The sequence below is a fragment of the Falco punctatus genome (assembly GCF_963210335.1).
Source record: "Falco punctatus genome assembly, chromosome: 10".
Taxonomy (NCBI): Eukaryota; Metazoa; Chordata; class Aves; order Falconiformes; family Falconidae; genus Falco; species Falco punctatus.
In genome coordinates, this window is record NC_137590.1 from 22,707,121 (window position 1) to 22,992,509 (window position 285,389).

Here is a 285,389-nt window from a genome sequence, read left to right on the forward strand (position 1 = left end):
AGCCAAAATACCCGTTGTAGATAGTCCCTAACTCATGCTCATCCTCAGGCTGAGTCTGGGAATTGTCTGGGAGATTCCTCATTGTCACAAGACAAGACCATGCCATGAACTGTGCTTATAACTTAGCAACTGTTGGAAACAGTCCAAGACCATGCCTTGGCACTATTTGGTTATCACTAAGAAGCAGTCGATGAGTTAAGGTTCATAAAGGCACAGTAACAAAAGGAACGTACAACATTTTCTTGAACTTTCTTGAGAAAAAAACTCGCAATAAATATTGTTGCCCCCGTTACCAGGACAGGCCTGTGAACTTCTTACTGAACTGGTGGGTATGGCCTGAAGGGGTCAAAGCTCATATAATCTTATTTTAAACAGAATTATGTTGATATAATTTCAATTATTTGAGAAAAGTTATTCTTAATCTGTTCTGATAATATAAAGAAAATAATCCTACCCAGTTATCTAGCCTTTTATAGAGAACAATATCTAATTTCTTCCCTTGCTGTATTATTCTGATATTCAGTTTTGTCTTTTCCCCTGTTAATATGCCTCTCTCTTATCTGTTCTCATTGGATACGGTGAAAACTGGTTCTCCTTTAATTGATTTCTATCACAACTTCGTTACAGGTATCTAACAAACTCTCCACAATGCCAAGCATATTGTGTTATAAATTTCCAGCTGAGAAACATAAAATATGTTTACAGAGCGTCAGATAGCATCTTCGTTAAGACATTTCTAAGCAACCACTTTGTCACCTACATGACAATAGCAGCAGAAATTCACTCCCTGTGAGATTTCACCAAATCTAGAAAATTCTGCATTTTCAGTCAAGCTGTTGCACATCACGCAACATAGAAGCTGTGCGCAAGGCACCTCTGGGAAGATATCTGCTCACATATTCCAAGCTGCTTTGTCTAAAAATTAGTCTTATAAGTGCCTAAAGAATTCTTGTCCACTGAGCTGATGCAGTTGAACATTTAAGACAATGCAACTCTTATGCCTTCACACTGAACAAACCTTTTACATACCTTTTGTCTGAAACTCCTCCTAGTTAAAACAGCTGCTATCCCACAATTTCACTGTAGGTGTCCCAGGTTTGCACCGGTACAAGTGCAAAAGGGATTTATCTGGCTCTATGGACTAATTTTTTCTCTACAGTCAATGAAATGTGGAACAGTAGATGTTGCTGAAAACTTTAACCTGGAGTATTTCAAAATCTAATTCACTATCTTATTGACAAATTCTTATCTACACTTACAGATAATAATCATTGTTATAGAACCAAGTGCTAAATTGGAGGAACATCTTTAATGGAGAGAACAGTCCAGCTACAAAGGGCAAACCAGCTGCAGACCCATTAAAACAAATGGATTTATGCTCATCTGACAAGTCCAACCCTGCTGCTTCCTCCATTCCTTGCTCCCTGCAGTAGCCGGGACCTGGATCAGCTGACTCCTCCAAACTCAGGTGGACCTTATCAAAACTCTTACAATAATCCGTCAGGCACTTCTAATCATATTAGTGATTTCCTATCATATAATATCAGTAATTATATTATTAGGCTTGGGTTTTTTTCCCAATCTGATATAAAATTACCTCTGCCTATTAATAACTTTTCTGTCATGAGACTTTAATGAAGCAGAATATCAATGAGATGTGATGGGGTGGAAAACTGTTAGTGATATAAAAGATGTTCACATTATAGAATAGACTTGTCATTCTGCACTATTAGAAAAGGTTTTCTTGTAATGAGCAAAGGTCTCTCTCTCCTTTTTCTTCTTTCCCGTGATGCGGGGCAACTGTAAAACTTTATTTACAATTCATATGGAGAATGATTAAATAGCTTTCATTCTCTGTGTGTTGAACAGCACTGCAAATCACAAACGCATTCTCTTGGTAAGAAGAAATTACAGTGATATTGTCTCATCCTCAGCATCATTTGTTACTTTAAAAAACATAAGAAAGTATGTCAAATTGTGGCAGAGACTGTAGTTTTATCTAAAACAAACTTATTAAAGAAGACAGATTTTTTATTAACAAGTCAGAAACCAAATGATTAAACAGTTTTCTCTCTGTCTGAATACCAAATAAAAATCAATGTACATTATACAGCAGTGGCAGCTGAGATTGCAGAAGATCCAAGGACTGCATAAAGACTGTGATTTACTGAAAATATTTCACCAGGGCAACAGCCATAAGATGAAATCTGGTTTGCCCACAGAATACATTCCCTTGCTCTTTTCAATATAAGTTTAGAAAACTTACTTGCATAAACTGAAAAAAAAAAGCAGTAGTCTTGTTGCAAATCCATAACTGTCGAGCTAAAAAGAATTGTCTCTACATCTTGAGCAGGTGCTCTAGAAAGCCTTTATGAAATACCATGTATTGTTGCTCAATGGCAGACAATGTTAACAATTTTTTTGTTGCTGGTTGTGACAATTACAGCAATAGAAAATGTAACTGCAGAATACTGTTTCTATAACTCCTTGCACTACTCAAGAGAAAACATCGTAAAAAGTTTATGTTCACCCAGTGACTCACCCATGGTGATTCACAACACGTCAGCTTCATGTACATCTTCGTGGACAGAGCGTACAGAGTATCTGGGTCTCGCCATCCAAATGATTAAAGGATGATTTTCCTTTAACATTACTATCAAAGGACCGATAACATGAAGTAGCATACATGACACCTAAAGTACTTCAATAAATTGTGCAGGGGTTTTGGTTTCTTATAGCTGATTTTGTCACAAAGCTGCCAAATGGAGAACAGGAATTGATTTTCCCAAAACAAAAAATACAAGTTTTTTTTACATAACTTCACGAGTTAACCTTGTTCTATATTTTCATTCATGGTAGAACTGAAAAAAACAGAAGAACGTGGAGCAGAGATGCTAGAATTCAAAAAGCAAACCACAAAATGGCAAAGACATCAGAGAAATAAAAAGATTCTGGATGATGTATACTAATCACCATGAAATAATTAAATAATAAAAAATCAACATATTATTAGAAGTTATATTCATTCTATTGGTTCAACTTTCATGACATAATTGGAAATTATTTAGCATTATTTTTTAGCGTATTACCTGATCAATATAAAACAGTATCACACAGAGAAACCAGCGCTTTTCTGAGCGGTTTGGGGAAAAGATTCATGCACATCACACAGCTAATGTACTTTCCACTAGGCAGTACTGGTGTTTGTGAGCCTAACAAAAGTAAATCTCAAGAAGCCCTGGATAAAATAATTGTACTGCAGGTGACAATCGAGTAGGAAATATTACGGCTGTAGACAGACATAAAGACAACTATCCTGATTTATAGTATGTAAAATTGTACCGGCTACAATGGAGAACACTTATAATAAGTCAATGCAGTTTATAGGTGATGCAAAGCAGAACAAACACTTGCTAGCTCTAAGTGATTGATTTTATTGAGGTGAAAATGCAAATCCAGAGTGTATGCAAACACTCAAGAAAATGAATTTAAGCTACAATTATTCATAATGCACAAAGATAAAAAGTTTATTAGGTATGCCCCTCACTCTTTCTCAGCTCTTTTCAAACAACATATGCACTGTCTGAAGTCAGGTGAATACTTCCAGGCTGTGTCTGCACTAATCGAGAGAACCAGGTGAGGGATTACCCTCAGGCTTGGGAGTAACCCATCGCAGCATGGTTCGTGTCTGTGCAGCTGAACTGCCTTACTTCCCAAATCAGGGTCATCACATCTAGACTGCATGCTGTGAAAAGGCCCCGGCCAGCGGCTAAGCAGTTTTTGAGACGGTGCTACTTGGTCTAAGCCACCTCTGCTAGGAAACACAGTTTAATCGCATGGATGACTTTGAGCAGTTCCCTTAGCAGTCTGGATGACACCTGGCAGCTCAGTTTGTTGTAAGTCTGTACCAGTCTGTATCACACGTTATAACCAGTAGGAATGGGGACAAAGTAATTTTGGTTTTAAACAGCAAGTGTATTTCAGGGAGCAGGCAGACTTTACAGCTTTTACTTGCCACTAAGATCTAGCTATTTTCCTCAAAGGTTTAGAGGGGTTCTTATGGTGTATCAGTTTATGCTACCCTTTCAGACCTTATAGATAAATTACTGCACAGGTACAATATAATTTCATAAGTGAGCATACCAGGTCTTATCCTGCCATGGCAACCCACAGTAATTTGCAGTGATGGTCATGGAAATTACATTCATATCTTGCAGTGGAAGAACAGGGTTTTGTAATATCAACTGATTGCAGAATTCTTGGTAACTTAGCATATCCTCTCTAATTGTCGAAGGCTGTCATAATTTATTTTATTACAGTGAACAGCTAAATAATTTTAAAAGGTTAGCCCCCTCCTGTAAATTATAGCCATAATTTCTCTAATGCTCCTTTTGTTTCTACGCGTCTCATTCTGTTAATGTCCAGTTAATAAAATCTCATTCTGTGTTTTTAATAGTTACATATACTCTACACAGAGACTAGTCCAAAATGTGGAGAATGTTAATCATAGTGACAAAAAAGTCTGGTATGTTTCTAAAGAAATTTTCAAACAAAAATGTGGAGCCTTGAAGAAATGGGATTATCTGGTGATAATTGTTTGGTTTACGCTATATACATTATCTTTGCTCTGTGAAAGCATAGGAAAAGCAATAGAGGGAAAGGCCAGACATCTGACTCACTCCTAGAAGAATATGTATGAGGAGGACTTTGTTACTTCATCTGATACTTGACTAGATTAGGACTGTCACCAGCTAGAATTTCTCCCAAAGCAGATGACTCATGGAGACGTCATTCACATTTTATTAGATGAATGTTTAATAGTATTTTAGGGTTAGGAATAGCAAAGGATTCATTCTCTTAAACTTTGTCAGAGAACTCCCTTTACAGTCACCGCAGCAATGTAACTGCTTAGACCAAAATGCTTGCACTACCTAGAACATAATTTCAGTGGTTTTATATACAGATAAATAAGAATACAGTTAACAGCAACTACAGATAAGATAAAATAAATTTGAGGACACACAGAAAGTGGATTTATATTGTAATAATTATTAATCCCTATGCATTCCAGGTAAAGCAAAAATCCCCTAAAAACTGCTGAGCAAGTCAAACAAAACAAAAATTCCCAGTCTGAAAAAGACAAGTAGAACATGCACAGGAAAATGAGACTAAGTGAAACACTTAGCAGGAACACACCGCAAGCCAGATGTGTGCAACAAGCTTATACAACGAAGCCAGTATCAGCTGTTACTCAGGATGCCTAGAAGCCATATTAGGGAATTATTAAAAAAAAAATAAATGGGAACAATACGATTTCAGAATTTGGAGAATGTAATAAATGTGTCTGGCTTAAGGACTCTGTGTAGCGATGGGAGAAATGTGAGAGAGGGTGACTGCAGACGTGGAAGGTCCAACTGAACCAAACAACATCTCTTAACAAGTTAAAAGGAATTTTTTTCAGTCTGCCACATTCCAGTGTTCTGTCTCAATACATGAGAAACACTACTGAAGAGGAGAATGTTAGCACAACAGTAATATACACAGCTAAGAGAACTGAATTGTAAAGGGAACTGAAAGAAATTAGTGTACAAAACATGGCTAAGTACTAACTGAAAGATCTGAGAAAATGTGATAAGAATTGATTAAAGCAGACCACCAATCCATAAAATCCTAAACTAGCAAAGAAAAAAAATGTAGTTTAAAATTGACCAAAAACCAAAGTGCAAAATGAGGTCTATTACATTCAAATGTAAGCCAGCTGATCTAAAACTCAAAAAAGTAAAAAAAAGTACTTCAGAAAATACTGATGGGTTTCAGTACATAGTCTCACATGTCCAGAACTGTGTTCTGTGTAGGAAAAAGCCACTGTTGCATATTGACTGAGTGTGCTGCTGCTGTTGGTTGTTTTATTTTTTTCCCTATATGAACATCATAGAGCAGGGAACAAGTCTCTAACTTCTTTTTCCAAATAATTTCAAAATAAAACTACACAATGTCATTTAGTATGTCAGATATGACTGCAGCAGTGTTAGTGGAATGGAAACACGAGGCATGTCTATACCAAAATGGAAGTTCAGGCTTGAGCCCACACTGCCAGCTAACTAGCAATTCAAACTGATTTGCTTTCCACATGTTCTGTAATTGGAATGATGAGAAAACCTGAGCTTTCTCTGATCCAGCAGCCTTCAAGGGCCAAATGAAGAAAACAGAGATGATGTTAGAAAAATTGTGTGTATTTAGTGTCTAAAGCAAAGAATAATAAAGAAAAATGCCAACATGAAATAGAAGATAATTCAGCTTTCCAATTCTTTTTGTGCTTTTCTCTTCCTATCTTAAGAGCAGTCTAATGTTGAGATCCAGACATCTTTACAGTAAAGTTTGAAAAGGTTTCCCTGTAAGCTAAAGCAAGAATTCCCCAGGCAACAACTCAGTGTGACTCCTGTGACTTAAATTCCATTCCAAAAATGACACTAAAAGGCTCTGAACAATTACTCAGCAGTGTCCAATATCCATTATGGGTTCCTAGCAAATATCTGTAAAGCCCCTTTTCTGATGCTCAAAAAGTGGAAAAATTTTGGGTCAACTTGAGGAAGCAAGTCAATTAAAACAGTTACCTAAGCTGAAAGTTAAAACTTTTTGGAACTCCTTTTTGTATATGCTCTGGGGACAGAATGAAAAACAGCAAAAAACCTTTGAGCTTACAGCATTTGGCAAGCAACAGGGGAAAAAAGACAGAGTATGTCCTTCCTACTGCCCACTAGAATGATGTTACTCTTACTGTTAACATCCTCCACACATTTGAAACAACTTGAATGTAACCACACAAGTGTGATCTTTCTGGTATTATTTGTTCACTATGTGATGAAAGTGGCTTCAAAACCACCAAGAAGAAGTAACTTTGAAGTTGTTGCCAGGAACCTTCCTATTAGTAGAAGGCTTAAAAATGAAGAATGCATGTTAAAATACTGCTTAGTAATGTGTCAAGGAAAAGATGTCACACCATACATTTTGACATCTAATGAAGACACTCAGCAGATAATTGGAAGGATGGTCTCAGAAACTTTGCTGCTTTGATGAGCTAGGACCAGCTACAAACTATGTTATTTTTTTCAGTAACAAGCTTCAAATTAAATAAATTCTCCATACTGCTCTTATATGATCCCTCCTATGAGGTTAGAGCAAAGCAAGCCCAGAGCAACCCTACCAGCTGCAGCGAAGATGGAAGCTAACTGACTTCACTTCAGAGAGACACCCTTTACTGTTTGGTAAACGCTATGCCTGCATCTCCATAGTCACTAAAGGTCTTGCTAACAGAAAAGGCTTCTAGTCTACTTGTAGAAAGTTCAAAATATTTCAGTTTCTAAAAACAGATCATAACAAACTTCACAGCCAGTGGAGGTTGTGCAGCCTTTGACTATGATTGGTTTCACAGCTCTTCCCATACAATCTCACCCTGTCTTCCTTCCTCCCTATGCTTCCATTTTATGTGGTGGAAATTGTGTTTTGTTTCTCTCTGCTCTTCAAGGATTTCAGTCAGCTGAAATTAAAGAGGGACAACAGTGTAGGCTTGGATGACTAAAGAAACACCAGTGATATGAAGAGGCTATATCCTGATATTTGTTCTGCTTTCCAAAAGGGGAAAAAATAAGGAAAACATTTTCCCACACTCATCTCCTGGCATATGTGGACACAGTTAGTGTTTGTCTATGCTTTAATCACAGTAAAATATACATTCTGGAGATGTAGTTATGGACAGGACCACACAGAAGGACCAAATCACGGGAATTCATTGTGAAAGAAAATAAGTCTTACTGTTGATCCATCTTCACACTCTGTCCTGTTTGTATTGAGGATTCACAAAAGGAAAAGAGAAATTTCAATATCAGTTAAGTATTTAGGAACAAAGATTCTAGGTTTGTAAGGCTTTAGGCAAAAAAAAAAAAAAAAAAATGTTGTCCAACTCTTAACATAGCTTGGTATTTAATATACTGCCCTTTTTGTTTGTTCAGTCAACAAAAATAAATATTAATGAGCTTGATGTCAGGTACAATGATGTAACACTTAAATATTGTGATAATCTTAATGGATCAAGAAACCTACAGGAATAAAAATAGTTCCTATTCATGGCTATAGTCTTGGCTTTTTTTTTTTTCTCGGATCAAAATAAGATACAAGGGTTACATACAATCGCTTTTTCATTGTTGCATTGATCATTTAATACAAATGCTTCTCCTGAAAATTGGGCCATTTTCCAGACATTGTAGATTAATCTTCCAGCTCCACAATTAAAGACATCATGCTGATGAATGAGGTAGTAATGCTGATTTACATTCAGCAGTGATGTGCCTCAAAGATATGATATACAATATCTTTGCCTCTTCAGCAGAAGCAGCAAGCAGTCTCTGAAAACCATAGCCCACCAGATTTCTTTGTTACCACTCTCACAGAAAAACCTGTAATGCTTCAGATAGCAGGGAATTCAGCAATACTAGAAATAGTTTTCTTCTTTATCACCTGTTATAAAGGCAAATTAAATGCTTATTGATGACATCAAACCGGTGGTCTTGAAGACAGAAGATTTATTTTATTCAGAGGATTGTCACATCAGAATCAGAACCTGGACCAGTTTTCTTTCCCACTACAGCAAATCAGCCTTGGCCAGAAACAGCTATTCTGAACAGGATGGAACGTATTCATCTTCAGCCATAATCAGTTCTGGATCTCACTACAGAAACTGCCAACAAACCTGTTAATTAGAGAGAGTCTAATTCTGTAGATGCTGCTGCCATTGGAACAGAGGCCTTAGAACCTGACAAGTGTCTATCATTTGAAACAAAATGGTGGAAATGCTCCAAGAACAGGCACATGAGAACCTATAATGAATGTGTAAGAGCTTTCAGCTGTGACTTCTCCTTCTGGGGTAAGTCTCTTTACCATTTAGAATAGAGATCTGCTGCTCTTTAAAAATCATCTGGCAGCTTCCAGATTTGAATCAGAGATGGGGGGGGGGGGGGGGGGGGGGGGGGGCGGTGTGTGGTAGGAAGCAGGATGAACAGGAGACTCCTACATCCTCTAGGTCAGAGTGGGGATTTACCCCAGCCTAGCTGTGGAAGGATTTTGGAGAGAGATAAGAAAACAAGGCAGATGTCAGAACAAGTTGCTGGCAGGGATTTTTTCCTGTTTCTGTTCATCTGTGACCAAGACCTTCCAGATCCAAGCCTGTTTGAGTAGGAGAAGGAAACCCTTGCCAAACTGGGCTGATCCTGGAAGAACAGGCAGCAGAACAGGGGAGGGAGGTGCGAGTGAGTCAATTTTTCACAACCAGCTATGCTTTCAACACCTGGTTCAAACAAAGACACTGCAAATATTTCTACTGAGGAAAAAAGTGCAAACCAAAGCAGATGCCCACTAATCTGAGCAATCTGATCTAGTTGAAGATGTCCCTGCTCATTGCAGGTAGGTTGGACTAGTTGACCTTTAAAGGTCTCTTCCAGCACATTCTATTGTTCTAGGATTTTCATGTACTAAATCCTCTAAAAGTGTGTGGTACATTGTTTAACTACATAGATTTTATACTGTGGCTGCTCACATTCTCTCCATGTCAAATATTCAGCATTTTTTTTTTTTGGATAGCTACGTTATGGGGTTCATCACTGAAGTCTGTGGTCTTTATAAACTTCTAGATTAAATAACCAGCCTTTCTTGGAACTAGGAAAGAGCAAAAAATAAATTTATGGTTTAGTAATTATGTATGGTAGAACACGTGGAACTTCAAAGGGTTACAAACATTTTTAATGAATTCCTCAGAGTTATAAAAAGTCTACCAGTAAAATCAGAACTCCCAGTGAATGAACAGTATGTTTTCACTGGGGGGGTCGGGGAAATACAGTTGCAACTGATATATAACTCAGTGAAGTTAGAAACATGCTACATTAACAACTGGGTCTTAGTATTTCCTACCATGTGCAGTATACCTTCCCTTGTGCTTTTAATCTCCTTCATCAAAAACACTGAAGGAAATACGGAATATTTAAGTATTGTAGGCATTATAATACCAACATCATATTCAGATAATTAAATCTCTTCTTCACTGAGGTTTAAGATCCTGCCAAATAGCTCATCACTTGTCTGTAGTTAATATACAAAAGGTGCACTTCGACATCATTTTAGAAAAAATAAATGAAACTGTCATAAAGGCTTTTGGTACTTAAGAACAAGTATTAACATAATTGCTTTAACAATATTTAAAAGTGCTGAAGGTCACTTGCTGACCCTTCATGTCTAAGAATATACTGCACTTGGTTTCTGTCTCTTGACAATAAAGTGATCAAGACTGTTTTAATATCCAGATATAATGCTGTCTGCCAATGTTGCTGAAATTACGGATTCATCACAGGATTTTCCTTATCATTCCATGGTTTTAGAGATTTATAACTCCATTAATCAGCCTTTAATATTTATGCAGTAAATTTGCCATCATGTACCGTGGGATTTTATTACTAGATATCTTATTTCCATTTGTGGAAGGGACAAGTCAGATTATTTTCAATTTTCAGAAGACTACTGCTTTTAGACTAGAGGTCAATATACAAACCTTTGCGGATGTCTAACTCAGCATTGCCCATCATTCTGCTTTCTAATACACATGAATATCAAAGACAATCACAATTAAGCAGTTATTTTAGTTCTGCACAGTCTTATGTACCTGCTAAGAAGCACTGACAAGCCAATAGATCACTCACATAACCAAATCTCTTTTCCATACTAGATAAATTCAGAGCTTACACAAAGCTGTCTATGTCCCTCATGCCTCACCAGGCCCTGGATTTGGAGGTTTTGAAAAGCAGCCACTGCTCCCACTAAGATTTGGTACTTTAGAAAATCAGAAACTTTAATGTGGGGCTTTTGTGAAGCACAAGTGCTACAGGGATTGAGTGCTTGAACAGCACCTTTGAAATCATTATAGTTAATTCTTCTAGGGGTCAATTCTACTCTCAGTATGTAGTAATTAGATTCTTAATGCTAGTATGCATATAAAAATATATTACAGATCAATGCATGGGGATGAATTTCACTCCCTACGCACGATGAATCTTAATTGCATTCTCCTCAAAGTCTTAGATCTCGCCATAGGAGAGCTGTGATCACTCATTTAGACTGGAGAAAGAAGCACTTTTCTGAATGGGTTTCATAGCAACAAAATCCTTTTAGATCCAGTCAATAATGCTGCTACATACTGGCCTAATGAAATATAATTCTGTATAAACTAGGACACATTTTAGACAGTATGTTATATTCAGTCGTAAGGGAACACAGGTCACGTACATGGCAGTTATTCTTTGCTTTGCATCTTCAAAGTACTTCAGAAGCAAACTAATTAATCCTCTAAGTAATTAATACTAATTATCGAGTAGATGATAATTATGGTAGTCTACTGCTTTGAACTAATTAGTTGTAAATGTTTTCATGATATGATGTTTTATATGCAACTGTTACGGTCTGCTGGGTTATGATGTGTATCTTATGACATTTATTCTAAAATGGTCTGCCATGCATTTATAAGACAGGCCACAACACTTAGCAGATGATCAGATGAAAGCACACACAGGCTAAAGGAGTAGGTTCACACCAGGACTCATGTGCTGGGATTGCCATTACACTAACGGGAATCCAGAGCAACAAGTGAAGTATTTTGTCCTCTCCACACCATGCAGGGAAACAGTGAGGACTTCAAAATTAGGGGCTTGAGCTAAGTGCTATGATGCACACTCAGGGCACAACACACCTCAGCGGCTGTGCAAGGATGATGGAAAAATGACAGCTGCAGCCCGCTACGTGCTGTTAACAAATGCTGTGTAGGGCATAAGTCAGCTTTAGTACTTAAGGACATATTCATGCAAGCTTGTTTTCTTTTTCTTAAATCTAGGTAGGGTAACTGACTTGAGTTAGTCCATAAGTAAATAACAAGAGACTCACAAGCCCGTAATAGGTATGAACAGCCATCTGAGAGTGAGAAGCAACGAGAACATCCTAACATCCTATGCTGCAAGAGGGAGGACACTCTTTTGGGTGAATGGAGATATGGGCTACAAGCCACTTTGGCAAAGGGGAATCAAACTGGGTGTCCCACATGCAGCAGGACTGCTCTTAGCCCTACGCCTTCTGGCCATGCTTTCAGCAGAACTTTTCCAACAAATTTCATTAAGTGTTTTCTACAGCTGAGGTGGGTAGTGAAATGCTTTGTGAAACCCAGGAAGGCTCATGGACGAGGAACTGAACTGCTGAGCATACCCAGAGCTGAGGGATGTCTAAGCACGTGCTGGAGACACTGGCATCTTTTTGCCTTTAACTATTGCTCTGACAGTGAACAGCTTAGCATCATTTGAATGGCAGTAGTACTTCAACAGCACAACAAGGACAAGTTTTAGCTTTCAGATGTGTTTCAAGTAAGAAAAGAACTGTGTCAGAAATTACCTCGTATGGCCCTGTGTTTTGGTCTCCCCTCCAGTGACCCTACACCAAATCCAACAGGTTTGCAAACCAAACTATTTTTCTAAATTTCATCTCTAGCATACAGCATGCCCAAGATCTGAAAGTCGACCTGTGCTCAATGTACTACTTCCACCATTAAAAAACACCATTAAAAATATTTTTGCAGTCCAAATCTGAAATTGCAATTTTTGACAGAACAGAATTCAGCTCAGCTCTCTACAAAATCACTGGTTTAGTACCAACTATAATAAAAAGTTGGATTCCCACTGTGAATAAAACAAAAAGGCAAAGATCACCAGGAAACTTTTTTTTTAAAATACACACACATTTTGAGCATTCCTATTCCAACACAGACTTTCACCACTTAACCCAACATAAAAGAATCGCGATGAAAATAAATTAATGTGAGGCTAAAGCCAGAACAGTTGCTTACTATATATATATGTTTATAAAAGTACAAAGGGGATTGATTCCCTGAGTTCAGTCAGGTATTACAGCTCTTCTCTCTTCACATTACAGCCTTTTAAGTCCAGAAAAGCCCATTTTAACTATGTACTCTAACCTCCTGTTTAGCACTAGCTGTTTTTCAAGCAGTAATTTCAGCTTCACAGTCCAACAGCTGGGTTTGAAGAAGACATTTTCTTTCAGAAATATGACCAGTCTTGACTTTACTGTTTCATAGTGATACAAAAATGTGGAACTCTTTGTAAAATGCTTCCATTTTTAATTATCCTCAACATTTAAAATGAACACAGAATAGCATTCTCAGAATTCTCTTTCTACTTTTAGCCTTTTGTTTTTCCTGGACTTTTCTGCCTGACTCAAAAGCCTTTTCTTACCAAATTTTGTGCTTTAATTATATTACTGTCTTTTAAGTCTTTTATAAATAGAGTCCCCACAAATCCACCCATTATTTTGCCAGAGATCATGTTGTGAGATGGCTGTCCTTCAACTTAAACAAAACTGTCGCGGCAGTAGCTTGACTCAATGTCTGTTTTCCTAATATGTATAGAAAAATCAATATTAACAACCCAGAAAGTTCTTTTGCTAGCTCTTCTAAAACTGATTTGAAAAAGGCTAGCTTTTAAGATGTTTAATTTATGCAGTTATTCTTGTGAGGGAAAGCATGCCATTGCTATTTAAAAATATAAATATTTATCAATGTACAATTTACATTATACATATGTAATATGTATAATATTACATATACATATATATATATAATCTATAGCAGTATTGAGAATTTGTACCATGGAGGTCAATGGGACTTTTACAGCCACAGCTCCACCATAAGCTAAGTATAGAAGTTTAAGTGACACATAGGTATTACCTAGAAAAATGCTTTTGGGAGCTTTTTAATTATTTTATTGCTTTTCCAAAGTGTCCTACTCAATATTTTCTAGCATTTATCATTATGTCTGAAATACTGTATATGACCTGGAGCTATATCAGTGGACGCTGTCAACTGAACGTTTCTGGGAAAAGGTTTAGATCACTCTAGTAGCTTTTAAGAGGCCCTGTAGGTTACAGTTCTAGTCATTTGGTAAAACTAAATCTGAGGTTGAAAGTACCATCAGATGTCTGCTGGTAATTATTCACTTAAGCTCACAAATGGTGGCAGTCTTAGCTCTCCTGAGCACCCTTTGGCAATCCAGTCAAATAATCTGTGCCTACCTACTTTAAAACAGTTCAATTAACTCTGTTTAAGTGAAATGTAAAATGAAATTCAAATGTGATTTCAGTGGCCTTCTGTAAATATTGAGTCAGTCAAAAACTTGGACCTTACTTATCCTCTAGATGTATTCTGTGAAGGAGCATACCGTCATGTTGACTGTGTTGGCCTGGATATTTAAGTTTTCCAATGAGCTGCTGCACCCAGAGGAAGAATTAGCATTTAAAGCATATCTGAAATTCCAAAGCCATGCTTCTAAGTATCCTTCTAGACTTTTTCAGATTCTCTTCTCATTAGAAGAGTGTATAGAATAGACTGTGCATTTTACATTTTCTACTGAAGAAGCAGATTATATAGAGAATCTTGGTTTCCCTCCAGATCTTGACTGACATTTGAACAAAGTGGACATCAATGAAATGACCAAACCACATGAAAACAGGTGGAAAAGCCTGTAAAATAAACAAACAAATTGCTTTTAAATGAAGAAAAGTTTTCCCAGACATAGGAAAACTTTGAGTAAGAGTGAATTATGGAGTTCATATTTTCATATTTAAGGAGAGATGTTTTTCTGCAAACTACTCTTATTGGAAAAAACCCTATTGACTCTAATACTGATGAATCCAGTTGTATGATACACTTTTTAACAGTGTTCTATAGTCAATCCTTAAAAAAACCCACCCTTAAATTTTATACAGAACAATGAGTTTTCACACAAGCTTTATTCTTGTTATTGTAGGGTTTCTCTTTGATTAGTTCACTTCTGTTGGATGCTCAGATAGCAGTGGGAAGCCAAGAGAACATATTCTCACTTATCTAGCAAGAAAATTTACAAAACAATCCTCTTTATAATAAACCACATTTTCTTTGTCACAACACCATTTAAAGCTATTGTGTTAATTCTGCATATATATGAGAGGTTTTCAGCAGGCAATTTCTTCTTCAAGCACAGTGAAATTTTCTCCTTAAATTTTACTTCCCACACAGGCACTCTTTTTATCAAATAAACATTTTAATTTTTTTCCTCGACAGTTCTAAAAGTAGCTTCTTCCTCTTCTTCCATTGACACATTCTATAATCTAGCTTCATCCTCTTGTACCTCAAATGCTGGACCCTCTTGCCTTTGCTACTTATTTTTCTTATTTTGTTCAAATTGCAGCTCTTTCATTCCCACCGAATCATCCTGTCAGCTTCACTTCTCTGAGTGTCCTCTAAGTTTTCTGACACTTCCCATATCGCTATCGAACTTTCATATTTATCTCAAAAATTATATGTATACCTAGTGACTTAAACATCTCAGCTTTCATGTCTTACTGCCATCCTCCATATTCTTTATCTCCATAGTGCTTTTGTACTCCCTTTGCCACTAGCTTCCTTACACTTGAACTATCGACCTTCTTCCCAGGAAAAAAAAAGTACTTTCATCTTTGTTATTCCAAAATTCTCATCAAATACACGTTTTAAAACTTCCTAGCTCAGAAATTCCCTCAATAGATAGCGACAAGTACTGTCTATTCCTGTGCTTCACCATAAAAGATATAAAACAAACTTCATGATCTCTTTTCACTACAAAGATTACCTTAAGACTCGTTTCCTCTTTGTGCATGATCTGTTCCCACCATGTTCTATTGCCGTTGTCTATATAATAAATTTATGATTGTGAGCCTAATATTCTTAAATATATATGCAGTGCAAAAGACTTTTTTTCTATTACCTCAAATTTCTCCTGAGAAGTATGGGGTTTTTCTCCTGAGCAAAATACTACCTGTGTATCAGGATTATTTGGCTCTTTCAAATGTCAAGTTCCTATTATAATTCACTGAGATATTAGAGCTCTTCAAAATAAGCAAAGAGAATTTTATAATAGTAAGTACAGAGAAACTATACATAAGGTTTTTTCCCCATTTCTTATAATGAAGCTTTTTGAGTTTCGCTATTACCTTGCAAAGAGGAAGAATATCAGAAACACAAGCTCAATCTTGCAAAAATTCATACAATTATTACAATACCAACTGTAATGCTTTGTTTACATTCCACAAATAGAGCTTTCATTCTTTTCATTCCAAGGGAAAGTTACAATTCTTTACAAATCCGAAAAGAATTTATTTCAACGGTGCAACAAAAAGAATGCTGACAACAAATCTGAACTGCTAGATATGGCTGCTGTTTTATAATAAATATTATGTCACAATCACTTTACATCCAACCCATGGAAACCTCATCTGAGCCTTGTGTTGGTATAGAAAAACACTAAAAATAAAAGCCCCCAGAATCTTTAATTATTTCTATTATGAGAGCTTCCACTTGACATTCTTGGGCTATGACTTGCAAGTTCAAGGAAGTACTTTGCAGGTGTGAGCTGTAAATGCACAGATTATATATGGCTTTACTTGCAATAATGGATTTCTATGATAACTCTAATAACGGCAGCAGCGAGCCTGCACTTCCAATATTCTGTGGTGTGACTAGTGGAATTTCCTCATTAAAAATATTACTTTTTTAAAAAGGTTACTGCTTCAGCAATTCGGCTGACCTGACCATAACATCACAGTCCTCTACACTGAATATTACAATTTGTAAGAAATGAGCTGGAGAAGTAAACACATTTCAAGTAGGTTACTAAAATGGACAAAGTGAAATGAGACCATTTTCCTTACATGCAGATAGCTTTTTTCCCTAGTCTAGACTGCCTTAACCAATCTGCTCCTTCCAGTATTCCAGAATCACACTTAATAAAACTCAATCTCACTCCAAAAGGCTAGGCCAGTAAAATACAACGTATTTCTGTAAACCTGGCTCTATAGCTGCCTGATTGTCACCCTCCTTTTCCCATGTGCAGAAATACATTGCAAATCACTGTCTCTCTTTGCCACCTAGCGGGAAGCCTGATTTTACAATTGCCTTTGAGCTACTTCTCTTTAGAAATATGATCATGGCATACTACATCAACACAAAACCTGAAAAGGAACTCTGGTGGGCCTTCTGGAAGCATGGTCAAGGTATGAAGTATGCCTACGGTCTAAATTACAGCTAACGTCACACAAAGAAGGCTTTGAGGTATTGCATTGCTTCTCCAAGGTTACATGTAGCTTTTGAAATAAACCAGAGTGTTTTCCAAACTCTTACATAGCATGTAGTATCAAAGTGTGATTCCTTTCTGAAAGAATCAGAAAGTCCCGGCATACTTATTTGCATTGTTAGTATAGGTCTGTTTGTAGGTTCCCCTGCTCTGAAGTTATGTCGGAATACTGTCAAGTCTCTCCTTCCTCAATTTATATTTGCATGCAAAAATTGTTATGGATAAAGATTAAAAAAATGTTAGAATTCGTTTAAAATTTAAAGAAAACAAAATCTACTTCAGGTTTTGCCATGTGTCTGTTAAAGTCTTCCACCTTCCAGCTGGGCCAACACTACACATCAAATCCTGCCAATTGCCACCACTACCATAAGGATGCAAACAGTGAGAACTCAAGTTCTGAGCGATTATATCTCCTGCTTGTGCTTTGCTGAGACACAAGTTAATCAAGCCCATGTCACATGCCTGGACTTGAACTGCTTGCAAATGACTCAGCATCGTACCAACCAAACACCATCAGTGTTGCAAACTATTTTTTTCTTTTTTTTTTTTTTCCCTCCATTTGATCTTTAAGACATGGTACCAAATCATTGCAGAGCTAAAAACACAGCTTGTAAAAACATAGCTGAGCATTCTCTCCTTCTGGATGGGCTAAACGCACAACACAAGGTAAGGTGAGGACATGGATTTGCAAAACTTGACTGCAGAGGCTGACCTGGCAGCTGGACTCTGGAGGTTAGCCTCAAGTGCTTCAAGATATATCGAGGCAGATTTGGCCAGTACAAAAGAGTGAATGCAGTGGAACATCAGAACACTGTTCCTTGCAAGCTCTATACATTCAAAACTATGAAGATCAAAGAGTCACGAGATCTTTTGGGGGTCAGAATATACAACTACTAGAAGACACTGACTTCAGGGATTAAAAAAATATATTCATCAGGAATTTGTACTGTTTCTTGCAGCTAGTACTTGAACCTGTAGTATATCAATAAACATCAACTTTAAAGATTTACAGAAACCCTCAAGTATACAGAATAAATAAAACTCTGCTTTGTACAAAAGTTCATAGGCACAAGCCAAATAAAAGTAAGCACCTACCACCAAGTGGTGAACACTCAAGAGAGCCTGAGTTAAATGCTTTATATATCTTTATTCTCTACCATGCAGAATGGATGTCAGAATCTAGCTATTTCTTACCAGTCTTCTTAAATCAAGTCAATAGAGTCTGGCATATTCTATAAGATGTACTCAGATGTGCTGTGTTATTGCTTGTACTGTAACAGCTAAACAGGATAACAGGGCTCTCTCATCTGCTAGCTAACATGAAGCATCATGACATTTTTCAGGCTGTTACACAGAAAGAAAATTACCCATGTCCTCATGTCCCCCTCCTACAGAGCAGATTTATTTAAACAGAAATATCTTCTCCAAATTTCCATCTTGACTTAATATCCTTCTAATGCTGCATTTTCTCTAAAGGAGGGAATCAAGCACTCATTCTTAATTCTTAAAATTTGATAGAGATTGAAATAGTGATTCATTACTTTGACAGCTCTGTATCAGCTCTTGGGTTTGGTACTTTTCCAGTATTCCAGTGAAGTTAAAGACAAGGGAAATCAAAGAAAGTCCTTAATCATGTTCCAGAATATCACAGTTATTCTCAGCCTGGCATTCATTGAAATACTACTGGCATGAATTCACTGCCTGAAGATGCAACTTGCAAGTGGAAATGGGTCAAGAAAGACCCACACTTGATTTGCCAAAGGACTGCTTTGATGAAAAGACAGAAAATGCATTTGATTCATCTTTCATTTCCCCAATGTAAATTCAAGTCCATTACACAAGGGTAAGTGATTAGGGGTGGGGTGCGGGGGGGAAGGCCTAACAGCTTTCAGTGTTTCTGCTGAACTCAAGAAATGTCTGCGTCCTGCTGAATGGTACTAACTTTTGGATACTTTCCATCCACTGAAGACTGTTCTGAAAGCACTGTGACATTTATAATCATTTCTCCTTCCGTAGCTTTTTTCCATTACTCAGGCAGATATCCGTATGTAGATTACACATACTATACAATGTAATAATCTGTGATTTTTTAAAATGTTAAGCAAATAGTTTGCTTGATCCCTGCAATATTTTCCTCTACCATCATTACAAGTTATGGCATCTTCCAGTTACACAGAGCATATTCTAAACAATAAAGGAAGTATGCAGTTATTGTGATTTATGGTGCACTCATCCAAATTATATCAAGTCAGGTATGCTAGCTGAACAGAATGCATACTGTGAGAGGTGATGGACTGGCCTAACATGAATAGGTAAGGCAAAACAGGCTAAGCCTATATCTACACAATAAGGGCTCCCGTTATTGCTGGCAATGTAAATTTAAGTTGATGGTATTATGAAACTCCAAGAAGTCATCTTCTTTTCCTTTTTCTTTTTTTTTTACATTTCTCCATTCAAGCAATGTTTTATGTACATACCTCACTAAATTTCTCCATACTCATCACAATTTCTGTATTATTTTTTAAAGTTTTTTTATAGCAACTTCCACACCACACATGGTAGCTTAATATGCAGCCCGCAGTGAAGAAGTTTCAGATTTTTAAGATGAAATGGCAGCTTCAGGCACTTAGGTTAAGACCTAACTAATAATAAATCGGTGAAGGAAGTCCTGAAGTGATCTTGTGCTCCATAGTTCCTTATCAGTGTTGTCCAGGCAGCTAACCCTCAAAGGCTTTTTTGCTTAAACACAGCATATTCCGAGTTTCCACAAGAAATTAAAATGTTAGTCTCATAGCTTCATTTCTAATCTCTTTCAGCTTAGTTTCTATACTAGGCTTCCTGGAGTTCTCCAACAGCTGAATAATGCAATTAGGAGGAAACAACACAATATCAAAAGTTTATCATCTTCCTCACCAAGAGAGATCACAGTTTAAAGGACAGTTTTCAGCTTAGGTCACCAAATTATTCAAAGGGATGGAGTGAAAGTCACTGCAATCCATTGAAGATAAAGCAATAAAAGAATGATCCTTCCAAAATACAAGCTTTGTACACTTATGTGTCCTACAGCTATCTGGAAATAATATGGAATTGACAAACTGTTGAAGTGATCTTGAAATGCACTAAGGTAAGAATATCAAGAAATAGTAATAACATTTAAAAAATAGAGATACAATGAATGAATGAAGATAACAGTAAGAAGAGGATTTCATCAGATTAAGATGAACAATTCAATGGCACATCCTTGACCTAGCCATAAAATTCAAATGTATTTTCAAGTATTTATTAATTTTATTCAACAGATAATTGCTGATAGGTTTGTACACAGAACAAGAAAAAGTTATTAAGAAATCATTACCAGTGCAGAACATAACAATGAAGAATTTCAGGATTAATGCTAACATTGTCAGAAAAGGACCGTTCTTACAAATGTCTGAGAAAATGTCTGACCAAATTCAGTACGCTGAAATTATTAGTCATTCAGATACTCAGAAGATCTGGTAGGTATTATCACCTATACAAAAAGAATTCCATAAGGAAGTAATGAGCTATTGGTCATACAAACATTTCCCCAATATACAGCTAGCACTATATATGAACAGAGTGCCTATAAGACACAAAGCATCATTTTCTTACGCTGGAGAAACTGGGGACCCCAAGTACATAACAACACAATTTAGAACAGGCCAGATAGATGCTTTGTTATGATCACAGTGAGAGAACATTCGGACAGCTTCTCCCTCTCTCCTTCCCTGTTCTCTCCCAAATGATTCGAAGGACCCAACCTACATACCATTTCGAAGAAAAAAAAAAAGGAAAAACAAAAAACAAAAAAAACCCCAACCAACCAAACCAAAACAAAACAATAGAGGTAGGGAAAAACTATCCTGTCAATGTTTATAAAGCCAAATCCATCCCTGGGAGGGATGGACTCCTTAAGTAGCTTGCTAACTGCAAAGGAATCAAACAGTAAATAGCATGACGATATGGAGAGATGGCTCTTGATGGAGCCTACAGCAGTGGCACACCCAGTATTCCCTTAGCTGGTAAGTGGGGAGTTGGAAACAATCACAGACTATTAGCATTTAGTCAGAATGTTCTTTTAGCAAAGATAACTTCTGAGCCAGACCTCTTAATCTTTAACATTAATGTTTTTAGCATCATACTTAGAGCTTCCACTTAGATTTTCCTTTCTACCCATACAACAATTGGATAGCCAAGTCATGACATTTCAGACTCTCAAGCTTTATGTCCATAGCAAGCACTTACCATGGAGGCTTTAAACATGCATGCAAAATTCTTGTAAGCATTAGCATACTAAAAGGACAAGCAAAATGGAACCACAAACAGTTCATATTTCAAGCTGGTATGGTATAATTAAGAATTATGCTCACAAAGTATTAATGACAAGTAAGCAGATTACTAAAGAAGTTAGTAAGTACATTGCTGTTGATGAAGAACATGGGTAAATTAGTGGCCAAGGAAAAAAAGAATAAAGGGTTACAGCAAAATGACTACTACCTTTGCACATAACATTACCAAATGAAACTGTCAGCCATCAGAATGAAGGAGCAGGCATGGAGGGCACTCAGCCAACAGAATGAAGGAGCAGGCATGGAGGGCACTGCATTCGATGAGTCATAGAGAGAGGAACAGTCAAAACAAAGCAGGAGAGCAATAAAATTTGGAATGGCTTAAATTGACTTGAAGCATGGGCACACAAAGTATTTCAGCATTGAGAAGTGGAAGGTAATGAGCTTGTGGGGAAAAAAAATTGGAAGGAAATTCATTCTTAAAATGCATACTTTGCAAAAGTTTGAGCACAAGTAGAACATAGCACGGTGGCGGCTAAAACTAAGTAGTCTTGGCTTAGTGCTTGAGACTACTAAAATGGAAATCAAAAGAAAGCAAGATCAAATTCCAGAAGATATTGGAACAAGTTCAGCTCCGGTGTGAGAAGCTCTCTGGTACAACATGTCATACTTGGGCTCAGTACAGGCCAATAAGACTTAGGCAAAATTTCAGGACATATGAGAATTTGTAATGTTAGAAAAATTACTGGCATGTGGCTATACGAACACTGCTATTTTCTCCATTTTACTCATGACTCATCAACATTTCATGAGAAATTCTTGGCCTAGACCGTGCAATTCATTAATTTGCAGATCACATAACTTATTCATAGGCTTCCATTCTCCAAGCAGAACACAATTTTTAGAATCCTTTTTTCCCCACAGGAATACTTTGAGCAAGCTTTTCCTGTGCTCTGTGTAATTCCAAAATTGTTTCCATGACTATTGATACGTCTGGGCTTACTCACTGTAATATTCAATGAAAGCAATTAAACAAAACAAAACCAAAAAAAAAAAAAAAGGGAGACAGCCTTTTCTAGTTTTCACATACAGACCTTTTCTCTTCCCTACCATAAATTTTACAAGGTCTGAGGGTTTAGGGAAGCACAAGCTTTATCTTTTTTTTCATTCTCTCCTCCAGCACTTGAGAAAACTCCATTCCCATATAGTATTTCTTTTAAATGTCGGGAGCCATATTCTACCTCTAGCTTAGACTGTGTCCATCTGATTCGATCTGGCCTGCTTCTGTTCACATCATTTCTCCATGGCTGTGTCAAAAGTTGACAAGTGCTCAAAGGAGAAAATGGGCTTCTGTTGCTTCTTTTATCACTATTTGGTAGCAACTTGGGCCATGACCTTTAAAATATTCAACTTCAGTTGCTATTTTGGCTACTGAGAGGTGCATGGAAGAAAAGTAAATAGGGATTTCTAATAATCAGTAAAGCAGCAGAACAGCTATGGAGTTCCATTGGACAAGACAGACACACTTCTTTGTTTCTGAGGTACTATTCCTATTAAGTATCAGGGAGCTACCACAACATAAGGTAATATCAGAATTTCCCAAAAGGATCACAGCATTCTATCAACTTCAATATTTTATATCTTATCTTTGCGTTCATATTTCCTTTCACTGATATGAGCACATTGCCTAAAGTAATTAGATCTTTATCTACCACTAGCTGCATATAATGCTTCTATTTAATTTAATGGAGCCTATGGTCATTAAAAATACACAGAACTCTCTTGGTCTTGTTCTGCCTTTTCCTCAGTCTGATATGTTGTTAATATCTGAAAACAAAGACATTAAAATGAGAATACAATTTTAAAAAAATAATCTGAGTTCTTATTGCTGATTGTTTCTAAGCCTTGTTGTCACTTTGTTTAATTTCCACTCTGCTTTAGGTAAAAAGATCTTGTATTGAACTATTTGTGAATATTGGTATAAGGTAACGTCAAAAAAACAGTTTAGATTTTCTTTTGATATAAGATCTCCTCCACTTAAAGTAATAAAAATACTACACATCGGCACAACGCATCATACTTTGGAGAACTCTGAGCGTCTCACAGCAATAAAAGGTATTATATATTTTCTCAAGAGGAATGGCATGCACAAAGTTGATAATGTAATAGCACTTACTGAACCCAGAAATAAATCCCAATTCACAAGCTCTCAAGACAAAGTGGTATCTTTTTCACATGTCCCTATACTGAATAATATAAAACGTGATACTATAATTTAAATAATAATTAACACAGACAAAAGGCAAACCTTTTTTTGAGACATCTTTTCTATTATTCAAATAGAAATTATAGAAGTCAAAAATTCAAAAATATGAGGCTGATAAAATTATGATAAACGCCTATGCTCTTTGTGCTTCTCCATATTAGAGAATTATATCATAAGGCGAACAGTACTTTTTTAAAAAGATTCACACAACAAACAATATAACAATTTCTATAAGGAACTGTGGACACTGGAAGTGTTTCACTGAAATACTATGGATAGTAGACTTAGCTATTTTGATGTTTTCAGAGATTACAGAAATAGAAATATATTCAAATCCAAAATTTTCAGCTTAAGACAACCTGAATGAAGCTCAAAGTATGGTAATTGTAACTTTGACTAGAACTAACTAGCTGAAAAATATTTAAAACCTGCTACTTGTGTAGACAGTGTGTAGATATTCATCAAAAATAATCAAACATTGCCAAGAGAACTGATGTTTATAGGGCGTTCATCTCTTTGGGTAAATTAGCACTATGGATTTTCAGCTGACAAAACTTTTTCCTATCTGATCTTTATTATCGGCACACATTTAATCCAAACTGCTTTTGCTACACGAGTAGTATTCTGTTCACCTCAACAAAGATGAACACAGGAGATTCAAAGAGTTACCTATTTAGCATATTTCATCTTCACCTTATCATGCTCATTTTATACCTCTAGGGGACTTTTTCTAATGTTAATGTAAGGGTATTCTCTAATTCACCCACCTACTTCATCAGATTATTTTATTAATGAAAAGTGTGGGGGAGTTCCCCTGCTACTTCTCATTCTTGCCCTAATTTAAATGTACTAGAAGTCAGCAAATCAGATTTCTTAGTAGCCTTCTGTTTCATTATTATTAACCATATTTTAAGTTATTATTGGATATGGTCCCCCAAGTTCTTTTTTCTATCCACTTTGTTATTTGCAACTTCCTTGTTTTTCCCCCATTTTCATTCCTTATGTTGCTTCTACTTAATATGCCCTTTTTCCCCTAAGCTTATGGTAATTCAGAGCCACAACTCAGTTTTATACAACTGCCATGACTGTGATAATTGCAACTGTATAAGAAAACTGAGACTTCTGATTTTCTTTGTATATTCTTGAATGGGTTTACTTGCAAATACTGGTCACACGTTCTCTGCTTCTTTTTTAAATATATATACAGAATCACATTTGTTTTCATCGATTGGCTGGTACAGTGCATTAACATACCATAAACATCTCTTCAAAATAACCCTGGGGTAAACACAATCTTTTGCTGATTAAGAGGCTGCAGGTTTACTGTGAGGTGAAGTAACTAGATTAAACTAGATTCATAGTTCATTTAAATTATATGATTTGGTAAATGTGTGATGCAATTAAAAATAAAAACCAGAATATTTTGGACTACTCACATTCTTTCTGAAGACAGAAAGGTGCTGCTCTAAACTAAAGTATTTTGCTCAGTAAGATTCTTTTTTCGTAGGAAGCACTTCTGTCTCAAGGTGTTTATACCCATGTCTTCAAAATGCTTCCCTCATGCCTTGGGTGCAATCTCAAGTGCTTTTGCACTACCTTTTAGCAATAATTGACACCAGCAGATCCACTTTAAGGCAATGAAAACTACCAGTGTACAGTACTTAAAAAAACTGGGTCCCTAGGGTTGAACACTTATATCTTCAAATATGACCTGATAAAGCACTATATGCCAAAAAAAGTGTCTGCTTTCGAACTCCACCAGTAAGTCTGATGAAAATGCTATCTGTTTTCAAACATTTTGCCATTCTAAACCAGCTTATGTTGCCTATAACAACCTTATAAGAAAAAGACCTTGAGCACAAAAATAAAAACCTCCGCCACTAAACCTGAAGTGATAGTAGCTTTTTCTGCAGTAGCAGTACACTGTACTGCACTAATACTCTTTTACTTGGTGAGAAATATATAACATATGGCACATCTGCATTAGCCTTTTAGCTTACATCAGGACAGCAAATTTAATGTCAATCTGTTAAATATCCCCATTTACTGCTATTTCATTCTCACTGCAACATGGTTTTGGACTGCATGAATTGGTCCTTCTTCAGGTGGAAATAAATCCGAAGATGTACTCCAGGAGGACACCTAGCAACATTAAACCACCTATGTGCATTCCTTCCATGGGACCCCAAATTAGGCTACTGTGAAGTAAAACCCCCTGAAATTCAAACAGCACGGATGTTAGCTCCTCTGTTCCACTGAGCTGCTGCCTGCAGTCCACATCATTTGCTGAACACAGGCATAGCTTCAGTAAACAAGTGGCTATTCTTAACATCTCCAAAAACCAGTTAATCCCAGAAGTCTCTTTTTAGGTACTCAGCAACAGAAGACATTTAAAACTTATGTCTTAAGTAACTTAAATGCCTGGAGAAAAGCTGAAATAGATCTCTACAATCATCATTCCCAGAACAGAACTCTAAACATTGAGTAACATCTCATTTTTTACTTGAGGATAGCAAAAAATTAATTGCTAATGTCAAATTTTGAGAAAAATATAGCTGTTCTTCAACAGCTTTATCAACAGAGAAAAATCACTACCATAAATGAAGGAGCATTCAAAACAAGTTCTTTTGCCTGAAATAAATCAACACAGGCAGTGAAAGACACAACAGTCAGTGTCCCAGCCCTTACTCCAGGCACTGTTTGTGAATTACAGTTACAGAATATACTCTAGGTAATTGTCACAATTCAAGGTAATTAAAACCCATTCAGTTTCTTCCCTCAAATTAATTTTAATCAAGGTAATGCATGATGCAGTAGAAGAACTGACTAAATATAGATAATCATTACATTTTTTAATACTTTATTAAGCAGGAGGCATTCAATCTAATAATTAGTGTATTGTGATAGGCAATTGGAAAGCGCAGGTCTTAATCCAAACAGAGTAATTTACAAATGAAGAAATACTAGATTATCATTTGCACAGACATTTTGATGCTGACTTACAACATTGTTTCCTAAATTCAATGATGTATGGGAAGAAATTAATATTTGAAAATGAAAATGAGTGTATTTCATCATAACATGATACATATACTCTCTTTGACAGAGACATTATTGGTAATGGCCTCGAGCCAATATCTGGCTGTTATGTTATTTGTACAATGTTGCACTTGAAAATCAGGAACAATAGCTGAGAATGCATTATTTTATTCAGTTCAATCATTCTGGTTCTTTCTCCAACATTGAATTTGTGCAGCAGATGCTCAATATGTTTACTAGAAAATTCTCAAGGCCTATACAACAACTTAAATCCCATTAAAGCTTCACATGGGGACTTCAGTGGTGCATCAGCCCTTTACACATGGGTGACTTTCACCATAAATAATGACCCTTTTGGAGCAAGGTTTTCAACTCTAATTAGAAAACATTTTTGTTTCTCTCCAAGTGGAAAGCTTCCTGGTGTCTCAGTGGTACACCCTTTCCTCTGCCCAGGACTGCAGTGGCTCTGAAGAACATATGCCTGCCTTCAGCCACAACGTACAGATGGACGGGTTTATAATCCATAGCATTTTTTAAGGTCCTCACTTAAAGAAATGCATGTAGTTTATAACCCGCAGGGGAAATATTCTTTTAATTTTACTTTTTTTCTTTTACCAGGCAGCATTAATTGTAAACTGTGGAAATTTTTATGAGACTGACTGATATCTCAGCATCTGTGTTTTGTGCCTTATCCATTCTTAATGGCTTCCTCCTCATATTTACTTTTCAGGCTGATCTCTATATTACACTCATCCTTTCCCATTTCAAATCTACTGGCAAGAGTAAGAGGATATTTTAAGAAATGTTAAGCTTTACACAACTCCATACTGAATCAGATTAGCCTTTCACTTACACAGGCTAAATGAATTCAGTATAAGTTTCTCCTAGTAAAGCTACAATATGCTTTTCCAGCCACCCCATCCTCTCTCTGTACCATCGACTCAGGAAGTACTGCAAATGTAGTGGAGCAGCTAATTATACTGGAAATAAAAACTAGTAATGTATTCAGAAATTCAATCCAAGAAAGTATATAAACCTGCATATAATACGTATACAGCAGCTGAATTAACAAGCTAGTAGAAGTCATGTCAAAACAAGCATGGTCATTTCTTGCCTTTCAGGCTCAAATCCAGACTGTAAAACTGTAAAAGAACAAGAGTAGGAATAATTTTCAACTAGGAGTCCAGTTTCTCTGGTTAAGGAAGATGCAGTTGTGTATAAATAGAAAGAATTATAACATTATGTAATATGCCTATAATTGAAGGGAAGGGTATATTCTTGTTAGAAAACTTCCACTTTGAGTCATTACTAAATTTCCTTATTACTGTGAAGTTCAGACATATACTCTTCGACAAAGGTGAACCCTAGGGAAATTTTTAGAAACCTGGAATAGCAACTAACCACCGCTTATTTTCTTAATGGAATTTTATTCCCACAGATCTTTGAAATTATTGGTACTATTGCCTGGTTTTATGCTTGACACAGCTTGTTTGAAGCCAGAATTTGAGCTCCCTCTATGAGTAATAGCTCTGTATTTCTAGATAAACTATTCAATAAGCAGAATATTTTATACAACAGTAACACCATACACTATAACACCATTCACTTTGCACTTGATCCTTGACTGTTAGCCACCTAGAGTTATGTTTAGCCTTCTTTCTCCTATGCTTTTGTTCTGTATAGTATAACATATTAATTATCTTAAAGGGAAATTCAAAAAAGCAAGATCCATGTTCATGAGGTAGAGGAAATGCAATGCTTTTGGTTTTGACCACTTTTCATTTAAGTCTATCTTTTAAATAGGCCTTTCAAACTGTCCAGGTTTACGTGATGTACGTGAAGGAAACTGAGATGTTCACTGAGAAAGATGGTAGAAAGTGGGGAAAGCAGAATCAGCCTAAAAAAATCTACTTTTCTCGGGGGGGGGGGGGGGGGGGGGGAGGGGGTGGGCTTTGGGAGGAAGAGACAAAATTACTCTATTACAACGAAAAAAGCTACAAGATTTCACTCTATAAAATAAGGAGAGATAGTTGCCATGGTACCAGCAAAATTTCTCCTTCCCTTATATGCACACACATGAACCTTTCTTGACCAAATAAAATTATAAATGTGCAAGGTAAAATATTTCCTATCACATTTCTTCACAGTGTTTTAAATAGATATTTGCATTATATTTATATGAAATCATACAGGTAATAAACTGCTGCAGATCTTTTCCAAAACAAAGCAACTAACAGCACTGCCATTGAAATGCCTGTCCTCAGAAGGCACTAGGTAACTCAAGGCATGTAGAAGTGTATGTATTGACCCCTCAGCTCTTCTCCAGCAAAGAAGGATTTCTCAGGAACTAGAAACTCTCTTAACCTGGACAATATCATATTCAAGAAATATGCAGCTGGCTTAAAGTTTTTTTTATGGGATGACTGAATGACTTGGAGTCATGTTCCTGGAGCTCTGTTCTTCATGTTTCTACTGATATTATTACTCTGTGGCCTAAAATAGCATAATCTTATGTTCCAGTCTATTTGTCTTTATAACACATATGACATTTTGTGCCCATTTCCCCAAGTGCACTGAGCACTTAACAGGAAAACTTAAATACAAGAGTTCTTAGACATGCAGTCAAATAGTTATTCAGTGGCCTAATGTGAAAAGACACTGCTAGATTTTCATTGCACTCTAAATGGGTAGGTGTCCATTTCATGCACAGATTTCACACCAGTCCTTAATGTCAGTACAAGCATTGATTTTACATCATGATGTTATAGCATCTTGCACCTACAATTGGTCCTTGCAGAGACGTAAATTTAATGACAGACATTTTGAAGACAAGAGGGACCACCTACTAGCACTCAAATAACCTATGTTCTTGCATAATACATGACATATAACTATCGCTTATGCTAATTTCTAGATAAGGAATAAATTTATATTTCCAAAAAGATCACTGAGGATCACAAATCACTAGAAAAATCACCTGTCTTAGAATAAGGTCTTGCAGTAGCTTTTTTACCTTCATAAACTGATTTACAAATATGAGCGTAATTTCTACCTGAGTTTTGTCTGACATCAACTTCTAGCCATTAGATTATGCTGCACTTGCAATCAGCTGAAGTTTTTCCCCATGCAATACACAGATGCGATCAAGCCACCTTTTAAAGTTCTCTTTGACAGATTGTGCTTTTCTAGGTTTCGCTGAAGCAGCTTCTGCATCCTTCCAGACAACAGAACTGGACGTAACAGCCCAACAGCAATTTCACTAATGCCATACACACAGGTAATATCATTTCCTAATTCCAAAAAGAAAGTTCCTTCTTCATAAACCCTCTCAACATGTGTGTTCTCATAGCCAGAGCTTTGCACAGGGAGCTCATGACTGGTAGATTACCCAGTATGACCTGAAAGTCTTTTCCAGAGGCAAAACTGTATTGAGCACAGTTCCTCAATCTGACAATCTGACCTACATTCACTGCTCCTAGATGCATAATATTGCATTTGGTTATGCTGAAGTTGAAGCTGGGCATATTTGGATATTAAAGTAAGCGATTCATCTCATGCTGCATCATTGGCTTGTCCCCAGCAGGACATCACGTGAAACTTTATATTCCTTCTGCAGGATCTGTTATTTTTTTCTGCAAAGGAGAGACTTCATCCTCCAGTGCTCTCTCCTTTGCACTTTTCACACCAGAGTGACACTCTTAGATAAAGTACTGAGAGGGAAGAAAGATTTCAATGTCATTAGTCATATATTTAACCCTTTATTTTGTCAGCTATCAGCCCACACCCCACCATTTCATCTCCTCAGTGCAGATCTAGAACATACATTCACTGCAGCACCCCATCGCTCTTCCCTTCTTTTGTTCAGTAAGCAAGCAACAGGGAAAACAGAGGCAGTATTGTGGTTTGCTGCTTTCTAACATGCTGCATGGTACAGACTGACATGAAAGATTGTAAATAGAACAGAGCTTCTTTCTCATTACAGTGATTTTAATGAGAATGATAAATGGGTTCAAATAAAACCATTCAGGCTCCAGTGATAAGATCGCTATCTCTTCCAGTGCCATATCTAACCCAATTTCATGATGTCATTATCTTCCCTGAAATGTAATGGAATTTACAGCAATTTAAAGGATCCATCTTAGTATATTTTCTACATGCTGTGATTTTGCCAGCACAAGAAAATTCCCCTCACTTGATCTTCATTATGACTATACTTCCAGGTATTTCTGCTTACAAATGATAAAATAGCTAGCTACAGATTAACACATACATTGATCTGTGCGTGCATAAGACACCTGCCTCTTGGCTGTTGTTTACTCCTAAAAGATCAGAGATCTTCTATTATGACTTGTACTGAGATGAATAATGTAATTAAACAACACCCAGGAGAGGGAGAAATAAAAAATGCCTGAAGAACAAACTCATTTGTTTTTCAGAATATTTTTTTATAAAAAAAACTGTCAAACTTTAAGAAGGCTGCCAAAGACTACCTCAGAAGAAGTACAACAATCATCAACACAGAGCTTAAAAGTGAAAAATAGTTAAATAATCCTGAAACTTCATCATGTGTAATTTTTCTGTCAGAAGGTTAGAGACAACTGGAAGTTCACTAGTTACATTACCAGCACAGAGAAGGCCTTAGTCAAGGTGAAAGAATATCAGGCTAAAACTTCAGTGATGACAAGGTCAAGGCAAGTATTTTTGCCACAATAAAGTTAAAAGTTATTGTTCTCTTTAATCATTCCCCTACAAATTTTCTGTGTTGCTTTATGGTTTTCCTGGTCCCATGTAAGAAAAAAAGAGGTAGAGTAGATCTGCAAGACTATGTTGTCACCCTCTAACAACCAGAGTACTCATACACCTTTGTGAATTCTTGAGATTATCAACTGGTTTTATATATCTGATGTTTTCACTGATAGTTCCTTGTGTACATGTTCATCTGAGTCTGAAAAGTCACAAAATACATATTATTTTTCATGCCTTTTTGGGGGGATTTGGGATAGGACTCTTTCTGAAAGAGGTGGGATATGCAATGCTGCTGCCAGAATGCTGTTTCACTGAGGGTTTTGTACAATATCCTTGCAGTCTCAGTAAAAGCCAGAAACTGCTCCAAAAGTAAACAGAGCCTTACTACTTTTAATTGAAACTAGCAATTAATAAATTTTAGTGCCATCAACAGAGTCATCAGAGTACTTCACCTAGTATGTTCGATGTCATAACTAAACCCTAGCAAGGGAGCTAGAATGTCTCTTTTTCCCTCTCCTCCTCTTTCCTGTGCCTGATTTTTAGGCTTACACTTTACTGCTGAAGATCTAACTGGTTTAAGGTGATGTCAAGTATATAATTTCTTGTTGTATACAAGGAAGACTGGAGGAGAAACTAGACCTTTCTAGACTTACCATCTTATCCACTGCTGTCCATTAGTAGAAACAATGAGACTCAATGACATAGCTGACCCTTTAGTTCTGAGTTGTTACGGCTCTCAAATTTAGCTGTTGGATCTTATGTGCTAGTAAGGTTTTCCAGCAATATAACAGCTCTGTGTACTTAACGCTTCACATGACTTCTTAGCATAATAAATTTTGGTTTCTTCCCCTCTTTTTCCTGTTAAGTTTGTCAGTCTCATTAACCAAAACACACAGTTAGCACATGTCCATTTTCTCTGACCTCGTGGGCTACATACTAGTTGAGTTTCTACAGAAACATAAGCCAGAATGTTTATTGCAACATTTACCCAGCCCTTTGTTCTCTGCAAAATAAAGCAAGCTGTATTGTGCATTGATATTTGGATGAGATTCCCCTTGGCTGAACGGTCTAAAGACAAAGTAAGAAAATAAACAATATTAACAAAAGCCTTCCAATTTGAGCCCACATAAAGCACCAGGTTTTCAAAAGCACTCCCTTTAAGTCAGAAATGTCAATGCCTTTTTCATTACGGCTGAAATTATGGAATGAAAATATCTCCTCTTCTCCACACTCCAGAAGACCCTCAAACACCTCTTCATTCCAAAGATGGCTAATATTTCCTGCATGTATCGCATGTATGCATGAAAATGCTTCAGGACAACAAGTGCTATATAAATGTAAGCTGCTATTAATTATGGCACTTGAAGGAACATTCAGATAGCTTAGTTTTTCAAACTGAACCTACATTAAAGTTGCTCTATGTTCTAAATTTCATTTTCTCCACACCTTTTAATTTGCCACTCTGTCAAAGAAATATAAATTCACCATTCCAACACACCTCTAAACCTAGATATACTCTCCCTGCTGATTCAGCTACAACAATTATCTAACATATATTATTCGTAGAGCTCAGCCAAGGCTGGTGTGAGGCAAAGACTCAGAAAGGAAGACGAGAGAAAATGAGTTCGTTTTATATGTACACAGAAACATATACATTTTACAACATGGGAGCAAGAAAACTGAGCAGGGATATGAAGTGTGAACCCATTACACACAGATTTTTCTCAGATTTCCAAGAGATTACATTAAAATACAGCAATTGAAAGGGAGGCAGAAGATGGTAAGGATTATAACCAAATTTGTTCTTCTGGAACACGTTCAAGCCAGTGTACTCAAATAATTTCATTAAAGAATCAAATCTTACATGGTATAACAAGTTTCCTAAGGGATTGAAAGATATTTTCACCCATCACCATGATGACCACCTGCTGTTTAACAAGCAGTTAAACATGGCAAATTAACATGTATTGACAACTGCACAATAAAGAAAACTGAGAAATGAATATTCAAAAAAGGTGAAGGTAAGAATTCATTAATAGGACTAAGTTGGGCAAGACAGATGCCCTAACATCCCTAGTGCTGCAGTAAATGCCATGGGACTTTTACCCAAACATGCTGTTAGGCTTTCTGAATGCAGGAAGCTATACAACTGTTTATTTTCTGTGATTTTGTGTTAGTTTCTAGTGATTTTGACTCCCAGATATTTTTTTATTAACATAACATAGCAGTAACTTCATTATTTGATGGTCTGCATCTCTCTTCAGCATTGCAAGTTCACTTTTTGCCTGCAATTGCCATCACTCATCAAGATAAGCTTGCTGGAATACATTTGGTATGGCACTATCCTTTAAACACTTTCTAGATAAATCTGAAGAACTCAATTTGTTAGCTTGAGCATCTTGCTAGAACCATTTGACTGCTATAAACTTTTATATGACCTACAGTCACACTGAGATGTACACTTCCATGCCAAATTTCCATTTTGCTAGGAAACCTGCTCAATTCAGACCTTTCACGTCACAAACAGTGGGCTGCTGGCAGAATGCTTTCTAACATGGTCTTCTTTCATTTTTGATCAGGGCCAAATGGAAATTACATCAAGTTAGAAGGCTTTCAGACTGAATATAGATATTTTTTCACATGCTGAGACAAAAGGCATTTCTTTGTATCATTGAATGATTGATTACATTTCTACTTCAGAGATTCAAACTTCATTGTTACTGTTCACCACAGTACTAGAAACTCTTGTCTTTTACCTATAGATAGGTTCCACTTGCCTCCTAAGAAACTGTTTCACAGGTAAGAAAGAGAGAAGTGTGTGGTAAGAAAGAGAGAAGGAAAACATCACCTATTGAATTAACAGTCATTATCAAGCCACTGTTAGCTCTTGCTGTCATTACTGAACAAAGAAACAATTTCATTTTCTCATGTAGAAAGATAGGATAGACTTCCAAAAGAAGGCACTATGGTTGAAATCTCTGTAGACAGTAATAGTAACTCTTCCATATCAAATGCTGGGGAAGATGTCCTCAGTATGCAGCCACCCTCAATTTATATGTCTGGACATACAAAGGACACAAAAATACCCCAATGAACTATGAACATGGCAGATGAGCAGTCACAGGCTGCCTGTAAAATTATCTATGGAGACTTGAAGTGTCAAAACACAGTACTCCATGTGATGCCTGCTTACTAGGTAATAGTAGGATATCGGGATTCTCTATCTCTGATTTTTAAAAAAATAAAAGGTAAGGACTGCATTACAGGAATCTGAGGTTGCACTTTCATGCAGTGGGTATGTAAAGAACAGGAAAGCATACGGAGATACACTGAAGAACTGCTGGGAGAGCACTGGGAGGCTGCAGAGGGTAGAAAGTACCAACATTGATTCCTTCTTGAGTATACTACCTTCAGGAAGGTAGACCCTAAAATGAACCATCCCAAGAATGTTCCACTTCCATCTCAGAGGGTTGATTTGCCTGGGACCAAGAGGCAATTTAGGCAACTTGGACTAGGAAAAAACTAGGATCCACATTATTGACACTAGAAATACTCGAAGTCTGTAACCAGGCAGGATCGGTAAGAACATCAGGCTTCCCAAGTACACAGAAAAGATCTAGACCACCATTGAGCATCTCTAGATTTCTCTTTGAAGAGTTACTTCTTCTTCAAAATGGAAGGGATCACCTTTCCTTTTTTACACTTGTCTTTGGTAAGGGAACTCATGCTACTACAGTGTTTCCTTCCTGATACATATCCAGACAACACAAAAACAAAGAATGAAAAAGCATTTCATATCTTGTACCTGCTCAGTGCAATCTCATTATCTTGCTTGGTGTGGTTGCTATGGTGACTTGTTTCCTGTGTTATTTGGCATTGACTGTCTTACAAATTATACTAGAGCTTTAGACTGATGGATATTTCATTTTAAGAAAGTAATTGAAAATTGGAGATTTGAAACCACGTGCTGGCTGTGCCATTCATGTCAAACGTCAGGTCCAAACTCTGTACAGCAGAGTCACAACTGCCTCACTGTTGTCTCCCCACAAGTCATGCCTGCCTAAGTCCCACCCTGCCTCTAACAATGCCTGCCTGCTCTTCCAACAAGCAGCATCAGAATTTCAGGGCACAGAAGAAAAGACACACCAACACCCCCAACCCACCCCAAATCCATCACTCATGCTTTTCCAAATACCTAATTGAAGGGGATTTAAAATTTTTCTCCTCTAATATTTTCAAAATTAACCTGAAGCAAATGAAAAACGATTATTACTTATTGGTGTCCACATTATCTTACTGTGAATTAATACAAGATGCAACCAATATTATTGACTCATAATTATTTCTTAATGGGATGAAAACCAGTGTTTTTTTCAAAGTATAAGGCAAGGTTCAGAAAATTCCTTCCCTGAGCTCTTCTGTTAAAAATGAATTATTTCTCTCCAGGTTTGTGTGTGTCAAAAGACAGACTGGATTACTATTGTCAATTGTCACTCTTTTAGAACCACTTACGAGGAGAATACATTTGGCAGCCCAAACTAGCAGAACTTTGAATTCACTGAGTACCAGTCTAACTTCTACAGCTAGACAACACATTTTATTTCTTCATTTTTGGTGAATAAAGTGCAAAAATCACCTTGTTATCGGTGATAATCTGCTTTCACACAAAAATGCAATTTAGACACCTACAACATTCTCTAGATAAAAAGCTTCTGCAATTCTGGGTGTTGTCTGTCCCTCTCAAAAGCCAGAGAACAGTGATGTTCCCATTCAGTCTAAATACTACAGATAATTCTGATTTGCTTCCGATTAGAGCTGTGAATTGGAAGCTGCAGATAATGACTAAGAGATGGAGTTTTACCATGTGCATAGTTTGGGTGGCCAAAGCTGTGTTAAATAACTTAGCAAAAGTCTAACAATGAGTGAGAAGCACCTGTAGTCCAGAAGTCATCCCATTAAAAGAGTTCTGTACTACAATTGTTAAGCAAGTTTTACCTAAAGCTGAACTACTCCACACAAACACACAAAGCAGTGACCTTTTGTTGTTCTACCAGTAACTGCTGCATTAAAGGGTATAAATTTCATTATACTAGCATTTCCCGCTTTAATTTGCACAGGATTAGTTTGGTTTTTCTTCTTAAATTCTCTAAGATTATATGGGGCTTTAATGAGTAACTAAAAATGATCCAGACTTGTTAAGCCTCTGACAGATGTTCTTTAATAATACCATCATTCTTGGTCTTTTCAGAGACTAAACAATTGGGTTTATATTTTGTGGTCTGGTATGCAATCTTTATTAGAATTTAACTATTTCATTAGCTTGCCTTGTGAAGATGCTGTGTTGATGACTGCTATTCCAACTTTACTGTTGATGATTATATTTTTCATTTTTACAAGCACAGCCATACTGTGTGTATCCAGTATACCACCTGTGTTTACTTTTTAAAGATATAAAAAAGCTTACCAAACATTGCCACCCAGTAGCTTTTTATTGCTGCATACATTTTCATAACATAATGCCCCTCCTTTGAATATATCCATGGTCTTCACCTCTTCTTCCTTTACACTAGCATGCCATTACCACTTCAGAAATAGGAATAACTTCCTTTTCTGATAGCACAAGCATCACATTGAGTTGCATCTCAGAAAAAGACGTCTATAAGCTTGGGGAGGAAGTGTGGCAGACACACAAAAGAGAAACATGATGAAGCCAAGTATACAAAGGTGGCAAACTTGAAGACACACGCAGCTAGATATCCTACTCTCTTTTTTACCAAAACCCTAAATTTCTTTTCCCCAGAAAAAAACCCAAAGTTTTTGAGAATGCTTTAAGAAAATGCTGACAGTATAAATATCTATTGTTCTGCCTTCCTGGAAGAACAACAATCTGGTCACACTTAAAATATCTCCTTTAAATCACACAGCCTTTCAAACGGGACAGAAAATTGATCCTTGAGCTTCAGCCATAAAGCTCACTTCAGATATTAACCCCAGCTATTTATGTGTGTACTTTATCAGCACCTACAGCTAACAACATTATGGAATATTTCCATGTAACTTATCTGTAACCAGTAGAGTAAGGGTACCTACTAGAAAAACATATATAATGCTATTACCTTAAGTAGCCCAAGCTGGTTACCTGTCTGCCCAGATTCTTCGGTAATTGTCCGGTAAAGTTCCCTTTCTGGAAACATCCTTGCACTAACAGCACAAACCTCTCAGATTTCCTTTTCAATAGTCTCACTGCTTTTTTTCCATTCCTTCTGAATAATGAAAAACAAGTTCTCTAACAACATTTAAGAAGGGAGTTTTTGAAAAATTTTTCTGCCTTTACTGATGTACCTTAATAAAGTTAAAAGAGCTATAAATCCATAATTACTTATGAACATGGCTCATTTAGCATATTTTTGTTTTACTAGTACAGCAAGGCGCATGGCTGGGGGAGGAGGGTAGCATCAATTTACTTATTTATTTATTTATTTATTTATATACTTACTTACTTAAGCTCAGTGCTAACACTCCAGCCTGCTTTTGCAGTAATTGCACCTGATTTCCAGCTATTCCTTATGAGGCTCACCAGGAGGATGCTTCCTATCCAAGAATCCAATCAGGTTTTCTCATCAATCAAAGACCTTGATAGCAGAATGTTTCCTGTTCCCTAATCACATCCATGAATGCTGCTTAGGAAATCTTTTTTGCCAGTTTCTTCTCCTTTGGAAGTGGACTGAAAGCATTATATTTAACCATGTATATTTTACAGGACATACAATCCATTTAATGGAAAGAGGGAATAATTTCCCTATTTCTCTTTCTATTTCTCTCTCTCTTTTCCACATTGTGTCAGGTAGTTATATAGCCATGTCTTCACCTAACTCAGTCAGCAGCGCTTTTTTGTCCACTTAAGTGGTATCTATTTCCTAATTCCACATTTTGTTGTCATCTTTTGTTTTCTTTCCTTCCCCTTCCCCAGGTTTCAACAGTGGTAAAGGAGAAGAGGGTCAAAGCTTCAGCAAAAGGCTATGTCCATATTCACAGGTTGGGCAAGAAAACAAGAACATACCTATAGAGCAAAATTCTTGCTGGAGAACTGACATCCACACTATAGAAGTTTCCAGAGTTTTATTTCAGAGGAACTTTAACCTGAATACTCATTAATGACTATGGTATATTAGGTACAACTCTTGAATACATCTACCACTTCATTGTCATCAGAAAACACGATATGGTAAAAGAAGAGATTATTGGGAGGGTTGCTTTTAAAACAGACCCTGACAAAGTCTTTCATATAGACATACCCTAAGTCACTGAATCCAAAGTAATTAAAATCCTAATTTTTCACACAGTCAAATTCATCAAAAAACACATTTAAAGGATGCTGGACCTCAGTTATTGAATAACAACATAAAGCATTTATTCAGGAGACAAGAAACCTGAGTACACTTACCACTTCAACAGGAGGGACTTCAGTCAGTATCTTACTGCCACACATAGTACATAATCACTGGCTAATGCAGTAGGAAGGAAGAAAGCATACTTGATCCCTTCCAGAGAAGATGAACTACGGTGGGGCCATAAATTCAAGCTTCAGAGGACCAAAAAAAAAAATGTAGACTAGAAGACAGGTCAGTCAGCTAGGAAGAAAATCAAAAGGCTTGCCTTTTGTTCCCACAGTTTTTTGTGTATTAAACTGCCCCACCACCAGCTAAAGAAATCAAAAACCATACTGTGACCAAGCTTCAAATCCAGGTAAAGCCTACAGTTCCCTGTCTGACAGGAAGCAGTATGCACATTAGTCTTGAAGCAAGCCTTGTGTACTTGCAGGACAGTTATGGATGCCACTCAAAGATTTGGTTTTGGACCACAGCAGACCAAGGCAGGTCTTCCAAGCATCCAGCTCTCCCTGATTTCTGCAAACATGTTAGTGTTTGTGTTCAAAAACCTCAAGAATTATATACTTCAGAAAGTAGGTATTTTTAAGGGTGCTGGAGAATACTTCCTAACCCTAGGCATCTGAATTCCAACCTCTGTCCTACAGACAAAAAAAAAAAAAGGTATTTGTGGTTTCTCCCCTGTGACATTTTGGGGGTGATCTGCACTTGCTTAATTAATTCAACAACTTGCTTAGCTCAGTAGGGAAGTAGTGACTGGGTGATTAGTATCATCACTGCTGAAACACCATCCTTTACATTCCTTCCTCTTTTTCTTTCTTACACTGAGAAGCCATCAGTGTCTCACATTCTTTGCTTTCAGCTTTCTTTACAGCTAAAAGGCTCTGTGACTCGAAAGAAGGCTTATTATGTCTGTCTCATTCTGAATCCTAATGGTGAAAAGTAAATTGCAGAGAAGGTAGCAAAAAAAGAGAGGTCTTGATATTAGCATTAATTTTAGAGGAACTGACTTTTCTTCTAATGGAGCTTATTAATTAGCAAGGGATCCTTAAAAACATGAGGAAGTAAAAGTTTTATGAATACTCTTTTTAATGGCACATATTTTTCTTCAGGGTAAAATGCTGGGCTGAAGCATTTCATTACTGTATGAATTCTGATTCCATACAGTAAACCAAAACACAGATATGAACTTTGGAGGAATTAATTGTCAGGCATATTTCATAAGAATTGCAGGCACCCAGGAAACATTTCTGCTTGTTGGTTTAAAAGGCCTTTCAATCTGCATCCAGTTTCCTCCTACATGTTAAAGCATTTCAGCACAGTCTTTTCACACAAAGTTAAGTGTGATGCGTGCCTTGCACATCGTTTTACCCTGGCTCAGACTTTGAACTAGCTGCTAGTGGTAATGGAATATGGAGCTGTCATGTGTTCTGCTATTTAAAACTCGAACTAGGAGCTGAGAGACCAAAAATAGTTACTCTTTTGACTCTCTGTGTTCTGTGTCACTGGAGTCCGAGGAGTTTCTCCTTTAATACTGGAGAAAATCCTGTGAAGTATCACCATCTGCCCTGTCTTCATACTCTCTCCTGGACATCCACTGTTGGCTACTGTCAAGAGATAAGATGCTGCACTGGATGGATTTGACAACGACTGCTGTTAGGTTTGGTATGGTTTTCCACTTTTATTTTAGTAGCTCATAACTACCTCACATTACCACAGTCAGCCTTAAATCATACCTTCAGTAGAAAGGCCAAAGCTTGATATTCCTCCCACCATAAGCAATGCAATTGTCTTGTTGCCTACAATGAAAGTTGCATTAGGTTTTAACACAGAAAACTGTAGAATGAAGAACCTAAAGTGTCTCTCCTTCTCCAAGGTTATCTTTTGGACCAGATTCACATTTTTCAGGGTAAAATAATCTCCTTCTGTTTTCAACTTCCCAAGAGGAATAGAAGAATACTGATGCTAGTCACATGAGCAACGACTCCTCGAGTACCAACGTCATTCCTGAGAGGCTGGCACAGAGATCAGCACATAGATTCTGTGTCAGCTGTACTACCATAAGACAGGGGCAGCCAAAAAACCCCTGCAGGAATACGTGTACGAAGAAAACCATTAACCAGAACTTATCCCTGGCCTATATACTTTAATCATATTGCTATCAGTGAGACTTACACATAGATCCAAGGGCAGAATAAAGCTGAAAGATAGCATTTCACTGTAGATCTGTAATCACATTGTTTTTCTCAAAATAATTTTAGATTAACATACTGTAGTACTATGTAGTGAATAGGGTAAATTCAACTTTCCAGCTGGAACAACTCCAAACTAAGATGCTTCCTGATGAATACATAAGCTAGTTCTGCAGTCAATGAAACTATGACATGATGATGAAATATCAATCCAGAGTCTTTTAGACAGCATGGGGAAGAAATAGAATTGGTTATTTACTTGGTGTTCGATATTCTTTTGTTACTGAGGTCATTTTGTATTTCTTTCCAATTAGAGGGAAAGGTTCACACAGGGTCCAATCTGTGTTTAAATTACATTATCTACTTGTTCACAGGCTTTTTTTGCCATTTATGATGTTAACTGCATGTGTCAAAGATCTAAGGCTCTGGCATTCGTGATGAGTGAGTGCACAAGAGACTAATTTCTGAACTCAGCTGTACAGCACAGATCCAAAGGCATACTATTACCTGTCTCAAAATGAAAACTTTCCCATAGCAAGGAATCAACAGCCTTTGTTCACCAGTCTTTGCCAAAATCTCTTAATCTGGCATTCAACATGATCAGCTGGCAGAAAAGATAGTAACTCTAGTGGTGTACACAAAATATCAGCTGGAGCTTAGGGCAGATCTTGGTCCTAATGAAGTTAATGGCAGAATTCCCACTGATCCCACTGAAACCTGACAGAGAATGTGACAGCTGCATATAAACCAGAGCAGACTGGTAACAGCCTTTCAGTGCATTGTACTTCCTTGGAAACACACAGAGGCTTTCACAAGTCCTTTTGTCCTCTCCGGCAACTCAAAGGAGATTTAAAATTACCTCGAGGCTAATGCTGAACAGTACAGATACAATTGATTTTTAGTTCTTTGCTGTATAAGAAAAATAAAAATCAAATATTGTTTTATGACTCTCTCAGATGAGTGTTTCATTCGCTTTCTAGACAATTAAAATTCTAAAAATTACTATCCAAGCCAAAACCTATTCAATGTAAAATCTTTTACAATGCAGTTTAAAAATAAAAACATTCCGATCATTCAGTTCAACAAAATTAATTTTAATTTAAAATCTACTAAAAAAAATTTTACAAGAGCTTTTTGTCTTTGACATGAGCTAATTGGAGCAATGCTTATAGAAGTTGTTGAAAGTTCATTTCCCCTAAAACAGTTTTGGTCAAGAGTCCTGGCCCATTTTTTGTAGATCTGATCTTTGGATAAGGTTGGCAAAATGGATCACAAGCTACTTCTGGACTCCTTCCCAAAACAAGCATCTTGCAGTGATCTAAAAACATCTCAAGACAAAAGAGAAGTGGGTTCAGTAACTGTAGTTGACAGAATTGCACCTCCTGTCATGCAGCCACTGTACCCTAAGCCGAGGGGCAGTTCTGGACTCCTGGGACAAAACAAGAGATTGAAAATGGATTTGCCTTCCACCAGGCTTGTTCAGTGCTTACCTCTTTATTGCACTTGCATAGAGCAACGTTCAGTATTTCCGCTTTGTCCTTGATGTTTCTGCTAGCCAAGTAGTTTAGTACTGCTGTACTGAGTCCCATCACTCTGTAGGCTTACCTAATTATGCCTACGAAAAATGTATTTTACCTTCTTTTCCTACTGTATCTTTGCTTTTATAGGCCATATCACAAGTGTTTATTCAGCAGGAAGAATAAGGTCAGGGTCTTCTATTTTTCTTTGAAAAGGGTAACACAAAAGTATCCTGCCTTTTCTTGATTTAATTACCAGTTCTGTGAGGAAAGCACTCAGGTTCTGTTACTGTTACTTTGCTTCATTTGCTACTTGGGGCCATTGTACTGTCTGTTTTGGATAAGCCTCTGGGCAATTTTGGCCTGCTGAGATCTTTTTTTGACACCCTGAGAACTACTGATGAGTTTTCGTACCCCTGCAGCAGTGCAACCTGTCTCCTTGGCAGCTAGAAATGACACTACACTGGTTGGACTGCTCTCTGGTATGGTTCATGTATTCTTTTCTTGGCACATAATTTTCAACAGGTGTAACTATGCTCTAAGAGGCCTGTAGTAGCAGCCTGTAATACAGTAATTGCTTAAAGGAGCTGCTCTTTTAGAAGAAATGACGCCTGCATTGTCATGCAGACTGCTGATCATTGCCTGGCAACTCTGCCCTTAAGGCAGGAGTCCAAACAACTTGTGAGAAGGCACTCTGCCATCTCAGCAGATGGACATGAGCATAAGCAGCTTAGGGACTATGTCTGCATATCAAGCACAGGCATTGAGGGCATGATTCAAAGCCAAGAATGCTGCAACTGCTGTTTATCTTCTGCTTACCAACGAAGGGTTGTTTATCTTCTGCTTACCAACCAAGAGTTCAGGGAATATGTCATTGCTAATTAAGACCTGGGCTGGACTCAGTTTCAAAAGTATAAAATACAACTGTGCAAAACAAGTGGCTGTCTGGCTTGAACTGAGCAGCAAGTCCTAAGAGGGGCCAAGGGACTTATCAGAATGTAATCTGCACTGGGGCTGAGCAAAACGCGAGGAACGATAGCTCAAAATGTTGCCACTTAATCAGATTCAGGAAAAGAGTAAGGGAAGGGTGAATGGAGAAATCACTGTTAATATATGGGTAGATTTATATTTACTGAAAAGAAAAAGTAAAACTTAGCATAATAAAGGTTTCTAGTTGAAAAGGGGAAAAATTTAGGCCCAATATGAGAAAAAATCCTGACTGTAAATTGCATTAATTTACAGCATAATCTCAGAAAGGAAAGCTTAGAGGCGTTTTTGCTTGGCAATTTTAATACCAGAAAGAAAAAACTCCTTCAAAATAAGAAGACAATACTGTATTTGCTGTGAGAAAACCCAGATGACCTAAGGGATCTTTTCCTCTCTCAGTTCCATTAGTCAGATAAGATTACATTACCTGAGGTACAGTGGTACTACAAGTCCTATAATGCCTTTGAAAGCCTGAACTAGAATTAAGTGGTTCAGATACCCTGTCGTGTACAGAAAAGGAATGAAGCAGAGGATCAGGCAATACATTATTTAAACAATAACGTGAGAAGCTTCTGCTCATTGGAGACAGCCGTAATATCAGATGACAGGATCAAGGACATGCTGCAAATATTTTGGAAATATGTTAAAACTGGATTTTGATCTTGTCATTGTTAACTGAGTTTCAGGCCAAATATTCATGAAGTATCGTAAAATCTGCCCCTTCCTCCCCTTTTACAATTTTAGTATCAAAAATGGTTAGTAATTAGGGTAAGAAAAGAGATCAAGCACTTGCTTTTCTGTTAAAAAATAAATTATAAATAGAAGGAAAGCAAGTGAATAAAAATGCAACACTAAAACTGAAAGGGATTCATTGAATGATACTTTAGTGAATACTTAAAATACAGCACCCTAAAAGGAAAAGCTGCCGCAAAAGTTAAAAAGCCTGACACAAAAAAAGTCATGAACCAGGCACAGCAGATTTCAGAGCTGATGTTCTCTCATCCGGGTCATTATCTACACACTGAGTAACAGGACCATGTATTTGACATGATTTTATTTCATGTATGTTTATTTACACCTATGAAGATATCTTCATCAAGCCAAGTTGGAAATACATTATGACTGTATGGAAACTGGGATACCAGAAACTCAAGTGTTCTTCAAATCTTTACAACTACATATATTCAGACAAAAAAGTTTCTGTATATTTTATGTTTCTTTTAACATGCACTGACACCAAGAAGTTAGAAATGTCTAGCTTCCTTTCCCACTGTCCTTCCTCTTTCCTGACCTGCAATATAAGAAGAAAAGCCTACAAGGGAGCAAAACCGAAGAACAAGCACAGCTCACACAAACAGATGCAGCATGTTCCAACACCCTTCTCTAGTGGTACAGCTGCTGAATTATATCACTTCAGACTGTCCTCCAGCCCTATGCAAAAAGACAGACGGGATTCGATTGTCATCACCCAAATGTCTTTCCACAGTTCTACCAGCTTTCAAAAACAGTGCAGTCCTGACAGAGACTTTATCACTACGCTTGTGCCTATATCAATATTTGAATTTATATATTTACACTTCTGTCAGAGGACCTTCACATATAAGAAAAAAATTTATGAGAAAATATCTCTGGTAGTATCACAAAAATGTTGCAAGGCCATCACATCCCCTTGTGCTGTTTCATGTGATAATGTAAATATTCTGGGATACAAAGTAAATTAGACAAAATCTGTAGTTTTGCCCTTGTCTGTTACCATGCACTTTTTCCTACCATAACTATTTTAAAGTCTAAATCAAAGCACAACAATGTTAGAATCTGCTCAATAAAATAACCTTTTCTTATTTATCACACTTCAAGACATCCAGTTTTCATTTGAATATCCTGATGACCTACACAGTCACACATGGATGTCAGCTGAACTTTTCAACTCATTTTCTCAGACCACTCATACTGCTTTGCAGTGCAGCCAGAACTCCCCAACACACCAACAAAGTCAATTAAATGGATATTCTTCCCTTGCTTACAAGATGTAGGTCAGCTATCAGGTTGATGACACATTAGCCTTATCCTCTCTGCTAGCTGGCATAATATCTGATTTTGGGAGGACTGATTTGGAGAAAATGTAGAAAAAAATTGCTCTCCATCACAAATCACAAATACAGGGTACCATGACTGGGTTTTGTAAGGCTGGAGGAAGAGCACTGGGCAGCACCTAAAGAGTTTTAGCGAAAACAAAAAACTGAAGGAAGTAACCTGTTGTTGAACAGCAACCAGCACTAGATAGCACACAGGCAATGAAAATGTGTGCTACTACAGTAGTGATGTTTTCTTCTGTTTTACCTTTAGCTTTTTCCTCCTCTTCTGTGTTATCAAAGTGAAGGCTAACAAGGAGAGTAAGCACCAGCAAGTCAGGCATTCCACAACCAAACTTGTACGCACTTGCCAGTGTCCAGCTCTCCAGAAGGTCTCCAGATGCCTGCCTGAGGTGCCACTGCTTCACAAGAGGTGCACAAAGAGGGTGAAGTACTTCAAAATGGGCATCCAAAGGTGTTTAAAATGCATATGTGGTACTAAAGATAGATACTAGCATTATGGTTGTTCGAAAGATAATTCAGTCCTTCTTGTCTCCAGCTTCTTGTTTTCTGTGTCCACTCTCACAAATTCACACACTTCCCTTCTGAGGCTTGCTCTAGCTATTCACCTCATCTTCCACTTTTCCAGCCCTGCTCTAGCATCATCATCCAGTTTCTATCCTGCATAAAAATTCTTGCATGCCCAAGCTCTGGCCAAAAGAATTCTTGCACACCAGCTCTCATCTGGGACTTTTTGTCTACCTGGAGATCGGGAGAGCAAAACTCATGCTAGACTTGCTCTAAAGGGGACTTGTATGAACTCCCATTGCTAACCTCAGGCCTTGCATCCCCATTCACAACGAGATTTCTTGGAAAATTGCCTTTTTCTTGTGTAAATTTCCTTACAGTCCAGCTTCATTGCTACCTTAGCTCACTGGGTAAGCACCGATGGTGGTGCAGCCAGTGCACAGCCAGGCAGGCTGGAGAGGGGCAGGAGAGACTGACCATCCTCACCCAGCTGCTGCCACAAGGACAGGGCACGCTGGAGCCTTGAGTCCTCTTCATGCCTTCTTCCTCCAGAATAATTAGCCCACACTAAATAGTGTACATTTTTCAGATGGTTACCAGGGAGAAAGACAGAGGAAAAAGGGAAAGGCAGACTCCGTGATGTTTTCTTGGGCCTCCTAATGCTCCTGAGAAATGTATTTCAAGAATTTATTCTGTGCCGTGGGAGAAGGCATGGAAGGAGGTGCTTTCTGCAAACAGCTGTTATAGGAAGCACTAAGCACAAGGATGTGTTTGAAATGTGACCCTGACCTGCTCTGTGCTTCACATTTTGCAGGAAAATGCTTTTATCTACTGCAGATCCATGGCTTTTAGCCCTTTCCTGAAAGAAGGAATCTGTGACCTGTCTTTGAAATCGCTAAGCAGGGACTATTCTTTTCTTTTTAAAACACAGTTGAAAGGGGAGATGATGAAACAGCATTGAATAAAATATGAATCCTTGGAGCAGAACTCAAGCTATCCATCTATCATGTAGTGCCCTACCCATGAAGCTATGTTCATACTCCTATTTTCTCACTGGCCTAGTGAATCTTGAGTTCATTTCTATATAACAAACCAGATTCAACAGGACGGCTGAAGAGTACTGCCCACGTATATACCCCATTAACCACAGACACCTAAAGTAGGCAAGAAAATGGGCCATGTGGATCTCAACTCTGAAGACAGGAGAGAAAGGTGAAGGTAATTCTTTTGCAATTACAGGCTACTACATTTAAAAGAAATGTTAGGATGAGGCTATCTTCCTTCTGAAGGAAAATGACATATCCTGCTGCATTTTGTCCAGTCTTTCCAGTTCATAAGGTGCTTAACTAGGTGCAATCCCTTTGAGATTTAATCACAGGATTATCTAATTACTGGATCTTGAATGTGAAGGCATTGTTACTTTAGCTCAGTATCTGGACAAGGCTGAGTAAATCTGAACTCTGGCAGAAGAGGGAAAAGAAACATACTGAAGTATGTATAACCAGTTGCAGCTACTCCCTGAAAGCCAACAGCAGTCAAAGGGCCAGCATCCAGATCCTGACACACAGAAGGAAAAGCATGACTTCATGGCGTATTTAAGCTCACACACAAAGAGGTAACTAAAAAAAGGGAAAATATATAATAAAAATGTCATGAGCAGTACACCTTTTTAGGTTTATTATTAAGTAAGTGTGGTCCAGCAAAGTCAGTATTATCGGAAGTGTGGGTTCACTAGTTAATATATTAAGTAAATTCTTCGTTCAAAATTCCACTGGGAACAATAGTCATTAGGCACTGTGACCTACTGTAGATGGTTATGAAGGATCTTAATAGACGAAGAAGCTATTAAACATTTCATCTTAATAACACCTACCTGCTGTCTCATGGTCTACTAAAAGAGACACAAGAACTTTCCGTGATAAATTTATCTCATAGAAAAGGAAGAAGTGCTACTTGCTACAGACTTTTGGCTGAATTTTTTTCTACTTGTCTTTTTTGCCATTTCACTCCATACACTCTGGAAGCATTTGCTGCTGGAGAGGAAAAATATATATTATATACTGAGTCAAACCAACAGTTCATGTGGTTTTATGCCCTGTCCTTGGTGGTGGTCAACATGAATTACCTGATATAGAATAGGATGGAATAGGTACATGAAGTTCTAACTAGAAATTCTGAATAGCAGGCTCAATAAGAAAATTCTGGCTTAAGCTCAGGATGAATATGGCCTGAAACATGATGATTTATAATCACTTAAATACTGTATCCCATTAATATTTGTCAGTTCTTTCAAATTTTAGTTCTGGTAGTTTGATAACACTGAGACCGTTTCAACACATATTCCTAAACAATATTTCACTCCTGTACTGCATTCTCTTGGTTCACCAGCACACGAGTGAAACTGATTGAGAAACAGATTGCTTTCCATCTGCTACCAAAAAATGTGATCTAATACATTAATTATATTAAAATCCTATATTTCAAGAGTTTTTTAATAAAGTGCTAAAGAACCATTACCACCAGTTTTTCCAGTCAAACTTATTTTGGCTCACAGTCTGGTCTAATATTCCAAACCACCCTAACTATCTGCTGCATTTGAAGAGCAAGCTATTAGCTTTCTGTTTAACAGATGTCAGTCTGCTTCGCTTTAGAATCCCAAAGTCAGATGCAAATCCCTCAGGTTGCCTCCTTTCTTCTTGACTGCTCTGCTCAGATAAATTTCCCCATGACCACCACCCCCGTTACGTTTCCTAAACCAGAAATGAAGCATGGGTTTTTAACATAAGCAGTAGGTTTTCACACCGGTTAGCCCAACACAGACAGTCACACAACTGTTTTTTGCATCCTGTTCAACATCAGTGTGTGGGAGAACTGATTTCTCCCCACGCTTACTTCCATTATTCTGGAATTGTGAAAAATCAGTGGCCTTGATTAGGTATTTTGTCAAATAGGTTTTGATGAGATGCGTAGCTAGAAGGATATATGACTAGCTCTGCATCTGTGCTCTCCAGCAGAAACAGCTCATCAGCTTAGCTCATATATTTCAGCAGAAAGAGCAGGATGAAATGTCATGAGGCTGTACTGGATTATATGCGAGGTTTCCTGACCTAATTCACATTCATTTTTCCTTCTTCCCTCCCCCCTCCCCCCCCCCTCCCCCCCAGCAGTATGCTTCAGTAAACCTAATATCTGACTTTCATGACTATTTTGAAAATTATAAATACCTCTTCAATGAAGCACTATGAAATGTCATTGCATCACAAGCCTTACAAAGATATGCTGAAAAAAAACTTTCATTAAAAGTGCATTAGGTGCTAAATGAATGTACAAAACCATACTCGGAGACCCATACATTGCCTGTATGGGGAATAAGATATATAAATTTTGTGGCTGGCAATCTGTTATTTAAATGGAATATTAATGTAATAGAAAGTATCTGCTTGTATCAGCAAGACTACCATCATAAACTTCACAGAGCAATCTCTTGCTGTTAATAGCATTTCACAGGAATCGCCACAGACAGCACAGAAAACATATCTACTGTAGCAATATACAGCAATATCCAATCGATAGTCCTTTCCCTTCAATGAATTTAATGCAAAATTAAAGAGGGTATTATTTAAAAAGGTCAGCACCTGAATTTGATTCTGGATCTCAGATCCCCAAAATATGAGGGTAAGGTACCAATCTGATCCAGATTTTCCATTTTACCTACAAAATACTAAGAACTCACCAACACTGAAATCTGATACTGAGAGTATAAGGAAGGAATAAATGTTCTTAGGCATGGAGTGTGTTTTCTCCCCCTCATGTTAATGACATGGAATTTAAGTTATACTTAATGGATTAAGATGTGTAAATTCAATTGAAGTTTCCAAGCCAAACCCATAACTGATGTAATTCAGATATAGTTCAGACTTAAATAGCACCAAAATAACAACATAAACTACCAAGGAGCAAAACCAATCACAGTAAGAAAGAGCAAATTACTTAACCATGTCATTTCACTGACTAAATAAAATATCAGGTTTCAGTAATTTTAACAATAGCAAGGCTTTGAGTAGCAGTTAATAAGACGTTTCTGAAAAAAACGTCTTTGTTAGTCTCTTGGTGTCGAAAATCATTGGAGGGGTTTTGTATTGATATTTTGCTTCATCTTCTATCACTGCAAGGCCCAATCAGAAAAATATGTGATGTCTATTGGGCTGCATTTACACTTCATCAGTGAACGGTGGATAAAGATTCTTCTTACCACCCTGAAGTTGGAATTCCTTTCTATTTTCCTGTTTCCATATTCCAGTACAAGTCTGTGAACACTTCACACTTAAAAAACACTGTGATTCATAACACAGACATTCCCCTTTGTCTCCCACCTATACAACATAAATGATATGTTCTGAGCATGTTCAACCCAATGAAAGAGAGCAGAGGAACTCTCCATAAAGTCATCAGAATATTTATTTAGGTCCTGGACAACCCAAAGCTTCATCACATTATAAAACTCGGACCTATTGACCCCACCAGCAGGACTGGTTCCTAATCTTTCCTTGTGAAGCTCTTCTTCTTTGCATAGAAAAATTTGAAATATTTGTCACTCGTTTGAGATAGATTCTTGGAATTCATATGGGATAAAAGCAAAATTAATTAAATTCCTTGAAGAAATTACTATTCATTTCTTAAAAGTAAAGAGAAGCTGCAGAGGGCCACAAGCTGCCCAAAGGAACAGACAACTGGGCCGTCCCCTCTGCTAGCCTTTCCCCATCACCCAGTTGTTTTACCATTTCTGCACGCTGACTTTTATAAATCCATTTTTTAGGTAAATATTAGATCCAAGGATTTATAAACGTATCTCTGGGTCATGAACTCATCTAGCCTTCTGGGTATGAAAAGTTAGGAATTATGTAGGTTAGTATTGCAGCAGCAGAAACCCCCTTGAGAACCTGTCCCTCAATGTCTCGGTTCTGTGTTGCCTGAAGAAGGGCACGGGTCAGTTTATTCTACAGAACAAAACATAATAAAAAACAATTTATTTTTTTTTGCCATGTAAATCACCACTGCCTGAGTCAAGAAGCAAGTTGCAAACTCTAATTGCAGGTTGTCAGAACCAAGTATTTTTCTCAATTCAGTATAATGGGGAACAGTAGTGACAAAACGATCCCACATCTAAAAAGATGACTTACTGTCTCCTTTTTCTGACTTTGAAAAGACTGAAAAGCCTTTGTCTTATTAATAGGGCATACTTTTTTAGAAGTACAAAGTACATATTTGTCCAGAATATTTCTAGATTAGATTTCAGGACAGCCATTAATCTACATTAGAAAATACCTTGTCAAGTAGCTAAGTTTTGATTGTACAAAATGCTTCCTAGTAATACTTAGGAGATTATGTTGCAAATTTTTTAAAGGCTAAAATCAAATCTAATCAAAAACAATTCAGCTCAGCTTCCTGGGGGAAAGGATAGGCAGGTAGTCCACTTACATGTCATCTTTGCTTTTTTCTAGGATTTTCAGAAATGTGGATGTAATGTATAGATGCTTGCATTCCAAAGCCACTGAGTGCTTGGAAAAGCCATTTATAGTAAAATTTTAATAAGCAAATCGATGACTTAGGAATCTAAATTCCCTTTCTAAAACTGAGGTAGGCACCGACAAGCTTAACTCTTCTAAAAATATAAGTGACTCAACACCATAATTCCCCAATTCTCATGCACATAACCGATGTGAATTAAGCCTTTTATCTTTTAAGGAACAGAATTACAGCAACTACTTTTCTACTGATATTCAAGCAAATAAAGAGACTATGTATACTTTCTACGGACTCTATTTTCACATCCGAATCTGAAATGGTGGCATCTTGGAGCTGGTTAAGGGTAATTCTTTCCTGTCTTGCAATTTGAACCAAATCACTTTCATAGCTGTGGGCAGTTTGCAGTAGACTTCTCAAACAGCACCAAAACCAAACTAGAAAATACAGATGTTTACTATGAAAATGTTTACATTTAGAACAAGGGCAATATATTAAATAGGTATTTCCATGGGAAGGGATTGCCAGAAAAGGAAGAAGGTGGCAATACATGTGTTCACACCCCTTGGTAGCTGGGAAAAAAAAAAGGTAATTTTAGTTTCTTTCTACAGACCCACTGGTAGTCTGCCAAAATCTTAGTGCAGAAGCTCCTCTCCCCTTCTGCCAGGTAAGAGGGCTGCAAGGAAAGCAATGCACCCAACCCTCTACTTTCTTTCCTTGCCACGCTGTGTGATAAATGGTCCAACTCGCTGCTTCCTCAACCTCAACAGGAAGCTGCCTGTTGGGGACTTGCCTTTCAATTTTGCTTTTACCTTGCATCCAGAAATATCTTCAGTGCCTGAATTTCTCAAGAGGATTTTCCATCAGCTAAATACTTAAAAAAAAAATTTCCCAGACATTTTCTAACATTCAGTAATCTGCTGATTTTCGGAGCAGATGATTACTTATTTCAACATAGACTTTCCTTTTTCATCATTTTTGTACAGTGCTTTGCGCAATAGGGTGCTAATTATGTTAATGGTCCTTTGCATTTAAAGTCTGTAACTGGAAAGGGTCATTTCAGATACTCAGGCTTTTCCATCTGTGCCAAGCCCCTAATAACCTACTATTCTGGGGGAGGAAAGAAAAAATCCCTAAAGCACAACAACATTTAAGCATCTATCAGATCACTAAAGATCTACTTGAGACAATACTATATCAACTGACAGAAATCAATCTGGTTGTATGAATTCACATTTTGTTTCCAGACCATATCAGATACCTTGTCTAAAAGAATTGCATGGATCTAACCTGTTGATTATAACCTTTTCCCATTTCATATAACACTTCTATTGTGATAAACTAATACCAGTATTCATATCTGAATTTGGAACACAGAAACTCAGGACACAATGGTTGCAAACTTAACAGGATCACTCAAAGCACTAAGGTACTCGGGCATAAAAATACACCGTAAGGGATCTTAAACTTGTAAATTAATAAGATTGAAGAATACTCCTGAGAGTAAGTGTGGGGCAAAAAATGGTTGACAATAGTATATTTTAAATCAATAAACTGCTAATTATTGGAATTTAGTGATACTTGTGCCATTTCTGACGTTACGTGCTTGCCGTGCTTGCTTTAACTGATCAGAGCCTGTAATCTTTGCTGTTGCTATACTTCAGGCTCCTGATGAAACAACCTGAGGAAGACTGGAAATATCTCTTCGAAATGCACAGCAGGATTTCTCAAAAATGAACCAATAAAACTTTGACAAAACTCTGCTGCAGAACCAAAATCAAGAGAAAGCTATGCACATTACAAGCATAAAGACATTTTGACATCTGGGGGATGCTCAGATAGGATTAAAATGGAGGGCAAATAACTGCTTAAAAAAAATAATCAAGTATCGACAAGAGTCCATGCACAGATGTAAGATTCCACCAGTCAAAAGTAAATATTTGTCCTTTGTTGTTTTTTTCCCCCTTGCATGTATCCAGCTTCTACAACAGCAGATGGACAACTAACCCTGATTTTTTGCCATGGTCTACATGAAAGTATAGAGTAAAATTTTTCTGTCTCAGATGAAAGGCTGGAGGTTGGGGGAACAGACTGATGATGATCTCAAGCTGATGATTTCACAGTAAGGACACAAACAGGAAGCCTTCTGTAGCATCATGCTACCAGAAAATTAGGACATTCTTTCTCAAAATGTTTTGCTAATATTTTATTACTGGTGACATCTCTGTGAGTACCCTGTGTGCAAAAGCTGGAGTGTTGCACTACAAAGCAATCCCAACCAATGCTGATTTCATTTATAGGCAAACAACATAGGAAAAAAATGAGCAGAAACCCAACACGTTCCCTTGCTATATATGAAACTTTCTTGCCAAAAATAGCACTCTAGAAATCCTTTTTTCCCACTTGCTGCTTTGGCTACATCAGTAAAAGATGACTACCAGCATGCGGTAATCCGTACTACTTTGTAAAACAGATGATAAAACAAACCTGCTTGTGATAGCAGATAGCTGGAACCAATGATGTAAGGACTTCCCTCCAGCACTGCATTCCTACAGATGGTCATAAAGTATTTAAAAAGGAAGTCTTAATATGATTTACCTGGTTTTATATTTACTTAAACAGAAGTTTAAAATCTCAAGCCTTGTGACCCCCATCAATAACAACTGCAATAAAACAGGAAAAGAACTTGTACATCCTGAATGCTATACATCACTAGTAGGTAAATTACAACTTAGCACCTCAGAGTAGTATTGTGCAAAGGCAATACACATCACTGCCACCTACAGACAAACTGAATTTCAAAGTACGCAGGGCAGTACCTGCGACAACCTCCTCTTGAGCAGCTGGTCATTTCATTACCTGGGGACATTGCCCACTTGGCACACAGATACTTGTGAGCTTCTGCAGCAGAGACCGCCTTGTTCTTCTGTGTGCTTTCATTATGCAACACTGAGCAGAAGGCAGTCTCATTCCGTAACTGAGACTCTGGGATTCTCTAATGCATGTATAAATAAATAAATAAACAAGCCCACCAAACAGCACTGCACACAGCTCTGGCATTTTTCATAGCCTCTTCTGGACACGGAACCTGCTTTGCATATGATGGTCAGTGTTCACTTTTTCTAACCGTGTCCCTTCTTAGTCTGAAATACGTGGCGAGATTAGAGGGTTTCTGTTGCAGTTAGAAAGATTCATCACCCTCGAGCCACCGCAGGCCTTTAAAATATTTTAAAACAAAAGGGAGTGTTTGGGTTTACTCTGCAAAGGCCGAGCCTTATGAGCACTTGATCAACCATTAATCCTAAAAGTGACCTTCAGTCTAACGCTTGCCAGGTAAGGGGTAACGTTACGTTCCAGCCGCCCCAAACTTGCCCTGTGTAAGCGGTGCGGCGCGTTTCGCCCCGGCGGAGCCCAGCTGCCGGTGCAGGCGGCGGCGGTGCGGAGCGCGGGCGGCCAGCCCCCCCTGCCGGCCCGCGCCACCGCCGCCGGCGGGATGGGCCACCGCACCGCCGGATGGGCCACCGCACCGGGGCCGCCGCACCGCTGGATGGGGCCGCCGCCAGCGGGATGGGGCCACCACAGCACTGCTGGATGGGGCCACCGCACTGTGGGATGGGCCACCACACCATGGGATGGGCTACAGCACAATAGGCTACTGCACCGTGGCCTGGCCCACAGTACCGTGGGCCACCATGCTGCAGGCTGGGCTACCATGCCATGGGATGGGTCCACCGCACCACAGAGCAGTGTGGGGATAACCACTGGCTCAGTGTGAAAAAAACAAACCAAAAAGAAGAGAGTCCCTCTTATTAAGGCTTACCTACTGTAAAAATAGCTATATCTATGTGTATTTTGAAATACACGTGTTTTCACTTCATATATGCACAATGTCATATGTTTGTGCATGCTCTGCAATTTCCTGAGTCACTCACCACAGCAGCTTGCTTGGCACCGTGCGCATGACAACAGATGCCCATGCTAACCATGACAGATAATCTGTGAGGAAGGGCGACCTTCACCCATAAGTGAGAGATCTGGGTCAGCATCCAGACTCTGCCAAAGCCCATGCAGACAGACAATGTTTTCTTGCTTGAGTTCCTTGCCTGTGAGGAGAGGATTCTAACACCTGCTTTACCTGCACGGCTACGTCTGAGGCGCAGCATGAGGATCCTGTGCAACCTGGAGGGCCTGGCAGCCAGCCCAGTCCCATGCCCCAGCCAGGAGCAGGGCAGTTGGGGGGCACCGGGACAGCCCCAGCTCACGGCGTCAGGCACCTTCCTGGGGATGGGGACGGACCAAGGCCAGGTATGGGACACCAGCCAGGCTCAACTCGGAGAGGCCCATGGCCAGGCAGGGCAGGGCTGTGGGGAGGTGGGCAGGGGCAGGCAGGGCTGGTGGTGCTCTCAAGACCCTGGCAGGCTTGTCTTGCATCTTCTGTGAGCTCCTGCTTCAACATTCCTCCCAAATCTCGGGTTTCTCTTCTGCAGTTACAAAGGGTCCTTTGCAGGTCTGCAGTGCGTCAGCCTGGACATGGCAGGGGAGCTGGGCTCGCATGCAACACGGAGGGCAGGTCTGCCTTGTATCGAGTGCTGCGCTGGTTCTTGATTATAAAAGCTGACAGATAAAGGCTATTAGGTCTCCTTGCCTGCTTGGTATGCAAATTAAGTACTTTCCTATACCACCCCCAAAGAGCTTAAACAAACCCTGAAGTGGATTAAGCAGCTAAGCAAAGGACAATGTCCTAAAAAAAGACATTTTAGCACAATGGAACAAATAAAATTGTTTTTAAAAATATGACGGAGAATCTCAAAGCAGGCACATAGGTCCTTAACCATGCCATCTCTAGGCTGCTCTGGTGCCCAACCAAAGCCCAGAAATTAACATCTCATAATCAGAAATTTTTAGCACTTGTTACCTCGTGTCACAAATTGATATTGAAAACACATATTTTAGCATTCATGCTTAAAGCTGCCATTTTGTTTCCACTGCAGATACAAACGTTTTTGAAATTGTGAAAAAATAGATTCATGATTATATTGGATAAATATGCAACTTGGACTTCAGAAATAGCCCCTTAGTTTCCTTAGGACGGTATCAAGTACCTAAGAAATAACACAGTGAAACAGGAATTTAAGTCACTGGAAGGTCTGAGTTCTGGCAGGACTGCTTTCGCTTATTATAAAATAAGAACAGAACAAATTTCCCAAAATGTTTAATGTCAGTACTTGCAGTTCTCCTTTCACAACAGCAGGAGACAAAAACTTGTCTAATGCCCAAAAATGACATCTGTGAAAAAAATCTGTCCTAAAAAGCATAAAAAGAACATCTAGTACAATTTATTCACAGAAATGCCCTTAATAGATGACATTTACACCACAAAACCCCTTTTCTACCCAGTTTGTACAATAAAGAAAATTACAGTATTGATACTAGTGTTAAACCAGCTTTGTGTGGTATTGTAAATCAGACTCATGCTATGCTTAGCAGATGGACACATTTCTGCTATGTACTAGGGACTGTAGCAGCTAGGCATCTGAGAAAGTCTTATCGGCACGTTCCCCTCTGTCATCTAATTTTTATTTAAGGGCATCACTAAAATCAGTAGCTGAGATTTAAAAGGTTGAGAAAGCAATCAGATCACCAGAACACTCTTTTGTTATATAGCCCATCTCAGATAGCCCTTGCCACAGGTTTAAAACTGGTGCTGCAGACAGAGAGCAACAGAGTGAATTCAAGTAGCAGCCATCTTCCCAGAACAGCATTTGAAATTTCACTTGAGAAGGCACATAGTAGAGTCAACCAAATTAACATTTTCACCATTATTGACACTACAAGATTTATTACTCCCTGTTCAATTTAAAAAGATTCCCTGGGGAAATTTTTAAAGGGGTGCTTGCTTTATTAGTTGTTATTGAGTTGGGCCATTTGACAGCTTGTGGGAAATGTCTGAATAACAAAATCCTTGCTAGAAAGAGATCAAGAGACCCCTGGTGACTGATACAGATGACATTGATTGAATTTTAGCACAATGCATTTAGTTGTCATTGTTAAAAGAGTATACTGGATTAATTTATAGAATGAATAGTAACTATATGAAGTGTATGCACAAAGGAGTCTGACTAGGGCTGTGATAGAACCTGGAGCCTTACAGTGCACGCAGTTCTTGCTGCCCCAGTAAGCAATACATTTCAGCAAGATTACTCTATCGAGCTGGATTACTGTGGGGAGGAAGCACCAGGGGCCGAACCCTACAACTTCTACACCTGATTTTTATAGAACCATTCCATTAATGTATTCCAGCGCCTGTGAGGTGGGGAGAGAGAGAAGGCAAGAGGGAAGATTTCTATCACCTTAAAGCTCATGAATAATTTTCTTCCAGCATAAATATAAAGGAAGCATGAAACATTCTTGTATAAGCAGGATGTTGAAACAATTGAAGCACCACAGCAAATACAAACACAGGGTGAATTAGAGTCATGCAGTCATGCAGTTTCAGAGGTATTCTTGGTACTAAAATAGGAAACACAAGGCTAGCTAACAAGTAACAAAACACAAGGTTAAGCACTGATAAGACTGGAACTATTTTTTTAGAGGGATTAAGAGCAAAACAGAGTCTAGGAAAATGGAGACAGGAAAGACCATAAGTTTAATGAATACACCCAGACACTAGAGCATTTATAGAACAAAGACACCAGCTTCCTCCAATATGTTGATAAGAACTTCTACAAAAGCAGGAATGCATCAAGTTTACATGATTACATTACCAGCATTGTTCGGTAATCGCCATAACGTGTTAAATCCCTCCTTTCAGATTTAGTCAGTAGTCAAAAGTTGTATTGTTGCTGTCAAAATGGCTTTCACTTTGCAATGAAACAGTTGGTGAATATGCCTATTACACCAAGAAAAAGTAGGTAGTGGAGGGACATAATGTACTCAGAGATGGTTGAAATCAATTTATCCGAGGCTTAAACTAAAAGATGAAGATTTGTTAAAAGAATTTAAAATATGTCCTTAAAAAAATGCCTCAAAAAGCCTGAGGTGTTTCAATTTCAGATGAAGTATCTGCTGGATGGGCAGCAACTATACATATTCTAGACTAAGAACTGCTCTAAGATACCTTTCTACCATGGTTCCAAAAATTCCCTAGCCTTGTGTTTTTATTTTCCACCCCCTAGTCCCCCAGCAAATAAGTATTTGTTGTGACCTGGTTGATCATCCCTACAATTCTAACCTGCAATCACTGAGAGCCTGAAAAATTACCACATGAAGGAAGTATACGGTTTTTACCCAGTCTGTGAGCATTTGGGGGCATATCAGATCTGAATTGTCCAGTCCTAGAGTTCATTCAAGGTATGATATGAATTAATCATTAGCCCTACATCTGTGCTACATACTGGGCTTTGGCAAAAAAAGTGAGCCAGGCAAATATTTAGATTATACAAGCCAAAAGAAGCTTGGAATCTGTTTCTCCCAGCAACCCAAGGTTACTCAGCAGGAATAGCATTTGTCCCACTGTTTTTCTACCAATCTATACTTTGCTGTGCACAGCTACTGTAATTATACTTAACCCTCTCTATGTTACATATGCTAATGTAATTTTCTGTACTGAGTTTGAGTCATTCATAATTCACTCCTGTCTTTGTAACAGAAAGCTTTATGCCTGTGGGGCTGGAACACACAGCTGGTTTTCCAATATGCCAGGTGAATGCCCAAGCCAGTGGGTTACAGACAGTTTCCTTAAGCTTGACTCTCATCAACAAGTTTATAGAACAAAACAGTTTTACTAGCAAGAGATTCCATGGGGTAGGAGACAATCACAAATAATAGCTCTGACTCACCATTTCTGGAGATCTGGCATTTCTCTCTTATATCCTTGTTACTGACCTACACAATTACCTTGGGCTAATTTTCTCTTGTTTTGATTAGAACAAAAGAAATCCCTTCTATAGAACAAAAGAAGCATCAAGTATAGTAAACTTCTTACTAAAACCGTCAGTTTCAAATGATTAATGATTAGCTCTTGAAAACCAACATTGGACTCTCAGTTTAAATGATAAGTCTGTTGTTCCAGTTCTAAGACCAAAAAAGTCAGTGGCTATGAATCTCCAAATGGTGGGTAAAATAGACCCCAAAAAAATTGCCAGATGTTCCTCAAATGAGAGCTTTGCACATCATCCTAACTGGCCTGCTTACAGCAGGAGCAATTCAAGGGAGCTACATGAGGTACTGCAGTGCAATTCCATTCCTTACACACTGCTGTACACTGTGAAAGCCAGAGACAAGGCATAAATGATTCTTGAAAATCATTTAACAATGAAGGAAAGGAAGAACACACTTCTTCACATTAAACCAAATCAAAATACCATGTTCAAGAACCGAGCTACAGATGACTAAACTTAGCAAATTGGATGATCATATTATGCTGAGCTACAGCCATGGGTATCATACTGTCAGAAGTATCCTGCAACCAAGGAGCAGCACGTAACATCAGCCTCACTGAAAGAATGATTGATTGCAAGCAAAGAAGAAAGAAATTACATAGGATAGCTTTTTCTGGGGACAGTATTCCTCTTTGTGCTCTTTAAACCCCAGACAAAGCCTCTGGGAATGTAAGATGCTCATTTAAAAGAAGTTAAAATGATTTCTAACTTGTCATATCAAACCCTTACATAAAAGCATTTCCATTCACTGTGTAATGCCTGTAATGCCTAAAGATCTTCTCAATTATATTTGTTTTCTGGTTGATTCTCCTTGTCTAAGAAAGAGATAAATTACTACCTAAAAATTAATGCTTCTGACAAGCTTTTTCTCTTTTTCAGTGGCATGATAACAGTGAGAAAAAATCTTAAGCCATTAACTTGAGTGCAAATTTTGCCAGAAAAAATACACAAACTAAATATTTCAGGATTAGGGCCATATAATTACACCATCATTAGATTCAAATAGATAAATATTTATTCACCATGAATGATACTGTAACACTTCCAAAGGGACCATGCTGGGAACAAAGGACAACAGTATCAGCAACAGTCCACAGTAGTCTGATGCTGAAACTTCCTCTATACGCAAAAGTTCAATGTCAAATACTTGCAGAGAAAGAGATAGGGATTCATTGAAAGGAGACATAAAATACTTGCTGCTCCCCAAGGGGAACTGCTGGACACTGGGAGACTATTGTGACAGCACCTATCCCCTGAACCAGCAATCTCTGTTTCAGACATCAGGAATCTAGTTTTGCTAGGAAGGAAAAGGGAAAATATGTGGCTGTGCAGGAAAAGCAGAAGGCCAGTCATGGAAGCAGCAAAAATCCTGTGTTGTTGTTATACACTTGTGTCCTTAAGGCAAAAACACTGAAACTCTTGAGGAGAAGATATTCTGAGCTATCTGGGAAGAGAATGATATATGAACCTGAGGGTAGGAGGGAAGGCTGATTAGGGGAGGAATGGAAGAAAAGGGGATATCAGAATCAAGTGGAAAGAGAAGGGATCTGTAGGGTGGGTAAGGAGAGCTAGGTAGCACCAGCAGGACAAGAAAAGAGTGCAGAGGTGAAGAACTAAAAGGCTCTGGGAAGTTTAGTTAAATGCCAGAGGAATGCTTAAAGTTTGGGAATCACTGACATAAAACACTGTACATGATAAGCAGTAAACCTACATGAATTATTATTCAGATTACACATAATTGTCACTCTGTGTAGAAGTGTGAGACTGTAACATGAAAAGAACAAAATATGAGCTGTGAAGTGTGAACGAAAGTAGAGAGCAGAGAACTTGTTTTTCTCGGGTTATGTTTTTTCATACAGAGCGAAGCAGAAAACATATTTATTTTGAAATATTAAGAAAATTAAAAAAAGAGAAAGTTACCATTAAAAAAAATATTCTGAATTAATAACTTGTTCTGTGGTTTGTCTTGCCTGTTGCTTTTCTTTCTCCCAACTACACTTTCAACATCTAAATCTGTATTTCAGCTGTATATACCTAAAAATCCCTACCTATTGAGTATACCTGTCACATATAAGAATCACCACCCTGCCAACTCTGGTACCTAAGTCTCACTCAGTCTCTGTACTGGGACATATCTATATATGCCTCTTTCCATCAGAAAAAAGCTTTACTTCTAGTCATGTCCACAACACAGCAGGCCAACTGGAAGGTGGTCTGAAAGGGAAGCTCCTAAAGGACAAGGCTGACTAAACCACATCAAAGCAGCGCCTTTTGAATTTTCAAGAGTGAAAAATTAGAAAAGAATTAGCAGGAATATAGGTTAGGTTTCTATACCTGACAGCCATTAAATTGTATGTGAGGTAGTTCAGGTTTTAGGACAATCTAGATAGGTACAAGATGGGAAAGAGCAATGTACAAACTTCAGTAGGAGAGAAAAACTAAGCACAGGTCAGGTTACTCTGGCAGGAGTTAAATGCAACACTAATATGAACCATAACACTAAAGCAATTTTGAATCCTCTACCTCCTCATGATTCCTGCTGGTTACTTTGAATTTTGAAACAGCAAAACGGGGCTCCAGCAAAGCTGTTTGGTTTTGGCTCAGATATGTCTACACCCTGCTGAACCAACTGATATCACTGGCAAATTTACAGTAGCTTGAAACCTATCACTGGAAATTATTTGTTGCACAAAGCCAAGCTCACTTGGCCAAGTTCACAAGAGGTGTAAAAAAAATAAGGAAAGAGACCAGTCACAAGGGGTGTTCCCAGGGCTCCATGCTGGCCAGCCCTGTGCCATGGCTCTGCCCACAGCCTGGGCCAGGGGGGCAGCGCCCTCAGCCAGCTGCAGGGGACCCCGGCCGGGGAGCATGGCCTGTGGGGGGGGTCTGCAGAGGGGGCTGGGCCCAGAGGGGCTGGAGCATGTCCAGAGAGGGAGAACAAAGCTGGGGAAGGGGCTGGGGGCTCAGGGGGGACCTGATGGCTCCCGACAGCTGCCTGGTGGGGGCTGTGGGCGGGGGGGGGTCAGTCTCTGCTCCCAGGTAACAAGGGATAGGACAAGAGAAAACAGCCTCAAGTTACACAAGGGAAGGTTGAGATTGGATTTTAGGAAAAAAAAATTCACCAAAATGGTGGTCAAGCACGGGAACAGGCTGCCCAGGGAGGTGGTAGAACATAAGATATACCATCCCTGGAAGTGTTCAAAACCCATGTAGATGCGGTGCATAGGGACATGGTTTAGTAACAGGCTTGGCAGTCCTGGGTTAACAGTTGGCCTTGATGATCTATCTGAAAGGTATTTTCCAACGTAAGTGATTCCATGAAAGTATCTGGCACATTTTTCATACAACTCACCCATGGCCCTATTTCCTGACATACCCCTTATCTGCTAGCTAACCACTTCTGAGATGTGTAGTATAAAAACATGGAGCAAAGTTCCTGTTGTTAATAATTTTATCATTGAAACTTGAATTGATAGATTATCACAGGACTGCTTCAATCAAAAATGATGAGTAGTGACAAGGGCAACTGTTCTGAAAGAGGAGTTGATGGCCATGCTTATCCCATCACTGTCCGGGCTTATTTTTTATCTGAATTTAAATCAGCATTGGAAGGGTCAGTGTTAGGAATCCACACAGGGAGAGTTTCAAATCTAGCTTCTCATATAGTATGCAGTTGATGCATGTAGCATGCAGTGTAGGTTGCACTCGATATACCATGGAACCATGGCAGGGAACGTACCTGTGTTTCAGAGTTTCTTGTGAGAAAAGCAATAGAAAGAATGACATTATTCCATATCCCAGCTCTAAAACAATCTAATGACACCAACAAGAAAAGATGAGTTAAAGCTTATGGGAGACATGTGAAATGGGTTTCTCAAACTATGAAAGAAGGGCTCATGAAGCAGCATGGGACTCTTGACTATATTTCAGGAAAGGACTGTATGAAAGTTGCTGGTCTTTGGAGGAGGAAGCTGTCCTGTATGTTTTAGTAAGATGTACCATAGTAATAGCATTCTAACAGTTAATTCTCCACTACCTGATAACATCGCTAAAAAGATTAGTGTTAAGAAAGGTTGACTGAATTAGAAAATAAGAGCCCCAATCTAGCAGCAAAGCATGATCTTGAAAATGAATTCAGAACAAAGATTATCATATGTCTGGTTAAAAAGCATTATAACAGCAAAAGAATAAGAGATTTTAAACATGAGTTCTGGGCATGCAGATGGAAAAAAATTATGGACTCTTAGATCATCAGCATTTCTTAACAGCTGTGGTATGGAGATGTTAAACTATAAGCAGACAGTCAGAAATATTTAAAAACATCACGGATGCTCATGAGTGCAAGGTAAAGAGAAACGCTCTGCCTGTTTCAGCTTTCATTTGAGCATGACAGGAAATGTGTGGGGAGGACACCAATTTTAAAACAGAAACAGAGGGATGAAGCTTAGTAACTTCATTACTTTGTGAAAGTACAAAGGAAATGAAGAAAAAAGGTGCAGCAGGCCAAGGCAAAGTTAGCTAATAAAGATGGTGACTCATTGGCTAATGATTGATAACAGCAGCGATTACTGACAGTTTTTAAAAATGTCATTCTATTTTAACTCTCAGTCTGTCAGACCCAGGAAAATTAAATCACATCAGAAGCCACAGACCTATTACTGAAAGGCCAATTTTTATGAAACTTTTCCTCAATAATTTTAACAGAGAGATTAACTAAAGCCTAATCCATTAACTTGAGTCAGACAAGTTTTAGGAGAACATCAGGCAGAAATTGACTAAGAACTGTTGTACTTATAGATACTGCTCAAGGCTTTGCTTCTATTTCCAAAGATCACTGGGAAATCAAAGAGAAAATTACCTTGATATTCATAGTAGTAATACCATTCAAGGCATATCAAAACATACAGATGTGCTTTGAACTGAAAAATCAAGTAGCATCACTTGTCTTAATTAAGGTAGGGATGGATCAGGCAAGCTGGTGTTACCTCTCTTCTGTAAATTCACATTCACTCCACTAATGCACCCATTAGAACTGGTGGGGCAGGGTATGAGGCGATTCAGGATCAGACCACTACACTTGCAAATCCTAATGCTGCAGCTTCTTCAGTAACCCATGGAAGGGTGTGAAGGAAAAGATTATAATCACTCAGTCCTCGTGCAACTGACTGGTTTTAAAAGCCAGGCCAAAAAGCGTTGTGTGTTTTATACTAGCTTATTTATTGATTCATGCACAATTTAAAATTGTGAAGCACAGACTACACCTCTGAGAAGCTGAGTATAATTGTGCTGGAAAACTGAGAAAACTGAGGACCGGGTTTGATCCCAGAAAAGGAAAGGTTACTCTAGACTTAAGGGTCTAGTTTGAAAAAAACAGCAATGGGAGTTGTTGATAAACAGACTTACAATATATTTGCAGTACCACAGTTTATGTACAAGATCACGCAACTATCACTTTCTCTTCTTTACACTATAGAGGGCTATCAACAAATGTCTGTGTTCATCTTTTATGTTGGATGATAAGGATAAGCCCAGTAATTTCAAGCGTTTGACAGGTATGCTAATACCAGCTGTCTTAGCAGACTGACTTACCTGAAGACTTAACTTAAAGGGAATCATCCAAAACTATATATTGTATGCTCATTAATAGAAGAAGTAATGACTTCAACAGTCCGGAAAAATCTTCACAATTAATACAGTAAGACTTGAGGATTTCAGAAATTATCCATATGTTACTGCATAAAAAGCAATTATGGTATCTTTTTCCCTCTTTCCACATTTGAACTGAAGTGTGAAACACTAGCAACTTTAAAAAAAGGGAAATAAGAAATGACAAATTAGACTCTTTCTCATATATAATGTACTTGCATGGATATCCAGGAGGGCATAGTTAGAAAGCACAACTAGTTTGTCTTCTGCTAAATGATACAATTTATAATTCATAAGAGCAACTGTATTATAGGCAATAGCAACAATCTCAAAAAAAGAGATTTGACTTTTATTAAAGATGGCATACCACCTCTTATGAATTCAGCAGTTTATCAGGAAACGAGAATAAATATTTTGAGAGGTAGACACTGAAGAAATGTTCAAATGGGAGATTTGTTATACAGAAAACACAGAATTATGGGCTGGCTTAATTGTGTTACACTTTGTCCTTCCTACCTGAAGCCAGAGGTACACAGCAAAAAAAGAAATTATGTTGTTGGTACTGGTAGGCTTCTTGGAAACCAGGTGAAACAAAGTAGCACCTTGTATTTTGAAAACTTTTATCTATTCTCCTTCAATTTTAAATATACTTCCCTGCAACTGAACATTTTAATTTGATATTATATTTTTTTGTATTTATTTCTTCTATTCTTTTTCACTCTGTTCCTCAGGCTCTGCTTTTTCCTGTTTAGAATGTGTACATAAATTACCTGATTATATTGATTTCATCCCACTATTCATACTTATCTTACTTTTTAAATACTGATTTTTAGATACATCTTTTCTGCTTAAATTTGTCACTTCACTTTCCACCTGATCCTTCTGATAACTGTTTGATGTGGCTGAAGGTGTCCATGCATTTCGTGGCTCCTGCTGCTCCTGGATGCTTATCATGCTCGCAGAGCTCACACAACTAATCTGTATGCCCAGCCTCAGTTGTGGCTCGGATGGACAGGCCAGCTGGGGCAGCCCTGACAACTTTGCACAACGGCTCCCCTGGGTGGGGAGATAAGCACTACATTATTCAGACAGGTTCTGGGATAAGGATCAACTAGGGCTACAGACTGGGGAAAGGCTGGAAACCACACAGTCACCATATCTCACACAGTGTGTGGAAAAGCTGTGAAAATGAGAAGGAAACTGAAAGGTTGCAACAACCAAGAGCTACCAGCTCACTTATCAGTTTTATTAGTATTAAAAACAAGACTATCAAGGCTGATGTCACCCACTATTTAATTTACCTCTTATGAGAAAGGCTCCCTTCCAGCATATGTTACTGTTACTACATCCATTGGGGTGCAGGTCAGCACAGGCATCCACAACCCCAGACAACAGCACCTTGATGCATGCAGCTGGGCTGTGAGATGGTATCATCCAGTGCACAGCCCCAAGATTCTGGGAAAGGCTGTGTATGCTTGGCTAGACTTGGTTCTTGCAGAAACTGCCTGGGACCATCACACAGCCTTCCCTAAGGCAGACAGCCCTACACATCCTCATCTTGCTGGCTCTTAGAAATGCTATTTTTTAACTTTTTCTCCTTCTCTCCAATATTTTCTGTCTCTGTAGAAAATTACATATTGTTTTCCTTCCTGTCCCATCTATATTCACTCATTTCTGCTTAGAAGTGCTACCTGCAGCCCTACACCCAGACCACTCTTTGTGGCTGCTTCTCTTGCTTTTGCATGGGAAGAGGAGAATGGGACTGCTGGCAAAGAAGGGCAGAATTGGAAGATGCACAAGCTTGTGAGGGATGTAAACTTTCAGCCAAGGTATTGGAGCTAACCTGCAGAGCCTACCCAAGGAGATGAGCTGAGAAGAGATCATGGAGCTTGATTATTTGATATCAGAGAAGCCAACATGGAAAGATGCTTCCTTTAAGTTGTTCATAGGAGTGCTGTATATGTGCACTGCAATGAATGGAAGCTTTGAAAATTAGGTGTAGGTTTACCAAACATGCAGAACTTAACAATAATTTTTAACAGCAAATGTGGAACATTTTCTTAAAGCTCTCATTATAACTACTGTTATTCTTCATGGAGGGTGTTACAAACAGCAGAGAGGAACACAGCCATTCAATACTGCCCATAGGATTAGACAATCACTTGTACCATTATTTGTATTGTTGTCACTAGCCTGCCAGCTAAATAAGATGTGAATTAATATCTTGCACAAAATGACGTGTGCTTGAACACCTTGTCTTATTAATATGCATATTGAAGGACTTACCTTTTTCTAGAATTTTTGACAAAGCTGCTGATCTCTTGATATAATTTTACATACTTTGTAACAAAATACGTAATCAAGGACAGCTAAAAATGTGCATATATGAGAGGTGCACAAGTCATTAAAAGTATGGTTAGCACAAATTCATTTGTGATGACACAGAATATTATTTGTGTGTACCTTGTAAGCAACTGCAAGCTTTTGTTCACTTGTATTTTTAGGATGTATTCATCATTCAGTTATGCTTTACTATCTAAGCTGATTAATGCACACCAAACTGAACTGATTTTAATATTTTTGCTAGAGCTACTGAAGTTGCCACATCCTCCCAGTGCTCTGGCTTTCACAGATCAGCCTCATTTACTCACTCCAGAATCCTCTATGTGAAAAAAAAAAAAAAGAATATAATCCGACTTTATGTTATCTCTTTATCACTCTGGGAGATCAACAGATAAATACAGATAAAAATCAAAATGAAGCATGAGATATCAGTATATCTGCTTTCACAGAAGAAAACACTGTTCCCACCAGAGGGCACTAAACCCTGAGAAACTAAATCGTGTATAAAAGGACAAGAGAGAAAATGGATGATTTCACCAGAAGCACACAGGAATTTACTAAGATGATGCAACTTCTTACTTTAACATTGTCATATAAGTGCCAGAACTGATCAAGTGGCCGCATTCAATAATACTTTATGTGAGCATACCTATCAGCGCACAACCTACCAGAATTAAATACTGATCTTCACTCACGCTGTTTAGGAGAAGTTTAGCAAAATCAGTAGAACTATATCCACAGAGACACGATGAGAGTGAAGAACCATACCTCAGACATTGTTAGTGAGTAGATTTTGTATATATTCAAGTATCCCTAAGAATTTCTGTAGCAGCAGGAAAGAGGTGCATTCTTTCTACTCCCCAAAAGACACCAAAGTAATTTTTTATTGTCGGGGGGTGGGGGTGGGTGGGTTTGTGGTTTCTTTGGATTATTTTTTTAAGAAGGCTTTGATGGCAGCTGTAAACCTGACAATGCAGTTACGGGAGTGTAACTGCAAGATTACAGAACTAAAATGCCTGCTTGTGCTTGAAACAGGATGCAGGCTTCTGTTAAGATTACCTTTATCTCTAGCAGCTCTCTCAAAACTGCTGTTCCTCGTGCAGAGGGCGCAAAGCCGTTGTCCCATCTCAGGCTTTCCTCCACTGGGACGTGGTTGGGTTTAGCTGGGACCGCACCCATGCAGTTTCCTTGCCCTGGGGAGAGTGCAAACCAGGTAGTTGATTTTAGCTCTGCTGTCGCAAAAGTGTAGTAACTCTGGCCAAGAAAAAAGTAGATTATAGTCTGTAAAGTTATCTGTTTGTTTAGATATCATAGGTGTTACTCTTACCTCTACCGCTTTCTGCAAACAGCTGACTAACTGAAAAGTGATGGAGTAGGAAAAAAATGCAGTGAGCAACGATGAACTTTTGCACACTACGCAAAACTTTTTTACTTCCTTTAAGAACTGTTTCCATTCTGCTGCCTTGCACCACAACTCTTTATGGCACTCTCTCTTCATTTCCTGACAGCTTTAGGGCTGTGTGGCAGCATTAAAAAAAAAAAAGCCTGTGAGAACTGAATGGCAGTTCTGGGCATCATAATGCTGGGTTTGGGCACCGAACTTTCATCTGAGTCCCACTTAACCTTTCTAAGCCTGTTTGGTACCTGGCCCTACTGGTCTCTTAAGGATTAATTTCTTTCCTAATGACATGGTTGCTTATATTCTAAAGGGTTCATCAAAGACAGAGAAAGAAATAGGTTAGTACTTCAACTAGAAAGCCTAAGTGGCCTTTAATCAGTTGACAAAAGCACACTTCTGAAGATGTGGGAGGCAGCAACATTTGTTTCTGAGATGGAGCCCATGTGTGCTGAAATTTCACAGTAAAGCGACTGTCTGTAAGGTTGTTCAGTCATCAGAGGAGAAAGAGCCAGCTGAAGAAGCTGGGAAGGAGACACACTGCTTCCCTTTTGCTTCTGCATCTGTTTCAAACTTGTGATTTTTTGTTTCTAACTTGTGCTCACAGTCTGATTTGAAAACTTACTAAAACTCTAAATATATATATATATATATAAACTTTTTTAAACAAAAGGAGTGTACGCAATACACAGATCTTCAACAGCAGCAAGTTGCTGCACTTTCTGAGACAGTGACATGGATATATGACATGCATAGCACAGAGAATCCTGAAAGCATACGTTATTTGAAAAACCTACAGGTAGGTCCCCAAGTGGTAAATGCAAAAGCTGTATATATTAGATTCCTTCGCAGAAGAGAGATAATGAAGAATGAATTTATTCAGATCATCTAACCAATAGACACAAAAGCTCAATTTTCTACATGATCTAGGAATCAAGGTCATACTTTCAAAGATGTTTTAGTGCTGTAAGGTTTATACAGTCCTCAAACAGGACTTTCAACAGTTGGGATCTCTGATTGTAAGTTGTGAGTTGTTTTGAACAGGCCTTGGGCTACCTGAGACAATGTGGGGTGCAGAGGTATCTTTGAAAACTGACTCTCCAATCCCACCAGTTTTTTGTGTTTAAATAATATTTTTTTAAAAAAACCATGAAGGCCTGTAAATCAGTTCCATGCTTTTGAAAAAGCCCATCAATGGAAAGCAAGACTATGTAAGGGCTACAAACTATCTACTCTCCTTCAGCATAAAGGATTATGCTTTGCTGCTGAATATCCTAAGTGTAATCACTGTCAGTAATTTTTGGTAATGCTTGCTACGTACACGCACAGCCTTCTAGGTAATTTTTTGGGTTGTTTTTTTTTTGTGTATACATTGTATTAGAAACAGTGTTTGAACTTCAGGCCACCAAAAGCAGAAATATTATGGTGTACCTGGTTCTTGTATTGATATCTCAGGAATGAAATGGTCCTACCATTGTGTGGTTGCCCATTTTTTCCTTTGTTTTACCACTACCTGTTGCTTGCAGTGATTCATGGAAATAAAAGCCCAGGGAAAATACAGATCAATCAGTTTAACAGGTTGACCTGAGTCATTGTATCATCTTATGATTGATCAGCAGTGAAAATGGAAGGTGGGAGGGAAAAAGCCTTTTGAAGGAAGCGTGGTCCCGGATCACTTCGGCATACTGTGAAATCACCACGTCAGACAATGGCTGGTTAAACTCTGAACATGCAAGAAATGTTAACATGGGTTATTGCCGGGACCTCCCATGTGCCCACCACTGGCACAAGGCCTTCCATAGATAGCTCCCTCTGGAGCTAACACAGGCCGCTGTGTAATTTACACAAATTCAGTGCCTCAACAAACCACGAGCCTGTCCAATTACAGAGACCTGCAGAATCCTCTTTGGCATTCTGGATGCGATACTTACACGGATTTAAGTATGGTTGGCTTTGCTGCTGCACATGCTGGGTGGAGCTGGGAAGAGCGACCGTGTAATTAGAAGGCAAAACTCAGTAACGGCCTCTGCAATTCTTGCTGTTTCTGGCTCTTGTTGAATACCGGCTCTAATTGCATCTTCCGTGGGCATAAAAGCATTTATCTGAGATATATAATGCTGTGAGAAAATTAAAGGCTTACAAAATACAGCTTTTAAATTGAACCTTGTGATCTGGTGCATTGTGTGCAGCTACAAGCTGTTTAAAGGCATCTTTTGCTGTGCTGTGCCCATCATCTTTGTTCCACCCATCCTGCATCATGAAACTAAACATTTCAGGCTTTGTAAGGCCATCAGACACATTTTTAGGTCTTGCTGCTGACTAAAAATATACTTCTTGAAGCAGTAATGCCGCCCAGCACAAATAAAAGCCTAATTCTATTCTGTATGTCGACTTTAACACGAGCCCAGCAACTCACTGTACTTAAGTTTCTGATAAAGAAATCCTGTCATGAAACCACTGTTGCGTTACAGTTACCCAAGTAATGAAACTCGCTATGAGTTCGGTGCATAAAATAATTACTTAGGCAGTAAAAGCCAAACATAGAAAAAGATAATCTGAAAGAAGGCCTGAGATGACATGAATGAACAAAAAAATACATGAAACCCACGTACTGAACAAGCAGTTGATTGGAAATTACTCCAGATTATGAAGGGAGCGATGAGGAGAGGGGGCTGCCTGAGGCTTGGAAATGGCGCCAGCCCTGGGAGAAGGGGCAGCTGCCGCAGCGGGAGTTTCCCGCCCTCGGCGGCACCAGCGGGTGCTGGTCCTGGGAGATGCGCTCTGCTTCGGAGAGCCTGTCTGAGGGATCAAGGCAGCATTTCTTATCTCTCTCAATCCAACAGTGGCAATGAAAGACCTGTGTTTCATCTGCTGACTCTTCATGCCTCATTTCCCCTTCCTCAGGCTTTATTCTTACTTCTTTCTCCCTCTTAAACTCTACTTTAAAAGAATCTAGAATCAATAGGTACAATGATGCTTTTGCTAGCTCTGAATCTGTAATCAAGACAGCAAACAGTATTATCCTTTATTGCCTGACACCAGCTTAAATTTGTCCTGAACTTGGGAGAACTGTACGCTGTTCTTAACATCCTTGCAGGATCAAGAAGAGCAAATCAATCCTCAGTAAAAAAGAATCAGTGACTGTCCTGGGTTTGGCTGGGATAGAGTTAAATTTCTTCATAGTAGTTTGTATGGGTCTATGTTCTGAGTGTGTGATGAAGGCAGTGCTGGTAGCCCAGGGGTGCTTTAGCTATTGCTGAGCAGCAGCTGCCCAACACCCAGGCCTTCCCTGCTCCCCAGGCTGCCCAGCCAGCGAGCACAGCAGGGCAGCACAAGGGCCTGGGAGGGGACACAGCTGGGACAGCCGAGCCCCTGACTGACAGGACACCCCATGGCATATGACAGCATGCTCCGGAATAAAACTGCTGGGGGGTGAAGGTTTGTAGGGGCTGCTGTTGCTCCGGAACCAGCTGGGTATCAGTGGGTTGGTGGCGCGCCATTGTTTTCTTTGGCATTGCTTGTTTTTCTTGGGTTTTATTTTCCTCGCCATCATTTTCTTTTTAAAAATTATTAAACAGTCTTTATATCAACCCACATGTTTTTTCCTCAGTCTGACCCTTCTGGTTCTGTGCCATCCCACTGGGAGCATGCACGCTGGGGACTGTGTGGGACTTCTCTGTCAGCTACTGTTAAACCAGAACACTGACCCAAAAACAGAGCATTACTTTACCCCTGTTTCCTTCCCCTCTTCTCTCATGAAAGATCAAGTACTATAAAAGATGTAGACTGACCAAAAAAAAAAAAAAAACAACCCACAAAACCCTTTGCTCTACCTAAAAGAAGAGATCAAACTGTTCAAAGGGGTTGGTTTTCCCAAACGCCCCTGAAGGACTGAGCGAGTGCGTAACGGCTCGTTCTGGCAGTGATCCCACTTCTTCGGGCGTTTCTCTCTATGTAGCGGAAAGGCGAAGGGTTTAAGGCAGCCCCGAGCGAGGCGAGCCCGGCCGCCAGGGAACCAGGAGCCCCCGTCGGGCGCGGCCAGCGGGCGGGTCCCTCAGCGCCCCCGGCACCGGCCGCACCCGCGCAGGGCGGCCCCCGCCTGCCCCTCCCGCCTCCGGTCCCCGCTCCGCCTCGGCGGGCAGTGCGCATGCATGGGGCGGCCCCCCAGCCCCTGACTCAGCCCCGCTTCCCTCGTCTGCTGGCGGGAGGCAGCCCCCGCCGCGGGCCAGGAGCAGAGAAAAGGCGGCCACCATGAATCGTTTGGGGAAGAAGGCGAATGAGACGCTTATCGAGATGGCCCTGTCCGCGGACGGTAGGAGACGGCGGGGAGCGGGGGGCTCGCTGCTTTGTTCCGCCTCCCCGCCGGGAGGGGGGTGCTGTGGGGCTGGGCGCGGCCGCCGCTTCCTGCCCGTGGCGGCTCGGGGCCCGCGGGCGCGTGGCGGGTGGGAGGCAGCGGGTGGGAGGCAGCGGCCGTGCCGGCGGCGGGGCGACCTGGGGGCCGTCTGGGGGTGCCGTGCCGCCCCGGAGCTCAGCCGGCTGGGCGGTGGGGATGGTCCCGGCTGACTCCGGACGCCTCCTGACTGTCTGGAATCCTGCGGTTTGCACTGGGAACACCTCTGCCTATGGGTGGCTGGGTGAGGGCGTTACAGCAGAGAAACCCTGAAGAAAATGGTTCTTCCATCAGCGCGCAGCTCGCAACAAAACCGAGGGATGGCCCTTGGTTTTTAATTTTAAACACCCCTCAGATATAGAGGTCGCTCAGCCTAACAGCAAACTTCCAGCCTTTCAGGGAGCACCGGCTGGGCCGGAGCTGGCGGCCGGGCCGGGGGGGTGGGGGGGTGGCAGCCACCCGGTCTCCCCCCGCTGAGGCGCCGGTACCCGGCCAGCCGGGGCGCCGCCCGCTGCAGCGCGGCCCGGGCCTTGCTGCTGGCGCCTGCCTTTGTTTTAGCAATAACCAGGGTACAGTTTTCAGTTCGTGTCAGTATAAAATGTAATTACTTGTAATAAATGTGGTAGTATTAGGATTTCGTGAACAGCATGACGCAGACACTTGGGTGTATTTATCAGTGTCTCATCTGGCAACGTGAATCAACAGTCCGATGGGAGATAGTCCGGTGGTATTTTCAGAAAGATTCTGTAGCTACTTAAAAGAAACATTTCTTTTTGGGAATCACGCTTTGCCATCAGTCCTAGAAGTGAAGATCCTAAAGCAGGGAAGAACCACTAAGCGGGATGGGTTGGCTGCTTGGCTTCTGAGTTTTCTCTCAGTGTCTTGTAGACACTACACTGTCTTGTAGAAAAGCATATAATGCCACCTTAAACATCTTGAGCACTAGTGTAGAATCATGACTTTCAAAATACTTGACAGTCTTGTTTCAGAGCTATGCCAGCAGGCAACGACTATGGAAATCTCCCAAAAGGAGGTGGTTACGTGACGGAAGCAGAGGTGTCCGACTGTGGCAAGGCGGGCGCCCACAGCCAGTGCCAGCCGTGCTTGCCCTCCGAGCCCGGGGGCGCTGGCACCCAGGCGGATGGGTGTCGGATGGGTGTCCCAGCCTCTTGGCCAGCAGTGCTTTTCCAGAGTCTTGTGGGGAGGCCTGAGTCATTGCCCATCCCGCTGCCTGTGAGCAATGAAAAGTGCTTAGGGCTGAGCTGCTGTAACCGGTGGTTGTTCTCAAGTAGTTTGAGACTATTTATATTTACAAAATGGGCGATAACTGTTCAGGGAATGATGCTTGTAAACATAATTTTGCAGTGTTCAGTTTTCCAATGACTGTCTTGGGTTTTTTTTTATAGTCGTAAACATTGGGGATAAGGAGATTCGAGGGGTTTCAATGAACAAGGATGATTTAGAGTAGATTTACCATACTGGCACATAACTATACATATAAAACGTGGCACCAGTTCAATTAATTTTTTTTCATTAATCACTTTTCTAAAACAGAAACAAATTGAATATGGGATAAAGTGAGTAGGCTTTTTAAAATCTTATGTTCATTTGTTGTCCAAAAATCTCTCAAGGTTAAAAAAAAAAAATCTTCCTTAAATAATGATTTAGAAAAACTTCACAGTATGCTCACATTGCCACTGGGACTTCTCATAGATCTAAACATCTGCTCTGCACTTTTAAGGAGAAGATAGCCTCTTAAGGAGGCTCCAAGCTATAGATAGCTGATGTGCTCAAGCAGGGTCTGTGTGAGTCAGGAGGAACAAGGCAGAAGAAAAAACATCTGCTACTTACTTCCCTTAAATACGTCTTCATATTTGGATAGTATATGTGTATTTAATTCAGGTTTCCTACTGCTTTTCATGAAATTTGAATGCTGAGGGAACAGGTTCTGGGAATGAACAATGGTTTACCAGCAGCAGAAAGTTTAACTTGTGACTCTGTGTTCAGAGACTGCACCAGAATGCCTACCTTGAAGGAAGCTTTCTGGGTTCCTGTTGAATTACACTCGCGTGAGGTAATAATGTCTATTTCCATGTACGAGATTTTGCATTCTGTTGTAAGATGTGTGGCATTTACCTCCAATATTAAAACTGAAGAAAACTGAACTTGCAAAATTGGAATGTAAATATCAGAGGAAGAAGACCACCGTATGTTGTTAGAAATCTTTCTTCATGTCTGTGCTCTCTTTCAGTCTTTTTTTCCAGCATGAAATGTAAATGCTACAGTAGCTGTGGTGTGGGGTATATCCCAAGACTGTGGATCTTCTGGAAACCTGTAACTGGTTCTGTGCTATGATTTGAAATATGCTGCCCTGATATGCATGGTTCCCTTCTAAAACTTCCAGGAGTCTGGTTTGACCTGGAAATGCTCTAAGACTGATGGGAATTCAAATGCTTATTTGGTCTGTTGTCATCTTCCTCGTGTTCCACCTGAGAAAGGCAGCAAAACATTGGGTATAGCTGATGGCATGACTTGCAAACTGCTCTTGTGCAGTGTGCTGGCTTCTCATAATGCCTCAGCATTCAGGGCCATATACTCCTGTCCTTTAACAGAGTGATATTTCACTTATTTAATCAGAATTATTGTGATTGATACTAGTAACATAAAATACAGGCCTCTGTTCAAAACTACATCTGTGTCTAATTACTGGAGCAATGTATGTAGCAATTTCTGATCTATTTGTGGAAACACTGAATTGGGCTATCATGTTCCCACCCAGCTAAAACAGAGGGTTTGTTAACCCTAAAGCTGTTTGAAGGATTATTCCTAGGTAATGAAATAAAAGCTCCAAGAGATTTAGACATAGTTCAGAATATAAAAGGCAGGGAAGAAAATGCTCCCTTAGACCAACCAGTGTGTAGCTCCTGAGTGGAATTTCTTCCCTGGCAGCAATGCGTCACTGCGGGGGTGCAGTGTAAATACAGGTTGGTTATTGGAAGGTAAACCTCCTTTTCACAGCAAACTCCAGTTTGTAGTAGGAAAGCTTGCTTTTGGGAACTGATCCCAACAGCTTGCGCAGTATCGCCTTATAACTGTGGTGCCTTTAATGAGAAAATGGAAGCGTCAAGCCCATCACATCACAGTTGTTAAATACGGATTTTCATCCAGAGATTGTGTCAGTTAAAAAAAAAAAAAAAAATTGCCTTGGACTGGTGACTGAGACTTAAAGGAGTTTTCTTTTGCACGAGGACCTTGCATATGAGGTTTTAAGTTGGGCTCTCTGCAGCCCAGTGAGCAGCAACGCAGAGCAGCTCCGCAGGAGGGATTAAGTCTTTGGCATGCCACCTTTACCCAGTAGCAATTATGTGGGATGTTTAAGCCCGTCTTTGGAGAGCTGGGCAACACAGCTGAATTCCCTCAGGTGAAGAGCTGAGTGACTGTCCTGCCCATCGCAGGTGAATGCTTTTTTAGCCTCTATGTAATAAGGGATCTGTTTTCAGCTTGACCTTTTTTCTCAGAAAATGAAAGAAAATGCTCTGCAGCTGTTTATCCCTCTCACCGGTTCCAGGAGGAGGGGTTTGGTTCCAGCTGGGGACAGAGGTTCGGGACTGCGAATACCGAGTAAAAGCTGAGGAAGTGGCTGAAATCCTCTTGCAGTCTAGGGCAGAGTGATGTTCTTTCAGGGTTTCCCTCTCTGGCGCTTTGCACATAAGGTACGTTCTGGTGTGGTGTCCCATTTAGAGGTGTTTATTGGACTAATAGAAAGGCAGGTTTCCAGTGCATAGGGGCTTGATTTTATTTTTTTTTAAATAAAAAATTGACTTTGGATCTGAGTAAGGTTAAATATTTTGAAAGTATAACTACAGCTTAGCAGTTCCCAGTCTTTGCTGCTGGCCAATGAAATTATCCCTTAAGTATGTTGTCACACCCTGGAAGGATTTTGTAAGTAATTCTTCTTAATTTAAAAACAAAATCAAAAGTTACTTTGCTTTTCAAGCTTTTATCTAACAGGTGCATTAGCGTCATGTGTTAAGAATGGAAAGCTGTGTTGAAATGCTAGTTTCTGCACTCCAGTAAAGTCTATACAGAAATAACTGTATCATAAAATGGAAGGGCACTTTAACACCTGGGTTCAAATGATTAATAATTAGTATGATGCAGTGAGAAAGTAGGGTAAGATATAAGGGTGTTCCTGAAAAGGTGTGTTTAAAATTGTGCTGAGAACTATGGGCAAATGTTTTATAAAACAAACTATGCCCCCAACCCCCCTAAAAACACACACACACACACCCCCAACATAAAACCAAACACCATTGTCTTCATATTTAGTATCTGTAAACTGATTAATGAGTTGTATATATGTGGAGAAGTACAGTCACCTAATGTAAACATGTAATTCAGAAGGTATAGGTGATGTAAAAAAAGTTGTGAGAGTTGCTGTGCCAGATATTAAGTGGCGAGGTAATAATGCAGGGTTGGTTTTTTTTCCACTAGTTTTTTGGGGGGGTTTTTTTGGTTTTTTTTTTTTTTTTTTTGCTATGTGTGGGTTGAACTGAAGAGCAGTTGTAGCTGCCAGGTTGTGCTTCACTATCTAGTGGTAAATTCATTATATTTTGCGGTAGCTCTTTATGTGCACATGTGTGTAAATGCACAAAGGGGCAGGAAGATCCTTGTGTTGTACTGCTAGGGATAGTTCTTGCAATTAAAAATAAATATGGAAGGATTTTGAGGTGTCGGCTATGCAGAAGGCTGAGTAATACTCCAGGAATTATTAATAGATTAAGCCATTGTGTGGGGGAGAAGTTGATGCTAGGTTGGGACTGGGTTACTTAGGTTATACTGGAGAGATGTGTGTTTTTCTTTGAAGGGCTTCCTGCAAGAACCTGCAGCTGTTAAACCTGTGTAAGTTCATTGCTTTAGTCTGAGGCATGCCAAGGAACGGTGTGCTAGCAGGCTAGTTGGCCACCACTGATAAAAAAGTGCAGAATAAGGCATGATGCCTGAACCAGTGCTGGAAGCTTCACAACTTGTGCAACTGTGCTGACATGCATTGTAAGGGCTAATTATCTCTCTTTACGTAATATACTACAATTCTTAACTTGCCTTAGCCTGGGTAGGCTGAGGGATGTAATGTGAAAATCGATGTGTACATGTAGTTCTCCAGAACAGCTGTACTTGTAGTAATCCAGTAAAGGCTTCTGAGTCTATTTCTGTGTACTTAATACATGCATGTATAGCTTTGGATCGCTCTTTTCACACCACAGCAAGGCAGAGCTAGCATATTCTTACACACTGTAGGCTTATCATCAGTCTCTCTTTAACTTCCATTTTCATCATTGCGTTCTGCTAATGTAGGGTTTCTGCTTTAGTTGTCACTGGTGCCTAAGAAATGAGGAGACAAATTGTCCTAGATCCTGTTAGCACAGTTGTAATCTGGAATTTTCAGTAGATCCTATAAAGGATTATGGGATTTACTTTTTTTTTTGGCATTTGTATTGTAGTAGTCTGTTACAGATCTGACCACTAAGAATAAATTAATAGACCAACATTTGATGGTATTTGTGTTTAAAGACTTCATTCTAAGCTGTTGTTTCAAGCCAGACTTCTTTTCCCAGTGCATGTGGATCACTCGTTTACACATAACAATATAATATAATCACCTCATTATTACATCTTGTTGGTTTGTCTGGTCTTTTGGTACAGTTAGAGCCATTCCCCACTGGTCAGCAAGGGCCAGTAGAGGTAGGGAAGTTCCAACTGCTGTTTTTTAGAAAGTCAGTATATCATTGGGTGAAGTACAGTCTTATAACTAGAAATCCCATGGGATCCTCTCATCTTCCTTAGCAGGCTCCCAAGGGTAAACGTGAAACTTGAGGCCTTTGGCAAGACAGCAGAACCCCAGCAAGCCATGTGGGTAGGGCTCGTGATGTGAATGGCTGCCCTTTAATTCTCTGCATCAGCCCTAAATTAGAATGGTTTGTTATTGAAAGGGGTTTTCTAAACGATCAGGTTGGAAATCAGCAAACTTATGTTTGCAGAACTTATAGTGTGCTAGAAATATACCATGCTAATGAGTAATGACTAGCAGATGTGGTTTTGAGGCCATCGGCAAGTTGGATGTCTTTGTCTACTTCAGTCCCGTTAGTTGACTTGTGCTTACATAAAAAGAAGCCAGGGTCTATTGCCCTGCTCATTTTCTTGATTGATAGGAACTGTTTCTCTCTGAGGTCAGTGTATGACTTCCAGATTTGTTCCATTGTCTTTAATTTGGGCAGAAAAAAAAGTTTATGGAATTTGTCTGTAAAAAATGTTCCTATGTTAGTGTATTCTTATGTTGTTTAAGATGAGAAAATTAAATGGTTGGTGAAGATAAGAGCAGAATCCCCAATGACACATTTCATGGGAGGCGTAGCCAAAATAGTATTGAACTAGGTAGAGCATGAGGACCAGGAGGAACAAGAAATTGCAGATGAAATTGGCCATTGGAAATGAAATGTCTGGGTAGAATGAAACGGAGGAATACTGCTAGAGGACAGTAAACTCAACGTGTAGTGTTTTATATATTGCTTTTTACTTTCTTAGTAAAAGTTATATGTGGTTTTAGTTTATGCTAAACCTCATCCCTATTTCTCAGTTGTTAGTTCCCTCTTCATGCATGACTTCTGTCTTTCGGTATCTATGGAACATCTCTCATACAAGGATGGGAATATAACGTCTGTCCATAGAACACATAGTACTTAGGGCTCTCTGCAACTTTTAAAAACTTGGGTGTTGCAAATGCCAAAAGAAATCGGAGTTTGTGTTGCTTCAGGATTACATCAGTGACTTCAGTGCAAGTTGGAGAAAAGCATTAATGAATGATGCTATGAAATTTTTAAGTGTGTCTCTGGGAACACTAGGAAAACAAGTCTATACCTAACACTTAATGAAGTGCTTGTAATACCCGTAGGCTGTGATGAAAAGCAATACTGTGGTTCAGTTTTCCTTATCTTTTCTTGATGGAGATGTGAGAGCACCCGCCACATGTATGTGCATTGCCTGAGCTGTTTGCATCATCGGTCAGATAGTGCTATGAAACCTGGCCCTGCACGTATAAATGGTCTTAAGTGCAAACAAACACAGCCATAGTGCTTCATGAGTTGTTGGGACTTCCACAGTCTGGCATGTTACCACCCTGCTCTTCAGAGGTTTATTTGCCATCCTGTGCTCCCTTATTTAAATGCATGTAAATGCTACACAATTTTAAAAATACCTGACTTTCCCAGCTATCACTGGGCTGGGTTTCTTTTTTCAGTTGTGTTTGAACCTGTTAATCAGTTTCTGTGAAGTGGTCTGTAAAATGATGGTACCTGAAATGTCTAAGTGCCAGCTTCAGTGCTCATAGCATGCTTTAAGTATTGTCTGTGCTGGTACATGCAATATGGTAATGGTTATCGCCTTACCCACGTTAAAATGTCATACAGGTTCTGTGTTACAACACTATGCTTGTGGTTTTTTGCTAAAACCAGATTTACACAGTTCTTTGCTGCCCCTCCCCCCCTCTTTTTAGCCCAGTGCCTTTAATTGAAAGGGGAGGTTTATGGTTCTTCAGAAGCAAGGCAGCTGAGGGTAGACCTCAAGTTGTGATTTTAAATATCCATTTACTATAATAGAGAACAGAACTGAGGACTTAATGTGTTTTCCAAATGCTAAATGAGATTTTCTTCTTGTTAGGAGCAGATTTCTCATCTGTATATATTTATGTCTATATAACAGGGTTATTTCTTTTACTTCCTACCTGTTAATAAATATTTGTTCTGTGGAATCGCTTTTTAAAAAATTAAACATATGCTGAGAATTAATATGTCCATGAAACAGCCTATACTCGAATTAATATTTTTATTAAAGGAATAATAACATTCTTTTAACATGTTCCCAATAAATTTTATTGGATTTACTGAAACTTTTAATGTTTTCATTGTTAAGAAATAGTTCTAAATTTTTAGGAGCATGTCTGAGTGTGCATAAACCACCACTTCAAGGATAATCTTGAGACTGAATCTTTGGCTCAGCAGCACAGTTATTACTCTTCAGACGATGCCAGGTGAAGTAATAATACTTATTTAACTTGCTCGGGAGCCAGCATACTAGGTGGGTCCTCAGTTCCCCATGGTAACTCAGTCACCCAGCTCTGGGAGGTTACGGTCAACGTACACATAAATTGGTTAATATGTCATTTTAAAGCTATGTTTTTATTAGGTATGGAACTGGTGAATACAGTCATTATGGCGTTTACTTGGAACGAGTGACCATATTCTGGAGAGGCCTTTGTTCAGTCTGCGTTTTTGTTAGTGACTCAGGGCAAAATCAGACTCCTTATCAAGATGGAAATAGGTCAGAGTCGATCCCACAGCAGTAATCCCATGGTGATCTTCTAGGAGCAAAGGATACAGTCCTGTAAATAGCACATTGATTTAGTGATAAATAATCATGTTTTAAATTGATTTTTTTTTGTCAGACAGGAGAGGTTATTGAATAATGGCAGAGCTTAATTATGATGGCAACGTCAAGACATGTAGGAATAAAATTTTCTTTCGTTACTTGGTAAGAATGAATATTAGGAATTTTCTTTGTAGTACAAAGTAGCTGCCTCATAACAACTGCAATGTAAGTTTCAGGGGTTTTGGTTTGGGTGGCTTTTGTTGTGTTTTTTTGTTTTGTGCTTGGTTTTTTGTTTTGTTTTTTTTTTTTTCATTTTACCTGGACCATCAACTTTTTCCTCTGGGGATACGTATGTGTATAAACTGATACATCAAAGGTGTCAGACATATGCAGAACAGTATGACAGTTCTGGAAGCTCTTTTTACGTGCTTGGTTTTGTTGGCTAAAAAGGATGCTTTACTGTGTCTAAGAAAATGGTGGAAATAAATGGAAGCCGTAGTTTGGAAACAATGCTGAGAAATAATAGCAGGACCCATAGTAATACTGTCTTATTGCAGCTAAACAATAAACAGCTGCCTGAGAGTCCTGGTTCTGACTTGGCCTTTGGAATAGCTCTGTCAGAGGTCTTTAAAGTGTGCAAGTGATTTTCTAGTTTTATTAGGAAAATGAACATTCTGATCCCTAAAAATGTCTATTTAGTTGCCACTTGGCTTTAGAAGCCCCTAATATATTAACATTTTTACTGGTAGAAATGCAGCTAGCCAAGAGCTCTACTTGGTGTAGCTGAATCAGGGTGACAGCAGTTGAAAGAAAGAAAAACTGAGCTGCTTTCTGTTGCTGTTTCCTGATGTGGAGTGGCTCTGCACGGTGCCAGACTGCAGCACGCCAGCTGCTCCATGCCTAGCTGTACCTTGAGTGCGGTGTCATCGGCCAAGCTGTCTTCTTCCCATCTGCCAGCAGATCCCAGCTTACTGAGGATGCTGAAGTGACAGAGTTCATTATCTTCCAGGGAAATTGCAGGTTAGGTATGGTTTAAGATGCTCAATTACCCCTGGCTGTGCTTGTGCTAGTAATTAAAAAGACCAAAGATTTTTTTCATTGTCCTTGGAGGACAAGTAGCACGGTCCAGCCATGTCCATATGGCTAAACTCCCTTCTTTCCCAAGCAGGGCAGACTTCTCCATACTGTTTTGAAGACCAGCACCTGGCCTGTGGTGTCTGCCAGAGTGTGTTTCTGCTCTGTCCGGGAGAGGGCTAGAAGCCAAAAACCATTCCACAACGTGCACTACTAATGAAGTCAAGTGAGCAGTCCTGTGGCTGGGCCTGTATTTGCACCTTGTATTTGCCTAGCTGAGGCACAGCTGTCATGAGCAGGACATGGCCTGTGTCAGGCTGTGTGTCTCTCAGAGAATGTGTGGCTTGTGTTTGGTGCAGGGGGATGTGTCACTAGTCCTGTGGTGTTGTCGAGCTGTGCTGCTTACCTTGCCCAGCTATTGGAAAATGGTCTACGGAGGGCCTTGATTTACAAAGGCGTCATTACTTTTTTTGCGACAGGACTGAATACATTGACTTGTGTTTTATGAGATCATTGACAATTAAATTAAAACAGCAGCTGTCAAAATAAACAAGGTATTTTGCACTGCTTCTTTACTTGCAGGTAATGTCTGTTTTTAGTTTTATGAAGTCTGTATGACCATGGTAGGCATCGAAGAGAATTGGTCACTAGGTCACGCATATGGTCTCCAACCCATCTATCCGAGTGTAAATATGTGACAGCCAGTCATATGTGAACAGCTTGCATGGCGGTTCTGTAAACGGCAGATATGGTAGCATCTTTGAAAAATACTGAGCATGTTGGTGTCTAGACCATGAAGGGTTGGGATTTTTCATTATGGAATGAATAAGAAAACTTTTGAAAGACTTTTTTTTGATTCCTGAAATATTCATCATATTGAAGTGCTTCTTTAACCAATGGGTCCAGATGTGGAGTTAAATTCCTTTCATCTTTTAGTTAAATCATTAGTTTTGCTGTGTAGAAAAAGAAAGTGATTCAGTCACTGTGGACAGCGTTAAAACTATTGTAGAGTGACTAATCATTTCATTACACAAAAAGCCATTTTTCATGCTGGTTGCAGAAATCATAAGATAGCACTAATAGAATGACCTTTTTTTGTGGGATAAACTACTTGTATTTTAAGAGGCAAAATCAGTCATAATTACATTTTTCAGTCTTCAGTTTTGAGTGTTGATTTTTATGAACTGTTAGGATTACTATCAATTTCATCATCCTGGTCTGTAATTGAAATAGTCTGTAATTCTTAGGGGTGGCATACCAAAAGTTTGTAAATAGATTGCCCTGTGGCAGGGTGTAGTTTGGGACAGCAGATGTTAATACCACAAAATTATAGGCGGTGTTAAGCTCACTTCTTTCCAATAATATGCAAACCCCAAGACACACATTTTTAAGGAGTTACAAATAGCTGTGTACAGAACTGTAAGGCTGTTGGAGATTATATTTACGTTAGGAAAGAGGAATTTCTTTCAGCTAGGGTATGTGCCTGCCCATGAAAGGCCAATGATTTGAATAACCGTTAAAATCGTATGTCTGAAACAATGAGTTTTGATGGTCACAGTGTTGTTCTGGAGTTAATTTTGAATAAAACATTTGCAAGGGCTGACAGCAGTTTGTGCAAATGAATTTTGTATTGTAGGGCCACTTATATTTATTCGATGTTCTCATTCATTCTTCTTGGTGTGCAGATGTTTCTACATCTGTACATACAGTAGAGCATCTAGTATTGAAGAACAAAACCATTGCCTCAAATACGTTGGTTTTATCAGAATGTTGTTTTACCTCCATCTTTAGGTAAGTTATAATTTCTTGAAGAATTTTAAAGGTGTTCTCTTGGCTAGCAGAAACTATGGGTCTCTCTGCCGCTGATATGGGAAAGTAGATCTTTGTGTTGTCAAGTAAGGTGCCCAGACAAAAAGGTGAATGTTGGTGTTTTGAGAGGAACCTGCTCTGTGCTTTCTGTCTAGGTCACAGTCTCTGGTTTCCAGGGCTTACTCTTTTGCTGGGTACAGTGGCTGTATTGTAAAGAATAGAGGAGAATTATTAAATAAGTTCATGTTAGAAGTGGATATTACTTCTGTTTTTTACTGAAGTGTTTTTTTCCTTTTAAAGATGACATTGTGATTCTCACCAAGTTCAAGCCATCGCAGTCAGAAGGTATTGTACTTGCCAGTGTTAAGCCTTCCTCCCTTTTGTGTGCATCCTGTGTCCTTTTTTTCTCTGCTGAGAGCCTCTTGGAAATTAGACTTCGGTTCATATGAGTCACTGGTATCACATATGAGCCAGGCTTTTTGCAATGTGATGTGCAAGTCAGTTGTTAGCTATCTGCGGGCAGCTCTCTTCGTTAAGAGTTAATTGGGCATCTCCTTTCCTGGTGTTTGTTGCAGTTGTGGGTTGTGGCTTCCTGCCGGACTTGGATGTGCATTTCTTGCGCTGTTCCTGCTCAGGAACCTGTTTGTGTGTTTTCAGGGAGTGAATGTATTAAGTATGTGGTACTTCTTGGTTAATATGTTTTTAATTCTCTTTTTGTCATCTTTTGTGCTTCTCTAGGGTTCTTCAGTTTTATTCCCCTGGATCCTCAGAGATACCGAAAGAATTTCCTTCCCCTAGTTGCATAAGTAATCAGCTATGGTACTAGAAGAAAATTTTAAATGCAGAACTCTGAATTGTGCTTGTCCCTGAGGTTAAGCTTTTGCAAGTACAGAGAGGATAATCCAGAAAAATCAAACACCAAGGCGGCTGTTGTAGGCCACAGAATTGGTTCAAGTCCTCTCAGCAGCATAGGCAAATGGAAAGTTACTGCTCCAGGCAAAAGGTGCCAGACTGCTCGTGCCACGGAAGGCTGTGTGATGGAACATTTGGGCTTCATGCTCCTGGGCCCTGGGCTTGCTACCTTTGGCCAAAGCTGCAACAGCCACCTGCTCCCCAGGGCTGCAGGCAGCAGAGCGGGATGGTGATGCTGCCTTTCTTTCATCAGGCAGCGTTATGCTGTCCTGGGCAGCTACTGAGTTTGCGTAAGCTTAGAGCCAGCCCTGTATGGAGACAGAGCCTCTCCGTCCTTGCAGAAACAGTTTCTCATGTAATTTCATCTGAATATTTAGATAGCTGTTGTTTTTGGAGTCAAGACTTAAGTGTTCTTACTAGGATACTCTGCTATTGTGTGTCGTTTGTTTCTTGTGCATCTCAAACATTTTTGCTGCGTTGGGATGTGAACTGAATTCAGTTTAGTGCTGAAGCTGTTCCTGTAAACCTTTCCTGTGTTTAGTGTTCTCTCTTACGGTGTAGTACCTGCAGCAATTATGATGCATTTGGGTAGGAAGAATTATCCCAAGTTAGTTACTTACCTGCCAGCTTTTTAGAGGTGATTTAATGTTGGTCTCTACACTTGTATCAAAATATGGAAACACCTTTCTACGAGTGCATAAAGTAGAATTTCAGTGTTCAATTTCTATCTACTAATACAGATTTTGCAGGCATAGTTTGTTTTAGCAGGATGGCACGTAACCATTGAAAATGTCTTAGCATTTAGAAACGTCATTTTATGTTTTATACCATTATATAACATTGCCCAGTTTATCATAATATCATATGTACACTTATAAATTACAGATACCATTTTCTATAAGTGAACTTAGACAAAGAAATTATAGGAAATGAAATGTTCTCAAGCTCTAGTTAAGTAGCTTATTACAGATGTTTCAAGAACCAGTTTATATCCTGCCTGGATGCAATTTTGACATGAAATATTTACAGGTTACCAAAAAAAGGAAAAAAGAGTAGGTTTGTTTCATTGGTAGGAATAATCATATTGTGGTTGTCTTAACAGCAGTCCAGTCTAAAATGTGCTAGTCCGTCTGCCCAGCCGAAGCTGGACACAGCAGCACTTCCTTGATGGAGAAGGGAGTATGATGAATTGTTTTGTTGGAAGAAAATGGCACCATTGTTAGATGCCTGCTCTAGACTGTGATGAGCTGTTTTTAAAACCACTTTTTTTCCATTGGTGGTAGAGTTACTGAGATGCCTGATTTAAACCAGTCTGTCTGATCAGCAGAGGGCTGGTTGTTTACAAAAAGTTCTTGGAGCAGGAGCCTAGCTTATGGGCTGTGAATTGCTCTCTTGAGGAAACTGGTGACAGAGTAAGTTCAGAGCCACAAACCCCACCAATGTCTCAGTATGATTGAGGGATCTGAAGATACTGTCTGTGATATTTCCCTATAATGTTAACATTTAAGTAAGTGCCCTTGGTGAACTGACTATACTTGTGGGAAAGTCATGCTGGAGTAGATTACTGTTGTTAAAATGAAGGTGGGATGGTTTTGTGGGATTTCTTTTTTTAAAAAAAAAGAACAAGAAGCTTGGTAATTTTAAGATACTGCTATTTTTGATCCTGTTGTCATATCTCTGGTATGTGAGTATCTGTAATCTTGAGGTTATGCATCATGGATCCCTTAGCAACACAGAAACTAATTCAATTTCTTCAATTTCTAGCAAGCAACCCCAGAGATAATTAAACTTTTACAGCTGAGGCAGCAAAGCTCTAGGTGTGAGACCCTTGTAGACAGTAACCTAGCAGACACTTGAGACAAGAAAGATATGTGATGCTGACAAATTTTTGTTTGTCACTGTTAAGAATGTGTTCTTGTGACTGCAAGGTTACAACTAGGTAGTACAGACTGAGTATGTTATCTCACAGCCCTTTTTTTCCCTTCAAAGTGCCATTTTTGAAGATTTTCTGTAGCTGAGCATAATTTGCCAGCTTTTGCTTTTGCTTGTTGATAGTTCCGTGCCTTCAAGGTTCACATTGTTTTCAGATACAGTAATATTTTAAAATAAGGAATGTATTTATGTGAATCTGTCTTTCTTTCTATGTCCCTTAGGGGAAGAATGCAATGGACCTCTATGTGAAACTATTTCAACTTCAGGATCAGAAGTCCCAAGCAGCTCTGAGGTAAGGTACAGTACTGATGGCGTTAACATATTAGTGGAAGGAGGAAAGAGGAACACTGGTTTGGAAAGAGAGAATTAGTTTAAAAAACAGTATTTTGGTTTTTGAGATTGCCTTATACCTCCTTTTTTATCCATGTAAACATTTTCTTCCCCTAGTGTTTTGAAGGAGCAAACCATGAATATAACAGCAATACTCTCTGAGTCTTACAAGAAACTTACCAGTGTTAGTAGTACACCACAGTAGTAGTAGAAAACAGTATGGGTTTAACAGTGTTTCCAGTATCAGTCTTGAAATGAGAATCACACGATCATTTATTGTTTTGGCAATTGGAGAAACATAATGCTTCTGCATGGGCCCAACAATTTATTTTATGCTGTGTATTATATTGCTGGCTTGATAGGGAAATCAAGGCACTCATGCTTTCCTCTGCTCTAGTAACTTTTTGACAGTGCAGCAAGATTTATGACAAAGCAGGTGAAGATTTGTGTTATAAGAATACCTCTTCCTTGCAACATGAGCAATACAAAGAGCATCATCAGCTTTTTTTTTTTCACAGTACCTCATTGCTTAATATATACAGCACACGATATCCTAAATAAATAGTGGTGGGTGTGGTTATTGCTCCGTTAAGAACCAGATTTGAAGAGCACTGAAAATATGCGTTCTTGAAATTTGTATTTTATTTTTTTATTATCTGATTTCTTTATTATGGTTATTATATGCTTAGGGGAAGACAGAAAGAGTTTTAGATAGGAAAAGAAAGAGTTGCTCTGAAGTAGTCTCATACAGGCCACAAGCACTCATCAGAAAGATGTCTATTGAATTGAGTATTGAAAAACTGTAGCTGTTCTACTGAACTTCTTATGAGTAAAGCTTGTCCTCACCTACCTCTCAAGAGGCAATTTTGGAGATGGTCATGTGAAGCCAGAACTCAGAAGTGCTTCCTAGATTACACACATCTTTACTCTGTCAGCACATGTAACCATATCGTGTAACGTTTTCATAAATCTTCCAGTTCCACCTTAAAAATTATTAGTATGCTTAACTAGCTACTTTCTGAGTCTGTTGTGGGAGTAGTAGTAATCTTTTTCTCTAGGAAAATTTTCAATGAACAGCCATATCAAATACTTCTGTAAACCCTGAATAGATGTGATCACCAATTACAGAGTATGAATCATCATACCATGATAAGTACCAGAGTTTGGAGCTTATTCTGAGTTCCTTTAGGGCATGTCCAAGTGGATGTAGACGACCTATTTCACCAAAGCTTGATAGACTTCATTTCATGACTTAGAACTTAGGAAAAGGCAGGAAACATGGGAGAAAGGGTGCAACGCACGTGTCGTATATGTAGATTTGAACTTTTGCTTGAAGGGTGAAGGGTTCATGATGGGGTGGGAGAGGCAGCTTTGATCTTCAGCACTTCATTGTCTGAGAGGGGGTAGTCTCCTTATGAAAAATATATCTGGTTACCCACAAAAATCTCTCACTGGTAACTTCATGCTGCCTTTTCTCATTTTCTACTTATGCATGTTCCTTACATAATTTTTGTTCTTAAATATCACACAGTATTGTCATATTGGCAGTATTAGTCTGTAGTTGACTTGATGCTTTGATTTTCTTAATTTTTTTCCCCTCTCTTTCTTAGAAGAGGTGGCTTATTTGGCTTTAGTTTGTTTCTCCAGATCAATGGTTATCTGATGTTTGCTTACGTTTAAGTTGGTATTTTCCTGTGCTTTGCATTATCTTACCCTAGGTCCCCTAATACAGTCTCATTTATCTGATTTTTGCTTTCTATGCATTAGGCAGATATAAAGTTACAGAATTACTCTTAATCTTTTTGCCCAGTTTCACATTCTTGTCAGCTGTGACAGGCTTACTTCTTGATGATTAATGTCCTAGATATTCAGGTTAAGTTTATCCTTCAAGTTTTTCCATTAATTCATTCCAACAGTAAGATAGCCCTGAGTGTGTGGTGTTTTTTTTTTTTTTTTTCTTCTTAAAATGCTAATCCTTTATCTTCATGTGTTGTCACAACTTCAGTTTTCTATGAACTGGAAGAATTCCTTTTCCCTCAGTTCTTTGCTAGGCTGCCTTTTGTCATCCTTGATGTGTTCCCATAGGAATTGACAAGGGTCATCTGTCCTAGCTTGAAAAACAAGCCATGGTTTCTCCTACTTTCACCAAGACCCTTCTGAGCTCAGGTCAACGTGCTTTGTTCTTGTTTTGTCACATAGCACATTTCCCTCATTTTATGATTTCATTCCTGTGATAGGTTGGTAATTTTCTTGTTACTTAGCAATGTACTTAACTTTGTTCCTGTAGCTGGAAAATAATGAGCACTTGGAATTCTTAAAACTATTTAAGACAAGTAATTTTAAAGCAAAGTTGGAATTCATTTGTACAAGGACCATTGGGAAAGAGTTAAATGAATGTACACTCAGGTCACAACTTCATTATGCTAAGGCTGGGTTTTTTGTGTTTTTTTTCTTTACAGAAAAGCAGCATAACATACAATAGCAATGTGCTTCTTTTCAGCAGTAGCGAGAAAAAGTGAAGGCCGTATCACTGATGTAGCAGCAGAGGAAGGAACAATCTAAGTCTAGACGTAAATACAGAAAGTGGAAAACATTACCTATCCAAATTTCAGTGGGTTTTTAGGTTTTTTCTTTTGTGATATGTAAAGGAGTCTGTGATTTGGACATAAGGAATGATGCAAATAAAACAAAAAAGGTGAAAACCCATCTGTAGTGAAGCCTGCCAGCATGTATGCAGAAGTTGGGTGAAGTCCAGGAGTCATGAAGCGATTGAGTCTGCCATCAATGGTGCATTTGCTCCTCCTCCATGATTTTGCGTTTGTGCTCTAATCCACTGTTTCTTGCCTGTTTTACCCTGTGTTTTTTTCTTTATTATTTTATGTACCGCTTGTTGAGTCCCCTTAGTTTTCCTCTTCTTTTAATTTCCCACAAGGGCAAAGATCACTTGGAGTTTGACAGCTTTTCTTATTACAAGCCTTACAGCATGAATCATTTCTAGATGCTTTGTCATGCAGGGAGGCAAGGAGATATTTTCAGCAAACAGCATACTGGAGAGGGGAAAAAAAAGGCTATGCGAAGGATGTTTCTAAATAGGTGCTGCTTCATAGCAGCTTCAAATTAAATCAGTAATTCACAGATAGTCTCTTTGTTAGGGATTGGCAACTGTCCTAATTGAGCCTCCGTGTAGAATCTACCTGAAGCAATCTTTATGGAGTTCCTGTTTGAAGAAATACATAAATGCCTCTGAAAGTCTTTTCAAGCAAATTGGAAAATAAATTAAATAAAACCTGAGAATCTGTTTTTCCTCTGTGCTTTATATTTATGCAGAGAGAGTGCTAGAAGAATATGTAATGGCACAATTCTGTTCTGATAGCATGGTGCATCTCTATTCAGTCAGTTGTTCCAGTTCTAAAGCAAATGAGGATGAGGCCCACTGACAAGAGTTCACATTCTTAAGAGGAAAGGAGATAAGTTAAATTATTCAAGATCTGAAGAAAAGTTTAAAAAATCGAATCCATATTAAATTTCCTGGTAGTAACATTGTAGACTGTTGAAGTGGGATAACTGTAAAAGTAGTACATGTTTTGTGGAAGAATGTCACTAGTTGGTAGTTTACACCTCTTAGATATACAGAGGACTATTTGTCTGTCTGCTATTTCAGTTAAGAATTACCAAGTAACTTAAAATGTTTGCTTTGTACATATGTATACCCTTAGTTTCTCACCCTCATAAAAGGCAGATGGCTGCATTACTGTGAGTAAAGCTGCAGGGTTGTACCCTATTCTAGCTGTCAGAAGGTAGGAATTAATTTTGCAGTTAAATACTAAATTTTCACCTTTCTTGCGAATTTCACAACAGTGAAATATGCTTACTGAAAATTCCTGTTTATCAGCATTTTCTATATTGTAACTTGACAGTGAGAAAACCTGAGAACAAGCCGTCTGTATTTAAGCCAGGTTAGCAGAAGTAAATTGACAGAGCTTGATAAAATGTATTAAAGAAATGCATTTTACCACAATCAGGGATATTTACACTTAGGGGTTTGTTGTTTGGTTTTCTGGAGAGCAGCAGGTGCTGCAGGTGTTACAAATTAATTGTTTGGTTTTTTTTTTCTGAAGAAACACCATCATAATGTAAGTTTCCTTTCCTTGCTTGTTCATTTCTCAGTTCTGTGGGGTTTCAGGGAGAGAGAAATGTAACACTGTTATTAGTATTGTGAAGACAGACCAAATCAGTTCCAAAATCTAGATGGAAATACAAAAAGACTTCAAAGAAGTGTAACTACAAAACAATCTGAGGGATCTCTTGGGGAGAGAGTGTGTCAAAGAGTTACGAGAGGGGATTCCAAAGTATGAATGATGCATACAACACTGCTTCCACTGCTGCCAGCCTTTGTTGGTTTTGGCTTTGAACTCATCACAGTTGGACTGTTTGAGTGTTCTTGAAAACACTGGTTAGCTCTTGATAATGTATGACCACCCCAAACAAGATTGGAGCCCCTTTGTGCTGTGCATAGATTTTGGCATATAATGAAAAAGTGGTGTCTCTCTACCAGAGCTGTTAAACCTCACATGTGCAGGAGAAGGTTTGATTGCTGAAATTACAATAGTTACCCTTACCCCTGTGACTTGAGCTAATTTCAGACAGTTGTACTGAGAGCAGAAGTTCCCTAGAGTAACAGGAAAGCATTTCACAAAATGCATGGGAATGTACCAAGGACTCTGCCAGTTGTGCCTTCATCTCACAGTTTAATGTTTCACTAAAATTACTTGTATTTTATCTCTGAGTGAAACAGTGCAGGCAGCATATGAGGACCAGTGGGAGGTTAAACCCCATATTTACATTTAATTGTAGAGGAGGTAGTAGTAGTACAGGGTAGAGAGGTGGAAGAAAAGCAGGTGTAAGGGCACCAGCTTGGATGAGGGGGCAGGTGTGCAGTGGAGAGGTCAGGAGCTGTAGGGTGGCAATGAAAAGCAAGGCTGCACTTCTCGTTGATGTAAGATTTGTACAGTACAAGGCAGATGTTTTCAGTGTATAATTGGAGAAAAACTTCCTGCTTAAGTGTCTCAGCCCTTAGTTCTTTAAAACAGTACAGTTTTTTCCAGTAGCATTCAGTGACATGAGGATTAGGCTTCTAAACCCAGTTCAGACTATCTCAGGGTTAAGAGCAGAGTGCAGCTATTTATATTTATACCATTTCTCATGTGGGTTCCTTGCCAAAAAACAGATCATTCTTTATGTGCTTATTTGACTGAGTTCTGTAAAGGACATTTTAATCTTACTTTGGTAAGCAAACACTCAGAGAGGCAGCATTAAGAAAGAACATGAAGATGCGTGTATGTATTACTTGCAATGTAAACAGGAACTAAAATAGCATGTTTGTTTGATGAAATTGTAGGAATGGACCTCAGTGGGTTGTCTCAAATAAAATTGTAGTAAAAGTGAAAAATATTCACTTGTAATTTTAAAAAAATCACAGACAGTACTTCATGAAAATTGGATTTTAAGAATATGCTTTTTGAAGTATTACAGCTCTAAACCAACAAATAAAGATTGAGTAATGAAATTAAGTTTATATTCTGCTTCTTTTGAAAATTAATTTAATCATAGAGAGCTGTCATATTTCTGTAACGTGCTTGCACTATTTGTTTGTGCTGTTTTAAACCCGTCATTTGTTTTCAGAAGCAAAATAAAAGGAGTGTGAGAAACTACTGGCTAACAGAATTAGTGCAAAAGAGCTTAAGTATTGCAAACCATTGTTCGTTCCAATAGTGAAGCCTGGTCCCCAAATCCCTTGCTCATGTAATCCCACAGGTGTGGGCCAGGACCCCAGATAGCATATGGACATGTTATCTAGGATAGCAGAGTCCTCTGCTGTTGGTGTTCCTGTCATCCCTGTGTGGAGTCTGGCCAGAGGACCTGCAGCACCGTCCAGGCCCACATGCAGGAACATAATGAGCACCCCCAGATCTTGTGCAATTAAAATCAGAGTAGGGCCTCACCAGGCATGGATCAGGACTGGAAGCTGGGAAGCTCTCGCTGGTCTCATTAGGCATAACTACTACAATTTCTGATACCGATTGGCCTTGCCTACACAAGGAGATTAATGATTTGTCTGTTTGCATTTGGTTTTGTTCAGTGCACATGGTATAATTTCAGTTTGTATTGAAAAAATAGTGAAATATAGGGAGTCACATTTGTTCTGAATGCAAGTGCAGCTGTCTATGCTATGTATGTGTTCTCTTTGTTATTAAAAAAAATACTGTTAGAAGTTGTTCTTCATAAGCTTGTAAATGCTGATCTGTGCCAAGTTGTTTAGACTTTTTTAATAATGAAAATGCTGAGGAATACTGTACAGCTCTTATCAAAAGTTGTTATTCACATTTAAAAAAAGATATGGGCCATATAAAAGTCAGTGGTACAGGCTACAGACCCAGCTCAGCTGAGGAAATAGAGGTTTGTTTAAACTTGGAGTTATTAGACTGAAAATCCAGCTATCACTCAGAATAGTTTTTCAGCAGCTTAAACCAAAAGCTACACTGTTTCTTCTGAAATAGCCTTTTATTTTAAAGCATCCTTTGCATCATTGCTAACAAGGTTATGTTTTTCCCGTGATGACACTGGCAGGGCCTAAACAGCACTGAGACTACTTTACTCATCCCTGAACATCAAGTGGTAAGCAGTGAGCAATATTCATGCTTCCTTGCATGAATTTGTGTGGTGTCTTCTATTACCCTATGCCAAAAAGTCCCTCACCAGAAAATTTTCCAGTTTCAAGGATGCCATCCTTCCAAAACGAATTGGTTTTTTCTACTTATAAAAACATGTGGGTTTTGCGTTTATTCCTCGTGATGGCTTAAATGATAAACTCAAACAAATAAAAAGGATAATAGACAAAATTGAAAAGATTGGTGGAGAAAACTGGAAAGTTTGCTTTTTTTGTCATTGTTTTGGTTTGGTGGGCTATAGGATATATTCTGACTGTGGCGTTATTAACAAACATGGGATTCTTTTTTATCATGGTAACGTGGAAGGCTCTGTGAGTCAGCATGATACTTTAAAAAGTTTTAAATGGCAAGAAACAAACATTGACATATTTTGAAATGTGTTGCCTTTTTTTCTTATTGTAGTAAGTAATAAGGAAATGCTCAAAATATCAACTTAGTGAAATTTTCAGACAAGATAATTGTATTAATTGTCTAATATATCAGAAAACTTAAAATAGCCATTATTCTTTCATGGAGAAAAAAACTTTAAAAAGTTCAAGATAACTGAAGAAGTACATGCTGAGGTATATTAAAACTGTCCGCTTGCTTACATTAAGCTCTGGTGTCTTACATTAACACATATGCTCTCTTAGCGTACTTTTAATTTTTCTTCTATTCTTGTTTAATGTGTTCTTTTATCCAGAGAGGCTTTTTCTGCGCATTTAAATTTGAGTGCAAATATCTTGGTGTCTTAAACTGCTTTGAAATGCATGTTTTCAAGCTTTCAGATTTTAATGTGGTTCAAAACTGGAACACGAGTATGGTAAAGGTGCAAAACGCAGCTTGCAAGGTTTAGCTACAAGAAATATGTGGTGTTTTGTGTTTGTTTGAATGGTAAAGATTATAGTTTTGTATGCAACTTTGTAGCCTGCATGAAGCATAATTGGGAATTGGGTTGTGTGGTGTTAATACACTTCTTTAGGAAGCGCTTCAGTTGCATGGATTCCTCCAAGGATGAATATTGAAGAGAATTTCACGCAAAGGGGATTTCTGATATAATGGGAGCTGAGTTTATGGTGCATAAGCCAGGAGCTTGACTTCTTATTTTTCAGTAAAGTGCCTATATATTTGCATATGTTGTATAAATTTATTTCCAGGAGCTTTTTGCTTTGGGAAATTTGTACCAAACAGTTACATTTAAGCATAGCATCACTTAAATCGGCATGCTTTTTCCTACAGCTGTAGGCACATTTAACTCCGTGAAAAGGGGGGGGCATGTAAATACTCTGTGCAAACTGGGGATCAAAGTGAGGGTGATGATTTTGTTTTAAGCCATTGAATGTTTCCTACCCTTTCATTTATGGAGACGTACTGTATTTTGATTCAGCTTTCCAACCTTTGTATTTTTGTCCTTTTCTGTATTGTGAAAACTCTTCTGCAGTGGATTGTTAATTTGTAAATTAACTAATTGCTTTGTAATGTAGTTAGTTTTTTTACATTGTCTGTGATTAAAAAAAAATTATCTGTATGATTATCAAAGGTAAGCTGTAAATAAAATAAATGCTTGGTTTGCAGACCGTATCTTCTAAGTAAAATGTTGCAATTTTTTTTTTTTTTAATTTCAAGCAGTTTTCTTGTCTGGGAATGTAGGACGGTGGTGATAAAACATGTAGATGTGCTAATGGGGATCATATTATTAACATACTTCTCAGCATACATGTTGGTCACGGCCAGAGGTCTTCACTGTGCTGTAACTCTAATGAAGCGCATGTACTGGGTTTCAAAACTACCTTCCCACTCTGAGGTACAAAAAGCAGAAAGGGAAGGCTGCGGAGGTGTGAACCTGCAGTCCCAGCTCTGTGAAGCTGGACACTTGTGAAACCTCAAGGTCCGGGGAATTGAATTTGGTAAGGGTGTTTCTGAATGTAGGCCCCGAAGCAACTTGGGTTTTTCTGACTGAATATTCATCTGAAAAGTATTGCTCTAAGCCCAGTTCCTCTGTCTTTGAAGTATGGACTTGGAGAGTGCTAGGATACATAGCAGTAGGGTGTATTTGGAGGAAGCTCTGTTGCCTACAAGGAGAGGGCTGCGCTCTGTGGCCTGTAAGAACATAAATTTCCTGTTAGGTGGGTAATCAGAAATAGAAATCCCTCTGTCCTGTGAAAATATACTGGATTAAATTATTCAGGTATAATCTGCAAAACATATTTGCTTCTAAGTACCGTGATATCGTTAGACCACCGAGGGCTGGCTGACAGTACTGGTTGAGGTCAGCTGTCTGTGTGCTTTGGTGGGGGAGCAAGGCCACAGGAATGCTTACCGCAGACTTGGTCCCTCAGCTTCAATCCTAAGTCGTTTCTCTGAAGCACTTTCAGTTAGTGTTTAGTGGTCGATGCCACATCCAGCAGCTTGCTTTCCCCTCTCCTGTTCGTGGTGACTGACTTGTTTGCTTTGGCCATGGAGAGGGATGCCTGAGCCACCTGTGTATTTAACAGCAAGGGAGAGTTTTGATGGATTTAAATGTAGGGTGTGATCACCAGCCAGCACTTCCACGCTTTACCCCAGTTAGTCTAGGCAGAACTGAAAAAGGGGTGTTTTAGCTTTACTTTGTCTTTAGCTGTGCATTGTTTCTTTCCCTAGTGACATCTTGATCTTTCCTGTAACTTGTCCTCTTTGAGTCGGGATTTCCTCCTGCAGGGCTTTAGTTCATGTCTAACATGAGGATTACAGGTCTAGGTACGGGGAGTGTTGTTGGGTCCACTACCCTGGCCTCTGCTGGATGTCGAGAGAGAAGCTGTTAATTTTGAGGTAACTAGAAATCCACCTAGGTTGGAAAAGATACTTAAGATCAGAAAGTCCAATTGTTAACCCAGGACTGCCGAGTCTGCCAAAGCATGTCTCTGAGCACCACAGACACATGTTTTTAGAACACTTCTGGGACTGGTGATTCTGCCACTTTATTGAGCAACCTGTTCTGGTGCTTGACCACCCTCTCAGTGAAGACATTTTTCCTAATATCCAATCTAAACCTCCCCAGCACAACTTGAGGCTATTTCCTCTTGTCCTATGCCTTGTTCCCTGGGAGCAGAGACTGCCCGCCCCCAGCCCCGCCAGGCAGCTGTTGGGAGCGATCAGGTCCCCCCTGACCCCCAGCCCCTTCCCCAGCTTTGTTCTCCCTCTCTGGACACGCTCCAGCCCCTCTGTGTTCCTCTGGCACGAGGGGCCCAGGGCTCGAGGGGCGGCCGCCCCAGTGTCCAGCGCGTGGGGACGGGCACTGCCCCAGCCCAGCTGGCCATGCTGGTCCGGCTACCAGCCAGGAGGCTATTGGACTTTTTGGCCACCTGAGCCTAAATACTGATGTAATTCCATACAAATCCAGTAAGTTTGCACTTCTGTAACCATGTGAAAATTCAGCTCTTGGTGATAGACCATTACAGCGTTCAGTCAGCACATCTGTCCACAGGCTATGAAGTCGCTTAGTTCTTATAGAAATGATTAGACTATTAAAACTAGAAACTTACAACAGGAGGGTAGTAGTTGGTTTTGAACAAGCAGGTTTTGTAAGTTTCCTTTGTAGTCGGTGGATTTATTCAGCTCTTAGGAAGTGCTGGTGCATGCTGGAGGCTTGCAGTAACACCATTTCATAGAACCATGCAGTGACTTGGGTTGGAAGGGACCTCTGGAGGTTTCCTTGGCCAGTCTCCTCCTCGAGGCAAGGCTGACTTTGAACTTAGACCAGGTTGTTCAGTTAGGGCCTTGCTTGGTGGAGCTGTGTGATCTCTGAGGGTGCATATTATGTAAGTCTCTCTGGGCAACCTGTTGTACCAGGTCCTGTTCAACCACACCCTCACATCCAGTAGGAATTGCCCTTGTTGCAGCTTGTGGCTGTTGCCATTTGAGTTTTCACCTTGGGGTGCCTTGGGGTGCCATCTCTCCTTTAATTCCTTATTGGATTTTACTCAATTATTCAGAAGCTTTAGATTAGTTACTTGTATTCCAGAAGGTACATATCACAAAACAGCTGCTCTGATGAGGTGTGACTTCATTTAATAATTGCAGGTTGTCTAAGTTTAATTCATTTGAATACAGTTCTGGAAAGAGCTGTTAAGAAATAAGATGTGCTATATCCGTACTGTTTTATGATTCAGTGATGCAACCAATGCAAATTACTAACACTTTATGTATTTTAAACCTGTCGGTGCACATGTACGCACAGAAATGCATGATGGTGCAAGACTGATCTTGTTCTTGAAATTCCAATTGCAGCAAAATGGAAAGGAATAATTTATGCGTTTATTAAGTAGGCCTGTTGCTATCCATGATGAATAATCCGACATAGATGACTACTGTATCTGAAATTGATAGTCAGACCTCTAATGACTGAGCAACATTCCGATAAGTCTTAGAAAATGAGCAAACTTTGATGGCAGTAAAGATAAAGTATTACTTCAATTGTATGAATAATCTAATTATAACTGTGCTACGCAAAGAATTTGGGACACTCCTTTGGCAGGAGCTTTTTTTGAAGTAAATGTTATTTATTGATTTTCTTAAAAAAGTTCTTTGCTTTCTGTATATGGATTTTCCTAGCTCACTAAGACAACATCTGTGCTTACACGGTCTCTTGTCTTTTTCAATTAGTGGTTGGGGTGGTCTGTTTTTAGGCAGATTCCCAATATTGTAAGTTGTTAGAATGCGCTTTAGGGTTCACTTACTGTAAAGTCAAATAATTGCAGTACTGTAGATGCTGTGTAGATGTCGGTGTGGTTCTATGCACTATGTTAATTTCATTAAATTGTTATCTTAACAGTTGCAGTTCACTTGTAGTCACAATTATATTAAAAAAAAATACAAACCACAACCCCCTGTAAGCTTGTAATAGAATAGGAAAATACTCTTTGCTTCTTCTGTTGGATTCCCTGATTTTTTTGAGCCTCTTAAGTCTTGCATCATTATGTACCGCATTTGATAGCAAAAGCATTTTCTGAGGGAACTGTCCTGATTTCAGTCTTACAAAGTAGTCTAGTCTAATTGGTCTGCTCTAAGGATTTCTCAAGAAGAAAACCAACAGAAAATACAACAGAATTGTCAAAGAGGAAAGGCAAAGAGAGGATTGCAGCATTTTAAGGAAGTAATTTCTTTTATCTTTTTTGTGTTACTTTGATTTGTAGGATAGCTTCAGAAGCACAGGAGTTCTCCACAATGCATGGATGGTCCAAGTAGGCTGCTGTCTGGTTTCAGCCGTTACCAGTGTCTCTAGTGAAGATGCATAAAGTTGTGCAACACTATGGAACAATAGGGATTTTCAATTATATTTTTTTCTTTTTAAATTTGAACCTCTTTGAAGATAGACATGTGCTGGAAACTGTGGCTATTACTGCTTGTAATTTTGTCAGCTCTGGAATGATGTGGTTGCCATGCATCTTTCTGTGTCCCCTTAGGTCTAACATGAGCATAACAAACATGTGCGCTACTCATAAGCCAGTGCTTGTTTGTTGCCTTTGCATTATATGCAAAGGAACTTTCTTGTTGTGTTTTCAAATCTGCTGAAGTATCCAAGTGACACCAATTAGTATTATAGGAGTCATTTTTAAACACCCGAGTTTATTATCAAAATGTATGCCCGGACAGCTATGCCTTTAATAAAAAAGACATTATAGTCATGAGGTTTGTGGGTGATTGTGTTTTTGTAATTGTTGGAGGCTTTTCCTGGCTTTTTGAAGGAGGTGGGTTTCTTGCCTGGGGCTGTGTGCTGGAAGCAGTCTGTTTGGCTCTTGGAGAGGACCGGTGGGCTTGCTAACTACTTGTTGATTATTTCAGCAGAGCGGAAGGAGATACAATCTGTTCCTGAAGCGACGTCTCAGGGTAAAACGGTGATGAATGATATTGCAAGTGGCTTGGATGGCTGCAGTAATAACATGCTTCACTGTGTGATGCCTTTTGTTAACTGGGAGCAAGGTTCACAGTGATAAATATTCTGTGCTTTCGCCGAGAACTTTTTCATGTGCGTTCTTGCATTGTTTAAGTGGGAGAAGACAGAGACATAACCCTCTGAATTACTGTTCTTACTGTTTCTACTCTTAATACAATGGAAACCTAATTCAGTCCTATACAAATACACTTTTGCTGATGGGTGTGGTTAAAAAAGCCAACACCAGCCTTCCTTAGCACGGAGTTAAATTTAGACCAGAGTGTTAGCTTCTATGGGGAGCACTTTGCTGTATGATCCTCTAGTCTTGTAAACAATTTGGTAGAGCTGAATACTGAGCTGTTAATAAACAATATTACCATATTATGTTAACTTCTGCAGTAATAGTCTTATATTTGTTTACTTGTTGTAGCCTAATCAGTGAAAAAAATGAACGTTGTTACTATGACATTCTGGCATGCTGATAAATAAAAATATGACCTTTAAAAGATCAGCTGGAATACTAATAACTCTGTTGCATTGATACCTTTTATTAGTATTTTTTGGTTTGGTTTTTCTTTTCCCCAGTACCCCTGTATTGTTTGTGTGCTGTTTTCGTATGTGGACATTGCTGAGACATATTCCTCTGTGCGGTTGGTTTAGTGAATCTTGTTATGGAGCAGAAATGCATGCTACCTGCTTTGAGTCGATGAACTGTGCCTTAGCAGGCTTTGTGTAGAGTGGTGTTCTGACTAACTGCAGAAAAAAATCATGCTGTAAAATAATGCTTGTCTTGATAATTTATGACACACTGTAAAGACTGTGAAAGAATAAATGGCAGCATTGTTCACAGGTATGCTACGCTAACATATTTGTTCATCGTGTACCAGTTATTTACATATTGTGTTTGTGGATATAAGCAGTTAATTTTGAAGTTATTGTAAATGGATACAGCCCTTACGAGAACTTGCCCAAGTTATAACTTCAGCTATGAAGAAACCGAAGAACTGAGGCAATTTGGGGAAACTTCTTTGTCTTCTGTTAAATTCTAGAACAGCAGCAATACTTGGTTTTTTTTAATCATGTGCCTGTATCTTCCACAGATTGATAAAAGACATCAAAGCAAAGATTCTATTTTCTTCAGGGATGGTGTTAGGAGAATTGATTTTGTTCTCTCCTATGTGGATGATCTTAATAAGGACTGGGAAAAGAAGTTGGTAAGTTTGTCTTTTTGAGGTGCTCTTAATTCTTGTCTATTTAACTTGTGTATCAGTTACAAAGCCTTTCAAATCACTACACTCAGCTGGAGTAGGACTCTGCTAAAAATTTTATAGCTGTGTGAAAAGCCATTCCATGTACTGAAATCTCTGTGTTATTTGCTGTTGTACATTGTGACCCAATTTTATTATATTTTTGGGGCTTTGTTTACTGTATTGATCACTCTCCATTACTTAGGGTTGGTCAGTATATTACACAATCAATGCAAAGTAATTGAAATGATTTTGCTTTCTTCGTTTAACAGTCTTATAGTTAGCTGTGGCTTTGGGGGAATATCTGTAAATACTCTTAAAGGAATGTTTCTTCTAAATAAACACAGCATTATCCAAATGAGACTTAAGAATAACTTACCCCCCACCCCCATCCTTTGACTTCATTTAGAGCAGAAGTAGATTTTTGGATCCAAGAATCCATGCTGTTTTCCTTTTAAAACTTTTCATTAAATATATACTCTGATTAAAACAAACACAGCGTATCCTCTGAGCCTTTTCCATGTGGTTGACTTGCTCTCTACATATGTGTATTCATTCTTTTAGAAGGATATTTAAAGTGGCTGTGATAAGAGACCTCCTATGTAACAGAGCACAAAGTACAAGCTTTGTCTAAAATGCTGGTTAGAGATCATCCCTGAACTTCCCAGCAAGACCCGATTGCCTGAATGGCTACAGTAGGTCAGATGGAATCAGTAAATGACATGTACTTATTCATTGCTCGCACTGCCATTTGAGGTCCTACATGACTAACACGTAAATTCAAGCTATTCAAAGAAATCCAGTACTATGAGATGCAGACAAGACCAACAAACTTTATATAAAACACAATATTAAAAAAAATGCAGAGTTGTAGTGATTGTAATTAGTTTGTTTTCTCTGTATTTGCTGCCTTTTTTTCTGAGCCGGGAGAGGTTATATTGCCAACTAGTCTCTCCAATATGTATCTCCAAACTTTGTTCATAATAAAAAAATAAAATTGAGAGATCTAAAAAACGACATTCGTATGTAATCATATTATTCTGAAAGATAAGGATATCTGAAGAAATTAACTATACTGAGGCTTATGGTAATATCAGATCAAAACTAAAGGTTTGTGAAGTAAAGAACGCTTATCTATATCTTGTCATATTAAAGTGTTTTGTAATTAAAACTTTCCTTTAAACAAAACCTGCAAGATTGGGCTGTTCAAAAAAATTGCTTACTGCTTTCCTTCCTTTATGAAGGAAGCACTGTGTTCGTGCAGGACATGCTGCCTGTACTTGCATCCAAGTGTGATCCAGTGTAGAACACAGCCCCTGCATCTTACTCGTGTTACCTTAAAAAAGCCGTAATCTCTCATTTTCTCTGTTTGGTGCTTTTCCCACCTTAAGTATCTCATGGTGAGCTTTGCTCAGCTGGCCTTACTTGGGAGACAGGGGTTATATTATAGCTATGGTACCAGAAGTTTATGTCAAGGCATGCGTTTTCAAACACACACTGACTCTTCATCAGATTGTAATCCTAGCTAGGTTTCTTCTTCTCCCATAAAGCAAAATGCATGTAAAAAAGAAGGGAGCAGTCACTGCAGAGAGAAGAATGATAGCCATGCAAAATATGTGAAAGCAAATCTTAAAATAAACTTTTCCATTAGTCATAATTGAACAACATGAGAAAAGAAATGGAGACTATTTAGGTAATCTTTCCAGTGGAAGGAAAATGAACCAGATGTTCAGTCTAGTCACTCATTCGCATTGTGTGCAGCGATGTTCTTCTCATGGTGTTATGGGTCATTAGGGGGTAGCAGGAATCTCTGCCAGACCAGAGGCCATGTACCTGGGTGTCATTATTGGCTGAAGGATTCATGTCAGGAAGAACCCAAGAGTTAGTAGCTAATATTGTAGGTTCTCTTTGAGGTAAAAATGCACTTAGGAAGAAATATCCGTGTCTTGCAAAAGTCTAGAACATCTGCATCAAGTTTTGTGAGATTCGATTCCATATATGTCTGTTACTCACCAAAGAGTTAATGGCCCACTGGAAGGAGGCGTTTGGTCTGTGGCCCTGTAGTTTGGTTCTGCCATCTCAGAACGGACGTGGGGGAAGATGTCAATGTTACAGCACATCAGTTTTCACACGGTTGCTGAGGAATCTGTTAAGAAAATGAAATTTGCCCTGTATTGTACAAAGAATACACCCATAAATTAACACAGACTTCTTAGCATAGAAGTACCATGCGGTTGTCTGTGGGAACAAGATTTAAATACTGATGCACTGCAGCTTTTGGAATTCATCTGGCATACTGTCCTTGCTGCTGTACAGTCATCACAGGCAGGAAACATGAATTTCTTTCACTGTAGTAAGATGACACAGCGAAATGAAACAGCCAGGAATAGAAACGTTCATAGGAAGAGATCAACAATTGTGACAGAGGGTTTTGTTTTCTTGTCTCAAGGAAACGGCTTTATTCTGCGTCCTAAGAAAGGGATGAATAACTTTTTTCTGTGTTTCAGCATAGCCCTGATACAGATGAAAGGATGGTCTGTTCATATTCTCCCCCTTAGCTTCATGCAGAACAAATGCATTAACTTCTTTGATGTTCTCCAGAAGCTTTCCAGCTTAAAACACTGTTTTGAACTTGCCTTCTCTAAGCTGCATGAATGAATCCTAACCACAAAGTCTCTCCAAATAAAAATGAGGATTATATTTTTGTGAGACAATACTTCACATTTCTTCCGCCAAGTCTCTTTACATTTTTCCTCTAAGCGTCTAGTAGACAAGTGGAAGTATTTTACCCACATGTGAAATACATGTGAACATGGGAAAATAAATAACAATTTTTAAAAATACCAAACGAATTACTCGAGTATTATCAGGGCATGATCTTTATTTGTCCATAAGTGTATTTCTTCAAAAGAAACTCCAGAGCATTAGGACTCTGGGTTCTCTGTGCAAAGTAGCTTGTTCCTGTGTTTACTGGAAGCAAAGTCCCCCTGACCCTAGTGGGTCATGGAGGTACAGAAAGAAATTTTATCTAGCCCTTTCCCACTTCTCATCAGCTGAGACAGAAACTTCTGCTTTCTAACAGGCACCAGATAGCCCAATGTTAGGGAGCCAGGGGCAACAAAAAATCAGATGCTTGTTGCTCCTGCTGCAGGCAGTTAGGCTGCTGACTGTGAGAAGCTGTGTCCCCAGCCCTGCAGGAGCAGCTGAAAACTGGGCTTGATCCGAACTGGGCACCTCTGCATGCTGCTGGTATGTGCAGAAGGCAGGTGTTTGGCATCTCCTGCAAAGTGGAGGGCATGGGGGCAGTCCCTGTGGTGCTGCAGTTAGGGCAGTTCATCTCATTTGTCTCATCAGCTGCCCGCTCTTGTGGCTGCAGCCAGGTGAGAGCACAAGAGGCATTATCTACACAGGCTTCATCTCACCTGGAATGTTCTTGCTAGCAAGCTGTGTGAGCAACCTGAGCTCAAACTGAGCCCAGCTATGTTAGTTCTGTGAAGTGAGTTGTGTTTTCTTAGGGTACAGCAGAGTTCTTTATGCTTTGAAGTACCATGGCATTATTCCTAAAGGCCATATTTGTTTCCCAATATCCTACGTGTGACTGTAGTTAGAAGCAGCTCAAGTATCTTGATATGTAAAAGGTTTTTGTAAGCTTGGTGCTCCCTTCCTAAAGGAAGGGGGAAAGCGAGGAGGAAGAGTTAGTTTCAGGAATAGTATGTTCTAAACTTAAAATTATTTTATTCTCCTGTTTATGGAATGTTGTCACTAGCACTAATTACATTGTTATCAAGGAACAGGTTTTTATCAGTTGTCTGTCTTCGGTACCTAATTATGCAGTGTTGCATCTGCATTGGGCATGTTAGTACCGCTGGACTTTGGATCTGGCTTTGTTAATCTTATCAGGATGGTTTGTTACAGCCAAGCATACACAGACAGTAAAGTTACTCTGTAAAGGTGTGTGGGATATCCACAGTAGTGTTTGCAGAGGTGAATGCTCTGCTGGCCTCTTCCCTGTACAGGCCACAGCGGTCTTGGAAAACACGGTTTCACCCTTGTGCAGGTGCTTTGGAGAGGCTTAAGAACTGTACTTAAAATGCGAGGAAGGGCATTAGGCTGCTATTACTGGTCTTCACTAATGTGATTACTTAGGTTCCTTCCCGCTTCCTTCTGTGACTGCAGAGTGGCATTTACGGTGGTGTCACAAATTTATGCACCAGGTCTAGCTTTCTAGGTTTGGACAGTAAGCTGAATTTCTTACAAGTACATATTTAAAAAAAAACAACACAAAACCCTACCAAAAAACAAACCAGTACTGCTCTAAGGGTACGTTTTGTCCATTTTAAGCCTTTGTTGGTGTCACGAAGGTATCCAGTATTTGGCAGGGAAAGGGGGGTACGTTGATTTCCTTTTTAAAATGGTTGGTTTAAGTGACTAGAAAGTACGGTGTGTTCTCATGGTTTCAGAGAAGGTGGTTTATAGGAAGAGAGCAAGGTGGGAAAATGAGCGTAATTTGTGTTAGAGCACTGCAATTTATCACACCAAGTCTATAGTAAGGAAAGATAAGTAAGATGAGGCCTGACCCTTTGGCTCTGTCTGTTATTAAGCTGCACAGCTAGAGGAGGAGCAGTCTGGTGGCACAGAACCCTTTGAGCTGACTCACTTGGCTCCCTCCAGTGTTTGCTGGGGAAAGAACATGTGCCGGTATGCTTTCTTTGGAGAAAATGTAATCCAGAATAGCACGTAGCTTTGGATACGAGGCTTGAATTTCAGCTTTCATGTAGCACTTTCAAATGTAATCACAAATCACCTTTTAATTGTATTGTTCTCTATTAGACGAGCAGGTCTGCAAACGAGTGCTGTGGTGTGTTTGTAGGCAGGTTTGTGGGATGGGTGAATTAAAAAATAGTGCATGGGATTGCATCTGCCCCCAGCATGTGCTAGAACTCAGGAATTATCACATTTGCAAGTTTATTTAGGCCAGCGTCTAATTTAATATCTAATAACGTTTAGAAAATCAGATGTGACAGGTAAAAATGCAAGGCTGTTAACACAGGAAAATATATCAATACATCTTAACGTAGATTTAAGGGCCCTGAAAGCTACTCTTCAGTCTGTATTCATTTATCCAAGTAGTTTATGCAAACTGAAATGCAAATAGGATAGCCTGCTCCTCACAGACATGCAGGAAAAAAAAAATGGCTGAAAACTACAGTGTGTTTGAAAAGTGTCATGTAAGACTTTTCAGTAGAGAAAACATTACACAGCACTGCAGGTTTTAGCTAGAAATAAATCAGTAGTCTAGGGTAGTGCATTCTGAAGAGGCTAGGACACAATATTTAGTTTAACTGGTAGTTATTCTGGCAATTCTTCAGCAAATGTTATGTAATTAAAAGGAAATTAATTCAGTCTCCCAATAGGAGCAAAAATTCTGCAGAGAAGAAGGGGAAGAAAATGTTCTTACCTGAAGACACCACCTAGGAATTACTTGGCAAAATACAAAGTTCAAGGAGAGTCTCAAATTTACCGAGGTCATGCAACCACTGTTCACTGCCACAGGCAGGTTCATTTATGTCTGTAAGGAGTCTACACTGACTTTATGCAAGCCACACATATGTAAGCTTACACAAGATGACTTGTTAGTCTTAACCTAGTTTTACAGTTCCGTTGTTTGTGAAGCACACTGAACTGTCTGTAATCAGTACCTGAACATCTGTATCAGGCATGATTATTAAACTGCTAAATAGACATCACTATAAGCGGTCACCCTACCACATGCTTCCAGATTTTTTCATCTAGTTTTAACCTTCTCTTAAAATTATAGCTAAACTTGAACGGTAACAGACCACAGACACCGCCTCCTGATGAGTCAGAAATGCTCAAGATGCATGACTTCGTCTACTTCGCTGGTTAACAAGATTGCACAGGTTTTGAGCCTGTTCCTCACAAATAGGTTTCCTGTTTCAATGCAGTTCCCGACGTGTTGTCCTCACTAGGCTGGCCCACACTCAGCAGCGGCAGGGTGTGCATCAGCTGTTTTTTGTCTGTTGGTCTGCTTTCTTTTACAAAGGTCACATGGCATTAAGGGGTTGTCATCAGGGCAGTTAGGAGGAGTGAAACTCCGTAACTCAGTGAAGTCTTCAGTAAGTGATCAGTTAGTTGCTGACTTCATCAGTTAATAAAATGTGTTTATTTCTCTTCAGGAAAGAAGAAGAGAATTTGAGAGCAATCTGCAAAAGGCTGGTTTAGAACTAGAAACAGAAGACAAGAAGGTAAAAAAACCAAACCAAACCAACAACCAAAAAAACCCCCAAACCCCAGTAAAATCAGGACCAAAGAAATAGACCTGCAAATTACTAATTAATGTATACCACTTTGTTTCTTTGAGAAGAATTATATATTATTCTAGCGGGTTCCAGCGGGGTATGACTAATTTAGGTGAAACAAGCTTAATGTGTTTATTTTTCCAGATATGTTCATAAGAATTGTGGAAGCAAAGTAATTTTGAATCAGGAGGAAGTGATGGCTTTTGATTTCAGCACAAAAAAGCAGTTCCAAAACAGTGGTGACTTAATTTAAACCCATGTCAATGGGAAGTATGCTCACAGCTGAATTTAATCCCTCCTAGCAACTGGTAACATGTTTGGAAGTCAGTGAATGGATTAGCGTATGCCCGCTGGATGTTGTCATGTTGAGGAAGGACCCTGGTGTAACAACTTGAGGATGTTTGATTAGTGTTACTGTTTTGTTTAATAATTGGAGAACACGGGATGCGGACTTCCTCAGTCAGCATGCTCTTTTTTTCTGCCCGAGTGGGGCAAAGCCCTGATGAGGTTCAGATTCTGTAACATCCGTAGATGGGGATTCACTGAGCAGCACGTTAGAAATACTTGGATCGCTGTGTTCTCCTGCGTGTGAAAAGGGACGCTAGAAGAACATGCACTGTTGGGTGAGGCCTATGATAAGATTATTCCTTATTATAGGTGTGAGGCTGTAACAGATCTTGGCTCTTGTTGGCAAATCCTTTTTGCAAGGAGGTTCGTAATCTCTGATCTGCTGGGTGAAAACTGCCGCCTCCAGGACAGGGAACAGCTTGACAGTCCAGCACGGTGGCCTGCAGGATGCGCGGGCTGCCAGGTGGCCAGCCCTGCATTGCAAACCCTGGTGTTTCCAATGCACTCAGAGATACGTAATAATAATAATAATAATAAAATATTTATATATACCCACACACAAAAAAATCCCCCTACCTCCCCTTCTTTTTTTTTTTTTTAAAGAAAGCTTTCAGAAGTATGTAAAAGGCAATACATTTTGTATAACAACTATTTTTATAAATCTTGCCGTAAAACACAGTTTAGTTTGATGTCTGATTTACCTTTCCTGGGGCAGGAATCCGAAGATGGCAAGATTTATTTTGTCAAGATCCATGCCCCGTGGGAGGTTCTGATCACGTATGCAGAAGTGCTGAACATTAAAGTTCCGATCAAAGAAAATGACATTCCCTCAATGGTGGAGAACCCCCTGGACTGTATGCTTGCACCGCTCAGGCTTCCCAAGGAGGTGATGCACCCTGAACCAGACTATTTCACAGCACCGTTCAGCAAGGAGAAGCAGGAGCTGTACCTCATTAATGATGAGAGCACTTTCTTCTCACCATCCATGAGAAACAGAATAGTACGTAGTGAATTTGCCTACTTTATATTTACATGGGGATTTACATGGTCCTGTTGGAATATTTATATGAGGAAGGAGTATATAAACTGTGATATCCATGGGTAAATATGAGGGAGCGTAGGTGTCTGGACATCTTTACTAGAAATCTAGAATAATATTTGTTGTAATGGATCTTCTGGATGTCTACAAGGTAAGTGTCCGCTCAGCGGTCTCGTACAGGGTAGGGCCTTCTGGAGAAATGCTTTTTGCCTTTGTGTCTTGTTCCTGCAGATTACACGCAGTGCACAACCATTCTAGGTTTTTGTTAAATGGCCGTAAAGCAGGAAAGGTCTGAATTCTGTGTTTGAATCACAGGTTAATTATATTCTTACACGTTGCCCATATGGAACAGAAGAAGGGAAAAAAAAATTCGGGATTAAGAGACTGCTAAATAATGGCACCTATTCAGCTGCATACCCTCTTCATGATGTAAGTATTTTAGCTTTCTGGTCCCTTGAGCATTTCCAAATGTTTTTTCTCTTTTACCTACTATGACATTTGCTGTTTCCAGCAGAAATGAAAATGTGCTCAAACCTTCCATTTGTCCCAGACATAGATTGTTGTTGATGATACACAAGATGTATCTGCCAGCCCTCCTGTTTGGCTTTGATGTTTGTGCTGAAATGTTTCTTCCTGTGGATGAGTTTGTAGGATATACTGATGTGTCAGTCACACAGTTTGTTAAGAGACTTATTCCATAGTATATTCCTATAATGTCTATGGTACAGATTATCCAATAGCACATTTGAAAGATTATAATAAGGAGTGAATGCCTACTGTAGATGCATTCATTCGGCAGTGTGTGTGTATACAGGGTGTGTACATACGTATGTTGTAGTTACACAGTAGTGCATACTCCCTGTAGTTAGATAAATACTCTTGGGATCATACCATGTTTGGACTGAAGTCAGATGAGTTGCGTGAGCCCTCGTGTTCAGCGTGGGGTGATTGCTTGTCAGTCTCCTAGTGAGCTTTGAGCAACTGCAAATATTGGAAGTGTGATAAGGATGGTAAATACTGTAGGGTCAATTTTTTAGTGCAACGTATGTGGATTTGACCCTGAAATCCTTTGGAGAAAACAAGAGAGAGATGGGTTACTGTATTTTACAGGGGTTTCTCATATTTCTTTTTTTATTTTTCTTCTGAATATTGTTTTTAAGTGGTTGCTTAAATCTTAATTTCTCTGCTTGTTTTAATAGTTATTTCAGATCTCTCACAATGCTTTAGAGACCTTAAATTGCTTATTTATATTTGTGAATTCTACCAAAAGGTATTTTTAAAAACTTTATATAGATACATATTTTAAATGTTTTTAAAATTTTTTCCTTCCTTAGAGAATGAAAAGAAACAGATGAACTTTTTAGGTTTTCAGGGGGAAGTTCAGCTGATCAGTCTCTACACTGTAGAAGACTAGTCTAAGCTGGAAAGTACTTTATACTATTGGAACTACCAAACCCACAGATAATAAAAAACAGTTGTACAAGAATCTATTCTATACAAGTACAACCAACCATAAATGTTAAGAAATCATATGAAAAAAATTCCAAAAATCATGAGACAGATTCACAGATCATTGTCTAAAGAATAACTATTTAATCTTTTAAAATATTTTTAAATGGTAAGCTTTAGGCTGTTTGATTTCCATTTAGAAACCAATTTTCGTGCTTTTCTTTGTGATTTAGAGACGTTCAGAAAAAAAGGAAAACCAAGATCAGGCTGAATATTTGACATAGCCAAATATTTGTAAAGGCAGAGTTCTGCAACACCAAATAAAATCACAAGAGCTGTCAGAAACTGTGGTTATTTTGTGCTGTTCAATTTCTAGGAAACTGATGAAGTTCCAAAATTTTCTTATTGTTTGACAGGTAGATACGTGATGGTGATTAACTACTGAAGTTAATTAGTGTCACAATTTATTTTTACATGTCCTTGCCTTACAGTTTGAGAAGCCACAGCATGGAGTATATATAGTGCTATGGCTGGAGTCAGGAAACTTAATTTATATCCCCTAGTTTACATCTCTCAGTAAAATGCTTTTGGCTGTGCAGTTTGCAATGAGACTGAAGTACAGAGAACAGGATTTAAATCTGCATTATTTTTACTCGAGTAAAATAGTGGTTTCTACTTCAGGGAAGCTTGAACTTCTGCAATTGCATATGCTACACAGTGTGAAGGAACAAACCATTCACTGCAGTAATTTACCAGTGCAAATGAGTATGTTGTACCACCACAACACTGGTGTAACGCAACATAATGTAGTTACAGTACAGACGAACTTAATGTCTAAGACGGATACATGTTTTCTGAAAATGTATGTTACTTAAAACATTATGCATATAAAAAAGGGTTCTGCTTAAATAAAGCGGTGAAGTAGAGTGCTAACTTTGAAATTCAAATCAGTTTCATCGGCACAATCTTAAGAGGGATGCATCATCATTAATATTTGTTTCTTTCAATGTAGTATTTGAGTCTGTCGATGAGCTGTTTTGGCTTTACTCTGATTTGCTCGCAGTGCCAGTACTGGAAAAAGGCAAACGATCCGAACTGTGACAATGAGAGGTATACGCTGTACATGGAGTGGGCCCGTTTCTTGCGGTTCTACAAAGAACAGCCTTTGGACCTTATCAGGTAAAATGCTGACTGTGTTTTATTATGTTTTCTTGGTTTTCACTGTAATACGACCCACCAGAGGTTTTTACTAGCAGCTGGAAAAATGGTTTTCTCAGCAGCATCTTTCAATCTAGCCAGTGCTCCTGGGGTCAGGTACATTACAGATAATTCAGCTATAAAGGAACACCTATGTAGAATACCTTGCATTTTATAACCAGTATTTGCCACAATTTTTAAAGATGTATTTTTAATTCTGAAATTTTGACATAGACATGAAAAAACACTGATAGAATCCATTTTGAAGCCTGTCTCTTAATTCAGTACTGAACCCAGTTTTAAACTGACCTTACCCGAGATCTCTTTGATTCAGCTCATATGATACAACAAAAACGTTCGTTTATTCACAGGCTCCAGTTGCCCTGTACACAACCAGTTGTATTTCTGTGAATTACTCTTTCGTTCTAACAACATAATCAGAACTGTATAATTGGTATAACTCCTTGGGAAATCAAAAAGTTAATCTTTGTTTATATTATTCTGTGGGAAGGAGAGTGGTTTTTTTATAGACTTTTTTTGCACTAGAGCTTCTGCTGGGAGGAAAAAAAAGAGTCAGAAGAGGCCATGTATTTTGTTTATTCAGCTTGTGTAACTTCTCACAGCTAGCTTCAGATCTCATTTTTCCAGTGTACATCAATGTATTTACTCTTCTGCTAAATGAGAATTTTGCCAAGTGCTTCATTTTGACTCTGGCCAGTTTGCTCTATTGCAATCTTAAAGTTTGTTTTGTATTCCTATTAATTGCAATATTTTTTTTTTTCATTCAGGAAGTACTATGGTGAGAAGATTGGGATCTATTTTGCCTGGCTAGGATTTTACACTGAGATGTTATTCCTTGCAGCAGTAGTTGGCTTAATCTGTTTTCTTTATGGCTTGTTTACAATGGATGAAAATATGAGCAGGTGAGTGTAATGTTGAAAATCTCCTGGACTTAAAATGGGAAAAGCTAAGCAATGTAGAAAGAAAAGCAAGTAACAAGATTTTAAAGCTTGTCAGAGCTGACGAATTTGTTCTTCAGCTATCTTTAACTAAAGTGGTGGTGGACAGCTAATGCAGAACTTGTGACTATTAATTAGTCAGACAATTTGTAGGTGAAAAGCAGTATTTTATTGCCATTTGGCAATAGCTTTTTATATTGGAGTACCTGAAATACATAAAGTCTTAAGAGTACCACTGACACCTCAGAATTGTTTGTTTCAAGTGTTTATGATTGCCTTAAGCTTTTCTATTTTAATCTGTCTTATGGAGTAGTCTGTTGACCATTTTGTGTACGTCATCGTTTGTACTAACTACCAGAAACATGAGTACAGGACAGAGCAGCAGTGTTCTTCCATCAAAGAGTGATCGGGTACCTTGGAAGCCAGAGTTTGCTTCTTTTTAAATAAGCATTGTATTTGTTTCTTCAAGGGTCCCAAGATTTACTGTATTCAGGGGTTTGGTGGGGAAGAGGGTTGACATTTCATTGCGCACTGTTTTTTGTGAGAAGGCTTCCAGGAAATTTTAACCGTTAAAGGTGAATAACAGGTTAAAACTCTCAGCCATTCTATTGAATAATGTATTTTTGAGACTTTGATTTTAGCTAGGGTCAGAATTCATATGGGAATACTGCTATACATGTTCATATTTCTCTGGATACTAGAGGACTACTGTAGGATTGAGAACTTATCCCACTGTAGTAGTGGAATTTAAGTAGCACATTTTACTGTAGATAGGAAAGCTGAATTAATACCTCTGCTTTTAGAAAAGGTGTTTTGAACCCATTACTAACCTCATGAGAAATAAGATGGTTTATATCTCACCTGGAAGCAGTGCAGGTGCAGTACAGCTCCTTGGAGACTTGTGATTCGTTACTGATAGAATCAGAAAGCCCACACCAAGTGAGCTGCTAGTTCTCCTTCTGGCAACTGCTACGTTTCTTGACTTGCCCTGACCAGCCACAGGTTTCCACTGGTGAATGTGATAGGACTTGGCATCTTCTTTGTGAAGCTGCAAATGCTGAGCTTTGAACAAATGAACTTTGTAATTTACTTTTTAAAAAAAAAAATTCTTATAGCAGCTCTTAAGATGCTGTGCAAACAGATACTGTACAGTGTTTTCCTCCTCAGCAAAGAAATCTGTGACCCTGCAATTGGAGGAGAGATCATCATGTGCCCTCTTTGTGACCGAGAGTGTGAGTACTGGAGGCTAAACACCACCTGTGCATCCTCAGAGGTCTGTATCTGGTTCTCCAGCCACTTCTCATTTTTGTTCGTACTGAAAGCTGCTTTGGTACTGATTTGTTCGTGTGTATTCTGTTACAGTATTCCCATTTGTTTGACAACGTGGCAACTCTTTTTTTTGCCATTTTCATGGGCATATGGGGTGAGTACATCTGGTAAGATTTACGTCAAGCAATAAGGAGATCTTGGCCAAACTGCTGAGGGACGCTGGAAGTGGGAAGAAAGGGAATAATGACTTTGCTATAATATCCTGCCACAGATGCAAAAGTGATAAAAGAGTAAAAATAATAAGAATTTACAGAGTAAAAAAAAGCCCAAACAAAACCCAGCAGATATCTAGGATATCATAGCATTGCATACTCTCAACTACTAACATTTGTTCCTTTCCTTCGTAACCTAAGATGGAGCAGTCTGACCTTATGCAGTCCTTATAAGAATCCTCTCTACTAAGCCCTGCACATTATCAGTGTCCCTGTGAGGGAGCAGAGGCCTTTCACTGGATGGTGGTCTGTCACTACCACTTTATTAGCAGTGCTTTTAGAATGAGAATTATTTGGCTTTTATTCCAAAGAAGTTCATACATTGTAGTATGTTTTGATGATGCAGAAATAGGTGGATTTCCTGACTCTGTCTATGAGCATGGTTTCACTCCATGCGATACTTGTCCAGGCTTAAGATCGTACTGTCTTGAATACATGTTCCCGAAGTCTGCGAAGGTTCATAGATGCAGGATATTGTAGTTATTGTTTCTTATTTCTTGAAATACCTTGTATCCTGTTTCATACCAGTTGTGTGAAATATCCTGATTAACTCTTCGGTTAGACGATAGCTACTTTGTTAGCACACAGACATCCGTGTGCTAATAGAAAATCTATTTGTGTATTTTTTGTTGCATGATCTAGCTACTAACATTTTTCATGGAGAATTCTCAGAAAAAAAAAAATCAAAGCGGATGATGTTGTATGATTGTTTACTAAAGTTTCCTTGGTTTTAAGCACTAGTGTTTGAGTGACAGGGATTAGTCATTCAGGAAGTACCAGCAAAAGATTTTGGAACTGCAGAAGATAAGCTTTCCTGTCTTTGTGTAAAACTGTAAAGCCTCTCCAGTTCAAACAAGAACAATCAGATTACTAAAGGTTTACATGTTAAAGTAATTTATAGAGGGCTTTGTAAATGTTATATAGTATTATAACATTTATAGTTTTTTGGTTTATGTATGAAATAGTTCCCTCTAGTGTTTTAAAAATGCCTTAAGCCAGCCTCATTCTTGATCATATGAAAAGCATCAGATATTCGCTGTCTTTAAAATGACTGTCATATCAAATAATCATCAAAAAGCAACAGAAATCTTCAAACTTACTACTTGAAAACATTTCTGCTTATTTTAATAGTTGTCCATGTGTTACAGGTTTATACACAAGCAATTGCTTGAATTATCACGTTCCTTTGTTAATTCCGTTTTTCTATTTGCGTATGAAAAGTAGCTAAACTGTAATTGAACATGGTTGTTGCAACCATGGAAATGCTCGTATCCTGTCTTGGCATCTCTCTTGTCATCCACTTTGGAAGTTCAGTTAGCTAATAAGTTACTTAATCCATATTATGGTCTTGGCTGTGAGCTGTTAATAGGTAGTCAAAAACAGATGGGTCACACTGTGAGGGTAAACAATAGACCACAAAATAGAAGCCAGTGCAGAAGTAAGTTTAACTTGGTTCGTAAACATGTTAATTTCTCCCTTAACTGTGTTGTAACATATTGCAGTTACGCTTTTCTTGGAGTTTTGGAAGAGACGCCAAGCTAGACTGAAATATGAGTGGGATTTGGTTGATTTTGAAGAAGAACAGCAACAACTCCAGCTGAGGCCTGAGTATGAGGCAAAATGTACCCAAAAAAAGAAGAATCCTGTAACTCAGGTAACGAGCGTGCTGGCTTGACATGCATGCAAATGTAATTGTGCACTGAAATTTTGGTAATGTGTGAGTTCTGTCTCAGGAACAAGTCTGTATCTCATGGCTAGGTAAAGATTTGTGTGACACACGTTAAGCAATACTGCGTTTACATTGGAGCAGGGCAGGCCCTCAGCTCTTCCATCTCCACGGAGCAGTGTCTGTGACAGCAGGGAGTTTGGCTGAAATGTGTAGAACGTGATGCCAACCACACCCTCACTGAACACAACAGATTGCATTGAATATCAAAGCAGAATTTGGTAACACACGGTTTTCTTGCTGAAGGCATCCAGTTGATGAGTGCTGAGGTGTGTGCCCTTTGACTGGCATCAGAGGTAAACACTTCACCTGCTGAAAGCAGCATAGCTGTGCTAGCGTCAGTAAATCCAGGGGTCTGTTTACCCTGGCGCAGCCATTGCGGGGTGGGTGTCCTGCTTTCCAGTCTGAAGGTAGCAGTGAGTGGAGGCCATCAGCACAATGGCCTCCTGCAGGTGACAGGCATGCCCCACCTCTTGGCCCATGGCTCTCTTCTGCAGATGTATTTTGTTATCTAGGCTTTTGACACAGAATAAATGAGAAATGGGGGGTTTGCCTCTGGGGTGTGTGCATAACTTCGGTTATCCTCTGCTTTTAATTTCCATTGGAAACTGATACATTAAATCAGGAATACAAAGGGAAAGTTTGAAGCTTTCACTTGGCTAACACCATCTTTACAGTGTCCTTCACGTCTCAAGGTAGCCGTCTCTGAAATCTTCACGCCTTTAAAAGCACACATTCTCATCCCTATACATATATATGCATATGCATATAACATATGCAGAAGCAGTTGTCTTGATCTGAAGATACCATAGTGGGACTAGCTGTGCTTTTACTTCTGATACAACCGCTTTGGGGAATGCTAGAGAGATGAAGGTTGCTGCAGCCCTTTGTCTGAAATCTAATTGAGATACAATTAACCACGCTATTTAACTCTGTTAAGTGCTCTGTATAAATACTTACTAGAATTAATTGTCTGTCTTTAAATTTAATTTAGGTAGGATTTATTTGACAAGTTTAAGTATCAGATGGTTACGTTGCAATACAACATCTACCACCTCAATTTGATGTATTTTTAAATCAGTCTTCCTCATCCTATAAATGACTTATTTTCACTAGTCATTAAGTACACTTTGGTAACAGAAAAGAAATACAAGCTTGGCCAGAACATGGGGAGAGTCATTGTTATATAAGAGTAGCCCTGTCTTTCAGGGCTTGTCTCCTTAATTAGCAGGAAACCTATACAGTAATGGTATCTCTTGTGAGAAACAGTTTTTCTGTCGCTCCTTCCCCTTCTGCACATACAGCGTTAATGCAGTTCTTCGTAAACCCGTAACTTGTACGCTGTACAGATTACACAGAGATCTTTGATAACCGTGAGCCATGATTTTGAATGTAGCTCTGCTGAGATACTGATTTCTGCATGCTCAGGAAAACAGTTTGAGGTAAATCAATTTTTCATTAGCTAGTTTTGCTAATTGAAAACAGATACCTGCCTGTTGTGTGTTATTTGCTAGCTTGCATCCCTGTGTACGCTCAGGTGCAAAACCTCCCCTTTCTTATGTGGCTGCACAGTGACCAAAACCAGCTGAACCACGGCGGTTCTGCCGCAGTTGAAGGAGGGAGCAGGGGGAAGTGACACGGGCAGTTCACGGCCCCTGTGTGCTCTGAAGTACCGGGCTGCAGCAGAGGGTAAGGTGCCAGGACGGGGAAGTCATGGGCTGACTCCGACAGTGGTTAGGTACAGCATGGACCACAACCTGCCGTCTGGCGAGGGGAATCAGCTGGAGCAGGGCACGGCCCAAGATGGCCTGGGTTAGATGTATTTGTATAATTGTCCTGAGGGAGAAGATTTGTCTCTCAAAATTCTTGCAGATGTCTTAGGTAGAATGGTTTATTTGGACTTCATTTAGAAAACAGAAATTGGACCTTAGTGCATTTTTCTTACCTCAGAGTGAGATACTGCGCTGCTCTGTGCTTTCTAAGCAGGCATCAACAATTACCATGAAAATGCAATGACTGTACAATCCTTTATTTTATGAGACATCAGTTTATTACCTTGGTGGATTTTCAGAAGCTTTTGTGTGGCAGGGTTTAGCAGTGATCCTTACCAATATGCAGTTGCAGCAAACCGTACAGGTTAGCCACACGGTAGTGCAATTTCCTTTCATTATCTAATGTGCAATACTGAACACATGAAAGGACAGTGCTTCCAAATGAGTTAGTTCTGCAGACTGATAAGGTAATATGGACACAGGTCACTGAGTTTCTTGCGTCCCAAGGCTGGCTTTGTTTCACTCTTAAAATTATTTCCTCATTATTCGTGGCTGTGATTCAAAGTTCTACATGCACTGAAACAGAAATTGCCCATCTTGAGGCTTTAATTAACACCTCATTTGCTCGTGGTGCTAATATATCTGGTTAGGTCATGGCTAAAATCTGGTTTTGCTGATTACAGTACAATTGTAATTTACATAAATAATGAAGCATTCCATTTATACTTGAGCCCTGTCATTGCACATTAGTGCCTACAGTTCTAAAGTAGAAAACTTGTTGAATAGCCTAGAATACGTGAAACATTTGTTCTTAATACAGAATATATGTCTTATTTGTTAATACAAAACAGGGATAAAATGTTATGAGCTTCTGTAAAGCCATCTGATATCTATGCTCGTGTCTTATCTGCAGCTGGTTTTTATAGGTCTGTTAATAGAGCCTTTAACTGTTATCATCAGAAAACTTGTGACTTGAGACTACAGTATTGGTAATTGCGTGTAGTAAGTATACTGAGGCAGATACAGGCAGTGTGTCTCTCCTGAGAGAATAGCACGTTACACTTCAAACGAAATTAGGGTGGTCTGAGCATGCTGATTGACTGAGGGGTGTTGCCATCAAGAAACAACGCTTGTAGAACAACTGCACCTGCATGGTGGTGCCAGGGAGAAACGTACAGCTCAGGGCAGCAACTGTGTTCAGCACAATTACACCACATTATACCAGTGTGTTTGGCACATTCTGGACTTCTGTACAACAGAAAATAAACTCCCTTCAACACCATTTTACAGGTTCCGTATCTTCTGTTGTCGAAACAAGCATTTTCTAGTTCAATATACTTATTGATAATATACTTAATATTGCCCCCATCTGTAGTAATGGATGCCCCTTTGTCCAAGAGAAGTGTAAGCATGCTACAATGCCTTGTCCCAAAGATTTATCAAACTCAGATTATATTTTACTGAGTCTTCTTCCACTAGCATTAGGTCTTAAATAATCCTTTTTTAACACATGTAATCTGATATTTTAGGAATTAGAATTGGTTGTGAAAAAGAGAACTTTACATGAACATGGAAAGTTGTTCATGTGCTATATGGGGATACTTTCTTGGGTAAGACCTAGCTGCCTGATGCTGTAGCAGAGAACAGCAACTAATACAGCCATTTCTTCAATTAAAAATGAAATTGAAGGAGTGGAGGAAAAGGCTCTCTGGCTGTGTGGAAAAGCATGGCACATCCAAGTAAATGATCATTTTAAGAAACCTCAGCATGAAGAATTTCTTAAAATTGAGTCTGGTTTTGGACTCAGAGCTGAATGGCAGCTGCCCTAGCACTACAGAAACAGTTCTGGCCTGCTCATCTGATGAAGAAGTTGATCTTTTTCCTTCAGCTACCGATTGATCTTTGCAAAGGTTTAACCATTCTTTCCAGGTACTTTCTTTAGGTTTAGCATTTTTATGGCCACTTCTGTCCTGACCTTATTTCCCACCCCCAGCACATTCAAAATCATGTCTTGTCTGCTCTTTTAGAGAGCGGGGTTGTGAATGGATGTGGGCACTTTCACACAGCTGATGAGCGCGCTGTGTGCTGCTTGATGTTAAAATAAGATTACGGATCTGTGAACTGTGCTGTGCTTGCTTGACTTGTTTCAGGAGATGGAGCCTTACTTGCCTATAACTAGCCAGGCTGTGCGATTCTGCATCTCAGGAACTACAGTGTTGTTCTGGGTGAGCATCTTTTTGAATCATCACTTTAACATCTATCAGAGCTGCTGATCATCACTTGTGACATTAACACAAACTGGTTTTATTAATGATATTAACACATGCTTTTATTTTTGTCCTGCAGATTTTTTGCTGTAATGCAAAATGCACTTCAATTCAGATTAAAAAAAAAAAAAAAAAAAAGACCAGACCTTGGAAATATGTTATTAATCAGTAATTTGATTGGACATTTTAGCATAGGAAGAATTCTTTCTCTGGGTTATGTGCTGAACAAACCATACTGAAAAGAATTGTAGTAAAGAGGGGAAAAAAGTATTATTAACTACCATTAAATATATATACATTCCTCCGTTGAAATATCTGCAGAGTGAATTTCAGGGTGGACAATATAAACTAACTTCACCCTTCCATCTCCATTTCTATGAGCCTGTATCCTTCTGCACTATTTTTTTTTCTTTTTTTTTTTTTTCCTGTTGGCATTGGATCTTCTGCTTGTGTTAACAAAATAATTTTATTGAGTTTAATGTGCTTGTGTACTTTGCATTTCAGATCTGCTGAACTCATACCCATAAAGAATAACATTTAGAAAGTATAAAGCGTGGTGGTTTACAACTTCTTTCAAATGTTGCATGCTTGTAGCTGTACTAAGTGCTAAGTGTATTTCAAATCTCTGTTGTTTTCTTAGGTGTCTCTTATTATAGCTAGCATGATCGCTGTGATTGTGTACCGTCTTGCAGTGTACGCTGCCTTTGCCAGCCTCATGGAGAACACTCAGACTTTACAGCCCATCAGCGGATTGCTGACCCCTCAGCTGGCAACTTCAGTCACAGCCTCGTGCCTGAATTTTGTAATCATCATGATACTGAATTTCTTATATGAGAGAATAGCCATCTGGATTACTGATATGGGTAAGCAGTGTACTTGAAGACTAAGCTTTTAAAGAATGACTACAGGGAGAACCCATCTAGAGATGCACTACGTGGTTCTCAACTCAGGCACAATGGGACCGCTAGGACTGTAGACTACTGAGTCTGTAGCTTGCAGCAGTGACTCAGTTGTATCCATGACCCTACTGAACATTTTCCTTGCATTTCAATAGTTACCACAAGCTGGTTTCTCTTAGTATGTTTGCTTATATCCAAACTAGTCTACAGAGACAACCACAGTTCTGAACATAATTAAAAATTATCATGTCTTTAATATATTAGAGCCACTAAAGCAAGATCAAACTCTTGATTTAGCAGTATTTCAATTAGAAATCCTGAAGATGTATTTTTTTTTTAATCTATCACAGCTTTCACAGCCATCTTTACAAGAAAAAAGACTACAGAATAATATCTTGCTTAAGGGGGAAGATAGGAGGATGGGGGATGGGATAGGACAGTGCATTTTTCATTTTTTTTTCTGAGCCGTTTCCCTTAGCTATGGCTTTACAGATCTGGAGTTACACAGGTTGAAGACAGAGATGGAGCAAGCTGAGAAGTTGGGCATGAGATACATTATTGTCGCTGTTGGTAGCGTTGCCTGCAGTAGGCTCACTCCAGAGCTGGAGGAGCCAGCAGGCAGGCCCAGAAAGATCTATTACTTTTTTTGTAGCAGATTTTATGTTTTGATGTTGCTTGCTTGCTGGAAATACCCTTCCCTAGAGCTCTTCTGCAGTATTTGATTTTGTTTGCCCTTAATGATTTAGATGTACAAGTCCCTGCAGGTGCTTTATAGAAAGAAATAATCACAGAATATTTAGCTTGAGGGCAGGGAGAGCTGAGAGTATTAAGTATTTGTAGCTTGTACAGCTGTCATAAAAATGGTTGGGTGATATTTTTTTTTTTTGAGGTCTTACAAGTGGAATCAAGAATTGAAAGGTGTTTCTTGCAGACACTTAATGGGATGTTGCGCTGGGTTTATTTTGATTTATCATGGACCATCTCCTATCTTGGAGATCTGTATTGCTTATCTCACTTGGCCAAATTAGACTGGAGAAAGACAGAACAAGTAATAAGTAAAATTCCCCCTAGCAAAACCAAAACCAAACAGAAAATCATCATTTTTTTTTAATCTTCTTCAAGAGCACGAATTATAAGCATGAAGGTGCAGCAGTGTTGTTTTGCTGCTTGCAAGTGTGGAGGATTGATTTCTGGAGTTCTCGTCACCGAGGGACAGTAGGTTTTATGTCGGGGGGCTGCTGCGCTCCCCTGGCGGCCCCGGCAGCCGCGCCTGGCTCAGGCTTGAGATGTGCTTGGGGCCAGGGCGTGAAATGGCAGGAGTTCAATGACATGAAAAGTTCAAACTCTGTTCATACTTGAATTCCTTAGAAATGCTAGGCCAGATTTTGCTTTCAGACATGCAGGTGTAACCTACCTCCAGTGCTCTGAACTGTCTGTCTGTCTGACAGAAACTTTTGAACAGCTCACTGACAATAAAGATGTTTTAATGAACTACAACCTAGGCAGACTGCCTCACCTGAGTGGTGCCTCCTCTATAGTGCAGTCATGTTAGGTTCCCAGCAAATAATGTACTTTCTTCTGTCATGAAAACTTACACCAAGCTTGGAAACGTTAGTTTACTCGTATATATAAAATAACTTTACTGTAGGGCAGGTGAATTCAGCACGTCTGCCAGGTCATGACCAAATCAGAGGGTCCTGGAATACTTGAGGTGTATTTTCTTCCCCCTTTTCCCAGCTTGACTTGGTTATATGTTACCATGTAACAGGACATTTTATCAGTACGGTGCTTAGGGCTTCCTGCTACCTTTTAAAAATGTAAACATTGTGGAGAATGTGATTACGAAGGCAGCAAAACCCTTAGCAAAAGTGCTGAATGATGATGTTGGTGATGATGTTCAGTACTGTTGAGATGCCTGTATCCTTCCCTGTTCTTCCCCCCTTGACGAGCCTGATCTTTTAGGGGCACAGGGCCCATCCATTTTCTGCTGATTTCAATGTTACACACAAACAGCATATTGAAAAAATCAATACTATAACATACTTCTGTACCACAAAGAAAAAAATCTTTTATGATGTGCATTGTCAACAGTGAAATTTTCATACTCCAGGAGACCCTGCTAGTTACTCTTTGAGATTCATCTTGGATCTGCTAAAATAGCAGAAGATTTGGGGATAGACAAGTGCTAGTGGACAGTACAAAGAAGGGAAAACTGGAGCTTATAAAAGTTTCAAGAATTAATTTCATTTGCCTGCCTACTCGGAGAATTGCATTGTAAATTAAGGGTAGGGTATCTGAGAGCAGGAACACCATCTGCTCAAATGTTTGTAGGTGTTTTCTTTTTCTTTGGGATATAAGGGCACAGTGCATGATGAGTATTTATGAATTTGTATCCTTCTAAAGACAGTAAAGGAAAACAAAATTACTGTTACAGAGATTCCCAGAACTCACATGGAGTACGAGAACAGGCTCACGATGAAAATGTTTTTGTTCCAGTTCGTCAACTACTATTCATCCTGCTTCTACGTTGCCTTTTTCAAAGGGAAGTTTGTTGGTTACCCAGGTGCCTACACATACATGTTTAATCGCTGGCGAAATGAAGAGGTAGGACTTTGTCGATTACGGTTGATTGAATTATAATAAACTAGTTAAACTCTTTATCCCCTCCAACCTGCCCAGTCCTAAATTGCCAGCTGCAGGTTTGGTCTGGAATGAGCTGGACCTCAGCTGGCTGTCCTGAGGCTCATGGAGGGGCTTCCAAGGATTCTTCCTGCTGTTGCTAGTCAAGGAAGCACCAGCAAATCTGTGCACAAGAAAATCTGTGGCTGTCAGTCATAAGGGTGAAAAATTGTAAAGCTTTTCTTGCCCTCAGTTCTCCGGAAATACCAATGGATCTTGCCATAAGTCTTGAAAGTGATCCCCTAGGTTGAAGAAAGCTAATGTAAATGGAAATGGTCTCTGGCTTTTGGGTGTCTTCATTAGCTGTGTGAGAAGAGAAATGGTGTGATAAAAGGCACATCTGTAAGCTTTTGCTTTTTTCCTCATCTCATTGCTAATTGTGCTGTTGTCACAGAGATGAAATGCAGGACTTAATGTGAAGTGTTGCCTGGGAGTCAGTAGTACGGGAAAAACTTAATGCAAAACACAAGGAAGTAATGCAGTGCACTTGCTCGTAGGTTATCTCCTAATACTGGTCTGGCTGCTAAATTCTTAAGATGGATTCAAGAAAGAGTTGAAACTTTAGTGTTGTCAGCAAACAGCAGAGACCAGATACTGGCTGGTATTTGAATACCTCTGGTGTACGGGTATGAATAGAGAGCTTGGGTGCTTGGTAGGTCCGGGTTGATCTGGTGTTGAGCTGAATGAGCGCCATAGATTCACCTTGCTGGGGCTGCAGGGTGGCTGCTGCACGCAGATGCTGCTGCGCCGTCTTTGTGTATCTGCACAGTGGTCAGCCTGAAGCATCTCTGAATTACATTACACTGTCTTTTAAGTGGCCATTACGTTTTGGTGTGTGTTTTATCAAGCACGTTGAGCACTGAAAGCCCTTCTATAACAGCCTTCCTGAGAGGATATCTTAGTTGGTAGTCCAGATGAAAATTAAGTACTGTCCTAGTAAGTTTGAAGAACTCTTTTTTTTAATTTATACAGTAGTGGAATATAGTTTATGTGGGTAGTGTCCATTATTCCTGTCTGTTAACCCCCAATTTGTCTCTGCCAGTGCGATCCTGCGGGCTGTTTGATAGAACTGACGACACAGCTTACCATAGTCATGGCTGGCAAACAGATCTGGGGAAATATCCAAGAGGCCATTGTACCGTAAGTTATCCCTTACAGCAAGATGCCCGTGTTATAGACAAAAGAAATTCTTGGGATGAGTGGTAACAAGCAGAATCATAGAATCATTTCAGTAGGAAAAGACCTTTAAGACCACCAAGTCCAACTGGTCACAGAGCTGGGTTGAACCTGGTGCCATTGGCCTCGGCCCATGGGCCCAGCCTGCCCAGCCCCCCCGCCGCCCCCCCAGCCTTGTGCCCCATCCCCGGCCGGGGTCCCCTGCAGCTGGCTGAGGGCGCTGCCCCCCTGGCCCAGGCCGTGGGCAGAGCCATGGCACAGGGCTGGCCCCAGCACGGAGCCCTGGGAACACCCCGTGTGCCCGGCGCCCCCGGGAGGTGGCTCCATCCACCCCCGCGCTTTGGGCTCGGCCGCCCGGGCAGCTTTGACCCCAGCGCAGAGCTCGCCCGCCCGGCCGGCAGCAGCCGCTGGCACAGGGGGTGCTGGGGGAGACGGGCCAAAGGCTCCGCTGGGCTCCGGGTGGGCAGCACGCGCGGCCTCCCCTCACCTGCTCAGCGGGTCGCCTTGTCGTTGAAGGAGATCAGGCTCATCAGGCAGGACCTGCCTTTCACCACCCCGCGCTGGCAGGGCCTTATCCACCCGCACATGGCGCGTGACGGTGCTCAGGGTGATCTGCTCTGTCATCTTCCCCGCACCGAGGCCTGTAGTTCCTGGGATCCTCCCTGTAGATGGGTGTCACATGGGCTGACCTCCCGTCTTTTGGGACCTCCCCGGTTAGCCAAGAATGCTGATAAATGAGGGAGGGCAACTTGGCGAGCTTTTCTGCCAGCTCCCTCGGTGCCCTCGGGTGGATCCCATCCAGCCCCGTGGACTTGTGCGTGTCCAAGTGGAGCAGCCGGGCACTGACCGTTTCCTCCTGGACGGTGGGGGCTTCATTCTGCTCCTCGTCCCCATCTTCCAGCTCGGGGGGCCGAGTACCCAGAGAGAAGCTGGTCTGTTAAAGACAGGCAGAGAAAGCTTTAAGTTCCTCAGTCTTTTCCTCATCCTTTGTGGCAAAGTTCCCCACCACATCCAATAAGGGATGCACATTATCCTTGGCCCTCTTTTGGTTGCTGCTGTATTTGTAAAAACGCCTTTTGGGTTTTTTTCACAGCAGTGGCCAGCCTGAGTTCTAGCTGGGCTTTCACCTCTCTAACCTTCACCCTGCATAACCTCACAACATCCTTATAGTTGCCTGCTATATTCTGTGTTGCCTGCCTCTTCTTCCAGAGGTGGTAAACTCTCCTTTTTTCCTGGAGTTCCACCAAAATTATTGCCATATGAAGAGGCTAAGAAAAACCCCCTGTAAATCAAGCACAAATTCTGAGTAGAGTCATTTTGTAGAGGCTTTTGGCTTCTTTTTATGAAAGCCATGCTTGTAAAAGCATGTTGCTGCAAGGAGCTTGCTTAGAGAAAGGGCTACTTGGTCTGCTTCTCTCATTTTTAACTTTTTTCTGCATATACAGCTGGATTTGTAACTGGTGGGGTCGTCGGAAAGCCAGAAATAATCCAGAAAATTTATACAGTCGCTGGGAGCAAGACCATGATTTGCAGATATTTGGAGCCTTAGGACTGTTCTATGAATATCTAGAAATGGGTAAGTTTAAAAATACACATTTGGAATTGAGGACAAGACGGTGTGTGCTGACACTAAAAAAAAAAAAAAGCTTCTCAATTAATTGTTATGGGTTGATGCCATCACTTTCATCTGGTAAACAGTAGACAGTTAACTGCTGGAAATCATTAAATAGGTCAGCCTGATTAAGAACAAAACAAAACAAAAAAAGCTGCCTTTGCATCTTCGACTGCAGAGAATTTCACAGAAACGCTGCAAAGACTGTTTGTTTCCCTTGTTTAAACAGGGAACATTATTCTTGGTGCAGCCAGCTGTCTCGGTGTCTGTTCTGTTCTTGTTCCCAGGCATATTCTCAGCTGATGTCAGTGGAAATTGTAAGTATGGGATGGGTGCCAAATAGGCTGTAAGGATGGGTACTGCAGATATGAGATCTACAAACTGGATCAGGGAGAATCCGCTGAGTTTTAGGTTTGCACTGCGTAGTGCCTTGCTGCAGCCCTGCAGACCAGCAGAGGGAGCACGGGTAACAGAATAGGATTTGTCAAAGGTAATGTGAACACGTCAGCGTATGGAATGAGTTTACAAAACCTGAGAAACTAAAACTAGAAACTGAATCCAAACTAAATCTAAAAGACACTAAACCCTATAAAATAGTATTTGTCCATTACAAGGACAAAATTTGTGGAGAAGTGGATTTTTGTGTTGTATTATTTCTACAGAAATAATTTTAAATGTTCTAGATTGCCTAGAGGTGTGGAGTTTTATTATTGTCACTTCGAACATGGTAGTTCATACAGGGCTGGGATCTTACAAAATTAATACACTCAATCAGTGTTGTCAGCCATGCCTGTTAATAGATGTCCTTACTCTTCCTCAGTCAGCACTGAAGCAGTATGCTCCAGCAGTGTCCTGGGGCTGCCAAGCTAACAGGAATTTTGTTGCTTGTCTAAGATGAAGAACTCATCACTGAAATCATGGAAGAGCTGATGACTGGTGTATGGGAATTTATTTTTATTCACTGCCTAAACCAGACAAGATGTTCTATTTCCTATCTTTAAAATATAGTGGCAGTATTGGCTCTGCACCGAGTACTGTCACATTCTGTACCCAGAAACATTTCATCCCACTAAAGAGATCATTCGTGTATTCTATTTGCAATTCTTAAACTAATGTTAAGGCTCCCCAGTGGAACTATTGAATACGGAATTGGTATTAATATTTTGACTGAAGCATTAACAGTAGGTGGAGGTAAGGTTGTCATAGAAGTAAAAGTAGTTCCTCTTTTTCATTTAGGAGCGTAGCTGGTAAGTAAAAGGAGAACAGGCTTGCGCTGTACAAACTGCAGGAGAGGAAAAATAGCCTGGTTTTGTTCCTGTCATAATGCAGAAATGTGATGTATGAGTACATTCCAGTTCCCCTGCAGTTAGTGCCATTCGTGAGAGAACTGCAGCACCGTGAAAGAATTAGTATCCAGCACTGCTGGCAGCATCGTCTGACAGGACCCAGATGTCCCTTGGGTGGTGCAGGATGGCAGCCCTAAGAGACTAAAGTCTCGGGTCGGGGACAAGTCACCACTTAGCGCATGCCAGGGCTGGAGGTGACTTGTGCAGCCTGGCAGAAGTTTGCCCATAGTCTGCTAGAGGCAACTTGCGTGTTTCATTGGCATCCTGAGGGTACTTTTGTAGGGGCAGATTTTGGCACTTCTCTTTTCTCCCTTGCAGTCATTCAGTTTGGATTCATTACGCTCTTTGTGGCGTCCTTTCCCCTGGCTCCCCTTCTTGCTCTGATGAATAATATCCTGGAGATTCGAGTAGACTCCTGGAAATTAACCACTCAGTACAGGAGACCGGTGGCTGCAAAAGCGCACAGCATAGGAGTTTGGCAGGAGATCCTGAATGGAATGGCCATCTTGTCTGTTGTCACTAATGTAAGTACCTTAACTGTGCTACATCAATTTTGATTCTTCCGTGTACTCGGAATTTGCAGATTTAAAAATCAGCTGATGCTTTTTCTCCATCAGTAGCATTCACGTTATCACAAGGTTTGACCATATCTCTGTAGAGTAACCTTTGGGTGATTCAGCCTGTCCATGTGTGGACGACACGCAGCTCCCAGTCCACATTTCACTGGACAGTAATCTTTCATTCACTTGTCTGTGTTTTCCAGCATTTTGGAATGGCACAAGCCGGTCTGAAGCTTAGTCTGATGAAGCACACTTGATTGCCCAGAGGGGACCGTAGGGGACAGGAGAGGTGGATTAATTCTGCCAGCCAGATGACATTTCTGTCTTGTCGCTATGAGGCCTGTTCTGTGGGAATTCTGCTTCTGGATGCCCCTGTGTGGGGGCAGTGTCTCAGAGTGCTTTTTATACACTGGAAACTAAATGCTATGCTGGTATTTCATCTTAAGTATAATGTAGACTGCTGAGCAAAAGACTTGCCTCTTTTTAGTGTAGAATATTTAGCAGTATCAGATCGGCAAGTATCTGAGGCAACAAACCCACTTCGCTTGCCTAGTGAGCAAGGTGCCTGAGCATCTTCAGTGTCTCAGGTTTCCTGGCAAAACGTGCTGGTAGCCAAGTTTCCTTTTTAAATACAGCCAGAGAACATGGTGCCCCTTCTTTCTTAAAGTGATCGCACACTGGATTTGAGTTGATCCTTTCTCACAAGAACTCAAAGCCATGTCCCCCCTTTCATGAAGGAATGCCATTATCACAGGTAAAAGGCAATTTGGTGTGAGGCGATCTTTGGTGTTAGGTGCCCCTTGTAAGGGCCATTCACGTATTTTGTTCACTGAGTGCTGGTGTTTGCAGCAGAGGCTGCAAGTCAGCATTGTTACCAAGGTCAAGTGCCCGAATCGTGCTGCTCACCCTTGCTTAAAAGATCCTGGGTTATGCCACAGTGTCACGGTACCAAAGTCTCTTTATGAATCTGCTCACAAGTTTTGTGCACCATTTCCTTAATCTCTTTCTCTGATTTTTTTTCAGGCTTTTATTGTTGCATTCACATCAGATATGATTCCTCGTTTAGTTTACTACTATGCTTATTATGAAAGTGAAGACTCACCTATGTCTGGATACATAAACAATAGTTTGTCAGTGTTTCAAATCTCAGATTTTCCATACAGAAACAAGCCTAAAATGAATCCGGAAAACTTTGTCATATGCAGGTTGGTGTTGGTGTAATAATAAATATTTTACCACTTTGTTTAGAATACAGCATAAGAAATCAAGGCAGATCTTAGTGTACTACAAATTAAATTAAGTTGTTCTCATCATTCTAAAGTGTGAGAGGTAATATTTAAGCTATTAACAAGCCAGCGCTTGAGATGGTAAGAGGTCATGCCAGTAATAAAAATCACTTTTTTGTTGTTTGAGACTCTCATTGCTAATGTCTTTTTGTTTGGTTTTGCTTTTTTACTTAATCAAACTATTAATCTTTGAGTGATGGAGGAGATTTATGTCCCTAAAGTTGCAAACTTCAGCCTATATTTTCAAAGGGGTTTAGGCTGTAATGCCTAAGTGGACCAAGAAGTGTCATTAAGGGGATGTTTAGATTCCAAAGCTGAAAATGAGAGATAGTATCTAAAATCAGTTGTTGTTGTTGTGCTAAATAACACCAAGGATCTGGGCTATCCTGCTTTCATTAAAAAAATAGCCCTTTCTTGCTAGAAGAAGCATTGGAGGTTCTAGAATAATTGCAAAAGAACTTTGGAGAAGTCCGTGGTAAAAAAAAAATTGATTTCATGAAAAAAAATATTCCCAAAACAAATGATCCAAAGGAAAAATCTCCAACACTTTAAGAAGCAGCTACATTTGTATGATGTATTATCTTTAAAGCCCCAGGAGTCTTTATCCTACTCGTACCTTTAAGTGTAGAACACGTACTCAAGACTGTCCTTCCATTAAACCCTGCATCTGTCCAGTGTATAAACTGTCAATGTGTGTCACATTTATTCAGCACTTGCCCATTGCTGTGTGATACATTCCATCAGTCTGTCCTGTATGATGTGATCATTGCCTGAAAAAAAAAAGTAACCTATGTACAAAATTTCACTCCTCACGCATCCTCCTTTCCACTCTGTTGCTGTGAACATGAGGGTGTTTGCTTAAACATAGGATGGAAACAAATTGAGAGGCAACCTTTTTCTGCCAAAAGAAACAGACCATTAAAAACAAGATGAAAAGGTTCTTTAAGTGACAGCTGTATTTGCCTGTAAGTGTCACTGAGCTTGTAGTCTGTCTCAGACTGAATGTGACGTTTCACCTTTGCATGTTGTTCTGTCCAACAGGTACAGAGACTATCGATATCCTCCGGACCATGAGAGGAAATACTTACACACCATGCAGTTCTGGCACATTCTTGCTGCAAAACTGGCTTTTATCATTATTATGGAGGTATGTTCCTTGTAGTTTCTCTAGGTAGTCGCTAATGTTACAGAAAACAGAATTGCTGAGAGTATAACATAGTTTCTTCCCTAAGTAATACCAAGTATTTGTGTCCTAAGTGGTTACTGTAACTAAGTCGTTTAACTTTAGGGAGTTAACCTCAGAGTAAGAACCGTGAAAACAGCTGAGGAGACTGCTAAATTTGATCGAAACGAAACAGCATAATAAAAAAGGTCTTTATGCAGATGGGAGAGACATGAACCACCAAGAGTAGTGCTTTCACTCCTACTGGTTTCATTAAAAAGCTGTATGTGAGATGACTCTATTCAAAATCCGGAAAGCGTTTTACAGCGATGCATATTGGCCAAAAATAGCTGAATCAGTTATTTGGGTAACGAGCACTTCAGTATTAAGCCACTGGCTTGCAAGTTCTGAAGGGAAAAGGGAGTTGCTAAAGTGCTCTTCACTTTTCCTACTGTATCTTACCATTTTTGAATAGCTGAGCGTTACAGCACAGCTGTGTGAATTCTCTAAGAAATCACACAGAGGTATCAGAAAGTGATGTTAATGATTCAGAGCCTTTCCTCCTGGGTTTGCTAATTCATAAATGGTTTGGAATTAAAGTTTCTGCGTGAAAGGAAGTGTTTTAGTCTTCATGCACATACCAGATACACATTAGTTTGTTACGTGTTGTTCCAGGACAGATAAGTGCAATGTGTTCTGTTTGTGATCTGGTTTGTGTTAGATAAAACAATAGGTGTTTAATTTGGTAATGAGCTGTTACATTTCCCCTGTCTTCCCCTTTTTTTATTTCCCCCCCCCAGCACGTTGTATTCATCGTCAAATTCTTTGTAGCATGGATGATTCCTGATGTCCCTGCAGACGTAAAAGCAAAAATAAAACGTGAGAAATATTTAACACAGAAAATCCTGCATGAGTATGAACTTGAAAAACTGAAGGAAAGACTGTGTCAAGGTGATAAAGGAGCCACGGAAAAAGAGTTCATCGCCACAGAAGGGAGAATGGAGTTATCCAGAGCGATGTAGTTGAAGAAAACCCAGCTGTTTGGGATTTAACTTGGTTCAGCTTTTTTATCTGTGATTTGCTCAGTATGCATCATCTTGAAAGCTATAGGATGGTTTCAAATCTTTGCTTTCAGTCCAAAGATTTTAGACTTTTCTTTAGAAGTCTTACTGAGCATTCTAGGTTTAATAAGTCTACTTAACTGTATGACTTCAGCACTGTTTTCTATTTACCCACCACTTTAATACTGTGTAATCTTGTAATACTAGAATTTGGATTCCAGCTACGGGGAATGTTACCTTCAAAGGGCTGACAGGATATAAGGTCATTACCACCAAGCCCTCCCCCTCTTGCTAAATGCAAAGCTCCAGGCTGTATCCCAGCTGAATGAAAAGGATAACATAGAGGACTCCTGCTGTGGAAAATGCTTAGAATTATTATTTTTATGACATGATCATTTAAATAGGAGAACACTCCAGATACAAGGGTTTGGGGCTTTTTTTGTCCGGTATGTCTTATGAAACATTTGTTTGCAGCTTTGAACTTCTATACACTTTTTTAGAAGGAATTGATTTTAAAAAATATACTGACTTAATTCCACTTGGAATTGTTTATAGCCACAGAATTTGGTTAATACATACTAACAAAGGAAAAGAACTTCATAATTTGTTTTCATAAAGATCTCATCTGCCAAAGAGTTTGCTCTTTAAATGCAAGTATTGTGGAATCATCTAATTGCAATTTTTTTTAAAAAAGATGTATACAATTTGGAGAAATATAGTTTATTTATTTCTCAATCTCAAAACCTGCCATTGGAAGGTAGTGCTTGATACTAGTTTTGGCCAAAGCTACTCTTTGTGTGGTTTCTCTGTGAGTGCCACCAAAGGGCTGAAGCTGTGTGGCTGTACTTGCTGCACACTGTGGTGTGGTGCAGTGCCTTGGGAGCTGGACCGCCACACTGGTTGATCTAGCAGGATGGTTTGTACCTGGATTTGTAATCAGAAGATTTTAAGCATGCCAAATAATCTGTGTTTACGTTGTTACTGTCCTTATACATAGGATCCTGGGAGTTTTGTTTTCATTCTGGGGTGTTTCTTTCTTTTTAAGAAGGATTTTTTTTGTCTGTTTTGTCATGGGGCTTTTCTACAAAATTACCAAGTTTATAAATATATAATAACTACTTGTGCAAAGTAGCTATCAGCTGTTAATGAATGTGCCCTCATTTTATAATTTGAAGCATTAGGCATTTTTATGATTTTGCTGTATATTTAAAACATATCAACACTTCCATGCTTAGTGCCTTGTTTATTTGCATTTGGCAAAAGATGTGAAAACGATCACTATGGGGAAATGCATGTTTCCAAGGCGTGCTCGCAGGCACTGTGATACTGTGAACCTGCGCGTGGAGCTGTACAGTGTTAGCCAAACGGTGCCTGCCCTGGCACGCTTTTGTTTTAGTGGTATGCAAACTGTTCGTGGAGAGCAGAGCGTACCCGGACTGCTTAGATGAAGTTGTACCAGGCTATTGAGCTCTTTCATGCTGAAGTACACTAGCTGGAGAGTTTAGAAATTTTACTATATTTGCACTTTGAAAGTTATACTTCCTTGCAAGTATACACACACACATACAAAAAATATATTTGTATTCCGTATCAGCCAAATGATGTACTGTTTACTGAATCCACAACTTAAGGTTCTTGTGTCCTGTTTTTGCACACCTAGCCTACATCTTGGAATACTTGGCTAGTAACCTTAATGTTGTAACAGAGTTTAAAACCTATGTCTTGAGTAGAACTGTCATTATTAGCAAAAGTTTCAATATTGAAGTGCCTACCTCGAACAAACATCGCATGGTTTGGCTGCCAGTCAAGGAGTTGAGGCAGATGTACATTTCTCATTACTGTAAGTTATTCAGCTTCATTCTGTAAGTTTGGTTGGTAAATCAAGCCTGTTGGCAATCCATGTTTGTGATGAACTGACCGTGTTTTTGAATATTCGGATATATTTGAAGTAATGGATTAATTGGAGGAACACATGTTTAAATAAATTAGCTCTGCTGCTTAATGTATAAGCCAAAGAAGAGTATCAGTCACCATAATTGTTTGTGCAACACCAGAATTAACACAATGCAAGCACTGTGCTGCTTCTTTCTTACACATATACTGTTAACTAAACTAATTTAGATATTATGGTTTTGCTGCTGTTAACAATGCAAGCAGTTGCTTCAAACAGTAAAGTCATGTGATGCAAAGTGACGTTTCTATGCAAAATGTACAATCTAATTGAAGCTGAAAACCGATCGGAAAATTCAGCATTAGATGCACTATTTCTGCTTACAGAATGTTAGTTTCTTCAGGTCCTGTAATAAAGTGTCCTAATACACTACACTTGAAAAGATGTCAGCAAAACAGTTGTGTTGTGAATGAACAATGCTATATAACAGCAAGATGGAGGAAAACAAGGAAATACCTTAGTTGGGGATACGGCATTGATGTGCAGAAGCTCCCCATGCATACTCTGAATTTCAGTTATGTTTTGACCCCTACTTCTTGCTTCCTTCAAACTTATTTTTTGAGATCACTTTGTACTTTGCTATACAAACAGATGTTCTGCAAATGTATCATACAATAGAAAGTGGAAAAAATCTGGGATCAGCTTATTTGAAAAGAAATATATATATCTTAAAAATATATCATTGCACTTTGTATATAGAAACTGTTGAAAAGAGAATGTGTTTCATATTAAAAGCTAATGTCACATAACAAAATAAGTAACACCGCTTTACATAATAGTTTGCTTTATTTGTCATTAAGCAGTATTTTCACAAGAGATTATTGGTATGATTAGGATGATAATGGTTCACATGCATACTCATTCTCTGAAGTGTTCTTGGAAAGTGGCAAAAATAAGAGAAATGGACTGGTCAGTTTGAGGACGTGCTTATTCTTGTAATACTTTGATTTTGATCTGTTTAATATAAGTATCTGAAAGTGTCCTTTAACCAAAGTGAAGATAGTTCTGGGTTGGAACTACTGTAAGCAAGAGTAGATTGCTTCATTAGAATTACAAAAAGAAAATTGGCCTTTCAAGTGTAATAAAATCAGGGATTTTATTTTTTTTTCCCCAATTAAAATTTAGTAATTTTACCTTGGAAAGATTTAGTGTGGTATGTTCTAAGCAAATGACTGCAAAATAAGAGTGCTACTCTTAAGATGCTATGCTGTTTTTTTCTAGAAGATTTTGTTAGTCTGCTTTTCCTTTTTTATGTAATACTGTCAGTTTGAGACAACAGAACGGAGTGAAAATAGATGGACTTTCCTACTGTTCTCTGTGTACTGGCTCGTTTTGACTTGTAGCGTCATGCGATCTCAGTGGCGTTGTTTTCTATGTATGTTGCTGATATATAGGATACACTAATGTTGGAATAAATTTTGTAAACATTGTGTTCAGCTAACATATATTTACATTTAATAAGATCTAAATCTGGCAAATAAAGCAGTGTTTATTTTTAATGTGCTGTCAACTTGCTTTTGAAATCTCAAGAATTCAGAGAGGAGCTGAAGTATTAGAAGTTAAATGCCCAGAGTCTCATGGAGAAAATTATTCCTACAGCTTCCTGCAACTCATTGCAGGATATTTGGATGTTGTGTGTATGTTTCCTCCAATTGTAACTTTACAGGTTTCTTACTCAGATTATTGAAGAAAGCCTCAATCTGACTACCGTCTTCCACTTGATAATCACAGTGTGACTGTCTCTTCTGTCTTCCTGCATTTTCTTAAGAATAAATTACCAAGGAAAACCTGTACTGAGCTCTGGATGTGCTGTAGGCAGCACACATGGAGCGAGATGGCACAGATGTGTGAGAGCCTATGAGGGAACTGAACTTTGCAGATTCCTTATGTTAGAAGACCACAGTTCAGTGTAACAGACCCAGGACTTTCACCTTCCTTTACGTACGGTGCAAACAGGATATTAACACACATTCATTTCCAGCCAGGCAGCTTTTCCCTTCGTTCTCGGGATACAGTTTTCATTCTTGCGATGCCAGGGCCTGAGGTGACTTCTCAAGTTCTCAGTCAGTCACACACGCAGTTTTCACACGCAGCGCGAGTGGTTCACATGTACACTCAGATAGCGTTGAGCGCATGTATTGGAAAATATGGCACAGCTAAAGCTTTTCCGAGGGACCGGTGAAGTCTTACTGTTTGTAGATAGCTTTGCATATTTTAATCTTTCTTAAAACTCAGTTTTGGCACCAGTGCAGGGCTTTGAATTAAATCACAGAGAATCTGGATTCAAGTTTATGACTTGTTCTCAATTGACAGCATCAGCACATGTTACCTCTCCTGCTACATTGTGTTAGCAGAACTTCTCTGGGAACAGGATCACCTGCTAGACTTGGTAGGTCATTTCCTTTGTAACTTTGAAATGATAAATTAAGAGATGCAATAGCAGTAATCAAATTAAAGAAACATATGATATGAATAAAAAGATCGTGTCTATATGAAAAAAAAAAAAGACCAAAACAAGCAAGGTGTAATTATGTAAATTATGTATTATGCTACTACCACTGTGCTGGTTACTGAGGTGAGATACCTTACTTAGGTATCAAAAGGAAGAATGAAGCATTAAGAAAAATGGAGAAGAAAGTGGTACAAAAGGAAAGTGAGAAAAGGGAGGAGAGGGGGAGGAAGGCAAAGGAAGGTGCTGTTGCTATGCAGGATATAGGGCATATTTATGTATTACGAAAGCATTCAGGTGCATTCAAGCTTTGCTCTTGGAGTTTAAACCTTTCTGCCACTGAGGCCTGGGGTAAATGATAATAAAGTTTATTTGGGGTTACAACTTCATCCAAAGCCAAGTAAGTTTTACAAGTAGCATGATCGCTTGTGAGACATTGACAAAGCTGGGAACACACTTGGCATTCCCCATGAACAGAAATTGTAGCTACCCTTCAGAACTCTTAACTCATTTATCTTCTGCAGTAAATGAAGAGGTGCACCAAGATTTGGCTGGTAAAAATAGGAAAAATAGGTAAGGCATCTGATTTTCTCAGTGTCTTCATCTACCCAGCTTAAAGGGTCTTTCTAAAAATAAATCTGTGTTCATCCTATTCAAAGAACTGTAGGGAGCACTGAAATAGAAGAAATGTTTTGAACCTGGACATCTCAATCAAACTGGTGTAAAATACATTGACTTACAGGAGTAGAAAAGTATTTACCCCCTTCCCCTGGTAGAACAGTGGAAAAGAATAGCAAGATGTGGAAGAAATTATATCCCAACATCTGAAGTCTGCACATTTCATGTCTGTTTTGCAAGTGTGGGCTCTGTAACAAATCTTGTCTAATGTTTCTCAAAATGTTCAAAATGAAAAGAAAACCAGTGTTTCTGAAAACACCTTAAATGTGGCACTGAAAATACATTGAGGTCAGCATGACTGTACGAATGGCAGCTCCTGCAATCTGAGAGCCCAGCTTCTAACTGGAAGGTTTAGAGCAACACACAGCTGCGAGACACGGGATGGGGTTGGGGTTCCTCATGGCAGGTGTGGCAAAGAACTGTACCAAGAGTGGGCCAAGGCAGCCCTCACAAAGGGCTCATTTAGACATGATAATCCTTCCTTCCCTAAACAGATGGTAAGATGGTGATCGTTACTGTAGGAACGATAACAAAATAATTTCCACAATGTTTAAATTCCGTTGTAACCTCATTAAGCCACAGCTACTATTTCTTGTCTGTCTTCCTGCGGGCGCAGGGTGGTCACAACAACTCTGCGGCATAGTCTTGGTGTCCTTAAAAAGGAATAGCTAAATTAAATCTTATTCTGGTTTTAAATAATCAGTTGTCTCTACCCAGCACTTACATCATTCAGATGCAGCTCAGGAAGGGTTTTTTTATGTAAGTACGCATACTGAGAAATCTGCTGGGAGATGAGTAGGATGTGAAATTCAGCAGCCATATCAATTTTTGGAAGGCACATATGCACATTCCTGTGCAATAATTTGTGACTATGCTTTCTCAGTCAGAAATGAGTCAGTCTGAAACATGTAGTTAGGGTATGATGCTTCTGAATTCTTTTTTTCAACTCCTCAGCAAACGGGTGCTGTTAGCTAGTCAGAACCACATTTGTATTTAAATTACTGACTGACTTAGCTTTGACCTTGGGTGTTCCAAACATCCAGCACTATTCAGCATTTCAGTTTTGGTACTGAAAGATGTAGGGAACATCACAACTACTTCTGTAGTCAAGAGGTATTAAATAAATGAGCCTTTCTGGTATGTTGTCCCTTCCATACCACAGTAGGTTTGAAATGCTTGATGTTGCTAGCACATCTGAACCGTACCCTCCTCAGCAGTGAAAAGCCTCGGTGGAAAAGTTCTGTCTCGGAGGGCTCCTAGTTCCGTGTGTCTCCTATGCTGATGACTTTCACTAATTATTCTTGGCTAGTGCTCGGTGCAACAAATTAAGAAGCCAGTGTTCAAGAAGTACGCTCTGCATGCTTGCTGGCTCTTTTAATCAGTTTTCAAAAAGGAATAAAAATAGTCCAGACAGAAGGTTTTAGCAGGGGAAACTGATAGCTGGATTCTCTGCCATGTTACAACCTCATCATAACAGCCAGTTTTACTATTAGATTCTCTTAAATAAACTTTTCTGTTGACATTAGCCCGCTGGTAGAGTGTCAGCAAACACTATTGCTACAGCTAAGCCTGTTTTCTGGTTGTGGTATCTGTATTATTCAGACAAAATCCTGGCTCCGTCTCTATTGATGGAAATTGTACTGTTAATTTCAGAGATGGGGCCAAGACTTCAACATTTCTGTAACAAAGAACCGGGTAAAAAACCCCAAACAAACCGCTGGAGTAGGTGGGCTGGGAAATTTCCATGCAGCTGTCTGGACTTTATGCTGCTCTAAGTGCATGGCAGTCAGGAAGGATTCCCTTGCTTTCCCCTTTCACATAGGATTGCCTCTGTGTCATGACAGGTTTTTTGGCTTGCTCAGAAGCAGTGCAGGAGGTAACGTGGCAGTAGTACCAAACACCCAATCCTAGGTGCCAGGTCACACTTCCACTTCTGTGGGAACAGTGGCTGCCTTGCATGGGTTTCAGTTTCTCAGCTCTAAGTGAGACTCATTTGCCTCCCGAACATCCTCCCAAGATGCTGCAGAGTGTGAAGGGGCACATGACAGCCAACAGAGCATTGTGCTGGGAAGAAGGATATTTGTGTTGATGCCACACTGCATGAACATTTCAAGAATTATTCCTCCAGTCTCAGCCAAGAACTCAGGGTGCTCTGTCAGTGATGGTTCCTGCCACTTAGCTCCACTGAAGCTGGTGTGTGGAAGTTCAGGCCAGAGAAACAAGGAGAAGTGATGCTGTGGGGTGTGCCAGGGGTGTTTCCTTGGGAAAAGATAAAACATCCCAGCACTCTACCTATTTTTTTTTTTTTTTTTATATAGACAGTCTGATACATCATCATGAAGGGATTTTTCTCCAAATTTCTATGTAAAAAAATCTCATGTTTTGAGTAAGGGAACAACAAGATCCTGTGTGTTTTATGGTAAGCAATACGTGGCTCAATGCTTTTTCATTATATTATTGTTGCTGTGCACTCATGTGAAAATAGCAAGTGACTGTGGCTACAACCAGCCTGTCACAATGAGTCGTGTTTTAATTAGGTGCCGCAATGTGCTGAGTCACCATGTACCAACAGAAATCCAACTTTTTTATCAGGTGGAAGTGTGCTTTCTGCAATTGGTAGAAGGGTGATGACCTAGTTAATGTGGTCACTACTGTGATTAACACTGAAGGAGGTGACATGGGTAGAGGAAATCAAAGCAAGAAAGAAACCTGCTTTGTACTTCCACTGTAAGTTCAAAGTGCTAGAGTTACCTGCTGAGTATGTGGAGGGAGCGGCATTTAGCCAGGACCTATGAAGTCCTTTCTAATGACTATCTTCAAAAGGGAGATGGGTGAATAAATGGGAGTGTAAGGGCTCACGAACCAGAGAAGATAGAAAAACTGAGGCACCAGACAGGCCTGAAGCCAGACCATGCAGAGAAACTGCTATAGAGACTTGCTAATACCCAGATCTGTAGAAGAAGCCTTTAAATGTAAATGCTAGTCTGTCAGCAAGTCTCCCCTGCCTAGGAGAGAGGAGCCAATTTTATTAGCAGTTAATACAGGAACTGAAACGGGCCATCCAAGAGGTTGATTCTGTGGGGAAGGAAAAAGCGGGCTTTCCTCTGCTTTTGCACCTGGAAAAAATTAAATGCAAAGAAATCATTTGGAGCATTTGCTTCGCTTTCAGTGCTAGGATAAACCCTGCTTCAAATGTCGATCCAGCATAACCAGACACCTCCCTGTGCACAGCACAGCCTCCCCTCCTCCTGCGCACGCACTGCTCGGCAGTGATTTATCCCCGCATCTGTCATTGCAGGGACCTGACTCATTCCTGGGCACAAAGGCGGTCACAGGAGCAAGCTCTTTTCCAAAGAGCTTGGGATGTTTGCTGAGGATGGGGCGAATGCTAGCCAAGGTAACTTCAGTTTCTTTTCTGGAGAGAACAGTTATGACTTCCTATAAGGCTACCTCGGCGAGTTTCTTCATTCTGCAATAAATGCCAATTTTTGGCATGTGTTTGGCACAGAGTTCTCAGTCATCCTGAAACTTTATAATCAAACCTCTGTCCTGCAGAAGGTTGGTATTATTTAGCATTAGAGAAGCCAGTGATAAGGGATCACTGTCTTTGAAGAGTATGTTCCTTGCACTTTTAAAGCATGCTGGAACAGCAGCTGGGCCTTGAGGTGTTCTGATAGGGCCAATCCAAAGCAGTAGGTAGGAATTTCTCTGTCAATTTTAACGCCTTTAATCAGACCATAGTGATTGGTCAGTAAAATGTCAAACACCTAAAAAATGAAGACAGTCCCACATAAATGTCTCCTCTGTACTGGCAATAACGATATAAGCACTCACAAGATGTTCATGTGAACTGTAGCCCAGAGAGGAGATGTCTGTCACGTAAAGTGGAAGCATCATGCTTTATGTCTCTGCGTTTGGATAGAAAACGGAGACAGATTTTTGTGGAAATGTAGATGCCATCTTGGACACTGTTCACAAGACTCTCCTTCCAAGGACTTTTTCTACATCCCACCCGTGAGGCTGAGTGAACATCTCTGTTATATGGATTTTCATCTTCAGGGGGAGATGCTGGACTTGGAGAGCATGATTTTCCTTCACAGCCTGGTTTTAGCTGAAACCATGTTGCTCCCAACCCTTCCCTCTCTGACTACCTTCTGAGCCAGCTGCACTGTATCTTTTGACTTGTTTTGTGTGCATAGCCCGGACAGTCACCATGTTTGCTACTACAGTAACATCTATTCTGTCACATGTTGGAGCATGGATTGCTATTTGGCCCTGATGCATTCAATAAAATCCTTGAGGGTGTTAAACAGTGGTGGGTTCTGATTTGTCTCCCTGTACGGACAGTGACTACCCTGACCAGTGTGCCAGTCGCCTGTTGTCAGTGCTCAGACGTGTTTTGCAACTATTTGTTGCCTCTGTGGAGTGTTCAGCTTCACTCAGCCTGCCCCCTTTCCTTGAGCAGTGTAGTTTCTGGCTGCTTACCGGCCTTCGTTGGTATTTGCTGAGGTTAACAGCAGCACCAGAAGGATGCCCTCCTTCCCTTTTCTTAAGAGGAATACAATCACCAAATTTAGGTATTCCACTCTGATTGTTATTGCCTGCCTTTGTTTCCCTTAACCCCTGTGAAGAAAAACTGGCGTCTTTTTGAGATCCTGGTGGCCCACTGCCAGGAGGCCCGGTAGGTGGGTGGATACTTCTGAAGACAGCGGCATGCAGCCTAAATACTTGCATCAGTTCTTTCTTCTGCTTCTTAGCTGGTGGGGATTTTTGAGAACAGGTTGCTCTCAGGGTAGCCTTTTCATTTTGTAACAGGCAATTCCAAGAAGTCAGCAGCAGAGGGCATCTGTATAACCAGTATAACTGCAGCCTCCCACAGTATTAGCTGAAGAAAGGAATTTTTTGTGAATTTTGGAATTTTTATGCCATTGTAACCAATAGCAAAGGTCCAGAGACTTCCTAAAATGGGATTACACCATATATGTAGAAAATATACTGACACACTCATGCTATATTCCTATTTATTTGGGCAACTTGAGGGATCATGCAAAATGGCTTTAGGCACCACAATTGTCTATCACCAACCCTGAATATTCAGTGATTTTGCATGAAGTGATGTAGGCAATGAACGGAGATAGCAGAAAAACTAAAACCCTGACTAAAATTATGCTTTTGAAGTTTTCTTTTGAAGACTCACAACTGATCTCTCCATCAAGGTATGTTCCTTTATTTCTTCTGTTGCTTTAATACATCCCATGTACTATTAAGAACGCCAGTGAAAAGACTGATCACATTTTGACCCCATATTTTTGGCAAATGAAATTATTCCCTTGATTTTATTTCCTGGTTGCTAACCCAGTGTTTCTAAACTAGCATTTTTCATGAAAAACAAACTTCTATGTGGACAGTTTTTAATCTGAAAAAGCTTTAAATCATGCAAAATTTTCTAAATGGTTGTTAAGTATGCTTTTGGGAATATTTTAAAATATTAAGAACAGGAGTCCTTGTTATTTTTTGTTATCATCAAAGGCAAAAAGTTTTCTGCTTCTTGAGATTCCGATCTTTCGGCTTGTTCTGCAAGACTGAGTTACCAGTTCCCACATCCACATCGCATTTCAGCAACTTGCATGCATGGGTTGTCATGTGGCCATAATATCAGACAGATTACATATATGATTAGTAGCCTATTCATATTAGCTGAAGAACTAATCTCAGGGTAATTAATCAGTAAAAATCCTGACAAGTATCAGGTATTTGAATGTAATCAAGAAGAAAACAGTTCTTGCACATGCTCAGTTTACTCAGCCCTCCCTCCTGATGCACAGAGAGCAGAGAACTTCTGAGCCTGATTTCTCTTGCAGCAGCTGCTAGCAGAAAAAAATGAAAAAGTTACACTCTGGTCAAGTATTTGTTAAAAGAGTATCAGAACTGGGCCCAAATGTTTAGCAACATGATCAACTGTTTTTAATTATTTTAATTATGAAGGTGATCTTTTCCTATTTGAGTCCCTCTAACCTTTTGTGAAATAATGAGGATGAAATTAAGAAAAAACTTGGAGAAGGTGATTCAGCTGTCCCGTACATTTGCCATCCCACTTCTGCTGATAAAGAGACATTAATTCAAACACTGGGAACCACTGGATCCATAAACTCCTTGTTACCCTACTACAGGGAATGGGGTAGTTGAGGCATGGGCAGATGAGGCATAGAATATTTTGGAAAAAAGAAATATATGTGAAACAGAAACCCCATCCACCCACCACAAAAGGCCTGGCTGTGGTCTGCTTTCAGGCTGATAACCTGCCTGTGGTATGGGAAAGTAATTCCAGAACATGAATTGTTGTGAGATTTCCTGCAAAATATGCTAGTTCTCGTGAGAAAGTCCTACTGTATTTAAAGTCCTACTCCTTGAGACCAAGTTCAAGTAGAGAAACTTGGGCTGTTTTTTATACTGTCTGACCTCCCCTGTGCCCCACACGGACTTAGGAGAGAATCCCGTTCTCTCTTTCCCTCACTGGTCATATTTTTCCATCTACGTCAGGCTGTATGGTTGGTCACCCACCCTCTTAGTGAAGAAGGATTAATAAGGATCATTTTGAAGCCTATTAGAAGTGCTGGAGAATATAGGGCAGCTTTTGAAAGACAAGCAATTGATTTATGAAGCCTTTTGGAGAACACTAAAGGTAGAAGAAATGAGTCAAGGAAAGATGCCCATGTAGACCGGGAAAGCGTGCGCTGCACGAAGCCCTTAGGTGTAATGTTAACCAGATGCAAAAGTACCTCTCAATGATTTATGATGTGCACTGATGATGGAGCATGCACCGTTCAGAGAGTGATTAATATTCTTGTCATAAACGGAAAGAAATTGGCAGCCTGCCAAATAAATTTGTCTGCGAAAGCAGAAGACCAACTCAATTCACCAAGAGTGACTCAGTAATACGAGACTGACTGACCTCATGGATTCAGTGGAGATATTTCGTGAAGATAAGCTACCTCCAGGGAAAGGTGTTTCCATAAGCCATGGGGGCCTCGTAGTAAAGGAGAATTTGGAAGTGAAGAAGATGAGACTGACAGAATGGATTTTAAGGATGACTTGCTTTCCAGCCATTCAGTTTTGGGATATGTAGTTATTTCAGACCTTTGATTATTATATGATTATTCCTAACAGAAATTAAAAAAAACCTGTGAACCTTGTTGTTCCAAAGGCCAAAGAAGCTAACCTTCATAATGGTTGTGCTGTGTTCAGCCCTTCAGAAAGCAGAAGACATCCAGAAAAAAATGAATCTATGACAACATGATAGGGGTGAATGAATTGGCAATCTCAGACCAATTACTGGACACACAGACCACTCTAAAATAAAATAAACCACAACTAAAGTAGGTGCAACTAGTACCTTCCTTATTGAGTTAAAAGTCAGTCTATGATGATAAGGGGAAAAAAATGATCTGCACAGAAAATTTATGCCACGATTCAGATCCTTGTAAGAAAACTTAGATCCTTTGTTCTGGAAATAGCCCCAGTGATTTTACTGGAATTGTATATAAAGTAAGAACTACAGTTTGGAACTGTAAGAAAATATTAAGTGAGAGAGAACAAGAAAACAAACAACTAAATTTAACAAGTTATGTGTTGCAGAAATTAATTACCCAGCTGCAGCCCCCAGGGTGTGATCTCAGGACATCTGGCAAACAGCAATAGAACCGTGCTTGTAACCTACCTTTTCTTACGTATTTATACACATCTCAGTCTTGATCTTTGCTTGGCTGTAGCATAATGCATATGTTCCAGGGATAAAGCAGACTTCGTATCTAAGAAATACCTGTTCCTCAACAGGGCTTTAGAACAACCAAATTGTAAGATGATTTTTGAGGAACTGGCATCACTTCTGAAAGGAAAGCACAGAGGATGTGAAGCTGTGTGTGGAAGGGTTCTCAGCTAAGACAGACCGCTGGTAAAATGGGATGTGCACATTAAAGTTAGTTCCGTACAGAAGACAAAATCGCTAATTCCTTTCTTGTTATTCTGCAGAGACGTGCCTCTTGCTCAGTTAGGTAGGTATACAGCCCAAGCAGGGACATTGACATTTGTCTTTTTCCTCTTTTAAGTTGTTATTTTTCTAATGGTGTGAGAAGCTTCTGCAGCACTAAAAAGGAGAATAAGTAGCATTGCCTTATAAGACCTTCTATCTACACTTTAGTGCGTGGCTTTGGCAAACAGAGTGGGATTCATGGATCATACACCACAGCATACAGAAATAGAACTAATGGTAATACTGATCATTTCTCCAGCTGGGGAGGGAGAGGGAGGGCAATAAAGCCAGTTAAGAAGTGCCCATAAAGTAGTGCCCTTTAGATAGAAAAGGGAAATAGAAAATCTTTGGCACAAGGGGAGCCTGAAGGTGCCTCAATTACAGAATGATTTGTAATAATCAGACATAATACAGTGAAATCCATGGTGAAGGCCCAGTAGATGTCAACTGTTAAGCTGAGGGCTGTTGGGCTGAAACCCAAAAGACAGAAAAGTTTGTCCTGGCTTTTACAATGAAGACGCCAACTTAAGAGACAGACAAGGGACCCCTGAGCCTGGTAAGAGCTGAAGATTCAGCATAAGTCTTTTGAACTGTTTGAACTTCCAAGTCTTGTAAATAGACCACTAAATATGTAATTAAAATTCATTTCTCCTGAAGGAGAAATCCTGGAAGAGCTAAAGACATCAGAACTGGTCACACAGAGACTGAGTCACACAACAGTCAGTGGGGTCAGTTTGGTCCAGATGGAACTGAGTAAGTCAGAGGCATTCCTTGAAACATTTGAACTTACGGCTAACTATATCCAGAGGAACCTGGGAAAGACGGGGAAGGACAGACTGGGAAGTGAGTCAGAACTCTGCTCTTAAACGTGTGGATCTGCCTGTCCTTAATCTGGTATATCTATATATAAAATTCAGGTGCTAAATAAGGGTCCAGAAACACTACCCATTTCACTTTGTGCCTGTAGAGCCTAACCATGCCCGAGCAGTGCCAATGCAGCATAGCTGTCAAAGCTAATATCACCCCATGGCATTACACAGTGCACTTGGAGCCACACCTGCATCTAGAGGAATCAAGTAGTTAATCCACCAGATGTGGGATGATTTATTTATAGCAAACAATAAGAAAAAACAGATACAAAATATTTACATTAATCATCGGATTACAAAATGAAATGCACATGAAGCCTAAGCTTGAAGGTGTTCCCTGTGACATTTAGAAAAGGGATCTGAATTGACAACTTGGTATATTTAGTTACATTAAGAGATCACAGATGTTTTGAAATGGATGGGTCAAGTGCTTTGGGCTAAAGCTAGCTATGTCCTACCCCAATCTTCCCCCCTGCCCTGTGGAACACAATGTAATCACCATTGAGCTCATTAGCAGTGCCCTAAAATAAAGAAGAGATTTTCCTCTCATCTTGAATTATGTGCTGCTCTAATGTTTCCGGGAGAGAAGGAACATCTTATTCCCTCAAAACCTTTTACAGTCTTTGGTTTTCCTTTGTATCTTGTGGTAAGAAAAAGAACATTTGGACTTTTCTGCCTTTAAACCCATGGACATGTTCTCCAAAGAAGATATCTAGCACCTGTAAGTATTTATTGTAAGTATTTATTGTATAAAAGAGGTAAGACCTTTGTGGTTTATAGAAAGCAGAGAAATTGTTTCTCAATAGATAAGTATCAAAGATAACTTCCATTATAAATGAAGCATGAGATCAACAAAATCAACAGCATTTAACGTTGATTGTTTCAGTGTAGTTTTCTAAGGAAATGAGACTCACACTTTTGGGGTTTTGGTTTTGGTTTTTTTTTTGGTTTGGTTTGGATTGGGTTGGGTTTTTTGTGTATGTCACCCTTCATAATCACTTTTGAACCCATTTCAGTCAAATCTGCCAGAAATGTAAAAATGCTAGAATTAAGAGTTCCCTACAATTTTCAGAAAAATAGTTTACTAAAAGCAGTTTTGTAAAGAAAAATAAGAGACATGATAAGGGAGTGGGAAAAGGCATGCTGATGACTTGATAGGAACTAAGGACACTGACAGAAAATCATTAGGGAACGCACAGGGGAAAGCTGGTGTTCTCATAGATTCTGACCAGTGCCTGGTGTGAGGAGAGAGGAGCAGAAAACTAGAATTACTGAAGACAAGAAGCCTCAGGGAGACAGATGCATTCATTCTGATGCTCATAGAACAAACAATATTTGGGTTTATATTATAAATAAAATGAAGGGCTCTTTTGATTAAAATACTAGTCATTTGAGGATATGCTGACATTGCTAGCTTGGATTACTGTTATCCGATGCAAATGCAAACATATGATGTAAGACACACCACCACCCCAGACTCATTTTCCTATTTTGGATCCAGACTGGAGACAATTCTGTTAGGCTGATTCTAAGGAAACGTAAGAGAGGAAATGCGATTACATTCAGTCTCAAACTCATGTGATGGTTGTCAGCTTGTCAAGAAATAAAACTGAAGAAGGAAATATGGGATGAATGGAAGCCTTCCTCAGTGAGAAACATGGTTCTCATGGAAAACATGGAAGGCATGAGAGTAATTTTCTGCAAATTTCATTAACCCCAAACACCAACTAAAGAAACATGCTTCCCTTTTTTTTTTTTTTTTTTTTGTTTACTACACTTGTACATGCTGTCTCAGTATCGTTCTACACAGAAAAGCTGTGATTTAGCAGTTGAAAATACTCAAGTGTCCTGGAACCTGTTCTGGCAGGGTCTAGTGTTGAAGGCAAAATATGCTGGCTGGCTGTATCACCAGCAAAATACACTTGGTGGGTATAGATTTTTATGTATGTGTTTCTCCCTAGAGAAACCACTTTACATCTAATAGAATCTCCATGCATTCGTCCTACAAAGCATTTTATGGATTTTGGTTTAATTTAGTCTATTGACAAACCAATATTTGTCCTAAGGAAGAATTATTCTCTTTTTCATAACAAAAAAAGAGTCATGGAAAACCTGAGTGACAAATTCAGGCTGTGGTATCTATCCCAGACCCAACATTGTAGTCCATGAGTCTGCCCACAAACTCAGGTATCAGTTCCCTGTTGTACTAAGCACAACTATTTTCCAAATATCTATTGTGAGTTGTATTACGTTGTTTTTCCCCACCAGGAATAGTTTTCTGATCGAATGGTGTATCTGAAGTTACTTTTTGTTACTTTTTGGTATCTCTTTAACAGTTCTCCTAGCAAATGAATGCCTACAATAGATTTAAGCCCTGTTCAAATCAGTGTGACCTGTGGTCTCAATCAACAGAACTCCTCTCCAAACTTCTCTTAATACATTTTAAAATAATGTTAAAAGACAAGTCGACAGAAAAGAAAGGACTACTGCAGCCTTGAAAAATCTGGTTCTGATTTTCTAATTCTGGCAACAAAAAGGCACCATAATACTCCAGTGTGTACATTTCCCTCCAGGCTTTCCATGCAGTGAAAAGAGACCTATCACTAAGACCAAACTGACTCTTGCATAAATGCCTTGCCTAAGCTGTTAAACAATCCAGTGATGGACATAATGGAACAATAAAATAATGATAGATTAATGATGATATAAAAGGTCATTAACCAACACATTAATGAAAGACAGGTTAATATGCTGCAGTCCTTGGCTAAATTTCATTGTGGGTAATTGCATCCCACTCACCAAGTGTTGTGTAGCTTTCTTGTGTACTAAGAGAATGGTTACTCTGGCTCAGCCCCAGAGGTAGGTGCATTTCTGTCTGTGTATCATGACAGATGGCTTGAAGTCCTTTGGGATCTTTTGCATTTAACTATGGAGCAGTATAGGAATTCAATGGAACAGATGTTCCTGTAATATCTGGAAGGAGGATAAGCATCTCCATCTACTTTTAAGATTAATTTATTCAATGCTGTCAAATTTCTTTAGAGATATACCAAAAAAAAAAAAAAAAAAAAAGAAAAAAAAAAAGATTTTTAATACGAATATCATTGCTTTTGTAATTTAAAAGACATTTGCCATTGGGTGGATTTTTATTACCTTTTTTTTTTTTTAATCTAGTTGCTAATGCTAAAACCAAGTTAGATTTTAGACAGGAAAGAGAGGACAGAGGAAATAAATAAATCTTTATGTAATGTAATGGGAAAATTTCCAGCCATTTATTTACCATAAATTTCCATATATGGTAACTGCAAATCACCTAGTGGTTGGTTAGTTTGGGTTTCTCGCAGTGAAATCCGCTGGATTTATGTGCTAGTAGACCAGAGAAATGGACTGCACTGCCAGCGCCTTAATGGCTGTAACCGCCAGAGGGCTGAAGCAGCAGCTTCAACAGGATAAGGAACCTGCCCTGCTACGCAAGCCAAACACATCGTGGATTATCTGAAAATATGCATTGCCATTAGAGTTAATACTATGAATAGATATGCTTAAAAACAAGGTATTCTTTAACACCCAAAAGTTCAGCTTTCAGATGCTTTTATGGTTTTTCCTTTTTATTTTTTTAAATGGCCATCGTTACCATCACAGAAAGCAATAGCTGCTTTCCAAATACTGGAGTTTGTAGCCAGTCATTAGAGTATTTAATCATCTGTGTTAGTGCAGAGGTTTCTGGGCAAATTACCTCCTGTTCAGCTTAGAACTAGAAATCACCCTGGCAAACTAGTGTGTGACTTTCTCCTCTATTACGTATCATTTCTTGTGCTTATTAGGCTATTGGCAAAGCAATATAATAATGTTCTAGCAACTGAATGGGGGCATCTGAAAGGCAGGTGCCCAATTTACAAGCTCTAAGTGTCGTATATCACACTTAGCTGAGGCAGTGGAAAAGCTGCACAGCTTTGCTTGACAAAATCCACATAGTTTATGTTGCATATGCAGCCAGCTTCCAGCTAGGTTTTTCTATTTGTCCCTGTGATCTTGGCCCAAAGCTCCAGACTTCTATTCCCAAGAAACATGAGCGGGTTAAAAGTGACCTTCCATGTCTATGTTCTGCCCGGATACATGCATTCTTTAGCATGTTTCAGCTCAAGCCTGTTCTCTTTGGGACACAAAATGAGAAAGATCAAGAATCTTCACACCGTTGTAGAGATACAGAGCCAAGATCTGATCCAACACCTCAGCTTCTGCCATGTTTGTTTTGTAGTGTATAAATTACCAAACCAGCCCACAGTTCAGGAAGTTAAAATATCATTCAAGATGTAAGCAACACAGATCAGGAAGAAACAGAAAGAAATTCTGTGAACTTCTAGCATTACTGCACATTACAGCTGCTCCCTTCAACAGCACTGTGTAACGGACTTCTCAACAGGACGTAATAACGACACAGTGCACACAATCTGGGTCTGGAGTTATATTTTACAAAAAAGAACAAGGACATTTTGTAAAACATGTGTTTAGCCACTGTTGGTTATACCTCCAAAAGGCAAAATCATCTATAAAGTATTGATAATCCAGCTTTGTATAGTTTTAGCTGGGGTTTGGGAATCTTTACAAGTTGGAATGCAGGACTCGGCATAGACATGTCTTTAATGTGTCAATGCATGGACACTACATCTAAATCCTCAAATTGCTCAGCTGTGTAATTTTTCAGGAGACCTGTTCAGTTGTTGCTGTGAGTCACCATGACCCTGAAGGATAAAACAAAAGCCCACCTAAGTTGTTCTAGGGAGTGACCACAGAAACTTTCAGGGAGAATGAGGAAACTCCTGGTTTAAAATGATCTTTTTGTCCCCCTTTTCTGCCTCTTCACTCAAGGGCTTGGCACAAGATTTTATGTGAATACTGTTTTTGAAATATTGAAGACTTATTTTCAATAAATACTTCACTGAAGAATAGTTCACAAAGCTGTTGCTTCTTCCAGACAACCTCCTTCCTGGTGACCTGACAAGCAAGATCATTATTTTGGCACTGCTTTGGAATTTTGCAGTTCCCTAGACCCAAAGAAGGTAAAAAGTTGCTTTGTTCTTAAATCAACATCCAATTCCATTAGATTCAGTGGACAGCTACCATAACTAGGAGAATTAGATCATAATTTCAGAGGCATGTTTATGCTATGCTCAGTCCCAAACAACTCTGTATTACAGACATGCATTTAATGGCATAACTAAGATTTTAAGCACATAATTTATTTCTGAAGATGATGCTGTATCATTGAGAACAGTATTTTGTCACCTTTGAGTAGATGGGGAAAACAAAATCTCTTGGATTTTATCTGTATGACCATATATGAATTTAATGTAATGCATACATGATTATTTCTCAAAATGGGTCATAAAATACATATTAATTTATAAGGTTTGCATGCATGACACTAGGGAAAGAGTAAATCCACACTGCAGTGTATCAGCAGCAAAGATAAGGTCAAAAATGGAATTTAAATAATCCGTATTTTTAAATCACTGGTATGTATCACTGATGAAAATTTTGGGTTGTCATTTGTTTCAGCAAGACTAAAACTTAGAGAAGAGCAATGTGTATTGCTGTTTTGACTTTGTAGTCCTCTAAAAGGTTTATATTATATTTAGACACTATTCTGAGGGTTATTGTGGAAAATTTTGAGAGTAGATATATAGCAATAAGAAAAACCGAGTTAAGAACCGCATCTGTAATTCTTCATCTCTTGCAATTAACTTGTTGAAATAGGTCAGTTAGAAACTCATAAAAAGGAACTACGTATAGAAACAAAAGGGCAGGTAGGGACTCAATCCTTTAACCTTCACACAAGAAAAAGAATAAGAAATCCATACCAGGTGAAGAGAACTGTATTTAATAACAAGGTTTCAGGATTAAACAATACGCTTTCTGTTCTATGTGAAAAATTGCAGGCATATGCAGCATCCTGCATCATACCATATCATCCCGCAGATATTCTTAGAGCTTTTTCAGAGCTGCAGTTTTTTACTGGGTGACTTTTGATTGCATCTCTTTCCTTCTGGTCAATACGTGAACATTTAGCAATGATAACCGGACTAGAATTTTCTGTGTAATACCCTATTTCACCTGCCACTGACACCAGTGGAAAGACTGATTTCACTGGAGTTTGAATTAGGCCTTTTGTGAGAGGAGCCTGCCTGTCACAGGTATGCTTTAGGGAAATAATTATTGATAACAATTTTGATAACATATATTGATGCTATGTGCTGTTTCTTCTAGAAATAGCTTATTTTACCAAGGTTAAATAAAACAGCTTATTTTAACAAGGTTAAATAACTGAAATACAATGTTAAAGAAGCTGACAAGTCTGTGCATATTTTATAACACTAATGACATTAGCGTTCTACTGCTCTTAGTGCCTCATGTGAAAACAAAACAGCTGAACTTGATCAGGATGGGACTCAGTAATATCTGGATATAACATATGACAGACATAAAATTTCTACTTCAGGTGGCTACCAGTAGCAGCCTAGTCACTACAGGGTTTTACTATACCAGTGTTGTTTGCTATTCTGTATGTTTTATCCAATCAAGGACTAACTAATTCTTCTCTAGTAAGAGTCTACACCCAGGAATAACTCATCTGGCCTTTAAAGTAATTTTCATGTGTTATGATAAATTATTTATCTTTCCCAAATAAGTCATCATTTACTTATTAAATGTTATGATTTTACTAATTTACTAATAACTATTGCTGCTACTTAGTGGCCATAGCATTAAAAACATGCTACTGCTGTGCTTTCTAAAAAAAGGGCCAGCACTCCTATGTAGTGTGCAAATAAACAAAGCACCCTTGCCCTGCAAACAACAGTCTCAAATTCCAGCTCAGAAAAGTGCTTGGCACTTTCCTGAAAGGCTTGCATTGCAGAATCCAATCCCATCTTATCCCCGCTAAAAAATTTCCTGTTCCTGCTTCCCCTCAGAAAAATCTCTTGATACAGGTTTCCTTTGAGCATCTGCAATGGCACACTGGAGCCATGAAACATTGGGAAGACTTGCTTATATAACTGTGCAGCTTTGCATGTACTGGGAAAAATCCTTTCAGCAGCGTAGTGGTAGTGAAGATGCTCTACTGAAACCGGTGCTGCAAACCACATTCAGTACCTACCATGATTTAGGAATCAGCTCTGTGTTCTGATGCTAATTAGCAACATGTCAATTACATATGCTTTTAATCTATTTTCTAGTCTTGTACTTTGTAGTTCTTTCACAACTTTGAAAGGAAATATTGAAATTCTGCAAGGATTAGTCATTATGGGAATTTCAACATTAAAATAATTGGTCTTTCTTGTATAAATGTACTTTGCTGCCATAAAACTTCATTAACCCTCCGCCAGAGGGCAACAGCAGAAAAAAATATTTATATAGATCCGAAGACGTTTCCATCAGGGAATTTCACTTCTAAAATATGCTGTTTACATTTTGTCACCAACTAGGCAAGTGAAGTAGCTTAATAATTTTAGAAGGATTTGTTTAGAGCACAAGTTATACATTATTTTTTTGCGATTAACAAATCTACAGAAACTTTATGATTAACATGAAACCTAAGAGAAATGCAATGGTTATGACTTAAAGATACTACGTTTTGCATCTTTAATCTACTTCAGAGTGATTAAAGTAGGAAATTTACTGCTAGATTCTGGAAAGGAAAATAATTATGTGCAGAATATGCCCAGCTCATTCCAGAGCTGTAAATACCACAAATCAAGTCTAAAGGTTATGCTGGCCTACTCAGAGGTATGAAAGCAGAGGACACAAAAGAGATGGAAAATATTAAATGCTTAAGAGAAAGCAGTCCCTAATGGATGCGTAATATGATATAAAATAAGCTGTGCGAGTAAACAGGGATATAGAGGTAAATATACCTTTAGAATAGATGTTCTCTATTTTTAGCAAGAGCAGCATTATTTGCAGTTGCTGCCGTGTTTCCCCAGAAGCGTGACTGACTGCACGAAGGCCATGTCCTTTCTCTACGCCAGCAGCACAAACGGATCAGCGACGCTGGCCCCGACGTGCGGCAATCCCCGCGGCGCGGCTCGGGGCGCTGAGCGGCCCCGGGGGGGCGGTGGTGACCCCCAGCGGCCCCGCTTGCGCCGGCCCCCGCGGGGGTGGGCGGCCGAGGCGCGGTTCCCCGGGGGCTGCGGAGCGCGGCCCGCCCCCGCGGCGCCGCGTGGGCGCGGCGCTGTCCGCGGTGCTGGAGGGACGCGGCGCCGGCGGCGGGGCGAGGCGCTGTCCGCGGTGCTGAAGGGACGGGCGCCCGGAGGGTGCCGCTGGCCTCCGCCGCCGCCTCGGGGCGCGACCTGCGCGGCCGCGGTGGGAGCAGCGCTGCGCGGGTGGGCGGGCGGGGGCCGCGCGGCCGCGCCAGGGCTCCTCGCCGTCCGCGGGATTTAGCCAGCGGCGCCGGGGCGCGGGGTGCCGCGCAGCTGTCTGCCTACGGCGGCGAATCCCACCCCTCCCCCTCCAGCTCTACAGCCGGGGACCCCGCCAGCGCCACAGCGAGATTGCTCTGAACCGCTCCCGCAAAGGGATCTCCGTCCCCTCCCAGCCGGGCATGGCACTGCCTCCGCCCGCCACCGCGGCACCCTGCAAGGCCGAGGAGAGTTTCTGACCGCCCTGCCGGGAGCCCCGGGGGTGCCTGCAGCGGTCAGGCTCCCCCGCTCGCTGCCTCACACAGGCGCGTCCCTCGCCCTCGCCCCCCCGGCTCCGCACGCCGTCTCTGCCTCTCCCTCTCTCACACACACGCGCACGCTTTCTCTCGCTCTCCCTCTACCCGAAGGTGCACTGATAGCCATTTAATGAGGGGGGAAAGTTAAGAGATTAAACCAATATGAACCATCGTTGCTCGTAGCAGTGCCCTATTCAGAGCAGAGCAGAATCCAGCGAGCACCCCTGCAGGAATGGAGTCGGTCAAACAAAGGATTTTGACCCCTGGCAAGGAGGGATTGAAGAATTTTGCTGGAAAATCGCTTGGTCAACTCTACAGGTAAGACTGAGATTTCTTACAGGGCTCTACTTCCCAGAAATAATCGGAAGCTTTTCTTAACCGCCAGCTGCTGAAGGAGGTTGAATGCTTTGGGGAGGCTGGTGGCGGAGGGGCTGGGAGGTGTTGAGATACTGCTGATATAATCTGGATCCTGGAAACTAGTGCTGAAGCTACTCAATATGGCACCCTCGTAACTTCTCTATCTGATTCGTAGATGGTGTCAGCAAACATGCAGCGAAAGATCTTTCTCTCACAAAACAAGGATCCCATCTTGAAATCATTATCAGGAGAGAGCAGCTCCCTGTATTTTTGTTCTGTGTTAATTCTGCGATGCAGTCACAGGATCTTTCCCCCTGCCCTTACCAATCATTAAATAATAATAATAATAATCTTTCCTGGTTTCGATTAGTCTTGTCCCTTGTGTAATTTGTCGTCAGAGGAAGATAAACATGGAGATGTATAAATAATTGATATCCGAACGATTTTGTTTTCTCCTGAAGCTGAAACATATAGAGGCATGTGTTTAATTATTTAGCCGCCTGCTTGAAGAATCATCCACTCGTCTTATAAGTAACAACTGCAATTGCTAAACTCAAAAGCATCATTCAACAGTATGGTTTTGTGTGTGCAGAACGTTTCTACCATCTTCGAGCCCTATACGCACAGACAAACAAGCCCAAATTCTCGCATACCTAAGAAGTGTATACACTAAAGTTGACACACCGTGCTCCATCCAACCTGGCGACTTCGGTAACCTCCAGGACGTTTGAGAATGGTCTGTGAAATTCCAATGTATTTCTGATTGTGCTCTCTGCTAGAAATTCCCTCGAAGTTTGGGGGTTGATTGAGGGGTTTATTGTTTATTTCGTTTATTTGGTGTGGGGTTTTTTCCCCCCGAATTACAGGTTAAAGGTAACTGCGGATTCATCTGCCTAGGGTAGGTCACGTAAAAGTCTTTTTTTTTTTCCATACCTATGCGGCAGTGTTGGGCACAGGCACAAGGCTGTTCCACAGCATGAGTCACAACTTCTGCTGCCATTTTCAGGAAAGGGGACATATCAGTGAAGCGATAAAGACAAAATCGAGATTTCCGTTTTAGTAGGAAGGGTACAACTTTGAAAAGCCAAAAGCAAAACCAAAGCCATTAATAACGCAGTGAATATCCTACAGGTTTTGGTCACATTTAAATCATTTTCAATAGTTAGAAAAAGAAATATTACTAATCCAGAATAAATGCTTCAAATATAATTAAGGAAATAAATATATTTTTTCTCCCTAAAAGATTCTACAACATATAAATAAAAAGATCATGTCTACTGCTTTTTATATAGTCATATAGAGAATAATGGAGAATTACAATGTTTGTATTTCCCAGCAGAACTCCGTTTGAATTTTCCCCTTGATTAGCAAATGCGCGCTTTACTAGTCTTCAACGCACGGGTCTAAGTACTTTGTTTCCGATTCTTAGAATTAAAATAGGTTTCCTGTCCCTGACACATTGATTTCTAATGTCTTCCCGAAGACAAGAAGCCCATTCAGGGAGAAAACACCTGTACAGCACCCTTTATTCGCACGAACGAATTTCGAACATAAAACCACGGTGTCCTGTTTTATTCACAACTTTAAGACATTTGTTAATGCTGAGGACTTTAAGCACGGAAATAATTCTCCCAGCAAAGAAAAATCGGGAAAATTTCAGCTGAGCAACTATTGGGGAAAATCTCTGTGTTTTCTCCAAAACACGAAGAAGCTTTTGAGCCTTATTCTGCTAATTGTTACTGCCCCATTAGCCGGATGAGTTAACCTCAAAGAGGTGGTCCTCCGAGAAGGTTTCCGACGTGAGAAAACACTCCGAGAGCAGGGATGAGGACAGCGGTAGGAGAGACCAGAGTGTCGGGAAATGGTCACATATTCGCTCTATAAGATGATGGAGCTGGGCTGGAAGCAATTAGTTTTTCTGTATTTTAACTATCTCAGTGACTACAAAAGAAGATTAAGATTCAGCATGGGACACTTGCTCCTTAAACCCGATCTTTCTTACTACCGACACGGCTTTTTAAAAGCTTTTCCACCAAAGAAGAAATAAAATGAAGTGTTCTAAGTCACCTGTCATGGATGGCAGCGTGTATTTATCCCCGATATTTTCCTGTTGATTCGAAATAGCTGCAAATAAGCATTCCCCTTCAGATTCCTGCACATTGTTTTCTAGGAGATAGGATAGTCATGTAAAAAGCAGGGAGTGGAGGACAATGAGATCGACTTTAAGCTGATCTGGGAAGGTTAAACCTACAAAGGGATCACAGGCTCGCAAGGTGTAGCTGAGCAGATGCAATCTTTTGGAAAGACTTCTCCGGAGATGCCAGTTCTCTGAAGACGGTCATGTTTTCTTCCACTGCATGTGACAGCCATTTTGCAAATCTAAAATAAGTAGCAATATCGCCCCCCCTCCCTTTCTGCTAACATTCCTTTTGTTCCCAGACCTGAAGCGAGATACACACCAAGATCATCCCCCCCTTGGTGTTTCTAATACAGCAAGGAGGGAGTAAAACATTCGCCAAAAGACTGTTTCGGTTTCCAGGCTATGTCTCTTGGGCTCCCCAACATGGCGCCTCTGCAGTGGTTACAGATGATGTCTTCTTAATGCGTCCTACATTTTTAAGCAGAAGTCTTTAATGATAGATGAGCAATTCTCAGCTAGAGCTCCTCCCTGGGCTTCTGCGGCGGGGTGGCGGGGGGGAGTTGGGGATGACTAATCGTGACTCCCACAGGTCATTGCTAAAGAGCAGTTGAAGGTGAATGGAAAACAAGGACTAAATCCTCAAATCAATCCAAACCAAGCCAAAGGGGCGGGGGGAGCGGTGAATTTAAGCCTTCAGCTACCCGAAGTGGCTGTGCGTTCAGGCGCCCAGGGCTTGACTTTCCCTTCTTGTGTCGGGCAGAGTCCTAGAGAAGAGACAGAAGCCCGGGGACACCATCGAGCTGACAGAAGATGGGAAGCCCATGGAAGTGCCCGAGAAGAAAGCCCCGTTGTGCGACTGTACCTGCTTCGGGCTGCCCCGGAGGTACATCATTGCCATCATGAGTGGACTGGGATTCTGCATTTCCTTCGGGATCCGGTGTAACTTAGGAGTGGCCATCGTGGATATGGTCAATAACAGCACCATACACCGAGGAGGAAAAGTTATTAAAGAGGTGGGAACCTTTCCCTCGTAAATCCCTCATCCTCCCAGTACAACTCCCAGGTCAAGCACCTCAGCGCAGGCAAGACGGGCTCTGATGGCTTCGCGGCGCTGCCCCCCTGCCGCAGCCCGCGGTGCTCCCCGGTCCCGGTCCCGGGCTGTGTCCCCGTGTCCCGTCCCTTCCCGCCCCTCCCCGCACTGCCCGGCCCCGCCGCCACCCTTTGTAGGAGGGAAACACCGTTCTCGAGAAGAAACCATTTCTACCGATTATTCCTATTTTTCCTTTTCGGTTATCAGCTCTATTTTGAATTACTAATTTGCAGACACTATTTTTTCTTTTTCTTTTTTTTTCTTTTTTCTTTTTTTTTAACCCTCTCCCCTTTGCACACAACCTGGAAAGACGCAGATATCTCGTCAAATGGCTGTAGGGGATGAGGGACGGAGGGCGCCGAATAAGCGGGTGCCGGCGGGCGCGCCGCGCTGTAACGGAGCCCGGGTGGTTGTGTTGGAACGTTTGCAAACACCAGGGTGGCAGGATTTGCTTTGATAAAAGGCGTTCAATGATAAAACTCGGGTTAAAGCGAGTTATAGCGTAGTGAGAAAGAAGCGAATGCTAAATACAGAAGGGTGTTAAATATACAAGTGGGGAGATAAACGCCTCCAAGCTACCCCTTGCACAGGCAAGGGAGGGAGGGCAGGCGGCAGCCCCCCCGGCCCTGACGAGCGGGGTTGTCCCTGACAGCCCGGCGAAGGCGGCCCCAGAGGGGCTGAGAAGCAGCCGGATGTCCCGGGTGTCCCGGCGGTTCCCCGGTCCCGGGCGGCCCCGGGCCGGCCCCGCAGAGCCTGCTCGGCCGGGCGGCTCCGGGCACACGGGGCTCTAGTCACTGCTGGGCCAGCCCTGCCCCTCTCCTGTCCGGCGGGCACGGACGGGGCTGGGTTTACTGCTGTTATTGCGTTTGTTTTGCCGTTTATTAATCCGGAGTATATGCTATGGTGGGTCAAGGCAGAGCGAGCGGCTTCGCCAGGTGCCCCGCGTCCGTGTCCCGGTGTCCCGGCCGCCGGGCGCCACCGCCGGCGTTAGAATCGCCCCCTCTGTTGCCCGGTGTGATGCTCCTGCGGCTGGATGCTTTAACCTGGCACGATTACAGCCTTCCTCTTCTCTTTCTCTCCTTCTCTCCCGGTCCCTTGCACTGGAAGAAAGCGAAGTTCAATTGGGATCCCGAAACAGTTGGCATGATCCACGGCTCTTTTTTCTGGGGGTACATAATCACCCAAATCCCCGGAGGGTATATCTCGTCCCGGCTGGCAGCTAACAGGTAACGACGGCCTAAAGAGGCCCGGGGTCCTGGACGATTCGGGGCGGGCGGCGTGGGCTGCGCGGGGGGTGGCGGGGGCAGCGCGGGGGGTGCCTGCCGGCCGCGGCCTCTGACCCCCCGGAGCCGGGGGCACGCCAGGACGGGGGCCCGCCGCAGCCGGGGCTCCCCCGCCCCCCCGCCCCTGGTGCAGAGGCAGTTAAAGGCGGCAGGAACACGTCCATGAGCGGTGGGATAGTGCGCTGCTCACCCTTCTTCAGGCTACCTCGCTGTTCGCGGGGTATCTCGTGTTGGTTTCTTTTCTCTTTAAAAAGCCATTTAAAGAGGTTGTGGCAATGATATTCCAACAACCTGTATGCAGAGGCAAATTCAAAGGTTCATTGTTTCATCAAAGCTTGCGAGATTATTTTTTTTCCCCATGATTGAATGAAATAATGTTATGATTTTTGTTTTAATGAAAAGGAAAACCATCAGCAGGAATTTTCCATTAGCGCACAAATGAACTTAGAATGGTCGAAAAACATGTTTCAATGAGACTTTCACAATGAAAAGAAAGTGCAGATGGTGCGGGGACTTAAGGACTCGTTTCTATGGTGTCTGGCAATTTTTCAAGCACCCAGGGTGCGATTCTACCTGTTAATTAGATCCACTGAGTATTCAAGACACATGAGGCTTTCACATCCATGCTTAATGCCACAGGCTCATCGTTTGCAGAAGTAGCGAAGGTCCTAGTGCCACTCTTCAAAACAGTAACAAGCCAAGTGCAAATGGGTACTAAAATCAGCAATCCATACCTTTAACTCTTCTCAGGAGTGTGCAACATCAAAGGTGGGCTTGGAAAGGCAGAGACGCTTTGCCTGGCAAGCAAGCTTCCTTGTGTGGGTTTGAGAAAGAGGGAGGAGAGAGGGGAGCTACGGCAAAAATGCTCCCTCCAAGGTAAATAACTTTTAGACAGAGATCTGCATTACAAATGATGAGCAGTTACTAATGGAGAGATGTTCTGTAACTGAGATAACCCTAATACCCCTCCTTTTAAAGCAAATAAAGCAAACTACAATGCTTATTAAAGTGGGGTATCCATTGCCTGTCTGTTTACAAATGTCAGCTTTCTGCTAGTGGTTCAGAAATGTAAAAGGCTATTTCAAATAACAATTAACAGCCACTTAAACGGTGCTTTTCCTTTTCTTCCTCTTTCAAGCATTTTTGCATCTTTACATAGTCTGTAACTTCTCAGGACTAATTGGAGTTTTGCTTGAGTAAAGACTGCAGAATTTGACTCAGAGAATCAAAAAATGTGTCTTCATTCACCGGTGCAGCATCAGTAAAATCATTTGAATCAATCCAGATTTAAAGTGGTGCCACTACAAAGGTTTGCAAGACAATGGCAGGGACATTCCCAGGAAAACTCAAATTTTCCTTCTCTTCACAAATATTTACATTTACAACAATAAATAAGCCCTAGTTCCAGTTATTGACCTGGGTGTATTTTAACTCAGCAATTTTCACAGATTAGTGATTAGTTATTATTTTTGTGGAAGCCTCTGAGACAACTCCAACACAAGGCAAATGACCATGTAAATCACAGATTTAATTAAGGAACTAGCTATGACATATGTGCCAGTAATTGCAAATGGTAAAATATGGATAGTGGCTGTGATTTACATTTAGTTTGCAGATAAGAATGGCTGAGAATATTCTGGGTCACTAGATGTAGTGGTTGGAACAGCAGGACATTGAGGAGGCCAAAACCCAAGTTAGTTTCTGATGCTACATACAGATTTTGACACCTACATGTTCAACTTGAAATGAACAGGATGACTGTAGGGTAAAGTGGCACCCAAAATAGGGTGCAAGCCTTGATGTCATACCCTTTCTAAGAACTGCAGGAGAACAAGTCAGACAAGTGAGTACTGGGGCCTGGCATCGATAGAATATGAGCTACTATAAAAGCCTCTGCTGATATACATGTCTCATGCTACAGCCAAAACTGGTCATTTTATACTTTAGTGGATGACAACCAAGTAACGTGTGGTTTTTTTGTGTTTTTTTTTTTTGTTTGTTTGTTTGGTTTTTTTTTACAAACCTCTTTGACTATCTTTGTGGCATTAATGGTTTCCTTTGAAACCAGACCAAGTCTGAATTTATACAGAAAAACAAAGTTCAGATGTACTCTACACACAATAGACTCTAGAACAGCATCACCAGATTCAAGGAGGTGTGAAGAACTCAGTCTTGAGTTCCAGAAAAAGGGAGATATTTTAGGAGATAAATTTCCTGGAAGGGAAGGAGATAGCGATTACATGGAAAAGATAGCATGAATGAAAAACTGACTGTAGGTTGCTAAAAGGAAGGAAATTGGGAGGATGGTTAAAGTGTGCTTTGTGAGCTTAACATGTTATTGCCAGGGAGTTGCTGGGTGTATGGCACATAACATTAAGATTCAGGCTAGCAACCAATTATAGAGATTCATTTGACATAATGTTAAAGTTTCACTAAGGTGTAAAATACAGAAGAAATTACCTTCCTGGGGTATCAAGAAAACTTTTCTACATACAAAACATTAATTTCAGGCTGGACTGAAACCCTTTATCTTAATTCTGCCTGTTTTAAAATGCTTACTGCCAATCAAAAATTAACAACCCTGAGCTCTGAACTCTCCAATGTTATTTTCTTTAACTGAGTCTGCCAATGGGTAACATTTTACTGAGATCCTTTGCTAGCTGTAAATCTTTAGGCTGCTGCTGCATGGTTATTCTGTTCTGCCTTCACCCACTGCTCTTATCATGCACAGCTCCCCGTTACTGCTGACAGATCAGATTTAGTGATTTACAGATTTACAAGTAGTAAATAGAGTTTCTCAGAAATGTGCACTTGATAGCTAGGATCTCAAGTTACCTCATATTGTATCACTGAGACTTTTCTGTTACAGTGTATTTTCAGACCAACACTAAGAAAAATGCTTTCTTTAATAGAGGTGTGTTTACAGTGCTGTAGTACCAACAAGGTCAAACAAAACTGTCTTCAAAAACTCCAGAGAACATTCAGAAACAACACATCTCCTGAGCACTTAGATCTCAGGTGGTCTATAGAAGTTGGGCTGGTACGTTACAAAGATCAGTGCTCCTGAACACTTTCAAACTCTACTGACTTTTGTAGGAATAGGGAACCTTCAGAGCATTGCAGGACAATGTAATTTTTCAAAAGACACAGACTGGGCCTCAGGTGCACCCTCATTTGTAATCAGTGAAGCTTTAAACTTGCATCCCTTGAACAGCGTGTGAAAACAGAAGAGGAGTCCCTTTTGCCACAAGAGGCTGGAGACCTTTTCTCCCAGCAGAGGTTCTGCCTCTGGAAGATGTTCTATGCAACCACAGCAGACTGGGGAAACAAAGGAAACGCAATGCAGAGTCCCATGGGTAGGGTTTATTACAGCTATAACTTTTTTTCCGGGTTAAGTTCTCAATGAACAGTGAACAATTAACCTTGCCACCAATTAAACATGACGCGATAATGGCAGTCTGTAGTAGTTTAGGGAAGGCATTTTGTCACATGGACATCCAGGTTTGAAACGCCTCTTGGTTGCTTCTCCTATTTGAACACATAGACTTACACTAAAAAAAGGGCCCTTCTCCCTCAGCTGCAGTACACTGGGAGCAGAATTCATGGTCCCCACAGAGATGTTTACGTAACTATCTTTATCGAGAAAAAATCAGCTGTATTTCAGAACTTTTTAGACTGTAGGGGCAAGAGTAGACAAGCAGATTCCAGATATGAATCCCCCAAAATATAAATGTTTATTGGTTACAATCCTTTCTGATTAGTAACCGCAAGTCTTGCTCTTCAAAATGTTAATAAAGAGTGAGATAATTTTTTGGTTTTTTGGTTGTTGTTTTTTTTTTTTTAGATTTTTGGGGGTTCAGAGCTATGTTTTTCACTAAATCACAGTGGATTTGACCTGGTGTAAGCAGAATTTTCAGAAGGATGGAACTAAGTTGCTTTTGCATTGTTTAAAAGTATTTTTCCTTGAAAAATGTAAGAAAACATTAAAATTCAAGTGTGATGCCCTAATACCATGTATCCACGCTATTTAATCAGCTGAGCTATTACTCATAATGGTGGTTAATGCCATTTTAAACCACATAAATCTCATTTGAATGCTTTTAAACTGAAAGTTTTAATATCAGCATTAGAGAGGCTCCTGCCAGAGAGGTTGTCATTATATGATCATGATACTATGTGAACAGGAAGAGTATGAAATTCTGCCAGTCCTTCAACCCCACCTAGTCTGCATTTCTACTTAGTCCATGAAAAGAACTCTTGCTAGGGCTAATCAGAATTCATCTAATCTTTACAGATTTTAAAAAACAATCATCATTCTTGGTGACTGAAATCTTATTAAAAGAAAGAAAAAGAAATTCAGTTTTTTGGTTCTTCAACTCTATAATTAAAAAAATTGATTTAAATGGAATGAATTTAAACATCAGTGGCCAAGATGTTTCAATGTTCTGAAACAATGCAATATCCTGATATGAATTTCAGAAATGTCATTTAATGATTACATTCTTTTGTAGTATCTGAACAACTAAATTATAAACAGAACAGATTTTGCTGTTCTGATGCATCCAAAACAGACAACTGGAAACTGGTGCAATTTTTCTTGACTTTGAGCTACTCCAGGAAGGTTTATACTATTTAACTAAGTGAGTGAGTTGGCAAGCACTTCAAACCTCAGGTATATTGTGTCATTCCCAGAATATGCCCCTCTATATCTCTGCCTGTACACTGTATAGGGACCCCAGGTTACTTGGGGTGTTGGCTCCAGTTATCATGTGGTGTGATGAAACCCCTTCTTTTTGTGTTTCGCACAACCAAGTGAGTGCCTGTAACTAAACTAGTGATATTACCACATTGGGAGACTGATGATTAACTGGTTAGTGTTTATGAACCCTTCAAAGACCGAGATACTTTTATGATACTGCTGACTATTCCTTAAACAGGATCTACTGTGATCTTTACACTTCATCAGCCATTTCAGGATATGTACAAATGCTGATGAGCTTGCGGGTATAGAAAGGACCAGACAATCAGATGGTATGTTAAACGCTATTTGCTAAACTGAATTCTGGTCAATATACACGACACTCAAGTGCAAAGTAACATCAGGGAGTGGGGAGCCACCCTGTAAAGCAGTCACACCGAGTGGGATTTTAAGCCATGCTGCACTAGAAAACCATCATGTGCTTCCAGCATGATGCTCTAATAAGAAAGTCAATGCAATCCTGGGATATTTATTTTTCTGTATTTAGTGCAGTGAGTGTATTTAGGTCGATGACACTAAGCTTGGACTGTTGTGGGTAATTTCGGTACATACATGATATGAGTGTCAAAAAATTAGAGATTGATTTAGAGATCATTAATTACTTAAAAGATGACAGTATATAATATCACATAGTGGAAGAAATAGCAAGAACTATGTATTCAGGATATCAATACATAAAAAAAGAGTACTAAGAGGTAATTTGTTTACAAAGTATGCATATAAATCCACTGGAAAAAATTGCTGGGTATAAATGTGTGCTTTAGTTCCTTGGAAAGATATAATAAGAATCAGTAAATTGCAGCCATAGAAATGAAAAAAAAGGCATAAATATTAACAATAATGACTAAACACCGGTTGCCCAACCAGAGAAATTATATGCTAGATTCTTCTTTGGGTGTTAAAGTCTTACATTGGAAGTTGTATTTTAGCCATTATAAAATGTTTTCAGTACAGGGATGATTAAGGAAAATATAAGGGATAAGCAAGTGAAACATAAGGGTTAATGCCATAGGGAATGTCATGCTAGATGATCTTAAAGCTAAGCACTTGTTTCGTTTTTAATCTAGAAATAGAATAATTTTATTTAAATTAATATTTCCTATTTCACATGCATTCTACTGCGAAGCTACAGCTGTCTGCAAATAAACTACCTGCTGTGCTGTCACACATACATGGAAAGGTGTGAAACTGTACTGGCTTTTACCACCTCATCTCAGGATAATTTAAATGTCATTATATTTTAACTTCTGACACACTCTTTAAAAATTCTTAAAAAATCATGCTGGAAATCTGTAATAAACCCCTTGTCCAATCAAAAGCATTACCAAAATGCTGTGGCAGTATTTCCTCATCGATTACCAAAGTGAACAGTTTAAATATTTGCTGTAAATCAGGAAATTAATGGGTCATTGTTAGATTACACAGGACAGGAATGTAATTCCCAAGTTTGCACTTAAATATTTAAAACAGAAATGCAGGTTTTGGTTGTATGTGCCAAGTACTTTTCAAAAATAGATCACAGGCTTCTTTTTGGTAAAACAAACCTGAGTGACCATTTTATCTCATATGCGTGTACTCAAATATTAGAATTTTCTTACACAAAGAAATACAAAGGGCAGAATAGAATGACAATTTTTTTAAAAATAAAGTCAGCATATAATTCTGTGATAATGACCTATATTTCTTATTATCTGTTAAACTGCAAATCCTGGCACCATTCACATTAAGAGTCGTCACTACATAAGTATACTAGATTTCTTTACAATATTATTATCTCTCACCTGTGTTGAACCCTTCATCATTGTCACATTCTAACCTGAATGAAAATATATAAATCAGCCTTTCACTTCAAATTCATCTTTGTTTTCAAAATGCCATTCATCTTGTTATTAAGGCCTAAATCCTTCTTCCCAGCAAGTAATCCAATAGGATTATCTGCATGAATAAACTGAATGGTGTTTCAGATGACTGTATGTCAGTGCATCTCATCTCAGAGACCCAAAGATTGCCGCTGAAACTGTGTCATTAGTGCATCAGTGAAATCAGAATGTTTTTTTCTAACACAGCCTTAATGACAACAAGCATAAAAAATGTCAGGTAAAGTATTGTTTAGGAATACAAGTACAAAGATTTCCTAGAACTTTACATCTTTATATTTTTCATTTTTAAAAAGAGGAATTATTCACTCTGCTTTAGCAGGTAGACACATTGTGTGTTTTTCTGATTTGCAAACTGTACAATTCACAGCATGACCAGGGGATTTGTGGGTGGTTAGACAAGAGCCAGCCTCTGAACTTCTGAAGACTTAAGATGACCTTGCACTACAAGAGAGAACCCCCAAAGCTGTACCTGCCAACCCCACCTTTCATGTTCAGTTCAAAATCCTGCAGATTAAACTGGGCTCCAATCCCAGGCACTACTGTTGGGTTCATCTGTTTCCAGCCAAAGAAGCCAATATTGTACAAAAAATCCAGAAGATTTTGCCACCCTACTGCATTGCAGGGTCTTTTAAACACCAGTCACTGCAAGGAGGGGACTGGGGAAATATCTGCGGGTGGCTGGTACCACTGTTCCCTCTGCCATATGGCTCAGGGTCCTTCCATTTTTCTGTCATGAATGATGAAGCTGTTTTCACAATTTAATGATGCAACAAGGGATTTGGATGGGGGTTTTGGTTGATAAAAGGGGGCCTCAGATGTGTGACAAAAATTAATAATGTACCCAAGCCCTTATTATACTAGATTAGATGGCGGGAGGTCGGCTTTTACATATTAATGCTTGATGAAGGGCTTATAATAGGATTTGGTATGAAGGGCACACAGACATACACATACCCCTCCTCCCCTGTACACATATGAATGAAAATAACCTATTTTATCACATTTTAAGAAAGCCAAATAACACTGCTATACTATGGCTTCTGGCCACAGACTGTTATTAAAGAGGATTGGTTTTAAGCAATTCTCTCATGAAGCATGTTCAGCCTAAGACTGGCACTTGGGAATAAGTGTTCCTCTCTAATGTCAAAGGTAGCTTATTCGATCTGTTTTGCTGGGCAGCTGAGTTCATCAACCACTCTAATATTCATGGCATAATCCCAGCTTTGTTAGACCTATGCCATTTTATGCAAATTAAAGGCCAGATTCAGAAAAAACCCACTATATTCTGTCTATCATTTGTGAAGCCATAAACTGTCAGGCTGAGCATTACACAGGAATATGTCTACAGTAGAGGGGTCAACAGAGTCATCAACAAATTAGCCTATACTAGAGAAAAGTCAGAATGATAATATACGTCATAGAATAGCCAAGCAGTGTCTCCCCATACCTGGTTCATTTTCACTTACTCCATTTCAAATACATAAACAGAAATAGGATTTGTCCCAAGAAGGGTGAGCACCACGATTACAGACTGAAAAGACAACTAGAGTATCAGAAATATTATCAGGAGTCTTTAGGTTACAAAGGAGACGAACAAGTGACATGATAGGTACATAATCAATAAACATCAGTATAGGTAATATAAATATTCCAAACAAGCGGTTACTTACAGTTTGCAGTCGAGGAGGTAGTAATTGATGTACAGGGGAACAGCTGAAAAGAAAACAAAAAATTGTCACATGATATTACTGAGGAAAATTATCCCTTTCAGAAGTCAGTCAGAGCACTGTTTATATTTACATAAATTGGAAGCCAGGAAGTCATCATTAATGGTGTTACATTTCTAGCTTTCAGGCAACCCTCAAGCAATAACATTATCAACTAAAATATGATTTTCTCTGTTACTGAGAAGTACCTCTATAACTCTCAGATGACAAATGTGGACTTCTGGAACTATTTGGTTATAGAATGGCAGTAATCCTCAAGATACTAAATGCAGAGAACTACATTTACTCTTGACAAGTTATTTCAGGACTGGATATAAAAGTTTCAGAATTTGGCTCCGCTTCCTCAGATATAACTAACAAGAGCGGGATAATGTCTGAAGTTTAGACTTATTTTTGCATTCCATCTTCCTTTGATCCAAATCCTTCAAAATCAGTATCTGTAGAAAATTTGCTACAGTTTACATAAAATTACACCAGATGCTTTCAGACCAATCTGATAAAGAAACTTATTATTTATTGGTATTATATCACCCAGATATGTCAATACTGTCAAATAACGTCACTCCCAGTTGTCTTCCAGGTCCCAAGCCTTCATGAATCCATACTGCATGTATGATACATCATAACCAGAATCCCTTTCAGAGGGGAAAAGACTAATCCTCTCTGAAACAAAACCCACATATGCTTCTGACATAGTTCATTCCAGATGCTCTAGCCAACAGATATCCTTAATCACCTCTACCTGCTTTGATACTTCACCCCAATACAATATGTACCCTGGATTTCATGCAACAAAACTGCTGTTTAGGTTGTTGCATAAAACCACTAATGTCACAGTCGCTTTGTTCTGAAGGCATCTGCATTTGCTTTGTGCAGTCCAGATGCAATCAGTTGTAACATGTGGCCTATATGTCAGAAAACACTCCACAAAGCAGTACAGATGTAGCTTTTGAGTCCAACACATAGCAGTTATCCTCCCAACCAGCTCCACAAAACATTTTGAAGTTAAAAACACAGATGATTTCATTGATAAGTGTATTATATATCTCTACATCAACAGAGACAGTTGAATCACAGCCTAAGCCCTGGAACGTGGTATGGTAATTTGAATGAGAATGTCTTGGTTTGAAACATGATCCAGCAGATTACATACTTAAAGAGTAAGCCATCCCAAAGCTAATGAGCTAGAAGGAATGAGTCAGAATTTTATCTAGACATATATGGATATAATGAGTGTAAAATGAAACCACAGGTTTGAGAGATTCCCCAGCTGAATTCAAACAGGAGAGAGAGGGTTGGTATGGCTATCAAATGTATGAAGAATAAAGAAGATGTGGTGAATTGGGCCTGGCTAGCTTAGTGATCCAAAAGAAAGAAAATAGGATCGCTACTGGGGTAAACTGCAGATTAAACCCGCTAAAAGAAAACAGCATGAGTATAAGATATCTACTGGATGTAGGAAGTAACAAGCTGGAAAAGCCTCCAAAATAAGTAGGGCAAATGCTAATTACTTCTGAGATGGAACCTGATCTGCTTATGAAAGGATGATGTAATGCACTTGCTGGTAAAAGCAACAATCAGAATTTAATGACCCAGGAGTCTTTTACATTCTGCATCAATTGCAAAGATGCTGTCATCCAACAGTGCCCAAGTTCTTCATAAAATAACACTGAGATAGCAAAAATAGGTCTGTGAACAGGCAATGTAAGGTGCAGCCTGAAAACTATTTAGGATTTTGGTTTGACATGTACAAGTCAGTGGCATTGGTGGGGCCTGGAGAATGCAGAAGGTTAAAGGGACTTTCTGTTACTGGTACACAATTGACTTAGTCTCCGCATGGCACTTTACTCTGGTGCTTGATCCAGTCCTTGTGTGATCTGCTTTGCTAAAAGACTTGAATATTTTGGGATTTATTTATCTTCAAAGCTGGCAGATTGAATCACAACAAATTCAGGTCATCAAAATGTTCATGTTCTATATCAAAGGCTTAGAAGACCCTCATCACACTGGATACGGGTAGAGATTCACTTTCTAAGAAGGAAAGTGTTAACTGGCAGCTAAACCCCTGAAATTTCTATATACTCAGTCACTGCAAAACTCAAAGAAAGAAGTTAAAAAGGATGATCACAGATTGTCATTACTAGCAACATTTGCAGAAGGAAGGATTCTGAAAAACTGCTGCATCCCTGCAGGAATTCCAGCTAGCTCCTGCCCTGTCTCTCCCTAGACATTATGTTTTGCTCAAAAAATTAAGCATTTAATCCAGCCTTCAGCCTTGCAGCTCCTCTCAGACAAGAAATTCTTTGGGTTGTACAAAAATATAACAAAATCAGTTCTGTGTTGTGTTGTTGGCCTTTTGCAGGAGGTGGTGTGTCAAAGATGAATGATAGTAGGTAGAGTCAGAATAAAAGATCATAAATTTTAGCAGCCTTGACCTCACAGAATAGTCTAAAACATCACTTTGCACAATACACGTTTAGCTGCTCAGAGCTGCTGCTGCTCTGGGACTCTCCCAAACAAGCACTGTTTAAGAAAGAACACCAAAGGATAGTCAAGACTCAGTTTATTTTTTATATATGTTTGATAAAATAAGTCTTTGTTCAGATTCTGTAAGGAGAAGGAATGGAAATAGCCAGCTCACCAACCTGAATCCAAATAAATTTCATATTTTTTAACGACAGAATTTTCATCTCATCTTTAAACTAGGTTGGGAAAACTTTGCAAGGAAAATTCATGTTTTCATTCCTTTTTAGTTTCTGCCATTACCTAACAGAGGAATCTCATCCTAGACTAGGAAAAAAGTTTGATCTTGTTTACAAATGAAGTATTTTCTCAATACAGATACTTTACCCAATAAAAATAATGTCATCCATAATATGATCAGTATTCCTGTAAAACTGTCTAGTGCCAAGGTGTGTGTCCCGGAAAGGAGCATGGGCTACATTTTCCATAGGTTTCCGTTTACAGCCAGAATAAAACACCTTAATTTGGACCACATATTCAGAGAATAGAGACATAGATAATTGTGAAATTTGTTGGTTATATTTAAAAATGGCGCAACTAGAAATATACGGAATTCTGACAGCTGAGGAATTGACTCCTCCCCATACACATATGAAAGGGTTTCAGCTTTATGGAGTCATTGTAGCAATTTTCACTCCCAGTCATTGGGGTGAAAGGATGCTTCCAGGCAGGACCCCTTGCTTTCAGATAGCACACGTGTAACCCAATATGTCACCCATCTGGCAGCCAACACTTGGCGTGCATCTGTGCTCCCACTGTTCTCAGCTCACTTTTTGAGCTGGCACTTCTTCCTGTCGAGAAACAATAATGCACTTCCATGCAGAATGCTCATGTAATAAGAATTGTATGGAAAAGGTAGATGAGGATAGTGGGGCTGCACAGATGCACAGATTAGAAATCCAGAGATGAAAATAAATACATTTCTTTCTCTTTAGTTTTTCCCCAAGGAGAAAAATGAGCCAATTGGCTTGAAACCCAAAAAGATTAATTCCCCCCTGCAACCTCATTCCATTCTAAGCATTTTTCCTGAGATGTTAGAGTCATTTCCTTCCTCTGCTCCCATCCTAAACGTCTCTTAGTCAAATATGATTTTGCTATTATTACTACTTGTATTACAGGAGGACTAAGTCACAGCTCATGACCTTCATATAATGCCAATGTCAGTAAAACACTGAGGATCAATGTTAGATTCTGTCTTTTGGGACTGAGTCTACCAAGTCTAGAAATAGAAATAGATAAGCAAAGCATAAATCTTTGTTTCGGGGCTTCTTCTGGTCACTTATGAGGACTAGGATTTACCTTTTTTTTCCTCTCCTTGACATACTACTTTGGTATTTATTAATTTGTCATCTTCTGTATATGGTTATTTTCTTCTATATATAACTACAGAGTTGGAGATTTCAGGTCAGAAAGGAACTTTCCCCCAAGTCTAGGGGCTCCTGAAGGCACGTCAGGGCATTTTAATTCACTCCTGATGTCAGAGCCAAGAATGATGGCATTGTCATTGGCCTCTCCTGCTCTGTCTCTGTGGCATACTGTAGTTTTCCCAGTTTACTTTCAATCTACTAAAGCTCTTCATTTTTGTGCCATGGCATTAAAATATGTTTTGTGGATCTTGAAGTGTGCCCAGGATGAAATGGATGGAAATTCAGCAGCACAGCTACATGGATTTCCTAGGCTGAGCTCAACCCAAGGGACACCACGCAGCAAGGCTTGGCTCGCTCTGTAAGACATGTGAACTCTAGTGGTGGTTGTGCTCGAGGTATAAAGTCTTCTCCACAAATCCATGCCGCTGCAGAAAGCATGACTGAAAAAATGCATGGCAAGGCATGGCAGCGTTAAGACTGTGTATCCTATAAGGGCCATACCTATCTGCATAATTGATCTCAGAATATCAAGAGGACAAAGAGTTATATGCATAAAAGATGCAGTGGGGTGTGGGGTAGGAATGAACGTTCCTGAACAGGCTGAAAGTCTTATTTTAAACAGGGAACCATGTCTGTCTGGGAATGAATATAATCCATCTTCAGTTGCAATAAATAGAACTATGGAATCCCATATACTGTCAATTTGCCATGGAAACATAAGGATCTTAAAGAAAAATATGTTTTCTAACCCATTGTTGGAATTAACTTTGTAGCAAAATTGAGCAAATGAGAATTGTTTGAGAAGTAGAAGTGAAACATAACATCATAAAAATAGCTTAATAAACATGAGAAAAATCTAAGCAAAAAAAAAAAAGAATGATGCAATTTTGGGGTTTGTTGTATGGGTTGGTAAAATGCCTTAGAATTGCCTTAGAAACAGTCAGAATGTTTCATTTCCCAATTAAATATATTCAAATGTGAGCAGAATTCAAATATACTTAGATTTATTTTAGCTCAAAATCATTCTTATTTGATCTAAATCACAATAAATGTAGTTAGCTGAGATATTTAAAACAGTAAAACAGTACTTTTGTAAAAAAACCCAGATCTATATCACAATACTCTGTTAGGAAGAAGAATTTAGTATTTATGGAGGTGAAATAAATATAACAAGACAAAAGAGCACAAAGAAGAAATACTGATTATATTTATGGATGTGCATAGGGACATGCAAAGCAAATGTAGGAAGATGTATTTGCTCTTGATTAAGAGTTATAGAGGAAACCGACTCACTAAAATAGCCATGCACTAAATTCATGGTGCTGCTTTTAATATGCATTCAAGAAAAAGGATTAAAAAAAAGCTATTTCTTACAAGATTCATAATTTGATTTATTTTACCCTTAAATCAATAGATTTTTTTTGGGAAAAATTGATCTATTTTTGAGAAGGCTGTTCCTATAAAGCATAGTTTTGAGAGAATTGACTTACAAGTGACATTGTGGTATTATTTCATCATCTGCTCCTCGATGTAACTAAATATTCACTGGTACTTGTGTGTCTAAATACAGGCAAGGTTTTCATTTGGAAGATGCATGTCTCTGATCATTCCTTCAATTACATATTCCTTTCTCTTCTCAAAGGAACAGACTCAAGGAAACAGCTTCTCTTCAGTGAACGTGGGAACAAAGGCAATTCTGGGAAACACAGCTTTCAGTCATAGCAAACAGAAGCTGGTTTTAAATACAGAACTGAAAAACTAGAGTAAATTTCGTTGAAGAAACTGTTACGTACCATAATAATTTTTTAAATCTCATCCTTGTGAAGACATGGCATTTTTTAATATTCTATCTTAGCATGATTTTAAGAGGAATAGTGATTTACAAAGAGTTTCAATGATTCACACTAGCTAAGAATCTGGTCCAGCAAGTCTATGCTCAATCTCAAATTTAAAACTGTATTGTTGCATTAAGCATTTAGCTAAATACCTATTCAGAAAAGAAGCAGGAAAGGATACAAACCAGTCCTTTCTTCCTGCTTAAAAGCAAATAAAGATTTTCTTGATGAACCTTTAGAACAGTTAGAGTCCATTGCTCTTCAAAAATTGTTAATAGGAACATCTAACTTTTAAAAAGAATTTGTAAAAATCACAAGCAAAGTTCCTATGAGTCCCAAACTTCTCTCATTAATATTAAAGAAAAAAAGCAAATGAAAACCAAGACACTATTATGGTTTACATGAACATATGGGGGGATTAAACTGTAAGGAAATGAACTGCACGTACTTTTGGAGTAGGAACTTACACATTAAAGAAATCAAGAGTAAAGACAGAATTCAGGCCAAAATAGTTCACACAGTGGAACACAAACATGTGCATCAGTCAGTTCCAGTAAATGTATTGAACATGCTGCCAGACAAAGCCAGAAATGTGCTGCCCAGCCAGTTAGATGTTGTTTAACACGAGATGGGGATCATAGGGAACACAATGAGGAGACCAGATTTAGAGCTATTTAACAAAGCTTCCTTACTGTGCTAAGAAGCATTTTTTCTGCTGTCCTTTGTCAAATAGAAGTGCAGCATATTCAGTTTGCTATTTAAAGATTTGTATCAGGCTGTAATTTTAAATAGAGAATGCGAAACATAGATGTCTTTGAGGAGAATTTTCATCCTGAAACTTATTGCTGCTTCCTGCTTTTGTAGTCCAAGGTCTGTTTCTCACTAACTTATGGCCCTGTACCAATTTCTGAAGAACACATGCTAAGGTTAAAGGTTTCTGTCAAATCAGTTCCACATCAGATACTGTGATGTCATATGTTAAGCCATCTCCAGGATTTATCTTAGCATTACATAGTTTTGTATAAAGAAAGTGGCCATTCATTGCTACTGGCTTCATCCCTTTGCATAGTCCCACTGGAAGGAAAATGAGGGGGGAAAAGGGTTATTTTTACAATAAAAGAATGAATGCACATAAAAAATCATATAACAATGCTGGAGAAAAAGCTTCCTCTGACAAGGGCCAGATATTAACTGAATCAAATTAAAATTCAGTCAAAGCAGTGGAATTTTGAAAATGAATCATCCCTTCACACTTTTGTTCTTTTTTTATTGAGAGATTGTAATGCGCTTTATTTGAAGCAACTCCTAGGATGCTGTTGGAATCAAAATCAGCAATATTTAATGAGTAGCCTCTGAGAAAACAGCAGAATGTTCTGTTTTCTGTGGATATGTGGTTCCAGACTGATTAACTTTTGTGTCTAAGGAAATCCCAGCTCTGTTTGAAATTCTTTCTGCTGCTTAGGCATTTATAAAAGTGGATTCTTTTCCGGTTTAGAAGTAGTGGATGCATGGTGCTACTTTTGTACAATTAAAGCAGTAACGAGAGTCTCTCTTTTACTTGGCCACCTGTTTTAGCAAACCATTTGGAGACCTAATTTCTAGTTTCTCCAGAGGGTGGTGAATTCAATCAGATTTGGTTGAAATAGATGTGAAAATTAAATAAAAGAGTGGGGATTTATAGGCAGAATAAGATCTATACTTGTGACTGTGTAAGCTGTATTTCCTTAGGAAATTATGCTACAAAGATGTATACATCCATGTTTGGTCTGGGTCTTACCAGACGGGCTATTACATGAGATGGAACTAATACAGTTTAGTAGTTTGTATATTCCCTACATAAAGAACATATGTGTAAATATATATAAAGTGATATGTGAAAATATGTGGAATAAGTCAATTGGAACAACGCTGAAACTACTTCCTCTCCTCTTTTTTTCCCCACCTTTGCAGAGTATTTGGTGCTGCTATACTGCTGACGTCCTCCCTCAACATGTTAATACCGTCTGCAGCCAGGGTGCACTATGGGTGCGTCATCTTTGTTAGGATCTTGCAGGGCCTTGTAGAGGTATGGAAAAATTATAACATAACCTGTAAATGTGATATGATTGTTAGCCTTTAACTAGCAATTGTAACTTTTTGGGGCAAATAAGAATTGCTTTCAGTTTATTACTGATTTTCAGCATAATAGATTTCAACGTATGAATTACAGATATTTAATTTTCCTTCATCTATAAAATTAAACAGCAAAATTTTCTCTTGCTAAAGAAGTCAGTGAGATATGTATTTAACACTGAAACTTCACTGAAATGATGTACTGCATAGGGTTTATACTGGTGCTGTTCTCAACAGTTACTTGCTGTCCAGCCTCACAGGTAATAAAGAATTAAGCTTTTATCGTAGGCCTTGACCATGTTGTTGTTGGAATGAATGGGATATTTACCATAACTTAACAGAGAAAAAAAGTGAGCCTGCCTTCTAAATTTATTTGTTTGTTTGTTTCTTTAGTGAAAGACAGACTTTTAGGCCTGTGATCGCTGGTTCTTTGTTTCTCAGGCCAGTTGCATGAGCTTGATTTTAACTCGGGCACTTTATTGTATAAAAGGAGTCCAAAAGGGTGCAGAATGGGCCTGAAAGTTAGGTAACGGTCAATCAAGTTCTTGAAGTATATCTGTATAAATCTGGATCCATTCCTGAATAGTGATCTGCATGTACAGAGGTGTGCTTGACTGCAAAGAGGAGAGGAACAGAAGCAAGTGGGTAATTACAAAATAAAATAGCTATTTGAGACCCCCTCATTTCTGTGATGCTGTTTAAAGGAATTGTGAATGCAAAACATCCTTGACAGGACCACTTGAAGAAGTTTTACAATAAATCATGGCAATCTTAAGATTAAGTCTTTAAATCGTTGTTTTTTTTTTTTTTTAATTGACAAAAGTACTGAAACAAACATGAAATTGGTTATAGGACATTCTTTCAAACCAAATTAATTTATTTTACCACCTTTTGCATATTGAGACTGATAAGCTCAACATTTATGGTAACTTCAATATTTGCAAAAAGTTATTAATTTTTTCTACTTTTTGCATAGGAAGCAAAACATCAGATTAAGAGAAAAGTGACTCTACATAACTGCATACATCATGATTCCTAAAGAAGAATTTTGTGGAAAATTTCTCTACATTTCCTATTACATTTTCTAGAATTGCAACAGTTCAGGATGTAATTTTGTTGTTGTTTTTCTACTATTAAGTTAAAGGCTAGTTTTGAAAAGAGATCTAAAAAGTAACTGGTTTAAAATCAAACCAACTAACACAATTCAATTATGTGCCCTAAGTGCTCAAGAAGGTTCATTAAAGACAAAGACAGTGAAAACCTTCTCTCTTAACATTATGTTTTTAAGTTCGTATTGATCTTATTTTCTAGTTCTAAAGCAGTGGAACAGTTATCTGTATTTCCTAAATGATACTTTAAATGTTAGATCAAAAAAAGCTATAAGGCCACCAAAACAGGGCTGAAGAAATCAGCCCAGCATTAGAAAGACTCCAGAGGGTCTCTGTTTTCATCCTGCCCTTGACTCTGGTACTTGTGCATTAAGATTCTTTCTTTTTAATTATTTGCAATTCTTTCCTGGAAGGAGGAGGGGACCAGAAGGAAATAAGTATGTTTTATATCAGTTTCATAAGGCCACTTGAATGATTTGGAGTCCCTTTTCAGCTTTAGTAGAAACTAAAGTTTTTCTATGGCTGTGCTCAAACTGTGCTATAGAAACGCAAAACATTCTCAACTTCTTGTTTGTAGCAATTAAAATATCATGCAAAGACAATGAAATGAGTAATTGATCATCATTAGCTAACTTGTGGCACACCCATTCCCCAGGGGGTCACCTACCCTGCCTGCCACGGTATTTGGAGCAAGTGGGCCCCCCCATTAGAAAGAAGTAGGTTAGCAACCACTTCCTTTTGTGGTGAGTAACTTTCTATTTTTGTCTTTCTTTCATTTGTCCCGTAAAAGTATTTTGAGATTGATTTTTGCTCCCTTTTCATCTACATGTCTTGTTTTGTAGGTTCCTATGCAGGAGCTGTGATTGCAATGCCTTTAGCTGGAATTCTAGTGCAATATACTGGGTGGTCTTCTGTGTTCTATGTGTATGGTATGCATTTTTGCTCATCTCACTCCAATATTGTATGACCTTACTCTACCTTTTCTAAAAATGTAAAAGCTACTCTTAAGAGGCCAAAAAAAAAGGGAAGTGGGTCCATAAAGCTAAAAATACAGCCAAGAAAAGGACAAAAAAAAGAACAAAATTTAAAGGAAAGAACAGGAAAGCAACATTAATAAATAAGAAAAGTACCTAGTTTTTGGTGAAACCTTTGTCATTTCTAGTACAACCAGTGCAAACTGCCATACAGATCTGTATAATCTCTGATCATGTAATGTTACTTTTTCATTTATACAGCTGTAAGTTTAGAGTACCTGCCCTGATTGAGATGTCCTGTTTTTTATCTGAAGACCTATATAACTTTATTCACACTAGTTGTTCTACCTTAACTTACACTGATGGAAAAGAATGTCCCAAAGGAGTTCATTCTGCAGTGTAAAATTGACGTGACTTGGGGAGAAGCCTTACAGAAATTTACTAAACTACTCAGGAAGTGCATTGCTATGTTGAAAACAAGGCCACAGTCTTGTATTTTGTAGGTAAAAAAAATTAGTGCAGTAATCAAACAACAGTGGCTTAATGCAGAATGGAAATTCATTTACAGGCTGGTGAAATGAAATGAAAGCTGTTTCATTGCATTGTGTTGTACAAATCGATGTTAAAATACCAGTGAATATTCACTTCCAGTGAAATAATTCTGAAATAAAAACCAGAGGACTTCACTGTGCTCCAGGTCTGCATGTATTTTGCACCAGAAAAAGTAACAACAATTGCCATTTATATAAGTTATAATTATTCACAGATTTTTTTTCCTTGTTTGCTGCTTTACTGTGTATTTCTTTTTAAAGTCCTTCTTTCCATTCCAAAGGGAGCTTTGGTATAGTCTGGTACATGTTTTGGCTTTTGGTTTCGTATGAGAGTCCTGCAAAGCATCCTACGATCACAGATGAAGAAAGGAGGTACATAGAAGAAAGCATTGGAGAGAGTGCCAACCTTCTAGGTGCAATGGAAGTAAGAATATTACTCATACACTGATTTCCTATGAGATAGTCGTTAAAAAAACCCAAACAAACAGAGACAAACAAAGAAACAAAAAAAATAAGCACCCTTCCTCTTTAGGACAGAAAAGCATTTTTCTGATTTTTTTTGGGGGTAGGGAGATCTGAAATCTGCTGAGGAACTTCTGGGTGGATATTGCTTCTGCACAAAAAAAATATAGGTTCCAGTTCTTCTAGAAGATCACTCATGGAAATTATACCTTTTTTTCTACTCCAAAGTATCAAAAAGAGCTACAGCTATGTTTGAAATTGCAACTTTATTGAGACTTTTATAGTATCTTGAGTTTAAGCAGTTAATTTCCTTCCTATATAATCCTTTCTGGAAGGTTTTCCTCTTCCTAAAGTAAACTGGAGGAAGAGCACTATTCAGTGTCTCTTGAAGTCCTCAGAACATCAGAAAAAGCAAATCCTGACTATTCTATTTGCGAGAAAGACTACAAGTTACAATACAGCATACTAGGAGATCCATAAGAATATTCCCCATTATCGTGCTAATTTTGCTGGAAACATGCAATCAAACTTCTTATGATCTGACTTATTTCTGTGCTGGTCTAGTTCTCAAGAATTCCTAAAAAAAAAGCTGTGACCTCAGAGAATTATCCAGCCACTAAACAATCCTATCGTGTAAAATAATAATTTTCTTATTTCTCTAACTATTGAAAAGATTCAAAGAAACTGTCACCATGCTTACTGACTCAAGAAAATATAAAAAAATATTTAAGCCTCAGTTCATCTGCTGAAATTTTTACACCATCTATTCCCAGCAGACCCTCACTACCACTCTTCCTTATGTTTTCTAATTGGTGAGAACATTTGTTCTTGACTGAACTCAGGGGAAAAAAAATTCTCTTAGTAAAAAAACTTGGATCCAGATTAAATAGGGAACTGGAAATATTACGGAGTCTTTTCTTTGATAGCTGACATTTTTAGGTGTTCTTGAGGGAGTGTCTGGGGTGATAATTCAATAGCATTCAGCAGTATTCATGGGTTCTTATACCTGTAAGTGCCTTGGAAAATCTGACATGAAGTGAGAGACTTCAGAGGATGTCCATACATTTATAACTTGGGCTGGATAATTTCTATCTTGTTGCTTTTTAATTAAACATTTTTTGGGAGTGATTAGTTTGTATCAATAGTTCAGTTGTTTCCAGAGTATTTAGGCTGAAATTCTTCCCATTGTATCAAGTAAGCTTTTCTGGCTGGCTTCTCATTAAGTGACAATGGATCCTTAGCTTTCATGTAAGTGTAATTTAATCCGTATGCAAGGTATTGCAAATATCCATCTATGGGCTGTTTTGCTTTGAAGAAAAGCCAGCGTTCAAATTGACAGTAGATTAAATTCAGCCTGAAACCTTGCTGAAGCAATTTTCCAACACTCATCTGGGGCTGGATCCTGTATTTGGATCAACACAGATGGGCAGAACCCTGGGCTCATGGAGAGGTGCTGGGACTCAGCAGGATTGTAGTTCTTCCCATCTGTCTTTTTCTTTTTTTTTCACCCCATTATGTGATTTATTTTAAAAATACAATAACACAAACAAAAAATATATTGACCAAGCAGTTTCAGCTGAGGCTTGATAAAAAAACCATTCAGAATTCTGGGATTAAGATTTAAATGCTAAAATACATGCTTAAAATAAATCTGGATAAATTTGTGTACCTACAGTGTAAAATATGACTGTTGCCTTAGATACAGCAACATTGTCTTTTGAAGATATATTATTATTTTGGACTTAGACAATCATGTTTACGTGATTGAGATAATGGCAGTTGTGCATGAGTGTTGTGACATAGCTGAGTATCACTGAGTTTCTCCACTTCTGCATTTTGTGGTTATTTTTAATTGCTTTTGTTTTGAAATTAAATCTTGGTCATCCAAATTTGGTTGCATGTACTTTATTTCATTGGAATTCAGATACATAAAGCTGTGATCGATGAGTCTTTTGGAGTACAGGTGAAAAGAACAGATAGGGGAAGGGAAGAAAGACAGCTGATAATGATTGAAATGGTGACTGGATCCCCCTTTCTATGTTTCAGAAATACAAAACTCCATGGAGAAAATTTTTTACATCTATGCCAGTCTATGCAATAATTGTTGCAAACTTCTGTAGAAGCTGGACTTTTTACTTGCTACTTATTAGTCAGCCTGCTTACTTTGAGGAAGTGTTTGGATTTGAAATAAGCAAGGTATGTAAAAATAATGTAAAGCTTTTAACTTAGCAAAGTAAATATCAGAGCTACATTTGTGATATTTATTAGGAAGAAAAAAGAAAAGTGTTCTGCATCTTTATCATGGGTTTGCTAGTCTTAAATCTTATCCTTCCCCATTCCTGTTCCCTTGACCAGCACATATAAGTGAAGTAACAACAATGACAAAGGATTGAAGAGGGGAAGGTGAAGGCAGGATGAGATTTAGTGATGATCTACTTGGGGCTGTATGGCAAAAAGACCTTCAGTTAAGTGCTTGAAACCAGATCATGCCTGATATTAGTAAGGTATCGAGACACCCATTACACTTCTGTCCCTTACACCCCAGGGGATGCAGGATCCCACTGAAGCTGTAAAGAAAGCATTGACGAGTGGTTCCATTTTTCCAAGCGCATTTTACAAAGCAGGACCACCTAGTTTTAGGAAGGATAGTACAATTTATCACCTTTCTATGGTCCACTTTAATGTGGTGAGAACTGATCCCCCTTTTTCACTTAGGAAGCAAAAGAGATGGTGGCAAAATATGACACATAAGGATGATCTGAGGTTCCACATAATTCATATGAATTTTGAATAAGACCTGTAATGTAAATATGGATATATGCAAACAAGCCTTCAGAGCTTACAGTAAGCTTTCTAGTAACACAGATTTCCTTCTTGTGAAAGTGATGGGGGCTTGTGCTTCTGAGAGACCTGTATTGTTTTGATATTGTTCCGTGAGGTAATGTCACCCTAAATTGTGGTGTAAGTGACAATTAGATGCATAGCTTCCAAAGGTTCACCGTATTATGGAATAATGTCAAAATTATGTAATGCTATCCTGCATTTAAAGATGGGTTTCCTTCTGTAGCTGGAGTTATAAGAAGCTTCACTGTGCTTGAAACATCATCTGTTACACATGGAATAAAATGGTCACATCCTATAGAATTAATCTGATCATTTTGTTCTAGAAGGTTTTTCTTAGAGTGTATTCAAAGAAATGTGGAACTTTGTAAAGAATGACAGCAAAGTCAGTTTTCACCTGCTGTGGATATGGATGCTCATAAATGAATAGCTGTCATTTAGCCAAGAACACCTCAAAGCAGTAACTACAACACCATAGTTACCTCATAGTTAATACCTGGCTGATTGGGAGAAACACCTATTAGCATGAAGCTAGCTGTCACAACCTAGTTGCCACATATAAACTGCAGTGAAATACAAAACTGTACAACTTTAATTGAAAAGTAGAGAAAACTTGTTTGTTCTCATGGAGTCTGTCATGCTGGTGTAACTCAAGTCAGACTCCGGGCCAGCTGATACGCTCTCCAGACAAGAATTATCCAAAAACCCCTGTGCTTAAGCACTTGTTTAGACATACCCAATAATCAGAATTCCCTGTTAGAAGAAAAGCTATGCGTACTAAACCCAACTATCTGCAAGGCAGTTATGTTGACAGAAGATAGCAAGTGGCAGTTTGTGCCATGCTCACAGATACCCTGTCCTGCTTTGAAGGAACGGTCTTCAAATATGCTATTATATCTTGGAACAGTCACCACATAATTACTGTGTCTTACATTGCTAGTATGTATAGCATTTTTAATGTTGTCAATGGATATTTAGTGCGTTATCTTTCACTACGTACAGAGTTTCTCAGACATATCTTTTGCCCACGTGAAATTTGAAGCTTGAGGCGTGGTCAGAAGTCAAAGGCAAATGGTGATTGTGCATGTGAGGAATCTGTTTGGACATGTTAGATTTGCAGGGCAATGCTATGCCAAACACATCACCCCCAGAAATGTAGTAATTCAGTTCAACACATTTGATCATAAATTTTCTGAAAAGAAAGGGCAGAGGGACTATAAGCCAGGGGAAAAAGGCCATTAGCTTAAACATAAACTGAAAATGATTGCATACAAAAAGTGTCACAGCATCAGAGGATCTTAAAAACTCTTCCTGTCCTTCATAAATTTCTATGACAACTTGAGATCGCACCAGTTTTATTCACTTAATAAACAAAGGTAAGATTTTCAGTTTTAGCACATAGCCTGACATTGAAGAGAAACAATTAATTAATTGCTGAATGCTTCAGAAAATGAAGAATCAATATTTTCTTATGGTTTATACTCTACTAATGCTAGTGATTATTTTAGGTGGGTATCTTATCTGCTGTGCCGCATTTAGTGATGACAATTATTGTTCCTATTGGGGGACAAATTGCAGACTTTTTAAGAAGTAGGCAGATTCTTTCAACCACTACTGTGAGAAAGATAATGAACTGTGGAGGTAAGTCTTCCTATTTTATTAAAAAGCTTCTTGTACAGATTCAATGTCCATATAGGATGCTGTATACAGTAACCAAACTGCATGGCTTTATGTATTTATGAAACAATGCTTCGTGCATTTTTTGTGCATTACAGATGTAGTTCCTAAATAAAAGTAAACACAGTTGTTCGTATTCCCAGGTTCAATATATATGTTTGGTATTTGAAAAAGCATTTAGACTGTTAAAGAAACAGATGAGCTTTTTGGGGGTAATTTGCCTACCCTTAGCTACTTACTGAAACTTAGCTCCTCAGCTAAACACCCTCTGCAGTAAAAAAGCCCAGACTACCTGAGATTACATAGCTGACTGGAGAGGTTAAAGTTACGTGAGCTGAATCCTGGCTGTGATAAGGTCTGCAAAATTCATAAGCTGATTAAGTGTATATTCCCATTAGGGTTGGCTGGAATGACCTAACCAAATCAGAAGTATTTCTTTTCATCTTAAGACTGACAGGAAGTAACAATAAATTAGCATACAAAGAACAAAATAAGGATTATTTGAGATAGCAAGGGCATGTGATTTTTAGGGATGAAAGAAATACCTGATTATATTCCACTCTGAGGTAATGTTTGCCTCTGTCTTCCTATGGAATATTATCATATCCTAAGGCCTGTGATATGTGAGAGGGAATTAAATCTGATGCTTGGTTTTCCTTATGATTTCCCCAGGTTTTGGTATGGAAGCAACTCTTCTTCTCGTGGTGGGATATTCTCACAGTAAAGGAGTGGCTATTTCATTCTTAGTGCTTGCTGTAGGCTTTAGTGGATTTGCCATATCCGGTAAGATTATATTACTGTTATTAGTAACTTATTTTAACCTACAAGATAGAACATCTCATTTGGTTTTTATTCACCAATATAAGTTAAACAAAACTCAGAATTCCAAATGACATTATTTATGATCATTACTAAGGCATGTACAATTAGTACCACATTTTGGTTTCTGTTTTCACTTACTCAAGTGCTTATTTTGGGGACAATGAGTTCTGTCACTTCAGAGAAGTGTTTTTTCCTAAGATTATTTAAATGGTTACTGCCTAAATTTCAACAGAATCAAGCTGCTGGAAATGCAAGAAAACAAACAAATATTTATAAAAATAATTAACAAATCTTGTCTAGATAATGTCTTTTTGCTCCCTTCATTTTACCACTCAAGAACAGAAGGGAAATCCCTTCTGCTGGTCTGTGTGACAAAAAGAAAAATGTGGGCAACAGGAAAGGGAAGTGGTACAAGCTGGAAGAAGAAATACATGTTATTTACAGCATGGAATGGTCATGAATGACACTGTGAAATATGAACTTTATCCCTGCTTAAGTATCTTCTGGGTTCTCTGCTCTGCACAGTCACTACTGGTATTATTTTTTTTTTAAACTTCAATTTTGGGAAGAAAATACATTAGTTATGCTTTTACAATATATTTTTGCAAGAAAAAGAAAAGCCACCCTCCCTAGGATTATTTAACCATTACAAGCCTTTCAGGGAAAATGAAGTGCAATTAACCAATCCAAATACGTCATAGTAAAATTGTCAAGTGATAGCATTACTTTTCAGAACTGAAGTAATGCTGTGCTTTTCACGTGAATGTTTGCTGACCTTTGTATTGCAGGATTCAATGTCAACCATTTAGACATTGCCCCAAGGTATGCCAGTATCTTAATGGGGATTTCTAATGGAGTCGGGACCTTGTCTGGAATGGTTTGCCCTATAATTGTTGGAGCAATGACAAAGAACAAGGTAAATGGCAGTACAGTTTTCAAAACTTCCAGTTTAATATGGGAATCCAGGTTTCAAATAAAAGATTTTTCCATAATACAACCTGCCAGGGCATCTGTATTGAGTCTGGGACCTCCAGGGGATAGCATCCAGGAATGTGGAAATTTGAAGCATGCTTCACTATATGCTCACCAGGTCAAGGTTTTTTAGGTTAAAGAAAAGAGATTTTTTGAAAGAAAGATGCATATAAATGATAGGAAACTGGACACTTAGATGTTTTAGCTGTGCTGACTATCACAGCCTCAATCCCTAATTTAAATCTTTCAGCTCAGAAGAATTAGATAAGTCTATGCACTAGTCTGATTTAGCAAATTTCTTCTTACAGACACGTGAAGAGTGGCAGTATGTCTTCCTCATTGCCGCTTTAGTTCATTATGGAGGTGTTATCTTCTATGGCATATTTGCTTCAGGAGAGAAACAACCCTGGGCAGACCCTGAACAGACAAGTGAAGAGAAATGTGGCTTTATTCATGAAGATGAACTTGCTGAAGAGACAGGGGACATTACGCAGAATTATGTAAATTATGGTACCACCAAGTCTTATGGTGCTACAACCCAGGTCAACGGTGGCTGGCCTAATGGTTGGGAGAAAAAAGAGGAATTTGTACAAGAGGAAGTACAAGACTCATACAACTACAAGGAAGGAGATTATTCATAACAAACCTAAATATTGGTTATATTTTGTAGTGTTTGTGATTAAATTCATTGTGATTGTTTGCACACAGAAATAAAATGTGGTATAAACATGTAAACACATATCAAACAGGAAGGTCTTACTGTAAAAAAAAAAATACATCAAAGTGCAATCTGTATGAGTTGTGACATGTCATCACTTTCATTAGGTTATATTTGTTCTATAAACATTAGAGTTTTAAGGGTTTACTGGTCAAAACTATAGAGGCAATTAGATACTTGCAGTATACAAGAGCTAAAACTCATAACTAAGGATTAAAGCACAACTAAGCAACCAAGTTGGCACATCTAATGCTCTTTTCAGAAAGCCAAAATTACTTGATCATTAAAAATGCACTTATATATTTGTTACACTGTATTGAAAGAGATTGTGTTAAATACACACGTTTACTCAGTGCAATGTAGGAATTGTGTGTTTAGTCTAAGACAAGAGCTTTCTTAACAAAGAAAGGCTGAGTCCTAGGCGTTTACAGAGGATTGATCCAGTTCCTTTAATGGTAATTGTGTCAAGCCTAAAGAAAAAATAGGACATACTGTATGTTTATTGTGAATACATGCTGCAGGCTACTCTGTGATAAATAAAGGAGTTATTTAGAAGTTTTATACTGAATGTTTGGGCACAAATTCTTATTTCTATTCTTTACAGAATCTTAAGAAATTATGGGTGTTGTCATGTTCTTCCCTGTATTTATCAAGTAATACAAAACCAATATGTAATGTTAAGTCTGACTATACATGCAGACTGTCAAATCCCTTTATTAAAAAACAAGCTTTACTATTCTATTCTTTGCAGTATATGCCAACTTTGTACTGGTGACTTTAGAGAGAAGAAACCCGATATAACCTAGAAAAAGATATAGTCTTTTACAAAATTCCAAAGAGAAATTTACTATGAGCAAGTAGCCCTATGAAAAAGGATGTATTTGTTTTGCAGAATATTTTGAAGCCAATAGAAGAAACAGAGAATAATTTAATCCTTATTCTTCCCTTAATAGCTTTCATATTTTTACACACCGTGCCACAGTTGTATACATAGATATAAGTTTATTGAAGATACTGTAATTATAGAAAATGTTGCTATTTTAGAAATCCCTGAAATAAAAAATGTATTTGTCTTTCAATTAAACCTAATAATAATGGACACTGAATATGAGTAACATATAAACTCACAATAAACCAAAGTGGTAAATAACTAGTGTTGGGTTGAAAAAAGCCAACAAGCATCACGCTTGTCTTTTTAGCGTAACTCAACAGTGACTGCAACATTAGTGTACCAAGCAATAAGTGCAATGCATTATGAAGTGCATAATCTTCTAGACTATATATTAACCTTCATTTAGCTTGTTGTATATATTTGGGGTTGTTGGGATTAAACCAAACTGAACCAACTGAAGTTAGCAACACCAGACCACTTCTTAATACTCTAAAATGACAACAATGATCCATTTCTTAATTCAATCAAATGATTATTATTGTATGTAATAATCCATTCTGGATTCTTGGTCTGTTCATTGTATTGTGCTAGTGATTGGAAACCCTGCTACCGCAATATACAACTTGAGGATTGTTTCTTCTCCTTTTTTTTTTAATGCAAATCATACCTTGACCTTAAGAAAAAAGTATTTTGCTTTGTGCCTCAAAGTGATGTAAAATGTGACCATAGCTTTTGCTGTGTTTAATGAAAAAGATGTGGACTGTGTCACTTTTGTTGCTGCAAAAAGTGTTAATAAAATGCTCTATTTATCCTTTTATATAAAAAAGGACCATTGTAGTTTCTTGTCATTTTTTTTAGATGCACTTTAATATAGATGACTAATATTATAGTAACAGCAGAACAAATTCTGCTACTGATGTGGAGATAATATGTTATGTCCCAGCTGGGAGCTATGCTGAATACCCGATGTCCTTCATTGTCTACTCTCTCCTCTCGCCATGCACAGGTGTGTGGTGGGAAAGGTGCCTAACTCCAAATTGTTGTTCCTCCTCTTATAAGGATGGCTGGAGTAGGTATGGAAGAGAAAGGAGCAGAGGGATCAGTGTGGCAGCCAATGCAGTGAAACTGAGAAACACAGACTAGTCTGTGTTAGCTAAAGAGCTGGCATGGATCAGCATTCTCCAAAGAAAATGAAAAGCATCACAGACTGCTGTTCTCAGAATTTCTTTCCTTCCTTGCTCCTGCAACAAGACTCCTTAACTGAAACATAATGTTACTTTCCCTCCATCTTTAGGTAGACCATATGGAAATCAGTAAATTCAAGAAAATCTGTTTTAAAACTAAGTTTTTTTCAAACAAAAGTTTTGTTCTTCAGTAATTTTCTTGCACCAAGCAGAAGAATGTAGAAACATCAAACTGAACAAAAGGTTGCAAAACACTAGACAGAGCAGTAATGGGCCTCGTGTTTCTCACCAATAGGCTAGTTGTCATGAGATGCTGAGTCAGGTAACACACAAAGTCACTGCTAATTGTTTTGATGGACTGGTGTGATGTTGCCATGGAAAATTCCTGAAAGATTTAAAAGTGGGATAAATAGGGGTTGTAAAAGTACTCTTGTGTTTATTGCGGTGGACAGCTCAGAAAATGAAAACTAATTAACAAAATAAAAATCAATTCTTTGCTTGCAGTTGGAGTTGTTTCAATAATTTCCTTTCATTAAATAGAGGTAAATTTTTTTTTTCTTATTAGCTTGACACCTTTTAATTACTTACAACAAAAGAGAGACTTTAATGCAGGTATTAGATGCCACACTGTTCAGCCATGCACAATTCAGTGGGAACTCAACAATTGCCTTTAAATGCTACACCACTCTCAGATCCTCCACATGCTCTTTCTAGCACTCTCCTGCTTTGACTCCTTTACTTCCTCGTTAAATCGCAGTGCAGAGGAATACATTCTTCCAGGAAGGAAGAGGAGCATGACAGTGTTTAAGATTTTTACTTCTTCACAGACTCCTATTCACAGAAAAATACAGGAACCAATCATCAGGAACAGTACTGAGAAAGAAGAAGGGGGAATGGAGAAAACAATTGGGGTCTTGCAAAGGATGATTAAGCAAAGACAAGCAACGAGAGCTGGATCTGTGTTAGGGAAAGGAGCGCTGAGGGAATGTGACCCTTCATCTAAACTCCTATACCTCTTCTCAGTAAATACATTTATGTGTCTCCCTTGTTACTTCATTTTTATAAATTAGCATTGCTAAAATATACCTCTTCACACTCTTTTGAAATGTGCCTTTCCTTGCCAGCGATTTCTCTTCTGTGCTCCGATTGAAAGACTAGCTCCAAAGACGTGCCACACTTGTGCCGCACAGTGTTCTTCTTTTGGAACTCTTAGCAGCTGAAACCATCCCCATTTATCAGACTGATAAAACCTGATAAAAACCTGATAAATCAGTTTACAGTCACTTGATCATTTTGTCCTGCCACCTGTTTCTGTTCTCTTCCCCTATCTGGTACTCTCTGCTCACTTAATATGTTGAAAAAAAAAAGGAAAAAAAAAAAAAAAAGAAAGGAATTATTTCTCACATTTTTATTTATCAGTTGGTTATTTTTTCAGTGAAGAACAATAAGTAAAAAGAAGGGAAAGAATCCAGGCTCCATTAAAATAGAAAACCTTTGAGTTTAGACAGGATAGAATACACCTCAAATGTTCACCTTTATGTCCTCAAATGATTTCATATAGATAGTATCACTTAACCAGTGACAATTTTTTAAATATTTGAACCTGCAATGGTCAGATCCCTGCTGTTAGCACATGCTCTTTGTTGCAGAGATAAAGCTATCATAAAGCACTCTTTGCTTTCAGAAGTGATCATGAAATTCAATGGACCAAATTTCATAGAAACACTTTTCTATGGGGGAAAAGAAAGCCTCAAGGTAAAGTCTGAATAACAGTGACAAAAGAACATCTGCAAATATGAATGAAGTCCTCTTTCAGCATGAAGCTAGGAATAGGAATGAATGTGGAAGCCAGAATAAATGTCACAGTTCAAAGCTGTAATGTTAAAAAGATAACATCACAGTCTTAGTTGCTGCCTCTGAAAGATGAAACGTTTTGTTCTTTTCAGGATAAGCTGTGAAGGAGTTTGAAGGCTAGTCTAAGTCTAGATTAACTACTTAACACCATTTGATTTTGAATTTTTCTGTGTTTTTTGCTTGAATAATTTTCATCACACTGTGAGATTTAAGGCTAAATAATCAAAGGACCTAGAACTAGTTAGATATTTTAATTAAATAGCTATGTATGTCATCTCTGATCCAGGTAATATGTCTGATGATCCTATTCTAGCTTTGCTTAACACTTTTTCATGCGGTTGTAACCCAAAGCACAGAGAAGAATGAAATGTATGATATATTTATGTATATACCGAAGCCTGTGTACTTAGTTATACCGAGGTCAGGTGCTTAGACAGTGTCTTCCATGTTTGAGAATTAATGTTACAAAATGATTGTTTGCAAATGCCTCCTTGGTAAGGCTTTTAACATTATTAACATAGAATCCTTGAAATTTTTGCTTTAGGTCAAGTCGTGTTTTCTCAAATGCCATGGGTGAGGCATAGAAAACAATATAAAGTAAGATTCTGAGCAATAGTCCAACCTCTGGCATGCTCGTATCTATCAGGAAGCAATCAGAGAATAAGTATAAAAGGCAGATGTGATGTCAAACATAAAATACATTAGAAATTACAGGAAATAAAGTGTTGTAGGAAATTTAAGGAAAAGCTTATAGAAGAGTTACCAAATTTCCTCATGTCTGCTCATGGCAGTAGTGAGAAGAACAAAACTGGGCATGAAGTCCTAAGTGATGATATTGATGACAAGGTGTTGCTTGTACCCTGGGGATCAAATGGCAGGTTCCATGCACAAAGAATAGAGAATGAGATGCACATTTGACATGGACAAACAGTACAGCTATATCTTGTTTAGCAAGATTCCAATTCATACTAAGTAGTATGAATTCATTCATATCTACTCTGTGACACCTTGAACACTAAATGTATAATTTATACATGTGTAAATTTACTTCCTTTACTGCTTTTCTTACAGAAAATACAGAGATTACACGTGCCGTTAGCAATCTAACAAATTAAACTAGTTAACTTGATCAGCAACAGGAAGAATTTTATTTCACATCATAAACATATGAGAAAGGTACCAGCCATCCACACAAAAGATGGTTGTTAAGATTAATCCAGTTGCAAAACTTCCCTTAGAACTGAACATGAATAACATTAGAGTATTCTTCTAGATTTGTATATACATACACATACATGTCCATAAAAGATGCACATATATATGTACGTAATAAACAGATATTTGGAGTAGTATTAGGAGAGAAATCTTAACATACACAGAAAGGTTTTAGTTCTCTTATGACCTGATCAAAATCCTAATGTATCCTCAGCAAGTTCAAATAGCATTTACATAGGTCTCCTCTCAAAGCCATTACAACCTACAATTAACAAGGACATCAGCAACAAGTAACAAAAAAATTAAATTGTACATAAGGAGTTTAGTTGGCTTTGTTCTCTCTAAGATCCTGAAGTCTGATAGCTTGAGGGAACATCAGAACAACAACCTGAAAAAGGTCTGTAAACCTGGATGGGGATAATGGCTGGAAACATTTGGTGTTGTATTGCTTATCCTGACACTTCCACCATTACATTTTCCAGGTCACAAATGTGAAATAATCTGTTATTTATTTTCCCTATAGCAGCAACTAAGTATTTAGTACTTACTTAAGCAGATATAATTAAGTTTCATACTATTTCTAGAGGTATGAATAGCCTAATAATATTCCCCAGTTTAAGGGATCTTCTTGACTTCAGATTGTACTTTTTCAAAGGATCTCGAATCTCTCTGGGAAAAGAAATACGAAAAAGAACTTTCCTTGAAGAATGGAATTTCTTTCACTTATGCAATTAGTTGCAATCTTCCTGCCAGTGTTCTCAAGCTTCCTGTGTATCACACACTGAAAAATCTGAACTGATTGAATAGGACATGCACAGTAAAAATGATACCAGAAAATGCTGGACTTATTATTTCCATGCTATACAGGTGAATAACACATGCACTGTATAAATGTGTCAAGGTCCGCACAAAACAGTGTCTGGTTTAAATCAGTGTTCAGAAGATGCAAGTGGATGGCTGGATGTCCAAGGATCCAGAGAGAGGAAAAAATTTCTCATGTTTTGAAAAATGTTTGTGTGATACTAGGAATTGTATCTAGAAGAATCCAGAAACATATATGATAGCCCTACTCACTTCTCTCTACCTTTCTGTAGCATGTGGGAAGGTCAGCAAATCAAAGAGAAAGGTCACTATTATGCCACAAACAGATGTAAAAAAAAAAAAGCAAAAATGATGCCTGGAAACAAAATGAACTAGATTAGAAAGCATTTAAAAAGTAAAGGATAGCATTGTTAACATTGGAAGATTTTCATTTAATTAGAATTTGTCTTTTATAATCAATTAAATGTGCCAACACTGCATAATTGCCATAGATCGCCATGAATTCAATAAGTTTGTGAGGGGTGTATGATAATTTTCTTCAAGATAAACATCAGAACAATCAACAGAACTGCTTCCAGTTTTAATCTGGAAAACTACAATGTTGTTTTCTATTTTGCAAATGTTGTTTTGTGGAATTAAAATTGAATGGAATGAAGACAAGGTCAACTAAAGCTCAACTTTTTTTCCCAGCTGTTTTTCTGTACAGTTATGTCTGATCATAGGATCAATAAAGCACAAACTGCTTACCCTGTATGGATGAAGCACCAAATTAAATGTGATGTATGAAAAGATGCCTGTGGGCACGTACCCATCTTACACAGAAAATCCCACGGCAGCACTGTAAGCTGAAGACTGACCATCTAAGTCTACCTCAGGAGTCCTGAAGACAGTTACTTCTTGACTGGTAGCGTGATGGTGTATAATAAGAGGCGACTATGAGGAAGTGGACTGGCTGTGCTTTGTGAGCTAGTATTCTCCATTGCATGAAGATGCAAATCCCAATAACTGTTGACATATGCCATTTAATAATAAAAATGTAATAATAATATCAGCCTAAAATCTAAAAGAAGAGCTAATTCATATAACATGTATGTATACAACCAAAAATTTTTCAGCTCATTTTAAGCATTTGAAAGTGAAATACATTAAAAATTGAATTAAATATATTAAATATTGCTTCAAGAAACATCTGGACTTTTCTCCCTGTTTCTCTTATATCTCTATCGTATCTATCCAATTTAAACCAGATATCTCTTTCTTTTTCAGATATGGTCTGGGTCATGCTGAGAAGCTTAAAATTTGACTTTTCCATAAATTAATACATATTTCTTGTCAAATCAAATAATAATTTTTATATACTGAACACATTCAGTAATGAATGGGACAGAAATTAAAATCTAAGAAACCAGAATTACTTCTTTAGGCCAATTATTTCAAAGGACTGTTTGTGTGTGTGTGTGTGTTTCACATGAGTAAAAAAAAAGGGTATATGTTGAAAAATAATTTACTAGTTAATTTATGTTCTTGTCTTAGAATATCCTTTCTAGCCTAGAAGCGTGTTCATACAATGCCAACCTTATTGCACCTGTCATTTGCTGTTTATATTACTAAAAGTAAATACTCCATGGTTTATTTAGAATAAAATCCTTTGGGCCATCAGTGGCTTATTTGTTCTTGTGCATTAATTTGATGTCAGAGGATGGAAAAACTACCTAGCAGAAGACATATAAGCTGGAATAATTGCTGTAGAGTTGCAATACCAGCAGTATTTAGCATTTAACTATTGGCATGATTTTAAGATCTACTCCCTAACTAATACTGTAATGCAGAAACCATGAAACTTTAAGAACTGGGACCTACCCTCTATCCAAACAACTGGTTCTGCTCCCTACAGGGGCAGTGTGTTTTGAAGACACTGACCTCAATAAAAGGAAGATAAACCAAGTTTCTCAAAATTGCAACTGTCATGACTGTGACTGAACACTGTGCTATGTAACAGCCACGCTGCAAGCATTGACCTTCTGTTCTGGAAGAGCCACCACCAGGTAGCAGATTGTCTGCGGTGCTGCTTCTCACTAGATTTCAGTCTGTATTCCCATTTCACAGAATGGAAAAACTGAACTAGAGAGAAAGCCCTAATTATATTTTCCTCAAATTCAAAGCTGCTGGCATTAGTTCTCTGTCAGAATGCAAGCTTTATCTTCACAGGACTTTGCAATGAAAGTGGATCAGCTCCAGGGTAGTGCTGGGCTATGGCTGCTGCTGCAGTGAATCACAGCTTCAGATATAAGCCTCTCATATTCCAGGCAAATGTTCAAATCCTTCTGTCACTGAGTTCATCTTCTCCAATCTCCTGATCTGTTCTATTTGCTTAGCACAAGTTGCTAACAGTATTTGAAGCAAAGAGAAATGATGTCTTTGTGCCACAGAGTCGAAGTGGGGAAGGTACAGCTCCTGGTTACCGAGGGATGTATCCATGCCCGCCTGCCATGGTGCCCAAATGCCAGATGTTCCAGATATTCCGGTTCCAGCAGCAGTTAGATGTGTGTTAAGGTGTATTACCTAAGTTTCTGTCAGTAGTGATAATGGTAAGTCACACAAGAAAGACAATCCCATAAAATAACAAATGAAAAAACCTAGAGGCATTATGTCATCAGAAAAAAACCCATACCTATTTGACTAGTAAGTGAACCTGGAGGCACTGCTTGGAAATGCTTATTTCCTTTTTTGTTATTGATTCATTTAATCTTGTGAATCTATCACTTTAAATTATGTTATAAAAATGAAATAGTGGATCATATATAAGTTGATTAACAGCAACATGTTGGTAACGTGACTTAATCATTCCTGGTGGGATTACTATTTCTTTTCTTGATTCTTTAATTTCAAACAACTTTGGCTTTTCTTTTCAGCAATAAAATCACAAATCATGTAATTCATCCTGGGATAATCTCATAAAAATAATCACAAAGGTATACAGAAAAAGGAAAGTGTGTGAAAGAATAAGACAGAAAAGAATCCCCCAGCTGACAAAGAGGAGAGATTTAAAGGTCACCATCAAAACAGGCTGCAAATCCAAACATCAGAGAAGACAACAAAACCAATTAGCAAAATTGTGTTGTTGATGTTTGAAACGTAACTGTCTTAACAGAGTATAGACATGTTACATAACCAAACACTTTTGGGAAATCTCAGTTGCTTTCAAAATAAAAGGTCTATGTAATTTTTATTAGGAGCTAAAGATTCTTTAAAAATGATTTTTGATGTGCATATGTTAGAGTTTATATGGACAAAAAGTATTTATAGTGTAGCTTGAAGCCTGACACCCCAAAGTGTGACTGTGCTTCATTTGCCTGAATCAACATCCTAGGACCCACTGAGACCCTGTGCTGTCTCCAGTGAAATGGTGTTGATCTCCCAGGGAAAAATGCTGCAGCCCAGCATTTCATTTGTTGTGTGTGACCATTAATTTAATTTGTGATTACTAGCAAAGTACAGGAAGATATATACAGATGAATTATTGATCTGCTTTTGGGCACTAATTAGAGCAGGTTTACAGTTAATATCTACAGCACACTTTATCCTGTATGCAATAAAAACAAATTTAATTTGTCCTCTGCTGTTCTTGTGATTGAGTGTATGAAAACAAATCTGCATTATATTCCTAATAAAGCATTTGCGGCTTAACATTTTGGTTTGCAGACATCATTCTCCTTGTTCTATATCTGTAGAAAGAACAGAGATTGTCAGTACACAACTCTGACAGAAGGCAGGGCTGGCGGTAAATTTAGCTGTATGTTAGTATTTGCTTTGCAGCAGATAAAAGGCTTTACTAAGAAAATACAGTCAAAATGAAACCCCAGACATTTTATAGTAGTAAAATAGTGATTTAGCATACGATTATATACTGATAATGCCTTTCTGCTTTTCCTTTCTTCTTCCCCACCTCTCTGAGGCTAGGTTATAGCATTTACTACCATGTGGCAGCAAAGCTGAAGCTCCATTGAAGGCTTCTGCTGACACTGTACCCCTGTTGGCTGAGTGGGCAGCGCTGCCACAGCAGTGCTCCTTTCTTCCCTTCGCCGTGGGAAGCAATTGTTTCAAAGAAGAGCTTTGGCTGTAGGCAGTTTAAAATAAGAAGCCTGATTGCCTGTGCTGCCAGCACAAACTTCGTGTCACACTTTACCATTAGGATTTGATCTCAGGTTTTGAGTAACCCATAATGGTGCTACACTTCCAGGTAAGCAAAACGAGACTTAACAAATCATCATCTTTCAGCAGGATCCTCTCTTACCAATTCATTTTTATACTGTTTTTAAAGGCAACATGTTTCAGATGATCCTCTACTCTAATATGACAGAAAAAATGTGACATAATCTATGTATTAAGTAAATCAATAAAATGAAGATGTATACCTGAAATAACAGTTCTAATTTCTTTATCTTTGTTACTTTAAAAACTCTATTAATACTAATTATATTCACATTAGGGTTTTTGCATTAACATTCACAATTACTTCACTGCTTAGTATTGTTAGATTTTTTATACCTTCAAGAACAGAAAATAATTTCTCCTTTTTCTCTTGAGGCTTAAAAGCAGGTTTAAGTCCACAGACAGAGGAGTACATTCATCCTTGTAATTCCTCCTGCCTTCTACTGCCTCCAGGTGATGCTCAGACATCAAACCGAGCACATGCAACACACACGCACTAAAAATTCTCGTACACTGTATGTTTATATGTATATACATATGCGTGTATGTGTATAAAGATTAAACATTACAAAACCAAGTATTAACAGTTAGAAGACATAAGAATTAAAATTTGCTTGTACAATCCTAATCTTTTCTACATATATTCTGAAACAATGCACGATGAACCAATGTATTTTTCCATGAGATCACCATGTCACTTAGTACACAACTGATTAAGATAAGCTAATGAGCAGCTATAAAATATGTTGTTTTCTCCTCCTTGTTCAATGTTATCACCCCACTTAAATCCTGATTTGAAGACAGGAAGATTAATTTCCTCATTTACTCTTCAGTAATACTCATCACTACAGTGTTCTAGTGCTTCAGACATTGATCCACATTTCCTCAGCACCTATGTAACATAAAAGGGCCTTGATTGCATGCTTAGGTAGAGAACTAGATAAAAAAAAATAAAAATAAATATGACTAATTAATAGGGCACAGATTTGAGAGTATTTAATCCCAATTTTTCAGAACAATTGGTGATAAATGACACTAACTAAATTTATAATACAGCCTCCTATATCAGGTGCAGTTACAAATGCTCTAATGCCGTATGTATTACCTGACCATAATCAGCCTGTATCATCTCACACTATCCTCTCAGAAATAAGAAATACATTTATTTAATATCTATGGGACGTTTCATTTGTTTTGTTTAATAACTTCTTTAGTTTCAGTCTAGAAGTTTTGGAATAAGAAAAAAGGAAATCAGTTCATTGGGATACTATTCAACAGTCTCAAATAAAACATCACCTCCTTTGCTAGTAATTTGCCAGCAGTCCTCTGCCTTGGTCATCACACATTTTTCAAGTAAAGCAACAAGTCACTTCTATTTATCTACAGAAACTGTTTTCTGTGTAATGAATTAGTCAATGATCTTATGAGAACAGTAGTGCCTTATTCCCAGCCTGTGTTCCTTTCCTCACTCTCCATCAGCCCAGATCTGCAGACTGCAATTACTAGTCCCAATCTATTATCTCAATTTCATTTGATTCCTTAGTCCAGAGGATGATTTGCATAGCAAAATTGTTGTACCTAACCTACCCACATGCCAACCCTTTTAAATGGATGATAAGAGCAGCCATACTGGTCTACATCACCCATGGAATCTTTCTCACAGGGATTCTCCATGAGCTGGAACCCCATTGGGATTTATTTCAGTGCATGCAGATAAATATTTGTGCATTTAGGTATGATGAGGTGGTACATGTTTTGCTAAATTTCAGTGGAAAAATACAACGATTGTACATACTACTCTGAAGCACAAATCTTTGAAAACATGCTTTCAAAAATTTCGAAGTATTGCATATTGATTTAATTGTCTAAGCTACTAACTATCAGTTTCTGATAGGTTCACTTCTTATTCTGCAAAAGAATGTCGTTTTGTCATGTATATTGCAGAAAGGGACAGATATGGATGGGATATGTTGATAGTAACAAAGCAACAGGGTTGCAAAGAGACAGACATTTGGTCAACTTCGGTGGAGTAGCTCTACTGTCTTCAGATGATTCAGGCCAGTTCAATACAAGTAAGAGCATCCCCTATACATCTGCCATTTAAATTTTGGAAGATTTCATTATGTGCATTTTTTATGAGTTAACACACGTTAAAAAAAAAATCCAGGCAAAACTCCAAGAAACAAATCAGTTCGTAAGTGAATATAATGACGCTGCTGAGCTACTTGATGAAGGACTTCTATCTTCAAATATATGAGTTATTTTTCATAGCTATTTACTTCAAAATCAAAACCTGTATGTACTTTAAAGCAAATGTAGAAAAAACTCTCCTTCAACAGTCATGTGCGAATCATGTGCAGTTCAGTCTAAAAAAGGCAACTCCACAAGGAGCCACTAGAGTATAAGAAATTTCACTTTGTAAATTCATGAGAAATATAGTTAGTCAAATCCAGACAATGAATTATTAATGGTTCTGAGTGAAGGGGGAGAATTGTACATACCGTACAACTGACAAAGAACACTTTGGCATCCAAATACTGAGAAAAACCCCGAATATAAAATAAACAGTAGCTGACAATATGAAAACATTTTTCTATCTCAAAGCTGCCAATCTAGCGGCGAAATATATAGTTTGAAGATGTTGTCCTTTATTTACATAAAGAATGAAATGCTAGAGGCATGAATTATGTCATCAATCTGTCTCTGGTATTTCTGAGTTGCATCCCCATCTTTTAGTCAGTAGTATCTGCTTGTCTAAACAGCTAGCTTTAAAGAGGAAAAATTGCCATCAGCTACATTTTTTGAGTACACAAAAAACAGCAGTGTGGCTACTGTATTAGATAAAAGAAAACAAAAGCTGGCAACACACTGTGCCAATGGTCAAACTCTCAAAGTGTAGTTGCATACTTCTAGTTATTCCTACTTTTCCATACTTCTGACATGTGTATCACATCCTTCATTTCTGATTCCTGGAAGCTGCCAATCTACCCACTCTATGTCAAGTTGATTAAATATAGAATCATATACACTAAGGACAGGAGTTTGACATGACAACTATTATGATTTCCCTTTCAACAAGCTGAATTCCTTTCAAGATTTGCAGACCACATTGGTATGAAAAGAAATAGTTGTCTGACCTGAAATTTAAATACAATTCAACATCAAATACGTCAAATGTATTGAGTTTCACTTGTCCTCTCCAACAAGCACATGTTCCCCTGTATCCTGAAAGGTATCCTAAACCCAAATCTTTCTCCCTTTTCTCTGTTTCAAAATCTTACTGTCAGGACTCTGGCATAAAAAGGTCTTGCAAATCCATAGCAACCTAATTTTCAATCTGCATCACCAAAAATAAGTGTGCATGCGTGGCTTCCTCCACCTTCCCCCGGTCATACGGTCTGCTGACAAATTCAGTATTTGGAGGGGAAGGGATTAGTCATTGGAGCAGCAAGGAAGAACTAAGGATTCCTTACAAAAGGAGTGCCTTCAAACTGTGTGTCTGCTACTTATCACTCCCTTCACATGAGAATTCAAAAATACTTGGCATTTTTTATGGCAAGTTGCAGTTTTGAAAATAAAAATATAATAATGGGACCTCTCTGAAAGCTACCCTGTGGTTTGGAATATGAATACTGGTCCAACTGGAGGCAGATTGGAGGCCAAAGTGCAGACGAAATGGGGAGGGGTGTAAGGTTATTAGCTTTAGACATGTGTCTCCAAAATATATTTTACAGATCTTCACCACATAGCTATGCTGTTTTATTTACATCAATTCCTTAGTTTTTGTTGGGTGCTTTTTAAAATAGACCATATATAAAAACATCGATTTCATAGTCATTATACACATGATATAGCTGAAATAACATTTAGCAATATTTAGAAAATATTAAGTCTTTAGATAATATTGTATCTTTCTGTACATGTACAATACCATTTTTCAAGGATCATTTGACGTACTTTGAACTCATTTTGCACACACAATGTACACAAAGACAACATTGCTAAGAGCTCTAAAACTATTTCAAATTTTGCTTTTTGAATTATTTGAAGACCTAATTTATTTGCTACTTAAACGGCTTTTTTTAAAAATACATTTTTACATGTATTATATATTGATATTCAGTAAAAGCTTTTACACCCAGAGAAACATTCTTCTATAACTCTGAATATGCCAAGAGGTCCCTGAAGCACTCAGAAAAGGATCAATACTGCAGAAAACATCAGACACATCCAGCTTCCTTTTTCTCCTTAAAGCATTAGCAAGTGTTTTATGTAACTTCATGCTAAAAAACTTCACATAATGTCACGACCCCTGAAAATTCAGTATCATATCTGGCAACTTTCAAAAGGTATGTGTAAGGCTACCTGAGTGGGAGGAGAAGATAAATATCAGTAGATTAATAGTAATATCTTTTTCTCTAAATAAAATTCAGTGCAAGTCTGGAAAAAAAATACATTGGTAAGTATTAGAGACACTTGAGTAGAGCCAGCTACCGTGTACAGCAGACACTGTCAATGTAACTAATTTAATCACTGGAACTAACTGAAGAAAAAACACAGTTAATTGTGGTCTTATGTAAGGAGTGACATCAGTCAATGTCTCAGTACTGGAAAATAATGCAACCTGTGGGGCTTTTAAATCTGGCAGGTGGCAGACTGTGATGTTGGCAAGGAGAAAAAGCAAGAGCTATTTCATTTTTAAAGTCAGAATTCTCTGTTCAAAGTCAGGAGAGTTCTAATATTTTTTTCTTTTTCCTTTTCTTTGCCCTCTGCCAGTTTGGCATTTACATGGAGTCAATTGTTCTAGGTTCAAGTCTGGCAACTCTGGAACTCCAGCAATTTAAATTTTATTATTATAATTTATTTCAAATTGCAGATTTGTGCTAACCCTGACACAGAACGGTAATACAAGCACAAATCACTGTCAATGCAGCATTTATAATAATGGTTTTCCTTAAAGGAATATTTGAGAAAAACATAAGTAGTCCTTATGTCTTTATACTACTTTTGGAAAGTCTTCCTTGGGAATGTTTTCTGTTATGCAACTTGCTCTGTTATGTGAAATGGCTGGTCATTTGGCACACATTTTGAAGATAGGATGTGGAATATGCCGGGCTGAGAGACCAGCAAAGGTACTGGTGTCCAGTGACCTGAGTTCTGTGACCATGCAGGACAGCTGATTCACTTTTCTGGGTCCACGATGGTGGGAAGAAGAGCAGATAGCAAAGAAGAAAGATGTGTCTACCTTACAACTGACCTAATATTTAGTTTTATGATGATGACGGCAAAGCTGCTGATTGTTTATATGCTACCTGAGTGATCTCAAAGACATCTTCATAGAGAAAAGAAAACATGATGCTCTCTTACAGGTAGGAAAATCCAAGTACAGTGAGCTGAAAGGACCAGGACACATTTATCTGATAGACCACTGGCAGAGCTAGCAACAGAACGCAGTTTCCAGCTTTAACGTACTATTGAACTATGGCACCCTTTTGGTGAAGAAATAAAAACCAGGCACATATAGATATACTTGGATTAAATGGATTGAACTTTGATTAATTTCAGCACAATTAAATTCTTAATTCTGACAGAGCACTGGCTCATTAGAGTCTGGAAGTTGTGGCTGAACTGCTGGAAATGGCACAATTCTCTACTCTCATTTCTGTAGACAGGACTTCTGTAACACCAGGCTGTGGGCACTGAAGACATTCAGCAGGATGTAAAACTAAGCCATCATGTTTAGCTCTAAATAATTTGATGGGAAAATATTTCTCTATTTCTTTTTGGAGGTTCCCTTCAAGGGCATAGACTTGTTTTTCCACTTACAAAAATTCTATTGTTCTTCTTTAAGCAGTGAATTGCAAGAAACAATATTTTACTGGGCTTTTCAATAAACCACTTTGAGCTTCTTGGCTTTGCAGACATGCAATGAATGAGTAACAAATGATTCTTGAAGGATCAGAGGAATTGGCAGTGAAGGAGATTACATGCTACATCCTGCTGCTATCTTAGCAGCACTCATGAATAGGTATTCTAGAGAATTTAGATTATTATTATCTATTAGAAGATAGAAACATTAGAACTATATTACTACAGGCATATACATTTCTAAATCAAACTATTATCTCCTAAAAACTAGCATCTGCATTTCAGGTCTACACATCTCAAAATGTAGCATTTAAATGAAAAATGTATGAGCAAGCATAGTAATTCTGTGTGAGGAAATTAAATTTTACTGAATTTTCTGCATTCGTATTTCTGAAAAAGCTTTAAACACTGCTTATATATTTTCCTTAAGGATTATCAGTCTGTGAATTCCTTTCTTGGAGAAATATGTTCATTTCTTCCCAAATGTTACAGAAGAATACAAAATGCCTGAGAGTTTATCTTTCAGATAAATGAGCAAAAGCGACTTTTTCTTGCTAATTCCCAAGTATAAGCAAGTATATTCCTCCATGCCATAAATCACAAATATACAAGAAGTCCAACCAACTTTCCAACAAAAGATGCCTCCTTTGGATTTAATGTATAAAATATAAGCATTCTATCCTAAGACAATGACAATGCTTTTACCACCAGTGAATGACTGAGATACACAGACCAAGGGCAGCTGCAACTTGTGTTGCCAACAACTTATGCAGCTTTTCTTACCTTTTCATTGTGCTGTAGTAGAAAATGCATACAGGTAGTTACCATGGTAATTCCTGCTTCACATGATAATCACAAGCTGTTGTAGAGATATAAAGCATCTTCTTAAAGAAGCATGCATAGGTGCACATAGATCGCAGACAAGAAATTTTAGAAAAACTTCCTTGTTCAGTACATCTTAAATGAAATCAAATGGGAAAATGTTAGCACAGAAAAGATCATGTCAGGACTTCCCAAGCTAGACAACTGTAACATTGAAACACATTTGCTTGTTAATAGCTCAGTGGGCACAAAGGGTTAATTAGATTTTAAAACCTTAGGACATCAGTTGCATTACTTTCTTGTACAGTGCAAAGACTATTGCATATACTTTGCAAAAAAATCATAAAAATATTTTTTATTTTAATTCTGTTTTTAAAAAAATGATTAAAAAGAATTCCTTTGTAAAATAGACCTGAAAGCACTCAATAGATATGGTAAGAAGGTATCTGTATGCATTAAACTTATGTGGCCACACAGAAAGAGTAGAATTAATCTGATTTTGAAATTCTGGTGGTTTTTTTTTTTTTTTTTTCAAATATGGAAGTAATGAGCTTCACTGGTTAAATGTGTGGTTTAGTCTTTGGTCAAAACCTAAACACCAATGCCTGAAGAAAATATCCTAGCTATACAAACAGGAAAAAAAAAAAAAAAAACCAAACCAAAAAACATTTCAAGCTTAGGAGTGTGCCCTAGCCTCAGTTTCTGCATCTGAGAACAGAGCTCTCTGCTTTTAGAGCAGCTTGTCTTTAACTGTGAAGCAATCCCTCATCAGACAGCTTTCTCTCTGCTCTCTCAAGTTCTCATTTAGGCTGATCTAAAGCAATGCTTGGTGTGTGACTGGGGAAGGACATGAAAGGATGGATGAAATACAAAATGATTCATTAAAAGCTGTTTGCTTACAGATGTGGGGGTAGCAAGGTGAGAAGGCGAAGGTAGTGTACCCCTCTCTCATCACCTTTCCTATTTCACTAACACAACTAGTGAGTTTTTGTGTGGCTTGCAACATGCAGAGCAGCAAAGCCCATTAGGCAGCTTTGTTGCTGTTCTCTGCACAATAGAGACAGACAGAGCTGCTTCTTTTTCTATTTCACATCAATTACAACCTGTGACAGTGATTTTTCACAGAATCTTTCTGCCCATTGGGCCAGGCATACAATAAAGTGTGGGCTTAGTATAAAAGCCTGGCCTCTTCTCCCTTAACAACCATAGAGAAACAATTCAATACAAAAAAGCTGAAGTGATATTACCACTACTGTCTACTACCAGGATTTATCACAAATTTGAAAGTACTGAAAATGAAAGTAATCCAGCTGTTCTCTCCTGATGGTCCAGTGGTTGCCTTTTAATTCCAATCAGCTCCACAGCCAAATTAACTAAGTTTACCTCATGTCTGTACGTCTGATGTTTAAATCCATCTCTGAAATCAGCATCCTAGACTTCTTAAGGTCTAGTAACAACTCTATAGCAATTTTGAATGTATTTTAAGAAGGGAAAATATTAAGATTATTTTAAAAGCTACTAAAATCTTACACAGTGAATCACAACACTATACACTGCATTTGTGCATTCCACATGAGTCTACTGCTGTTGTCAGGGCTTACCCCACATAATCCCAGTTAAGAGCAGTGGTGATGAAATTCCATCACTGTAAAAGCCTAGGGAAACTTGGGTTTTCTCTCTGAGTGGAACCAGCATTACTTAAGTAGTCTGCTAGACACCCTGCTCTTGACTCTTCAAGGCCACATAAGTGAAAGTTAGCATCTGGATTTAAGCCAACACATGTGATGAGCCCAGGTGTGATAGGTTTGGTGTGAAAGGGCTGATGAGTAACTAAGTTTTTCACTTTTCCTCAATTTTTAGTTAACTTCAAGGAAAAAACACAAAAAAAGGGATTGTAGAGATAGTTGTGAAGTCCAGCTGAAAGACTGTGGGTAACTTCTAGTTTGAAAGCCAAGACTGGTACTCTTTGTCAAGTGAAGACAGAGACAGAAAATTAAACCAGCTCTAATTAGGGATAAAAATTAATGACATTTGATTCTGAGTATAGGCAGCTGTGCAAGGAATGGAGAACTTCAGCTTCTACCAGCATCTGACGACAAGGAGGGGTCATAAGCACTTCACAAATGTTTTTTCCAGCTTTAGAAATGTTTTTCTTTTCACAAATTTTCTTTGTCTACTTTCCATATCAGAGCAGACCCTGTTTCTCCTGTTCATTGCCATAAGCTACTTACAGTTAACAAAACTTAGTCTCAGGAAAATGTCAAATATAATGAAAAAGAAAGAGGAAAAGTTATAAAAGAGAGAAATTTGGCAACAAGTTCTCCTATGGGTCACATTCTCACAGGTTCGGCAAGTTCTTCTGTTTCATCCACTAAAAAACATGCTACCACCTCACCTGCTTCTGCTGCTGCCACTGCTGCTCTGGTTTGTGTCACCATGGTATTGTCCATAAAAAGAACACCTCCTAAAGCACTGTATAATGTCAATGCCAGTTAAGAAGGTGGAAAAACAGCTTTACTCTTGAAAAGCACCTAAAACGAACCACTGGAAGTTTACCCTTTTTCTTTCTTTACCATGAATCAGATCATGAAAGAAATGGAGTGTAAGAACATTGATGAAGAAAGAAGAAACTATTTATTATTGTAATGTGATGTTCAAGGATCATTTTGAGAATATTAGAATATATGATGGATCCAAAACTGGAGTAGAGGTCAGAAGAGAAAGTTTTGAAGTCCTCTAATATGAACTCCATCCAACACTGAGAACCCTGAAGAAAGAGGAAATGCCACTGATCTGGCCGTTAGATATAATCAGTACAATGGGTGTTGTTCTAGCTCGTGGAAAGATAGAGCACCACAACTTAACAAAATAAAAATTGAGGTTATGATTAAACTAGGAGATAGTGGGAAAGTGATAAAAAATAACAGAAGGCATGTCAGAAAGTTTAAAATATTTTTTATTAAACTGCCTGTTGATTCTGTATGTTGACAGCAATTGGTTTACATCTAGAGCAAAGCCAATTCTTAAAAGAATGGAAACACTCACCTATCAGCCAGACTCCCACACAGATATATCTGAGAATCTCCACGGAGATTCCAAAGACACTTTAGATTATAACTATCATACTGAGACTTTAAAATAAGCCACAGTGAACATTAAGGTACTAATGACTGTGGGGAGAAAGTGGTGAAATATTTTTGTTAAAAATGAGGGTAAATGGGACCCTCCATCCATCACTAACTGATATTTATGAATATATTCTCTAGGTGTAGAAATCTGCAGATCTGATTTATCTCAATATCCTCCAGTGGTAACAGGAATCTGGGGAGTGGATGAAGCCTGGGACAGTGTAAGATAAGGACTAAATTACAAACTCATTTATAATTTATAAAACTTAGATCAGCTGTCTAGCTATCAGACCGCTATGATCCTGGGCTACCTTTCTGCATGGATGCTGAGAAGAGAGCTTAATACTTTTAAGATGAAGCTTCACCATTTTATGGAAGTGCATATGCAATGTGGTTTTCCGAATAGCAGCAGAGTACATATGAGGGTTCACAAGTTTATCTCTAGTCCTTGCAACTAAGGCTATTTTTAAAGGACTAAAAAATACCTATGGGAAATATTCTTAATGCAGGCCTCTCAACATCACTTTACATCCACAATATGATGCTGTTAATATTTTTTTTTTTTTAGTAAGCTGGATCCTGTTATAGAGATAATAGTCTTTGGTTTTCTTTTACAGTGAATTCCTGAGGCAGAATTGCTAAGAATGAACCATTTGGCTGAATAAAGGTTGCTCCAAATGTTACTGACCTAGTGATTGCTACTCGGCCTGCTAGTGTGTTGGAGCTGACACAGATGTGTCTATTTGGCTTTCGGCTCCAGACCAAGCATGGCGATACCAGGCAGTTTTCCATAACAACTCTTTCAGACTGACAGGTACAACATTATCTGTTCACTTTTTTCGCCATATGTTTTCTGGTCATGAAAAAAAGTTTTTATTCTCTAAATAACCAAATGACTTTCAAGAATATCAAAGAGTCTGTGAGGATCAAGATGAATCATTTGACACACACGTATTTCAATGAACATGTGGGTGGACTCCAGAATGTTTTATCCTTACTGCTGTTAACTTTCAGGCTACAAAATTATCAGGTATCAAAATTATGTCATTGATTCCACAGAATCTTCACTAACAAAATCTGCCAGGCAATGACTAAAGAATTATTCTGAGATCTGGAGGATTTAAATTGAGCCCCATGTTAGTATATAGGCTTCCTGTGTGATCTCGTGCATGTTATGGAGGTCATTCAAATGTGATGCAGAAAATCTGTGCTTTCTCCTCTGTATGGGGTTATTTGTTTCCAGTTCCCTCAGAACAGTTGTCTGGTCATCAGGGAACAAGGCTTGGTTTGGGCACAATCTTTCAACCCATCTTTACTGCTGGTTCCACATGCAACGAAGGATTACGGAAGAACACAAGAATAACCATACTCGTTCAGAGCACAGCTTACTGCTTTGACTCCAACAAGAAACAAATGTGAGCACCTATGGAAGAGTACAAACAAGGCAGGTATATGCAGTATTTCCCCTGTTAATAGTCTCCCATCCTCCAACAATTTTCAGCTTGGAAAATTCCCAAAGCCTGCTGGTATTTGTCTAGTAAGTAATCCTCAACGAATGTCTCTTCCAAATACTTAAGAGTGCCCTTTTGATGCAATATATTTTGTCATCCAAAATGTCTAAACCAAAGAATTTCACAGGTCTAATACAACTCCTTCCCTTCTTGTTTTGGTGGTGTTTTTTTTTTTTTTTGCTTGGGGTTTTTTTGTGTGTGTGTTGTGTGTGTGTTTTTTTTTTTTTTTTTTTTTTTTTTTGTCAGCCTCTACTGTGTTAAGTTGATGGTCCTGATTTCTTGTGCTGGAAAAGACAAATGACAGCTCACCACACTACTCATGATTTTGAACTTCTGTCTTGAGTAAGTTGTCTTTATTTCCATGTTGATGATTGCTAGCCTACACAGTCATCATCTGTATGGAAGTAATTCCATTCTCTTGAATTCCTTTTCTTTGAAACTTTTCCTTGTGAGGTCAAAGGACCATAACTGTCCGTATCTGGTGTCAGCAAACCATGGATATATTCAATGGTTTAATGCACCTTTCATTATCTTTTACTATTCTAGTAATTCTTAATGTTTGATTTTCTTTTTGACCTTTGCTGAGCACTGGACATAGCATGCATCTCTATAGTATGACTCCAATACCTTATGGTAATGGTCATCTCAGGGGCCACCATGTTATATATGAAGGTAGGACAATCTTTCCCGTGTGGAACACTTTACACATAAAGAAAACCTAATTCTCATACATAGTTTATATATAAATAATTCACTCCAGAAATAGTAACACAATCAGTGTCACATGGAAAAGAGATCAGATACCTAATACCTACTCCACTAAATAATTAAATTTTTATATTACTTATTGATTGGAAATAAGAAACATGTCTCATTCTTTCTAACTTAATGCTATAACTAGGCTGTAGGCTCTCTCCCTCGTCTCAAACATGCCTTGTCTCTCTTTCAGACCTCCATAAATATTTAATTGTTCAGCTCACTGTAGGACAGCTTCAGGCGGGAGGGACTGACAGCATATTGTTCCACAGTATTTTGCTGGCTGATGACTAAAACCAGAAGGAAGGGAGGGAGAGAGAAACAGAAGGAAGGGGGAGGGAGGGTGGAAAGGGGGAAGTGGGGAGAGAGAGAGAAAAAGGAAGGAAGGAAGGAAAGAAGGAAGGAAGGAAGGAAAGGAAGGAAGGAAGGAAAGGAAGGAAGGGAGTTAACATTTTTACACAAGAGAGGGAGCTAAATTCAAGTCTTTAGCCCATATTAGTCCTTGTACTACTGAGTTATCAGGTAAATTGCGGAGCACCTGCTTCTTCTATTTTTTTGAAAGAAGACTGGCCTCACCTCAGAAAAAAGCCAAAATGTTTGATTCCCAGGGATAGTTTAGGACTGAACTGAGAAAAGTACCTGATCAGTATGCCTGACATCCTTTCAATTCCCGGAAAGGAGATGATTTCAAGCTATGTCTCTCTCATCTTGATTTCCTTTTGGCATTTTACAGTTCCTTGGCCAGTACTCTAGCTTTTGCACAGCATATTGTCAATAAGCCTGACTTTGCTTGTGTTGTGCCAGGCCCGGGGGACTTTGGCTGTGGTTTCCAAGCAGTGGCAAAGCAAATGAATCTGCCAGGTGTGGCATTATGAGACCCAAGGTCCCCTTGCCACTGTAGTCTCTAACTAACTGAAAATCAAATAGATTTAGGTTCAACAGTCTGAAGTCTGATCTTCAATGTTATTAGACTCCTATTAAACAGAAATGAAATGGCTAATTATTTTTTAAGATTGTGGAGTAAATATTTTTTTTAACATGAAACTTAAATTCCCTAATGAGGTAGATGTTGAAACAGAGGATGAAACCATAATAACGTATTTTTAATATGTAGCACTTTAAAAGCCTCCACATCATTTCATTCAGTTTCCCACATGTAAGGTTGGTATGGTAATGGTTTCATTCATGCTTCATTTCCATGTGCCTTTTGTGGTTTTTTGGGGGACACAGATTATTTTATACTGTATGTACAATACCTAGTGTAGTGGGGTCCTAATCACTGTTATGGACTATAGTAGCTTTGGTAATATAGTGATCACTCGTTTCATTTCTATATGAGCCTGTTTAGTCACCCCTATGTACTTTTATGATGTCTTTCTCACAGAGAGAAAAATACTTTTAAAATGGTGGTATTTATGAACACCACTGCTGGCATACTCACTTAAAATATTTTCTTCCCTAAATGCGAAGAAGAAACCTGAATAAAACCATCAGTCTTTCAAGGTGCTTTGAAAATCCAGGCCTAGGGATTTATATGTTCATTTCCCACTGAAATAAAAGGAAATAGTCAAATACCCTGTGCAACTCTGAAAAATTTATCTTAAGATCTATGACAACATCTAAAAAGCTAAAAAGGAAATTATTTCCTCAGCAGTATTATATATTATTGATCTCTGTATTTAGCTGTAATTTCATTCTCCAGCAAAGAAGAAAATATTGGTAAGCCGACTGATTTTATTTTTTAGTATTCCTGGCAAATATAGGATTGTTTACATTAGTGGCAAAACTGCTTTTGCTCAGCTGTGTCCTATGCATTCTGTGCTAAGCTGAATGCAAGCTAAAAGCTTTTCTTGGTATGCAAAATAGTTTATTACTAACAGTTGCACACAACCAGCTTTAGTTAAAGAAATATGGCTGGATTTAAAGGGCACAAACCCTCCAAAGACCTAAAAATAATCAATTCTTTAGGGGGTTATGGAGCTTTCAAGTGTGTTTCTGCAGTACAGAAATCTGATGTGGATTATAAAAAGAAAACAGTCCCCTAATAGCTTACAATATTATTTTACATCACAAAATTGTAAAATTCAGTGTTTATACTCCATAACACAGGGCCAAAATCTGCCCTTCTATGCGCCCCCATTGATTTCAACATTATTTAAATTGTTCAAAAGAGACAGAAAGCTATTGTAAAAATTTTTAGGCTGTAACATACTTTACTGCAATGACATGTATTGTATTAGCGTATTCTGTGCAATGCAGCAGAGTTTTCACATGGGCCAAGTCTACCTCTGATGCAAAAGGTGTAGAGGCCTCCTGGCAGTGAACCAGGGCAGTTCTACTAAATGAGGGATTACTACATTTGAGCCCCTCCACCAAATTAAGGATCACTATATTTTAGTGCAACATTTGAGCATATGGAATCTGAGGATCCAGAATAACATTCACAAAGCATTAGTCAGACTTTAAAACCTAAGGTTTTAGGAGAAAAAAAAAAGAATTCTAATGAGTTAAAATATAGTTTAATCAGCTGTTTGCCTGTGCTGTGGTTTTTTGCTTTTAGCTTTCAGGATCATAACAATGACATTAAATTATGCTGTCCAGCTTTCTTCCATATGCCTGAGGACTTGAAATTGGCTTTTTTTAAAAAAATGAAAGTTTGTGATTGTCACTGAACTGTCTGAATTAGGAGGCTAGTTCCTCAGCAAAACTGCTAAGTGTGGTTACACTTTTGCCAAAATGCTGATAGTTCAATTAAAGATAGTTACCTCAGTGGTGCCTTTTACAGTTTCCCAAGGAGGACATGTCAGGACATGTTGGCTACATACATTAGGGTTCCATCTCTTCTTAGTTACCCTGAGAACAGAACTAAACCCCATGCCATTTAGTTGTTCATAGAGCTGAATCTGCAGCCTGTGATGTGGATGTCTGATATACTGTAATCTCTAGAAATGCTAAGACTGGTAAATTGTTTCTACAAAGAAAAAGTTCATTATTTGCAAAGAGTTATACACAAATGCTTCAGTACTACAGCTTTGTGTATCCAGGGAAATAGAAACAACAGAGAGAAATTAATGCTGTCCATTGAAGACACCTTCCATGGAGCCTTTCTGTGGAGTCAGAGCCAAAGGCTTTTCAGCTTGCTTCCAATGGAAGGGACCTGACTTTGAGTAGGGAATTTTTGGCAAGGAGAACCGAACTAAATAAAAATGAAACTGTTAAGAAATATTTAATTTAAATATTTTTCATAACAATGCACTTCTCTGTCCAAAGCTGGAACACTCTGATTTCTTTGAAATATCATTCAGTTGAGAAATTAAAACAGGTGTCAAGAATAAAGCACCATGTTTTGGCACTTCTGAACTCAAAGTCTGTAGCTTTTCTTACACAGGGAGTAGAAGCAAAACAGAATGCTTCAAAATGTCTTTATTTTCCCCCCAGATTTTCCATTTTAGATATCCCAAAATGTTTATGTCTTTCGCCAAAATGGAATAACTACTGAATTCTTGATTTTTCACGGGCTGGATTTTCTGTCTTCTGTGTAGCATTCAAAGTGTTGCACCTTCTCAGAAAAGAATGACTATCTTTAGTCCACATCCTCATTGGACTGGTGTGCTGAGAAGCAATTGAAAACCTGTATCATTGAGCTGCAATTTCCACTCTCCTGGGAGAATGAAAACAACAGTGACACATGAAGGTAATAACACATCCATAGTCTGACTTTAAATTTCCAGAAGAGTCTTGATAATACTTTCAAAAATGCTGTCACATAAGGTAGCCATAAGATTTGTGCTATGTTACATTAGGTGACTGTCTCATTGTTTGGCAGTCCCAAGCTCAGAGAATAAAAACCAACCAACCAACCAACCAACCAACCAATGTCTTGAACTATATTAAAATGATAAGAAAGACTCAGCTAGCTGAAGAAAATAATTGTATAGCCTCTTGTAGTTGTGTGCCTTCAGCTTGCTCACATAATGAAAGGCAAGTAGCATAAGGTGATGAAAGGAAATCTTTTTCTCGATGTACAAAGAAAATACTGATTACATATACATTGATTAAACCAGCTTGTTTGACCAGACCTATGAGTGCCTGCTGCTTACTACAAATGTAAAACATACATAAGGAGAATAAAGATGTGTAGATTTGTACACACTGCGTAGTCATACAGCTAATAAAGAGAGATTTGTGGCTCAATGTAACTGCCACATATTTCTTAAAAAGAAATACAGATTATTCTACAAACATTCTACAAATTTATAAATAATTGCAGGTTTTCCATCACATATTCTTTTTTTAGGTAAGCTGTTTACTAGATGGAATAAAGTTAGCATAAAAAAGCAAATGGCTATTAACCTTTTTTTTTTATTGAAGATTAAAAAAGTGGTGTGTTTTGTTTTTTGGGTTTGGTGTTTTTTTTTTAATTAGGCAATATTTACTTATCCTAAGTTTCCTACCTCTTTGGGGGCAGGGTAAGTACAATCTATTAGAGACCTTAACATTTATGCTTCTAACTAAATTCATAGGTGCTGGCAAGCTTTGCTCATTTGTCAGAATGCTCTTTGCTCTGCTTGGTTTCACAGTAGCTGTGAAGCTGGTCTCCAAAGCCTACGCACACCACAGATATTTATGCATACAAAGGGAAGGAAGCAAGAGAAAGCTTTCAAAGGCGGGGCTGGCTGTTCCTATCTGGACCTCTAAATATGGAGTTTGAGCCTCACTCTGCCCCACAGGGGACGTGCACACCAGTGCAATAAGGTTTCCTATACATCTTGTTAAGCCAGCATTAGATTGAAAAATGCCAGTTTTCATCTACACACCACCATCTCCTGAGCCCTCAAGCTTGTCCTCAGGTCTCATAAAATACTTGCTTCCACCTGTTTCCACCAGTATCCCCTAGAGTTTACCATGAATTTAATTGCCTGCCAGTTTTTATGTCTGCTCAAACTACAAGACCTTTAAATAATTTATGTCCTAATTACTGTTCATCATTTTTTAACTAGAAGGCTCAATTCCATTCACACAAAAGAAAATTCATGGGATTCATTCTGAGGAAATACTTTCAAGGAGCCATATAAAAATAGCAAGTGTGATCATGGTTTTGAAAAATGAACTTAAACTTACTCTAATAAAACATCATAAAAATATTAAAAATTACCTCCTGATATGGATCATAGTAATTTTAGCACAGCTTCTATTAAATAAGTTCATAGTTCATGTGAAATGTAATACCTCAGATTTCTGGGAGAGCTTATTTATTGATCATCTCATTCAGGGCTACCATTCTGTTTGCAATTTATATTCCTTTCTCCCAAGCAGCAGGATTAAACCCAACTGATGTTTCAATCAATCTCAACTAACACAACCTCAGGCTATTAAATTCATCTATGATAATTCAGAGCAGAAGTGTGCAATGCCTCTGGGCCATAGTTCAGAATTAACTCTTTTTTAGAAAGGGAGAGTGATTTTTTTTCAGGACTACAGTATTTTCAGGTACAAGCAAGTAATGCTTAAAGTTGCTCTATGATTTGTGGCAGGGCATCTTAGGGAGAGGGGAAATCATTCTAATGGAGTGTTATAAGTTTCTCGAGTTCAACAAGTTAATAGCAGACACATGTCTGGAATGATCTTGCTGTTAGCATTTTGTCTGAGAAATATACACAAAGGAAAAACAGAAGATGAAATTATAGGACAAGGGTAGACTAAAGGCTTTTGAAGTTTTACTGTTGCTACCAGGAATAGCTGTAACTCTTTTACAGGTTTATGGTATTTCTGTTAAGCATATCCTGGCCAATACTTTAAAAATCTGATTGTGTATCCATGCATGATTGCTTCTCTACTTTTGCCCAGCTGGGCCTATTTAACAGAGCAGGGGCCAAAAATTCCAATGGTCTGTGCATCCAGAAGCTCCAAAAAATGTATTCTTTGTGAATTTAAAATACATATGATTTTAGAGACGGAATTAGGAGCTACAGGAGACATTGGTTATTAAAATGTTTACTCAAGAAAATAAAACTGTTAGATGTTGACCACTGCAGAAAACAAGAACAGAAATAACATGACTGCTCAGATATATTTTTGCATAACTTTAGCTAAATGAGTAGTGCAATATACAGAGTAAATATTTCAATATATGGAAAAATATATATCAGACCCTTTGGCTGTGGGCTGGGTCTGACTCACCAATGTAATTCAGTGCAGTAATCCAATTCCTTCTTCCCAGGAAGCCCTTCAGGCACAACCTATCATACAGCCTGTCTGACCTTCAGGGTCCCGAAGTGCCACAGCCTTGACTAGGACAGGTGTTTATAGCATCATCGGATGAGAAAGTTTTTACATGTATTCATGAAAACAAAGTTGTGTTTGCTATCGTGTGTCTCAGTGTACAGTGTACATGCATTGCATGCTGGTGCCTGTCTGCATTTGGTCACCTAACAGATACCCTTGTAGTCATGTTACTGGGGGAAGGAGAACATATGGCTTGGCATTATTTTCAGAACAGACTACTGGCATTTCACTTTACAGAAAAGATTGGTTCGAACTGGAAGAGTTGGGAAAAAAGATAAAAGTCTTCAGGTGAATCCACTCTGTTGTAATCAGAAGTTATATAGTAGGTCAAAGGTTTTCCATTTAATTTTCTATACACCTTTTGGAGTAAGGGTGCTACACAAAAAAAGACCCCAAAGCCAAGTACATTCAATGACTGCATATTTAGATTACAGAAGTAATTTCTCAGTTGCCCACATTTATCTTGTTTTACTTGAATACCTCATCACATCTGAGCTTTGGCAGGCCTACACTCAGGAAGTGTGGTTCAATTTTTCATCTAATACTGAAAAAGGTGGAAAAGATTTCTGAGCCGATTTTCTTCCCCAGCTTTCTCGCACGGCCTAGCAGATATTCTGCTTTCTCCCTTCAGGACAGGCAACATATGGAACTAATATGGGGCAGATCTCACTCCAAGCCACTTTTATGCTCTTTGAAACTTGAACGTTCAGGCAGTAAAAGTATTTCTTGACACAACTGCTCTCAGCTACTATATTCTTGTTAAAGCAGTCGGTTGTTTTCAGCCCAGACAGAATAAATATAGTGACCCACATACTCTTCAGCCTGACATACTGATCTCTCCCCATATCCTCAGTCAAGGCGCATCATGTCTGTATTGGTGTCTGTCAAGAAACCAGCACACAGCCACCGACAGCAGCTTAATACAGTGCAAATCCTCAGCACTGGGTGACACCGAAGTCTTTTCAAGATAGCTTAATACTTTCCAGCTGTTCCCAGAGAAAGTATTTGTGTCAAAGTTACAATCAGAATCCCACTTTCACATCTTCTTCCCAAGCTCGGAAGTATCCTGCCTGCAGAACACTATTTTGCATGACTGCAAATACACAGTGGGATTATTGGGGCACTCCTTAAAGCTGAATAAAGAATTTCAAAACTAGTTCAGGTATACTTGTCTGATCTTTTACCATTAAAATTAAAAGGAAATATTTTTATTCACAAATTGCATCCAACATAAGACTTTTGCTTTCACTGTATCTTTGATTTAAAATCACATAGTTGTAGTCACTGCTGGAAGTACTTAGGCGAATTCATAAAGGGAAAGTAAGTACATGCAACCTGTTTAGCAATGCTAATATTGCTTTGTCAAATGTTTCATCCCAATTATTTTGTATCAATAAGGGAAGTTCAGAGGATGTTTCTGTAATAAATTATTTTTCCTGAGAGGGATTAGAAACCTCTGATGGTGCCCCATGTGTTGTAATAACCCTGGGCTGCAACAATTTCATCATGCTGTGGTATCCTTTGTTGATTTATTGCTTAGCTAATGGTCTTTGGAAGGGAGACTTGCTAATAATTTTAATTCACTCTAGAGTTCAACACGGATAGCATTATGTGTCACATCACACTGTGAACTTCTAACAGCCCAAAAGACTGATCGAGCAGCAGGCCTCATTCACAAGGAAGTAATTGATATCTAATGGTAAGGATCCTGTTCAGACAGAGGGGCATCCATTAGGATACCTGACTTGTGTCTCTTAATGAGACAGAGACTTTAAAAATAATTTAGTAGTTTTTTATAGGACATAAGATCACACACCATTTCCCACACAGCAACAGCAACAAAAATATAACTAACTAGTTAAAAAGGCAGAACTCAGTCAATTATAAAGATGTGGTATATGATGGAAAAAGTCAGTTACTTACTTCATGGTGCATACCAAATCCTTATTTTCAACAGAATTGTTCATGGAATATGGGCTGCAGAATCCTGATTTCTGTGAATACAAACAAACCCACAAAAATCAACCAAAATAGGTATGAGCTTAATGTTTACAATAAAAATACTGTTCTGCCTTGAAAAAATCATTTACTCAACTGTCCCAATTTGAAGAGAAACCATACCTTTAAAACCCTGTTAAAATTTCACCTGGAATGTCACAGACATCGCACTGCCCCCTTAACACTTCACATTCTTCAGCTGAAGGCTAAAGAAAAAGAACACATTTTCTTACTGAGTTTTCATGTTTTCATAAGCAGATGCAGTGTGATTGAAAAGCATGAACAGCAAAATTCGGTTGTCTTTTGTGTACACAATATTCAGTATGGTAAGTGCTAGTATGGCACAGATCCTAGTAGCTTACTCTGGGTATATCTAATTTGTGCCCTAAATGTGAAAGTATCTGGCAAACATGAATTTGTGTTTTTATGTTTAAAACCAGTCTTTCACTACACAGGGAGAAATTCTTAGAAGTGATCATGACCTCAGTAATCCAACTCTTATAAGAAACAACTAAACAATCATGGTGTTGTCACATAGAAAAGGGGGAAAACATATATACTTGTCACGTCATAGATTTAAGTTACAGGTTATCTACAAATTAATTTTGGTGATATACCTGAATCTGTCTGTAGTTAGGGCAGAAAATCCATTTACTTCAATGGGCACCCAAAACCAATGAGACTTGATTGAAAAAAATTGAGCTTCAATAAATACACTAGATTATAATGTAAACTTCAAAATTAAATCCTGCATTTTTTCTAGCTACTGAGATTTTAAAGAAACTACTGAAACCCTAAACGAAGTGCAGTGACAGTTGTCAGGGACACAGACACTACCTGTAACAAATGTGAACACTCTTATTTAAATTGCTGACTGTTATTAGATACTGAGTGATGAGGTTTTAAAGATCTATTTTATCAACTACTTTTCTCCACTGAAGGAAAAGCAGCATCATACCATTAAGACGCTCTAATCTCCTTTGCAGCATAAATCACATTGGAACTATATTTAGGTCGATAAGATAGACATCTTTATTCCCATTCATTTCGAGTAAAGGGTACAGAGACAAAAGCGACTACTGGGATTTCTGAGCATGATCAAAATTATGTTAGTATGGCAGATCTGTTCTCATTCTAGTCACATAATTATTTCTGCCTATGGCATACATAAAAAAAAAAAAAAAAACCTTGTGAGTTTTTGGCTAAGAATGATAGGATGAGTGCTGAAAGAAAGATACAAGGCTGAAGATACAAGGCTGTGTACTTCCTAAATATAAAGAAAATACAACAGAATTAAAGAGCACACCTGAAACATAAAGATCAGATTCTGATCCTTTTCTGCTAGAGATCAGATTGGTATCTTTTTTTACAAAAGAACAGTGAGTAAAGAATTATTTAGTCTGCAGGTCTTGCCCTACTGTAAAAGTAGGCACAGATCCAAGGACTAGCCACATAACCAAACTTCAAAATACCTATCTAATAACAGTTGCTAATTGTTTCTCCTTGTCACTTGAACAGATCTAATGAATTTTAAGGCTTGTTTTGTTCGTTGATACAGAAAGAATATTTTCCCTTGACACAGATAAAGTCAAGTGCAGCAAAGGACAAAAAGTAGAACATTTTATTACTCAAAATGTATTTCATAATTGTCTGAGGCATTCTGATTTAATCAAAAGCACCCAATGTTATTGGTAGCCTCATGCAGTGTTGATTTAATCGAACTGATACAGAGCAGTTCAAATCAGGGCCTAGTTCAAGTAGCTTCCTCAACTACAATTTATTTTCCTCAAAGCTGGACATATTAGTTTCACACACTCTGACACTTCTGATAATGAAAACATCAATAGCTTAGTACAGTTGTAATGAACATATGAATAAAAGCCACAGAATCAACCTTTTTGTCTTTTAGAGGTACTTGAGGGGACTGGGACACTTCTGAGTGGGACACAGGAATCTGGTGCCAACGCAAAGTTGTGCTGTTGGGATGTAATAAACCCATGCAACCCAGACTGGGCACTGCTGACCAGAAAGGACCTTTGCACAGTGAGAGATGAGGGCCCTGGTGGCGGACAAGCAGAATGTGAGTTGTCCATGTGCTCATCCAGCAAAACAGGCCAGTGGCACCAGGCTCTTAGCAAGGGTGTAGCCAGAAAGCTGAAAGGAGGGATTTCCTCCCACTTTTCAGCATTTATGAGATGGCACCTGGAGTAGTGTTCACTTTTGAAATTCTCAGTATGAGAAAGACATTGACATACTTGAGCAAGCCCAGCGGAGAGCCATCTATATAGGCAGTGGACTGAAACATGTTATGTATCATGAGAATGTGGAAGTATTCAGAGAAATGAGTTTGGGACAAGGCTAAGGGTGGATCTTACTGCTGTCTTCAACTGCCTGTTGGGAGGACAGAGTAAAAGCCTTAGGGAGCGTACACTGGTGGAACTAGAGGCAATGGGAAAAGTTGTAAGAATGGAAATTGCCATCACATGTCAGGAAATTTGTTTTCACCACAGAAGTAGTTAAATACTGGGAGAGGTTGCTCAAAGAGGCTATGAAATCTCTGCCCTTGGAGATATTCATAACTTAACTGGACAATCTTCTCAGCAACCAGAGACAGGTCTAAACTGACCCTACTTTGAGGGCAGTGGGGTTGCATCCAATGACCTCTAAAACTCCTTTCCAGTTTGTATTATTCTCTGTTTCTATGATTGCATTGGATTATATCCCTAGTTCAATGTCTGTCAATTCTACTGCAGATATATGATATGACCATTAGCTTTATTTCAAACATTGTTTTCACATAAACTGTAAAGACCACTGCTTTTTCTGTCACTCTTGTGCATGCACATTGTGCATGTTTTTGAAGTATAGATTTCTCTCACTTTAAATTTGGGGGTTACCAACTAGAACAGGTAATGAAATAATGATTTAAGCTTTTCTACACTTCTCAAAATTTGTTGGAGTCAACAAGAACTATCAAGATAAAAGGATAATAACAAATTACTGACCTGTTATCTGTTCCATTTGGCTAGGTATCTATGACATATCTAACTTATTTCCATTTTTGTTGTAATATTTGTTTCGAAATAACCTTGAACAATGTGTTACAAAAATCATGCATTTGCTTCTTAAATTCCTATTACTGTATTACATATTCAAATGTTAACCTTAAACCCTAGATCAAGTGATTTATTCACTGTATCTGCCAACTCACGAAGATTTATTACATATATGTAATGAATAAGCAAGAGATACTTAATAAATGGAGTTGAGATCAATTAAATATCATTAACAGTTACTGTAGAAAAAGTAGTGTAATCCAGTAAATAGCAGATGGCACAGGTTCTGTTATGGTCTCTGCCATATTTTTCTATGTAACCTTTTTATGCTGACTACTCCCATGTCAGTGTGGATTCCTATGAAATTTTAGCCCTCTCTCCAAAATGTTTTGCTATCCATTATTATATGTTACCCAAATAATATTAGGTGTACACTATCAGAATTTATACAAAATTGGAAGATTTAGTCAATCTATAACATCTTATCAGATCCAAAAAGCACAACAGGATGCCTCCCTTCTCAGCTCATTCTTTCTCTTGTTCAGAAAAATACCCTACTAGGAAACAGGGATTCATTTCAGTGTGCCTCAAAAGTGAAAAAAATAGATTCAGTGAGGAAGGAATAAGCTAAGACAACAGGTAAAAGGAACAACTGATTGAGGACATTTCCTCTATAAAGATACAACAGAAGCAATGGGTAATTTACAATTAATAATATCAACTGAATTAAGCCTTCTCATCTTCATGCAATATTTTCAGGAAGATCATGATATTCTAAAAATCTTTACTTACCTGATCTAAAATTCACTAAAGTTAATAGAAAGATTTCTATTAACAGGTACACCATGATTGTTTTGGGAGGTAGTTTTGGTTCAATGGGTTGGACTCAAGGAAGTCTCTGCAAATAATAGAAGTTATTAAGATGCAAAGGTTATCTTCTGAGGGTCATTTATTACCTCTGTGTGTCCCTGCATAGAAAATCAAAATAAATACTACTAATTTCCACTAATATATATTCTTCTTTTCTTGCAGATAAGTGGTTTATGCTGTCTTTTATTGTGGCACAAATACTCCTTTGCAGAATTGTACATTTTAATTTCTACAAAAGTGTGTTAAGAGCCTGAAAGATTTTATATCAATAAAGCTCAGTTCTGTAAAGTTGCTACAAAAGGGATGGATTTGAGCTCAGTTAAATGCATTTACTTAAAGACCAGAGAGGACATTTACATGAAGAGTTCTTATACTGCTATCATTATATCCATTCTCATTTGGATCTTTATTATATGATCAAAGAGTGCACAGTAAAGTTGCGTGTTAGCTACTTTCACGATCATATGGTCATCTTGAGCATTTCTTTAGTCTGAAACACAGCATTCAGAAAGGTGCTGTGGATGAGAACACTCAGTAATACCAGAAGTAAAAGTAATCTTCAGGAATCAGTGACACGAACATGAAGGTTAGCTATCTGTTCTTCAAGCTGGGCAAACCATGTCCTCACTCAGGCCATAGGCAGTGGGACCCTCAGATCCAGGTCACCACAGGTCCTTCCTTGCAACAGTCAGTTTGCTCCCACTTTGCCTTGCTGCTGACAGGCTCCTTATGGAACAGTACTGAAGCGTGTCAAGCCACAGGATCAAACACTGACATAAAAATATTTGTAGTGTTTAATTGCTAGGACTCTCCCTGACACAGCTTTGTTCAGTGCCAGCTAGCATTCTCAGAATGCTTGGGCATGATAGGAGGCACAGCATCGGGCAGGGCTAACTCTCCATAGGCAGTGTGAGTCAAGGCCACCTCTAAAGGGAGGAACATAATCTAAGCCTATCGATACGAGTCTTGCTGTGCCAGAGAAAGGGTCTTTGTTTATTTTGCTTGCCTTGACAAAGCCAAAAAGAGAAGGGCTTCCTTTTCTATGAACTCTCCAAAGGCAATGCCTTTATTTTCCTGAGATCTTCTCATCTGCTAAATAATGCTTGAACACATTAATTTCAGTATAAATGAAAACAATAATCTTGTGTGCCTTTACTAAGGAAGCAATATGCTAATTTTACAAGTGAGTTATAAATGAACATCTCTCTAAAATTTCCAAATGAAATCTTCATCAGAATTCAACCTCATAGCAAAATTAGAACAGTAATATTGACCAGCCACAAGTGAACACTAATTGCTTGTCACATTTGATGGATGTTTTTCGTTATATACATAATTATATGTATATTGTATGCTGTTATACTACTGTTCTGTAATGAAAAGTCTGATTTTCTGGGGTAATACATTTATAGCTTAACAGTATGAAAAAGCAATGTATTGATTATTTTAAAATTGCAGCAGAATTCTCCCCTGTGACTAATTGTGTATTCTGATGTTCTTCCAGCCTTACATCCCTCTGCAAAGCTCCCATGAATCTTTAATTCCCTTCTAAGTCAGCAATGCCAGAATCACTTCTCATCATCATATCCACTCAGCTGAATTCCAATGATCTCCACAAAATAGAGTATCAAAATATATTTCTGAGATTGATTGCTTCACAAGTTATGAGCCACAATAAAAGAACATTAAGTTTCATTACTCCACACACTCTTATTAAAGGGCTTTCGAATTATATTTCCTCTGATTGTTTCAAATACTTGGGAGTATAGCAAGGTGGAAAAATAAAAGCCCTTTCAATATCAAAACAGATCCTTTGGAAAAATTCTTTCCGTGAAACTGATAACTTATTAGAAGCTCTTTCACTGTAGAAATATTTCACTAAAAGAGAAAGGTTTCTATACGTAACATGAGTTTTGTTTTTATCTTTGATCAGTATTTATCTTTTGCAAATCATAACCTTTCCTTTATTATTTAGTTATGTAGCTTTTTCTCCCCCATTTTTTGTTGAATTTTCAGCACTGTATTATATTTTATGTTAATGTGTTGTGTCTGTAAACTTTATTTTATGTTTTCAGATAAGCATCGTTGTTTTCTTCACTGTTGTATTGCATGTTTCTTCTTCATAATGGAGAGAAGTGCAAGAGCAATGAAATTTTAGTTTCTGTTTGCTAGATCTTTCAAACCAATGATTTTTGAAATGAAAATTCTAATTTTCATAAAGCTATATTGGTTTCTTAAGTCTCTTATATAGGAAACAGAAGTATTTAAATTAAAAAAAAAACACATTTTTTGTAAGCATTTAAATATTTTATAACATACTTATTATAATGTCTATATTTTATAATATATATATTATTGAGCTAGAAAAGAACCATATTAAATTATGGAAAACAATGTAGGTATTGTATATTTTATATTTTATTTTATAAAAAAAAATATAGAGAGAACTAGCCCCGATGATTTTTGCTTTCTTGCCTAAACCTCTAAATTCTCACCTTGATTGCTGCAACTTGATCTTTGATTACAAGACAATATGTGGTAGTTACTTTCACAAGTAAAAATTTATGATCATCTCTTGGTAGTATTTTCAGAAATGGCAAAGATGAGAAGATGCAACACAACCCTTTACTGAGTGATGTTGGTGGAACCCTTATTCTGAGAGGCAGCAGGAAAAACAAATTGAAAGAAGACTATCAAAGGGAAAACAAGCCATCAACAGACCCACAACTTCATTCAGGCAGGTCTGCAGGAGGTGAGAGACAGTACACAACTTCACTGAACACAGGAGAATTACCCATAAGCTCATGATTCACCTTTACTGCCGGCTACACATCTGGTGGCAAGGCATGTTAGTGTATTTCTTCCACACTGGCTCATCATAGCTGACCAGCATGGTGTATGGGAGCAGTTGACCCCAATTCCTCCTCTCTGTGCTGCAAACTAGACCCTGTATACATCAAAATGTGTACATAATGTAAGCAATAGGGCAAAACTCGTAGGAAGAAAGCGCAGTATACTGACCATTTGTATTGCAAGATAAGTTGCTCTTATAAATAGATAAAAATCCCTTTCTCCTTTTTTTTCCTCCCCTCTAGCTCCTTTTTTCTTGGTTGCCTACAGATATGACCACTTAAAGACATTCTCCGTATACAAGAACATACAAAATAACACACTACTATCTACTGAATTATGCCATACATGAGATTAAAACCAGAGACAAATCCCAACATTTCTTCAGCTTCCACATTTCCCAAGACATTTTTATTAGAGCTACAGCTAATAAACGAGTTTTTCTATATGGGGCAGTGGACCCTGAAAGCATGGTCCGACCAGATGGGTACAAGCATACAGACAAATAAATAATTCAAGATAAATGAGGCTTCACAGCCCCTGCAGGAAATGAGTGACAGATCTCATGCTCAGAGCATTAACATGACATGAATTCAAAAGGCTTGAAATTTATGTGGCCCGTTAACACTGCACACATGTGCACAAACACATGCAATTTCTTAATCAGTCCTGGCTCTGTTTGCATGTACCAGCCCCAGGTCAGAAAGGGTGAATGCTTCCAATCAATATCCAGTTGTTAGAGTAACAGCCATGTCCGTTCTGGATGGCTGAGTGGGTGAAAACATGTTTGTTCTACTTAACGTGACACAGTCCCGTCAAATTAACAATCAGGAGAGCAGTAGCAGGCTTGCTTAATGGGCTGAAGTCAGTTCCACAGAGAATTTATTATCAACACTCAACCGATAGATCTGAAACCTTATTACTAAAGGTTTATTTGCAGATAATAACTAAAGGCACACTTTATGTACATAGGCGTTGTCTGATTTTAAAGATACAGCATGTTACAGTACTTAGTAAACAGATTGCCTTTAAATTGACATAACCTCCAGATAACATCTGTATGTTATGTGAGTAGTAGAGTTATTTAGTCAAGCCCTTGTTCAGTTAAACTACAGCAGGTACTAACCTTGTAAATGCAAAGAATTGCTTTTTCCTGCTGTGTGTGAATGGTAACTGTACAGGATATGCAAGAAAGCTGACCCCCCAACATGCCAGCCTAACCACGGTCTGAACCACAAATTTTAGCTCCCCTGTGTATTGCCAGAATGGAGTAACTAAAGGTGGTTACAAATCAGCTTCCGTCTGGACCAGCTCTTTACCAGAGATGTGCGGAACTCCTTGCCATGCAGCAGTGAAGTTCTGAGAGGATTACCAGATTCTCTTCCCTTTTCCATTCCTGTGAGAATGATGCCGAGTGGTAATAGACAGCAGAGTTAATCACAATCATTCAGGAAAACTCCTTTTAACCGGGTGGATATGGTTTTATCTTACTTGATAGTGCTTGATACTCAGCTATGAGAGAATAAACTTAACATAGCTTCTTAGTTAAGCTACTACTACATAGGAAAGGATTTTTCTTTGCCTACATCCAAAGGGGTGGATAGAAAACTTTGGATAGGAATTTCATACTTAGTATTACAGAGTCTGTATTTTATGAAAAATATTTTTACCAGTAGTTGGCATAGGATTAATAGTTTTATGTTTCCCAGAATAAGTATTCTTTTCCACATGGTGAAGAGTGTGCTGTTGAAGTGGTGATGTAGCAGATGAAAGTCCAGCTAGGTTGGTAGGAGAACCTTGCAGTGCTAAAGGAGCCCATGCCCACGATCTTAGTGCACGAACTGTGGTGCAGGCTAAATTCTGCTACCATAAGGCTGTGCGACTGTGGCCCAGGTACTTCTGCTATGCCAAAGAGAGCAGAAGGACAGAGCTGCAGAGCCAGATTTACCTTTCCTATAGGAACTGAAAGGTGAAGATGGCAACTGATGTTTGTGCATCTATAGTTTTCTTCCCAAGTGGGGACCACATCCAGCCTGGCTTTCCAGAGCTCTTAGAATTTTGGTCTCCTCAGCCAAAGGTTTACTTTGCCTTGACATAGAGCTAGCCCTGACCACTCCTTTGTGCAAAGAGCAATTTTACATAGCCTTGCCCATTCCTGGTTGATTTCCACTGGGAAATCAAAATTCAGCAGATTGCAAGATTAATTCCCTGCCACATTTCAAAAAACATACTGTTAACTACAGGAAGGCTTAAAAATTCATCTGGGAAATCTTAATATTAGTGTACCTCTGCCTAACATTGCTCTCCACAGTTCTTATTTTTGCTTCTAAAAATTGTAGATTACATTAGTATTACAACACTAAAAAATCAACCAAAATGAAAGTTTAATGGAAGAATAAGTTTATGAGAAGATTTAATAAAGGAAAATGCTAGGTTCATTTATTAAATTTTCCTGTAATTAGGTTTGAAGGAAGTGTTTCATCAAAATTATTCGCTAGAAAACCATCCAAATTGTTCCACAGAAAATTCTAATTTTAGTTATTTTTATTATTATTATTCTACCAAAAGGATTTGCTTTCTACAGAGAGCTCAGAATTTTAACTGAAAAAAAATAGTGGTCTCTGTACTTAACTAGGAAGAGCAGAGGTATGACCAAAGGGCCTGTAAGAGGTCTATGGTTGTTCTAATTTACTTATATATCGGAACAAAACTGCTAAAATATTGCAGTTCTGCAATGTATGCTAAACCAGGTATGGTTTTGAAATCTCAAAAAATTTACTGAAGGAAAACTAAGGTGTGGGAAGGTTTAACCCACCAGTGTGTCACTAATATAGTTTGTGTTTCCATCACGTAATTTGTTTAAAATACAATTCTCTATAATACAACAGATAAATCAATTTAATCAACTAATCAGTCAAATTAATTAACCAAAGCTTTGGCAGCATCTCGTATTCATGCCTAATAATAGTTCATGAAGAAAAGCAAATAAAGCTTTATTTAAGAAATAAAGGTAGTGATTCTAATATTTGGCAGAACTCTGTAAGGAAAACTCCTTAAATTTTTCCTGTTAAAAGTTCTTATACCTCCTAAATCCCAATTTAATGATCTCTCTGCTTGCCAGACCTTGGAAGATGTATTTGAGTCTGGTTTATTCCATTTATCAGCAACAGCCCCCCCTGCCCCCCACTATCTGTCTGCTGGGGAGCTATCAATACTGATCATTGCATTCAAAGAAGTGTCAGACAGTACAAAAAGAAAAAAAAACCCCACCCTTAATCTCTCTGATTTGGGACTTACTGTGTGAACATATGGAGGTGGGCACAGTTCATGTCTGCATTTTAGAGTTAGCTTTCATCACTGAAGTGTAATCCACATCCAACAATTTGCAGCTTTATATGTCTCATGCTAAATTTCCAATTCATCAGGAACTCTTTTAAGGGAATTTAAGATTTAGGAAGGTGAACATGGAAAAATGTAACAGACTTGGGGCAAAGCCCTGGCCTCATGAACTCAGTCACATTTTGTTACTTAGTCAGAAACAGAATCTCATCCGTCTGGTCTGTCATTTTCTTTTGTTGTGGCCTCAGCTGCACCCCCTGACAGGCATCATAGCAACAACAGCCTGTGATCAGAAACTGTTGAATTAAACGGAGAGCTTCAAATTGTTTAGCCAACAGGTGAAAAAATAACACTTTGGAATTTCATCACGAAAATGAATGATGAAATGCAAAGCATTATGAAATGGGCTGTCTATTTTGGAGACAAGGGAACAAAAAAGCTTGCTATTTTGTGACATTTGTCAGTCAAAAAGAAGGATGTTTTTAAAGATATGACAGATACTTGGATACCTCTGCCTGGTAATAAAATCCTCTAAATCTATCAGCACCAACAACTCAGCTGGAAACAAGATGGAATTATATCACCTTCTCCTTAACAAGAAAGCATAGAGGAAAGTATAAAAAAAGTGTTTGTAGGGTAAGGCAGTAACTCGCATAAAATGAATGTGCATTAGTAGCAATTTTGCATAATTGCCTTTTGATCTCAGTATTTTCTTATGAGATGTCTGAACGGATATATTCATTCTAAGATTGGCTGCATTTTAGTGTTACCAGCAGGTCAAAGAAGGTTATTCTTCCCCTCTGCTCAGCACTGAAGAAACACAACTGGAGTGCTGGGTCCGGTTCTGGGCTCCCCAGCACAAGACAGACATGGACATAACTGGTGCAAATCCAGCAAAGGGCCACAGCAAACACGACTGAGGGATTGAAGCATCTGTCACACAAGGGAAGCTGAGAGAGCTGGGGTTGTCTAGGCTGGTGAAGGTTCTTGGGTGAATGCATCAGTATGTGTCAGCTGGCTGGTAGGGAGAGGAGAAAGAAGATGGAGCCAGATGCTTCTTGGTAGTGCCAGTGACAAGAGAAGAGGCACTGGAAAGAAATAAGCTATTTAAAGTTAAGAAAACACCTGTTTATTGTGGGGGTGGTCAAACACTGGAACAGGTTGTTCAAGAAGGTTGTGGAGCTTCCATCACTGGAGATACTAAGAATCCAATTGAACAAGTTCTTGCTGTAGAGAGGGTTGGGTTAGATGGTTTCCAGTGGTCCCTTCCACACTCAGTCATTCTGTGACTTTAGGATTTTGTAGGGTAAGCATTTACAACCACCTTTGTGTATAACTGCTGTTGCAGGAAGGAGGCATGGGCTAGACGCAGACTGTATCTTGCTTAGTCCAGGTCCTGAATTTGGATAATCCTGGGTTCAGAATCTCCCATCACATAGAAGAAGTTGTCTGCTCCTTAACTAGATGGAGACAGGGAAACTTCTGCTATGCAAAAGATGTTAAAGCAGCACAAAAGAAAGCTGGATTAAGGAAAATAGGTAGGATTTATTTGTAGGGGAGTATCACTAATGCATTTCTGGAAGTAACCACCAGTCTAGAAGACCTAGGTAGTACATTAAACTAACTTAATTTCATTTTGATACAGAAAAGAACTGCCACTGATTCTTATTTACAATGTATCAGGTTATAATTGTTTAGTTATTTGTTCTTGCATATATCTTTCTAAAGGCTGGCTTCCCCTTTTACCTGTTTCATATCAAAATAAGGTTATAAACGTCACAGCTGTTACTAAGTGCAGAGAGCATAAGTGTGTATGAGTTTCAGCAGTCACATAGGACAATTTTCTGGCCTATAATATGTGGATTCATTGAATGTCGGCAGGAGATTGAAAGGAGAAATGAAGGCTGTACATATGTACAAGAGGGTACTCAGAACAGACATCTGCCATCCTTATATAGATGTACAGCATGGGAGAAAACCGAGACAATGCAATGTATCTTAGGACGTCCATGCTTAAGAGAGAGAGCCTTTAAGAACTCCATCTAAAGCTCTGAATATAAACTGTTTTCTCAAAAAAACCCAGTTTTTGCCTTCTCTAACATCACAACCTATCCCTTGGAGAGGTGAAAAGCAAGGGCTGTAGCCAAGCAACAGCAAATAATCTTTAAGACTCATTCTGTCTTCAAAGCAAAACAGAGCCTCAACCACCTCACCCCATCCTTTCTGCATCAATGCAGGCAACATACACCACAGACTGTACAAAGGAAGCAAAAGCCTTTTTGTTTCTTTGTTTTCCCAAAATAAATAAACAAGATTTATGAACAGATGAAGCTCTTTTAATGTATTTGGAAATCCTCCTTTCATCAGAATGTAGCAAGGCTGACAAATGAACTGCTAGAAAACAGAGTCTGCTCAGACTGAAAGCACTTCAGACAAACATAGACAAAACTTTTGTGCAGATTCATGTATGATTTCCTTGTACAGTAAACCTAGACCTATACAATGAATTGAGTTGCTTGTTTACTAGAACGAAAAGTTTTAATAAAAATAAAAAAGATTATTATCTCAAAAGAGAAAAAATTCCTCACACAGTGAAACTTTGAGTTTTAGATTTAAAGTCAGATAACTGATTGGAACAACAAGACAAGATGGTAAGTCTGGAAAAGACATGTTCTTTCCCCCCTTATCTTTTCTCTTCCTCTTTGGCTAAAAGTGCTAAAGAAAAACTACACACAAAGACACAAAGCATTTCCAAATGTCCGATTGTAATTAAGAGGTTACGTTTGCTTTAGTGCAGTCCTACTCTCGTCTACCCATGCAGGAATGCTTTGTTTTCCTAGCAAGCTCTCATGCTGGCACTGTTTAAAAAAAAACTCTCACAGAAATAGTTTCAGGGAGGTTATGAAGCATTATCTGTTATGTCTTGGCTTACCAAACAAACCACAAGTTATTTCCCATTTAAGTGTCTGCCCTAAGCCATTAGTCCCGCTGGCAAGACATGTTCCTCCCCTTTCCCCTTCACTCCTTTCTGATGAGAGGACATTAACAACACGACGAGTGTTAAACCTTCAGAAAAAGATGGTCAGCAAGAAAACATGGTTTTAGCAATTGCTGCTACCTTGCAGCAGGTCCTTGAGGACAGAAGGCATGTTGCCTACCTTCTCTTGCCTCAGCTTCCTTACTTGGAACTTGGAGGACAACAGAGATCTGAATTGCAAATAATATTGAGAACTGCTGATGAAAAAATTAGCTATATATATATATATATATATAAAATTGTGTCTTTAAAAATAGCTGTCAACAAGCCAGATGAGACATGCTTTACATTTAATGTCTGAGTCTTCCTGCCATATATGAAGAAAAGTGCTGTACACCGACAAACTATTATGGACACTTGCTGGTAGAAGTACGTAAGCACATGTTGCCATACCAAGGTTCTATGTAGAAAAACAAATTACTGAAACACTCAAATAACATTTTTTATATTTTTCCCGTATGCAAAAAGCTGACAATTACTTCCAAAATAATCTTTACTTCAAGTGGAGGAAAGGTGGGAGGAAAAGAAGGGAGGAAACATTCACTTAATATTAAATTGCATGATAACTAGCTTTGTATATAAGTTGACTCCAAATGGCTGAAAAATATCAATTGCTTCCAAACAAACACATTCCTATAATTAAATAAATGCAGCTGGGGGAAAAAAAAAAAAAAAAAAAAGTGTAACCATTAGGTAGCTCACACACTATAAACATTTTTTTACATGTCAGTTGCTGAAACATTTAAGTTGCTCGACTACATTTTGACATTCACTGCTATATAATACAGTAAGAAAGGATGTAATTCTGTTAATTGACGATCAATACAGCCTGCATTATATTTGACTCAACAGTCTGCTATAATAACTTTATCAATTACTGAGTGGCATTTTCCTTCTCCCATAATTTACTTGTAAGTAACACCGTATGTCACCACATATTCAGTGGGCAATTATAACATGAACATCAAAAAAACTCCAACTACCTAAGATGAATGTGCTATTCTCGGAGTTTCAGTATAGCCAAATAAGTGTTGTTAGGAGAAATCTAACATGAAAGGCATTTTTTCTTATTTAAATTTTCTCCCAAAGGACTGACACAACTTTTCACTGGAAGCGAGTAGAGACAATGTGATGAATGACAGGTCAACAACTTAATTTAAGTAGATGTAAATTTGTTATTGTCAGATATGCAGCTTTACTGAAGTCACATCCAACCCACACATTATCTCAGATAAGCACTTGTAAGATGTCTCAGGTAAAATATCTCTTAACCTTCAGAGATAAGAGAAAATTACAACTAAGGTATACTGCTCTAGATTTTTGCCATACAGATTCCACAGGACATAACCTGCTTGTATTGTGTTTCAACCAATTAAAATTGATTTTATGAAAGCTGTGTGGGAAGCTGTTGGTATATGGCAGTTTTCTTTGATTAGATATATTCTACCCTGGTGTAACCTCTTTTTCTTTTGCAGTCGCCTTTTTGTAACATTTTGCAACCAGGAAATAATTCATGGTGAGTAATTTACTTGACAAATTTAGGCAATACACACAGAACCTACGCAAGGGCACAAAAGCCTGTCTTTGGGGAGCAAAGAGGAGAACTGGAGCATAAATATATCTTCTTTACAGCAAATTTGTTCACAGACCTGTAAGTGTGCTCATTATTTGAAAGTACAGACTGTTAGATGCACTTTCCTATGACAATCTAAAAGTACAACATTGAAAAAAAATTCTGAAGCCATTAGGGGTAATTATATCTATTAATAAAAAGAAATTATTCCTGTCCCTCAGGTAGATGTGTATAACTTTAGAATCCAGACAGGACTTTCAAAGCCTGTGTAGCTTTACCCAGACAACATAGTGATGTCAAAGTGGTGCTTAAGAATTTTGTCTACAGGCTTAAGCTAGCTTTGAAATAGCTGCTCTAAACACACGTGGCAATATGGTTGAGGAAGTGCTGAACACAAAATACATTGCAGCTTTCTGTAGATACATGATTAGCCCATTTGGTTGTGTGTGTGGTAGGATCTTGCTACAAGTATGTAATCCAGAACACGTGAAATCGTTGACTGTCACATGAGCGTGCTCTTAGTCAGAGGAATGCAGCAGCTTTGTGAGAATAAAGAGGGTAGAGAATGTGAGTAACTTTTCACACTCCCTATTGAGGTATTATTTTTGGATGATAAAATACAATTTAGACGAGAAGGCGGCAATTTTATCTGATTGCTGTGGTTCCCCTTGCCTTTCCTGCACTACACAGTATCTGTGGGAGCTGGCATTGGCTCATTCTCTAGGCTGCAATGAGAAGTGGGAATATTTAAAGTTCTTTTGCATGACTAATGTAATGAAAAAAGGCATTAGTGTAATTAATGTCCATTAATATCATTATCCTTACAAAAGGCTCCATAAAATAACTAGAAAACAATATCATAGGAGATCTTTGGCCCAAAATGTTATCTTTAGCTATGTATATGCAAAAACTCTAAAATCTCCATCTGGTAAATGCAGACCAGATTTTGGATTCAGAAGATATTCCCTGCTTTAACTTAAGCATCAGTGGATGTGCAAGCGTTACATTTTCGTTTGCAAGTCTACTAACCAAACCCACATTCATCTACATTATCTTTTCTATAAGCAAGCATGATATGCAGTGATTGCTTATAGGCTATTAAAGAGTGGCCTTATGTTATTGCTATTCTCTGAGTAAGGGCAGGTCAGTTTGAAAATCGGTTATTTGGTACTTATGCACTAGAAGAGAAATGTCTTTACCTAAAGACAGAGAAAAGAGGGCCTTAGCAGTACTTCTGTATTTCTGGGTTCAAGCATGGGGAGAAAAGCACCTGTGTAGAGGGGCTGATAAGGAGACGACTGGAAAAGAGGAATAGCTTTTGGAATAAAATAGAAAATTATCCTCAGCTTGTCAATATTCTATACCATCTTTTTTGCTTTGCTTATAGCGTTCATTTTGAAGGTGTGAAGATGACTAATATGTATCCTTTCTAAGTGTAACAGATGGTACAGATTTTCTTTAAGGTGTTTTCAAAAGATGATACAGTGATACTGAAAATAAGATGACTAAATGTTTTGGGACTCAAATCACCAGACAATGTTCTCCACAGGAGTCAAGAAATACGAAAATTCAGGAGCGATGCATGTATTTTGTCACCAGATACATACTCTTACACAAGATCTTATGTCTTTTGGAGGTGCTATAGATACAAAAAATAGCACAATTCTTTAGGTGACACTTGGTTCTAGTGAAGGAGCAGCTACTTACAGAGAAATGCAGCATATCTGGGGATGCCTGTCACCAGTATACACAGTATCTAGAGGCTACTGAAAGCCTCTTGCCTTCAAAGTGCCTATTGAATGTCACCCCTCCATGGATTTCCCAGAACTTTCCAGTATCACTAGCAGGAAGAGTCAAGAGGAAAAAGACCTGCACCATTTCATCCTATCCTACTGCAAACTGAAGTGACCAGCTCAGCTTAGACTTGCAGCCACGTGAAGACAAGAGGGTGGAGGCTAAGGCGTTTTCCTAGTTTGAAAAAATACATTACAATTTAAATGAGGAAAGAGCCTAGGCCTCTGGCAGAACTGGCAGTAAGCAACTTTCTACCCTGGCGTATTAGTCTTTTTTCATGCAAAGGTAATAAACATGTCGATCTACTCCATCATTTATGTGTATGTTCTCAATTACTATCTATATAAAAACAGGAAGACCCATGTGACTACATAACCATAATTCACCAAGAAAAATAATTTCTGGACTTATAGCAGAAAAATACCTACTAATACTGAAAATGGGTCTCAAAACTGCAATACCTCTGGAAGCAAAGCTACATTAGCAAAGCACCTACTTTTCTTCAGTCCTCATTGGTCTTGCTCCTCAAATGAAGACAGCTACAGCAAGGGTTTGCGACACTGAGTTATGAACTAGATCGGTGATGTGATCCAGGTTTAAAGAAAGACAAATAAAAGGAGAGAATGTATGGAGTAATATGATTTTGGGAATAGGACGTTGACTGAGGACTCAAATATCTATTCTTTTTGTCCTTGCCGGTGGCCTGTCTTCTAACTTTAGATGGTTTACTTCTGCTCAGCCTCAGTTTTCTGTCTGCACAATAGAACTATTCTGTTTCTTTTTGCAAAATACTTCAAAATCTATACATGAAGAATATTTTCAAAAATCCATGTTCTCATTTTAATGAATCTAAATTATACTTAGTGTTTCTGCTGAACAATTTCAGAGGACATTTTAAAATGTGAATTAATGTCAATGTTCATTTATTTATCTTAGCAGATAGTTTTTCAACTAGATTTCTTTTTTCTTTCCATAGTAAAGAAGGGGTTTTCCTGCATCTGCCAGGTGCACAGAAAAAAGTTACATCATTCCTAATTTTCAGGATTATGACACCAGCCAACCATTAACTAATTGATAAAATTTTTGAGATTGAAAACCATGTTTTTTCTTTGTAGCAGCAGGCTATATAGAGCTATGATCTCAACTGGGAGCCCTGTCCACTTTATTAAATACTAATTAATTAGATGCATACTAGCTAATAAGTGAAAGATAATCTTATTTTTAACTAGCTATTTTGTGGAGTATTGAGGTAGACATCACTGTTCTTTTCAAAGACATTTTAGCATGAATATATTGATGCTGTGTTGGGAAGAAAATTTATTTTTAATCCCCTTGAATTAAAATGCAATAGTTCTTGATTAATATACTCCAATAGGATAAAACAACAAAGGGAAAAAAGAGTAAAGAAAAGGGGATATGAAATCAAGTATGTCCTGAAATAAATTACAGTGTTTAAGGTAACTACAGACCTCCTACAGCAGAGTTACAAAAAGCCTCAATCCTGTAAACTCTTGTTTATGCATAAGATGTCAAATATATGACTAATTTCATTCCTTTAATACCTCAGAAACAATAGTGAAGATTGAAATTAGATACCTCTAAGTGAAATCCTGGCTCCACCCTGAGTGCTCTGTGCATTGCCATTCTGAAAACCAGCATTATGACTGAGAGCATAGGCAATGTTCACAAAACTGGCACTTTCATTTGTTTGGCTCATGGACTGTATTACGGAAACTACAAAATTGTTCTCAGTAGTTAGACAAGATAAGAGATATCTGAACTCCAAGTATAGCATGGAACTCAGGCACGATAGAAAAAGGAAATAATTCATGACATAGCTTCATGAATTTCAACATAGGTGAAATGACTGCTATGCTGCTCAAAAAATCCAATCAATGCTGCAAAAACAATCAAAACTTGATTCATAAATCCCTATTCCAAATTTCATTAAGTACTTTTTTTTTTTTTTTTTCCTGGCACATCCTGATTCATTATTCATAATTAGTTGGAACTGCTGGGCTGGCTAATCAAGATCCAGTTTATAAATAATGAAAGGTAAATGTATTTTCAGTATTCTAATTTTCAGTCATTGAGCCAGACACAAAAAAAAAAAAAAAAAAAAAAAAAAAAAGGATAGATGTTCATTATTTGATATTGTCTCTTGTTTCTCCATTTTGAAGATGACAGTCATTTGAGAGAAGGAAAAAAAAAAGTCTTAAATTACCACTTCTGTACCACTAATAACAGGTGGTCAAAGAGCAGGTTTTACTTGCCGTAAATCAAATTTATTTAATGCATATAATAATGTTCAGGATGTGTACAATGAGGATAATTTATAAACCACAAACTAATCCCTTCTTGTAGGTAGTTTCTGTATCTGGTGACTACTAGCAGGTGAGAGTCCACATGAGCTGAAATCAATTCACAAAAGATACATTTAAAAAACAAACAGGCTAAGATGACAGAAGGTATTATTCCCAATTAATAACTTAAACAGATGTACTTGAAACTAATAATCAGGACAAAAAAGCATAACAAGTGCTGCACTGGTTGCCTTAAATGCTCTGTCTAAGGGCAAAACCTTCTGTCAGTGATGGTCAGTTGAAGAATTTAAAGAGCAATGCAAGAACAGAATGTACAGAGAAAATCCATTCAGGAACTTTTCAACAAATAGAGAGGAACACTATGCAGAACTACTGTGATGATATATTCTTATTTACACAAGTTAAGAACCTAGCCCAGCCTGAAACAATCAGCTGTCAAAAGTGGAGAAATGTAGCAATGTTCTGCTGTTCATACTTCTCCCCCAAATTGCATTGTTTTCTCAATTTAAAAACAAACAAACAAAACCAAACCGACAAAGTACAAGAAGCTAATAAAATTTTGGAAGTTCTTGTAGTGCTTTGACAAAGAATGTAAGAAATATTTTTTCCTCTCCATTTAAGCATACTTCCACAGAGAAGTTGCTAACTCAAAATGACATGTCTATGGTACTCTCAGGCCCATTATGAACTTTAACGTGAAGTGAGAGAACGTGTACTCTTTGATTCTTGCCACCAGCATTCACGATATTGGACCAAGAGGAGATATCATGCTTGAATGAACAATTTTCTGCAGGCTGAGGATTCTGATAGTCAATGCCATTGGCAAATGTTTGTACCAACTCCCCTTCAGCAGCCTGTCGAGGAGAACACGAGCAGAATAGCATCATTATGTTGTGTCTCAGAAACCATAAAACTTAGAGAAACAGCTGCACAGCCATGGCCCAGAGCAATTGCACACAGAAGGATTAGATACCATGTTGGGTGGTGCACAGAGACAGAAACAGAGAGCAGAGCAGCCATGGCCGCTCTGTGAGCAGCGAGCCTGTGTGTTCACGGCATTCTGTTATTTGGGTCGTCTGCCAAGAGTATGAATAACCTTTAAGGCCAACACCATTAAACCATTTCTTGGAAAGCGTTCTGTGGTTTGCTGTAGGAAGCCAAGTTTAGACTATATCTGCTGCATTTGTGAGCACATGTGTTGTAGTAATCTTTCAGGGTAATGCATTGGCAGCAGCAGGAGACATTTTATTTTTACAATTGCTGGTGCGGTAGAAGCATATTCGTCTGCACTTAAATACGCTTTATGGTTATTCACATTAGGGGCAAATTTTCAAAGAGCTACTAAGGTTTTTGGCCAGGTACGCAACTGCTTTTATTGGGAGCTGCATGTGTTAAACTGAGCAATGTGCTTTGAAAAACATACATACAGTTTCTTCCTCTGAACATTCAGGAATGTCTGATTTTTTTCCCCCTAAATTGTTAAGACAGTTAGTATGACTGACAGTTTGAAAGACATACCGAGAGAACTTTGGCTCTCTGGTTTGGCTAGGAAAAGCTCTGTGCCACCTGAGGATCCTCTCCAGTCTGAGGAATCCTCCTGTGGTGCAGTCTGGAGTCCAGCTGGCATTGGAAAAGCAGTCAAGGGTCGAAGAATCAGGTCCAATTGTAATGGTCAAAGAAATATGTTCAAAACTAACAGGGTAACTTTTCCCCTTCACCCTCTCCAAGTATTCTGTCTTCCTCCAAAACAGTCACACTTTTGCTTCAGAGCATTTGCCTTTCTAATTTGTGTGTTTGAGAAGATGTCTAAGCTGATATTAAAATGTCCTTTTCCAAGCTGGATGGCCCACTATCAACAAAACAAGAGTATATATTTCATGCAGGCCCTTCGGTACTCCTGTTGGCTTCAGTCCTCCAGAAACCCTGTCAACTCCAATATCCTGTCAGCTCACAAAGAGAGAGCTAGCCAGCGAAACAGAAGGACTGGAGCAGGGACTGTGTCCTCTTGAACCACATATGGCAAAACAGCAGCCACCACAAGTTTGGAATCCTTACTGTGCTGCCCAAAATCCACAGATTTCCCTGATTATGGGCACGTTTTGTGTAAAAAGAATATCAGATCTTGTGACTGTTCCTATAACAGCGATTAGAAAATATTTTAATTTATAACAATTATAAAAGCAATAAAAGCATAATGAATGTTATTATTTCAATCTATAATTAAAAGCACATTTGCAATTTGGAATTCAAATTGGCCTCCTTAAGATGTAAAAGTCTATTTATGATAGAAAATGTGCTAGCTAGAAGATGTTTAAATTATATTTTCATACTTTTTGAAAGAAAGTGCTCATTATGTGAAATATTAAGAACACAGGAGTTTTATTTGCAGAAAAAGAGAGGCAGTCGCTATACATTGTCCAAGGTATTAACTCGATGTGTTAATTACAATTTAACATGGATACAGATGCTGCTTTAGGCAATTTTCACCCAGTATTTGGAGGAAAAGTTCAGTTTTAATCATAAGCAAATGAGGTATTATGTAAAACAGCTCTACAGCAACTGTACACTTCACTTGGTACACATGCCGGTGCCATTTTTAAAAATAGATTTGGACATGTGTAAGAATCTATGAGGTTTAGAAAACTACTTTTCTTTCCAAATCCTAGTATAACCACAGACGTTGAACTGGCTCTAAAGAAGCTGCAGAGAAGCCAGTACCCTTTGTTCCAGCCTTGCTTTTTGATATGAATCATGATTTTCTCCAGATAAGAAGAGGGTGGAGCAAAGACTGTTCTCCCAACATGTGTTTGGATTAATGAAATGATGGAAGAAATGAATGATATTGTCATTCAGCTCAGAAAATATGCCAACCTGAGGAGGTTCTGAAAGCTCTCTAGGAAGGCAGAATAAACTATTTTTTCTTCTCTGAAAAGAAAGGGGAAAGCGAAAGCTACTAGGGCAGTCATCAGCAAAGGCCACTGCTTCAATACTGAAAGACAAAAGTAGTTGAATTTATTAATTCATGAGCCACTTCACAGATTTTTTTTTTCTATTAAGGTGGTGACTCCTGGTTTAAGTACATGTAATTTAGCTCAAAGTGGGATACACAAACAGAAGAGGGTGTTGAAGATTTTTGAAGGCTGCATTTGTAATACAATCATACAATGCTAACATTTTGTATAGTTTCACTCAGCCTGTAAAAACAGCATCAATATAACTGGTAAGCCATATAATACGAAGTACCCATATGTACTCATCTGAAGGATTAGGCAATTTGGTTTTATGCTCTTGGAATATTTTAAATTAGCACTTAAGCATTAAGAACTACAAATAAGCTTTGCAAACTTACTGTGATGCTGAGATAGTGGACTTTGACAAACCTTCTGCTATTATCTAGTTAAGTATCAAACGAAAGGTAGCACTTTTCTATAGCTTGAGAACACAAATTCTATACCATTGTAAAGCAAGTTTCCTGCTGGAAAGCCAGATGATAGTGCTGAAGGTATCAAAGGCTGGTAATTCCATATAGCTGGACTACTGGAAAAAATAAATGGACGTAATCCTATTACAAAAAGGTATTGCTTTAAAGAAATATCACAGATTTCAAAGGACCATAAATCTGTATTCAAGGAAAAAAGACACCACTTTTCTTGAGCAGTAGAAGTTTGCTAGTACTAGATGTGATCTATGATCTAGTCTTGAGAAGGCAGCAGCAGTACAAAATAAACTACCACAATCTGAAAGAAATCTTTATTCCCCCTCTCCTCCTAGCATTTCTCTCCTGCATTCCTTGTTTCTGCAGAAAATTGTCAGCTGTTGGGATCAGTACCTGGGCTTTATATCTCTTGCTCTTTTCCTAAATATACAGTTCATTATATAAAATAATAAAACTTGTATCATGTCGTATATGTTTCTGAGAAACCTAAACCACTGCCTTCTCACCAAACTTACTTCAGCAGGTCAGGTTCAATTAGGAACCTTCTTTATGGTTCATTTATGGTCTCTGGAGATAGAATGATATGTTGTGGTAAAACTGTTTCAGCTGAAGCTTTGAAGGAGGCTGGAAAAGTGACTGACAGAGTTGAATGCCTCCAAGAAATTTTGAAAATCCTAGTCTATTTAAAGAATTAATTTCTATATACCAGTCTATTTAAAGAATTATTCTGAGATAAACATCAGAATCTGGTAACGGGATCCACAGACATGGTTTTCATGTTACTAGGCTTTATTTCCAGGTAAACTGTTTTCTGCCTCTGAATTGTTCTTTTTTATATGTATTTTTGTATGCCCTTCGGTTTGTTTTATCTTTTTGGATTTAACTGAAGTGCTGTCTTGATTATTTCTACGCAGCGTTGCATGATTTGTTAATCCCAGGTCTGTTTCTGTGTTGTGTTCTCTCATTCTGAATTGCTTATTCATGTAGCAGTGGCTTCTCTGAGCTGAGTGGCAGTATCCCATCACATCCCTATGACATCTGCTTCTGTTCCCCACCTATACCCAGCAACAAAAGGTGATGCCTATTTCTTCACCTTGATCTCTTGTACAGAGTGCTGCAGTGCTGGAGGGGCTCGAGCTCTGCTCTGTGCAGCTAAGAAATAAAGCCTGCTTTGCTTCAGGAACAGACTGTTGTTGGGATGAAGATGTAAAGATACGCCAGTACCTTTCATTTACTGCAGAGGTATTGTTGCTTACTTCAAAACACAGAAGGGCTTTTTTAAGCATCTGTGGTTAGAGCATGCTGGCCAGGATGTTGTATATCAAAATTGTCTGCCAGGATATAGGATACCAGAATTAGATAAGTGTGTGACTAATAGAAAAACATTTTCTCTTGGTTTGTTTTTTTTTTATTATTTGTTTGATTTTGGGTTTTGTTGAGAAGGATTTTTTTGTGCATACAAAGTATATGACGTATAAAGAAAATCAGCTCTTTGTTAAGGTAATGTATTTTTTCACATACCGTTTCACAATAGCTAGAGCATTTTGATTTAAACTTCCAGATATACTCCACGCTCAGTGACTCCAATAGCTTATAGTTATGACATACCTGCAATAATAAAGCAACTGGATGTAAATAAAGAAAATGGAGATTGTAAACACAGCTTCAGTCTGAATGGTCTTGTCATATTTCATCCCCTCATTTTAATTCAATGTTAAGCAAAGCATGGAAATGTTTACCTTTGTCTGATCTTTAATTCCCTGAATTTATGTGGAATCATGCACAGATGCTCTGGAAACCAGCCTGGAAAAGCCTGGCATTTTAATTGATCCCAGAGCCTCTTTCCTCGCAGCCCCTGCTGCTACGAAGTCTGCTACTTGCTCCAAAGGGGCTGCGCGGTTGCCTAGCCACCGTGAGTGGCCAGGCAAGGTGGAGAAATCCAGGGGAGGAAGTAACCAATCAATTTTTTAATTTCCCTGTGTAAACAGCAGCAAATCAGGATGGATTTTGAAATATCATTAGTGAAAAGTGAGACGCTTTGTGCGCATTTTAACATATGTATTAACTATATGCAGTGGCTGGCAGCCAGAAATTATAAGCCATTGGGTATGTTTCACAAAGCTTATTTCAGAAGACAACCTGAATATGTAATTTAAAACTCTGAATGCTGGAGTTTTTTTGGTTGTTTTTTTTTTTTGTGTGTGTGTGTCATTTTGACTCCTCTATTACTAATATCTTACTAGTTTTAATGTTTTCTCACACTGTTACTCAATCATAAGAAATACACCTTTCTTTATACCTGAAAGGCTAAATATTGGCAGAGTTAGGAAGATGATATGCATAGCCAAGGTCTGATGTCAAGAAGTTTTAGTACAAAAGGAAGAATTATATGCTTGTCCTTAAAGATTGTCAATTAGTTTTGTCTTGGCATACGAGTAAAAACGAGTGCAAATTTCTCAGCATCATATTTGCAAGTCAGTGAGTTTTGTGACGTCTCTGCACCTCCCCGCATAACAAGATGGCTTTAGATTGTGTCTAGATGTTTAATACAGGTTGCCTAAGAGGCTCGTCCTTCTGTGTTATTACAGATAAGAGATTTTTCAAGGTATTCAATGCTTCCTGCTGTATCATCGCAGTAACTTCCATGGAGAAAGGATCAATGGTCATTTGAAAACACTGACTAATTGCTAATTTCTACGATACATTTTACTGTGCAAGTAGTAATATGCCACTTCTGCCTTTGAGATCCCTACTGTCTTAGTGTAACACATAATCTTAATCCAGGCAATGAAGAGCTTTATATATGCTGCACAAACTATCTGAATTTATCATAAGATAATACAAAAACTGTAGTGATATATATGAAATTTAAAAACTATGATGCATACCACAAGCTATTTACTCCATAAAAAACGAGTTAAAATTATATTACATATACAGCAACCTTACAGGAAAATGGGTTTTGGACTCTTAAGAGGAAAACATAAATTTGCTTCACTGGTTCCCAAGAGAAAACCTTTTAGCACAGTGCAGATATTAAACATGGACATTAAAAACTTCAGAGATCAATTAATTTCTTCAGTAATCTTGAAAAGAGAAAAGAAATCTTAGCCACATTGAGATACACATAAGTTCTGTCACTCACCTAAAGTCAATACTTCTTCCAAGGGCTGTGCTAAAGGGAAGTGAAGGCCATTGAAAAAGTGGCCAGGCTGGCTGACTACTGGCATTGTGTATGACTGGTGAAAAAGGGAAGAAGATATGCAAGAAATTAAAGAAGGACCCTGCAAAAGGTAAACCCAAAATTTTTCACAAGAAGAAATTCTAACCCTATCTCCACGAGTAAGACAAATGTAGCCTATATAATTCAAACCCAGCAGTGCTTTTGGGAGATGAAAGTTCTTGCAGGATGTAATCTTTACACTGCTTAAAACCCAGTTATTCAGAATGGAAGCTAAACCATTCTGGCCGCTAATACACCCTGTCAGAGTGATGCAGACTTGCATCTCTGAATGCTACAGCATTTCAAATTTTGGTATTAAGAATGCTCTCCATTAAAACTTTTGAATGCTGCGAGTCATGTTTTTGAACTTTCTGATGAACTGTCTTCCTATAAACATGAGAAGCAGACTTTATTTGAAGGCTGGCAATAGGAAAAGATGACTGGAGAAAGGACCAGAGCAAACTTTTCTGAAGCACTAAAAATACCATCCCCCTTTCCTTACCCCAAGTCAAGCTCACATGCTTATTGTAGCTTCTCCAATGATTCACTTCACACTCCATCACAAACCTGAACGCAGACATCTCCAGATGAAAAGAAAGCACATAAAAAAAATGACTAGTGAGCCAGCAAGAATTCAAACAATTCCAGGACCTGAGTGCCAACACAGAAGTTGAGATGTAAGGCAAATCATCTGTTTCTGCACAACTAGAAAAAGGTCTGGTTTATTAATATCCAATGCCAGCCAAAAGCTTGAGGTTTCCAAGTACTTCAGGAGTAAGAAGAGATTTGATTAAAAATTATAAATTAAATTAATTTTTAAGAAGCTATTCACAGGGTGTGAAATTGAACTGAAGAAAACTTCTGGAAAACGGATGTATTAAAGGCCCTAGCCTACTGATTCATACATAGGGGGATTTATATTTATTCAATTGAGAATGAAATTTGGCCCAGAGCTAATAAACAGTCTGAAAAGCACAATCTAGAAGCTAAATTATTATTTTCATAGGAAGAGCACTGTCTATCCCAGACTTTGTAAGTTTTCATTGAGTGTGACTGATAAACTGCATTAATCTGCAGAGTTGTGCACACCTGATTTTTATATCAGACTGGTGAATGAAATAGCTGTCAGAAATCATGTGACCTTTGAAATTACCAATATGTCTAATACAAATGAGCATTTGTATGCTCAAATTGGAAAAAGTACAGTCACAGCTTTGGCAGGGTGAATATGGAAAATGGTATTTTCCAAGAGCTACAGTTCTCAGGTATTTGGTATACACATTCCAAATAATCCCACCTTTAAACTATTAAGTTCTTACGTAGGGTAGCTGTCTCCAGAAGAACAATCTATAGTTGAACCACAGCTGTGCAACTACAGTGTTTATTAGAAGAAAAAAGTTCCTGATTCCAACAGAGTGAAATCAAACCCCACCAGCATGACCTCCGTGGGTCCCAAATGAAATATTGTAAGGGATAAATGTTGCTTCCATGAACCTTTTTTTTTTTTTTTTTTTTTTTAAACATTTTGGCAAGTGGAACTAGTCAAAGAAAACCGTACTGTTACAAGCCCTGAAAGATTTTGATAAAACATAAAGCTGCTGCTCCGTGACCCTCCTTGGCATTTATGGACTTACAGTCTGTGTCCTGAAACTCCAAGAACTTTCAGAGGAATTAAGGCTTGGACAAGAATTTATCTGCTCTTTTCTAGACTTCAGCTTACTTAACAGCCAGCCCAGTCCACTCCTCTTTTTCCAACATATGAGACACTGACAAAATTCATTCTGATTGATTTCACTTACTGAAGTAAAAAGCAGAAGGAAAATTCTCAATTGGTTACAGAGAATTTGCTAAACTTCATGTTAGCCTATAGAAGCAGATTGGCAAATTCAGAACAGCTTCACAGATACTAAACAGACCTGTGTTAAACTGGACAGCAAAGAATTCCTTCCACGACCATCCCCACGCTGCTTTGCTATCAACCCATTTTGTCATATAGGGAAACACACTTGTGTTATTATGAGCTACTATAAAACTGTTTTAAAGACCCTGAGCAAGACTCTGACATTTAGTTAGTCTTAAATGCAATATTTTGCATTTAAAGTACTGTTCCGAGTGAGCTAAAATTATGGTAATAATTTGATCTACTCTTGATAATGAAATAACTAGAGCCAAAGAGCAAAAAGGTGTCTTAAAGGCTGACATTACTTTTATTTTCATTTATTTTCATGAGAAAAAGTGGAACTCAGTGAAATAATACCAGATTTTGTAATAAGTAAAAGATGAAGTTAAAGAAGAAAAGAAGGGGTTTAGAGGTTAATGGCTGTTTGAAGAGTTGTTTCTTTTTCTGTTTTGTTTAGCAAGAATGCTTTTTGTTGTCTTAGGTCTCTCTCTAATAAAGTGAATATTACTTACATGTCAGCAGACAAAATCAGAGAAAGTACCCTCAGTAAACTTTCCATGGAAGTTAAAAGAAATAAAATTATTAAGAATCAGCTATAATCATCAAAATCCTTTTGTTCACATTATTTAGTTTTGACTCACCCTACACAGGCACTAATTTGATTATGAGGTTCAATGAAACCTTTATTTATCAGGCATGACTTAAAAACAGTACTTCTAAAAACACAGGCACTTTCCTGTCCTCATATCTCAATCATAGCTTGGAGAGAATTAGGAATGTGTAGGAAAGGAAACTAAAAGGATGCTTCTTTCTCAAGAGGCTATTGTGTCCTTGACTGCTTTGTTGCGGCCTCCATTCAAATTGCCAACTTAGAGACAACATGGTAGTAATTTTCTCTTGTAGATGAAAATCCAACAGGGAAAAATAGACTGACTTGTCTGTTGTTTACAAGACCTATGACTTCTTCAGTCTTCAATCACTATCAACCTAAACTAATTTTCAGTTCATAAGTCAGGTGAGAACAGTGTCAAAGGGACATCAGAAAAAATATTTGCTTTTTTTGAAATAGATTTTCAGAACAACGAAGGCTGCTGTTAAAACTAAAAAGGAGAATTTTAGGTTGAAACTGATTTCAACGAAAATAAATATCCACACTAGCACTCTTCTGCTTGAAAGAAACTATTTATTTACAATGAATGAAAGAGGAGATAAAAATATCTTTTACTCGGAAATCATATGGATGTCACAGGTCAGGCATTTATTTTATCATCTTTCAAAAAGCACAAAAAACTCTGATATCTTTGATCAGTTCTAAAACTTGCAGTTCAAGAACTGGTAAGAATCTTAAAACAGACATTTCATTTTAAAAGATTTTTTTTTTTTGCCACATTCACTTCATTTGGTCTGAGGAGCTGTAAGAAGAGTAAAAACAAAATAGTTTTCTTAGAAATCAAAACTTCTGCAGCAGTTTGAGAAACTGCATTTTAGAGTTCCTCTCTTTGTGATTACAGGACCCGCCATCAAATATTTCTTCTCTCTCCCACAACGCTTCACACCACTTTCCCAAATGGATTTTCCACTTCTTTACTTTTTTGTCCCTATTTAAACATTAATTTTCCTCCCATTTCATTGTGTGCAACCAGAGAGGTGAAATAATTGTGGATGTTCTCCTTTTTTCATTGTGGTAAATAGGAGGACCCTTTTCATGCTGACAACATACTCACAAAAAGCTGGACTTTACTTGTTTTAGCAGACATTTGCTTTTTAAAACTCTCAGAGGGCCCGACCATATGTTCATCTCATATTTATACAGCCTGGTTAATTTAACCCATTAGAGTCTCATAACTGGCTTAAGAAAGTACATTTCATAAGTATGCCACGCTTGTAAATGTAATTCTATAAAACACAAATAAACTTTCAGTGTTAGGACATTCAGTCTAGGTCTTCTGTTTAAAATACCTTTTATTTCATAGAAAGTGCATAAAGTCTCAGGCCAGAAACAAAGAAGAAATCTATTTAAATCATATCACAGACACTGGAGATCCTTTCCACCTTTGACATGGTGATGGTGGAAAATGGACTCTCAAAGTATTTTTATTGATCTTTTGGTAAATGTTGTTTTTCTCATAATTATACATTTGATTAGTATTTGCAGATGTTTGAAATTGTGGCTTTCCTTGTGCCTTCACCATATCGTTTACATGCTCTGGAGCAGCTAGACTCTCCAGAGACAGCAAAGCAAAGTGTTGATTCCTTCCCAGCACTGTTAAAAGCATTTTTTAAGAGCAAGGGAAATGATGATACTAAAGCAAAGTAAAATCTCTGGCAACAAAGGATTCTGAAATATTTAGTGATTCCTGAACCTCTCTTTTCTATATGGAAAATCTTTTGGGCTCCATTTAATCAATGGAGAAATAGAAGTACCTGGGCTGGGGAAGGAGAGGGTGATGCAGAACATCTAAGTCAGCTCCAAAGTAGACTGAATTTAATAGTACAATTACTTCCTTTGCATGGCTGTCATCATCTCCAAAGCAGGACTCTCCGCTTGTGAGCTTATGTGGAGGAAAGCAGGCTTAATACTATGCTGGAACTGGTCTATCGTACTGAGGCTGAGATTTTCCAAAATATGCAGTCCTGGCTTCTGTTTCTTTCCATATAATAAGTGGAAAGAGAATTAGATAACACTGAATGCTTTAAAAATACTGTCCTCCTGTTAGTTTACTTATTCATAAGAATATGACTTTGTCTCATGAAATTACAGACCATGATTACTTGTTACTAGTTTCAGTAACACCTGCAAATACTGCAGGCTCTACAAGATGTATGAAAAGAACCATTCTCTCCTGGAAGGGTTACAGGATAGAGGGCAAGCAGGTGGAAGAGAGGTATGGATATGGCTCGGGTAGTGGGAGAACAACAATTTGAGTCCTGATAAAAAGCCTACTGAAGCCAGTTAAAACTTTGGGTTTAGCATTAGGCTCATAATGAATAAATTACAGAGAGGTAGAATGAAATACACAACCACCTACTTTAAAAAGTCTTTTAAGTTAAAATATAGTTCCTACTACTACTTTCTGCAGGTGGAAGGGACAGTTAGTGTACAGTCCTGTACTACATTATGGACAATGGCTTTACAGGCTACTTTGTTAGATATTTCATTTATAAATAAACGAGACAACAGTAAATAAATATATTCTTAACCTCCTCAATGTCTCTCTTAAGTGGAAAGCAAAACATCTACTTCATAGGAATGCCTTCTTGGAGAACTTCTGAAATACTAATTTTCAAAGCTAACATTCATTTGCTCACTGTGCTAGCAACTAGATAACAAATCTTAGGTATATTCATGTTACAAGTCTCTGCTGCTTGCACATTCCTTATCTACTGACCTAATCCTCAAAGTAGTTCTGCAAGCAGGAGAGCACAGTATCTTTCCAACTTATTTTCTCAGTGACAGTAAAAATGCATGACAAGGATCTGATCCTAGCCACTTATAAAATGAAATCCAAATGTTTTAATTACAAGGTTGTTTGGGTTATTTTTCTAGCCACAGGAAAAATGAGATAAGACATGTCATTTAGATAGCATTCATATCACCTAATTTTGGAGAACTGACTCTCTCTTATTCCTGCATAGGAGTATACACACTCATTTTGGAACCGTATCAACTCAGAAGTACTCATTTCCTCACTGGTAATATAAAGGGTCATGGAAGGCACTGTTCCTGAGATGGCTGCACACAGCTTCCCAAAATTTTTGTAGCAGGAGTATTACCTCAGATTTTTCTTGGGGCCAGGAAGTGCCTGGAGCACTTTGCTTCCACCCACAGACTGGAAGCGCAACACGCAGGGAGCTCAGCAGAAAGGCAAAGCATGGGAAGACAAAATGAAAGAAAACGATGCACCTACCACAACATTTCCATATGAACGTCTTAATATATGAAAATGATGGAATATAGATACTGTCTCTGATTTGGTCAAGACAGTCAATAGAGACAGTGATTTTTTTCAGAATTCCTTCAGAATCCAAAAGTAATTCAGCTGTTTTCACTTGTTTCAATACACCATTCTTTTTATAAAAAACTCTTACCCTTGCTGGTCATTCTGTTCAGTGTGATTACTCTTTAATCCCGTAACAGAGAGAGCAGCATGATACACAGTAAGAGCTATGACTGGTACTTATGAAGTCTGCTCCTTTGTCACTTCAGTACAGCAGGTTATCTCATAACTGGGTTACGTACCATGGTATCATACTTCTTAAACCTTACTGTATGACCTAAATGTAACATAAAGTGATTCAATAGTCTACTCAAAACCTGCTTTTCTAAATGCAGATTGTAGTTGAAATTCAGTTCTACAAATATGTGCATAAAACAATGCATGTAAATCTCAACAGATGCAACTTTAAAGATTGCTTAGGAAACCTAAATTTTAAACCCTTATTCTGTCGTAACACCTCTCAATGACTTCAGCAAAGCAGGATGAGCTGTTTAAAACAGACACAGAACATCCCAAAACAACCTGATTTTTTTATTAGTCTCAATCTGATATATACTGGACTTGGTCAGAGAAAACTTTAATGGATTATATGCATGCAATACACATTCCTACTGCTATTATCTGTAATATCTACTTTATCTTTTGTGGGTTTTTTTGATCATATTTTTGCCAGCCATGCCAGAGAATGTTTTGGGCATCACCATCTACCATCATACAAAAGGAAGGAGGTGACTGAAGCAAAACCCTGGGAAATGAATTTGCTGATGAAACATCTCCATGAGATTAGACTACAAATGAGAACCAGGGTCTTTAAATCTACCACTTAAAGTGAAAAATAGGGTAAAAACAGCTAGGCAAAAGTCACTAATTTGGAAAACATTTAAAAATACAGATTGGTTTCATGCCACAGCCCTAGACCAGCTTTTTACCCCTTACAGACTAATTTTGCTCACTGATAAAACAACGAACTTGGTGCAAGTCAGAACACAGAAAGGTAGTTTTAGTCAGTGGGTTATCATCTATTGGGAATAAAGTTAGGGAGTTCTCTATTAATGGATCAGAGCTTTGCTCCAGACAACCTATTATTGGTTTTATAGAGTATCTTCTGAGTATTTTAGATCACCGATGAAGAAACAGGTACAGGCATGAAGCAGTTCCACAAAGCTTATCTCATCAGCAAGGTAAGTGTTAAACAAGTGTAAGCCTCAAAGCCACTTGGAGCATACAAAGCCTGTTCCAAAGGAGTTCATAACCACCACACCAGCATAATTTCTAAACCTTCTAAAGTAAGAGGAGTGCACTCCTTAGCTTATATAAACTTATAACAGAGAACTACTAGAAGAATATCTCTCTTTAAAATTTCTTTTTCCTGTTAGAAACCTTCCAAATTACGGTAGTGGCTACTGTTTGCAGTAGTAGAGCTTGCTTTAACCTGGTGCTATTTTTGACCTAAAATTGATAAAGTAGCACGAGAAAATGCAGACTCCGACATCAATTTTGTTGTTGTTGTTAGCAGTTTTGTTTGTTTTTACAATTTCTAGAGATGATTTTGTATTTACTGAATGTAAGTATTGAGTAAGTTGGCAATAGGTCCCTATGAACACTTGAAATGAGCACCATTGTGTCTGCCACTAAGGGCTGTAAGACCGAGCACTGGAACAGGCTGGCTGGAGAGGTCAGGGAGGTCTCCCTCCCCGGAGATTCAAATGCCACCTGGACACAGCTCCGGGCAGCTTCATCTAGGTGACCCTGCATGAGCCTTCATAGACTACATAGCCTCCAGAGGTCCCTTTCCACCTCAGCCTTCCTGCAATTCTGTGATACCAGTTAGCAGAACGCGAGCAAATCCTGGTAGGATGGTTCCTCACTGTTGTTCATGTTATGGTATTGTTGCAGCTGTGGTACTGGGGACAGTTACAGCAGCATTGCCTCCAAGTAAGAACCCCATCACAAACAAATGTCATAAAGATTAATTCCTTCTCAAGCAGCATCAATAATGCAATGCTCTCAGAATAGAGCAGGCTTGGTCTCTCACCTTAAAAAGGGATTCTATGTCACCCTAACAATGAACTTCTTTTCAGCCAGTGGCAGTAGCTTGTTGGAAGCTCTTTGAACACTCAGCAGATTTTCTGTTATTTAGAAAAAAAGCTTGCAAACAAACTGGGCATAAAAGAGATAAAGCATGTAACAGTATCAGACCTTATTTTTTATTTTAAAAAAAAAAAGTTAAGGAACCAAGACCCTACGTATAGGGTTAGTGCATCTGTGCTTTAATCCGCTCCCTTTACTTTGGCCTTTCTTTTGGTAATTAGCAATGAGATTTTGTGATACTTGCTGAAGGAGAATTCATTCTTTTATATTAGTAAAAATTGCATCTGAAATATAAATCTGAAATGGAATTAAAAACTTCTCAGTATTACAATATAATAACATTTAATAGTCATGGACCCATGGCAGCAATTCTTGCAACTGCCATTGCCTAGCAAAATTTTCAGACAGTATTACAAGCAAAATTATATTTAATTGAAAATGTTCCATGCTTCACTCCTGTGTCATTTTTCTTTCTACAACTCCCCCCATACCTCATCTTCTGCAAATGATTTAACATATAAAGTTGAATTCTGATCATAAGGTCATGTTTTGGTTTTACTCTGCAAAAATAAAACAGCAACAAAAGCTGCTAAACCAGACTGATTTTGGTGCACATATTAATACAGACTTTTGGATGGATAGAAATTGTTGTCATAAAATATACTCGAAAGACCAGTGTTTCTGCATGTTCGTGCAAATGTCAAACTATGGCATCATTAACATCGTGTAGTGTCCAATAAGTCTGCTCTCCCCATGGACAAGCACTGTGCAGAAATAATTACTTGGCAATCACATGCACTTCATCACTTCCAAATTAGATTTTAGTAATCCACCGCTTTATTTCCAGAGTAATCAAATTACTACAATGGAGTTTGCTTCACATTTTTTTTTTCCTTTCATTTGATATTTATTGCCACAGATGCAAACTGAGTTAAGCACAGTCAAGAGAGAAACATGATTTGGGGAGAAACAGTTGGATAATGTGTTTTAAAACATAAATGAAAATGATCCTTTAAATCTTCTCTATTCCAATGTAAACACATTCAGTAAATCAATGGTGTAAAAAAAGAACCAAAAAGTCTATCTAGAGAATACTCTGAAGAAACTGAGATTTTGGAAAAAAAAAAAAAAAACAAACCACCCCAAACAAAAAAAACCCCTTCTGATCACATAGGAATTCCTCTTTTACTTGTAACAGTATACTTACAATGGCATTCTATAAAAAAAAAATCATTTAGTCACCTTGGAAAACTTTGGGTGACTTCATTTTGCTGCTGTGGTATCACCAGAAAAAAAAAATCATTTTTTTTCCTCCTAATAAGTAACCGGCATGTAAGAATTTGAACCTTTTCTGGACTCTGGATGAGGCAATTGGCCCACATTTATCAAATCATGTCTATTCACCGTAGCGTTTAATCAAGTGCTTAAATTTCAGCACACAAGTCTCCTGCTACTGAATGAGACCAAAGGAGATGCTTACATGAAAATTTTATTTAAGGGATTTGCTGAAGTAGATTTATTTGAGTACATTTAATATGCTCAAGCATTTTAGTATTTTGTGTTCTTTATTTTCCGGACTGAGGACTTGGTGTTAAACCAAACCTATTGAAATTAATATCAGGTCTTGCAGATCCTCACGATCCACGTAACAAACTGGTGATTATTTTTGTGGGTTTTGTTCCTTTTTATGGGTCTTAAGACAATTTTTTTTTTTTTTTATAGCAAGGGTAGGTAGGTCTAAAATCCAACAGGATCATCTATTGGTTACTTGTTCAATCAATGCTAATTATATTGGACCGTTAGGCAATTAGGTACGTAGATTTTACTACAGTCTCAGTATGCCTTTCATGGATTAATTAAGTCCTATAACACTAAAATGACTGTGTTTAGCTCAAGAACAGTCAGTGTTTAATGAGTCCTGAAAAAGAATAAACAGTGTTCCTACTGTTACATTTTCCATTAGAAAGAAAGATAGGTAGATCAAAATACTACAAAATACTTTAAAAGACACTTGGAATCTAATGATGTATTGCTTGCTGCTGTGATATTAATGCATTGCAATATTATTGCTTCTTTATTTGTGAATTTACAGGTAAAAATACCAGAGTAAACTGAAATTCCAGAAACCAGTATTCTTGATAGACTAATAGCTTGGGTCTTTATTTCAACACTAATCAAAACCTAATGTTCCAAATTAGAAATACAGACTATTGGTTATTATAAAAGCACCCATAAATCTCTCTTTCATTACTCTAAAAGTCCAGAACATTTCATATGGATTTTTCTTCAGGGAATCAGTATCCCTAAAGTTTCACAAGTCAGGGCTCAGAGCACAACCACATTTGATGTTGTTGCCACCCATTTTAATTGGATATTCAGTCTGCTGTCTTGCACATCCTCTACTACACAAAGGCATTCTCTGAGAGCCTTTGCCTAAGGTTACTTACTGAAGAGGACTTTCACTTACCCCTCAGGGGCACGGCTTGCTCTAGTTCTCATACATCATGAGGTAACAGGACAGAGTTGGCGATACTGTGGCCACCAAGGTCAGCCTTGCAAACAAGGGAAGAGAATACCAGATACCTGTATGATGAGGATCTGGAGAACCTTCCTGAAGAGTAAAGAAAACATAGAGCTCCTTTCAAAGCATAAGCTCCCTCCCCACAGCATTACCTTTGTGCTAAAGGTATTTCTTCTCCCCAAAAATGAGAATAAAATCCTGGCTTCCCTAAAATCAACATAGGTTTTGCTATTGCTGTAAATGGGAACAAAATTTAATTCTGTTATGTGTTCTCTTGTTTTCAAGCACAGCTAAATCAGCACTTCCATTCAAATTAAGCTTGCAATATTACCACTGCCAAAGAAACAAAGAAGCATGCAAGCAAAAAAGTCCCTACCTGAAATCCACCTCGACCTTCAAGTCTTTTTAATGAGTGTTTCTCATATTTGGCAGTAATAATTATGATCCCATTTTTATGACTCAACTTGAATGTTATTATAGTCACATTAATTGGAATTCTGACTAGGAAAACCTGTCAGAATGGTGTCTCTAATAATACTTTGTGTTTTTCACTTCAACTTGCTCAATAAAATCCAGTGTTTCAAATTCAAGAGCTCAAAATATTTGTTGGCAGAATTTGCAAGTTAATTTAGCTTTTATGGAAGAAACTGGAAGAACTGTTTTTTAACTATTGAAAGCCTAAAGTTTAAGTTATAGCTTCAGATACAATACACCTAGAAACAGATATTTTCTCATTAGACATTTATATTAAAACGGGGTTAAAATCATGCAGACATTTTCAGAGAGATTTGTACAACATAAAATAACACTATTTTAAAGTGAGGAAAGTTACTGCTGTCAGTCCATTGCAACCAAACGTTCTGGTGCACTCTAGTGGCAGAACATCGGGATGTACAATAGATTTGCTATTATTTGCTTTTTTAAATCCTGGAAAAAACAGAATTTCAATGTTTGTTTGTTTTTTTTTTATTCTGGGTGTACCGATAACTAAAGTTTCCTGTACTGCATGCAACTGATGTTCTCACATGGGGGAGAAGTGGAGTGTTCCTAAGTGTCAAGAAGAGACAAAGAACCCTTGATAACTGCTTTTCTCTAGAGCTGACAGGCTTCAGATTTGAAGCTTAATCCCAACACAAGCCAGGCACCACTTACATGCAAATCACACTGATCTGGACTCCAGATCTCTCTCCTCCCACTTAGAGTTTGTGGTCTTTCACTTCCAGGGTTTTATGACCCATGACTGCTACTACATATTTGATATAACAGGTATATACAGGCACACGTGCACAACTGTATGTACACCTGCGTTTACCAATACATGTGCACGTGGAAGTAAAAATATTATACCAGATAAAGGACTGTAACATAGAAAAGGAAAAGAAACCATGAGTGCATACTGAACAATGCCCAAACATTCAGAAACTGAAGAAGGCCAAAAACTTGGAAGACAACAGAAGCAAAAAAAAGGGAATTAAGGTACTCTAGTGCGTACTTAAGGTACACTCATTTTATACCTGTTCAAAAAACAACAAAAACGTATGCTGGTATGATATTCTGAAACTTTAAAAACAGTACCAAAATTGGGCTAAAATACTGTATGAACAATACTCTCGTTGTTAACAGAATAAAATGGTTTCTAATAAAAAAGGCACTTATTTATCTTTAATGGCTAAATATGGATTTATTAGGAAGAATTTTCAAATATGCTGAGGAGAGGGAAAGAGAATATTGTGCCCCTATGACGAAAACCAAACAAAATTTCTTACCTGCAGTGCCTCACACAGACAGAACTAGACTGCTAGTTCATACACACAGAAACTAAGATGCAGGAAGATTAAGTGCCTTGCCCAAATTAATTTCACTGTGTAATGGCAAATTTGAACTAGATCTCAAGTCTCGAGCTCCTGTCCAGCACTTATCCAATAAAGAATCCTTCTTAGTGAAAGCACATATCTTACCTTGAAAACATAATGGAAGGTGCTTACTTTTGTGGAAACTATATTTACCATAATGACTCCAGGTGATTTTTCTAAATGGTTCTGAGATGAACTCTTGTTTAGAAACTGCTATATGGCACAAGTTAGATGCTGGTGATTGAGGATATTATATAAATGTCTATTAATCTATTTCCCCAGAAGAGTAGGTGCATTAGGAGAAGTAACCTGTATTGCCCACCCTAAGCATTCAAGAGCCGTTACACAACTTGCCAGTTTTTCTCGAATACATAGGCTTAACGTTCTTTTCACTTGTTTTCTAGCCTCTGAACTTCTAGGTATGGTTTATTTCAAAGCATACAGATTTCTCCCTGAAGCTTACTTAAAATAAGAAAAAAACAGGAGTCCAGATGTCTTTACATGTTCTAGAACTGAGGCTTTAAATCAAGAAGATTAATCTTCATGAAGTCTGTGAGAATTCTGAGAAATGATAGAAAGTTATATAGCTAAAGATTAAAAATAAATAAGCCAGAACACAGGACAAGAACTAAACAAAGATTCTCTGCCTGAAGGACAGCAGGAAAAAAAAAATAATCAGTTGCATACACAAAAGCCATAATGTGATAGTAATTACTTTTCCAGGAATAAATATAAGCATTGCTACTTCTAGACCGTTGCTTCTAAAGGTTGTCTACTTTGTAGTATAGAAATATGAGTAATTTCATTTCTTTGCTCAGACAAACAAAGACACAAAGTGATATGATTATCATGATGTTCCTTCACAGTATCATCACCTGACTTGCCAAGACAAAAATTTGAAAACGGAAAAAATCTTTATCAGTCAAGTTATGTTGTTTGTCATTTCTCACTGAGCAGAAAGCTCACACTCTTGTGTTATTCTACTAAACTGCAGTTGTTTGCAATTGCTTGCCTGTCCCAACTACTCAGGATGTATGAATACATAGAAAGTTTTGAGACAGTTCATTTAAAAGGACTCTTGAATATTTTAAAAATATCTGTAGACAGTATCTTAAAACCTTCTAAAAATGATTTGATATTCATATAATTCCTGACCATGAAACCTATAGTGCTTTTTGCTGTATAAAAAAAAGGAAATAGAAGCAGCCTTCATTTAGGATTCTCACTTCGTCCTACACTAATATGTTGTTCCCCATCTTCCATGTAGTTTTTAACTGGGGAGCAGAATGAGCTGTTTGTGGAACTTGTTTCACATACCAATTCCAAAAAGATATTTTCATGCCATCTGGATGTTGCCTACAGGTTGGTAGCTATCCAGACTTGTGGGAGGAAGTCAAGTGCTAGTGCCGTACTAGTGGTGGTATGAGACAAGCACTAAGTGCTCTATGCACAGAGAGTGAATATATCTATTATGTCTGAAATCTGTTGCTTTTAGAGAACAGCTTTCCCAAGCTGCATTGCAGGCTTTGAGACACTTGGGTGCCAATAATCTGCCAGCCAAAAGGACACAGGAGTATGTCCTGCTCACAAGGTACACACATCCTCAGTCTAGGGTGTTGAAAAGTAATTGGTTCACAGAAGGTACCAGGAAAGTTTGAAACAGCAGAGAACAAAGAGGCTTTGCAGTTGTACCTAAGGACATGAAGAATTTTATTTGCCTTATTCAACAGAGTATTTGTGTTCATGGTGATAGTAGTTTCAAACTATATTTAAGCATATTTGGCCCTGTTTTGAGATTAAGTAAAAGAAAGGACTTAAAGCAGTCAGCCCAAGGTCTGTTGCCATAACTGGTTTTTAACATCATTTCAAGCTTGTGAATGCCCACAGGATGTTAATCTGCAAGAGATGCCAGAGTGGGCTAGTACTTCTGCTATGCAAGGGAAATTTTTCATTCCTTGATGATTGAGCAGTGCTGAAGAGAAATTGTGAACTGTCTGGACAGCCTTTGGATGTGTGCCCTACCCTAAAATCTCAATGGTTGCCTTGAGTTTCTCCCATATGGAAAATGTCTCACCATCCAGACATGACAGTAGACTCAAGTAAAGACTTAAAAAAAAAAAATTTAAAAAAAAAAAAATCATTCTTTTTGCTTGGCTCCTGTAAGGCTTTGAGTTATGGGAGGAAAAATCTGAAGACCATTGATTGCAATTTTTACTGTCTTAAGTGAGTTTGAAAAGGAAGTAGATGCCAAAAGTCAGTGTATTTACTACACTAATGAACAAAGTCTTTTTTCCTTTACTAAAGCACAGGAGCATCTTCATTAAAATATACTTTGAGTGTAAGGGTCAGGCCTTAGGGACAGATTCAGTCCATTAAATAGATACATACGGATTAAATCCACTACCTGATGTGAAAATACAATTCAGGAAAAACAGATGCAAACTTTTAATGAGCAATCACATCCCTAAAGGAAAGGTGCCAGATTGTTACACTTGTCTTGGAACACTGAAGGAGAATAAAGAAAAAAAAAATTATTCTTTTTTTGCTACAAGAACTCAAACTTTTAAAGATACCATGAATGCATATGCTATGAGTACTTACTGTATTACTAGCAATTTTATCACATGAGTTGGAACATGTCTATTACACGATGATGTTGGGGAAGGTTTTTCTCCCCTTTTTAGACATGGGTTCAGTGGAGGTGTGAACAGTATTCAGTTAAGGTAACAAGCCAAGCATGATTTTGGGTTTAATAACCATTGCTGCTTTCACTCCTGGAAAATGTTCAGATTGCATTGATTTCCACTTCATAATGCTGCAATACTGTCTTTAACTGGTCGTTTTTTCAATCCCAAGATGTTTTGCTTTGGGGGTTCTAAGTCACAAAGTGATAACTTTGCCTATTTGCTTTTGCAGGTGCTTGCAATCAAAAACTACAGACTCCGTACAGTGTAATCTAATTGTCCTAAACAAATAACCCAGGAGTGGCTGCTAACTCTGGAGAAGAGAGCTTCAGGATAAGGAGTCCATCAGCCTGGGGAAGCTGGCCCACAGAGCAACGGGAGGGAGCTGCCATTTCCTGCTGGCAGCACCAGGCAAGCAAAGGACTGGATACACTGAGCTTTTTTGATGTTTCCTGCTTGTGTTTATCTTGCCATCTCCCAGAACAAAGAAAATACCAGACGGAATATAAAGTATTTCTCAGCAGATACAGAATAATTTTAACTAAAGAGAGATACATTAGATTAAGAATACAGAAATTTAAGTTAGGATCCAGTCTAATTCACTTAATTACAAAGACACTTAGGGATGCATTTGCATCCCCCTACAGCATGGTAAAAGATATAGAATCTATAAATATCTAGGCAAAAAGAGACAATAAGAAGTAGAACAAAACCTAGAAGGACTATTAAAGCACAAAACCAAAAAAAGAAAGCCCTCAAAAGGTTGGAGTAACCAGAGCTCAATGCTAAGCATACAATTACTGCTTGAATAATATTGCTAAGCATAGACTTACTGGTTAAAAGAGTGCAATCACCAACTTGATACAAAAAGCAGTGCACATTGTTCAGGCTGGTATCAATTAGACAAAATATTCCCAATCTTTTCAAAATAAGAGAGCATGGTCTGGGACTAGAGTGAGAAAGGAAGGCTGAAGAACTTTCTCTCATGCTTTGCCAAATGACACAATGTTTTACCTAGATCAAGTATTTTGGACCATTCCACAGGATTACTCACTCCTCAGGTTTCAAACAACTTCATCGAGGTTCAAACTTCATGATTCAAGACCATTTATAATTGGCCAGTCCAGAACTTTGGATCAAGACAGCCTTATTTTATTAGGAAATCTGGATTGAGATCTGGACTTTTACACTGGGGACCCTCTCATATTTATGAAAGGCTTTGAGAACCACAGTGAAAGCTATTCATAACAAAAGTCCCATTAGACCCTGCAAAACCTTCTCCATAGCCATGCTGGGATTTCACACCTTCAGCTGAGACAGCTATGACAGACTCGCATTTTGTTGCTTTCCTAGCTTAACGATAGGTTCTGGCACCTTCACCCACATGGGCTGGTGATTTCCTCCTCTGCTGACTCTAATACATCCACCAGGCAGCCCTGCTCAGCTTCAGCTTATGGAGCTGCAAAGAAGGCTCCAGTGGGTCAACAGCAAGGGTAGCAATTTATGTAAACTGTGTCCTGTAAGCGTACAAACCCTTCATCAGAACATTTTGTTCTGACCGATATCTAAGACTTGCAGATATAAAATCTATGGGGAATACTCTGAACACATTTATCTTTTCTGCCCTTTTAGTCTGCTCTCCTCTTCCCCCTCATTCTTTCCCCCATCTCAATTTCTCAGCTTCCCTGCTGATATTTTTATCTTTGCTTTCTCTGATTTATGCTTATTATAAATTCCATGAATTAAGTTATGTTGTCCTTATCATTGGCATTTCATGTGATAGATGTGATTTGTTTATTACTATGTTTATAGTTTGTTAAACTCCTCTACTTTGGTTTTCCACAGTGCTATTTTACAGATCTTTGTCTCTCCCTTTTGAATCCTGTTCAACAATACCGTATGTCTACCATTATCTTTGAAAATATTTTCAACTACTTTATTCAAAAGTTATTAGACATTTTCACCAGCTAAAGAACAGCTCGTTTGCTATTTTTTTTCTTTCCCTTGGTGAATTATTCATTAAATGCTCCATTTTAACAAATATGTCTATAGGAAACTATTAGCTGAATCTTTTAAAATGTCTTTTAGACAATGAATCCATCATTAAGGATTCCTGTTGAGATTTGTTTCATAAATTCATCAAAAACCTATGTGCTGAAATCCAAGTCAGTCAATCACAGAAGTGACATTTATTTTCAATGATGTGATGATAATCACGTTCCTAAAACAAGTTCCCTGCAATTTCATAATCAAAATCCAAATCCCTCATCCTACAATATTCCCTTAAGGTTTCCTGTGTTAGTGAATAGTTATGACACTAAGTTAGTTTCCTACAATAATCACAGAAGATGAGTGCAGAAGGTAAGTCTAATAAGATGAGTTGATTTTGACAGTTGAAATCATGGTTTCTGTTGTTGCATTTGGCTAAGTAAAAGCATTTCTGCCCTGAGCTATGAATAAAGTTAATATCCTTAGCAAAGTAAAAAAAAAGCAATATCCATTAGAAATATGACATAGTAACTTATTCGCACACGATGACTTCTATGGTAGGTGTGGCTTGGACTTGTTCAGAAAAAAACAAAAAATGAAGAGAGTTCAATATGTCAGCAAAAGTCCTCTTTGAAACTGACACAGAACTATATTACTGTTACTCTAAAAATTAAATACCTAAAAAAGCAAGGCCTTAATCATGGGCTAAAATACAACTAATAACTAACTGTAAGAAGGGTAAGTTGTATTAAAGTCTACATTTTTAACCTGGAAGACCATGTAATGTGTGTTAATCAAAGCCTTTAAGGGATAAACCCATCTCAGTTTTGTGTTGTGTAGCTACTTGAAAATTGTCAGAACTAAAGGCAGACCATGTTTTCATAGCATTCTAAACAGTTTTACATGTAAAAGTTTTCAGACAGTTGGGAAGATTCTTCCTAGAAACAGTATTTATCCTTGTAAATTACATCATTATACCAACCAATAAGTACACATATACTTCAGTACTACAAACTAAATTAAAAAACAGTGTAGCTAAAAGATCTGAAACATGTAACTTAAAAACTTTTAACCCAAAGAACCTTAAACTGTCCTTATTTTGCACCAAAGTGGTCTATTCATATTCTAACACAACTTCATGAAGTGATTACCGTCAATATTACAGCCTAAAGACAATAAAATATTCTGGAAATAACATATATGAGTACTACAGTCAGTGTTCATCCTGAAATATCTTAGCAGTTTCAAGGTTTTTAAGACTCTCTTCTGAGAGGGGTGCTGCTTAAGCAAGCAGATTTTGGCAAAAAAATTAAACAGGACAGTATTTACATTACCTTCCTGCACTGCTCAGTAACTAGAACATAACTTAAGATATTAAAAGCATTTGGGGCTTTAAAAATGCCTTCGTGCTGAAAAGCTGACTAGTAAAGTTTTAACTTCATTCAATCTGAAGCAGCTGGGGCAAGAACCTCACAAAATCAGGTTTCATAATAAGAGAAGCATCTCATTTCTCACTATGAGGGAGATTTCTAGAGAACAAATTGTTTTTCAAGGTGTCAGTGATCTGATCACATAAGTGACTTTTCTGAAAGTCCTAGACAGTCTTGGAAAGACCTGAACTCATATTGTGCACACGGCCACATGTTCCAGCTCTGATGATACTAAACAAAAGTCCTTGCTCAATGCTTTCCATAAAAGCACTGCTCCTAGATGTCAGTCATATATAAGGGTCCCTTAATGCTTTCTAATATCTCTTTCTGAAATATTAGATTCAGAGCTCTGCTATTGGAGTAAGCTTGAGTGCTGGGAAAAGTAGCATTTTCCATGCTCCTGAAGGAAAAGATGCACTATGTGTCTGGATTGCGGGGTAATGGTTCAGGAAATAATATCCAGAAATATCCAGAAAATAAAGGTTGTGCTGCACTTCCACTATTCTAAATGATCAGCAGACTGTAAAACTGTCAAGAAATGCTATGATGCCCCCCAGTCCTGAGGAGCTGCTCCACAATGGGCTGAACAAAGCTCCGCTGCTCATTGATTCACATCTGAGAGATTTCTACAATGAGAGCAACATTTTTGTCAGTCAACAAGTGGTCACAGAAGTCATCAGAAAAACAGCAGTGAGAGGAGTAATAGCTTCCAGATGTGCCGCATGAGTACAGATCATCACAGGGATGATCATTATTCTGGATGACTCCTCTAAGCAGGCTTTATGCACAAGTCTGAGGAAACCTCCCGTCATCTGTAACTAAAATATGCATGCTCTGATAGAGAACAATAGTGCCCGTAGCAGCTCCTGTGCCAATAGCTGCCATTGTAGGGAACCCACAACTATGCCCCTGCCTTTTATTTCACCCTACACCTGCACTTAGCAAAGCAGCCGTACTGTGCTCAGCAGTTGCACTTCAACTTCCTACCTGCCGTCTCACCCCAGAAAACAGAAATGAGTGAAATTCAAAAGGCCCTAAGGCAGATGTGGTCCAACTATGTTATAAGAAATTACTGTGATAAAAGAATTGTGCCAAGACAGCACAAACACATTACCTAGTGTCCCAGCACAGAAGTTTTATAACTGCGACTTCAGATCCCCACCTCAAGGAGACAATGAGATTTAAAATCTTACCAAAACCTAGTAGCAAAAGTACAATTAGCAGAAGGCAAGTTTATTTCTTAAGTGCTAACAATAAACTAGTGAACCAGCTCAAGTCACAATGTAGAATCATTAGTGAGCCTCAAACAGATGGTATCTCATTTTTAGCTATAGGCAAAATGCCAAATGACATGACTAAATAGAAAAAAAATCCCTATAGTATTGCATTTTTGTGCCTATTGAGCATGGAGACTGAAAGGCAGGAACATTTTTAATAACCTTTCTTTGACAAGCTTAAAGCCATTTAATGCTGAAGCCTGTCCTCGACATAAAGCCAAGAGAACAGGCCTCTAGAGAAAGCTCACTGCTGCACAGCTTCACCTCCCAGCAAAACACATTATGCAGCAAAGCCACATAATGCTTACTTTCCATTAAAAAAACCCAGACCCTTACTGGCTATCGCAGTAGTGACCTTTCAATCCAGGCTTCTATAGTATTTATTGCCTGAAAAGTTGTTTCTATGAATAGCAATTGTCTGGTTTAAAAACTGAAAATCTCTTTTTTATTTCAAGGAACAGCATTTGCAAAGGCATCGAAGTTCAATGAAAAAACAAAGGCACCTAAAAGTAATCAAATGCCATGTACCTAGTGAATCCTACAAATGACTTACTCCTACTTGCAGTGGTTTTGCCAATACAGCATTTTTCACTGGAGGACCTTGAAGTAATTCCAGACACAAAGGCCCTCTGCATGAAAGCATTTCAGACATGAAGGCTTCACAACACCTTTGACAAATACGTATATGACAGATGGGTAAATTAATTAAATAGCATGTCAAGCTCTGGACTTCATCCTGGCCCATTTTTTGCTCATTTGACAGTAGGACGAGGCCAAGCAGCAGCTCAATCTTTCCATCTCAGGATTCACCTGGCACTGAGAAGTCTCCAGCTGGCCTAACTGGCACCTACTTAACACTCACCTGGAACAGGACACCAAGAGCTGTAGGGACACTGGAGCAGTACTGCCCTACAGCAAGTTCCCAGCTGGCAGATGGCACATTCCAGGCTGGAAGGAGGAAGGATGCATGAGAACAGCATCAAGACTGCATCAATTTGTGCTGGTGCTCAGACCGGGATACAACTTGCTCTGGAACCTGAGAAATCACCTTTTTTCTTGTGACCTTCTGCTCTAGCAAGATCAGTTGAGCAGATACAGGGAACAATTCAGAGATTTAGGCCAGAAAGACCAATGTTTTGTTCAGATGTTGCAGAACGCTTCTTTGGTAGAGTTAAAAGAGCTCAGTACTTCACAGTTCTATGAAAGAACCCGACTCCTAAAAATGTAGTAAAATATTTTACTTACGTAGTAAAATACAGGAGATTATCTACTATATTTGGGAGATAAAATACTAAGAATACCACAATCAAAAGAAGGTAATTTTTTACATCAGAAGGCAGAATTAAATTTTTATTAGCATGTAAGGATTTTTCCTAGTGTCATTTAAAGAAATGGTGCCGAACTCTGGACTAATTTAATTTCCACTGATTTCACTGGAAATCAGTATTGCCGAATCTTTTAGTTTTAATCCCAAATCTTTAATCAATTGGTGATTTATCATTTATTTGCTTATTTAAAAAAAATAATCCAATCTCATACAGTATTTTTTTTTTAAGGATCTCAACCCTCTGGACATAGGGAAATAAAATACATCTAAAGAACAGAAGCCTTAAGGCTCTAGCATAGAAAGGAAGTTGACAAAAGAAAAATGTATTGTTTTAAAACACATAGACGTTTAAGCCAAATTTATGATTTGAGGTCCAGATTAAACTTGTAAATACCAAAGCTGCAACTACTCAGCATTGTAATAAATATGAAATGGAACAGGATTTTGTTTATGCTGTGTTTTATGTATTTTATGTATTATTTAATCATTCTACAAATATGGAAAAGGAAATTTTCAAAAATAACCTGTTATAATTGTTTTTTCCCCAGTACAGGGTCTAGTATCACTCTGAACTACATCAGTATTTTAGCAACCTCTTTGCTCCTTTGAGCTCCAGTTATTGGCACATATTTTGCCAATAGACTGTGTTTGTTTTTCAAAGGTTCTAGAAAAAAAGAACCTTTATACACACATTGGGCATTTCCCCCTTACATTAAGGGTTTCGTCTTGTCTCAGCTGTTTCATTTTCTTTTCAGCAGCCCACAATGTCCCTGCTACAATAACGAATAACGATGAGCTCCCAGTTCCTTAAGTTCCTTTTCATAAGGACAGGACAGCATTGAGGCTACTTTCATTCAGAGATTACCGATCTCACTAAGTGTTTCATTTAACCCTTACCGTATCAGTTAATAGGAAACCCAAACACTCCCTTAAAAGAAAAGAAAATCCTGCAGAAAAGTTATCAATCAATTGCTTTCGCAGTCTTGTTTCTTTCAGCTGTACACAATAAGCCCTCTCAGTTCCACCAAACTGGATTAGAAAGGGTAACACATTTTACTATTCAATATTAATGAAAGGGATTTAAAATATCATTAGACATGGAGGCAGCATAGCCTGATGTAGCACCATTAATGTGAGCACACATACAAAAAGTATGTTGCAATCAAATTTTTCCACTTCAGTAAATGTTACTGACCACTTTTTTTTCACCTGCTGTAGTGGAAACTGTAGCAGAAGATTTTCAGATACAAATGACTGTATTTTTTTCTATTAATATTCATTTGCCTTTTGATTCATTCAATTACAAATGCATTGCCTAGGGTCATTTTCAGAAGAGCTCTTTTAAGATACCATCTCCTGCCTTTAAAAGTGTCTTATAAAACAAGGTTAAACAATAAGCACACTTGTTTCTTCCAAAAATATGTATTATTGCATGCATGTTTATGAAGTATTTGAATTTCTCAAAATTATTCACGGTATCAGCTAACTAACGTACTAATGGCTAGATTGCCTTGTGATCTAGAGATTGTTGTATCTTAATAGAATCACAGAATAATTTGGGTTGGAAGGAACTTTTAAACACCACCTAGTCCAAGCACCCTGGCAAGGGCAAGGGCATCTTTCACTAGGTCAAGTTGCTCAATAAACATAATAGAACTGGAAATCAATGACAAAATGTATCATCCTTAACCTGATTTTGGATAAGGTGGACTTCACAGGACACGGAATAAATATTCTTACTCCAGCTGTGGAATATCAGAACAAGTCATGGCAGCAGGTCCAAAAGTTCATCAGACAGTACCCCCACCGCTGCTCACAGTATTCTACCTTGCAGAAAACTGGCTGTCAGAACTGCCTCGCAGCAGACCAGTTGTCCTCCTTCACTCAGCACATGCCCTGCTCCAAGGAATATTCATTTTAAGCTAGCTAGGTTTTTTATAAACTTCTTTTGGAGACAGCAGTTTAACTAGTCCTTATTTAAATACAATGGGAAGTTTCATTACAGGGAACTTGCTTAACAGCAAGTATCCCAATGGGCGTAGCAGCTTCCTTAAGAGACTTATTTTGTCAATGGTTCTCGTGGGTGAGAAAGTCGGCCCTTCCATGTCCTTATAGTTTCCAGACAAAGTGCAAAGTGGTTCTGAAGGCTCTGCTCTTCTGTGTCTTTCCATTTAAAACATGCTTCGCAACCTTCACAAGCATTATAGCAGAGCAGTGAAACTTATCACTGCCTGTTTTATAATTATAAACAGGTTATTGCTCTCCAATGTTACCAGTCTCTAAAACACTCTAAGATGCCGTGGCAGTGTGTTCCCCAGCATTTGGAAAATTTAAGAGAAATCATGTACCTGGAAGCCTTAATGGAAACCAAAACCAAACAAAAAAAATCTAAATTCCAAATACTTAGCAGAACTGGCAAGAGCATAAAGGGGAATATAGCTGTTGCCTGTGACCTCATGAACAGTAGCTTTTAGAGGAAGAGCAAGAAGGAATGGGATAAAAGATGGGCCAGGCTTGCATCCACCCCAAAAGCTGATGAAACGACTTGGCAAGTAAGCTGAAGCATGACACAAACTACAGACACTTTGATGCTCGCATGCAGAAACTATAAGAAAGAATTTTGGCTCACAGGGACTCCCATTTCCTCGTGACCCTTTCATCCTTCCCTCCAACAGACAAGAGCATAACAGGGACACAATCCTGCCTCTAATGACATTACAATTACAACAAATGGATTAGCTTAGCATTTAATCTATTTTTCTACATCTCAGGCATTCAGAGAACAATTTTTTTGCTTATTTAAAAAAAATAATCCAATCTCAGATATCTCAATACAGAAATCCATTGGTGCTGTGTTGCATGGGTAACACTACAACAGTGGAAACGGCTGCCCAATAAAGGTTTTTAACAAGGTGCTTTATCTATCCGATTATTTTAGAGGCTCCAAAAATTCCCACTGAATAATTTAACAGTATTGAAGTGTCTTCTGGAACAAAAGCTCAAGATAAATATCTTTGTATTGCTGAATGATGAGAAACCTTTTCTATCTCCTGGATTTCTTCATTGGTTTCATTTAAAAACAGAGACAGCATGAGTGTATGCTGTCTCAGATAATTCTTAATGGAAAAGAGCTGCAATGACAGAAGTTCTGTTCGGTACCTCCTGGAATATGAATCTGCATTAAAAGTTCATTTAGTCTATTCACTTAAAGTATAAGGTATATGACAAAGTATTCAGCCATCTATCTGGTACTTATATTAGATAGCTTATATTCCCTCAAAATGGCCTATTTACTGCTGTAGCTAGTTATCAATCTTAACAGTGATAAAACACAGAACTAGATTCAAACCAAGCATGAACATCATATTTATTCATCATGTTTGATTATATATTTTGTGTATATATATATATTGCACTAAAAAAGTTAAAAGGTTAAGAATTCTTGGAAACAAAATTTTAACTTCAGTCTTTCTTTACTGAAAAAGTACACAAACTAGTTCAGATACGCCCAACCTTTTCCCAGACCAAACTGTTTCTTCCCTGAGGTTGACCTACATCTCCATTTGTCATATAAACTTGCGATTCTTTCCTGTGAAAAAGTTCAATTGTTGAATTTTTAAGTCACCTGTGTATTTTTCTATTGTGAAAGAATCAATTACACCTTTACTTCAAACAACACACAAGATAAATCAGAAGAGTAATACTGAAGAATTTTTTATGCTAAACAGATTTTAACTGCTAAGTTGTAAAACTGTTAATATAAATGCTAGAATATGTTTTTAGTGCATTTTCTTAAATTACTATCAAAGTATACTGAACCTGACAAGATATACCCAGAAAATACTGTTTCCCCCAATATTTCAACCAAAAGGATTGTTTCATTAATTAATAGTATTTTTGTAACATTTAAGGATTCCAAATCATTTTGCAAAAATATTAAATTGGATTCACAGCTCTCCAGGAAATAAGGAACATATTATCAACATTTTTTAAGTTAAAAAACCCTAACCAAACATCAACTGGTGTGTGATGTCACAAAAATCCTGCAACAACAAAAAAAATACACTCTTCATCTGTATTTCAGACTCAGTTATAAGAATATAATTTCAACACTCAGAAATGGGCTAGTGGCTATCATACATGCTTATATCCACCTTTGCTCAGCAGCTCTGCTGGTCACTGAATAGGCTGGCCACATGAAGTTATCTTTTGCCTTGAATCCTTACATAGCTATGGAAGACCAAGGTCCCACACCAAGAAAGAGCTGTTTGTATGAAACGTCTCTGAACAATCACAGTTAATAAATTCCCCGTAAACCACCAGGGCACAGCATGAACAAAAAATTTACAGGTATGGAACAGATTCGAGCACAGAGGCAGAATCAAAAAAGTGGTGAGTGGATTTTTATTTTTTTTTTTTTTTACATTTGGCAGAATGTTTATAGAGAAAACACCCTGGAAAGTGAGAAAAAAATCTGAATGCTGAATGTATTTTCCAAGTACCAGTGCCAAAAGCAGTAAGTTTTTTGATTATTTACTGCATAAATGCTTGTCATATGTACAAGACCTATAGCAGGCCTAACATGATGATTTTAGTTTTAAGGATTATTACGCTGCAAGCATGAGCAATTATTCTTTCCTGTTTACTTCATTGTAATAAATAGATCACCTCATAAATATAATAAATGGAATTAAACTTACTGACAAATCACTATAGCTATTAATGAACCTATAAATTAATGAAATTAATGAATGCACCAATAAATTGTTACATTTACTTATAATATATGGATATATAAATACATTAACTGAAATTAGTTTTTTTATAAATAGACTGTAAACATTGTTTTAACCTGAAAAGTAAAAATAAAAGCTAACTATAAATGAATTTTTAAATTTGGGTTTCCTTAATTTTTTTTCCAAAATAAAAATAAAACAGAGCTAGAAGAACTGCCTGTTTGCATTGTCTTTAGTCAATAGGTGCCTATAGATAAGAGGAGAGACATGCCTCATGATGAAACCAGAAAAGAACAACTGTTTGCAAAAAGTCTGGATGTCTATTAGTCAAAAGTGATGTTAGTCTACCCTTAGGTTTCCTTAGGAAAATAAGACCGATACAGCACAAACTAAATCCCATTCTGCCTGAGTCAGAAGACTGACTGGCTGATAGAAGATTTTTCATATCTATATTGCCTACAATTCATTTATGTAATTCTGTGGATCAGCATATTATCAATATCAAGAGTTACGAAGTAGTGTGAAACCCAGAGATCACCATTATGTGAAAGAATGCCATTTGAGAGAGACAGGGAAGTGTAGTTTGCTAGCAGCTATCTTGAGACTCCCAGATGTCTGAAAAGAAAGAGTACATCATCAGTCAAAACAAAAGCCGGTTCATGAACTGCTAAACCAGAAACTGAATGCTCTTGACTTCATGCCAGAGAGGATGCAGTTCATCACAGTTCCACATACTTAATCTCTATCATTGCGCTCAATACTGTGAAACTTTAGAACAACTCTTCTGCCCCAAGGAGTAGATCATTAAAATTAACAAAAAGCAAGTCATGTAGACAATGCAGTTCAAAAAATAACACACCATATTTTATTATACAGATGCACCAAAAAAATTGTAATATGATATTCAGACTAAGCACTGCACTATAAGGGACCTTAAATCTGAAAAAGACGCAGAAAGATAAAGATGCTAAATATTGTCCAATGTAGAAACACGCCAACAGGCACCTCCAAGGGAGTGATAATATGCAGTTACTATTGATTTCAGCTATACAAGGATTCCTCACAGCTACTTTCAAGGTAGCCATGCTTAAACTAGTTTTGCTTTTCCAAGCATAGAAGTATTGTACAAGAAGTCATGATCTTACTATGCACAGACCCTCTAGAAATATGAGGATTCTGCATTCCCCAGTTAGGGTATCACCACTGAAAAGTCCACTAGACTATCCAGTAAGAACAGAAACATCATTTATTATGGCATACTCTGTAACAGGGAGCTATCCCAAAAAATCTCAGTGAACGAAAACTGGGTAGTACTTTGTGCTATAATCCAGACTACTGCTAGCATTTTCTTGTTCCTTCATCACCTCTTCCTATAAACTAGCAGCAAGAGTATGCATTTTATATACTTGCTTTGTACAAAACAGTGTACAGAATGACACAAGATAGTTTCACGGATCTCAGATCACAAGCTATGAAAGGACAAATATGCCAGCAATGGTGAAAAAAAAGAAAATCTGCAGGGCTTGCTTCCCTAATGTTAGATTACTTGAACAAATAAAAAAGTTCTGATGTTATTCACGTATTTTCCTTGGGTATAAACCATTCGTAACTGTGCATTCAACCCAGCTGCATGCCAGTGAGCTCATAATTTTAAGATGTTTGTACAGGCACAGTACAGCTGGGAATCTTAAAGTATTTATAATGCAGCTGAGAGAGTAGGACTTTTGAACAGTTATTTGTAAAGCTGCAGCCTATCAAGAAAGAAGCCAGACAAACATCCCTCAGTGGCTGTGTCCTAGCCGAGCAGCAAAAGTAACAAATGCAACATTGAGTTTCTGGAAGATAAAAGAGATCATTAATCTCTTTCAAAATTACTCAAACTTGAAAAATGCTGTACAGTGAATACCTAAAAGCTTAAACCCATTTAAGACAATTTTGTTCTTTACATTAATGTTCTTTTATTATTTTATTCAAATAGAAACCTCAAAAATTAGGCTTAAATAGTCCCTTTTTAATAACTTCATTGACTCATATCAGGCCTGAGTTTGGTCCTCAAACTTTAGAAGAGTAGTAAAACAAATGTGAAAGTAATCTACACAAAGAACTTCCCAACATGCACTGCCACACTGGTTTCTAATATAATAGCATAGTTAGGAATTTCATTTTGAATGGGCCACATTTATGTCAGACACACATACTGGATGTCTGATATTTCAGTAAAAAAAAATCATATTACAGGTTATTAAAAAAGGGCACTAAAAGCAGGGTTACACTGAATACTATCCACAGTACATCTTAATACGTATTTTAACAGCTTGCTTGTGTGATACCTAATTTCTTACATAAACTGCTATAAGCTTTTTGTTCCATTCTTTAACAAATGGCCTGAAAGCCTGAGCTAGAAAGATATATAATGATTTCCTGGAAACTGAGAAATCCACAGCAGCTAAAAACTTAAGACGATCGGCCTTGACAGGGACTGCGCCACAACACAAAATGCACCAGTAACCCCCACATGGTGATTTAGTTCAGTAAGCCCTTTCATTTCTCACTTCCAAATGCCAACTTACTACAGAATAACTACTACACAGATTTTCAATTTGGTAGTTTCTGTGAAACAGGGATAGGCTTACCACGAAGCATGTAAAGGCCAGAATCTCCGTAGCCAATGCCATAAAAACAGGCTCACCAATTTTGGTTTATACCTCTTTCAAAAACTGATGCACCCAAAACACACCAGTTGCTCTCAAAAGCTTTTCCCACAGTTGAGTGCACAGCATTTTCTTTTATGGGTCCCCACAATCATCAGCTATTGATACATAACCATGGCTTTACCATAGAGGCTAATAGCGTGACTGGCTGGCCTGATAAATTCTCATCTCTGAACGCAGCTTATTTTTCTGCTGAAAACTTCTGTGGACTTTCTATGCAGTACAGTCTCTGGTACGATAAATACATTGATGCTTGCGGCCCATCTTTTTCCTCCCTTCATGCTATTTTTGTACAAGTAGCATAGGTGTCTTGTCCATCATGACACTTCTCTCAGAATATCTAGGGATTATTCTTTAATTTTTAATCTATTTTCAATAGCTATTGAGCTTTCTTCCATTTATTAAAATCACTCTTCACAGGATTAAGGGTTCTCCCTTTTCTGAAGTTCACAAAAAAGCTCAATGCTTGCCAGCTGTATGACTCCCATGTTGGCTCTACACCTGATCCAAATGGTCCTAGCACAGTCTCCCTCACCGAAAAGATGTTTTGGAAGGGAAGATAGGAGACAGATGATGGAGCAACAACGTAAAAACCAATAGGCTGGGTTACATTTAAGTTCCCTAAAAGATGAGATGTACCTCAGCCAACTAGCATTAAACAAAAAATATACCAAAGCAGCCTCAAATATTAAAGGCATAACAATCTATTGGCATGCCTCAATATGTAAAACTGATGGTTTTTCACAGATTATGTTAGCTCTGTCAGGTTACTGTAACACAATTCAAACAGCCCATTAGAAAGCAGGCTAGCATCATTGAACCTGTTTGGATAAACATGGCAGGCTAAAACTGCTTTCAGCTCTGGGACCTCCAGCATAAGGAGGACATAGACCTATTGGAGCAAGTCTGGAGGAGGGCCACAAGGATAATCAGAGGGCTGGAGCACCTCTCCTACGAAGACAGGGTGAGCAAGCTGGGGTTGTTCAGCCTGGCGAAGAGAAGGCTCCAGGGAGATCTTACAGCAGCCTTCCAGTACCTACAGGAGGCCTACAAGGAAGCTGGAGAGGGACCTTTTACAAGGGTATGTAGCGATAGGACAAAGGGGAATAGTTTTAAACTAAAAGAGGGTTATCTAAATTGGGTATGAGGAAGAAATTCTTTACTGTGGAGGCACATGTTACCCAGAGAATTTGTGGATGCCTCATTCCTGGAAGTATGGAAGACCACTTTGGATGGAGTAACCTGGTCTAGTGGAAGGTGACTCTACCCGCAGCAGGAGATTGGAACTAGATGATATTTCAAGTCCCTTCCAACCCAAACCATTCTATGATCCTATGAAAACAGTTTAAAGTGCCATTCAGCCTTGTAAGCACACATTTTGATCCTGTTAAATTTCATTAGAACAGAACAATAGAAAGAGAAATCCTACTCCTTGAAGTAATGTATCTACATGCTTATCCATAGAGTGGATTTTTAGAGCTGTACTTTTATTAGAAGCACAGCTAAACTGTTAAGAACATACCAGTGCAATTACCCCACATTAATATTTTGATTACAAAGAGTGGCTTTATATTATATATTTTTTTTAAGATTCAACATGAGTTTAAAAAAAATAGGAAAAGTAGTTAAGGGGAAAAAAGAAAAAACTCTGAAAAAAGATTGCACATACCTTTAATTATACTGTCGTAACTATGGAACTGAAAATTCATGTCCTGCCTTAGACTGGTAGCATAGAAACTAAATCCAAAATAAGTTACCAGGATATAAGATATCCCCATTAGGTACTCCAGGGTAATAGGTAAAATGTCCTTTCACCCTAAAAAAAACATGGCATAGCTTATCCCTTGATGAAAAGGAGCTAGTTAGCCTCGCATCTGAAAAGAACAAGGCTAGCAAACAAGCAGTTGCCACAGGATACTTGCCATGCTCTAGAGTCATCAAAACATATGCTTGATTAGCCTTTAGGTGCTGACTAAGTGGCACAATGTTTGAAAGTACAATTGCAATAGCAGAGAACGAAAAGCCTTTGTGATGAAGACAACCTCTTCTTCGTTCTCAGTAGGAGTGTTCATATTGTAATATACAAAAAAGGTTCTTCTAATCTGTCTCAGTCAATGGTGTCAGCTGGAGGTCTTAATGTAAATATATTTCATTATTGTCTTTTACATAAAGCAAGTTAATTTTTTTTTCCTTATGACCAGTGTTACTTATGCAAACAAAAGGCATGGCTTCTTTTGCACTGCAGTATCTGGCTGTCGTGCAATGAACTTCAGTTGTATTCCTTAATTCAGTGACTGCTGAAAAACTAGTTCACCACTAAGACAAATTCAGACAAAATGAAAAACTTTTTTTTTTTTTAAAACCATTCACCAGTAAAGAAAGATACTGTCTTAAATCTTCACTGGGCTAGATCATTAGCTAGTACAGCTGTAGCCTAGCTCTGTTTGTTGCAGCAGGGGTTGTTTTTCAACAGGTGAAGACCTCTTCCTACATCTGTAATATGTGACTTGTCCATATTAGGTTTGTGGAGCAGACTTAAGTTATTCATCTGCACTGAAGCAAGCTACATCTGCACAGCACAGATCTTTGTGACAATGTGCATTCTATTATCAATATTGAAAGCATATAAAGTTCAATGCTCATTAGGTCTTTGTTTATAACATTCTTACGGACACATCTCTACTCCATATTAGCCTGGAAGTTCTCCAGTCATCTCACATGGGTTTGTGTCCCAGCAGGACAGACCCTTCTGAAGCCCTCCAAAATTCTGATCTCAATCCTATTTAAAACAGCTGCAAACTGCGAGAGCCTTCTCATCAAGGCTGCCCATAAAGTGAACAGAGAAAACACTCCAGGAGTACACAAAAGGCTTATTACATTACAGCACATGGATACAAAGGAATTAATATGGAAAGGAAAAAAAAACCCAAAACAACCACAACAAAACCCAAGAAACTTGCAATCTGCCAATATCAGGAAAGAGCCAAAAGTTGTAACCAAAATTGAGGAGAGACACTTTATTTCAATATTGTAGACTTGAAATAAATAAATGTGAATACTACCCACAAGTCCCACAACTCAACGGACACAGTCCGCAATAACAGAATCTGTAATGATCCAGCACATAACAAACCTGCGAGGAATTCCAGTAAAACCCCACCAAAATGTGCATTTAGAGATGTCTTAGAACATGAAAAGCAAACACAGATGGCTCAAAAATGCAGAGGATTCCTCCAGTCTGAGTAAGAGGAATTAGCCACTCTGAACTTGTTCTCACTTTGTTTGGGAATTGGCTCAAAGAACAATACCATAAAATTATGAATAAGCACAGAGGCCATTTCTGAAGATCACCAGCAGGCATGCTCACTTCCTCAAAAACACAGCGAAACTACACTCTTCCAGCACAGCAAAAGTTTCCCTGAAGCAGTGTCTGGACCACAGCATTGAGGGCACTAAATGTCTGCTCAGCACAAGGTGCTGCTTTCCCTCCCCCTTCACAGCAAACCTCGGCCCCTGACAGTGAGGTCAGCTGCTCTGGCACCCACCTTTCCAGCAGCAAAACTCAGCGGCATTCCAGCCAGCAGGTTACCTGTGACAGCTGCCCAGCAACTATAAAAGGTTTAATGAGTTTCAACTTGCACATTAGGAAACTGTTTGGTCCTAAATTTTTGTCAACTGTATTTCAAAATGTGATTATATTTGCACTTCTAATAGTTAAATAACTTTTGGGTTTGGATTTGAAAAAATATTTTTCAAGTATTAAATACTTAATAAGAATTTAATACAAAAATTATATATGCCTCACTGTATGTAAATATGTGAAAAAATATTCTCTGAAATGTTATAGAATTAATAAGGAAAATATGAGTTTAATAAAAAGTGCATTTAAAATTGCATAACTATATCCCTGTAGGCAAGTGGGAATATGAGGCAGTGACTGCATGGTCCCTCCATTCTGCTCGAGGGATTCTCATGTTACATACAGCATTCCAAAAGCCTTGGCCCTTCTGCCTCTTAACCACTACTGAATACCTCTTTGCTTTCCATAAGCAGGGGAAAGAGGTTCTTCTTAAAGAAACTAAACTCTCTGAATTAGGGGAAGCATCTTCATGAGCTCAAAGAACCGTAAGAATTTTCACATTACTATTTAAAACAGTCAAAATTTTCAAATATAGATTTTTCTAGACAAATAAGATTTTCACATATCCACAATGGGACAGATTTGCAAGTTACTCCTGAATTCACCTGGGCACCGCAGCAAAGCAGTACGTTTTAAAACGGTAAGAGCAGTGCTCCCCCCACTGCTACTAGATCTCTTCTGCAGAGCATCCCACTAATTACCCAGCTTTATCATTCTTCATCTGTTACTCATGACAGCAAAACTTGGAAACAGAATCTTACTTTTTTTTTTTTTTTTCTGCCTCCCCTTCTGTTACATTCCAGAGAGCAGCAATTAGCACAAAGTCTTTATTTTTTAATCCATATCTTACCATGATTCAAATAGTATGATACCTTCAGAACAAACCCTTGCCACTGAAATTATTTCAGAGAACATCCTTATAAAAGCTATGTTTTATCAAACCCGAATAATCAGTCTTCCAAAATGTACTCAGGTAAAAGGTAATCAACCCTGTGTGTCATGTTAAAATAAGCAGAGGAGGAAACATTTTAATTAATGAACTTGAATGTTTGAATTCATCATGGGGCTTACGGGGGGGGGGGTGGGGGTGGGGGGGTGGAGAAAAAAGAAAAACAGACAGACAAATTACTATTCTTGGTAAAGACCCCAAGGAAATAAAACAAACAACATTTAACAGAGCTCAATTTTCATTTGTCACCGAAATAATGAATACTAAAATAATAATTAAATGCCCTAAAGATTTCTATGGTAGCTGGTAATAACCATATCATGAACCACCTAGTAAATTTTTGCTTTAAGATTCCTTAGCTGTAGGTATGTTGCTTTAGTGGCCTGAAATAACTATGGTACAAGCCCTCAATTATTTTCCTTCTTTTATATCCACCGTACGCAGCTGCCTAGGGGTCTGACTAGTGGGCCAGCAGTTCTGACTCAAGGATCTAGTGCATCTCTGCTACTGCAATAGCCTTTGACATTACCTTAAACTGCAGTTTTACTCCACTGTGCAGGTCAGGCCAGGTGACCCAACGTATCTCTCCAATAAGCCTGGTGGTACCTAGACCAAGCTAACAAGCCCTATCAACAGCTGCCTACAGCTCAACCTATCTTAACATAGGCTTTTTTCACACTTAGGGGCACACGAAGCTTGTAAAAGGTCACAAACAATATTCATAGCTGTGTAAGCACTTTGACACAAGTGCTCCTTTCATCTCTCCGGTTGCCTCTTGCTCCATAACAAAACTGGGATCTGGAGGCTAACCGAGCGCCAACAGCACTGTTGCAATGGAAGTGACAGCAATGAAAAGATTAAAATATTGAGGGGTGAGAGAAAGGAGAAACTAAACGAAACATTTTGCTGTTATCTTCCTCTTCACCTTACGAGAATGACAAAAATTTTTACTTATGATAGCTACTGGGTTTCACCGTTACTAATGATGATGCAACTTTTCTACCGTGGCATTTACCTTTAGTGAAATGACTCTGTCACTCATTACTTATACTATGCAAACAATATGCATTTAAAGGTTAGAACAGAAACCCTGTTTTCATGTTCTGACCAGCATAACTCCATAATTTTATTCCAAGTTTGTCTTGGAATAAGTTTATTCTGATGAATTGGATAATATTTTCCTCTTTTTTTTTTTTCTCTGCAGCTGTGAAAAACTTGTTGCTTAATCACAATGTACAGGCTTCACACAGAAAAGCCTTAGGAGAAGCAACAAAGATGCTTTATTTAATACTACACATACTTTGTGCCTATTAAGTATATTTGCATATATTCTTACCAAATACTGCGCCAGTTACGGCTCTCTGCTTAAAAAGCAATTAAGTAAAAGCATTTGAAGATGGATTTACATGCTGATTAACTCTTCATTTAAACAGACAGAAATCCACCCTGGGAAGAAACAAAAAGGCAAAGAAAGAAAAAAGAGATAATATTGACTATAGTAATTTCAAGAATTACAGAAAGTCAACATAATAAAATAGTAAGAAAGCTCAGCTACAATGTTATAGCAGGATAGATCCAAATACATTAAATAACTTAAGTAACCTAAGTGTGAAATGCTAAGAACACATTCAAAAAAGTCCGTGCATTTGTTGTACAATTAAGCCATTCTTAAAAGACCAGTTCAATAGTAAGCTGCCACATAAGACCTTACTTTAATTCTAACTTAAATGTTTTAAGTGAAAATAAGGTGTGAATAGACCTTATGTTGCCTTTTGCACAAGATTTGTTTCAGCCTTACAACAAAATATAGAGAGAAATTGTCATTCTTTAAAATGTCATCTTGTTCATCCTGTTAGAGCCAGCCACCAGCTTCCATTAAAAAAAATAAAAATCTACATCTAATCTGTGCAGGTTTTTACTCATGGGAGGAAAAGAATGTCTAAATCAGTAGAATAATTAAATGGGTTCAAAAGCATAATGAGAATGACAGAAAAAGACATCCTGGAACTAAATAAGGAAAAAAGAAAGTAATTTAAAAAATGGAAAAAAGTATATTAAGATTTCAGCTGCAGCAGCTATGCCCAGCGCCCCCGCACAGAGCTAGGCAGTGCCTGCTCGCTGTCAGCCTCCAGCACCCATTTCCTCTGCTCTTACCAGCACCAGTCTGTCACCCACTACCAGGCCCACCTTTCCCTCCCTTCCAATAGACCCCTGTTGCACTCATCCCAAGTAGATGCTGAATTGTACTGTCTCAGAAGTCTTTCTCCAGCGTGTGGTGTGGCAGGTCACCTGCCCTCGCCTGACTCAGCCTTTCATACCCCATCAGCTTCCCAATTTCCCAGCAGACTCAATCAATTCCTTTTGCTAACTTCCTGCTCAGTAGCGGGTTAAAAAATGACCTGAGAAAGGAGAGACCACTCATCATACAAAGTTCCTGCCACATGCAAATAGCACCCATCTGAAATGCAATGAAGTCTAATTCTAATAAAAGCTCTGTAGCTAAAAACAAGTGTTCCCATGAACTCATTATACACACCTGAATAGTTACCAATTACTTTCATCAGGGGGACTGCAGAATTAGTAATCTAATTTCCCAGATCATAAAAACCTCCCTGGATTGTACCAAAAGAAATATTTGATTTACTCTCTCCTGGAAGCCTTTTATGCTAGTGCCCCTTATTCAGGCAGAACTACAAGTTCAATCAAGATATTTTAGAATAGAAATTAAGGCAGAAACACAACTTGGCTCCAAATAATCTGTTTTCACTAGAGATATTCTGACCTTTCTTATTTGATGTGGCAGAAAGAGCATGATTGTGTCCCAAAATACAGAGCCTGGGGTTGGGTGGGGAAAATACACCTGCAGAAGAACTCATGTATTTAGATGACCACCTGGGCAGTCCTATTCTGTAGCGCTGTGTGGAGTCCATAGCTTTGTTCATGTCAAAAGAACACGGATGAGGAAATTTTGACCCCTTCTAAGGCAACAGATACATTACTGTGACTCAACAGTGTCAGGATTTCACCCGTAATTTAGCTCTGCATATTATTGTTTCCAACACACAATAATAAAATACAAGAAACCTAATGAAAGCAGTTGCTTGCTGTTATTGGGGTGGCAGGGGAAGACTGAACTATTTAAGTCCTTTCCATACTGGTCTATACCAGTAACAGCAGAAGAAACAAGGTTCATTTTTAATATTTCTTTTCTTTGAAGCATAAGTTAATTCACAAATGACAATTTCAGAATAGATATTATTAGATATTTCCTATAAGCGAAGTTCTCCAACAGAAGAAGAACAAATGAGCCTACCTGCTGATTTACAATGTGTTCAGGGTAGCACACAAGCAAGCAGCATCCAAACATAATGAAAAACCTGAGGCCATTTTTATGAAGGAACACTTAACAAATCAAGGCACAGCAATCAATGAAAAGGCCACTAAGTTTCCATGGGGATTTTCACATATATCAGTGAAATGGCATTAAATTCCTACAGCTTTAATCTCCGTACATCTCTATCACCAAAAATCCTTTGTGTTAAGAATACTGATGATAGGATGGCAAAACCTGTGTCTGCTAGCTTTGTACGTAACTGTACAAAGTAAACTATCTAACAAGTCCATAAATTAGTATTAAAATACTTCAGATAGATAGTATGGCTTAGGGAAATCATTATAATTTTCACATGTCCTAGATATTTAATATAATTTTTTAAAAAAATCAGACTTGCCCTTTTCCCATTTTATTTGTGTAGAATTAAATTTCTCATAATTTTTTTTCCAGACTGATGGTTGTTGCATAAAAACATACAACAAATATGCTTTTGCTCACAGCAAACACCTACTGATTTTACAGCATGGAAAAGATACAGATTTCAGTTACTTAAGAACTCTGTGTGTGGGTGTCTTTGCTTAGGTGGAAAGCTTAATTAATCAGCTGAAAGTTTATCAGCAAACACACCTAGTGCTAGTAAACTCTGCTACAGATTTAAAATAGTAGTAAAGGAAGATGTCACTTTCAGCCCGTTACACCTATTTCAGTTATTGTAGTACTATAATGGCCAGAAAATAAATTTTGAAATTAACTGTGAAACACGAATTTTAACAAATGTCAATCCTGAAAGTCTTGAACAGATAGTAGTAGATCGATGCCTTGTGTCCCAGGCAGTTCCACTGCTCAGGTGGTGCAAAACGCAAGTGGACCTAGTCTTCTCTTACTATATCCTTCTCAAGTCATCTTGTACAGTAAGAAGTATTTCTAAATGGAAAATAAGCAACTTAATTTTCAAATTATGAAATAGGATTTGAAAAAAAGAAAAATAACTTAACCCAAGTGAGCACAACAATGTATCTTTTAGAATACACCTTAGCTGATTCAGCAAAACTTGATAAAAGTTATTGTCTTTCAGCGTATCACATCTGAAATGACTACATAAATAATTCTTTAGGACAGCCCAGCTTGTGCACCTTTGCAATGGAGTAATGCGGAAGAAGAAACTCCGTTCTTTTCCAGTGCTTTTCACCTAATTGCGTCTACCCATGTTCTCAACTGCTGTTTAGGAACAAAGAAAATACACACCGAAGGGTGCACTTGAAGAAGGCATCAAACACCGATTCTGCCAGAAGGAACTGCTGCACATACCTGCCCTGGCTGTATGTCCCTACGTCTGTATCTTCTGCCTTTGCTCTAGCACACGCACTCTGGAGATAAGGTGTGCTGGGCTAGCAGGGACTCTCGCCCATGTAACAACATGGCCACACAAGTGCTTGGCCTCCCCCTCAGAGCGTGTCGGCTGGCCAGGCCACCTCCTTCAGCAGTGGTAAGGCTCGCAGGTCTGTAGAAACACAGCACGAGTGGGTTGGAAGCGGAGACAACGGAAAGCACCATCCTCCGGGGCAGGAGAGGAGCTGGCTGCTCGTGAGGACACAGTAGACTGCACAGAGAATATACCAAAGCTGCCATTGAGCTAGCACAGCTCAGCACCACGTGCCAGCTCCCAGGTGGCCTGGTGGGACTGTGCTCTTTTTGGTAGTGTCAAGCAACAGGACAAGGGGCAATGGGCACAAACTGCAATCCAGGAAGTTTTGTCCCAATATGAGGAAAAACTCTTTTACTGTGAGGGTGGCAGAGCACTGGAACAGGCTGCCCAGAGGTTTGCAGTCTCCTCCTCTGGAGACATTCAAAACTCACCTGGATGCTATTCTGTGCAACCTAGAACTGAACCTGCTTTAGCAAGGGGTTGGACTAGATGGTCCCCCCCTTCCAACCCTGACCATTCTGTGATTCTGTGAACAAGTTCTCATTGCTGGTCTGTCCACTGCCATGTCTTGGCTTCAGCTCTCCAGGCTCAGAAGCAGACAATCCTGATATGACAGAAATAATCAATCCTCTTGTCCTTTCATAGACCCTTGGATAGATTTATTTGGTTTGGTAACATACTTCCAAGAACTCAGATAGTGCCAGTGGTTTTGCACCAGCGGGATTCTCTCAAAAAAGAAAGCAACTCCCCTCCCTCCCTGAAACAAAGAAATAAAGCTTTAATGGAATGAAATGGTCCAGAAATTGTTTTGGAAGTGAACCAGTGAAGGTATTTGGAAAAAATAATACAGGCTGCCCATGCAGAAATAAAAAAAACCCTGATGAAACAGTAAAATGCCATCTCAGAAAGTATATTTAAAACAGCCAGCTATCCTGTTTCACAAGAAGCCTGATTCTAACCAGGTGTAATTTGCCATAGCTCTGCAGGAATTCTGTATTAGCTGAAAATTCGGTCCTTGAATCCTTGAAATTCACATCTGAGAAGAAGAGATAGGAGAATGGAATTCCATATATGCCTGAGAACACCGACATTTTGGCTAGTAACAGATTTGGTTTCTAATGTTGCGTTTCATTAGTAAAGCTAAGGGGAAAAAATAAAAACCAATGACTGCCCCATGAAAAATTAGGAGAGAAGTATTTTATAAACCTTTGTTAGTTTAGCTGTTATGAGGCTATTGCATAAGTACCCCATACTAATTTTATTGGCTCATAGCACATATAATTTGAAAGTATTATGTTACCTGCATAAACCATACATATGGTTCAGAATGTCAGCGTAATCTGTCTGTGGGAACAGTAATGTATGGTCCTGGAATAGAGATGGTGTACATAAATTATGCAAGGTATTTCCTAATCCCCATAATATTTTAAGGAATGGGACAGCCATTATGTAACAAGAAATGTCTCCTACACCTTTCTGACAGATGGGACATGAACATTATTGTTTTTCCCTGTTCCTTCAGGGCAGGTCACTCCCTCAGTTCACTACAGTAATGTGCCACTAATTCTAAAGGCTTCATCATTCATTCAGATTTCAGCATTTCACTGTGGTGGAAAAAACTACCATTTTCCATTTGCTTCATATGAATTTAATTACTTTTTACCATAGGAGTGCCAAAGGAATAAGAAAGTCACCTAGATGAAGTCTACAATGGTGCATGTGATGCACAATTTTGTTGGTAATATCAAATGGCTATTTGCTTTTTCTTAGAAGTTGCCTTTAAATTGCCATGAAACACTCAAAACATCTCAGTCTCATAATTAAGCATGGACAGATTTGTGATGAGACCCAGGAATACAAACAGCTGCATCAAGTGGCCAACTGCTACAAACTCCGTGCATGACTCTGCACCAGTCTTTAGATTTCTGCGTACTTCAAGTTCTCCCTTCACTTGACAGTCTGACAAGACCATTATTTACTTTCTTTAGAACTTAATTCAATTAAAAGATATAACTTCTGGCTCATAACTTTAAAGTCAGTGCATCTTACATTTAAATCAAGACTTTCACAATCCAGAAATGTGATTCAGCAGCAAAAATGCTGTGACACCATTATTTTTCCTTAAAAAATGTGTTATGTCCAAAAGTACAGGCAGGCCTACAGATTGAGACTTTGTAAAAATATATTAGAAGTATATCAAACAGCATGGCAATTCATGTAAGAATATGAAAACCCTATATTTACTATTACATTTCAAGAACTCTCTTCTTGAGACCAGGTGATTTAGTTGGACCAAATCTTTTAAGTTGTGCTGTACTACCACACAAGACAGGGTCAAAACAGGAGACTAAAAGAACCAACATTTCCAGCTTTTGCAGCAACAATTCACACTACAAAATACAAAACTAACCACAAAGAAAAATAAGAACCTAAGGCCTCTTCTAATCTTGTTGCAAAGTAGTTCCTTCCAGACCTTAATCAATAGCTGAACTTTTTACCTCAAGTACATGTGCAGTGTTCACCAAACACTGAAGTCATGATCTTCAGCATAAAGAGCAAAACGCCACTGTGCCTGAAGCTTTTGTAGCGGCAAGGACTCATCAGGTGTGTTATGATCGCATGTCACAGCTGCCAAGATGATGAAAACTTTTGCATTTTAAGAGGATCTGTATTTTACGTTCGTTTGGATACACCTTCAAGGTTGAAGGATTAAAAACTTAATGCAACATACAGGTTATTTTTCTGTAACTAGAAGACAGCAAAAATCTTTTTTTTTATTTGATCGGTTTTATCTGTTATTTTTAATTGCTGTTGGGAGAAAATGAAAGGATTAACATACAGCCATCATCCCCACCAACATACACTAACTCTAATTAGTAGCTTCTGAAAACCAGACTACTTTGAAAGCTGCGTCTTTTCCTAACCTGTACATTTTAAAATAGCAATTTCTGGTTATCTAACCCCTTTCTTGGGCCAGCTGAATGGGATATATTATTTTTCCCCCACCTCAGATATCTTCCAAAAGGAGTGATAATTTGATGACTTGTGATCACCATACCCATACAGCGACAAAAAGAAAACACTCATGCTGCTATTTCTTCCAATTCATAATGCAAAAGTCAAAATATGCATTCTATAAATCAGTCTTGCTTTTGCCATTGCTTATGATATGCTGAGCCTTCTGAATCACTGCAAACTAACAATGACCATGGTAATGCAGTGATGCGATGCATTTCTGATATGATACCTTTGCAAAACAAATGGGAAAAGGACTGAACAAAGCACATAGCAAAAAGTGATTGGATTCCATGAGCTCAAAGAGTTTAGAAGATCATCATATCGGTTAAATCACGGTAGAACAAAACCACATGCAAGGTTTTAGAGACTGCGCTCTAATACAACGCACACATACGCAGAAAAGAGGTCTGGTTCACTGAAGCATTACAAATCAAAACCCAATCTTTTTCTCATGCTTAAAGTGCTCTATGAGGAAATGAAAGGTTAATGAGCAAGGTGGCTTTAATTGTTTTTCTCTAAATACCTGGCCCATAAACTAAACGCAACTGCCTTGAAAAGCTCCATATTCCAAAATTTCTATAGTGAATGTTCTTCTGTTGGAAACTTCTATTCGTAGAACTGAACTATAAATAGGGATATAATATCTTTAATAGGTTGCAGACACCATACTCTTTTCAAATATCCTGACTTTGCTAGAGGCTATAATGACAGCAGTGAAATAGCTCAGATACCACTGGGAGCAATTTGTCAGTGCAATGCACAGGGCCCAGTGTTTTCCTGTTGTAATTAGAGGCTAGTGCATGCTCACAATTACCTTAAGTTACTGTAGTAATTCCAGATTCAACCATACGTCTGCTGACTAGTGGAGCATGCATGTGTCTGTCTGGATAATGCACCTTCTTTAAATTGTTCCTGTTAGTCCTTTGCAATCTATTTCATGTTTCAAACAACAGTCTTGAACTGGCAGTGTCAGTGACACATGTTTTTGACATTACTGAGAACGCAGACAAGAATGATTTATGCCATTTTTCCCCTTCTCAGATTGAACAAGTATAAAAGCTGTCATATGTATAAAGTCATAGGACAAAGAGAAAGTTTTAGAAAACTTGACTTAGATGGAAGGTGTGAAGATGGGATTTTTATGTTAACAGAGTTAACACGTTAGGAATCATTCCTCAGTTACTTAAAAGAAACACTTGATTTTCACATTATACATTCCTTACAGAGGAACCCCTGCCCTACACATTTGTACAGTCTTTCAAAAATAAGCTCAGCATTTCTTCCTCTTTTGGTGGCGATATCGTCTGCTACATTTCACACCAAAATCTGTGCTCTATCTTGCTCAATGACAGTCACTGACAAAAATCCAACTACATTCAAAAGGAAGCAGTATTAAGCCTGATCAAGAGAATTTTTTTTTCACTTTTACTAGATGGACTCCAACAGTCTTGAACAATAATCACCTCAAAACTTTACAACTGCAGCTTTTGTCATTGTAAGCCACACACTCTACACTATGCTCACCACTCACAGAAGATCAGGGTCATGAGGTGTGACAAACAGTGAGATGCAGAATTTAACAGTGGGAAAGGGCATGTACCCGTACAGCACCCGACCACTATTTTGGAGAGACATTCTACTGTGCAGATAAGCCAGGGGTTTTTGTCAGATCAGAAAGAGCAACAAGTGGAACAACAGTGGGAGGAGGCAAGATGACAGCAGCTTGTGCTCAACAGTACTGACGCAGCACTGTGAACTCAATGCAGAATTCATACACTAACTTCATGCTTTGCAAGCCAGTGTCACCTCCTGGCCTGTGTTGTGCTACCACACACTTCAACGTTTCTGTTGACTTTGAAACAAAGAACAATGCCTTGCCTCTAGTAATAGTGGCAGAAGTCCTCCGGCAATATAAGCCACTTCTCTCGCTGTATCTGTCTCCTTGGACTTTGAACTACATCCGTGCATTTACGACAAATATGAATTGCAGGATGAATAATAACACATGCCCAGCTTAAACCTGTGCCTCCTCTGGAGATCATAGGCCTGCTACTGGTAACAGAGCCACACTCTTTGCCTCACACAGCAAGAACCTGTACTTTAAAGAACACAAACAAAACCTATCACTATCTACCACAACACTATCAGTACTAACAGCAAGATTGTACTCCTGCTTGTCTCGCAGGTCTGTGCTGCATCATGGTCTTGTACAGCACCCAGGGTGTTAAATCCACAACCCAGAAACATGCAGCCTTGAGAACAGCCACATAACTTTGCAATTCTTTTATCAAGAAGATTCATAA

General features: G+C 38.5%; 2 protein-coding genes across 2 annotated transcripts; both read left to right on the plus strand.

Annotated features, from left to right (window-relative positions):
- Positions 1 to 73,132: 73,132 nt before the first annotated feature.
- Positions 73,133 to 135,715, plus strand: ANO5 (anoctamin 5). Its single transcript, XM_080405445.1, is given in 24 exon segments — positions 73,133 to 73,362; positions 73,365 to 73,445; positions 85,128 to 85,172; positions 87,893 to 87,963; positions 94,629 to 94,676; positions 100,529 to 100,573; positions 101,720 to 101,833; positions 108,064 to 108,132; positions 109,250 to 109,534; positions 109,889 to 110,002; positions 112,086 to 112,201; positions 113,008 to 113,142; positions 114,346 to 114,451; positions 114,541 to 114,601; positions 116,222 to 116,373; positions 120,368 to 120,442; positions 121,125 to 121,347; positions 123,818 to 123,987; positions 125,105 to 125,202; positions 126,684 to 126,814; positions 128,515 to 128,720; positions 129,780 to 129,961; positions 131,084 to 131,189; positions 132,005 to 135,715. Coding segments are annotated over 24 exon segments (2,937 nt in total). The 5' UTR covers positions 73,133 to 73,280; the 3' UTR covers positions 132,227 to 135,715.
- A 12,841-nt stretch (positions 135,716 to 148,556) lies between these two features.
- SLC17A6 (solute carrier family 17 member 6) lies at positions 148,557 to 231,630 on the plus strand. Its single transcript, XM_080405446.1, has 13 exons — positions 148,557 to 155,272; positions 158,212 to 158,464; positions 159,649 to 159,767; positions 175,866 to 175,980; positions 177,792 to 177,879; positions 177,979 to 178,065; positions 178,943 to 179,085; positions 181,170 to 181,319; positions 183,473 to 183,605; positions 184,314 to 184,424; positions 185,252 to 185,379; positions 185,744 to 209,314; positions 209,403 to 231,630. Exons 1-12 carry the CDS (start codon positions 155,187 to 155,189, stop codon positions 186,074 to 186,076), a joined length of 1,746 nt encoding a protein of 581 aa, XP_080261572.1. The 5' UTR covers positions 148,557 to 155,186; the 3' UTR covers positions 186,077 to 209,314; positions 209,403 to 231,630.
- The last annotated feature ends 53,759 nt before the right edge of the window (positions 231,631 to 285,389 follow it).

Coding starts and splice junctions, on each gene's coding strand:
- SLC17A6 (XM_080405446.1), top strand. CDS start 155,187: ATGGAGTCGGTCAAACAAAGGATTTTGACCCCTGGCAAGGAGGGATTG. Junction 155,273..158,211: donor TCGCTTGGTCAACTCTACAG/GTAAGACTGAGA, acceptor TGTGTCGGGCAG/AGTCCTAGAGAAGAGACAGA. Junction 158,465..159,648: donor GAGGAAAAGTTATTAAAGAG/GTGGGAACCTTT, acceptor TTGCACTGGAAG/AAAGCGAAGTTCAATTGGGA.